Source organism: Trichomycterus rosablanca, chromosome 7 (assembly GCF_030014385.1).
Source record: "Trichomycterus rosablanca isolate fTriRos1 chromosome 7, fTriRos1.hap1, whole genome shotgun sequence".
In the NCBI taxonomy this organism is placed as follows: domain Eukaryota; kingdom Metazoa; phylum Chordata; class Actinopteri; order Siluriformes; family Trichomycteridae; genus Trichomycterus; species Trichomycterus rosablanca.
The window spans coordinates 10,298,583-10,586,940 of NC_085994.1; the positions used below are offsets into that span (position 1 = coordinate 10,298,583).

At 40.1% G+C, this 288,358-nt stretch overlaps 3 protein-coding genes across 4 annotated transcripts; 1 reads left to right on the top strand and 2 right to left on the bottom strand.

Moving 5' to 3' along the window:
* Window positions 1-15,265: 15,265 nt before the first annotated feature.
* On the top strand, window positions 15,266-198,328 carry cpne5a (copine Va). 2 transcript variants are annotated; one of them, XM_062998353.1, is made up of 21 exons: window positions 15,266-15,375; window positions 57,565-57,605; window positions 59,727-59,773; window positions 73,057-73,160; window positions 75,621-75,660; window positions 80,559-80,573; window positions 80,721-80,797; window positions 108,195-108,258; window positions 121,090-121,193; window positions 125,772-125,876; window positions 137,691-137,732; window positions 137,873-137,948; window positions 142,825-142,878; window positions 144,936-144,997; window positions 156,078-156,124; window positions 159,925-160,106; window positions 165,353-165,480; window positions 168,598-168,700; window positions 194,297-194,354; window positions 194,722-194,795; window positions 198,146-198,328. In XM_062998353.1, exons 1-21 carry the CDS (start codon window positions 15,266-15,268, stop codon window positions 198,326-198,328), a joined length of 1,716 nt encoding a protein of 571 aa, XP_062854423.1. The 2 variants fall into 2 exon arrangements, with proteins under 2 accessions (XP_062854423.1, XP_062854424.1); XM_062998354.1 differs by lacking the exon at window positions 80,559-80,573.
* Window positions 198,329-235,841: 37,513 nt separating this feature from the next.
* On the bottom strand, window positions 235,842-240,545 carry dclre1b (DNA cross-link repair 1B). Its single transcript, XM_062998355.1, has 4 exons — window positions 240,354-240,545; window positions 238,697-238,862; window positions 237,584-237,766; window positions 235,842-237,377 (listed from the first exon to the last, which is right to left on the bottom strand). The coding sequence occupies exons 1-4, from the start codon at window positions 240,543-240,545 to the stop codon at window positions 236,236-236,238; spliced, it is 1,683 nt and encodes a 560-aa protein (XP_062854425.1). The 3' UTR covers window positions 235,842-236,235.
* An 8,963-nt stretch (window positions 240,546-249,508) lies between these two features.
* adora1b (adenosine A1 receptor b) lies at window positions 249,509-268,804 on the bottom strand. The gene is made up of 2 exons (XM_062998738.1): window positions 268,455-268,804; window positions 249,509-250,193 (listed from the first exon to the last, which is right to left on the bottom strand). The coding sequence occupies exons 1-2, from the start codon at window positions 268,802-268,804 to the stop codon at window positions 249,509-249,511; spliced, it is 1,035 nt and encodes a 344-aa protein (XP_062854808.1).
* Window positions 268,805-288,358: the final 19,554 nt, after the last annotated feature.

Below are 288,358 nucleotides of genomic sequence, written 5' to 3' on the forward strand. Positions count from 1 at the left end.
GGATGTTGAGCTTCAGTGTGCTGGATTTCTAAGCAGCATTGGAAGTAGATGGCAATGTAGATGGCAATGTGATTGAAGAAATCCCATGGCTTTCAATCACTTCATCACTGACAATTCCATTTATAATTCTTAGTGGGGGAGAAAGAAAACCAGTATGAATGATAAATAGTGGCAGTATGAATGCTTGTTCAGTGTTTCTATAAATGTTATTTTTTTGCAAGGCTATAACATGTCATACAGCTACATTAATGAAGTTGACAGGTAACATGGCTGTGTGTATGGAAATAAAACAACACATGTTTTTGCCGCTCATTTTTCATCCCTTTTCCTCAGTAAAAAGCTGGTCACAAACCGGTCACAAACCCATTAAGCTATAGAGTTTCATTGCATTTATAAAATATTAAGAGAAGATGACAGGAATTGATAATGCACATGTGCCCACTGCATTAGGGTGGCTATCAGGCAACTATGGCTGGGTGTATACATTATATCTTTGTGTGATATCCAGGGCTGAGTTACTCAGACATTGTGAAGGCTAATAGAGAAACTGCAGAAATTGGTATTCAGAGAGGAAAGTTAGATCTGAGATAAAGCACCGATTAGTGTGATTCATGCAGGGTTTCTGAACAAAGCTTTACCTGAATATGTGTTTCTGTAATTACTTAATGCAGTTCCCTATAAACTTTACATTTGTCTGGAAAGACTTCCCAGAATAGAGAAGGCTGTTACACCTAAAGGGGGGAATGGTTTTAGAATGTGATGTCCAACAAGCTCATGGTCTTGTGTCCACATAGTTTTGCTTATATTGTGTATGCTATTACACACTGGACTACACTGAGTCTTCCAGTTTGCACTACATTAACACCTACCCTTATGAATTTAGGAAATTACATGCATAATATTTTTTTTACCATTATTAATAAATCTTAAGCAGATTTGTAAAGCAGAGCTAGTGTAAAGTACAGCAGATTTACTGTAGCTATAAACATGTTCTACACAGGGATTAAATTCTGCCTGCTATGTGGCATGGCATAAAAAACAGACAACGAACATTTCATCACTGTAACTTCAAGTAAAATGTTATTTTAAAAATTCTAAAAATGTGTAGAAATGTTTGGCTTAGCATTTGGCAGTATAATGGCAAAATTTGGGCTACATGCAGTACTGGTCTTAGAATACCTATAGAATAAATAAACATTCTACTTTAAATAAACGAATTAAAGTAGGGGTGGCACGGTGACTCTGTGGGTAGCACTGTTGCCTCACAGCAAGAAGGTCCTGTGTTCGATCCCCAGGCGGGGCGCTCCGGGTCCTTTCTGTGTGGAGTTTGCATGTTCTCCCCGTGTCTGCGTGTGTTTCCTCCGGGAGCTCCGATTTCCTCCCACAGTCCAAAAACATGCAGTCAGGTTAATTGGAGACACTGAATTGCCCTACAGATGAATGGGTGTGTGTGTGTCTGCCCTGCGATGGACTGGCGCCAAGTCCAGGGTGTTACTGTGTGCCTTGCGTCCATTGAAAAGCTGGGATAGGCTCCAGCACCCCCCCTTCCCCCACGACCCTGATTGGATAATCAGTTAAGAAAGTGAGTGAGTGAGTAATTAAAGTAGCCACCTTTTGATTCACAGCAGATTTACTAAGTATTCAGGCTGGATGACTGGTTTGATTTTGTAGGAATTAAATTGCCATTTTACTCTTTAATGTACCCATAATCTAATCTAATCTAATCATAAACTGAAATCTTGTAAAAGTCTTCAAAAAGTATTCGGACCCTTTGCTATTGTCCTCTTTTATGGTGAAGTACATTCTGTTTGCTTTAATTATCCTTGAGATGTCTCTAGAACTCAGTTAGAGGCTCCCTATTTAAATGATTGCACATAATTCACTCTGCATTGTAAGCAAAAAACCCATGAAGTCTTGGAAACTGTCTGTAGATCTCTGCCATCAAATTATGACCAAGCATAGAACAGAGCACTGATCCAAAACAAGATCTAAGGCTTTGACAGTTTCTAGGACCACACTGGCCTCAAAATTCTTGATACAACCTTCACAACAAGGGCAGTGATGGCTCAGTGGTTAAGGTACTGGACTAGTAAACAGAAGGTTGCCGGTTCAAGCCCCGCCACCACCAGGTTGCCACTGTTGGGTCCCTGAGCAAGGCCCTTAACCCTCAATTGCTCGTTGTGTAAGTCGCGATAAAAGCGTCTGCTAAATGCTGAAAATGTAAATGTAAATGTACAACCTTAAACCTTCCAAAGTTGGCCGTTTGAACAAATTGTGCTGGTAAGAAGGAACCTGTGCAGATGTTGAACCTGTTGGATATTGCATTCTTTGAGCGGAACAGCAAGCATTGTCATCACCCGGGTAATACCATACCTACACTGAAACATGGTGGTGAGTTTGCTCGGGTGGCGCAGCGGTAAAGTATGCAAGCTCAGTACTGCTGAGATCTGGAGATCCAGAGTTTAAATCCCAGCGATGATATTGGCCAGTCAGGTGTCTTCATAGACATGGTTGGCTAATGTCTGTTGGTAGAAGGTAGAAGGTGGCTGAAAAGGCCTAACCATTGGGAGCCATTGCAGTCTAAGTGCCAGTTCTAAACACAGATGTAAAAAGAAGGATTGCATCAAGAAGGAAGGGTATCTGGCATAAAAACTGTGCCAAGTTCGTTATGTAGACCAAAACCGTTGTGGCGACACCTAAATATTTGGAAGAAGCCAAAAGAAAGAAAAATGTGGTGGTGGTAGCATCATGCTATGGAAGTGCTTTTTAGTCTAATGAACATCTGGGGATAGGCATGAAGATGGCAGTTAACAGACACTTACCATTCAGCCTAATGAAATTTGAGAGGATCTGCCATGAATGATGGCATAATATACGTACAATCGGATTTGTAGCTGTAATTGCTGCCAAAGGGGCTTCTTCAGAATATTAAGGTCTGAGTAATTTTTTTATAAGAGATTTTAGTTTTAAATTGTTATACAATTTTACAGAAAAACCCTCTAAAACACATTTTCACTTCATCATTATGAGTGATTAAGTGTAGGTTGATGAAATGGCAATATCCACCCACCTAAATATGTGCAAAAGGTTAAGGGGATTGAATACTTTCTGAATCTGCAAATATATGTTGCACTTGTAGGTTGCTTTTCCTTCCCTCTGTTTAGTTTATCCCACACCAGCACAATGGGGTTTAGGTCTGGAGACTGTGCTGACCTTTCCATGATTTGAAGCCTACCATCTTATTCTTGTCTTCTGTGGTAGTTCTGGCACAGCCTGGAGGTATGTTACTGGTCATTATCCTGCTGAAGGATGAACACCTGACCAACCACACATACAGCAGAAGATATTGCATGGTACTGTGAAATGCTGTGATAGCCTTTTTGGGTCTGGATTCCTGTCACTTCTGTGCAAGGTGCCAATTCTGTCTCCAGCAGCCAAGTGCCACAGAATATCACACTTCTTCCTCCATATTTAACAGTAGGTGTCACACTCTGAGGAAACATCTTTTTTGATTTATCGGTCTATAAGACCATTGTCCAGTCATCTGTAGTTCACTTGCATGCTGCATGGCCCAAACAAGTCACTGGACCTGTCAGATCTGCACCTTGAAGTCTTCTCTTTAAAATTGAAATTAAGACTTGCTCACCTATAACACAAGCTGTTGGCTCTCTGAAACTTTTCTTCTAATGCCATTGGGGATTTCAGTCTGCAAGACCTTCCTGTCCATTTCCTACAGTTTCCAAGTGCCTTTTGATAATGTATGAAATTGTACCTACTAACACCTTGGCTTTCTTTGTATTTTTATAGAGATGACGTACTTTTTCGAAGATTGTAATGATCTGACTCTTTTCTTACTCTTTTATCACAATAGGCACAATACCATATCCTGCAGTGCAATATGGCCAAATCACTGACCTAGTGGGGGTAGGAGTGATGGAACACAATCTGTCCTCCTGCACACTTGCTGGCCTAGAAGAGCCACAGACTAGCACGTCCACTCATGACATGGCTGCATCTTTACAGCAGCCAGGGGTGAATTCCTAAAGAGAGCGTATGTAAGTATAAACTAAGGACCACACTCTTGCTATGTAAGTCCACCAATTATGCCAGTGTCTTGACCAGACAGTAGGAATCACTGTAGCAGCATCAAGAAGGTGAATCCCTATCTGGCATTCCTGCCCTCAGATATAGATGATTGTATCTGTTGAGTGACTGACCAGAATGGTAGCACCGCTGAGAGTCGAACATTGTGACTTGTGAATTGGGACTGCCCGGTGGAGTAATGTATAAGATATATGTGCCACCTGAGCGCACCTACATTGTATATTTTGTGCACTGATCTACAGTAAAAACATTAGTTGGATTTTCTAGTCACCATATTTATGTCATAGCAATGATCACATGCTTCAGATTCTCATGGCTGTCAATAAACATTAATAAAACAGCTTCTTCTAAACAAAAAAATGACATTTTAGCAGTCTATTGTCATGGTCTCACCACAATATATTGCTCTTTCATGGGATGAGCAGCCTGATTCATGCTATGATATATGAAACTTTACTAGATATTATTCACAAGATACTACGGTGCAGCTTTAGTGTATTAATTCAGGGCCCAACATTATTAAAAATCCCCTTCCTCATCCCCACAGCAGCTTTATAGTCACAAGTCACAAAGTGATATGATGGAACCACCAAATCAGGTATAAAGTAATGACTTGTATTCCCTGTAATACTGCTTTTTGTGTTCAATAGGGAGCCATTATAAATGCAGCCTATTTCTCGCTAGCTGTGGCACGCTTGATCAGGTTATGTTATTTCTCAAGCATAGATTTTCAGTTTTCTAGACTGTGTGTCAGGTAACTCAAGCATTACCATTCGAAAGCTAAGAGAAGATGGACGTTTCACACCCCTTTAATGGGCCACTGCACTGTGATTGAGGTGTTTGGATCACTGCAGTCTGTCTTTTCTTAAAGGGGTGACACTGAATTGGTTTGATTTCTGCGCTCCTGTGTGGGTGGAATCACTGAAGCATAACTACTTAAAAAGTTACATTCGGTCTGAATACTCGTGTCTGCACCAATTCTGGAATTGTTTGAAAAAGGGCATTATCACTGCCTGCCTGTCTTTACACTGACACGAAACATAAGCCGCCTTGTGAAACTCTATATTATGTGCTCTATCATTCTTATTATTTTGAATTAAATGCAATATGTAATTTCCTACCTTTGCTTGCCCTTGTTTATTAGTGTGTGTAAAGCTTTTTGGTCAAAGCTGCTGGCTTTTATTCAATGTTTTTATAACCTGTAGTTCTTTGTGTTTTTTTGCCACTACCGAGCCTTGGCTGGATTAACTAGCTTATAATGGAATGTTGTAAACTGGTGAAAATATTCTATAAAATACAACCCCAGATCAGAAAAAGTTGGGACAACATGGAAAATGCAAATAATAAAAAAAACACAGTTTCTTATATTTACTTTGACTTTTATTTGATTGCAGACAGGATAAACCTGAGATATTTCATGTTTTATCTGCTCAACCATTCCTGCATTTCAGGCCTGCAACACATTCCAAAAAATGTTGGGACAGTAAAGCATTTACCACTTTGTAATGTTGCCATTCCTTTTCACCACAATTAAAATATGTTTTGGCACTGACTAAGTGATTTAGTGTTTCAGCTTTTATTTTGTCCCATTCTTCCTGCAAACACGTCTTAAGATGTGCAACAGTATGGGGTCGTCGTTGTCGCATTTTTTGTTTTAAAATTCTCCACACATTCTGTATTGGGGACAGGTCAGGACTGCAGGCAGGCCAGTCCAGTACCCGTACCCTCTTCTTTCACAGCCATGCCTTTGTAATGTGTGCAGCAGGTGGTTTTGCATTGTCTTGTTGAAAAATGCATGGACGTCCCTGGAAAAGACGACGTCTTGAAGGCATCATATGTTGCTCTAAGATCTCAATGTACTTTTCTGCATTAATGCTGCCATCACAGAAGTGTTAATTACATTTGCCAAGGGCACTGACACAGCCCCATACCATGACAGACCCAGGCTTTTGGACTTGTTGTTGATAACAGTCTGGATGGTCCTTTTCGACTTTGGTTCGAAGCACACAGAGTCTATTTTTTCCAAAAAAGACCTGGAATGCTGATTTATCTGACCACAATACACGTTTTCACTGTGGGGTGTTTCATCCTAGATGTCTCCGAGCCCAGAGAAGTCGACGCCGTTCCAGGACATGGTTAATATAAGGCTTCTGTTTTGCACAGTAAAGTTTTAAGTGGCATTTGTGCATGTAACTCTGTATTGTAGTGCTCAACAAAGGTTTGCCAAAGTAATCCCTCATCCATGTGGTTATATATGCTGTTGTTGAGTGGCGGTTCTTGATGCAGTGCCGTCTGAGGGATCAAAGATCACAGACGTTCAGCTTAAGCTTGTGCCCTTGGCCTTTACGCACTGAGATTCCTCCTGATTTCTTTAATGGTTTAATGATATTATGCACTGTAGAGGGAGAAATATACAAATCTCTTCCAACCTTTCTTTGAGGTTCATTGTTTTTAAACATTTCAATCATTTTCTCACACATTTGTTGACAAACTGGAGATCCTCTGATCATCTTTGCTCATCAAAGTCTCAGCCTTTCCTGGATGCTGCTTTTGTACCAAACCATGATTACAATCACCTGTTGACATCATCTGTTTGGAATTGCATCATTATTTAGTTTTTTCACCTCATTACTAGCCTTAAATTGTCCCCGTTCCAACATTTTTTGGAATGTGTTGCAGGCCTGAAATGCAGGAATGGAGGTATATTAACAAATGAAATGAAGTTGAGCAGATAAAACATGAAATATCTTGGGTTCAAGCTGTCTGCAATCAAATAAAAGTCAAAGTAAATGAAAGAACATTTTCCATACTGTCCCAACGTTTTTTCTGATTTGGGGTTGTATTTCGGGCCTCTTATTTGGCCCATTTCCAACCTTTTTTTAAATGTGTTGCAGGCATCAAATGAAAAATGTTTATACAGTAATGAACTCCATTTCTCAACAACCCCAGATCTCTCTTCTGTCCTTGGCTGCATGATTGCAGCACTTCAGCTCACCTTAGTATTCACGACCGATGCTCATCCCAGCCTCATCAGTACGGATTCATATACTGGTCAAACTCATTCACACCTTACACAGTATTGTATCTTCCATGTGCTTTAGCTCTGTCCATTTCCCTGCTCCTTGTCTTTGCTATTCCTAGTGTATTTCAATAGTGTCTCTTATTTATAGTAGTATTGTCTTATTGTTCTACAAACCCCATTTGGAACAACTGGAACACTTTTTAAAAACTTGAACACTTGAACTGTTATTTAACAGACAAAAGTAAAAAAAAAAATTGTGTTTTCACAGACAAACAATGTGACAATTGCAACACACTCAGTAGAAGTTGGGACAAAGTGCAAAATAAGACTAAGGTTACACTGTTCTGGAAGGTTCCACAATTAGGTTAAATAGTTGAGGTCATCAAGAGTATAAAAGGAGCATACACCAAAGGCTTAGTCGGTGGTTCATCATTTCCTGCCAGACTTAATGAGAGACTTCTTTCGCCATCTACCGTTCATAATATCATGAAAAGATTCAGGAAATCAGTATATAAAAACCAAGGGCGGAGATGGCTGCTGAATGTGCATGATCATCGACCCCTTAGGCAGTATTGTTCGAGGAACTGTCATGCTACTGGGATGGACATAGCCACATGGGGTTAGAAAAATAATTGTCCTCTATTGCATCAAGAAATGCAACCTGAAACTATACTATGCAAAATGGAAGCCATATATTATTTTAGCAAAGAAATGTTGGCAGGTTCTCTGAGCCCAGAGTCATCCTAGATGGACTAAAAGACAGTGGAAATGTGTGGTCAGATGAGTCCATGTTTCAGCTTATTTTTTTGGAAAAAACGGACATCGGATTCTACTTCCAATGAAAAGTGCAAAAACCAGCATCTGTGATGGCAGGGGGTTGCATCAGTGCTCACGGCATGTGTGATTTGCATAAATGTGAAGGCACCATTGATGCAGTGGCTAATATTGGTATTTTGGAGAGACATATGCTTCCTTTTCTCAGGAACTTCATGTTTATTTCAGCAGGACAATACCATGCAGGCCTCTCTTTGCTTGAGTTATAACAGTGTGGCTTTGTAGCCATAGAGTGAGCTTGCTTGAATGGCCTGCCTGCATTTTAGATCTGTCTCCTATTAAAAATGTATGCCGTATAATGAGGAGGAGAATCAAGCAACTGCGACCACAGACTTGTGTACAGCATCAGTAGGCCACCTGTACAACTGCAACAATTAGTATCGCCAATTCCCAAACAATTAAAAAATATAATTAAAAACAAAGATGATGTGACCCAGTGGCAAACATGTCTCTGCCCCAGGTTTTTTGAGTGTGTTGTAGGCAACAATTTCTAAATTTGTTCATATTTAACAAATATAATTGTTTGTCATTGAAAACACTGACATTTTATTTTATTGCATTTCAGAAAGTGTCTCAACTTTTTTGGGAATGTAGTTTATATTTTAGGTCTAGCTGTTAGCTTAGAGATTAGTTGTCTATAGTGCAATGGCCAACATCTATCATGGTATGGGGGTGCATAAGTGCCCACCGCATGGGTGACTTGCATGTGCGTGAAGATACAATTGATGCGAAGACATGTGCGTATTTACAGAGTATAATACTCTGTATTGGGATTTTACAGAGCCATGAGTTATGATTGGTGAATCAAGATGAGCCAGACTGGAGGCTCACAGGGTATGTGGTACAGAGGGGGTTTGGGGGTAGTTCCCTAATGTATTTCAGGGCTGGTCCATTTTTGGTTTTGTATGTAAGCAACATTGTTTTAAATTTAACCTGGCCAGCAGTTACTGATGTAGCAGTACTTGATTAAAAACCAAGTGAGCAGCTATTTTTTAATTCACATGCAGATGTCTGATGGTAGACGTGGAAAGACCTGACAGGATGGAGTTTCAGTAGTCCAGTCTCAAACTGACAAAAGACTAGACAAGAATCTGTGTGACCTCCATAAAGAAGATGGTCAAATCTTTCTCATGTTATAAAGGAAGAATCAACATGATCTTATCATGCTATTCATGACATCACCAAGGTTTCCCACATTATCAGATGGTCTAATCTGAGAGTTATCAAAAGGGATGACTAGATCTTAGCATGGAGACATGTCTACAGGAATATTTAACAGTTCAGGCTTAGTGGGGTTAGGTTTTAGATGATGAGCTGACATCCATAATGAGATATCTGCCAGACATGTCAAGATGTGAGCTGAGATTTGGCTGTCTGAAGGAGGAAATGGCAGGATGAGATTAGAGTCATCAGCATAGAAATGGTAAAAGAAACCATGATAGGATATGACTTTGCCAAGAGAGTGGGTATATATGGAAAAAAGGGGACCAAGTACAGAACCCTGTGGGACTCCAGTTGAAAAACTGTGTGTAGAAGATGTAGATCCCCTCCATAACACTTGTTTATTTGCCCCTCCAGGTAGCCATCCACTTCCATGCTAAACCAGTTATTCCAAGATTGAAGAGGGTGGACAGGAGAATTTTGTAATTTACCGTGTTGAAGGATGCAAATAGGTTGAGGAGGCTCAGGACTGATGGTAATTTGGAAGCTCTTGCAGCATGAAGCTGCTAAGTGACACTCACAGAGCCTATTTCTGTGAAGAGCAGACTAAATGGTTGTTGATCTTTTCCTGAAATAAATAGCAGGGTTATTGGGTGTAAGGTAGGTGGAGAGAGGAGGAATCGGGGGTGAATAAAAAATGATAAAGCTTGTGAGGCTTTCCATGAATTTTCAATTTTCAAATCTCACAAATCCATGCAAATTAAATGATTCCTTGCAATATTTACAAGGGGTGACATTCTGGTCTAATTTTCAGAAATATTTTACAATTATTGTAAAGAAAATGTTTGCCAATGAACAAGTAAACATTTAATTTCTATTTCAAACCATTTCATATTTTATTTTTATTTTTCTCTAAGAAAAAGTTTTCCTTTTCCAAGTAATTTTGAGCTTTTTATATATACTGTATATTTTATATGTTTTTCTCCCATTTTCTCCCAATTTAGCGTAGTCAATTTGTCTTCCCCTGCTGGGGATCCTGATTTTTGCAGTTGAGAAGGATATACTCCGACCCACATGCAGCCCTTAACAAAACCCTTTTCCACCCATGCACTCTGCACAGGTGCCCCTATCCGCCACAGTCCTTACACAGCGTTTGAAGACCCCGCCCACAAATTCCGGTCATGCCTCCCTGCAGGCACTGCCAATTATGCCTGCTAGATGGCGCCCAGCCGGCCTGTGGCAACACAGAGTTTCGAACCGAGGGGTTCAGAATCTCAGCGCTGGTGTGCTAGCGGAATATTCCGCTGCACCACCTGGGCGCCCTATTTTAAACTTTTTTGAAAAACATTCATTTGGATGGTCTGATAGAACTTTTGACTTAAGCTTATTTTATTTTCAAAAAATGGTAAAAAAATAAAACAGTTTAATCTTGACTTGTCTTGGTTGTCAGATTTATACTTCTTACTTACTTCTTACACATTGGTTAGAAACTAATTAGGTAACCTTGAAAATGTAAAAATATCAGACAATTACAATTCATTAATTCATTCCTTCATTGTATGTTTTATTCCCGCTTATTTTTGGTCAGGGTCATGGTGGGTCTGATTCATTAAGCGAAAAGCAGTTTAAAAAAAGGAAACAATGGCACCCAGGTGGTGCAGCGGGATATTCCGCTCTCACACCAACACCGAGATTCTGAACTCCTCGGTTAGAAACCGGTTGCCACCGGTTGGCTGGGTGCCATCTGGTGGGCATAACTGGCAGTGCCTGCAGCAGACATGTCTCTGCTAGGGCGGGATGGCTGACTACGTGGGCGGGGTCTTTTAATGCTGTGTAAAGACCCTGATTGGCAGGTAGAAAGGTGCCTGTGCAGAGTGCATAGGTGAAAAAGGGTTCTGCTAAGGGCTGTGTGCGTGTCGGAGGAGGCGTGAGCAGCAATATACTCACCTTGACTGCAATCAGGGATCCCTCAGCAGTGGAAGACAAATTGACTACACTAAATTGGGAAGAAAATGGGAGAAAATTAATAAATAAAATAAAAAAATTAATAAATAAAATATTTAAAAAAAATGTTGCTCTAATAATGACTGAAAGACTCCCTAATTAATCTCTTTATAAAATTTTTGCAGAAATTTGTGCTGACAAATCCATATGTTTACAGTCACCTTAAAATGTAATTTAAATATAACTGATAAAATGGGCTTTTGTGATCAGATATTGTGTTAACAATTCCTATCAACAAATGACCATAAATGAATACATCAGTATAATGTAGCTTTAGGAATTGCAGTTAAAAAGAAATATTGCTCAGATCTACAGGAACATATGTGTCCGTTGGAACAGAGCCCTATCTCAAAGCATTGTGGGATTGAATTTGGAACAGAAAAAATTGGAATTACACGCTTGTCCTGATCCCTCTTGGTTCAAGTCACAGAATTAAGTGCAATCAAACCAATCTGATCGAACTTCCATTCCCAACAATGCTGTGATTCAAGGAGTAGCCTCAAGCAGAACCTGCTCAGCAAAATAGTGTGTGTGGGTGCACATGTAAGAGTGTGAATGTCACTATAAATCTCAAATTCTGGATTGCTGAACAATTATCAACGCTGACCAACAGCCATGCAGCTCAATGCAGCTGTAGCAATATGCATTAAATCCCAGCTGCAGTCTTGCTTTTACTGTGTTAAACTCAGATTCACAGCCTGGCTTCTGATAATTACTAGAATTTGTAGGCATTTAAACACTTTTAGCAAGGTTTGTCTTGTGTACAGAGAGAATCCAGTCAGTACAGTTGTTTTTGATCATGTTTTAATACAATTGGCAGAAACACAGTCAATCAAACACAGTAAGAGAAGCAATAAATATGTTCAGTCTGGCATTAATGCTAATCTAGATCAACAGGTCACATGCAAAACATATCCAACTGTGACTGATGTCATCAGTCCATCTTCTTTTTTTTTACACTCCCATAGGGCTTATATATCATCATTTTGTTTGTCCCAGTCAATAGCAAATCAATAAAAGTACACCCTTTCGGACATTAAGAACATTTAGGTCTAGTATTAGCATTTATATATTTTTTTACTATATGCATCCAATAGTCCATATTTTAACACCACTGCCTATTGTTAATGGGTATTTTTTATAACTGTTCTATTGATTTGTTCCAAGGGTCAGCATTTGACAAGGTGGGAGTACCCAGCTAAGCTATTGTTCATATTGTGACACATAAAGCATTTGGAAAACATTTTTTAGATGGCACTATTGGCCAGTAAGTTTCTGTTGTGGGGTGAGGTATGACAAAATTGGGTTAAATGATGTAACCTGAAGTAAAGCCCCTTTGCACCTCAGGACCTGCACATCCTGGTAGAAAATTAATCAGCAATTAAACCCCATTGAAATGTATATTGGCTTATGATAATCGTGCCTTTAATTTTTGATAATACCTCCATAATTTGTTTAGGATTTATTAAAAGTCTCCCCTGTGTGATCCCTTGTCTGCCTGACTAAACGTGATGAGACAGGCATGCTCATTAGCATAAAGTCGAGCTTGTCTGAACTTTTGCCACTGCACGTCGAGGCAGATTGAATTGTTTTACAGTCTTTATGGTTTGTAGAGACCTGGCAGTGCTCTTCATTGTCATGTAAATAGGCCACAGCACAGCAAGTGGACACATACTGTTAGGATGTAATTTAAGTGAAAACTAATAAAATGTTACAGAATCTAATCAAAATTCAGAATCTAATTAATATTAGAAATATGATGACTATTTAAGCCATTTTATTGTTTATCATTTAACTAATGTTCTCATTATGCTTTACAGGGATCCATAGACAAGAATCAAATTCAGGTCCTCAGGACCCCGCTGCCAGTGGAACTGCTGAAGGCTTCTTGAAAAATAGTCATGAGTCATGTTTAGTACTTTGCTGCATATCTCTTGCACTCAATGACTGTTTGAAACCTGTGATTCATAGACATCACAAGGTGCAGAGTATCTTTTCTAGTGATGCTTTGCCAAGTCTCTAATGCAGCCATCTTCAGCTCCTGTTTGTTTTGCGTCCTTGTCCCCTCACACACTCAGTTGGATTTAAATCAGGTGAGTGACCAAGAACGTTCAAGAACTTTCCATTTTATTTCTTTGTAAAACATCTGTGTTGGCTTAGCAGTATGTTTATGTTTCATTATCTTGCTGTAAAATGTAGCGCCACCTAATGAGTTAATTGTGCTACTACACTCAATAGGGCGGCACGGTGTGTAAGTGGGTAGCACTGTCACCTTACAGCAAGAATGTCCTGGGTTCGATCCCCAGGTGGGGTGGTCCAGGTCCTTTCTGTGTGGAGTTTGCATGTTCTCCTGGTGTCTGCGTGGGTTTAGTCCGGGTGCTCCGGTTTCCTCCCACAGTCCAAAGACATGCAAGTGAGGTAAATTTGAGATACTAAATTGTCCATGACTTTTTTATGTCTTGTTTGATGTAACCGTGTGAACTGATGAATCTTGTGTAACGAGTAACTACCGTTTCTGTCATGAATGTAACCAAAACTGTAAAACATGATGTTAAAATCCTAAAAAACAAACAAACACTCAACAGTTTTATCTTTAGTGAGGATAAGTGTCCCAGTACCTGTGGCATCCATTCATGGATGATACCCCCACCACCATGGTTAACCAGTGGATTGGATCCTATACTGTGGATTCTGTACTTCTGTTCGTAAAGTCTTCTGTGAATGGTGGTCTCTGACAAACCCTAAACCTGTTGTAATTCCTTAATGATTCTACTGTTTGTTATACATGGATTAATTTAAAGCTAGTCACTTTTAAGAGCATTAGTTTGTTCTATTTATCTCATCCATTGCACCATTAAGCATAAACAGTTAAAAGAGTTTGGTGCAAACTAACCCAAAAACATTTTGAAAATGTGTAATCAAATACACCGATTAGGCATAACATTATGACCACCTTCCTAATATTGTGTTGGTCCCCCTTTTGCTGCCTCATACGCAACAACTTGTGATGGACTGTGTATTCTGATAGATACTGACCACTGCAGACCGGGAACACCCCACAAGAGCTGCAGTTTTAAAGACGCGCTGACCCAGTCATCTAGCCATCACAATTTGGCCCTTGTCAAACTCACTTAAATCCTTACGCTCGTCCATTTTTCCTTCTTCTAACACTTCAAGTTTGAGGATAAAATGTTCACTTGCTGCCCAATATATCGCACCCACTAACAGGTGCCGTGATGAAGAGATCAGTTGGATCAGTTGTAGCCTAGCGGTTAAGGTACTGGACTAGTAATCAGAAGGTCGCTGGTTCAACCCTTAACCTCATGTTGCTGCTGTTGGGCCCTTGAGCAAGGCCCTTAACCCTCAATTGCTCAGACTGTAAACTGGCACAGTACTGTATGTCACTTTGGATAAAAGTGTCTGCTTAATGCTAAAAATGTAAATGTAAAATGTAAGAGATAATCAGTGTTATTCACTTCACCTGTCAGTGGTCATAATGTAAAGCAGTTAGTACAGATAAGTAAATGAATATGCATTGCTGTTTTTAATTAAGCGTCTAAATACTGCACCTAAATATAGCTGGAATTTTCGGGCACTTAAAAAAAAAAAAATATATATATTTTTTATGATTTTTTGTTAGATAAATGAATCAGCTTGTGTTTAAACGTCTTGCTGTTGAATTTTATGTTGAATTTTTTATTTAGCTCTGTAGATAAAAAGCTAAAACTGCTTTTAACTGGCTGCTGGTTTGCAGATTTGTATATGTTACTGGTATCAGCGTCTGGGAGGTAGGTGGCTTGAGCAGTGAACAGCACATTGCAGTGCATGGATAGATAATGTGATGTGCTGTGATCATGTGGCAGGAGCAGAACGGGGTGGAGTTGCGCCCACTTTTCCAGCGCATCAATGTTTCATAGATCACTCACTCACTCACTCACTCACTCACATTCCTCTGCGCTCTGCTGCTGCAGCTGCACTTTCTCTCACTCCGTCTGGAATAGTAGCGCTCATCATCACTGCTCATTTCTTTACCGTCTTTTCTCCTCATCCTTCCGTTCCGCATCCTCTTTCCTGGGTGTGAAAACTAAAGCCGCTGTTTGAAAGTGAAGCTGCGTGAGGGATCCAGCTTACCCCGCACCCATGGAGGTAGACGGGATGGAAAAGCTGGAGCGCATGGCATCGGTGTGCGAGTTCGACCCAACCACCGGCAACATCCCCGCCACCAAAGTGGAAATCAGCGTCTCATGCAGGTAAGTGAATGTTCATGTCCTGCTCCACTTCCATCACCAGTTTTCTTTATAAAGAATTGAATCAGAACTGCTGAGCAGTATTCCCTCCTAGTGCTGAATTAAATCCACTGTGCTGAAAGAACATTTGATCTAGTAATGCAACATTAACGTTCACATTTACACTGAATTAACATTTCTGCAGGGAATTCACATCTAGAATACAGAATGACCATCTATTGAAGCAATTCTGTACTGTAGTTGTTAATTTAATAATCTAATTGTAGGGTATATTTACTATATTTTCTTTTAGTTTTTCATGTTCTTAATTTTCTATCTCTCTTGTTTGAATTTCATGTTCTCTTAATTGTAACTAAATGTTTGCAAGAAATCTTTCTGAGGTTCTAGATCTCAGGAATGTTTTAATGCTTTTAATTCATTTTTCTTTCCTTATGTAAAACACTTTGAATTGCCAATGTGTATGAAAGGTGCTATACAAATAAACTTGCCTTGCCTTGCCTTAATTTAACATCTACCATAAGTAATATGTATGTTCTTAATGAACAGAATTAACATTTATACTATTAAACATTTACAGTACTGAATTACAATCTACTGTAATACACTAAGGTGCTGGTCTTTGAAGAAAGATCTCACAAAATAAAAAAAAGGTTAAGAAAACATTATAGTTAAACTAATATTTACATTCTGAATGAACATTCACTTTCCATAATTGTTTGTTTGTTTATTAGGATTTTAACATCATGTTTTACACCCTTTGGTTACATCCACAACAGAAACGGTAGTTACTCGTTACACAAGATTGATCACTTCACAAGTTTAATATCAAACACAGTCATGGACAATTTTGAATCTCCAATTCACCTCACGTGCATGTCTTTGGACTGTGGGGGGAAACCGGAGCACCCGGAGTAAACCCACGCAGACACGGGGAGAACATGCAAACTCCACACAGAAAGGACCTGGATCGAACCCAGGACCTTCTTGCTGCGAGGCGACAGTGCCCACTGAGCCACCGTGCCGCCCCTTTCCATAATTGATATCTACGGTACGAAATTAAAATCTAAGGAATTTATATCTAGAATACAGAATGACCATCTATTAAAACAGTTTGTGTTGTAGTTGCTAATTTAACATCTATCGTAAGTAATAAACGCATTCTAAATTAACATTTACCATATCAAATTAACATTTTGTCTATTAGACATTTACAGTATTAAATGACCATCTACGTACTGTAATACATTAAGGTGCTGATCTTTGAAGAAAGATCAGACATTTACTTTCCATAATTAATATCTACAGTACGAAATTAAAATCTATACAACTGAATGAACACTTACAGTGCTGAATAAACACCTACTGTGCCAAGATAGCATTTTCCTTTGTTAAACAATTACAGTAGTGACGTAAAGATTGTGTATATGTATATTACTGTTAAGCTGTGGCATTCATGTGATGCTTGATTGTTGAGGAAAATGTTCCCTCACACCATTATGTCCTCACCAGCAATCTAGCTTGTTGACAGTGGGCAGTTTGGATGCGTAAACGTATGCTGTTTAAATCCAAGTCTGACCCTACCATTGGCACTTTGCTGCAGATTTTCCAGACAGTTTTCACCTGTACAGTTTCATTAAGCCTATTCTCATTGCAGCCTCAGATTATGGTTGTTAACTGACAGGAGTAAAACATGATGTGACTCTTCTGCTATTGTAGCCCATGCACGGTAAAGATTGGCATGTTAGGTAATTTTTGGCTATTAATGATTGTAAAAAATGTTTCAGTTACTGTAGCTTCTCTATCAGTCAACCCTGGTCTGGCTCTTTGATTGTTCTCATTTTCAAGACATTTTTTCACCTGCCAAACTGATGCTTACTGGATGTTTTGTTGTTGCACTAATATGTAAACTCATTTAGCACCAACACCCATGTCACCTAGGTCAGGTAACATTTTTGCCCATTCTGATATGTAATGTACACAGTCTTGACCCATCTCAGCATGACTCCATGCATTACACTACTGCTACATGACTGTGTGACTGGATAATTGCACAAATGTACAGATGTTCCCGATAAGGTGTGTGTGTGTGTGTGTGTGTGTGTGTGTGTGTGTGTGTGTGTGTGTGTGCATACATAGTTCCTCCCCCCATTTATGCAGCCCATTCACCCACTTATATATACATATGTATGCGGCATGATCTTTAGTTTAAAATATTTACCCTTGTTACAGGCTATGTTGTGTGACAGTGTTTTATAATTTATTGTGCTATGGCAAAACATATCTACTTTTACACCAGTTTATTTTAATGTATTATCTAAGTGAAAAGAAATGTAAATGAAACATTTGCTGTATCAGTTTGTAATAATGATGACAGAAACAACATGCACACATAAATATGCACTAAATCCGTCATATTGATGCTCTAATATAAGGCTGATGATGGACTGCTCAGTGTTAAACATGTAGTTGCCAGCATTTCTAGTCATGCTATAGAATTGGTAAGTGACGGTCAAGTGTGGAAAAACCTCTCAAGAGAGGAAAAACACAACCTGTACAAAAATAACTGGGATAAAGACAATTGCACTACTCACTGTGACATTATTGTTACATGTATAGAACATGTCAGTCTATATAATAATGTATATATGCCAAATGCAAGATCATATATATATGATAAGATACAATATTAGGTATACCTCACAAATCATAGAAAATCCTGCTCTGGGCTGAGTGCTTTCAAAATAAATTTTGTATAAGCACAGATGTCAGAACTTTGTTATTGAATATATACAGAAATGTTCAACATTCAACCCATGGACAAAAATATTCCAGTTTCATAAAAATATCATGATTTTCTAGCCCTCATTGAAGCGTTGTTTGTCAAAGAGATGTTCTGTGAGATTCCCAACAGCTCACATTCACTGGTGGCAAGAGACACCACAGTTTTCACTGTGCCATTCTTTTCTTATTTCTTATCTTGTATTCAGTTTTATGGTAACACGCATGCACCAGTGAAAATGACTATATTATTAAACTGCATTGACTCTTCACAATATTTTTAAGGGGATCCTTTGGATATTTTAGATTGCAGTAAGTGTTATGTTTTTTTAGACTTTGGAAACCAAAGCCAAAAACTTTCATAACGACCGTTCACATCATTGGTTCAGTCTTTTACTTATAAAAGCTTTTAAAGGAAAAAGCTGTGTAATCACACAGGCTTTTTGCGTTAACATCTTTTCTATTTTTTTATTTATGCATTTTCTCCCATTTTCTCCCAAGCAATCTGTCTTCCGCTGCTGGGGGATCCCTGATTGTAGTTGAGGTGGGTGTATTGCTGCTCACGCCTCCTCCGACCCATGGGCAGGCCTTAGTGGAACCCTTACCCATGCATTCTGCATAGGCGCCTCTCTATCTGCCTCTCTATCTATCTCTAGTCAGGGTCCTTACACAGCGTTTGAAGACCCCACCCACATAGTCCGCCATCCCTCCCTGCAGGCACTGCCAATTATGCCTGCTAGATGGCGCCCAACCGATCGGTGGCAACGCAGAGTTTCGAACTAATGAGTTCAGAATCTCGGCGCTGGTATGCTATATCCCGCTGCGCCACCTGGGCGCCACATTAACATATTTTATTTGGTAGTGCTGTCGCCTCACAGCAAGAATGACCTGGGTTCACCTCCTTGTGTCTGTGTGGGTTTCCTCCAAGTGCTCTGGTTTCCTCCCACAGATCCAAAGACATGCAGTCATGGCCAGTTGAAACTATTAAAATTCCCCTAAGTGTGAATGTATGTGCATGTGTGTGTGGACTGTGATGGACTGGCGACCAGTCCAGGGGGTTTCCTGCCTTTTGCCCAATGAATCAGACACACTGTGACACTGACCAAGCTAAAGCTGTGACTGAATTCAAATTATTTCTTTCTTTATTTTACATTTGGATTTTGCTTTGTGATTCCTGCTTTGTGCCTCATGTTCTTGAGGAACTTTGGATTAACACTGACCCTGACTAGTTTAAAATGGTTACAAGGATGTATGTCTGAATAAATAAATGAATGAGGTCCTAATCCTATTTGGATGACTGGCTTTGAAGGAGATGATGTTTCTGACACAGCTCTCTAGACTAGTACATGTTGATTATATTATATCCTATATTTGTACTGTTTGTACAGGTCATTTTTACTCTATGGCAATGTGTGCTATATGTAGAATTGATATTTTATATTTTATTGTCTCATTCCATATTTATGAACTGATAACACACCACATAAATTGAATCCCCTTCATGCTGCCTTGCTATCAAGATCTCAGTAAGGCAAATTGCTGAGAGTGATAGGGTGGGATGTTGAAGTGTTTTTTTTTCCCCAATCATCTCTAAGAGAAATGGACACAGCTGGTACATTTAATAACTGCTTTGGCTTGATAGACGCTCAGATAATTAGGCATTTCAATCTTGTACTAAATAATATTAATGAAACAATGCAGACTAAGCGAATTATGTTTTGATATAAACTATTTTATCTTATGAACTGGAGTTAATGTACCTTGAGCAATTTAAACTGAAATAAAGGAGCTTAGATTGTGCAGCTGGTAAAATGGGTGCTGCACAATGGTTGCTGCTGGACCTGAGTTTGATCCGTGCCTCCAGTTACATAATTGAGAATTTGTGTAAACAGGTTAGTGAACCAGTATTTATGTTGCATAGTTGAATATTGACCAGATCAGAGGTGTATTCCTGCTTTGCACCAGTGTTTTGAGGAACGGCTGAATCCACTGTGACCATAAATATTAGGTTAAAGTAGATAGCAAAATATATAGGAAATATGAGAGCACTGACATGGACAGTGTTGTAATTGGATTTCTTTCTATAAATCAAATGTAGTCAATCCACAGTTCAGGACAGTATCATTCGCATGAAAGCTGAGAAAATAAAAAGATTTGAAAAATCTTAAACTGTCAAATATTACTATTACTTTTCTACAGCTACAGTGACTTAATACGTATGCAATGATTCAACCTCTCCGAACACTTGCATTTTTGCCAGAGTAATAGTGTGATCCAGAACTGCATGCTTCCATCCCATCCCCCCATAATTGATTTTGTGCAGCCTGAAAATTTGAAAATGGGACCAGATGAAATAAAATGACTTCATATACCCCTCCAGATAGCTTCACAAAACCTTTTTATATATGTAGAGATACAAGACATTTACTGGTTGTGATTCTGCAGGGAGTTTAGAAATTCACAAGCTTGTATGACATTGAGTGGGCTTGCAGGTATTGTTTCACCCATCATCTATAATTTATATCATACCTGTTGTTAGGGCTGGGACAGGCAATAAAAATAACTTTTTTCATTTTTGGCATCTGGGTGATTTACAATATGTTATGTACTGTATCATGTATATGCACCTTTTACTCTTATTGCATATTTTTTACTGAATGGTATTATACTATTAAACAAAACATACTATACAAAGGGAGCCTGGATAAAAGATATTTTTTTATGTAAATGTCACAATTGTTATTCAATGCTAATGTTACTCTTACAGGGTAGTTGAGAAGAAATGCAACCAGTTGAGGGAGCAATGGTTATTAAATACTTTCTATACACAATTTATATGTTAAGAGGGGGCGTGTAGTTGGGCCCAAATGCATGGACCGAGTCGACAGGTTCAGGTCTTAAAAAACTAGTAGTATATATATAGCTACCACTAGAGGAGCAACACAGGCAGAAAATGGGAGAGTGCTTGTATAGGACAAAGGTGCTCCACGTGGAAAAGAAAGTGAGAATACTAAGGAGTCATCTAAGGTGACGAACTCAAACACAGGCTTACTTTTTACTTAATAAAGAAAACAGTTGAAGTTCCCACAGTCCTCGCGCCTGCCGCTGGGACCCTTACACTATATACTTTCTTACATGTCAGTGACAAGATTTTAGCCCTTTTTATGCAAACGCACTTTAAATCAGACACTGCAAGGCATAAACTGTCAGAATTTTGACAAGGCTACTTTGTGGCGGACAAAACAATATAATCAATAATATTAGGTAAGGCAAGGCAAGGCAAGGCAAGGCGTAAAAACACACTAGCACACCAGAGCTGACATTTCAAACTCGACAGTTCGAAATGAAGCTCTGCCATCCGGCTAGGCTGGGCGGCTATATGAACAACAACTGACTTGTTGTTCATACAGGGTGGGAAGCCGGGTAGGGACCTTATAACTGATATATATAATTAAGACCTCTGCTGGCTGATTGATGGTGCCTGCACAAAGTCAAGGGATAATGTGGACAGGGTGTGGCTCTCCATACACAAAGCTGATCTGCATATGAACTCGCCTTGTGCAGGTGAAAAGATGCAGTCGGCTACTGCACACATGTCGGAGGGGGCATGTGACAGTCTCGCTCTCCTCAATCAGCAGTGGGGATCAGCATCAGTAGAGAGGAAGCGTAATGCAATCGGGTAATTGGATACGACTAGATTGGGAGGAAAATTGGGAAAAAAGTAGCCCACTTTAATAAAAATATCATGATTGTCCAGCACGCTCTGATGGGTTGTTTGTCAAAGAGATATTCTGTAAGATTTCCAACCACTCACATTCACTGGTAGCAAAAGACATCGTTCCAGTTTTCACTGATGCCATTCAAGTCAAGTCAGACATCAAGTGTCAGGCAAGGTGCTGTACGAAAAATCTGAGACAATGATAAAACAAAAGTGACATAAAAATAATAATACACGGCACATTAAAAACTGTACACCGACTAGGCATAACATTATGACCGGTGAAGTGAATAACACTGACTTTCTCTTCTTCACGGCACCTGTTAGTGGGTGGGATATATTAGGCAGCAAGTGAACATTTTATCCTCAAAGTTGATGTGTTAGGAGCAGGAGAAATGGGGGATTTGAGCGAGTTTGACGAGGGCCAAAATGTGATGGCTAGACGACTGGGTCAGAACATCTCCAAAACTGCAGCTCTTGTGGGGTGTTCCCGGTCTGCAGTGGTCAGTATCTATCAAGAGTGGTCCAAGGAAGGAACAGAGATAAACCGGAGACAGGGTCATGGGTGGCCAGGGCTCATTGATGCACGTAGGGAGCGAAGGTTGGCCTGTGTCGTCCGATCCAACACATGAGCTTCTGTAGCTCAAATTGCTGAAGACGTTAATGCTGGTTCTGATGGAAAGGTGTCAGAATACACAGTGCATCGCAGTTGCAGGGCTGTTTTAGCAGCAAAAGGGGGACCAACACAATATTAGGAAGTTGGTCATAATGTTATGTCTGATCGGTGTATATCAGTATGAATAAAAATCACAGAAAAATATGAATAAAATGATATGTAAGTGAAAAAAACAAGGTAAATAACATAAGTTCTTAAATTGATTTAATAAAAATGATAAAATGGGTAAGCTGTTCCACAACTTTGGGGCTGCCACAGAGAGACGCCAGTATGCTGCATAACCTAATTACAACAGAATATAATTAAATTCATCCTTTCAGTAACAATAGCTTGTTGTCCAGGTCCTAATGCGGACAAGACCAGTTCATACACTGAGCCTGATAGAAACTGATTCCACCAACCTTTTTGCAAGTGCACATCAATGTGACAAACTCAGCTGCTGAACTAATAGTCTCCAAAGCTGGGCGTCTGTCCTACCTGCCAGTCAAATTTAAATGAAGTTATTCCTCCTGTGCTTTCCCTCTGCAAAAGACATTCCATCTAAATATCACTCCCTTGCTGCTGTTTTTATGGCTCACAGATGCTTTGTTAGGTTTTACCTTTATAGCTAAATCAAGGCAAAGACAAACTGGGCAGCTGCCATGGGTCCAGATGTAACCAGATGGCCCAGAGGAAACGGACCTAGTTAAAATAATATACACCGATCAGCCATAGCATTAAAACCACCTCCTTGTTTCTACACTCACTGTCCATTTTATCAGCACCACTTACCATATAGAAGCACTTTGTAGTTCTACAATTACTGATGAAGTCCATCTGTTTTTCTGTATGCTTTGTTAGCCCCCTTTCATGCTCTTTTTCAATGGTCAGGACCCCCACAGGACCCCCACAGAACCACCACAGAGCAGGTATTATTTAGGTGGTGGGTCATTCTTATCACTGCAGTGACACTGACATGGTGGTGGTGTGTTGGTGTGTGTTGTGCTGGTATGAGTGGATCAGACACAGCAGCACTGATGGAGTTTTTAAACACATCTCTGTCACTGCTGGACTGAGAATAGTCCACCAACCAAAAATATATCCAGCCAACAGCGCCCCATGGGCAGCGTCCTGTGACCACTGATGAAGATCTCAAAGATGACCAACTCAAACAGCAGCAATAGATGAGCGATCGTCTCTGACTTTACATCTACAAGGTGGACCAACTAGGTAGGAGTGTCTAATAGAGTGGACAGTGAGTGGACACGGTATTTAATAATATCAGCGCTGCTGTGTCTGATCCACTCATACCAGCACAACACGCATTAACACACCACCACCATGTCTGTGTCACTGCAGTGCTGAGAATGACCTACCACCCAAATAATACCTGCTCTGTGGTGGTCCTGACCATTGAAGAACAGGGTGAAAGCAGGCTAAAAAAGTATGTAGAGAAACAGATGGACTACATTCAGTAATTGTAGAACTACAAAGTGCTTCTATATGGTAAGTGGAGCTGATAAAATGGACAGTGAGTGTAGAAACAAGGAGATGGTTTTAATGTTATGGCTGATCGGTGTATGTAAATTATGCCAAAACTTGTTCAAATGCTGGATTTTGTTCTTACCAGGTTTAAAAGGTATATTTCATTTTGGAATTATGTTAGAATTATGTAAACTAAACCCAAAGAGGTTCTAAAACTTGCTCTTCTGATTTTATGAATAATAATACTGTATTATGTTTTTGAATTTTTCTATTTTACCCCAATTTTTCTCCCCTATTCTAGTCGTGTCCAATTACCCTGATTGCATCCTCTATACTGATTCGACCCTTCACTGAGGCGTCCTGACTGAGGACGCCTCTCAACTGACATACGCTCCCTCCGGCACGTACAGACTGCATTTTTCACCTGCACGAGTCAAGTTCATACACTTGATGGGCTCTGTGTATGGAGGGCCACACCCCCATCAGCATTATTGCGCCAGTTATGATGACCTATGATCCGACTTTTTAACCCTCTAACCCTGAACAACAGCCAATCGTTGTTCATGCTGCCGCCCAGCCCAGTCGGAAAGGCAGAGCTGAGATTCGATATGATGTATTCAAAACCCCAACTCTGGTGCGCTAGCGTACTTTACCGCTGCGCCACCTTAGTGGCAATAATAGTGTATTATTATTGTATGATTATTTTATCGTTATTTATAATAATGATTGTAAAAAAGAAAATATAAAATAAGGCTATTATACAGAAGCCAATTAATAAACCTGCAGCATGACATTGTCATTATTATTTATTTATTTTTTGTAAATGGCTTCCAGTGAAGATACAATTGTTACAATATGCTATATTCCTGATTTCGTCAGGCACTTCTGTATGTGCATGCAGGGGTGTGAAAGGGACTCAGAAACAACCTAGTGTTGTCTGGCAGTTTAATTTTGCCCTGCTCACATAAATTACACAAGCAGTGTGAAGAAAAAAAACCAATTTGCAATGCAGTTAATTTGTTTCATAAATTAAGATATTATTGTTTTGTGGTGGGAATCTTTTGGCACCTCATGGCTTTTATGATTCATGATGCCAATCTGATAGTGTCTATTTTAAATCAGTGTGTAAAACAATATTTTAACATGAGGTTTCAGTGAGCTGCTATTACTCTCCCTGAAACATCATTTAATTTTAAGTGCACCTTTTAAACCCATAAAAATGTTTTTAATAGTCACAGTGGGGAGAGATCATGGAAGAACGAGTACCTAAGTCCATATATTATTTATATATTGATATCAGTACAGTGGACCCTTGATGAATTTAATTGGTTCTGAAGGGCTGTTCTTAAGTCAAAATGTTCGTAAGTTAAACCTATTTTTCCCATAAGAAATCATGTAAATAGAATCAATCTGTGCCAGACCTCCCAAACCCCCCCTTACCTTTCTAATGTCTTAAATGGTCTTTTTTGTTATTATATAAATACAAGTATATTTCCCTTAATCTTAAATTATAGAAGAGACATTCCTGTAATAAACAATAATAAACAACACACAGTAGTACTGTACTGTACATAAAACACACACCACATTTCAGTGCAGTACGTGTGCAGTACCATACATCATAATAAATTTCCTTCTTTTTTTTATAAAATGTATCTACCAGAAACAACAATAACTCATATTTCTCTATTATTTCCTTCTTTATTTCAATAGTGATGTACAGGGGTTGGACAAAATAACTGAAACACCTGGTTTTAGACCACAATAATTTATTAGTATGGTGTAGGGTCTCCTTTTGCGGCCAATACAGCGTCAATTCGTCTTGGAAATGACATATACAAGTCCTGCACAGTGGTCAGAGGGATTTTAAGCCATTCTTCTTGCAGGATAGTGGCCAGGTCACTACGTGATGCTGGTGGAGGAAAATGTTTCCTGACTCGCTTCTCCAAAACACCCCAAAGTGGCTCAATAATATTTAGATCTGGTGACTGTGCAGGCCATGGGAGATGTTCAACTTCACTTTCATGTTCATCAAACCAATCTTTCACCAGTCTTGCTGTGTGTATTGGTGCATTGTCATCCTGATACACGGCACCGCCATTGGATGCACATGGTCCTCCAGAATGGTTCGGTAGTCCTTGGCAGTGACGCGCCCATCTAGCACAAGTATTGGGCCAAGGGAATGCCATGATATGGCAGCCCAAACCATCACTGATCCACCCCCATGCTTCACTCTGGGCATGCAACAGTCTGGGTGGTACGCTTCTTTGGGGCTTCTCCACACCGTAACTCTCCCGGATGTGGGGAAAACAGTAAAGGTGGACTCATCAGAGAACAATACATGTTTCACATTGTCCACAGCCCAAGATTTGCGCTCCTTGCACCATTGAAACCGACGTTTGGCATTGGCACGAGTGACCAAAGGTTTGGCTATAGCAGCCCGGCCGTGTATATCGACCCTGTGGAGCTCCCGACGGACAGTTCTGGTGGAAACAGGAGAGTCGAGGTGCACATTTAATTCTGCCGTGATTTGGGCAGCCGTGGTTTTATGTTTTTTGGATACAATCCGGGTTAGCACCCGAACATCCCTTTCAGACAGCTTCCTCTTGCGTCCACAGTTAATCCTGTTGGATGTGGTTTGTCCTTCTTGGTGGTATGCTGACATTACCCTGGATACCGTGGCTCTTGATACATCACAAAGACTTGCTGTCTTGGTCACAGATGCGCCAGCAAGACGTGCACCAACAATTTGTCCTCTTTTGAACTCTGGTATGTCACCCATAATGTTGTGTGCATTGCAATATTTTGAGCAAAACTGTGCTCTTACCCTGCTAATTGAACCTTCACACTCTGCTCTTACTGGTGCAATGTGCAATTAATGAAGATTGGCCACCAGACTGGTCCAATTTAGCCATGAAACCTCCCACACTAAAATGACAGGTGTTTCAGTTATTTTGTCCAACCCCTGTATTTTGTAGGTGTAATTGAACGAAAGAAAGAATACTTTCTTCTTCTCTCTCACTCACTTTCCCCTTTGCCTGATATACAGTAAAAGACGGTAAAACGCGCTCACATGAACAACGATTGGCTGTTGTTCATACAGGGTGGGAGCCAGATAGGGACTCTCTCATAACTGAGGCAATTACCTCTGCTGGCTGATTGATGGCGCCTGCACAGAGTTGAGGAATAATGCGTTGATCTCCGTACATAAAGCTGATCCGCACATGGGTAGAGGGACACCACGTTCATCATTGTTTTTCTGTCTAACAAGAAAATTTGTTTTTGGAGATCTGTGTGGATGCAGAATCTTTTAAAGTAAATTTCAAGATTGTTCTACTTGTCCTCTTTGAGTTCGAATCTCAGCTCTGCTACCAGTGGGCTGGGCGCCTCCTAGCAGGCACAATTGGAGATGCCTGCAGCAGACAGAATTGGCCGCTAGTCTGCTGGGTGAAAAAAGACTAGAATTAAAAGTGGGTGAAGTCTTTGACACTGTGTAAGGACCATGGTTAGTTGCCTGAGGCTCCCATACAGAATTCGAGAAACATGTTTTTTTTTTGCAATTTTCCCCCCAATTTTCTCCCTAATCTAGTCGTATACAATTACCCTGTTTCACCTCTACCGATACTACCCTCCACTGCTGACTGAGGAGCACCTCAACTGACACACTCCCCCGCTGACATGTGTGGAGTACCGACTGCATCTTTTCACCTGCATGAGGTGAGATCATGTGCGGATCAGCTTTGTGTACGGAGAACCACACCCTGATCAACACATTATTCCTCGACCATCAATCAGCCATCAGAGGACGTAGCTGCATCAGTTATGATGAGCCCTGCTCCGGCTTTTCCCACCCTGTGAACGACAGCCAAACGTTGTTTATGTAGCTGCCCAGCCCAGCCGGATAACAGAGCTGAGATTCGAAATGATGTGTTTGAAATCTCAGCTCTGATATGCTAGTGTATTTTTACTGCTGCGCCACCTGAGCGGTATCTCTTCTTGCTTTGATAGATTTTCTTTTTTAGGTACACACATGATGAGAATAGTACATAAAATAAATCAAGCTGCACAAATGCTCACATGACACCAATTTTAAGCTGTGATAAAAAAATAGACTCAGTACTTAATGTTGTACTCTGTAAATGTAAAATGTGTCTAGTGGTGGACCTTAGGTTTATGCCAGAGGCCAAGGGTAGAGTGAAGGTAGCCATTCTAAAACTGTAATCCATACATCCAAAAGAAGTATTGTTAGTTCAAACCATATAAAAAAATAAACTGGCCTTGATCTGGTCGGTCTTATTAAGCACATCTTTTTATAACATTTTACAATGGACTTTGGACAACGTACCTTGTGTGTCACCAAATTACATACAGGACTGTAAAAAATATACTAGCACAATCATGATTTCTTCTTAGCATATGTGACTTTCGAAATTTAACATTAAAATTTTACATTAAACAAAGACAACCTGAGTAAACTAAAAAAAAATAATAAATAAATAGGGATGTAACGATACACTACCCACGATGCAATACAATACACGATACTGGGTTCACGATACGATTTCCCGATTTTTTTAACAAAATGAAATTGAAGACAAATTATGACTGTTTCCTTTTATTACTTCTCTTAAAAATAAAATAAAATCTTTTGTTGACCTAAATAATGAATGCCCTTTTATTTCTGAGGTAGGTACAAATTATGCAAAACAATGCTGCACATTTCCCTTTTTGTGTAAAAAAACTGAAATAAAATTTTAAAACAAATCCCACATCATATAAATAAATGAATAATACAAATAAAGTATCCTCACATAAATTTATTTGGCTGGAAAATCCTGTACAACTCTTTGTAGTGATGTCAACCAGGCGAGGTGAATAGTGCCAGTGCCCTCTGCTGTTTAAAGTGAATATCGATTCATTTTACATGAATTACCGATTCAAATCGTGGCACATGCACCGATTTTAACTGCCTTGTGGAGCATCGTTACATCCCTAATAAATAATAAATTATCTTATTGATTGAAGAAACCAAGGAACCAAGACGTCATTAGACAGCGTGAGTCATGTCACCTTAAAACACCTACTATATGAAATCAGTCCAGCTATAGACAGATTTCAGTGGTATCAGAAAATTACTCTGTCACATTGTATGATATAATGCCAATAAAATCTTGGGGAAATCCTTTACAGAGAATGTTATTCATGTGGAATTATACAAAGAAGATATTCTAATAATGGGCACACAATGCAAGTTCTACATTCTTTTTAATATTCTAGAGCACTTTGTGGCTTGGTACAAGTGGATAGTATAAAAAACCTGTCAATCAAATAGAGCTTTAGGTAATAAAGATACATTTGTCTGTGTAAAACCAGCAGAGATGTTCACAAGTCACAAAGTACGAGTCCAAGTCAAGTCACGAGTCTTTAGGCTAGAGTCTGAGTCAAGTCACGAGTCAGTATAATATACACAAAACATATATTGGAAATGTAGTGTAGAAATAAACAAATAATATGTAAGTTCAGATAAAAAACAGATTAGCGACTGTATTTTGCCGTTTTACTTAGCGTCTTTACTTTCCTAGTCATTGTGCAAATGAATGTAATTTCCGTAACAAGAAGGTACCAGTTAAAAGCTTAAACAGATACGTTTTGTTTTCATTGCAAAACAGAAGCGCACAACAAATCACGGCACAGCGGCCAAAATCCAAAACACAGCAAAAAAAAATCATAACCACTGCTTACCTTAGCTTGTGTTCTTCTATATGCTATTATATTTATAACCGTGTGTTGACCCATTAGGAAAATAATCCGTTATTTTGTAAATGTGTTTATAATCAAAAACCTCCAAACTTTTCCCGGTTATGAAGTAAAACCCATTAAAAAGCCAATCAAGCGTTTCATTGACACATAATCTGTGTGACGCAAACTGCAAATAACAGCACTTCTTACTAAAAATTAAAATCAGAAGGTCTGATTGGTTCAGAAAGCGGTCTTTCAACCATTAGCGCCAATTCTGTAGGAGCGTTCCATTCACCCCAGTTGTTCCTGTGAAGTGCACTACGTAGGGTATTCCACCATTTTAAGTAAGATTCCAATCCAATTTTACTTTCTTTATCACACTCTTGCTTTCCAAATGTTGTGATGTGTCACAAGAAGAGGCTGTGTCCCAAATCCAAATATCATGCTGACGCTAGTTACAAGTCATTTTTTTGCTGGTCATGAGTCGAGTCCGAGTCATTTGAAACAAGTCCCCATCTCTGAGATCTAGATCTATCATTTTAGCCTACTGAAAAATGCAGGGTAATGTATATAATTGCATTATAAAACGGATAGTTCCGTCCTAAAATCTGATTGGCTGAGCCGGGTTTTGAAGCCGTTGTAAAATCCCTGATATACTCACACCTATGACCACCTCACATCATTCCATATTAATACGCCACTGAAAAGAAAAAGTGAATGTTATGTTCGCCCTCATGTTGCCTAGCAACACTGTTAAGAACTACTTGGGGTCGCGGAAGAATGCTTTTTGTAAGAGTTTTTGTAAATAAAAACATTTATAAATTGAACATTGTTGTATTTTATTATATTTTATGTTGACCGCCGTTTTATAAAAGCAATAAGCCACTCGAGACCGTGCGTTACTGCTATGATTATATCAGGGGGAAAGACGTTTTAGGCAAAACAACCTTCCCCGTGATAAAATCGCAGTAACGCACGAGTGCGTCGAGTGAGTCTCGAGTTATGATGTCTAACAAGCTTATAATCGGGTGGCCACAAATAATTTGGAAATATACTGTGTGCCAATTGAATCTACCCAGTTAAGATTTCCCATTTGGCCCATTCCCCATTTGGTATATTAGACTACTGTGCCACCTGAAAACCCAGTGCATTTTACCAGGCAATATTAAAATTAGGGCTGGCTTGATACCACTTTTTTATGTCCAATACCAATACTACAAATTGAGTATCTGCCGATACCGATACCAATCCGATACCAAAAGAACCAATATTTACTCAAGACCAAAGAATGTCTTTATGATCTGAGATTTAGGTAATGAATAAAACTGCTGTTGATGGTTTATTTGCCCCTACAAGAGCTCACCACAGGCAATATGGCAATAAGCGCAACTACAAACATAAATTTTAGAATAGTGGGTTTCCAGCTGGTTTGGATGCTCACACACAAATAGGAGAATACACAGGGGGTGAAGAGATGAGATTAAATACAACAGGTGTGCCAGTTCACTAATTAACTCTTCGATTTGTCTTTTTTTTACTAACTCTAAATCAAATGCTAAACCATACCCCCCTATTCAATTGCTTTGTTTTCTCCTCTTTATAAGCGCCAAGCTAGCTTAGCTCTTTTAACATTTATTTCAGCAGGCGAGGCAGTGACTTGGAACAGCTCCCAATGTAAATAACTTGATTTGGTTGCCTAAATTAATTTTGGAGTGTTAGGTTTAGTTTAGGAAGTGTGCAAAACCAAAGCCATAGCTAAAATGTTAAATCATGACTAATGGTTTCACAGTGCAGAATCACTTGTGGCTAAAATCTCCCAGTCTGATTCCGGGCAGCACAGTGGCTAAGTGGGTAGCACTGTTGCATCACAGCAAGAAGGTCCTGGGTTCGATCCCCAGGTGGGGCGGTCCGGGTCCTTTCTGTGTGGAGTTTGCATGTTCTCCCCGTGTACGTGTGGGTTTCCTCCGGGAGCTCTGGTTTCCTCCTACAGTCCAAAGACATGCAAGTGAGGTGAATTGGAGACTAAATTGTCCAAGACTGTGTTTGATATAACCTTGTGAACTGATGAACCTTGGGTAATGAGTGACTATCGTTTTTGTCATGGATGTAACCAAAGTGTAAAACATGACGGTAAAATCCTAATAAATAAATAATAAACCCAGTCTCATTCCTACTTCACAAAGTAAATAGCTGGTATGACTAAAGCTTTACACTTTGTCATGGCAGGCATGTTTCAGTCTGTGAAAAGTGATTGGGATAATTACTAGCTACATATTGGTGTTAAAACAGTGTGTAATTGATGCCCAGTGATCATGAGATAAAAGGAAATGCTTTGAAGCTTTTTATAATAGACACAGAAAGCTCTAATTTAGCACAAGGTCTATCTTAAAAATCAGTAGTAATTGATAAAAAAAAAAAAAAAAACTTCTGTTTTGTTAAAAAGAACAGAACATGTTAAAACTGGTTGCTGAAAAAACATCTTAAGAGGGAAAATAAACAGAAACTAGAATATTCTGTTCCTCATTAGACTGCAGGCACCACACTGTGTATTCCTTCACTTATTACACTTGCAGTGGAAGCTGCAACATCTTTGCTGAGGGGTTTCATTACACCTTCCAGCAAATCCCTGCATTAGCTGGTATGCTTTACTTCCACTGCAGCCTCCTGTGTGTCTCTGCCATGACCTTGCAGGTGTGAGCAGAGCTTCTCCATTCTTTTTAGTTTACACTGTAAAATTATGACATTGTTCTGCAGTGCCTTTAATGGGAGGAACAATATGAATATTATTTTATACTGGGTTGTGAGAAATACACACTGCAAATATAAAAAAAAATACATTTGTGATATTAGAAATTAATTTTACATTTGTAGGAAGGATTTATGGAGTTTATTTCTGGGTACTTTGGTTTATTCTTACATCCCAAAAAGATGATAGTAAGTGGAATAGCTACTCTAAATCCTGTGCTATTCAGATATTTAATCCATCGAATGTAAATAAAATGAATTCCTTGAGTTCTTGTAGTTTTAGGAAGGCCCTTATATGTTTGTATGTGGTTGTACCTTTATGCATCCCATAGCGATTTTCCACCAAAAGATCTCTGATTATGTGCGAGCATTTGTGCTGTTGAGCATCGCTCAAGTATTGGTAATAAGAAGACGTAGACATGTTTGTTGCAGTTGTTGTTTTCCCTCGGCGCGAATAACCGATTTGCTCAGCGCTCGGCTTGAGCGGTAAAACATCACTAAAGTTCCATGACACGAACATCCATTTGTGTGAAATAACCATCAAATCCACTCTAAAAGCTCCACATGTGTCTGTGTTTAGCCGTATTAACTTCACGTGTGGTGGTTTTGCAGCTCGGCGTTCTAAAGATCGGCTTCTCGGCAGAGTCGAAAAAGCTTTACAAAAAAAAGTGTAACGTGGCTGAATGTACTAGAAGTACGACACAGAAACACTAAATTTCTCTCCGTTATTACTGGTTATAAATGCTCTGTACTACCCAAATTCATTGCTCATTGTTTTAGTACAACAAGCCACGTTAAGCTTTATTTTTTACGTTAAGTGTTTTTTGTACTGTCCGGGTCACTTTTACCACATCATATCACACAGTTTATCTCTTTGAAAATATCAGCGAATATCAATGGCAAACTGGCATAAAATTTAATCAGGTGAACTTTAAAAGATGGAAGTTCATGAAAGCACCCACACCTCTACACTGTGACATGCCCACAGATAACGTCACGGTTTGCTCTGAAAAACCAAGTATTCTGTGGTGCCAGATTAGAACGCTAGTTCGCTGTCTGGAACCTCTTTTTTTGGTGGAAACACGTGGAACCTTTTGAAAATCAAGCTCGCGAACCGAAACGGAGCCGGATCTGCGTTGATGGAAAAGGGGTACAAGTGGCCTGCACAGAGCCCTGACCCTAACCCTATTGAAGACTTTGGGATAATTTTTAAAGTCGATTGCCAAGATCAAGATCAGGCTGACCACATAAATGGTAATTCTTTGGTTTTTAGAAAGAAAATTTCACAGATGCTTCAAAATCTTGTTGAAAGCTTTCCCAGAAGATTGTTATAGTGGCTATAATTTTGGATTATGATGTCTAACAAGCTTATGATTGTGTGGCCACAAATAATTTGGAAATATACTGTGTGCCAATTGAATCTACCCAGTTAAGATTTCCCATTTGGCCCATTCCCCATTTGGTATATTAGACTGCTGTGCCACCTGAAAGCCCAGTGCATTTTACCAGGCAATATTAAAATGTTACTAACAGAATACATGCAAAATGCATGTATGACAGTGTATTCAGTATGAAATTTTACAACTATTTTACCCATCTTTTCACATTGATTTAACTGATTTAATTACTTGAATCATGCTATAGGTAAATATGTTTTCCATGTTTTATATTTGAGATCTTTGTGAAATTTGTATGACATTTGTAATGAATTTCTCTTGTTCTTTGTTAGTGAGCTTGATTCAGTGTTATCATTAATTATTCTCTGATTTAATTAAAAACAGCATGAAGTGAGTTAAATAAGGGTGCCTTCAACAAATCATGAAAATGTCATGTTATTTATACGTGAGTGATAGTGAATGCCTTTCCTCAGGGTTCATTTCTCAGGCAAATGATCACTGCACATTGACAATGGATCAAAGTCCCCCTGGGGCTTGGAAAGAAATTACATTTTTTGTGCCTCACAGGTTTTTAAACCGATTCAGTTTGTTACCCAGTGTGTTGCAATTTCTCTATTTTTTGTACTTATTTTTCTTTCAGTCTTTTTAATATCTTTGGTCACCATTTGACATATTTTTTTTATATGATTGCATCTGTTATAGTCGTGGGCAGCTATAGCAGGGTGACAGTTTTCAAAGAGCATGTGTTGCATTAAAATTCACTACTCAGTGTGACTTACTCTGCTGTTGATTTTTTTTATTTACTGTAGATGATCCTGGTCACTTCATTATTATTATTTCAGTTTCCTGTTTGTGGCTTTCTATACTTTTGCTAAATAAATTCTTGGCATTTCAGTATGTGTCCTGGTTTTAACAGTCTTTAATTTTTTAGTGTAGCCATAGTTTGGCACACTGACAGCATTGGCTGGAGATGTTAATATAATGCACACTGACCAGCCATAACATTAAAACCACCTCCTTGTTTCAACACTCACTGTCTATTTCATCAGCTCCACTTACTTATAGAAGCACTTTGTAGTTCTACAATTACTGACTGTAGTCCATCTGTTTCTCTGCATGCTTTGTTAACCCCTTTCACCCTGTTCTTCAATGGTCAGGACCCCCAAAGGACCACTACAGAGTAGGTATTATTTAGGTGGTGGATCATTCTTAGCACTGCAGTGACACTGACATGGTGGTGTGTTAGTGTGTGTTGTGCTGGTATGAGTGGATCAGACACAGCAGTGTTGCTGGAGTTTTTAAATACCGTGTCCACTCACTGTCCACTCTATTAGACACTCCTACCTAGTTGGTCCACCTTGTAGATGTAAATTCAGGGACAATTGCTCATCTATTGCTGCTGTTTGAGTTGGTCATCTGCTAGACCTTCATCAGTGGTCACAAGATGCTGCCCATGGGGCACTGTTGGCTAGATATTTTTGGTTGGTGGACTATTCTCAGTCCAGCAGTGACATTGAGGTGTTTAAAAACTCCATCAGCATTGCTGTGTCTGATCCACTCAGTAGTAGTGGAACTCTGTAGTGGTCCTGTGAGGGTCCTGACCATTGAAGAACAGCATGAAAGGGGGCTAACAAAGCATGCAGAGGTAACAGATGGACTACAGTCAGTAATTGTAAAACTACAAAGTGCTTCTATATGGTAAGTGGAGCTGATAAAATGGACAGTGAGTGTAGAAACAAGGAGGTGGTTTTAATGTTATGGCTGATCGGTGTATATATACAATAATGTGTGATATTAAAAAGCCATAAGTGCATTGTATTTTCAGTTTTATGACCAACTACTGGGCATTCCTGCTACACAGAACATCAAAGACTAGCAGAAACTAAATTCTGATGTATTGTTTAATCTGGGCAGTGCTGGTGTGCTGTAGTTATGCAGGTAGCTATAATCCTAAAACAAAAATGTGTATTAAAAAAAATTGAAGTGACATTTAAATAGCACAACCATTAAACTGAACATTAAAATGTATTTATTAAAATAATTGTTGAATTAATCAGTTGAATATTTTAACAAAAGCATGCATTATTAATGTGTTTACAACGTAACAGTTTGGGTTATTTTTCCTTTTAACAATTACTGCATTTATAAGCTTTTGTATTGTATTACATTATGATGGAGGTTTTCTAATACTATACTGCAACATTAGATGGTTTTCTGTCAATTCTGATCATTCTAAAATAGCTTCTATATTAAAAAGAAATTAAAATAGATTTTTATATCTGACTGTTGGCATACTTATGAAGAGAATATGTTTATTTTGCCCCATGAGTGTCACTCACCCTTTAACAACCAGATGGTGGGGACAGGGAAAGTCATCTGCTAGATGAACTGATGGTCCAAGTGAGACTAGGGTAGGTTTTAATAGCTAACAGATTGTATGTGTGTCCCTTTGTTAACACACTGAGTGAGAGTTGGTGTGCCTGTTATAGCCTGTGTTTAGACTTCCCATGTGAGGACTCGCTTATCCTAACTGGCCAGAGAATTTAGCAGTGAGTAGATTCTGACTCTATTTTAATTCCAGCTCTGCTAAGCAGCCACGTTGGGCCCTTGAGCAAGGCCCTTAACCCTCACTGTTCCAGGTGTGCCATACATCAGCTGACCCTGCACACTGATCACAGCTTCCAAACAAGCTGGTACATGTGGAAAAAGAATGGCATAGTTCTATCGCCTCACTGCAAGTAGGTCCTAGGTTTGATTTCCAGGTAAGGCAGTCTGTTTTTTTCTGTGTGGAGTTCCCCCAGTGTCTGTGGTTTTCCTGTGGTTTCCTTCCACAGTCCAAAGACATGCAGTCAGGTTAATTGGATAACCTGACTAGTTATAAGTATGTGTGTGAATGTGTATGTGTTTGCCCTGTGATAGACTGGCAGCTTGTTCAGGGTGTTTCCCGCCTTTCACCCAGTAAATCGGACCCACTGCAACCTTAAATAGGATAAAGCACTGGTAAAACAGACAATGAATGAATGTACACGTAAGTATTTTTGGCAAATAAAGGCATTCTGTTCATTCTACAAGAATTTATTCTACAGCCTTTGGGCAATTTACATTTTGGGTAGAATATTGCAGTATTTGTACTTAAATGTTATGGTTGTGTAAAGGCAAAAATAAAAATGCAAAATGATACTAAATTACGACCAGTTATTACCAACGGTAATAATACTATCGTTGAAAAGTCATTGATGAAAATAAGACGGTGGTTTTTAGTCTGCAAATGTATGTTTTGGTTAAGCATTGAGTAACACAGGGATCACAAACTCACCCATAGAAGGAGTCAAACAGATGTGGCCAAAATATTTGTACCCTTTTACCATTTAAAATGAATAATTATTAATAATTTTGTAGATAAATGTATGAATTTGAACAGCATTTGAAAGTACTGATAGTTATCAAGGATTTTTCAGTAATTTGGACTAAGATTTCTGCACTTTTCTGCTGGTAGTTTGATGTATTTTTTTTTAGAAAACTATTTCAGTTCTTTTAAATTTGACTGGGATTTTGAACATGGCTAATATCAGGCTATTTAAAATGGACCAGTGTTTTCTTATTTTTATTATTATTAGTAGTAGTCAAGTCAAGTCAATTTTATTTGTATAGCGCTTTTTACAGTGGACATTTTCTCAAAGCAACTTCACAGAATCCAGGACCAACAGACCAAAAAACCCTGTTGAGCAAGCCGAGGTCGACAGACTCCCTTAAAATTACAGGAAGAAACCTTGAGAGGAACCATACTTAGTAGTAGTAGTAGTAGTCTTCTGACTGCCCTGGACAGATTCAAGGAAACCAGCTAAGCAACACCAAAACATCATTGAGCCTCATCTATGTTTCACAAGAGCATGGTATGCTTGTCTTTGCAAGCTTCACTTTTTTCCTCCTGTAAACAGAACAAAAAGCTGTAATTTTGTTTCATTTGTTCAAAGCACATTTTCTCAAAAGCACTGTGGTTTGTCAACATGCGTTTTGCAAAATCCAGTTTGTGTCCTGCTAGCAAAAGAGGGTTCGATATAAAATGCAGGCTTCTGATAAATGCATTAAAATCTGTAAATGCGTAAAATGGCTTTAACAGCTTTTCCTGCAACATGACATGTAATACGTATACATTACTTCGGTGTACTACGTTTTAAATATGTTTACAGTTCAACCCTGTGAATGGTGCTAACCCGTTTACTCCCTTACTCACACCTAAGATAGAGTAGCTTTTTCACCTTCTGCATTTTGCTTTTGGGAAGATGGGAATCAAGCAAAGCACACAAAGCAAACCCATGAAATCATTGTTTAAACATGTGAAACTTCACAGACAGTAAACAGAGGCAAGGTTTAAGCCCATGTCCCCTGGCGCTCACACTACCAGGTACACCACTGTGCTCTTTTTCACACACTGTTGCCAAGGAAAATCTTTTTTTTTCTGTAGATTCACTATTAATAGTTGATATTTATTAGTTCAACATTACCTATGACATAATTATTAATGAGTCTGGCATGACATTTAGGGATGTTAATGTAGTTGAGTCTGTTACCAAAGGTTAGTTCTCTCTAAGAAAATTCTGTTGCTTATAGTATTCTTGTGGGATATTAAATTTCTTGCTTTCTAACTTTGAAGTGCAACTATTTTGCAACAATTTTAATAATTATTTCCTGTGTAATTCTTGTTATTTCTGGTTTATGTTTAAGCTTTTAATTGCACCATGTAAATCAAGGTCTAATATGTCATATGTCTTATTATAAGGGATTGATACACACCAACAAGCCAATTAAAAGTATACAGTTTTAAAGCATGGTAAGGAAATGTTACCCAATGGACTTAACCTTTTGTTGAAAATGAAACAAGCCATAGTGTTTCTTTGGGTTTAATTACGCTGTACATATAGCATTTTTGGTGCTGTTGATTATTTTATTTATTTTTATTTTTTTATTTACGCATTTTCTCCCCTTTTTTTTAGCGCATTCAACTGCTCGATTGTGTCATGCTTCCTCTCCACCAATGCCGATCCCTGCTCTGATTGAAGAGAACGAAGCTAACCCACGCCCCCTCCGACACGTGGGCAGCATGCCGTATGCATCTTATCACCTACACTTTAACGAGTGCAGTGCAGCTCAGCACTGTGTACGGAGAGACACACCCTGAGAGTACTCTTTTCTCATCTCTGTGCATGCGCCATCAATCAGCCAGCATTAGTTATGACCCCACCCGGCTTAATCCCGCCCATATCTGAACAACAGGCCAATCGTTGTTCATGCGGCCGCTCAGCCTAGCCGGCAGGCAGAGCTGAGATTCGATACGATGTATTCGAGATCCCAGCTCTGGTTCCAGCGTGTGTGTTTTTACCGCTGTGCCACCTGAGCGTCCCAGTGCTGTTGATTAGTTGATGAAATGCTCACGTTGTTGTTGTACAGCTCAGACTGAATATCTGGGTGCTGTTTATTTTCTAGTTAATAAATCTTGGGAATTCCCTTTCTACTACCATAGATGTAAAATTGCTATCCAATAAAAGTATTTTAACACTGCTCTGCCAAGGGGCTCTTTCCAGGGGATAAAACACAAGAGACTGCTTGGATGTTCTTTAGCCTAACCACAACAGACATTTTTCATAAAACACACTTTTAATTCTGACACTCCAACCTTTGACTTTTTGCTGCTTTTAATTTTTTTTTAAAGTTTTCTCTGAGCCAGGCAACCCAAACTCTTGAATCATGTCTTGTGCCTCTTTAAATCAATGTGAGATCAACCACACGCTGAGAAGGTTAGAGTCTATTTTGATCTCTCTGGCTGATAAAGCTTCTCTGGTGTGAGGGTACCAATTACAGTGACACTGGGTTCCTGGAGAACACGGATGAGAGGAGAATTGAATCACAGGGCTGGTAGTGTGACGACCTGCTTTGCTATAAAAAAATAAATTTAACACACAAAAGTGTTGGTGCTAATAATGTGTACATGTATAAAAGGTACAGATGTCTGAAACCTGGCCAAGGTTTGTGCTAGTGAGGTTTTACCCTAAGCTGCACTGTTTAATTTTATGGTTGATTTCTAGCTGTGCATATTTATTTGATACTAACAATACCAATATTACTATTTAACCTAAGTTTTAAACCTCATTTTTATTAAAATACTCATGTGCAGGCAGAGAAGCTAATTGTTAAACTGTTATTATGTATCAAAAAGCATTTTTTTTTACCTATGTAGAAAGAAGAAACAGGAACTCAGGAATTTAGATTATACACTCCTGAGCACTTTATTAGGTACACTCCTCTGGTACATTCATTGAATATTTCATTGATAGTTCCCGTAGTCTCCTTTCAACACCTCATTTTTTAATTTTTTTTACAATTTTCCCCCCAATTTTCTCCCTAATCTAGTCGTATCCAATTACCCTGATTGCATTACGCTTCCTCTGTACCGATACTACCCTCCACTGCTGACTGACGAGCGCTGCAACTGACACACGCCCCCTCCGACACGTGATCAGTAGCGACTGCATCTTTTCACCTGCACGAGCCAGATAATATGCAGATCAGTTTTGTGTATGGAGAACCAGACCCTGATCAACGCATTATTCCTTGACTCTTTGCTGGTGCCATCAATCATCCATCAGAGGTCGTAGCTGCATCAGTTATGAGGAACCCTGGTCCGGCTTTCCCACCCTGTGTGAACAACAGTCAATCGTTGTTCATGTAGCCGCCCAGCCGGATGGCAGAGCTGAGATTCGAAACGATGTGTTCGAAATCTCAGCATGGGTGTGCTGGCGTGTTTTACCGCTGTGCCACCTGAGCGGCCAGCACTCCATTTTTTAATTAAAAGGGACCCCCCACTGACCAGATGATTTTGGGGTTCTCATCTTTGCAATGACACTAACATGGAAATGCCATGCTATCATGTATTGTTCTAGCGCGAGTGCATTAGGTGCAGCAGTATTGTTGGGATTATAAATATTTTCCTTTATTTAACTCTTTATTAGGAATACTTAATTTTTATTAGGAATATGTTAAGACTTGTGGTTGGTGTACTAAGACTAAAGCTATTTTAATATAATGCATAATATGTGTGAATCTTTCACTAGTCTTTTGTCAGTGGACGCTTTCTGATCATAGGACGCAGTTGGCTTTATGTTATATTTATGTTTGGAGCACTGTCCTCCCAGAATTGACATTTTATTAGGTTTAAATACCTCATTTATACCAGATCAACACTAGCTCACGTCACATTATTACACAATCATCACTTTGTGATGGTTGGCTGCACAAATGGATCAGCTTGCTTCAGTGCCCTCTAGCAGACTAGCCCCTGATTATGCAATCCCCGTCAGGATGTTGTTAATTCAACATATTGTTGGTCTTCATTGTCCCTTCACAGGTCCTAAAACTGCCATCAATGTTGTCATGTGGGTGCCTCATCACTTGCCCAAAGAAGCATAACTGGTGGGACTTAATGTGGTTCAGTAGCTGCTTTTCTGTTCTGGCCATCTTGTGACCATGCTCAGTTGTCATCAGAGTCAGAGTCAGAGTCAGAGAGGTTTTATTGTCATTTCAGCTACATACAAGTACATATTGAAACGAAACAGCGTTCCTCTAGGATCACGGTGTAACACGGTACAAAAAGTGCAAGACAAAACAGTGCAAATACAACAATAAATACAAAAAATCCTATAATAAATAACTACAAAAGATATTCCTAATTATCCCTAATCTAAACAAGTAATTAGAACACAGGACTAAAGACAAGTGTTAGTACATGATGGTGAATAGATGGTACAATGGTTCCTGAGGTAGTGACATGTTGTACATTAGCAGCGTAAAATTGGCAATGCAGATAAGGTGCCTAAAAAGTAGATATGGTGCAAAATACAAGTAAGGTGCAGAAATTATTGTGCATTTCCAGGAGGTGTGCAAAAATACAAGTAACATAGTCAAAAATGCAAGTAACAGTCAATACAGTTCAGTGTGTGGCAGCAGAAAATTTCCGGAGGAAATTGTTACAGTACTGAGTTGAGGAGTCTGATTGCTTGAGGGATAAAACTGTTACACAGTCTGGTTGTGTTAGTCCGGATGCTGCGGTATCGTCTCCCAGACGGGAGCAGAGTAAAAAGTCCATGTGATGGATGGGTTGGATCGTCCACAATGCTGAGAGCTTTGCGGATGCAGCGGGTGTTAAAAATGTCCGTGAGAGATGGAAGAGCGACCCCGATGATCTTTTCAGCTGTCCTCACTACTCGCTGGAGAGTCTTACGGTCCGACGCAGTACAATTTCCGAACCAGACAGTGATGCAGCCGCTCAGGATGCTCTCGATTGTTCCTCTGTAGAACGTGGTGAGAATGGGGGGTGGCAGATGAGCTTTCCTCAGTCTTCTCAAAAAGTAGAGACGCTGCTGGGCTTTCTTGGTGATGGAACTGGTGTTAAGGGTCCAGGTGAGATTCTCCTCCAGATGAACACCGAGAAATTTGGTGCTCTTGACGATCTCAACAGATGAGCCGTCGATGTGCAGTGGGGAGTGGTCCCTTAGTGTCTTTCTAAAGTCAATGACCATCTCTTTGGTTTTATCCACGTTCAGAGACAGGTTGTTGACTTGGCACCAGTCCGTTAGATGTTGTATCTCCTCTCTGTACGCTGACTCATCGTTGTTGCTGATGAGTCCCACCACAGTTGTGTCGTCTGCAAACTTAACGATGGAATTCGAGCTGTGCATTGCTGTACAGTCGTGCGTAAGCAGAGTAAACAGCAGTGGACTGAGCACACAGCCTTGGGGAGCGCCGGTGCTCAGTGTGGTGGTGCTGGAGGTGTTCTTACCGATCCGGACGGACTGAGGTCTCTCAGTCAAGAAGTCCAGGATCCAGTTGCAGAGAGAGGTGTTCAGGCCCAGCGTGCTCAGCTTTCCAATTAGATGCTGAGGAATGATGGTGTTGAATGCTGAGCTAAAGTCTATGAACAGCATCCTGACGTAAGTATTCTTTCTGTCCAGGTGTGTAGAAGCCAGGTGAAGTGTGGTGGATATGGCGTCGTCCGTTGAGCGGTTAGGACGGTACGCAAACTGCAGTGGGTCCATGGTGGGAGGCAGTAGGGTCTTAATATGCCTCATGACTAGTTTCTCGAAGCACTTCATGATGATAGGCGTGAGTGCTACGGGACGATAGTCGTTGAAGCATGACACAGATGACTTCTTTGGCACGGGTACGATGGTGGTCGTCTTGAGGCACGTTGGAACAATGGCGCTGCTCAGGGAGATGTTGAAGATGTCAGTGAATACATCTGCCAGCTGGTCTGCACATCCCTTGAGCACTCGGCCAGGAATGTTGTCTGGTCCAGAAGCCTTCCGTGGGTTGACTCTGTGCAGAGTTCTCCTCACGTCCGCTGTGGAGAGACGAAGCACCTGGTCGTCACAAGGTGGGATCATCTTCCTCGCCAACATGTTGTTCTGCGCCTCGAACCGAGCGTAGAAGTCGTTCAGCGCATCTGGAAGGGAGGCATCACTGTCACAGACGGGTGGGGTCGTCCTGTAGTTGGTGATGGCCTGGATGCCCTGCCACAAGCGCCGTGTGTCACCGCTGTTCTGGAAGTGGCTGTGGATGCATCAACTTTCTACATTAGATTTCCAACAGTGTTCTGATGTGCTTGTTTTAAAAAGCTTGAATGTGTCTTTTGTCCAGGCCTCACATTTATGTGGCTACTGGCCAGATCAAGACTTCAATCAATTGCAGCTTGGTAATGGTGCTAATTGACTTGTTGTCCCATATTCTTGACAATTTGACTATCGCTGCCATACTTACTGCCATTCTTTAGTTCACTTCACCAGCACATTCTGCAGTATTTCATATTCTACCTCACAAATATAAGTAGTCCACTCGTTCTAGTCTTCTACCCTCCATCATAACCTCCAATAGTACTTTAGTGTTGGTTATTATTTATTTTAAATTAATCAGCATGTTATATTCCTTTGCTGCCTTCTTATTGAAACACATCTGCTCATGTAATTCTTCTGGTGATGTGACCAGTGAAACAATGTCACCAGCATACCTGAGAGTGCCAATGGTCTTTTTACCAATTCTCAATCCTCCTGTGTGATTGGCAGTCCTGACAGCAGCATGTTGTTGGTTATACAGATCCCTTTAGTGGCTGGCCCAGGTGCGAGGGGAAACCCATCTCAAGCAACCAATTATTAGTAATTAGTCATGCTGCAGCATATCAAATGCCTTTGTGAAATTAATCACATAATTATAGTGCTTAGTTCCTTTCTCTTGCTTTCTCCATGATGATCTGGAGGTTTGTGATCTGATCCTATGTGCCTCTTCTTGGACTAAATCCAGCTTGTTTATGGGCAATCTCTTTTTCAAGCTTAGTTTGCATTAGTTTCATTAGGTTATCTACTGTTATCTCAATGCCAAACCTGAGCAGTTTAAGTGCTGTGTCATCTGGACTAGGTACCTTTTGCTTAGCCAGTTTTAGCATGGCACATTTGACCTCTTCCTTTAGTTGTGGCGGTTCCTTTTCTTGAAGATCAATCTGTGTTTCCTCTACACCCCTGTGCAATTTTTCACAGTAGTCTTTTCATCTTTGAAACACCTTCTTTGGTTTGACATGTTTCTTCCCATTTTTGTCCTTGATGACTGTAGTTTGAGGATGAAAGGGTTTGATGAGCTTCTTCACTATTTGGAACACAGGTCTGCTGATGCCTTTCTTTACATTTTCCTTTAAGCTCACTGCATAATGAATCCAACTCAGCTTGTTTATTACTTGGGTATCTTCTGCACTTCACATTGAACTTTTCTGTATTCATTGGGGGACTTTGCTTTCGCTTTATGCTTTTATCCACTCAAAATCCAGTTCTTGCAGTTGTTGCAGTTCTTCTGTACTGTTCTCTAAGCAGCTTTCAGCGTGGCATCTGCTGTCACGGTCCATCTGGTGTGTCTGGTTCCTCAAGTCTCACTAGCTCTTCAAATATGTTGGCAACCTCCACTTGGCATTGCTGCTTGAACTGGTAATTTTGGAATTTTTCAAAGTCCAACAGCAGTGGCATCCTGATTTGCTTCCTTTTGAATCTGAGCCCAATCGTCAACATCACAATATTGTGATCACAGTCACGGTCTACATTGAGACTTGTGTGTGCATTATTAACCAACTGGTTCCACTGCTGAATGATCAGGATGTAGTCAGTCTGATTTTTGGTTGCTTTATTTGGACTCCTCCATATGAACATGTGTCTGTTGTGTAGGCAGAACAGTGTGTTGGTGATAATCAACATATGTTCAGCACAGGCACCCAGCAGTATCTGACCCCTATCGCTTTTCACACATGACCATATTTCACAAGCAATTGAGTTTATTCTGCATCTTCTCCAACTACTAGTTCAGTCTTCTTGTAGAATGATATGGCTGATATCACTGAGTTGTCAGATGTTCACTGCCCTTAACCGTCCAGAGCCTAACCCCTTGTCCTCAGACAACCAACAAACCAACTCTCTTCAATTCGTTAACAAGTATTGATAACTTGTCAAGTGATTTGAGACCTTCCATAATCCTGTTTCATCTTGAAACAAGTCTGATGTTTGGCTTGGGCTTCTCTGCATCAATTGTCTCTGCTGCATCTTCTCTCTTTTGTAGATTACTGCATCTTCTCTCTTTTGTAGACTTTGATGAGCCAGTCTCAATGCTCACCTTGTCTCTCACAGTGGGTACCACTGACTTTTTTATCTTGGGTGACATCCGAGCCAGTATGGCATTGTTTTTGGACTACTAATTTGTGCTCTGTGGAATAGAATAGACTGACTGAGCATCCCAATCTCTTGTCAGCCCTGCAGCAAACTCAACATTGTGCTAGGCTGACCCAGCATGTGTCAGCATGTAACATCTTTGCTGAATCCCAAAGTTGTGATCGCTCTTTGCCTGTAACTTTCTATTTAAACTTACTGCCAAGAGTGACTCTACCATTTACATTTACAGCATTTTGCAGACGCTTTTATCCAAAGCGACTTACACTGCTGTGACAGTATACTGTCTAAGCAGTTGAGGGTTAAGGGCCTTGCCTTGGTGAGGCTTGAACCAGCGACCTTTTGATTACTAGTCCTGCAACTTAACCGCTAGGCTACAACTGCCCTACCAGGACCACAGCTACACTCTGTATCACTATTAGGTTCATATGTACACTCAAGCTTTACCACAGCAAGGTAGCAATCCTAGGAGAAGACAACCGTGTCATAAGCATGTCCATGTTATCTCAATGCTATCAAATGTTATTTAGTCAGTAGTGGTCCTATACGTAAGTCCCTTTTGATTGACAAATTGGGGGTGACAAAGTGTACAGAGCAACAAATGGGCTAATTTTAAATGCACAAACTCATCTATATGATAGGTGTACTTATGCATCAAATAGGTATGTGTAGTGTGTACTTATGAGTGCAAGAACTGTCTATGTGTACATTTTATTATTTAAGAATTCACTCCTACCATACAAATGTTCATATCTGTCTGTCTGTCTGTCTGTCTGTCTGTCTGTCTATCTATCTATCTATCTATCTATCTATCTATCTATCTATCTATCTATCTATCTATCTATCTATCTATCTATCTATCTATCTATCTATCTATAGCTTTTTCACTGTTGGAAGATACAGTACATTGTCATCGTGAAAAAATGACTTCATTACAAAACCTATTTTCTATTGATGGAATAAGGAAAAATGTCCATAATGTACACCTGTGCATACACTGTTGAGTTGAGGTAATGATTTGTCATCTCCCTTGGTCCTTTACTGGCATGCAACCCCATTTCATAAAATAGAGTGGAAAAATTGATTGTTCTCTTCAGGCAGACATCTTTATATGTTTTTTTAGAGCGGCACTTCGATAGAAGTTCCTGCATTATTTTCTTGGCCAATGCAGATTTATGATTCATCACTAAAATTACTTTTATCCAATTGTCCACACTCACTTTTTAGCACACTGCAACCTTGATTTTATTCCTATTAGGGTGTTAGTGCTGTTTTTCTGTTTGACTTTTCTAAATGCAATTACAATTTTTTTTAGACAATTTCTTAGTTTTGTCACAAGCATTGTTTGGTATGCAATTTCTGTCTTCAGGTCATATTAATTTAAGGTTTATCATAAGGTTTTAACATCTTTCTTGGTAACCCAAGTGTTTTTTTTTCTAAATTTGCACCAAATATTTTGCCACACTGCTGGAATTATAATCCTTTTCAATGTTTTAATTGACAGCTTTGTTGTTATTTTTCTTTCAATTAGTCACGTCCAACAGCTTGTTAAGTGTTCAGTTTTAACTGCAGACTGATTTGCCTTTTTAGACTTATAAGGGAAAAAATTTACTGGTCTGATGAGATGAAAATTTAACACTTGGGCACAACACTATGTCTGTCAAAAACAGGGAGCGTGAGGCGCCCAGGTGGCACAGCGGGAAATTCCGCTAGCACACCATCGCCGAGATTCTGAACTCCTCGTTTCGAAACTCGCCGTTGCCAACGCTCTGCTGGGTGCCATCTAGCGGGCATAATGGGCAGTGTCTGCAGCAGACACTGTTCTGCTAGGGAGGGATGACCGGACTATGTGGGTGGGATCTTCATAAGCTGTGTAAGGACCCTGATTGGCAGATAGAGAGGTGCCTGTGCAGAGACAAATTGACTACACTAAATTAGGAGAAAATGGGAGAAAATGCATGATAAAAAAAAAAAAAAAAAGGGAGTGCACAATCACAAGGCTAATACCATCCCTACTGTGAAACATGGTGGTGTCTCTGAATATCCTTGAGGGGACCATTTAAAGCCTAGTCATAACCTCCATCATACTTCTTTGGTGAGTCCTGAAATTGGCAGTTCATAAAATCTCAGCATCCAATCTAAAGGAGCTTGAGAGGATCTGACATAAAAAAAAGAGGTTAAAGTGCTTGAATTCAAGTGTGCAAAGCTTGTAGAGATGTATCCAAGATGACTTGCTGCTATAATTGATGTCAAAGCAGCTTATACAAATTACACACAGCCTAGCCGTTGGGAAGTGTGCTTGTCAGAGCGCTCACTGTGCCAGTTTCATGTCTCAAACTTTTGAAAAAGTAAGTGCCCGCTCAACTACTTAAAGACAATGAAACAAATGTAATTGAATTTAATTGGATTGGTTGAAACACCTGCCTAAATAAGCACTTCCAGCCCAGTTGAATCTAAATTAAACTTAGAGTGGATGCTGCACTCCAACATGGTTTTTAAGGTCCTGAGGATGATGCACTTGTATGATGTACATGTCTTGAGTATGATATATAATGTCTTTGAAGTATTTCAAATGTACTTCCCATGTATGCATGCATACTTCATTTTTTTCCTACCTGCCAAAATTATGCAAGTGAATAGGCTGCATTTAAATTGTCCCTAGGTGTATGTGTGAGTGAATGTGAATACAGTATGTTCTACAGTGCGATAAATTGGTATTCAAGGTGTATACATGCCTTGCACCTTATGTGTCTAGAGGCAGGTTAAAGTAGAAAGTGAAAATGCAGGAAAAGCCACATTTGGCCTGTTTTGTAATTCAAATTCAATTACATTTTATACACCGTCACACAACATCTACTTTTGTGCACTGGTATATGTAGTTATTGACTTTTCGCAGTGCCTGTGCCTAAATGCCAAAGAAAGAATTAGCTAAAGAAAGCACAGATTAACAAAAAAACACTTTAAGAGTTGGCTGGGTGTTGTTTTCACCAGTGTATGTCAGTGAGAGATTAAAAATGACTGGCTGCTGTAGTGGGGTTTATTTTTCACTTCGTCAGCATTATAACGTAAGAAAATATGGAAATTAAGGTTCTATGAAAATAAAGCAATGCAAATAAGCTAAATTAAAATCAGATAGGATTCAGCAACATGTTATTGCAGAATACCAGCAAATTTCCCTTGTGTGCTTAATTAGTATTGTGCTTACTTGCAGTATGGCACACAGATCAGTGTTCAATTACTCTTGGGTTTTCTTGGTTCGAGGGTTAGTAGCCGGTGCATTGCTACTGCAATAAGACACTGCCAAATGTAATATTAGGTTGATTTCCTCATAAATAGGTGTTCCTATAGAAAATAAAAATGCTAGAAAGGACATTTAAGAAATTTAATGCAAGAGATGTTCTCAGTAGTAAAGATAGGTATGTAACAATTTTCACAATTTTTAAAAATAGATAAAATGGACCATTCTCATTTTTGTATATTATGTTTATTATGTATCCCAGCATATTTCTTTACCACCACAATTAACATTGTAAAAAAGTATTTTCCCCTCACTAGATTTCTGCTATATTATCACATTGAAATGTTTCAGATTTTCCAACTATTTTTACAGGATAAAGACCACGTGAATGCAGCTTTTAAATGAATGATTATAAATGATTATTCAATTTATTAAAGATAAAGATTTATTTAAAACCTTTATTTGTCATTTGTTTGAGGATATAAAATGTGACAAACTAAAGAATTAAGGAAATCAAGAGGTGGTGAAGTACTCCTTCACTTGAGTTCCTCCACAAGTTCTTTAATGACATTTTTAGTGTATTTGCTTTATGGACAGAGGGACTATTATGCTGTAACAGGAAGCAAACTGTTGCAATAGTGTTTAAATATAATTTATTTTATATAATTGATGTTTATACACTAGTTAGCGGTGTCTCTGGCTGAAACAACTGGACTCAACAGTTAGAAAGAATGTCCACATACTTTTTGCTTTGTATATACAGTATATACACCGACCAGGCATAACATTATGGCCACTGACAGGTGAAGTGAATAACACTGATTATCTCTTTATCACGGCACCTGTTAGTGGGTGGGATATATTAGGCAGCAAGTGAACATTTCATCTTCAAAGTTGAAGTGGTAGAAGCAGGAAAAATAGGCAAGTGTAAGGATTTGAGCGAGTTTGACAAGGACCAAATTGTGATGGCTAGATGACTGGGTCAGAGCATCTCCAAAACTGCATCTTTTGTGGGGTGTTCCTGGTCTGCAGTGGTCAGTATCTATCAAAAGTGGTCCAAGGAAGGAACAGTGGTAAACCGGCGGCAGGGTCATGGGCGGCCAGGGCTCATTGATGCACATGGGGAGTGAAGGCTGGCCCGTGTGGTCCGATCCAACAGATTAGCTACTGTAGCTCAAATTGCTGAAGAAGTTAATGCTGGTTCTGATAGAAAGGTGTCAGAATACACAGTGCATCACAGTTGTAGGGCTGTTTTGGCAGCAAAAGGGGCACTAACACAATATTAGGAAGGTGGTCATAATGTTATATCGGTGTATATACCTAAGGAATGCATGATCCCTAAATTATTTTCAGTTGTGCAGATGGTTTGCTGTTGTAGCTGTTGCTTTATTAAATCAGCTGTTTTACAGTGACAGGTTACTCTTCTGCATCATTCTGTCATGTTTTTGGGATTTGTATGGATTAAAAAATACCACATAAAATTACTAAAAAGCACATACAGTCAAGAGCCATTTAATAATAGACCATACAGCCAAGAGCTGTATTTGAGATGTTTTCCCAGTCAAAAAAATACAGTAGTGTAGGGTGTTATTTTTAAAGACTGTGATTGTTGATAATAGAGGCATTCAGTATATGAAAAGAAAAAGAACAACAAAGAATTGTGGAAGAAACTGAGCAAGACACAACTCTGTAAAGCCTGTAATTTTATTCTCACTTGTTGGTGAACAAATGTGGGGTTTTGTAGAGCAAAAAAACCCTTTTCATTTTTTTTACGTTCTAATTGTCCTACAACTGAAATGGATTAGTAAACTACTGATTGTTGAACAAGAAGCTGTTTTGAATGAAATTGGATTAAATTATGATAGTATTATACATGAAGTTAGCATGAACTTGCGTTGGGCCCCAACTGACATGATTTTTTATTTAGTTTACTGAAATGGAAAAGCAGGGTTTTTAATACACTAAATAAACCAAAGTAAAGAAATATAAACATAGAAATAATGCATTTTTGCAAACTCTTATCAAAAGCAATTTACTGTAAAAAACAAGCAGAGCTGTACTTTAGCTACCTGTCAGAGTGCACAGTGGTATTTTCTCCACCACAACATGAGGTAGATGATTAAAGAGGCAACTGACCTACCCCACCCCCCAGAATCACATCTGGAGATTGGAGAGTTGCAGAACAATGTAGATTTAGACGCAACAAACCATATGTTGTGTCTGTCGTATAACAGATACAAAAAAAAAAATTAAAGCATGTTTAGAGTTATGAATAATAACATGGTTGTGTATATTTACAGCTGTAACTTTATTTTAAATAATATTTATTTTAATTCCTTGCGGCTTAATAAACTTATGTGAATTATGTTTTATCTGTGTGACCTTTTGTCATGATTCCAGCCTCAGGAGCACATTTTTCAGCATTTAAAAGGGGAGCTGGGGATCAGTCAGATGGAGACTATTTTGGATTTTTTTGACCGTTGAATTTACCTTTGAATTTACCTTTGACCTTACATTTGACTTTACCTTTGACTTTTTCCTTTCGGTTTGATTTAACTCTGTCGGTTTGGTTTGCTATAGGATACTTTGCTTTTGATTCTGTCCATCCATCAGCCTTTACCTTTGTTTGTAAGACCTGTTTAGCTCTGTCTAGTCCTGTCTACAGCCTTTGTTTGTTAGCCTTAGCCTTTGTTTGTTAGCCTTTGCCTTAGCCTGCTTAGCCTTGTTAGCTCATGTTCTGTTTGTCTTAGTCTAGTTCCTGTTTAGCTTAGGATTTATGTTTAGCATTGCATTTAGTTTAGCATTAGCTTGGGTTCATTGTATATTGCATGTACATTAAAGTAACCATTAAAAAATACATAAAACATGTTTAACTGAATCATGGCAAGATTCAGAAATGTTTTGATTTTAATAAAAAAGGTAATTTCAATGACTAAATAATGCATAGTTCTTTCTTTGAGTGGCTAAATGTGACCACAGCACAGCATTTTAGCTGTTACCTTAAACCTAGCCTAACAATACCACAAATCATCATTTATTTATACATACATTTTGACTATCTGCTTTATTCTAGTCAGGACTGTGGAGGGTGCCAACTGGAAACGCAGTGTAGGCCTGAAAATAACATTTAACAGAGCACTATTTATTACACATTAGGTGTACTTTGGTGCATTACTGGTTGCAATGCAGTAACTACCCAACATGTCTAAATTGTTTTAATTGCTGTACAATTCTCCCCAGTTGCATTTTCAAACCACTGTTCCATGAACAATGCGCACACAAAAGACGTGGGGGAAGGTGGGGGTACTGTTTTGTTGAATGCCTCCAGCTTGGTTTTTAAGTGTAGATTTTTAAATGGAAAGGTAGGTGTGTGACACGTCTAGAGAATTTCACCAGGAAAAACAATGATGTGATTCATGTTAACATAAGGTTATTTGTTTACATGGTAAAATAGTGTTTTTTTCTGTAGAGGCAATGTGAAGGATGCCGTTATCTCAAGCACACGTACACCGATCAGCCATAACATTATAACCACCTTCTTGTTTCTACACTCACTGTCCATTTTATCAGCTCCACTTACCATATAGAAGCACTTTGAAGTTCTACAATTACTGACTGTAGTCCATCTGTTTCTCTACATACCTTTTTAGCCTGCTTTTATTCATTCTTCAATGGTCAGGACCCCCACAGGACCACCACAGAGCAGGTATTACTGACACTGACACGGTGGTGGTGTGTTAGTGTGTGTTGTGCTGTATGAGTGGATCAGACACAGCAGCACTGCTGGAGTTTTTAAATACAGTGTCCACTCCCTGTCCACTCTATTAGACACTCCTATTTAGTTGGTCCGTCATGTAGATGTAACGTCAGAGACGATCGCTCATCTATTGCTGCTGTTTGAGTTGGTCATCTTGTAGACCTTCATCAGGGGGCACAGGACGCTGCTTACGGGGTGCTGTTGGCTGGATGTTTTCTGTTGGTGGACTATTCTCAGTCCAGCAGTGACAGTGAGGTGTTTAAAAACTCCATCAGCATTGCTATGTCTTATCCACTCATACCAGCACAACACACACTAACACACCACCACCATGTCAGTGTCACTGCAGTGCTGAGAATGATCCACCACCCAAATAATACCTGCTCTGTGGTGGTCCTGTGAGAGTCCTGACCATTGAAGAACAGCATGAAAGAGGGCTAACAAAGCATGTAGACAAACAGATGGACTACAAAGTGCTTCTATATGGTAAGTGGAGCTGATAAAATGGACAGTGAGTGTAAAAACAAGGAGGTATTTTAATGTTATAGCTGATCGGTGTATCTTTGCAATATATTTCAACCAACACTGCCCAAACAGGCTTCACATTAACCACAATGAAACTGCCAAACGTCTTGCCAGATTTTGATAAACAGCTTTTGTTATTAATAATCCAAAAGCTGGACAACAAATAAAAATGGCAGATGTAACAACATCTGTTGTACTGGCCTTATTCAGAAAGATCCCACAATGTAGCACACGTCTTTTGTCTCTGAAATGTGGCTTTAACCATGCCAGAAACTTTTGTCTACCCACAAATGGTCCCGTAAAAAGTTTAAACACAAAATTAACCTTTACAAAATGTAGCTGCTGCAAAGCCTGACCAATGACACCCAGACTGCTGGATATAATTTGTAGAATGGGTGACACAGCAGCTTAAGATGAACCTTTCCCCCCATTAGGTGCTGTTCCATGATGAAGCAAATTTCTTTGGGAATGGTGAGGTCAACAAACAAAATCACTTATTATGACCTCACTGGACTGATTCATCTAACGAGGTTGTCTCACTTAGTCAGCTAAAGCCATGAGATGGTGTGGTGTATGGGGTTCCTTGATTGTGTGACCTTTCATCATTGATGGAACATTAAGAGCAGACAGACGCACAAGGTTGTTATATGAAGACGTGTTTCCTTTTTTGTTGTCAGAGGATGAAACATTTCTTAAGTTTCTTCCTACAAGACAGAGCCCCACCTCATTACAGACATGTTGTCAGAAACTTTCTTGTTGTGCAGTTTTCCCAAAAGGGGATTGGTCATTAGTCGTGTAGTATAGTGTGTAGTGTGACCTTGGCATTAGTTGGGCAACTAATGCCAAGTTCACACTACACGACTTTCCAAGTCAGCAGGTTGCTGTACAGTTCACACTACACAACTGGATCTCTTGTAATCGGGAGTCTTTCAAGTCGGTGTGGCTTTCACACTACACGACTGATCGGCTATAGGGGGTTTCACACTACACCATCTATCACCAACTGGAATCGCAGACGAGCTTCTCTGGTTTCCCAAACTACGTTTTGTCATGAAAACAAACATGAGAAGTGACGAGGGGTTTAATGATACCACGTCCAAAAATGCACGTCAACAAGTAGCGAGTGATCAAAGTTTGTGCGCTGATGTGCAGCGTAAAATCAAAGAGGAAAAATAAGAACAGCATGGATTGTTCTGTAGTGAGTTGTAGGTTAATAAATATTTTTTGCAATGCAACGTTGGTGTTACGTTTTGTAGAGAACGATAAGGTCAGAAATACTGTAAAACTTGTGTGTGTATCGATGTATTCTAATATAAACTACTGTTATGCCCCTGTCCCACCTTTTTACAACTTCTCCCCTGCGTTTCCCCTCACACCGTATCTTGCGCTCTCATTGGCTGTTCGACATAGCACTTATTGCCAGTCGCGCAACTCAGATGCAGATATCTGACAAGCTAGATATCTCTCTTTGGTCGCCGAGCACTCGGCGAGCCGCTCTGATTGAGTTGTTGAGTAGGTCACACATAGTGATTGAGAGCGGAGTTTTGATTGCCGAGCGAACGCCGAGCTGCTCCCGAGCTGGCAAATCTAGTGCCGACCAGTTGCCGAGCGAAAATCAGGGCAAAAGTCGAACTAGGCATAAGTGGTGAAAGTGAAAGGTGAAAGTTCATTAGAAATAGGAGACAAGAATAGCCATAATTAATCCTTAATTTTCTTCGGGAATAATGAAGTATCTATCTATCTATCTATCTATCTATCTATCTATCTATCTATCTATCTATCCATCCATCCATCCATCCATCCATCCATCCATCCATCCATCCATCCATCCATCCATCCATCCATCCATCCATCCATCCATCCATCCATCCATCCATCCATCCATCCATCCATCCATCCATCCATCCATCCATCCATCCATCCATCCATCCATCCATCCATCCATCCATCCATCCATCCATAACACTTTAACACATTCTGTCGACCCTATGGTCAATTTTCTGGTTTCACATAGAACCACCGTATTAACATCAAAACAAATGAAGCTATGTTTGATATGTTTGTTTGACATCAGTTTGATGTTTGTGACAAAGTCTAACAGGTTTCTCCCTGCCCCCAGAGCTTGTGTTTCAAATTGGATCACTGTCAGCCAAACTCTTTTTATTTTATATGGGTGTTTCTTTACTTTTAAGACACCCTAGAGAGATTTAGACTTACTACCGCGGTCTGTAAATGTATATAGTGTTAGACTTGCATTTCTTAAAAGGTATGAAATAGTAAGAAGTTTTAAACCTCTGATCTAGACCTTGGTTGAATATTTATATAAGGTGATAATGAGGATGCCTGCAGAGTTCCAGTGCTGAAGTTTGCACTATAAAGTAAAGTGTAATTGTATTTGGGTTCTGCACAGTTGGTTTTGCTATTCATGGTTCTGTTTTCTCTGCTGCACTATTTTTCAGAGCTAATGAAGCACAGCAATATTACAGTACAGAAGTTACAGTAATGTCTAAAATAAGAAATGAACCGTGTCTGATACTGTGCAGTCGTACATACACATATATTATGTTATCAAAAGTCTGTAGCTGTCTGACAACCAAATAGACAGAATTGACAATCCCATTCCTCCAGCTGCAATAACAGCCACTATATTTTGTAACATGATTGCAGAGATTTACTTCCATTCAGTCACAATAGCTTGATGTGAGGTTGAACAGTAATGTTGTGTGATGAAGCCTTACTTTTTGTTATCTTAATACTTTCTATTACTGGAACTGAGGGATTCAGCCCAGACCAGTAAAACAACCCTAGTTTATTACTCCTTTTTTTAACAAACTTCACATGTAGGTCAAGCATGGCATTGGATAAAATCGTTTTATGGATTGGGGTTTTGTTTATGCTGTCATGCATAAACCTGACATTGTTTCTAAAAGCATTTGAAATTTTTTTAGACATGTTCAAGCAGGGGCGTAACTACTGGGGGGGCAGAGGTGGCAGGTGCACTGGGGCCCATGGCAGAGGGGGGCCCTTCACGACATGAACTCAACCCTCCACCGCACTGCCCCAATTGGCTGCACTCGCCAGGTCGTTATTAGTATATTACAACATTGTAGCGGTGATATGTGAGTGACATTCAGCTTAGCCAATCAGAATGCAGCACCTGGTTTATACATGTGCGTTCGGACGTTCTGCAGTTAGTTTTGTATATGAGAGTCGCCGTATGACCCCAGCATTGAACCCAATAGGTAGTTCGGGTGCTGGAGCTAGGCAGTCTAAAGTGTTGTAACGCTCATTGAAGTCCTGACTAAACAGTTAAAGTGAATGAAAGTAAATGCCGAAAATGTAAACTCTACCTTGGCGTGTGCCTTTAATCCCACACCTCCACCACCGCACACAGCAAAAGACCCGTAGCATCCCCGCCAGGCGAGCAGCACTCGCAGCAGCGGTAAACTGCGGCGATAACGAAAGAAAAAACACGACAAAATTTTCGTTAAGTAAAATATTAAAATAACTGAAATTTCAGAATAGCAAGGGACAGCACAGGAATTTTGGGAGTCTGTGTAACCTGCTTAACGTTAGTAGGCCTATATATATGATATATACATATATACATCATATATACATTCATATTGTAGCGTCCACCACTGGGGGACCGGAACGGGCTTTACCCAGAAGGACTTGCGGCCGTGGTATCCAGACTTACCGTAGCTGTGTAGCCCAGTGTTGGGGATGGGGTGGCTGCGGTAAGGGCTGGATAAGCAGCTCTTTGTTTGTCTGTCTGTTGTGTGAACGTCTATGTGTATGAATGAATGTCTAAAATAACTATCTTGCGGCCCCGACGCCCCTCCCTCCATACTTGCCGGCGCCACAATATATACAGTATATATACAGTATATGAAATTTGTTGAGTGGGCCCAAATTTTTTTTTGCACTGGGGCTCATGAGCTCCTACTTACGCCACTGTGTTCAAGTATCCCCAGTTGCACTGTCAAACCAACACCCCATGAACAACATTTCATGCTGCCAAAGAAAGAGCACAGACGAGCATACTCCCAGTCCAACTTGTGTGAAGTCACTGGCCTTTTTCCATACAGCCATAACACGCACTGAGGAACCTGATACACTCTTAATATTTTCCCGCTGTTTATCTTGGTGATTCACTCAGAAAGTAGGAGTCACTGTTGCAGCGGAAATTAGAGGATACCCCATTTGGTCTTGCCTCCCTCTGAGACAGTTGATTGTGTCTGTGGAGCACCTAGTCAGGCAGTTGTGAGATTCAGGTCTAAGCAATGGTGGACTAGGGTAATTAAGTGCTGGGCCAAAAGACTATTTTAGAATCTTCTATGCACTGTCTATACTTATATTACTCTGTAACATCTAATAGTAACATCTCTTGCTTTTTGTCTTACAGAGACCTGTTGGATCGAGACACATTCTCCAAATCTGATCCTAGTAAGTACTACTAGTCTATTTAGGATTTCAATTACTGTAATATCCTTGTTTAATATTTAAAAAGCTCTCACTACAAGTTTAGCCCTCACTTTTAACAGGATGTCTTTTTGACTCTGGCACTCTTATGCACTCTTCTAACTTCGTTGAACTTTGTATTGCACTCAGTTGGCTTTTCTGTCTACTCGGCTGTTTTCGAGCGTTCCCTCAGCGCAAATCGCATTTGCATAGTAATGTGACAGTTTTTCTTCAACATCAACGCAGTGCCATATTGATGCACAGCTCAAACCTGGCCTCTTGAATATTAATGAAAGCTTAACGAGATCCACTGTCCACTGGGCACCTTGCATTTCATCTGTAGATAACAGTTTCTTTATTGATCCCAGAGCTCAGTCTATGGAAAAAGAAAGAGGAGTCACAATGGCTGCTGTTAAATGTTTTGCTTAGTTTATAATTTTTTCTTCAAAACCCAGAACCTTAATGCATGTATTAAACACTATTCTTCTAAAATGTTTTACCACACTGGGTGTTTTAATGATGATGGTGTAGAACACACCACCTCCACACATCACTACACATCTATTAAAAATATACCCTTGACTGATCTGTGAGGGACACTGCATATGAAGTTGTGTATTTATCAAACCATTCTTTTGCCCTGTAGATAAAAGTATTGGCACCCTGAAAGGGAATACCTCTATGACAATATGAATGTCCTATCACATTGATGTGATCAGTAAAAATTTGTTTCAGCACATGTTTGTCTTGTTTTTTTTCCTATATATCCTACATTCCATTTCTAATAATTCATTTGGCCTCTGTATTAGTTTATACACTGATCAGCCATAACATTAAAACCACCTCCTTGTTTCTACACTCACTGTCTTTTTTATCAGCTCCACTTACCATATAGAAGCACTTTGTAGTTCTATAATTACTGTTTGTTTATTGTTTATTAGGATTTTAACGTCATGTTTTTACACTTTGGTTACATTCATGACAGGAACAGTAGTTACTCATTACACAAGGTTTATCAGTTCACAAGTTTATATCAAGCACAGTCTTGGACAATTTAGTAACTTCAATTCACCTCACTTGCATGTCTTTGGACTGTGGGAGGAAACCGGAGCACCCGGAGTAAACCCACGCAGACACGGGGAGAACATGCAAACTCCACACAGAAAGGACCCGGACCGCCCCACCTGGGGTTCGAACCCAGGACCTTCTTGCTGTGAGGCGACAGTGCTACCCACTAAGCCACCGTGCCGCCCCTATAATTACTGACTGTAGTCCATCTGTTTCTCTGCATGCTTTGTTAGCCCCCTTTCATGCTGTTCTTCAATGGTCAGGACTCTCCCAGGACCACCACAAAGCAGGTATTATTTAGGTGGTGGATGATTCTCAGCACTACAGTGACACTGACATGGTGGTGGTGTGTTAGTGTGTGTTGTGCTGGTGTGAGTGGATCAGACACAGCAGCATTGCTGGAGTTTTTAAATACCGTGTCCACTCACTGTCCACTCTATTAGACACTCCTACCTTGTAGATATAAAGTCAGAGACGATCGCTCATCTATTGCTGCTGTTTGAGTTGGTCATCTTCTAGACCTTCATCAGTGGTCACAGGACGCTGCCCACAGGGCGCTGTTGGCTGGATGTTTTTGGTTGGTGGACTTCTCAGTCCAGCAGTGACAGTGAGGTGTTTAAAAACTCCATAAGCATTGCATTGTCTGATCCACTCATACCAGCACAACACACACTAACACACCAACACCATGTCAGTGTCACTGCAGTGCTGAGAATGATGCACCACCTAAATAATACCTGCTCTGTAGTGGTCCTGGGAGAGTCCTGACCATTGAAGAACAGCATGAAAGGGGGCCAACAAACATGCAAAGAAACAGATGGACTACAATCAGTAATTGTAGAACTACAAAGTGCTTCTATATGGTAAGTGGAGCTGATAAAATGGAGACTGAGTGTAGAAACAAGGAGGTGGTTGAATGACTGTTTAAGTTTCTTCACACTTAACATGATTTTGAAGCCTATGTTGATAAATTAAAATGTGTTTATTATGTAAAAAAAAGTAATTTTGATGTATTTGGTTTTCTCTTTCACCCAACAGTATGTATTCTGTATACTCAGGGAGTGGAGTCGAAACAATGGCGAGAGGTGAGTGTTTCAGGATCTCCTTCATGCATTATTTCTCAAAGTTGCTCTACTCCACAAAATAAAGTATTTTGTGTTGTTGACGACGCACACACTCTATTATCTACACAGATCACGCATACACATCTTTTTTTTTTTAATCCTAAACATAGTGCTGGACAATAATTCAATATCGATATATGTCGCGATAGAAAATGTTTCAATAACGGTGATATGATTTTTAAAGAAATTCAATCAATATACATTACGTCAGTGCGTGATGACGTACGCCACAGGCACGAAGCCAGTGCTCAGCGTTACCGCTCTGATTACACTCCACTACAACACGGTGGATATTAGTGGCGAAATGAGTTCAACAGCTGTGAGTGAACGAGCATCCACAGTCAGAGGTGGAGCTTTTACTTTTTTGCGGAAGCATTTTTGCTCGCAGGTGTTCCCACAGGGACGCAATTCAACAGCGCACCTCAAGCAAGTAGTTCTCCACCAAAACAGTGCAGTAATGCACTCAACATAAATGTCAACCACCAACACAATTACAGAAGAAGTACTACTACTGAGTACTAATGCTACTGAGTACTAATACTACTGAGTACTAATACTACTGAGTACTAATACTACTTAGTAGTTGTGGCGCGCTACGAGTAAAGGCACTAACGGGCTCTGTGCGTTCCAGTGTTGCCAGATTGGGCGGTTTTCCTGTAAATTTTGTTTTTCATTTCCTTTTTTATCTATGAGTCTGTCCATGTCTATATTTTATTAACCACTTCATCCTGGTCAGGGTCATAGTGGCTCTGGTTGTACTGGTAGGAACACAGGAATACCGTGTACAGAGCACCAGTCTATCGCAGGGTTTTTTCCATTTATGATTTGTCCTACCACTAACTAAACATCGTCTGCGAGTCATTAATGCTCTGTAGTGTGGTTATAGCAGTGATGATTGGATTTTAAGATTCTCAGTCTGCACTACTTTGCATCTGCTGAACTTTTTGGGTCCTGCCTCTAGGTGCCCATCAGTTGCAATTGAATTTACTGCTGCATAATAATGGATGAGCTCTCAGCCTTGCTTCCAAGCGATTATCTGTTAAGATGACTGTAATGCTAACTGCTATGAAAATGTGTACAATCAATCACTGACCTTTAGCCAATGAATTTTAATAAGGTTTGCTAGATTATCTGATGATTAAACAAAAAAGAGACCTTGAGGATAAGAAAGTAATGTATTCTAAGCTTCAGGGTTGTGCATATATTAGGCAGTGTAGAGAGGTGCATCTTGTAGTCTATGTGCCATGCATAAGGATACACGATATGGACAAAAGTTTATTAAATTAAATATATAAAGGAAAATATGTGCTTCTAACTTAGTTGCAACAGTTTAGGGAAGGTCATTTCCTGTTCCAGCATGACTGTGCCCTGTGCACAAAGTCAGATCTATACAGGCATAAAGAAAAGCTTGGTTTAAAGAAACTCCAGTGGCCTGCACAGACACACTGGACAGCTTTGAAATGAACTGAAACAGCATAGATGCCTTTTTGACCAACATCAGTGTCCAGAAATACAAATGCTGTTTTGATGGAATGGGAACAAATTCCCACAGACGTGCAAAAGTCATTTGAGAAGCCTTCTCAAAAGAGTGGCTGTTGTCGTAGCTGAAAAATCACATAGAGGTCACTGTATTATAATACAATTTGTTTTTGAAAAGGGATGTCCAGTAAGTTCATGGTTAGGTGTTAGCGTTAAGTAAACAAATAAGGGTTTACTAGATACTGTATATTGATTTATCTAAGACCCATTGGCAGTTCCTGGAACATTACAGCTTTTAGTGCATTTGCAGCATTTAGCAGATGCTTCTATCCAAAGAGACTTTGTGAAAATTGTGATCGTACACAATTCAAGCATTCGAGAGTTAAGGGCTTTGCTCAAGGGCCCAGCAGTGACAAGCTGGCAAAGGTGGAGCATGAACCAGAGACTTTCTGATTACTGGTCCAGTACCTTAACCGCTGAGCTACCAGATTCCTTACTAACTTTAGGAGGTTAAGTGAGGTTAAGCAGTCAACATAACTCTTCAGAGCTACTTCTGTAAGTAACTGACCCAAGCAACCCAATATCCCCCTTGGATTAGTAGTAATTACAATATCAGTGCCTTAAAAGAGGTGGGTATCTAATGCCAATCATTAGGTAGAAGACTCTTTAAAGGAAATGGTAAAGCATTCCCTTTCTGGCTAAAAAGAGGTTTGTCCATGCGGAAGCAGATACTGTTCCTTCTGTTCCACTGGAACTTCGTAATTACACTGATCCAGCTTGAGACAGAAAGACAAGTCCACTGCCCACAGAGTCCTACATTTTATACTACATTTAAATGTTTTTTTTTCTTCTACTTCCACCACTAATGATTATAACAAAGCGAGCTGCAGCCTGCAAAGCAGATGTTCCCCTATCTTCGTTATCCTTTGTTTGCTTCTTTTATTTTGCTGCCATCACATAACAAATGCATTGAATGGGACTACAAATGATTCCCCTGCAATCTTGTTACTATCTGTACCTTTTGTGCCCTGCTGTTGTACATACTTAGCCCTGTGAAGAGCAGTATACAGATATTTAATGATACACAGAATAAGAAATAATGGTCTTCCAGTCATGGTGCCCATGACAATGATTTATTTTTAATATATAAAATTAATATCCTCTTGTAGCAAACACTGAAGAAATTGGATGCTATCTTGTCAATGATGTGAAAAATATGAACTGCACCATGTAGTTCATATTGAAGTCATTATGCATACCCAATGTTTTTTCATTGAAGAACATTGACACCGGAAAACTATTTACATTACATAGAAAATGTTCCGCTTTTTTAGACCCGGTGCTATCAGGTACATGAAATTAAGCATTAAAATAGTCATGAATTGTTCACAAAAAATTAAGACATATAATAAGTCAAATACTGTCAAATGACATTCAGAATAACACTGTAACCAAATGCATCAAATCTTTGCCCTGAGTTTGTGGATCAATATTTACAAATGTATTAAGTGCTGTTACAGTGGGGCAAAAAGTATTTAGTCAGCCACTGATTGTGCAAGTTCTCCTACTTAGAAAGATGAGAGAGGTCTGTAATTTTCATCATAAGTACACTTCAACTATGAGAGACAAAATGAGAAAAAAAAATCCAGGAAATCACGTAGGATTTTTAAAGAATTTATTTGTAAATTATGGTGGAAAATAAGTATTTGATCACCCACAAACAAGCAAGATTTCTGGCTCTCACAGACCTGTAACTTCTTCTTTAAGAAGCTCTTCTGTCCTCCACTCGTTACCTGTATTAATGGCACCTGTTTGACCTCGTTATCTGTATAAAAGACACCTGTCCACAGCCTCAAACAGTCAGACTCCAAACTCAACCATGGCCAAGACCAAAGAGCTGTCGAAGGACACCAGGAAGAAAATTGTAGACCTGCACCAGGCTGGGAAGAGTGAATCTACAATAGGCAAGCAGGTTGGTGTGAATAAATCAACTGTGGAAGCAATTGTAAGAAAATGGAAGACATACAAGACCATTGATAATCTCCCTCGATCTGGGGCCCCACACAAGATCTCATCCCGTGGGGTCAAAATGATCATGAGAACGGTGAGCAAAAATCCCAGAACTACACGGAGGGACCTGATGAATGACCTGCAGAGAGCTGGGACCAAAGTAACAAAGGCTACCATCAGTAACACACTATGCCGAGAGGGACTCAAATCCTGCAGTGCCAGGCGTGTCCCCCTGCTTAAGCCAGTACATGTCCAGGCCCGTCTGAAGTTGCCAGAGAGCATATGGATGATCCAGAAGAGGATTGGGAGAATATCATGTGGTCAGATGAAACCAAAATGGAACTTTTTGGTAAAAACTCAACTCGTCGTGTTTGGAGGAAGAAGAATGCTGAGTTGCATCCCAAGAACACCATACCTACTGTGAAGCATGGGGGTGGAGACATCATGCTTTGTGGCTGTTTTTCTGCAAAGGGGACAGGACGACTGATCCGTGTTAAGGGAAGAATGAACGGGGCCATGTATCGTGAGATTTTAAGCCAAAACCTCCTTCCATCAGTGAGAGCATTGAAGATGGAATGTGGCTGGGTCTTCCAGCATGACAATGATCCCAAACACACCGCTCGGGCAACGAAGAAGTGGCTCCGTAAAAAGCATTTCAAGGTCCTGGAGTGGCCTAGCCAGTCTCCAGACCTCAACCCCATAGAAAATTTGTGGAGTCCGTGTTGCCCAGCGACAGCCCCAAAACATCACTGCTCTAGAAGAGATCTGCATGGAGGAATGGGCCAAAATACCAGCTACAGTGTGTGCAAACCTGGTGAAGACTTACAGGAAACGTTAGACCTCTGTCATTGCCAACAAAGGTTATGTTACAAAGTATTGAGTTGAACTTTTGTTATTGACCAAATACTTATTTTCCACCATAATTTACAAATAAATTATTTAAAAATCCTACAATGTGATTTCCTGGATTTTTTTTCTAATTTTGTCTCTCATAGTTGAAGTGTACCTATGATGAAAATTACAGACCTCTCTCATCTTTCTAAGTAGGAGAACCTGCACAATCAGTGGCTGACTAAATACGTTTTGGCCCCACTGTATATTTGAGTGCACACATGATGCAAAAACAAACAGGACTGCATTTTACAAATGTATTATAGCCAACAAATATGTTAAAACTTCAATACATGTCAAATAAAATGCACAAATACATTGTGAGGTCCAAATGTGTAAAAAATGCTTTTACATTTACATTTACGGCATTTAGCAGATGCTCTTATCTAGAGCAACTTACAAAAGTGCTTCCATAGTAAACATGGGTTTTTAATCATCTTTTAAAGACAGCGAGAGACTCAGATGTTTGGACAGACAAGGGAAGCTCTGTCCACCACTTGGGTGCAAGTACAGAGAAGAGCCTTGATGCTTATCTTCCTCGAGTTCTGGGTGGAGGATCAAGTCGAGTGAGACTAGTGGCTCGGAGGTTGCATGGTACAGAGCGGGGTTTTATTAGACCTTGAAGGTAGTTTGGAGCTGGTCCATTTTTGGCTTTGTAGGCGAGCATCGGTGTTTTAAACTGAATGCGGGCAGCTACAGGAATCCAGTAAAGAAAACGCAGTGGTGGGGTGATGTGGCAGTGGTTAGGTTGGTTAAAAACCAGGGGAGCAGCTGCATTTTGGATGAGTTGCAAGGGTTTAATAGTGGACATAGGAGCATGACTGTAGCCCCAGAATTGTTCTATCTTGGCTAAGCATCCTGCTTATTGGTGTAACGATTTAGGGCTAGACAGGACAAGAGGGGCGGACACACATGCAGAGATGTTATAACAAAAGTTTATTAATAACAAAAAGGCATGTCAAAGTTACACAAGACAAACGAACAGGAGCATACGGACAAGAGCAAACAGAGCAAACCACCAGGACAGAGGCAAAGTCAAAATTCAAAATTGTCTCCGATGATTGTTCCTCAGCAGCCTTCTTAGCTGAGCTAATTTACTCATACGAGGTGCAGCTGGGGGTAATTAGCCGGAGACCAATCACAATGAGGGGGCTTGCCAACCTAAACAAAACCATTTCAAACATGTGCTCTTGGAGAGAGGGGTGTGGCATGTAAACATGGCTCCAGGAGCTCAAAGAGACTGGATTCGCAACAAATCTTCAAATCTGCACCTGACGCTCTGTAGCAAGGCATGACCCGCCTTGTTACACATGTTGAAAAGTGTTCCTTTTGAACTAATTGACAATTCTCCCTTAAAATTTGACACAAGGGGGTGAGCTTCGACCCATCTTTACTTGCAAAGACAGAGACTTTGATGGATCCTCCTTGTATACCCAGTTATTGTACCCTCATCTGTTAAATATTCAGTTTGAGGAGTCTAAGGTCACTCTCATAAATGGTTTTAACCATGCCCTATATGCACAGAGACCTTTTAAAAATATTATGGACGCTGCTCAGGTGGCACAGAGGTAAAATACGCTAGCACACCAGAGCTGGGATTTCGAATACGTGGTATCGAATCTCAGCTCTGCCATCCGGCCATCCGGCATATTAACTTGCCTCATGCAGGTGAAAAGATGCAGTCGGCTACTGCGCATGTGTCGGAGGTCCATGGTCCATATACATTGCTATTGTGCCATGAGGAACATTGTTCTTAACCTATTTGACTATTTACCTATGCAAATTTTTTCAAGGTGGCATATCCTGCTTATAAACAACTGAGTCTTTTGTCAGTGCGCCTTTTACACCTAATCTTAGCATAACCTGTTTTATGAAGTAATACATAAAATACCTCTTAATGCTGTTTTTATTATATACCTGTAAAACAGAGTTTACAAATCACTTATTTCTGTTTTTATTTGCTACTATCTACTGTCCCAGTTTTTTGCATTTAGGTTTGAATATTTTTAATTGTTCAGGTATTGCCTAATACTTAACTAATACCAGAGGCAATCATACATATAAAGTCTATCTGTATTCATCTATGGAAAATGTGTAAAGATGTAAACAAGTTATCAATAAAAATTAGCAAACAATATGATACGAATAAAAGGGCAGTCGTTTTGTAGGCAGACAGGGAGAGGACATATTAAAAAGAGTTCATTTGATGAATAGTGCTGAGTAGCATCAGGCTGTTGCAGGTGGTACGAGTGGGATTCTCTCCCAGAATTGAGCCATGTGTGCTGACAGCGATAAACAGAATTCTGCTTTCAGTGAGCTGAATGTGAAACGCGTAGTCACACCTGGACCTACACCATGCTCTGTCCTCTGTTTTTTAGACATGAATTCTTCTCTCTGACAACCAGTCTACTCAGGCACCTGGAATACAATGGTCATGTCAAATGTGACAAAAGTAAACAAATTCATACATTTTTTCTCTCTGTTCTGAAAATGATCTGGTTTTGATGAGCATCTGGTGAGAAAAGAATTTTAGGCTTCTGTACCTCAAATGCCTGAAGTATCAGTGGCAGCTCAGTGGTTAAGATTCTGGGCTAGTAATCAGAAGGTTGCTAGTTTAAGCCTCACCACTGTCAAGTTGTCACTGTTTGGCCCTTGAGCAAGGTCCTTAACCCTCAATTGCTTAAATTATATTGTCACAATTGTAAGTTGCTTCAGATGCCATACATGCAAGTATTGAATAGCCTGCTGTTAAGTCATGTTCTTTATGCTGTTGAGAGCCCAACAATTCATTGAGATTTACTTTATGGTTAAAACATTTGGTTGAAATTAGGGCTGTCGTTAATTGCATTAATTAATGCAACTAACGCGTTAAAATTTTAATCATGATTAAAAAAATTAATCAAGCATAACATTTTTAATCAAGCAATTTTTATTGTGCTATGTTTGTGCCACTTTAAACATACTGTATGTCACTGTGGTAATTTGCGCTGCTTTAACATAGCAGCATTGTGTTTATACTGTATAACAATAACATGGGTCTTCTTCCAGTTTGAGGGTGTGAGTTACAAATTACTCTAGCTGCTGCTGCTACATACTGCAAAGTATAGGGTATTTTAAATTATCATTTTTGTTTTCAAAAAGCATGAGAAATCATCACTAGACAAAATTACAGTTATTAATTGATGCTTCAATATCATCTTTGGTCAAAGCACCCCTTTGTCTCGTCAGGCATCTGCATGCACAAATACGCGTTACAAGCAAAATGAGCTTAGACTCAGTCTAAATTCATCTCAGAGGAATTTGGATGGAAAGCTCATGGACTGTACACGTCGTGGGAACCTTACAAACACTGGTGTTAAAAGGATCGCAATGGACTATAGACGCTTTAACATGGTTAACGATGTGGGTTGACATGATGTTATAAGTGTTGCATCTACAAATGGTTGATTGTAGTACCCTGAGCGCCTGTTTTCAGTGGCAGGGTTATGAACAGTAGAAGATCCTCACTTTTGCCAGATAATGTGAACACACTTGTCATTTTAAATAACTGCCTGAAAGATGGGTAGCTGTTAACAACTCTGTATAGGCATTGGTTGGCTTTCTAAAATAATTTAGATTTAATAATTTTATCATAATTTTATTTATTGGTAAACATGTTCCTGCAATAAATGCATAACTGTTCAAATTTTGTTTAGTTATTTTTGCAGTTGATTAATCGTGATTAATTTAGTTCTTAATAGCAATTAATCTCGATTAAAAATTGTAATCATGTGACAACCCTAGTTGAAAGTAATCAACACAGATCAAAAGTAACATTTTATTTGAACATGTGGATGTTATTGAGGATGATTATTAAAAATGCATGGGGACCACCAATATGAATGATTTGGATTTCGTTTTACATGAGTAATCCATTATTTATAGACAGACAGATGAAACAGATTAAATCATAAACTAGTTATATTTTTGTTATTTAACATGCAATGTAAGGTATTTTCTTTATTTAATTATTTTTGTTTGACTTTACAAACGCTGTCATTCAATAATTGCAGTACATATTCAAATTTGTAGCATTGTACAAAAAGCACTTGAAGACAGCAACATTCTGGAGCTTCCTTTTTGTGTTTGTAAAATGAGTTTAGCTAACAACCTGCATCTAGGGTGGCCGGCCGTCCGGCTTTAGGTCGGGCAGTCCGGTTTTTCAGCTGCCAGTCCTCCGCCCATGCAACGCTAGGACGGACACTTAAAAATCCTCCTTTTGGAGTGAACTGGTTAAATTTTTTATCAATATTATCTGTCATTGGCTCAGATACGTGTCAAAACAAATGCTTTGTATTTCATTGGTTTAACAGCCTCTTTTGACTGCTTATAGTGCTACCTATCGTGGGCGGACCTTAATGCTAGTCTGTGATTGGGTGGTTGAATTTCGCCCGCTTGCTCTGTTCTGCATACACCTCTACTTGAGTAAATTTGTCAGCTCTTATGCGCAGGAACGCTGTGAAAATGCCAAATATATCAAAAGTAGACATGACATTTTGTGAGTAAAACAGTAATTTGTTATAGAATTCTTGCTTAAATTGGTCAAAAACTCTGTTATATGGGTTATGGTTTCATTCTGTGTGTTGCAGTATCATGTCCCCCTGTTCCTGGTATGACGTCCTCCTTTTGGGGGTGTAATGTCCTCCTTTTTGTGACTATGAATGTGGACACCCTACCCGCATCCTAGCTGTTGTATGTTATTATTACCTTCATAATCTGTAATATTCTAGATTTTTTTAAACACTTTTAAACACTACTTTTAAATTAGCTGCTTAGAGGTTATTGGTATAAATCAAAACCCCACCATTAAATCCTGCACTTTTCTACTTGTAACCAGTGTGAACTAGCTCATTCAGTCATTAGCTATCTGCTAATACCCACAATGGCTATAAAGCACTTTGGAATGCCTGGCTACTATTTAACAAATGTATTTTAACATAATTAAGTAAATGTAGTGGTAATGTATATAGCTTGCTTAAGAAACGGTTTAAAACAAGCGTTATGGTAGCTGGCTATGTCAAATGCAAGCTAACAGTTTATTAGCAGATAGACAGTCTACTGTTAAAGGATTACTCAATTTTAAATGACATATGCATTTATATTTAGAGATTCTGGTATTATACATTTTAACATTTACAAATATACATGCATTTTCTCCCTTTTCTCCCGATTTTTAGCGCGTCAAATTTTTTACCCAATTGCGCCATGCTTCCTCTCTACTGGTGCTGACCCCCACCCCGATTGAGGAGAGCACACTGATACACGCTCCCTTCAAAATATGTGCAGTAGCCGACTGCATTTTTTCACCTGCACGAGGCGAGTTCATATGCGAATCAGCCTTGTGCACGGAGAGACACACCCTGATCAGCATTATTCCTCTACTCTGTGCAGACGCCATCAACCAGCCAGAAGAATTCGTAATTTGCTCAGTTATGAGATCCCTATCCAGCTCCCTTCCTGGATGAACCACCGCCAAACGTCACCCAGCACAGCCGGATGACAGAGCTGAGATTCAATACGATGTATTCCCAGCTCTGGTGTGCTAGCGTATTTTACCGCTGTGCCACCTGAGCGGCCTTTGCGATATGTTTTTTTTTATATATATATATATATTTTTGTATATACTAAAGAAGTTACCATTCTACATATTCATGATTTACAAAGACCATATCAGGTCATTTTAGAAATTACTTTGTAATAACGTTGGTAAATCACCCCAGATGAAGTGATGAAAGTATTCAGAATAAGGGAAATTACTCTGCTGCAAATCACCATCAAGTGGTTTTAGATGATGTTATTTATTAGGCATTTGACAGGCTCAGTTATAGGCTCTATAATAAAAGAAAACACCACTAGCATTTATTAAATCATTGCAATGAGACTCGTAACCCTAAGTGGTAATTATCTCAAAAATCCTCATAAAACGCTTAGAGCCGCCTCATAACGTGTGATGTGAAATCATAAAGCCCCAGTCACCACTTAGTTTTTATATTGCTCATTCTGGGTGACCCTAGATTTTCACATTGTCAACGTACTTTTACACTCGTGAGGAGAATTTTATTCAACATGATTAAAGTGCTGCTGCTTTTTCAGGTTAGATTAAGGAAGAGGTACCATCTTTTACCTAGCAGCTCACTCTATAAAGAGTTGAAGCTTACCAAAAATTGCAGGCAGAAGGTTGAGGCTTTCAATCTTGCAGCTGGGGATTACAGTATTACAGCCGGGAGCTGTGTAACAATTTGCTCTGTTGTGTAATAACAGTAACAGCTCTTTTATAGACTAAAGAACCACTGTGATTTTAAATGCACAGTGTTAGAGACCGTTATTGTTGGGTAAGATGACAACCATAATATTGTCAAGTGTATATTCATATCATAATGCACTTTTCATAAGGATCACCATGGGATCTGTTTGAAAACCTAGTGAGCTGCCATGCTGTCTTACTGCCTACATAGGCAGCTGCCTCAGTAGAGAGGATTCTAATAAGTCATCGACTTATAAGTCAGGTTATTCAAACGCACTGTTTGTTTGTTTATTAGGTTTTTAACGTCATGTTTTACTCGTTGGTTACATTCACGACAGGAACAGTAGTTACACATTACACAAGGTTCATCAGTTCACAAGGTTATATCGAACACAGTCATGGACAATTTAGTGTCTCCAATTCACCTCACTTGCATGTCTTTGGACTGTGGGAGGAAACCGGAGCTCCCGGAGTAAACCCACGCAGACACGGGGAGAACATGCAAAGTCCACACAGAAAGGACCTGGATCGAATGCACTACTTAGACAGCGATTTCATCAGTTTTCACTCACTAAGCTAACACAGTTAGCCTCATGCCATTCAAACCAATGGGATGGGGTGGCACAGCGCACTAGAATAACTAACTATCTCCCTTTGTGTACCGAAAACGGTTTACACTTGTGCAAGTTTATAAATTAAAAATCAATAGTAATTTATTTACATTTGAAAATAACTCAGTTTCTCCACACCGTCCGCCATACTTGTTATTTTTTTGTGAGAAAAGTTGTGCCGCACTGAATGCTGGGATTGCCTTCACCGCTAAGGCAGCATCGCTTATTATTCACTCAAAATACCAGTCAAATTTAAGATATCTTACTAGGGAGCCTTTTAAGGCATCTAAGAATTCGAACAGCCTCCTTCTCGGGTGCGCGTAGGATGATGTAAAATGCTGTCTATGTAGAGACCTGCCTAGGTTTTCAAACACACCCCATGTGTTAATTGTACTCCAGTGTTGCTCATTGTTGGCAGTCTTCAGAGATAACTATGCCCAGTTATTCAAAAAAATAATAAAGAAAATCAGTAGGTGTAAGGAAAGATCATCTATATTCGGAGAACAACACTCTGAGAGACCAATTTAGCTATTAAAATGATTAATAGAAAATGTGGACTAATAAGTCGGATAAGCAAACATGTACGTTACTAATGTACCAACATCACATGCACTGCAAATTAAATCTTAAAATGATGAATAGTTTATAAATGTAATGATACAAATTCATCTAATTGTCACTTAGATTATGAAGATTATAATTTAGTAACACATACATTGAGACGGCTGATTCAACCTTAAAATTAGCTTTTGTAGTTAATGTTTTTTCATTTATTAGGGTGATCTGACAAGTAAAGTGATCACAGAATCTAACTGATTAAGGAGAGGGAGGAGGATGAGGAGGGCTGGGTAGTGTGAGCTTTTGTGTTATGGTAATAAGAGCTAAGCTCACAAATACAGAAGGTGCATGGCGTTATGTGAAGGGGGAAACATATCAGTGCATCTTTAGCGCTGGTCCCAAGCCCAGATAAATAGAAGGGTTGCGTCAATGAGGGTATTTGGCATTTAAACTCTGCTAAATCAAATATGTGGTTTAATGACCCGCTGTGTTGAGAGCCGAAAGGAGTAATTCAAGGAGAGCTGGGTAGTAACATGCAACATTTACTTAGGTTTAAATAGGAATTTCTGGGGTGCCAGTAATTGTAGGGTGTTTTTCCTCCCAATCTAGTCATGTCCAACTACCCGATTGCATTTAGCTTCCTCTCTACTGCTGCTGACCTTCACTCCTAACCGAGGAGAGCCGTGAGGCGAGTTTATATAAGGCACGGAGAGACACACACTGATCCTCAATATCCCCCATCTCTGTGTAGGTGCCATCGATCAGCCAGCAGAGGTCGTAACTGCATCAGTTAAGGCAGCGGTCCCCAACCTTTTTTGCACCATGGACCGGTTTCATATAATATATAATTTCTTGGTCCGGCGGGGTGGGGGAATTTAAAATAGAATAACTATTAAATGGTAAATCAGTGTGAATCCTGAGCCTTTTTTGCTGCAACGAGACACCCGAAGAGTATTGCAAATGTAATTGCTCTTGTTGCGTTCTCTAATTATTAATTATTTATTCTTCGTGTTAATCATCGTCCGTGTAGGCGCCCAGCCTCCCGGTAGCAGAACTGAAATTCGAACAAGCTTGAGATGTCAGCTCTGGTGCGCTAGCATGTTTTTACCGCCACGCCACCTGAGTGCCTTGTGGGGTGTTTGTTTTTCTTTTACAATTGAGATTTCTCTCATGTTTTGTCTTGTTATTAGTGTAATTACTCATCTTTTGGAGTTGATGTGTTAGTGACATTCTCTAGAGGGTAGCTTTTGCTCAGATTGCTCAGATCTCTTTGGGAATGGCAGCAAAGATGAATGCCTAAACCAGCATGTCCAGAGAGAATATAAAGATATTTCTGCTTTCTGTTCCTGTGAGATTTATAATAATGGCATGTTTATGTGATGATTCTTTCTCTTTGTTTCTTTCCTCTGAAGTTTGGGAGGACAGAAGTGATTAACAACACACTGAACCCAGACTTTGTAAGGAAGTACATCCTGGACTACTTCTTTGAGGAAAAGCAAAACCTGCGCTTTGACATGTAAGTGTATTTCTTTGATGCTGACACAGAGGAACTGTCCTCACAGTTGCACTGGCCCACTTTTCTTTTTGTTTTTATGTTCTTCTCTCGTTTGTTCCTTTTTTAGTTATTTAATTTTATTTTTGGGTTAACTGCTTTTTTTTTTTTTTGCATTTTCTCCCCATTTTCCTCCCGATTTAGCACAGTCAATTTGTCCTCCGCTGCTGAGAGATACCCGATTGCATCCGAGGAGAGCCCTCCTCTTCTCGCCCCTGCATTCTGCACAGGCGTCTGTTCTGTCAATCAGGGTCCTTGCACAGCGTATGAAGATCCCATCCACACATAGTCTGCTCGTCCTGGTTGTTAACTGCTTTATTCTGGTCAGGGTTTAGGTGTGTTGATTCCACCAGGAAAAACTGCCGCAAGGCAGGAATACTCAGAACCGGGTTCCAATCCATTGTAGGGCTTTTAGTGAATCATGTCTGTCTAGACGCCCATCTCTAGATAGATGGCATTCTGCACAGGCGTCTGTTCCGCCAATCAGGGTCCTTACACAGTGTATGAAGATCCCACCCACACATAGTCTGGTTTTCCCCTCCCTGCAGATACGGTGGCCAATTAGTATCTGCTGCAGGCACCGCCAATCATGCCTGTCAGATGGCGCCCAGCCGACCGGTGGCAACGTTGAGTTTTAAACCGATTAGTTCAGAAACTCGGTGTTGGGGGCCTCGGGTTAACTGCTTTATTCTGGTCAGGGTTTAAGCAGGTTTGATTCCACTAGGAAAAACTGCCGCAAGGCAGGAATACTCTGAACAGGGTGCCAATCCATTGGAGGGCTTCTAGTGAATCATGTCTGTCTAGATGCACGTCTCTAGATAGATGGATAAATGGATAGATAGGTCGATTTGTAGGTGAGCAGTCATTAGGTTTTTATATATAGTATTTTACTTCCCTTTTAATATATTTTGCTTGCCTAATTCATTGGTTTCTTCTTTGCTTGCTTTCCTTTTTCATTTCTTCTTATTTATATTATTCTTATTCAGTAGCACCCATTTACATTAGCACCAGTGCTTAACAATAGAGCCTAATTCGGATGAATTACACAGCACCCATTTCTCAAGATCACTTTCTTTGCCCAGTATAGCTTTTCTTCACTTGAATAAGCTAAAGCTCAGAGCTGGACAGAGGTGGCAATAATTGCAAACTGTTGAAATCAGTTTCTCAATTAGAGCTCTGTAAAAAAACACTTCTTCCTAACAAGGCAAATATGGGCATAGTCAGAGCTGTGCAGCATATCCATAATACAGTTTAATGTTCTTTTAATATTGTGAGTTAGTAATACAGTGAATAGAAATTCACTGACTGATGTAATGACTTAATAAGGCGGTTTTACAGTCTGATTGAGTTTATGTAAGCGAGTGGTTATGGAGGTTCAGAGGATATGAGATTATATCAGTGATATAGAGTGAGGATCTGTGGATAATGAGCTTTTAGAATAAAAACTTTGGATGTAGATATCACATTTGTTACGAACATGTGAACCTGTCATGGTTCATAAAATGTTATGCATGAGACTTCTTTGTTTCACTGTTGAGATTTGTATTCACTGTACTAGTACTACTGACAGATTTCTAGTCAATACAGTTGTTTACTTACACTAGTAATAAACAACAATGCATGGTTGTTTTACAACTTCAGTAATCTGTTAATTTTCTTTCTTTCTTCCTGATTTTTTGGATATTTGTTACACTAAATGGTTTTAAATGCACATACAAAATGTAATTAAGTGAAGTTGGTTGTGCCATTGTAAGCATCAACAACTGCAACCGAATGCTTGAGTTAACTGAAGATTAGTCTTTTACATCACTGTGGAGAAAAATTACCTGACTTCTCTTTGCAGAATTGCTTTAATCACCCACATTAACGGGCTTTCAAGCATGAACTGCATTTTTAAAGTCCTGCCACAGCATCTCAATGAGGTTTAATTCAAGATTTCAACTATGCTAACTCAATACCTTAAATTACTTTAGAACCATGCACAGGTGAACTTGATCATGTGCTTCATATTATTGTCTTGCAAGGCTCAGAATTCATGTTTCTGTCAAATTTGGCTGATTGTTAAGAGACTAAAACGGCAAAGCATTACCATACCATCACACTACCACTACATTGTTTTGGTTTTTTTTTTTTAATGCATTTTCTCCCCATTTTCCTCCCGATTTAGCGCACTCAATTTTGTCTTCCGCTGCTGAGAGATACCAGATTGCATTCAAGGAGAGCACGTCGCTGTATTGGGATAAAATGCATAAATAAAATAGTAAAAATATATATATGTATAACTTCGAAACAGTATGCCAAATCTGGACTATATTGGGCTTCATTGGGGTAATTGTGCTTGACCCTGGTAACTCACGCTTACAGCTGTATTTATTATTATATTATTGTTAATAATTTGATAAATGTCTCACTCTCTCATTTCAGATATGACATTGACTCCAAATGTTCTGATCTGGCCAAACATGTAAGTGTGTAATTGATTTTTGCATGAATGTGTGCTTGGCATGAGAATCCTAAATGCATTTAAGCCTCATTGCACTTTGCACTTTAAATGCTGCATGCTCATTTTAACACGCATGCTTTTTTTGTCATGTTGGTTTTATGCAAATGTACGTAATTCATCCACATACTGAATTGTGCTTTTAAATCATTGTAACGGTGCGTTCATGCACTTTGATTTGGATCATTATCTTTTAACTAATACAATAACATTTATTCATCATAATTATCAGTTTTTCCCCAATTCATTTTGAATTTGTGGATAGATTAGTATCTACTCACTATGCAAGTTCATTTCAACAGGAAATGAATTCTTTCCTTGTTTTGTACACTTCTCAGTGTCCTAAAAGCTTTCAGAGCTTGTTTTCACATTACGAATTTATTTTGCAGTGTGAAATCAAAGTGACCTTTTGAATATTACACTTAAAGTGCCTCCAGTCTGCTTATTTAAATCTTATAACAATAACAAAATGTAGACTTACATAATAGAGAATCTACACTGATCAGCCATAACATTAAAACCACCTCCTTGTTTCTACACTTTGTAGTTCTACAATTACTGACTGTAGTCCATTTGTTTCTCTACATACTTTTTTTAGCCTGCTTTCACCCTGTTCTTCAATGGTCAGGACTCTCCCAGGACCACTACAGAGCAGGTATTATTTGGGTGGTGGATCATTCTCAGCACTGCAGTGACACTGATGGTGGTGGTGTGTTAGTGTGTGTTGTACTGGTATGAGTGGATCAGACTCTTAAATACCGTGTCCACTCACTGTCCACTCTATTAGACACTCCTACCTAGTTGGTCCACCTTGTAGATGTAAAGTCAGAGACGATCGCTCATCTGTTGCTGCTGTTTGAGTTGGTCATCTTCTAGACCTTCATCAGTGGTCACTGGATGCTGCCCACGGGGCGCTGTTGGCAGGATGTATTTGGTTGGTGGACTATCCTCAGTCCAGCTGTGACAGTGAGGTGTTTTAAAACTCCATGAGAATTGCTGTGTCTGATCCACTCATACCAGCACAACACACACTAACACACCACCACCATGTCAGTGTCACTGCAGTGCTGAGAATTTCCCACCACCCAAATAATACCTGCTCTGTTGTGGTCCTGGGAGAGTCCTGACCATTGAAGAACAGCATAAAAGGCGGCTAACAAAGCATGCAGAGAAACAGATGGACTACAATCAATAATTGTAGAACTACAAAGTACTTCTATATGGTAAGTGGGGCTGATAAAATGGACAGTGAGTGTACAAACAAGGAGGTGGTTTTAATGTTATGGCTGATCGGTGTAAAATGGACATGCTTGCAACCACCATTTTGGCTTCATACAACTGTTTTAGGTGGTGCATTAAGCATCAGGTCACCTAGCAGTATAATTTTGAAAAAATTATATTTTTACATTTGGCTGCTATCACATAAATAATTTAAATTTACAGTTGATATTTGGGATGAAACTCTATCTCATTGTAAATACAGCTAACCGACTGACTAGGCTGTCAAGCTAGTCAGCTCCAGAGTTTCCATTGCTTTCGCTGTCTGTAAGCAGCTTTAAAAATTGGTTCAGCTTTGATCTTTAAAATAAATTATTAAGTTCTCTTTAATCAGCACTTCTCCTTAATCAGCCTTTACATAAATGTTCTAGCAGGCTGACTTCTAATAATCTCATGTTAGTCACAGGTACAAATGAGGTGGATTCTAGTATACAGTTGCATCCAAAAGTCAATTTGCATTAGTATTTTTGGCATATATTATTTAGTAGCTTGCTTTAATCACTGGTAAGCTTCATCATCATCAAATAATAATTTCAATTTTACATTTATTTATGCTAAAGTTCCAGAGCTTGGAAGCAAAAGTAATTTCTTTGTCACTTAACCTCAACTTAACTTTAGTCACCTAAGTAAGTTTAAAACGAATTACCAATCCTTTACAAAGTGTCCCAACTTTTAAGAAAAATTGTTTTTAAAAATTAAATAAAGTTAGAAGAAATACAGCCGCTCAGGTGGTGCAGCGGTAAAGTACCCTAGCGCACCAGAATTGGGGTTTCGAATACATCGTGTCGAGTCTCAGCTCTGCCTTTCCGACTGGGCTGGGCGACTGCATGAACAACGATTGGCTGTTGTTCAGGGTTAGAGGGTAAGAAAGTCGGACCATAGGTCCTCCTAAGTGGTGCAACTGCGGCCCCTGCTGGCTAACTGATGGCGCCTGCACAGGGCTGAGGAATAATGCTGATGGGGGTGTGGCCCTCCATACATGTATGAACTCGACTTGTGCAGGTGAAAAATGCAGTCTGTATTGACTGTACGTGCCGGAGGGGGCGTATGTCAGTTGAGAGGCTGCGGTGAAGGGTCGAATCAGTTTAGAGGACGCATTCAGGGTAATTGGACACGACTAGATTAGGGGGAAAAATTGTATAAAGAGAGGCCCACAGTTCTTTTGTTCAGTTCATACACTGCTGTAAGAAACCACGATCATGCCAATAAATTCTCTAATCCAGTCAACTGTATGGACTTGTGTGTGGACTTTAGTCTGGAAGAGCAGACTGCCATTCTTTTAAAATTTGAGATCTAATGAACGTCAGTGGATATTTTGGTTCAATCAGCATTAAAATCCCACAGTTTTTCTAAAATCCATTCCAGCAAGGCTACTTTTTTAGCAGAAGAAGGGATTATTGCAGGGCAATTTACTGGTTGTTGGTCACTGTATAGCTGTTGTTACATCCGCTTTCAGGTACATCGCAGCTATTTGTAAGGTTCTGCTGGCTTCTCTCTTATCATTAGCCTTATGCCAAGTTCACACTACACGACTTTCAAGTTATTCAGATCGCTGTACAGTTCACACTACACAACTGGATCTCTTGTACTCAGGAGTCTTTTCAGTTGTTGTGGTTTTCACACTACACGACTGATCGGCAATATGGGGTTTCACACTACACGATCTACCATCAGGAGGAATCACAGATGAGTCTGTCTGGTCTCCCAAACTACGTTTTGTCACGAAAATAAACGCGAGAAGTGACGAGTGGTTTAACTATACTACGTCCAAAAATGCATGTCAACAAGTAGCGAGTGATCAAAGTTGTTTATGCGCTGATGTGCAGCGTAAAAGCAAAGAGGAAAAATAAATGAATCTGAGTTGATTTGGCTAGGCGACCAGCATGGATTGTTCTATAGTGAGTTGGAGGTTAATCAATATTTTTTGCAGTGCAGTGTTGGTATTATGTTTTGTTGAGAACGATAAGGTCAGAAATACTGTAAAACGTGTGTGTGTCGATGTATTCTGATAGAAACTATATTATGCCCCTGTACCACGTTTTACGACTCCTACCCTGCCAGTCGCCCGACTGATATCCAAATATTTAGCATGCTAGATATCTCTCTTCAGTCAGCGAGCCGATCGAATCGAGTCGTTGAGCAGTTCACACATAGCGATTGAGAGCCGAGTTTTGATCGCCAGGCCGGCAAATCTAGTGGTGACCAGTTGGCGAGCGAAAATCAGGGCAAAAATCGTGTAGCGTGATCTAGGCATTAGTGTGTGTTGTGAAATCTTGTTTGACACACATGTCTATTAGTGGTTCCATAAATGTTCCACTTGAGAATAATCAGTCCAGCTGTACAGACAGGGAAAATATATTTCTTCTTAACTTTCCTCATTTAATGGTAGTAAAACAATTTTCTTCCTGAGAACTGTGAGCTTCTTTTTTAAATTTTTTTAAATAATTTCCCCCACTTTTTTCCCCCAATTTTTCTCCCCTATTCTAGTCGTGTCCAATTACCCTGATTGCGTCCTCTATACTGATTTGACCCTTCACCACTGACTGAGGACGCCTCTCAACTGACATACGCCCCCTCAGTCAGTACAGACTGCATTTTTCACCTGCACGAGTCGAGTTTATACACCAACGGGCACTGTGTACGGAGGGCCACACCCCCATCAGCATTATTCCTCAGCCCTGTGCAGACGCCATCAGTCAGCCAGCAGGGGCCGCAGTTGCACCAGTTATGAGGACCTATGATCTGACTTTTTACCCCTAACCCTGAACACCAAAGCCAATCGTTGTTCATGCAGTCGCCCAGCCCAGTAGGAAGGCAGAGCTGAGATTCGATATGATGTGTTCAAAACCCCAACTCTGGTGAGCTAGCGTATTTTACCGCTGCGCCACCTGAGCGGCTGAACTGTGAGCTTCTTTACTTTCGCCATGATTGCCACTGGTTGTGTGAAATTTTCACAACACTGGTAGCATCTTTTCTAATACAAACAGGTTGAAACAGTAGGAGAGGTTGTTAAATACCTTTTCCCCCACCCATTGTATGATTATTTTTGGATGATGTTCCAGTAGCTCTGTGAAACTGTGATGTCTGTGCTGTGCTAACTAATATTAGCCTCAAAAAAGCTAATTAGGAAGAGTAAAACTTTTCAACATTATGTTTTCAAACTCAGAGGCACTTTAAGATGTGTAAATTGTTCATTAGAGTTTGACAAATGCTGACATAAGGCAGTATGTCAAGACTGAAAGCTTTGATAGTTGATTATCCATCACCCCCGATACTAATAAAGATTTAACTCGACCTCTGCCAGTGATTTGCATATCACCAAAACATGTTCACTCTCATTTTTCTTCAGGTCATAATTTATGATTTGGTATTGACATTAACGTTTGTAAATGGATTATCAAGGTGGGTGGTATTTGCCCCCACTTCTCTCTTTCTAGTTCACTCTTTCTCTCTAATCTCGCCATCATTTCTTCTACGTGACTACAGCTGCCTTGTTTTTTTAGTTTATTTTTATCCTTTCTGTTACATGATGTACACTGTGGTTGTTGCTAATGCCGCTGCCTGCCCGTTCTCTCTCCTGGAAGCCCTCTGAATACAACGTACGTGTATGCTTTCCTCGACTTTATTAGCCGTACGAGATGTGTCTTTATAAATGCTGCTCTGACTCAGTGTGTTCTCTTTCCACTTCATTTCCCACGTTCTGGATTTGCCTCTGGTCCTCGATTTTCCATGCCACCCCTATTTAGGACTTCCTGGGTCAGACTTTTTGCACTCTGGGAGAGATTGTGGGATCTCCAGCCAGTCATCTGGAAAAGCCTTTGGGGTAAGAGGCTAATGTACTGAGCACTATGCCACATGCTTTCCTACTGTATAATGACACTGGCTACATCAGACAGAGATGCGCTTGGATAAAGATGAACAAATGACTGACTGAATGAATGAATGAATAAATCAGAAAGGCAAACAAAGTGAGCAGGTCATTGCAGCTCTGCAAACCAAATAGCCATTTGTGCACCTTTATTTTTTAGTATAGTTTAATGATGGAGTTTTTAAATACCGTGTCCACTCACTGTCCACTCTATTAAACACTCCTATCTGGTCATAATTTATGATTTGGTATTAATTTATGATTTGGTACTATAGTTAAGTATAGTATAGTATTATAGTATAGTATAATATAGTATTTCTTTACATGCCTTTTTAGCCTGCTTTCACCCTGTTCGTCAATGGTCAGGACCCCCACAGGACCACCACAGAGCAGGTATTATTTAGGTGGTGAATGATTCTCAGCACTGCAGTGACACTGACATGGTGGTGGTGTGTTAGTGTTGTGCTGGTATGAGTGGATCAGACACAGCAGCGCTGATGGAGTTTTTAAATACCGTGTCCACTCACTGTCCACTCTATTAGACACTCCTACCTGGTCATAATTTATGATTTTGTATACAATGTATGGCCAAAACCTTGTAGACCACCAACAGCCTAACAGAACAGCTTCCATTTCTTTTAAACAGGGGTTTCCCACCTTATTTTGGAACATACCTGGACTAATTTCCTTCTATTAACCCACTAGAGTATTAGCTTGCAGTCACAGTTAAAATTCCCTCCAAAGGCATTCAGTGGGTTCAACCAATTAAACCATTAACATGCAGAACTGAAAAGGAAAAAGCAATTACCAGCCTGTTGTCATATTGTAACAACTCTCCAAAATGCCAGTTTATGCTGTAGCATTAATATTTCCTTTGTGTGGGCTTACACCAAATGGTTAACAGCCAACCAATATAATTTTTTCAACAAACGTTATAGCTGGCACAATAAAACATTACACAGCACAACAGCCATTACTTGTTTTAACTTGGTTTTTACTAAGAGGTCAAACACTAAAAGATTACGTGTTGTCACAGTTAAATTTATCTCACCAAGTTGAGGTCAGGGCTTTGGTCAGTCTAGTAAACCAATAATGTACAGAATCAGAAAAAAAGCTATTGGCACACAGTTGTTTTTTTAGTAGAATGTCACTGTATGCTGAAATTAAGATTTCCCTTCAATAAAACACACTTGGACCATATAATATACACCGATCAGCCCTAACATTAAAACCACCTCCTGGTTTCTTCACTCACTGTCCATTTTATCAGCTCCACTTACCATATAGAAGCACTTTGTAGTTCTACAATTACTGACTGTAGTCCATTTATTCTCTACATACCTTTTTAGGCTGCTTTCACCCCCACAGGACCACCACAGAATAGGTATTATTTAGGTGGTGGATCATTCTCAGCACTGCAGTGACACTGACATGGTGGTGGTGTGTTAGTGTGTGTTGTGCTGGTATGAGTGGATCAGACACAGCAATGCTGCTGGAGTTTTTAAACACCGTGTCTACTTACTGTCCACTCTATTAGACACTCCTACCTAGTTGGTCCACCTTGTAGATGTAAAGTCAGAGACGATCGCTCATCTGTTGCTGCTGTTTGAGTTGGTCATCTTCTAGACCTTCATCAGTGGTCACATGGGGCGCTGTTGGCTGGATATATTTTTGGTTGGTGGACTATTCTCAGTCCAGCAGTGACAGTGAGGTGTTTAAAAACTCCATCAGCGCTGCTGTGTCTTATCCACTCATACCAGCACAACACACACTAACACACCACCACCATGTCAGTGTCACTGCAGTGCTGAGAATGATCCACCACCCAAATAATACCTGCTCTGTGGTGGTCCTGTGGGGGTCCTGACCATTAAAGAACAGGGTGAGAGCAGGTATATATGGTAGGTGGAGCTGATAACATGGACAGTGAGTGTAGAATCAAGGAGGTGGTCATAATCTTATGCCTTATAGGTGTATTTATAACACTATCAGCTGGAACATTTTAAACTACACTGGAAGCTACATTCATGTGAACTGCTTTAACTTTTCTAAATAGGTTTTTCTGTAGATTTAAGAAGTGAATACAGTGTCCGTTTAAGACTGCAAAGACTTGCTTTTATTCAGCCACGAGAGCAGTTCCAAGGTCCAGCACTGATGCCGCATGGTGTTTTTAAGCTTGTGTGGGCTTTCTTGGCCTTGGTAATACAGTATTCTTGATAAACAGTTCTTGTGCTCTATATTTTAGAATCAGTTGTGTACTTTGGTTTAACAGTTAATGCATTACTGTTGTAGATGTTTCAATTTACAGAAACAACATTTACATTAGTCCCAACAACACCTGAAAGGGTATTTGTGGCACATCCTTATGCTAATCACTGCATTCATATTCAGAGCATTATGCTCTGTAGTGGCATATTAGTATGTATTGACTGATGTGTCACTGAACATCTGAAATGAAGTGCATATTATGCAAAGGTCCCTTCCAACTCCGAGAATTTAATAAATGACCTATCAGTAAACAGCTGTGTGTAGCTTGTAGGCCTGTCATATTTTAACCTTAATCTGTCCTTAGGTCTATCGCTAGTTTACCTGTAGACACATTCATAAATTAAGCCATAATTAAGCCTGGATTTAACCACCCTGACAGATAAAAGAAAAAGTGTGGCTTTTATGATCCTTCTGTCCATTCTGTTTCACTGTGGAATGATAGGAGATGTTGCCTCAAAGGCTCACCATCTGCCACCTGCTATAGTTGAGATGGGTTTGTGTTGGGGAATGGTAGTCGTATACAACCAGAGGCTTTCACTCAGCAATTAGTGTCATTAGAACATCTGGATGTAATCTGAGCAGCCATTTTACTTGTTAAGAGAAGCATAACAGTCAAGACCAGCATTTTAAAATCTTTCTCGAGAAGCCAATTCACAGGTTACTTCGATTAGTACGGAAGGATTAGTTTAACCTATTTTGTGACAGAACATTCATCACATAAAATGATTTATTGACTGTGCAATTAGGTTGGAAATGTTTGTTTTGTTGCTGAAAATTGTGTTGGCAAAAAAGTTTAAATAATGCACAACTGCAAGTGGTTTGAAATGCTAGTAAATACACCGATCAGGCATACACTCCACTTACCATATAGAAGCACTTTGTAGTTCTACAATTACTGACTGTAGTCCATCAGTTTCACTACAAGGAAATTTTTGTCCTTGATGCTCGCTCTGGCTGCACGCTTTCTGTCTGCTCTCCGCTTGCTTTTAGTTTTTAGTTATTTTAGTTACTTTTTATCTTTTATTTCTAAAATATAGAGCTCAATCAGCAGACACTGACAATAGATCGACAAAAAAGGCACAGAATTACAGAACTACATTAAACTAGACGCTTAGTTAACAGAGTCTTCCACCAGCCGTCAGACTGAACTCGGGCACAGTTATCAGGACTACCATGGCTCCTATCACTACAGCGGGTTCTTCGTGCTGCTCCAACTGCTACAGACTCCTACGGAAAATCGCTGTACTGGAGACAAAAATGCTCACAATCCTACCTGGAATGGATAGGAGAAATGGTTCCAGATCACTCGAGGGTGAGTCAAAATCTAATACAGAACAACCAGCTAAGCTAAGACTAGAAAGCTTAACAGATTTCCCGAAGCTTGACAGAATTCAGTCAAAACAGGGGAACAGAAATGAGCCATGTGAGAGAACAAGTCGGTGGCACAAACTTGGAGCAAAACAAAAACAAAAAGCACAAAAGCAGCAGGTGGCTGTTTTAATGTCTTCCACACCAGACTGTTCATCATGGGCTCGGAAAGCTAAGATTACTCCAAAAGCTAGCAAAATTGCACCCTGTGGGAAAATAGCAGAGTCGCAACAAAAACCGATCCCTTTGCTGAATCGTTTTGAACCACTCAGAAATTTCATCGAGGTTACCCCCAGTGGTAATGGTAATGAAACAAAACCAGTGAAGATGACTTTAAAAGGGGACTCAAAGCGGGCTAGCAAAAACAGGAGGCTGAACAAGCAGAGGCCCTTGCCTGATGCAGAGACCACTACGAAAACCCTGATCGTCGGTGACTCGGCCATCAAGAATATAGGCAGCAGATCAATCCTAACATGCTGTCTCCCGAACGTGACTGTCTCAGAATTAAATGAGGAACTTCCCAACATTCTCTCCCAGCATGGAGTGATCGACCGAATTATTCTGCATGTGGGCAGAAATGACATTCGCAAAGAGGAGTCAGAAATCTTAAAGAACAACTTCACTGAACTGTTCAATACACTTGAGAAGCTGAATGCTCAGAAGTTCATCAGTGGGCCTCTCCCAGCCCGAGGATCTAATATGTTTTCTCGGCTACTCAGCCTCAACACATGGCTAAGCAGAACCTGCTGTTTGAAAGGTATGGATTATATTGACAATTTTAATCTATTCTGGGGGCGCAGAGAATTCTTTTACCCAGATGGCACCCACCTAAGCAGGACTGGAGTAAAGGCACTAAAGGACAACCTCCATTTTGCTCTTCGACACCCATCTGCTCCTTGGACTGACTCGGTACAATACGTGCCTCCTCAACCTCCCTCACCTGCTTTGAACCATGAAGGACCATCAAACATACAATCCCCATCACTAGAAAACACAGCTCAGGCTGAGTTTCTGACTCTTGATGAAAGCTATTACGACCTTCATCATCAGACAGTGACACAGCAGTCAGCAGCAGCGACATCACAGTCATCCTCCAACTTCTCTATCTCATCAACATCACCCCCACATATGGATTTCACAGAGAAAATGGAGAAACTGGTGTGTGCTGGGACTAAATTCTCACACTCCATCTCAGCCAGTCCACAGGTTTCACCCAAAAAATCCAGGGCACCCCCTCCCCCCATTCCCCCCGCGCTCTGAGGCCACTTCAACATCGTCAACAGCAGCCTTGTACTTCATCTACTCTGGCTGTACAGAGTTCAGAATGTTCAGCGAGTGCTACTGATAGCGGCTGCAGAATACAAAACAATGATAACACGTTGTGATGTGTTCAGGGTCCTTGCTATAGCAGATATGATACTGACAACAGTTCGGAGAGTAAGTGACCCAGTATGTCTGAAATGTTTTCTATTCCTGTGTTGATTAGAAATAGAAAGAATAGAACACATTCAGCATATCAAGTCAACCAGTCTAACCTCTTACCTGTACCACGACAACCTCGGGCTGCCCCAGGGGCTCCTGTGGTTCCTTTAAAGCTAGCTCTGCTTAATATTAGATCTCTAGCCAACAAATCATTTTTAGTGAATGACATAATTCTATCCTACGGTTTAGATTTTCTGTTTCTAACTGAAACATGGTTAGCAGAAGGCAGCAGTGCTACTGTTCTTAATGAAACTGCACCAGCACACTTCAGTTCTATGAATGTGTGTCGAAGTGGTAGGAAAGGTGGAGGAGTAGCTGCATTATTTAAAGATGTATTCCAGTGCAAAAAGACTGAACTTGGCAATTTTAAGTCGTTTGAATACCTCTGTTTTATTTTAAAGGGTACTCCCAAAATTTTATTTTTAACCATTTATAAACCTCCAAGATACTCTGCACATTTTATAGATGAATTTGCTGAACTACTGTCACTTATCTCCACTGAGTACAGCTTTTTCATCATAACTGGGTATTTTAACATCCACTTAGATAATAACAAGGACAACAACACCAAAGAACTTTTTGGACTTTTTGACACATTTGGTCTATTGCAACATGTGAAAGGGCCTACACATACTCGAGGGCACACTCTGGATCTAGTTATTTCTAAAGGTCTTAACATTTCCTCTGTTTTGGTCAAGGACTTGGCCCTCTCTGATCATTTTTGTGTCTTCTTTGAAATGCTGATCACTCCAGATGCTCAAACTAGCTCTGTTTCTGTTAAGAAAAGGAATATAAATGAAAGTACTAGTTCTCGGTTTATGGAGGCCATAGCTATATCACCAACTTTAATTGCAGAGTCAGTTGATGAACTCCTGGATAACTTTAACGTGAAAATATTGACTGTCATGGACGTGGTTGCTCCGGTAAAAGTCATGAAAACGTTGAGCAAACAGAAAGCACCATGGCGTAACACAATGATGGTAATGGCTATGAAAAAAGAATGCAGGAGAGCTGAACGTAAGTGGAGGAAAACTAAACTTCAAATCCACTATGATCTCTATAAGCAAAGCCTTTGTAGTTTTAACTCAGAGTTAGGCAGGGCTAGACAGCTGCACTTCTCTAAGATCATTAACAGGAACATCAACAACACCCGCACTCTATTCAACGTGGTCGACAAGCTTACAAATCCTTCAAAACAGATCACGCCAGAACTTCTGTCCACAGAGAAATGTAATGAGTTTGCTCATTTCTTCTGTGAAAAAATCAAAACTATTAGACTGACCATTAACTCCACTCAGTCAAACAATAAAACCATGCTGCCCCTACAGACACCTAAAAATAACATGACTATTATGTCACAATTTAATACAATAGACCAAAAAACAGTTCAGCATCTTAAATCATCGACATGTTGTCTCGACATGCTGCCATCTGAATTTTTTAAAACTATTTTTAACTCTGTAAAAACTGATTTGCAACAAATAGTTAATGGCTCACTATCATCAGGCGTTTTCCCAAAATCACTTAAAACAGCTGCCATTAAACCACTCCTAAAAAAGAGAACTCTGGATGCGTCTGTGTTAAACAACTACAGGCCGATCTCAAATCTTCCTTTCACAGCTAAGATCATTGAGAAAGTTGTCTACAATCAAGTCAGCAGTTTTTTGAATTCCAGTGGTTCTTTTGACAAATTTCAGTCAGGCTTTCGACCTCACCACAGCACTGAAACGGCTCTCATAAAAGTGGTAAATGATCTACGGCTGAATAGTGACTCAGGTAAAATATCAGTTCTGGTTTTACTGGATCTTAGTGCAGCCTTCGACACTGTAGATCACAGAATACTGCTGGACAGGTTGGAAAACTGGGTTGGACTTTCCGGAACAGTCCTTAATTGGTTCAGGTCTTACTTAAAAGACCGCAGTTACTTTGTCACTATTGGCAGCTATGAATCTGACAGAGTGGCTATGACATGTGGAATCCCCCAGGGATCAGTTCTCGGACCTCTCCTGTTCAATCTTTATATGCTGCCATTAGGCCAAATGCTACAGGCTAACAACATTAATTACCATAGTTATGCAGATGACACACAGATATATCTGGCTCTCTCACCAGATGATTACAGCCCAATAGATTCACTGTGTCAGTGTTTAGAGGACATCAATAAATGGATGAGCCAGAATTTTTTACAGTTAAATAAGGACAAAACAGAGATTGTGGTGTTTGGCAACAAAGAAAAGAGGTCTAGTGTCAGTGAGCACCTCAGTTCCCGGGCTCTAAAAACCAAAGACCAAGTCCGAAATCTTGGCGTTCTAATAGACTCAGATCTTACATTCACCAGCCATATTAAAACCATCACCAAAACAGCCTTCTACCATCTTAGAAATATAGCCAAAATCAAGGGTCTACTGTGTCAACAAGACCTAGAGAAGCTCATCCATGCTTTTATCTCCAGTAGGGTGGACTATTGTAATGGTCTCTTAACTGGACTTCCCAAAAAGACCATTAAACAGTTACAGCTCATTCAGAACGCTGCTGCAAGAGTTTTAACCAAGACAAAGAGAACTGAGCACATCACTCCAGTTCTAAAATCTCTACACTGGCTTCCGGTTAGTTACAGAATAGAATTTAAGGTGCTGCTACTGGTCTACAAATCACTGAATGGGTTCGGCCCAGAATACATCTCAGAAATGTTCAGAGAATATAAACCCAGTAGATCTCTTAGATCCATGGACTCAGGTCAGCTAGTAGAGCCCAGAGTCCAAACTAAACATGGTGAAGCAGCATTTAGTTGTTGGGCTGCATATAACTGGAACAGACTGCCAGGAGATATTAGATGTTCCTCAAACATAGAAATCTTTAAATCCAGGTTAAAAACTTTTCTTTTTTCTTGTGCCTATGGTTGAGCTCGATATTTTTACTATTACCCTCATTTTACCATATTTCTTTTAGTCTTGTTTTAATTCCATATTCTCTAAACTGTAAGGTATATTTTACTATATTTTCTTTTAGTTTTTATGTTTTATTTGCTTATTTCTCTTGTTTTAATTTCGTATTTACCAAATTGTAGGGTATATTTTACAATATTTTCTTTTAATTTTTCAAGTTCTTAATTTTTATCTCTCGTTTGAATTTCATGTTTTTAATTGTAACTAAATGTTTACAAGAAGTCTTTCTGAGGTTCTAGATCTCAGGAATGTTTTAATGCTTTTAATTTTTAATTTTTCCTTATGTAAAGCACTTTGAATTGCCACTGTGTATGAAAGGTGCTATACAAATAAACTTGCCTTGCCTTGCCTACATACTTTTAACCTGCTTTCACACTGTTCTTCAATGGTCAGGACCCCCACAGGACCACTACAGAGCAGGTACTATTTGGGTGGTGGATCTTTCTCAGCACTGGAGTAACACTGACATGGTGGTGGTGTGTTAGTGTGTGTTGTGCTGATATGGTTTTTAAACACCTCACTGTCACTGCTGGACTGAGAATAGTCCACCAACCAAAAATATATCCAGCCAACAGCGCCCCGTGGGCAGCGTCCTGTGACCACTGATGAAGGTCTAGAAGATGACCATCTCAAACAGCTGCAATCGTCTCTGACTTTACATCTACAAGGTGGACCAACTAGGTAGGAGTGTCTAATAGAGTGGACAGTGATTGAACACTGTGTTTAAAAACTCCAGCAGCGCTGCTGTGTCTGATCCACTCATACCAGCACAACACACACTAACACACCACCACCATGTCAGTGTCACTGCAGTGCTGAGAATGATCCACCACCTAAATAATACCTGCTCTGTGGTGGTCCTGTGGGGGTCCTGACCATTAAAGAACAGGGTGAAAGCAGGCTAAAAAGGAATGTAGAGAAATAAATGGCCTACAGTCAGTAATTGTAGAACTACAAAGTGCTCCTATATGGTAAGTGGAGCTGATAAAATGGACAGTGAGTGTAGAAACAAGGAGGTGGTTTTAATGTTATGGCTGATCGGTGTATAGGTTAATAGCTTAAGACTTAACAGATTGGAACTTAATACACTTCAATGCCAAACTACAGTATAAGCTCAAAAGTAAGTCATGTCAAATGTATTTGTTCAGGGATTTTTACAATAGACTGTCGCAAAGCAACACTGTCTCAACAGCATTCAGGATAAATAAAAAAAACCCTGTTACATTTACAGCATTTAGCAGACGCTTTTATCCAAAGCGACTTACACAATGAGCGGAACACGATGAGCGATTGAGGGTTAAGGGCCTTGCTCAGGGACCCAACAGTGGCAACTTGGTGGTGGCTGGGCTTGAACCGGCAACCTTCTGTTTACTAGTCCAGTACTTTAACCACTGAGCTATCACTGGTTGTTAAACAAGCCAAGGGTGACAGTGGCAAGGAAGAATCCTTGAGAGGAACCAGACTTAACAGAGATCCTTCCTCCTTGAGTGGCTTGAAGGACAGTTTTTTTGAATTTGGTTTGAGACCTGACCATTAGCTTGTTGACCATCTCATTCCAAAACCATAGGCATTAATATAGAGTCAAACCCTCTTCCCCCGAACCCCTCCTCTTCTTTCTCTCGGCTTCACCCTTCTTTTAAAGAGATGATGGAGCTTGTCTTTAAGAATTTGTGCCCACTTAATTAGGCGGTCATTTGAGAGGTCAAGCAATGTTATTGACTAAGAAAGCCCTGCTAGTAGTTCCAAGTATCCCAAAGGTGTTTAATGGGGTAAAGATCAGAGCTCTTTGCAGGCTAGTGGAGTTTCTTCACACCAAACTCATTAAAGCATGTCTTTATGGAACAGGTCTCAGTCATGCCTGAACAGAAAGGTGGCCTTCTGCAAACTGTTGCCATGAAGTGGCAAATAATAATTTTTTTAAATAATTGAGTTTATACACCTGTTAGAAATTGGTGTAGAATTACACATCAATTTTAATTAAAACAGTTTATAAGAAATGCAGTAGGCTATTTAGGCTAGTGGCTTTAATACATTATTAGACAATGAAGTGCCCGGAACAAGAAAAGACCTACAGTATATTTACCTGTAACTGTTTAAAAACATGCTGTGGGTGGGAGGGGTTTCACTTCTGTACCCAGATGACCCTAGGGGTCAAATTGAATAAAAAACAATTACATTGGCAAAAAGCATTTCCCTGTAGATGTGTTAAAAATAGCATTTTCTAACAAACTGCTCAGTAGCATGGCTGCTAGATTGGGTGGCACACAGTTACATGGGTCCTGAGGATCTGGGTTCAGTCCTTCCATTTACTCACTCTTTTGTGGAGTTTTGCATTTTCTTTCTATGTCTGCTTGGGGTTTTTCTGGTTACTCCTTCTTACAACGAAACAAGAATGTAAAATAAGTAAATAAATCAATGTGAAATGCTCTGTGATGGATTGGCGCCACTGTGCCCATTCCCAGGATTGAGCAGAATCACAACGAGGATAAATTCATGACACAAGTGAGATTAATGTGGAGGTGTGACTAAGCCTAAGGTAGAGACTGTGTGTACGTACTGAAGAAAAAAAAAAAAAGGCAGTTTTGCTAGACTCCTGAAATCTCTTTATCTGATGGAGCGAGTGCTAGTGTGACTAGTGGGAGAAGCTGAAGGACTTTTTTTAAGAGCTTTGTGAGAGATTTTACCCACTGTGCCTCAACAGTCTGTATAGATTCACCCCCTACTGCTCAGCTCTCACTGCAGGAAGTTTGCTGTTTGTACAGTTTCTGTGTGTGTACAGTTTCCCTGTGTGTGTTGCGTGTGTGTCTCAGACAAAATGATTGTTGAGAGGAAATGATATCAGGAGCGCTGCAAGTCTGTTAGCTATGGTTGAATGAGCCTTTCCTTACTTGCAGCACATGAAATGTGACTCTAGGATAAAGTATAATGTTATAAATCAGCCTCCATGCTCTAACACACACACACTTACACACACTTAGTACTCCAGGCTGTCTTGGTTTCAGCTCGTGTTTTGACAGTGATTTACATTAAATAGTGGGAAGATTAAAACATATAGCTCTCCACTGTGTACTGCAACTTTGCACAAAAAAATATAGACAGGTCAGTCTATGAATTTTTTGTTGCCTTCTAAAAGATAATTCCTCCAATTTACGAGTGATCTTGTGGTAATGTACCATATTGACTGTTATAAGTTTTTGTTTTAAGAGTTAATATACAGTTCTGGTAATCATTCCAATGCAGATCTGTCTGAATATGTTTTTGAGTAATGAGTAAAAACACTCAAGACTCCTGGTTGCTGCTAATGCTAACCGCTTTCTAGTTCTTATAAAACCTCCATTGTGGTAATTACATTTTTAGCTCTGGTCAGTTCTAGCCACAATGTCTTATATCATTCTCTCTGGTATTGATTTTACTGAGCAAAGGGAAAGGAAGGGGACTCTTAGCGGTAAAGCAAATTAACATGATGCATTTAATGTAACTCAAACCCTCTTGTGGTGTCATTAGAAAGCATAAATGTAAATCTGAAGTATCAGGCCATTATACAAGACGTACAGGATAAAAACTTTAGGGGCCTTTTGGCAGGGAGCAGCTGTTCTATTAGATAGCAGTGACAGGAGAGGAGAAATTAAAGAATTGCTACTTGAGCTCTTTGTGGGAAAAAGTGTTAGTCCATATTTAAGTGGAGATCAAGGTCAGAAAACGTATTTTCAACAGCTCTAAGAGTGCAGAACATCAACCAGGCAATTTTTCTATACACACATGAAGCCAACAAGGTCAAATTCATGCTGTGGTGGAGCTGCTCTGGTTGGCGATTTTGAAGTAATAACATCTAAAAGCAACAACAGTTTGAGCCACAAAGCAGTATGCTGTCATGAATGTAACCAGAGAGTAAAACATGGTCAAAAAATTCCAATAAACAAAGAAAGAAACAATTAATACAAATAAATAGTAAGTAAAGGAAACAGAATACACCGGATTACATAATGATCTTTAACAGACTTTAAGGGTGGCACGGAGGCTCGGTGTAGCACTGTTGTAGCACTGTCGCCTCACAGTAAGAAGGTCCTGGGTTCGATCCCCAGACGGTGAGGTCCGGGTCCTTTCTGTGTGGAGTTTGCATGTTCTCCCCGTGTCTGCGTGGGTTTCCTCTGGGAGCTCCGGTTTCCTCCCACAGTCCAAAAACATGCAGTCAGGTTAATCGGAGACACTGAATTGCCCTATAGGTGAATGTGTGTGTGTGTGTGTGTCTGTGTCTGCCCTGCAATGGACTGGCGCCCCGTCCAGGGTGTTACTGTGTGCTTTACGCCCATTGAAAAAGCTAGGATAGGCTCCGGCATCCCCTCCGCGACCCTAATTGGATATGCGGTTAAGAAAGTGAGTGAGTGACTGAGTAACAGATTTTAAAAATACATAAAACATATTACTAATTTGTTATGGGTGATTACGTGTAGAATAATCAGTAAAAAGGCAAATTGAGGGTTCAAGTCTCACTAGCACACAGCTAACACTGCTAGGCCCTTAACCTGCAGTTGCTTGGGTTGTGTTAAATGCTGTTTACTGAATTATTGTAAAGAGATTGGATTTATTGGTTAAAAAGGGAATGAAGATTACCATAACTCTTAACATAACATTATAGTACAGAAAGTCTATAAAATAAAATACAAATATTGAATTTCTTGTAAATGATAAATAGCCAGGACTTTTACAGAGCTTTTGAGACATTAAAATGTTGATAAAAACAAAAAACAGTGATATATCATTCTTCAATCTACACAATATGTCATGTTTTAACTCAACATGTAATGTTTAAACTGTTTCTTTTTTTATTAATGTATTATTAGTAGTAGTATTATTAGTACAGTGGTACCTTGAAACTCAATGTCAGTTGTTTCTGGGAGTGGCGTTAGGTTTAAAGGACGTTGAGTTTCAAGGTATTTTTTCCTATAAGGATGTATGGGAAACCTGTTAATGCGTCCCATGGTCCTGTGAAACTGCATATATTTTAGGCATATGTAAAATAATGGGGTTGTTTTTACACTTATACATTGAAAATAACACACATATAATATAAAAACACTAAAATAAAAAGCTGATTATTACAATTTCAAGTTTAAAAGTGAAACAGTTAGGAAAATTCAGGTAAACACAGATACATGTGGAGCTTTCAGAGTGAATCTGATGGTTATTCCATACAAATGAGGTTTCCTCTCATATGCACACTTTGATGACATATTGCCGCACCGCTCAAGCCGAGCACTGAACAAAGCGACTGTTCATTGTTAATTTGAAATTAAATAAATACATTTTTAAAAAACAAACGAAACATGTTGAGTTTAAGGGAAACATTGAGTTTAAGGGTACAAATTTCTCGATTAAGGGCGTTGAGTTTCAAAGATTTTGAGTTTAGGGGACGTTGAGTTACAAGGTACCACTGTATTATTATATGTATTTCTTTTAAATTTTCTTATTTAAAATTATATGCTCATTTTAAATTTGATGCCTTTAACACATTCCAAATGAAACAGGATCATGTTTACCATAATGTTTAGTCTGAAACTCTGGTTTCTGCTGCAACACATGTAGAATGTAGCTTGGTGTTGTCATGTTTAACTGGATGTTTTTGAAATCTAGAAGACAGCATATGATGCTCCACAATGTGTTCATATTTCTTAACATTAATGGTGCTTTCACAGATGTGCAGATTACTCGTGCCATGGGCACTAATACATCACTGTAACATGACAGACCATGAATTTTACGTTCATTTTACATTGGGAACAATCTGGATGTTTCTTTTCTTCTTTGCCCTGAAGGAAATCATCATTTTTATCACTTGTTTATGATGTTTTTAAAAAGTCCAATCTTACTTTTCCCAACTTATTTAGAACCTGTTGCAGGCATGAATTTTAGAATGAGAAGGTCAGCATAAAACCAAGAAGGTCAGCATAAAAAATGCTTAATTTCCAGACAATGTGGATTTACAAATCACAGCTTTTCGTCTTCGGCACTGACAAGTTAAGGTCCTTTGTCTTCCGCTGCTGAGGGATACTCGATTGCATCCAAGGAGAGCACGTCGCTGTACACGCCTCTTCTGACACGTGTACAGCCCTCCTCGTCTCGCCCCTGCATTCTGCACTGGCGTCTCTTCCGCTTAGTACTTGCTGAATGGACGTCTCAGAATACAACATTGCCTTGATGTCAGCATACACCGATCAGCCATAACATTAAAACCACCTCCTTGTTTCTACACTCATTGTCCTTTTTATCAGCTTCCCTTACCATATAGGAGCACTTTGTAGTTCCACAACAGAGCAGGTATTATTTAGGTGGTGGATTTTAGCACTGCAGTGACACTGACATGGTGGTGGTGTGTTAGTGTGTGTTGTGCTGGTATGAGTTGATCAGACAGCAGTGCTGCTGGAGTTTTTAAATACCGTGTCCACTCTTAGACACTTATACCTAGTTGGTCCACCTTGTAGATGTAAAGTTTATCTACTGCTGCTGTTTGAGTTGGTCATCTTCTAGACCTTCATCAGTGGTCACAACACACTGCCTACGGGGCGCTGTTGGCTGGATGTTTTTGGTTGGTGGACTATTCTCAGTCCAGCAGTGACAGTGAGGTGTTTAAAAACTCCATTAACATTGCTGTGTCTGATCCACTCATACCAGCACAACACACACTAACACACCACCACAATGTCAGTGTCACTGCAGTGCTGAGAATGATCCACCACCTAAATAATACCTACTCTGTAGTGGTCCTGTGGGGGTCCTGACTATTCTAGAACAGCATGAAAGGGGGCTAACAAAGCATGCAGAGAAACAGATGGACTACAGTCAGTAATTGTAGAACTACAAAGTGCTTCTATATGGTAAGTGGATTGATAAAATGGACAGTGAGTGTAGAAACAGAAGGTGGTTTTAATGTTATGGCTGATCGGTGTATGTCTCATATGTTCAAAATCCCAATTTACGCCTCTGCTTCACTGGTACATTCACACATGCATCTCACCCATGTTGCACTGATGCATCCCAATAACATGACAGATGCTTGATTTTGCACTTTTATCTATTATAAGACTGGATGAGCTTTTCCTCTTTGGCACAGAGAACTTAATGTCCATTTTTTAATCTCCATTTTTTCTTGACAACTAGCTGAAATGTGGAATCATTACAAGTGTCCACTATCTTTTGGTTTGTACTTTGTAAATCATCACTGTGTAAAGCAACAACCCATTTTTGCTTTTAAAGACTGACTGAGCCTTTGGTAGATTTTCCTTTTAAACCCAATCATGATACCCTTACCTGTTACTAATTTACCTGCTAATTGTGGAGAGTTACAAAACAGTGTAACTTGATTATTCAATAAACTGTTCACTTTTACTTTGCCTTATTTCACAGACCCCACAGAGGACACGCAGTCCTATAAAACATTCAGTTGTAAAACTGGCTTTAATACCTTAAGGTGTACAGTGATTTACGTGCTGTGGGTTTTGTAAAGACATAAATTAAAAATTGTGCATTATCTCATTTATTGCTGTCTCGCAATTGGCCAATCTCTACACTTCAATTGAGTTTGGAGCTTACAAAGAGGGTAAAAGTGCATACACAGCCAGTATTTCATCACCAGATCACTTTTATTTTGGTTGAAGTTGCATTTTTTTCTGGGTTTTTGTGGTGCAACTCAGGTTAATATATATTTAACAAAGTAATGCGGTCAGTTTCAACTAACTCCACTGAGATTTAGAGCCAAGCTGTGAAGTAGCTCATGGGCAAGTGGAGAGTACGTAACAGAATTACATATATGAATGCTATCAGTCACAGCACATTGTTAGAGCCATTACATCCAGGCAGTAGAAGCCGAGGGGAGCAAATAAAGTGTTTAGCTAATATACAGGAGCTCACAGTTATAACAAGAGTTACTAAAAAGTAGCCCTTACAGCTGAGGATTTAACATCAACTACATTCTTTTCCAAACCTGAAAATCCTTTTATTAAATAGTTACTAATACAGTGGTACCTGGAAACTCAACGTCAATTGGTTCTGGGAGAGGTCTTGCATTTAAAAGACATTAAGTTTTAAGGTATTTTTTCCCATAAGGATGTATGGGAAGCCTGTTCATGCGTTCCATGGTCCCGTGGAACTGCATATATTTTAGGCAAATGTAAAATAATGGGGTTATTTTTGACACTTATACACTGAAAATAACACAAATATATATATAAAACAGTTAAAAATCAATCAAAAATGCAATAAAACCTGCACTTTATATTTACTTCTTTATTGTTTTATTATGCTTCCTAATTAGTGGAGAGAACAAATAAGCAGTAGTTATTTAGTGGTTTAGTGTTTCTATGTCATTCTTTTAATACATTAAGTTGCATTATTTTTTTTTTATAACCGACTCTCTCAGAAAAGCTGATTCTTACAATTTCTCAGAACCATTAAGCTGTAACACAAGTTTAAAAGTGAAACAGAAGAAAAATCCAGCTGAACAGAGATACATGTGGAGCTTTCGGAGTAAATTTGACAGTTGTTCCACACAAATGCAGATTCGTCTTGTGTCTGCATAACGTTTTACCGCATCGCTCAAATCGAGCGCTGAGCAAAGCAGCAGTCGCACACACGTTGAGTTTAAGGGAAACATTGAGTTTAAGGGAATTGTTGAGTTTAAGGGAATTGTTGAGTTTAAGGGTACAAATTTCTCAATGAAGGGCATTGAGTTTTAAAGATTTTGAGTCTGAGCTCATTTTGCCTGTAACTCGTATCCGTGCTTTGACCAAAGATGATATTAAAGCGTCAATTAATAACTGTAATTTTGTTTAGTGATAATTTTTTCAAAATTAATTTTTTTTAACAGTATGTAGCAGCAGCAGTATTCACAGTGTGTAGGAGCAGCAGCAGCTCGAGTAATTTGTAACTCACAACCGCAAACTGGAAAAGGGCCGTTTTATTGTTATACAGTATAAACACAATGTTGCTATGTTAAAGCAGCGCAAGTTACCACAGTGACGTATGTTTAAAGTGGCACAAACATAGCACAATAAAAATCGCTTGATTACAATTTTATTCTGAATTAATTGTTTTTTATCGCGGTTAAATTATTTACATGTTAATTGCGTTAATTAAGCCCTACTTTAAACACCTTTTATCCTTGTTTTAGAAATTTTTTTACCCACTTTACCTTATATTTTAAAGATTCTCTTGAGATGTCTTACATACACAGATTTACTCTCAGATTTTAATGATGTTCTAGTCAGGGGTCTGTGACAAGATTCTGCCTGCATTTCCTAGAACAGTTCATGATGAATTTTGAGTTATGTATTTCAAATGTACTTCATCTTTATCTACTCTGGCTCATGTAGATGTTGTTTTGCGAACTTTAAATGTTGATATTTGTTATGACATTGCAGGTAAGCTTCAGTTTTCTAAACAACACTGCAGAGTAGAATGGTAAACCACCACTCGTGTGTCAGCTGAACTTTCCTGTAGGTCATTTGCTTGTACGCATGCCGAAATGTCAAAGAAATAAAACACCTGACAGCAGTTCTGTCTAGTTTTCTTAGCTTTATAGATCTCGCCTTGACTTTCACAGTTCCCTTCAGCTGCTATTTCTTAATGACATTCTGGACAGCTTTGTTTTTATATTTTCATTTAGCTGCTTAGAGAAGGTTTGAAGAGTCAAGAAATGTATTACACATTAGAATGATTAGCTGACATTTCTTAATGAGAATTCATGATCTACTCTATAAAACCATTCAGTCAAAGTCAATCAAGGCCTAATTACTTGATGATGTACTAATTACTATGCAATAACATTAGCAGATGTTATTTTGTCTTAAATAGTTTGTAAAACTAGGAAGCCCAAGGCTTCCAAACTTTTGCATACAACTGTATTAGAACATACACTGGTCAGCCATAACATTAAAACCACCTCCTTGTTTCTACACTCACTGTCCATTTTATCAGCTCCACTTACCATATAGAAGCACGTTGTAGTTCTACAATTACTGACTGTTTCTCTACATACTTTTTTTAGCCTGATTTCACTCTGTTCTTCAATGGTCAGGACCCCAACAGGACCACCACAGAGCAGGTATTATTTAGGTGGTGGGTCATTCTCAGCACTGCAGTGACACTGACATGGTGGTGCTGTGTTAGTGTGTGTTGTGCTGGTATGAGTGGATCTGACACAGCAGGGCTGCTGGAGTTTTTAAATACCGTGTCCACTCACTGTCCACTCTATTAGACACTCCAACCTAGTTTGTCCACCTTGTAGATGTAAAGTCAGAGACAATCGCTCATCTATTGCTGCTGTTTGAGTTGGTCATCTTCTAGACCTTCATCAGTGGTCACAGGACGCTGCCAATGGGGCGCTGTTGGCTGGATATTTTTGGTTGGTGGACTATTCTCAGCCCAGCAGTGACAGTGAGGTGTTTAAAAGCCCCATCAGCACTGCTGTGTCTGATCCACTCACACCAGCACAACACACACTAACACACCACCACCATGCCAGTGTCACTGCAGTGCTGAGAGTGACCCACCACTCAAATAATACCTGCTCTGTAGTGGTCCTGGGAGAGTCCTGACCATTCTAGAACAGCATGAAAGGGGGTAACAAAGCATGCAGAGAAACAGATGGACTACACTCAGTAAATGTAGAACTACAAAGTGCTTCTATATGGTAAGTGGAGCTGATAAAATGGACAGTGAGTGTAGAAACAGGGAGGTGGTTTTAATGTTATGGCTGATCGGTGTATATTTACATAGATTAAATTAGGGGTTCCTAAAGGTCTATAGGTGATTTTAGGTGTTACACATAACTGCATAGGTATTTGATTTATCTGTTTTCAGTAGCGTGAATAATGCTGGCCGCTTTGCTGGTGAAGTTAATACAATCTTGGAACAGTTAGAGCAGTTAAGATGTGTGTTAGATAGTTTAGATGTGTTTTATTTAGATAAATATCTAATACGTGTGTTTTTGTCCAACAAAAATGATTTTGCATTCATCGCAATTGAACGGCTCATTTAACAGCAAAGTATTTCAAGACGAAGGAAACGAGCACTCATTAATAGCATGGGGTGATGGCGCAGTGGTGTCAATGCTTTTAGTAAATGCATTATCTAAGTAGCTGTAGCATCTCATCAAATTATTGTTTAATTTTTTTTTAAATATTTTCTTTATGCATTTTCTCCCCTTTTTTTTTGCGCGTCCAATTGCCACATTGCATCATGCTTCCTCTTCACCAATGCCGATCCCTGCTCTGATTGAGGAGAACGAAGCTAACCCACGCCCCCTCCGACAAGTGGGCAGCATGCCGTATGCATCTTATCACCTACACTTTGACAAGTGCAGTGCAGCCTAGCTTCGTGTATGGATAGGACACACCCTAAGAGCACTCTTTTCTCATCTCTGTGCAGGCTCCATCAATCAGCCAGCAGAGGTCGTAATTGCACCAGTCATGAGAGAGAGACCCTATCCGGCTTAGTCCCGCCCATATGCACAACAGGCCAATCGTTGTTTATGTGGCCGCTCAGCCTCAGCCGGCAAGGTAGAGCTGAGATTCGATACGATGTATTCGAGATCCCAGCTCTGGTTCCAGCATGTGTTTTTACCGCTGCGCCACCTGAGAGGCCAAATTATTTTTTATTTATTTATTTTTTGTTTTGTTTGACTGTTTTCTGTGATTTCCTATCACATGTACATCTGAAACTCTTTAAAACTAAATCATGGCTCAAAGTAAGCCTGTGAGTAAAAATACAATCAGAATTTAAATCTCAGTGTAGTTGTACAGATTATGAATGCCTGACTGAAAACCAGCACGTCTGGGTTAGCTTCAGCTCCCTTAATGGGATTTCATTGTGTTTATAATCGCCATCAACCAGCCACTAAAACAATATGCTGTCTTAGTTTCACATGATAAATCAGGTGTTTTTCCCCACTTAATCCTGGCCTAAACTAAAAGGTAATGGTTCTAATGGTCCAATGGCCTTTGATTGCATAGCTTATCTCTCTAAAACAAAAAGGGATGTTTTACATCATATGGACAGATCCATGACCTGTCTGAAAACTCATGAGGTTTCATTCTGTTCTGTTTTGTTGCACGCTGCCCAAAATGCCTACAAGTATATACATTAGCATACAGTGACACCAAAGTCTAACATATCCATAACATATCTCAAACATTAAAGTTTTGTAATACATACTTAAAGACAAGTGAAGATCAAGAAGTGCTGACTGTCACATACTTTTCTCCACAATCACCTGACCTAAATCCCAATAAGCATTTAGGGGAGTCAGAATGCCAAGAAGATGTTCAGTGGCATTTTCTGCTGATGGCATTAAAAATCTGGTACAACACTGGGAGAATGCATCAGAAGGTGACCACTTTTGATAGATACTGACCACTGCAGATCAGGAACACCCCACAAGAGCTGCAGTTTTGGAGCTGCTCTGACCCAGTCATCTAGCCATCACAATTTTGCCCTTGTCAAACTGGCTTAAATCCTCATGCTTGCCCATTTTTCCTTCTTCTAACACATCAACTTTGAGGATAAAACATTCACTTGCTGCCTTATATATCCCACCCACTAACAGGTGCCGTGATGAAGAGATAATCAGTGTTATTCACTTCACCTGTCAGTGATCATAATGTTATGCCTGGTCGGTGTATGTACAAACACACAATACATATATTACAACAAGAGCATATGATGTAGGTGCACAATGACATATTTATATATTATACTGTATGTTCTTTTGAAATTGTTTGCTGCTCAGGTTGCATACTTTAAAAGTATATTATAGTGTATAACGCTTGAGCAGATGTGCCCAAACATTTGCATAAACTTGTATATGGCAATTAGCATAATTAATGAGCTGAGTTTGTTTCAATCTCCCAGCATTGCATTCTGTGCTATTTGTTTAAATACAAGCTATTCTCCACCTGCTACATTTCTTGTTTAAGTACCAGCATTGTTTTTTATTCTAGTCAATGACCATGCAAACCTTCCCAGATGCCTTCATTCCTGTAGCTTTATATGACACTGCTTCATCCAGTTAAATTACATTTACAGGGGAGGACATTATTCACATGCTTCAGAATATCTGGACCAGCTGGAAAAGCATTGTATTAGCAGGAATTTAATTAAAATGTCATTTCATTTCCTGGAAGTAAACATTTTAAATCCTAGTGTGGGACGAGCCTGAGCAGAACCCAAATTACAATCCATGGATTTGACCAGAGCTCTGCTTCACTCTGATTTGTGCCCGAGATAGAATGCTAAATTAGCCTCACAAACACAACACAACTTCTAAGGCTGAGAAGTGCCTTCATAAATCACAGCCTTATTTTAAATCAGGCATTTCTATACAAAATTAGATGCCAAAGTGCAGCTGGTGCAAAAAGCAAGAAGCTTTGTAAACAGTGGTGGCAAATAACAGACGTAATTCTGAATCTATGTCTGGTCTTGCTTTCCATTTACATGTGTTATCAGTATGTAAAAATATTCTCTCTTCCATTAAGACTCTGGCTTTGTTAGCATCTCTTGTTAAACCTTTGTTTGATCAGCACTGCTTTTATGCAGTTCAAGAAGCAGAGGTGTGTCGTACTGACTTCAAGTTAATAAGACATCAGAAGCAAAGATATTTAACGTTAAACTAGTAGTCAATCACTGGCGGCTAGCAAATACAGTATCTCCAGTGGAAATATTAATTTTAATTTTACACACACAATACCTTTTAACTTTATACCTATTATTATGTACAACCCCAAATCAGAAAAAGTTGGGACTATGGAAAATGCAAATAAAAAAAATGCAATGTTCCTTACATTTACTTTGACTTTTATTTGATGCTATGTTTTATATGCTCAACTTCATTTCATTTGTTTATATACCTCCATTCCTGCATTTCAGGCTTGCAACACATTCCAAAATAAATTGGGACGGGGGCAATTTAAGGCTAGTAATGAGGTGAAAAAACTAAATAATGATGTGATTCCAAACAGGTGATATCAACAGGTGATTGTAATCATGGTTTGGTACAAAAGCAGCATCCAGGAAAGGCTGAGTCTTTGCTGAGCAAAGATGATCGGAGGATCTCCAGTTTGTCAACAAATGCATGAAAAAATGATTGACATGTTTAAAAACAATGTACCTCAAAGAAAGATTGGAAGAGATTTGCATATTTCTCTCTCTACAGTGCATAATATCATTAAACTATTCAAGGAATCAGGAACTGAGGAATTTCAGTGCGTAAAGGCCAAGGGTGCAAGCTTAAGCTGAATGCCTGTGATCTTTGATCCCTCAGAAGGCACTGCATCAAGAAACGTCACTCAACAATAGCTGATATAACCACATGGGTGAGGAATTACTTTGGCAAACCTTTGTTAAGCACTACAATACGGAGTTACATGCACTTTAAACTTGTGCAAAAAGAAGCGTTATGTGAACCATGTCCAGAAGCAATGTCAACTACTCTGGGCTCGGAGGCATCTAGGATGGACCATCACACAGTGAAAACGTGTATTGTGGTCAGATGAATCACCACTCCAGGTCTCCAGGACGCTGTGTGCTCCGGCCCGAAGACAAAAAGGACCATCCAGACTTTCATCAGCAACAAGTCCAAAAGCCTGGGTCTGTCATGGTATGGGGCTGTGTCAGTGCACTTGGCAAAGGTCATTTACACTTCTGTGATGGCAGCATTAATGCAGAAAAGTACTTTGAGATCTTAGAGCAACGTATGTTGCCTTCAAGGTGTCATCTTTTCCAGGGACGTCCATGCATTCAACAAGACAATGCAAAACCACATGCTGCACACATTACAAAGGCATGGCTGAGGAAGAAGAGAGTGCAGTCCTGACCTGTCCCCAATAGAGAATGTGTGGAGAATTTTGAAATGAAAAATGCGACAACGACGACCCCGTACTGTTGCACGTCTTAAAAATAAAAGCTGAAACACTAAATCGCTTGGTATCCTCGGTGCCAAAATGTCTTTTAAGTGTGGTGAAAAGGAATGGCAACATTACAAAGAGGTAAATGCTTTACTGTCCCAACTTTTTTTGGAATGTGTTACAGGCCTGAAATGCAGGAATGGATGTTTATTAACAAATGAAATGAAGTTGAGCAAATAAAACATGAAATATCTCAGGTTCATCCTGTCTGTAATCAAATAAAAGTTAAAGTAAATGTAAGGAACACTGTGTTTTTTTTTGTATTTGTATTTTCCATACTGTCCCAACTTTCCCCCCCCTTTTTTCAGGGGCGAAACAGTGCCAGCTTGGTGGTAAAGGGAATTATACCAGCAACCTTCTAATTATTATTCCAGTACCTTAACCACTGAGCTTCCACTCAGTAAATCAATTCAAAAAATAATACTAGTGTCAGCTGAGATGAATAGAAATGCGGCATGAGAAAGCGGGAACGTGATTGATTCTGCTTGGCTGTGCTGTAAAGCATTGGCATTTGAAAAAGTTAAAGCCTAGTTTATAACAAACAGCCCTGTACATTAGTGAGACTGGTAACAGGAAATGAAATGGTGCATTTTCAACACGTTTTGTCATCCAAGATGTTTGTGCCCCATCAAAATAAGACTATGCAAATTCTGTACATTTATAAAATATCACCGGCATATTTTGTCCATTGGTGCGTATAAGCTGCCTTGTTTTTGTGGTTCATGCTCAGCTCTGCTGAAAAGTGTTCCAGTAATAAATCTAAAGTTAAAATGGATTTGTTTGGAAGTTTATAGCTATGTAGTTCTGATGTCAAATATTTTGTCACATCCAGTTTTAAGCTGAATGCAGCGACAGCAAACTATTTGTTAGATTAATTTCAATTGTTGTTTACCAATTTAGTCATTTTCAATTCCCCACTACAATTCCTACATTACACTACAGTTCCTTGAAATCTGACTGGTACAGTCGTCTGCCGCTTCTTTATACAGCAAGCAGTGGATTCTTACAAAGAACAATACTGTGCACAAAGAGTCATTCTACGCCATATGTATCACCTCCACCACTTGTGCTGGTGCCTCAACCAGACAGCAAAGGCTGCATTAGTAGCAGCAATATGGAAAAATTCCATCCAAACTTTTCCCCCTCAGACACGGCCAATTTTGTCTGTCAAACACTTGGCCAACTCGGTAACACCACTGAGATCCAAATTCTGGAGCTTGAACTGTCTGCAATAATAAGTTTACATTTACATCTATGGCATTTAGCAGACGCTTTTATCCAAAGCGACTTTCAGTACTGTGACAGTTTATTGTCTACGCAATTGAGGGTTAAGGGCCTTGCTCAGGAACCCAGCAGTGTCAGCCTGGCAGTGGTGAGGCTTGAACCAGCAACCTTTGGCTTACTAGTCCAGTACATTAACCACTAGGCCACAGCTGTCCCTCACAGGGCTGGTGTATTATTCAATTAATCAGGTATTTAAAAAGCTATATAATTATATAATTTCATGGTATAATTTAAATAATTCTCTAGGCCACCCAAGTAGGATATGTCCCTACTGAATGTGGTTTCTCTCAAGGCTTCTTCCTGTAATTTTAAGAGAGTTTTTCCTTGCCACTTTTGCCCTTGGCTTGCTCAACAGGGGTTTTTGGACTGTCAGTCCTGGATTCTGTTAAGTTGCTTCGAGACAATGTCTATTGTAAAAGGGGTTTTACAAATACATTTGACTAGACTTGACTATTATGAGTATATGGCTGAAATTGATAAAACAATACTTTGTCATGTTTATAATGAAAAAAAAGCATTTTAAGTCTTCTAATAAGGATCTTTATAAAGGATGTACAGTGGTACCTTGAAACTTGATGTCAGTTGGTTCAGGGAGTGGCATCGAGTTTAAAAGGCGTTGAGTTTCAAGGTATTTTTTTTCCATAAGGATGTATGGTAAACCTGTTAATGCATTCCATGCTCATGTGGAACTGCTTATATTTCAGGCTAATGTAAAATAATGGGTTGTTTTTGGCATATATACACTAAAAATAACACAAATATAATACAAAAACACTGTAATGCAATTGAATGATTTCTTGACAAAGGGCGTCGAATTTCAAAGATTTAGAGTTTAGGGGATGTTAGGTTACAAGGTACGACTGTATATGTTGGGCTGATGGTTGTGGTACACATTAAACGTAGAAGATATGATCAGGCATACAGACCTGATTGACTTGACTTGATTGGGCCAGACTGTTATGGCCAGAATCTCAGAAATACAAATATCCACCAATAGTTGTCAGTGGAGGGAAAAACCCCTTGAAATGCGGACAGGTTGGCTATGGCATCTGGTACAGACTAACAATGTAAAAGGATGGCCGAGGCTCTGCGATGAATAGGTATGTTACTGCTGTCCGGGGTGTGTTACTTCATTTTCTGCCCAGTGATTCTGAGAAAACCAGACCTTACAGGATAAAGTGGTGAAAGTGATGAATGAATGAAATTTACAGATACTACAAGTTCTCCTAAGGGACAGTGGTAAATTGCACACACAGCAGCCCTAAGTCTTTCCTTTATTACAACTGACCATTGGGTTGACCACAGGACTGGCGCTAGGGCCCTCACTGACCCACAGCCCCCCCGCTCTAGCACAACGCAAGTAAAGGCTGTTTTTTTTTTAGAATTTTCTCTGAACCAATCACAAAAATGCGTTTTGCTGTTCAGTGTGAAGTTATTTCTTTGCTTACTTCCACATGTCACGACATGCCCACCCATTATGTTTTACTGCCCCCCCAAGCAAAGCAGTTCAGAACAGGGGTTGCCACAGGACAAAGTAGTGGTAATACATGAAAGTAATGAATGAATGAAATTTACAGATACTACAAGTTCTCCTAAGGGACAGTGGTAAATTGCTTACTCAGCAGCCCAAGGCTTCTCTTTATTACAACTGACCATTGGGTTTGACCATCACCTGCACTGTGTGGTCAGACTGCCAACTCTAGGAAGGTTAAAATTTGTGTAAAGCTCCTTATATTGTAAAACAATTAAAGTCACTGTGATCCTGGTCCTGGAAACATGTAAAGCCTTAGATATGTGTTCTATCCTTCCCCTGATCTACACCGATGAGGCATAACATTATGACCACTCACAGGAGAAGTGAATAACACTGATTATCTCTTCATCACGGCGCCTGTTAGTGGGTGGGATATATTAGGCAGCAAGTGAACATTTTATCCACAAAGTTGGTGTGTTAGAAGCAGGAGAAATGGGCAAGCATAAGGATTTGAGCAAGTTTGACAAGGGCCAAATCGTGATGCATCTCCAAAACTGCAGCTCTTGTGGGGTGTTTCCAGTCTGCAGTGGTCAGTATTTATCAAAAGTGGTCCAAGGAAGGAACAGTGGTAAACCAGCGTGGATGGCCGGTTGCGTGTACGTTGCTTACCTGGAGAACACATGGCACCAGGCTGCACTATGGGAAGAAGGCAAGCCAGCGGAGGCAGTGTGATGCTTTGGGCAATGTTCTGCTGGGAAACCTTGGGTCCTGCCATCCATGTACACCCTGTCATGGAAACGGTATTCCCTGATGGCTGTGGCCTCTTTCAGCAGGATAATGTGCCCTACCACAAAGCAAAAATGGTTCAGGAATGGTTTGAGGAGCACAACAACGAGTGTTGACTTGGCCTCGAAATTCCCCAGATCTCAATCCAATAAAGCATCTGTGGGATGTGCTGGACAAACAAGTCCGATCCATGGAGGCCCCACCTCACAACTTACAGGAGTTAAAGGATCTGCTGCTAACATCTTGGTGCCAGATAGTGCAACAGCACTCCTTCAGGAGTCTAGAGGAGTCCATGCCTCGACGGGTCAGGGCTGTTTTGGCAGCAAAAGGGGGACCAACACAATATTAGGAAGGTGGTCATAATGCTATGCCTGATCGGTGTATGCTCTGCTGCAATTTTATTTGGTCATATCCAAATTCTTGAATGCCACTGTGTTAATCTTCACTCTCCTGGCCTGTTGGGTTTTATGCAGTAGAGGATATATAAAAAAAAGTAAAAGCTTGTATTGTTTAAACTGTTATGTATGTTTTTTATGTGGTGTATAATATCTTTAGAATAAAAATGAGACATTTTGTCAGCAGTAGCAGCCAGAACATAACTTGACTGAATCAGACCATTGAGAAAAATGTTTGCGAAAGATTTTCTACATTGTGTGCTCTACAATCGAGCATTATTATGTGGGTAATGTATTATTGTTCATGTTATCCAAAACCTATTCACATTCAAATTAAATGTGGCATGAGTATGCAGACTTGATGACTAATACATATTTTATTTGGCTGGGTTTCAGGGGCATTCCAGGGAAGAAATGTGGAACCATCATTTTAACAGCAGAGGAGCTGGGTAACTGCAGGGTAAGTGTGGCACATATGTAAATTTTACAGCTCTGCTGGAAAGTGATTTGTTGGGAAACTGCTGCAGTATTCTTCAATACTAAATGCATAGTGTGCCAGCCAGCATGCAGAAGTGAAATTATATGTACTTTTTAAATAAGTTTTCAAATTGTAGACATCCACTATCACCATCTCCAGACTAAATAAATGCTTGGCAAACAACAGACAGTATGTGGTCGCTTCAGAGTTAATGCACTGTTTTATTACCAGTCTGACAATATGTTATTGACTACATTCCCCAGATTTTCTAGCACTGCTCTGTTATTCCTTTATATTTCCTTTATATCATGTCAGAGCTGTATCTTTTATGCTGGTGAAGCCAACGCTGCGTAGCAGTGCATACAGTCTTTTATTATTAATAATGAACTTACAAGAAAAAGAATATTTCTGACAATTATTTACACTTTGTTTTGACCACTAAGTAAAGGAGCAATATCTCTGTACAGCAGATAATTAGATTCCACTGAAAGAGATGCACATGATTTTTAAAGCATTTTTTAATTAGAACTTTAAAATGAGATCAAAAGTTTTAGGCTCTTAAGCACTGTGTACCAAATGCAGAATAAAATTATCTCTGTATTTCTGTGGCTTTTAACTGAAGGAACATAAGACAGAAACCTCAGCGCTACCTTGGGAAACCTAGGTTGAGGTAGTACTGCAGTACTTTCATTATTATATACACCGATCAGCCATAACATTAAAACCACCTCCTTGATTCCACACTCACTGTAGTCTATACTGACTGTAGTCCATCTGTTTCTCTGCATGCTTTGTTAGCCCCCTTTCATACTGTTCTTCAGTGTTCAGGACTCTCCCAGGACCACCACAGAGCAGGTATTATTTGGGTGGTAGGTCATTCTCAGCACTGCAGTGACACTGACATGGTGGTGGTGTGTTAGTGTGTGTTGTGCTGGTATGAGTGGATAAGACACAGCAGCGCTGCTGGAGTTTTTAAACAACTCACTGTCCCTGCTGGAACAGTCCACCAACCAAAAACATACAGCCAACAGCGCCCCGTGGGCAGCGTCCTGTGACCACCAATGAAGGTCTAGAAGATGACCAACTCAAACAGCAGCAATAGATGAGCGATCGTCTCTGACTTTACATCTACAAGGTGGACCAACTAGGTAGGAGTGTCTAATAGAGTGGACAGTGAGTGGACATGGTATTTAAAAACTCCAGCAGCACTGCTGTGTCTAATCCACTCATATCAGCACAACACACACTAACACACCGCCACCATGTCAGTGTCACTGCAGTGCTGAGAATGATCCACCACCTAAATAATACCTACTCTGTGGTGGTACTATGGTGGTCCTGACCACTGAAGAACAGGATGAAAGCAGGCTAAAAAAAGTATGTAGAGAAACAGATGGACTACAGTCAGTAATTATAGAACTACAAAGTGCTTCTATATGGTAAGGGGAGCTGATTAAATGGACAGTGAGTGTCGAAACAAGAAGGTGGTTTTAATGGCTGATCAGTATATATGTGCCAATGTTGGCACCCCTGCACTATTTCCAGACAATGCACCAGTGCTCCTAGAAAACTGATGTAATACAGATGCTTTGGCGTTCACCTGTCTTTCACTTTTTTTTCTTTTGTTTAGAAAAAACAGTCTAATCTGATATGATTCCACACAGAAAAATAGAACTTTCTTAAAATGATTGGAGTTCAATTATGCAATGCTAATTTATTTTGTACTTAAACCTAGCTGTGGTAAGTTACATGTGCAACACTTGCAACCAGTTTAAATGAAGAAAAGTTAACACAATCTTTGTCTGTATGTACCACCATGAACATTGAAAAGAGAGATGAAAAACACATGCGCCCAAAACTCTATCCTTAGAATAAATAATTAATAAAAAATTAAGTAATAGACAGGTTTTTATTCACTTCTTAAAATATATCCCAATGTTCAGAAACCTATCTTTTTAATTGATTGTGAATAGCTGTAATTGATGGGTCATTGTGTGCCACTCATTATACGCAACCTTTGCATCACCAGTCTCTTATTATGAACACAGAGGTCCACATACTTTCTCCAGCATAGATTGTGAATGATTGATTCATGTGTTCGGTAATAAAGTACACTTGTTTGTGTGTAATGTGTAAAGGCAGAATGTGATAAAGATGTAGACTAAGGGCTAAGACCAACTTTTAAATTTTTATGTATGGACAGAGGGACCAGATTATATGGTTAGAGAGATGGTGGCATAACGTAGTGCATATATATAACAACAAATGCAATTTAAATTGTCTAATGCTTGGATTTGTCAATTTCAAGATTTTACCTGCAAAAATTTTTTATATGCATTGGACAAACATCCATATAACAATGGGGTAACCAGATTGGTACTCACCGGAATACTTGGGTGTGCAAATGTATTACATGTGCATTTGTGTGCCTGGGGTGGCACGGTTGCTCAGTGGGTAGCACTGTTGCCTCAGAGCAAGAAGGTCCTGGGTTTGATCCCCAAGTGGGGCCATCCGGGTCCTTTCTGTGTGGAGTTTGCATGTTCTTCCCGTGTCTGCGTGGGTTTCCTCCGGGAGCTCCGGTTTCCTACCACAGTCCAAAGACATGCAAGTGAGGTGAATTGGAGATACAAAATTGTCCATGACTGTTTGACATTAAACTTGTGAACTGATGAATCTTGTGTAACCAGTAACTACCTGTTCTGTCATGAATGTAACCAGTGTAAAACATGACGTTAAAATCCTAATAAATGGCCGCTAGGTGGCGCAGCGGTAAAAACACACGCTGGAACCAGAGCTGGATCTCGAATACATCGTATCGAATCTCAAACCCTGCCGGCTAAGGCTGAGCGGCCACATGAACAACGATTGGCCTGTTGTTCAGATATGGGCGGGACTTAACCGGATGGGGTCTCTCTCTCATGACTGGTGCAATTACGACCTCTGCTGGCTGATTGATGGCGCCTGTACAGAGATGAGAAAAGAGTGCTCTCAGGGTGTGTCTCTCTGTACACAGTGCTGAGATGCACTGCACTCGTCAAAGTTTAGGTGATAAGATGCATATGGCATGCTGCCCACACTTCGTTCTCCTCAATCAGAGCAGGGATCGTCATTGGTGGAGAGGAAGCATGACGCAATCGGGCAATTGGACGCGCTAAAAAGGGAGAAAAAAAGAGGAGAAAATGCATAAAAAAATAAAATAAAATAAAATAAATCCTAATAAATAAATAAAGAATAAACATTTGTGTGCCTGATGCATATTATACATTATGCATAAAATACAGGAGAAGTTCTAAATAAAAAGATGCTAAATTCAATACATTGGATAAATGGGACGCTTAAATACCGGACATTCGATTAACCCAGGGGTTTTCAACCTTCTTAGGCATGCGCCCCCCTTCGTGTGCCAGGCGCGACTTGCACCCCCCTCGCACCACGCCCCCTCCCCTTGATGAAGCACAGCTTCGGCGCAGATGCCAGGCGCGGCTTCCGCCACGCCCCCCTCCCCTTAATGAGGCACGGCTCGAACTCGCATACCAAGCGCGTCTTTCGCCAGGCCCCCTCCCCTTGATGAACCGTGGCTCAATCTCGTGTACCACCGGTTCATAATAATAATAATCTCGTAATGCCACGCCCCCCCAGTCAACCACTCGCGCCCCCCCAAGCCCCTGGATTAACCTATACTTGAAGCATGAGAGATCTGTTCTTTTACAGCATTTTTGGATAAACAAACCATTTAATCACAATGCTAATTATGCCAGCTAAGCTTTAGCACTACCTAAAATCTAAGTAGTACATCAGAAACAGTACCACTGAGAGCTCTGAGCTTTAATTTAGGAGGGGAACCCTAGCAGTATCGCAATTCTGAATTATTTAAGAATTGACTGCTCTCAGGCATTACATAAAGGGCTTTAAGGACGGGCATTAATGAACAATAAGGCTCTGATTTACAGCTCAAATAATAAGGATGAATTAGCAGTGTAACAGATTGGATGTGTTTTATTGGGCATAGTGGAGGTGAACGAACGAAGATGGCTGTTTGATTGTTTACTATACTAACTGCTTTATCCTGGTTATCCTGGTCTACAAAGACGTACACATACACATTTAGAGGCTATTTAGCATCTTTTTAGTGGAGGAAAACTAGATTATCTGAAGTAAACTACAGACAGAAAAAACATGTAACACTTTTAGCAGGCAGTGACTAGAGGAACTGGTCATATGTCCCTGAAACCAATGTTATTATGCAGCATCGAACCTTCCAGACATTATGTGTGCTCAAAAATCTAGTGAGCTCTCTACATAGACAGCATTTTACGTTATCCTACGCGCACTCCCGAGAAGTAGGCTGTTCGAAATCCCAGATGCCTGAACATGCTCACTACTAAGGTATCTTAAAATTTCAATGGTATTTTGACTCAAGAACGAGTGAGCATCCGATGCTGCGAAGGCAATCCCAGCATTCAGTGCGGCACAACTTTTCAGAAAAAAAAAAATATGGCAGACAATGCGAAGCAAGGAGCGGACTTATTTTCAAACGTAAATAAATTCTCATTGATTTTTAATTTGTATAAACGTGTACAAGTATATTTATTTGCAAGTTCGGGTTGTCAGGGACAGTTTAACCGTTTTCGGTACACAGACGGAGATGTGCCCATTGGTTTGAATGGCATGATGCTAACTGTGTTAGCTTAGTAAGCAAAACCCGATGTTATCGCTGTCGTAGTGCGTTTGAATAACTTGCCTTATAAGTCGATGACTTATTAGAATTCTCTCTATTTAGGCAGCTGCCAATGTAGACAGTAAGACAGCAAGGCAGCTCCCTAGCTTTTCGAACACACCCACTGTGTGTAAACATTTCTTTATTAACCATGCGACACAATATGTACTGTTTGTATATGTTCGTGCATGTTATATTATAAAAATACGTTACTTTGTGTGCAAGCAAAACAATCTGTTATACAGTAAGGCATTTGCAAATGTGGAAAAAATATACAACTATTATAGCAAGATGGATAGCCAATGGATTTACTTTTATTATATCCTTTCTGAACCCATAATTATTATAGATGGCAGATTCCCATGTGTGGAAATATTACGCCATCTTTAAATTGTATCCATCAATCATGTCCCATAAAAAACACATTTTTGTGTCTAAGCACGAAAACAGTATTCTGTATTGTCTACTTCCAAACTGAAAATTCATTCATTAATTTTCTTATCCGCTTATCCAATCAGGGTCGCGTGGGGGTAGGAGCTGGAGCCTATCCCAGCTATTTCACCGTTTCTCTCTCTTTATATATACAGTGAGCGAACATTCGGACAGCGGACAGTGTTTTTTTTGGTGTTTTTTTTATATTTTGTAAACTTCTATATTAAAATGGCCAAAAAGAAGCTGCAGAGAAAGCGTTGTTGTGTTGTATAATTACTTCTGCCAGTAGCTGTCACTGTGTATCAGACAGAGGGGACAGTGAGTGAGAGAGAAGTAGGAAGTCCGCTGAGTAAAGTATTCTTTTTTCATGCAATTACACCTACAAAATACAGCACTGTTGAAATAAAGAAGGAAATAATAGAGAAATATGAGAGTTATTGTTGTTTCTGCTAGATACATTTTATAAAAAAAAGAAGGAAATGTATTATGGTGTATAGTACAGCACACGTACTAGACTGAAATGTGATGTGTGTTGTTTATTATTGTTTATTACAGTAATGTCTATTCTATTATTTAAGATTTAAGGGAAATATACTTGTATTTGTAACAAAAAAGATCATTTAAGACATTAGAAAGGTTAGGTAAGGGGAGGCTTGGGAGGTCTGGCACGGATTAATTCTGTTTACATTATTTCTTATGGGAAAAATAGGTTTAACTAACGAACATTTGACTTAAGAACAGCCCTTCGGAACCAATTAAATTCGTAAGTCAAGGGTCTACTGTATTTATTTATTTTTTATTAGAATTTGAACGTCATGTTCAAACTTATAGATTGTGTTTGATGCTTGGATGGCAAAGCGGTCCCTAGCACTCCAACAACCTGGTCATGTCTCTTCATGCATGCTCAATAATCCAGGTACACAAATCATCACAAAAAAGTTGAATCAGTTAATTAATCAGTAATTAATTGGCATTGTAATGTGCATATAGACCTGATCACCGTTTTCATGCAGGGATCTATGCAAATCGTCTGCATATAAGGTTGGGTTATTCACCACCAGCTCAGACTGAAGAGGTCACTTGGATGAGTGACGAAACGTTTCTCTACACCAAACTTGTGTCAAGATGAACTGATTCAACTTTGTAAAACTGGTCATAAGCTCTACTGGAGATCTTCCACGCAACTGGTTAAATCAGTCTTTATGTACCATTGTGCACAGGGATACAGTCATGCTATAACAGGACAGAGTCTATACAAAACTGTTGCCACAATATTCAAAACTTATTTATTTATTTATTTTTACAGTTGATTTTTTACATTAGTAGTAGATAGTACCACATATCTGGATGGCCCTTATGGTGGCTAAATGTAGAGATTTTTTTCAGTAAATAGCTATGCATGAATAGCATTGTGATGGTGATTTAGAACTAACATTTCCAGAAAAGCTGTTATGAACAACACTAATTAGAAATATAAGATTCTACTCTATCCGTTGTGATTTAGGCTTTATCTGCATCATAAGACCATTGATAGCTTTTGTGGGAATAGAAGTCTAAAAAACAAGACACACCATGGCTCTGCAAGTCCCCAAATGCAATACAGATTTTAAAGACATAACAAGATGTTTATAGTAATTTGTTTAATTCAACTGAGCTAAAGAGGAAAAAGAAACCCGTACGATTGTCTCTGACCTAATAAAAATCAGAAAGATGCTCTTTTGTTCGCCCCCCTTTTTTTAGACTGTTCTAGAAAGCAATAGCAATTTCTCCCTGATGTCTCATTAAGTTTACTAGCACACTAGTGTTATGGCATTCAATAAAAAATCTGAAACAGCAGCTGGGTTCTTTTCTAGTGCATCAGGGATCAGTGAGACAGATTTAGTACAACACAAGCATGCTTTTCTGTACCTTTGTTTGCTCCATGTGTGTTTACTAATACACTAGATGGATTTATAATGTAAACACCTGTCATGCCCTTAAAAACTTAAAGATCAGGACCATGGCTGCTCAGTAATAAAGTTAATGGATTAGTAATCAGAAGGTCTTTGATTCAAGCACATCTATCACCAGGTTGCAGCTGTTGGGCTCTTGAGCAAGGTCCCTAACCCTCAATTGCTTTGATTGTACAGGGTGACAACACGTGCCACTAAATGCCAAAAATGGAAGTGTAAACAATGAAGTCACAGATTGTCTGTAACTAGTATTAATATTAACAATACAAGTAATATTAGTGTTAGTAGTATCGTTAGGTGTTGTTTCAGTCATTATTCTTGATTTAAACCTACAAGAATGCAAAAAGTTCTCATCAAAAATGTCAACAAATGTCATACAATTAATATCAGAAACAATTTATCAATCTTCATTAACCTTAAAAACTCTTAAAAAACATGAATATAGATTTTATAATTAAATACATGGCAGGTGAATAGTGTTTCAACTAAACATCAGAACTGTGGCAGCTCAGTGATTAAGTTACTGGACTAGTAATTGGAAGGTCTCTGGTTCAAGCCCCACTATCACCAGGTTGGTACTGTTGGGCTCTTAAACAAGGTCCCTAACACTTAATTGCTTTGATTGTACATGGTGACAACACATGCCACAAAAATGTAAGTGTAAACAATGAAGTCACAGAGTGTCTGTAACTAGTATTAGTATTAGCAATTCGAAGAAGTAATATTAGGGTTAGAAGTAGGGTTAACTGTCACATACAGAGTTTGTTGTTTCAGTCATTATTCCTGATGCAAACCTACAAGAATGCATAAAGTACTCATCAAAAATGTCAACAAATGTCATACAATTAATATCAGAAACAATTTATTCTTTTTTTAATCTTAAAAACCAAATAATAGAAGTAGGGTTAACTGTCACATACAGAGTTTGTTGTTTCAGCCATTATTCCTGATGCAAATCTACAAGAATGCAAGAAAACTTAAGTACTCATCAAAATGCCAACAAATTTAAAAAAAAGCTTTAAGCAATAAACATGCAATAAATTTTTTATTTCTAATAAATGCATACAATTAACATCAGAAACAATTTATCAATCTAAGTAAACATCAGAACTGTGGCAGCTCAGTGATTAGGTTACTGGGCTAGTAAATGGAAGGTCTCTGGTTCAAGCCCCACTATCACCAGGTTGCCACTGTTGGGCTCTTAAACAAGGTCCCTAACCCTCAATTGCTTTGATTGTACATGGTCACAACACATGTTCTCTAAATGCCATAAAAGTACATGTAAACAACATGGCAGAGTGTCTGTGACTAGTATTAATATTAACAGTACAAAGAAGTAATATTCTTGGTATATAGGTTGTGCAATTATGACACATTTATTAGGGTTAGTTGTCACATACAGAGTTTGTTGTTTCAGTCATTATTCCTGATGCAAACCTACAAGAACACAAGAAAACTTTAGTACTCATCAAAATGCCAACAAATAAAAAAAAAAGCTTTAAGCCTAAGTAAACATGCAATAAATTTTTAATTTCTAATAAATGCATACAATTAACATCAGAAACAATTTATCAATCTAAGTAAACATCAGAACTGTGGCAGCTTAGTGATTAGGGTAATAGACTAGTAATCAGAAGGTCTTTGGTTCAAGCCAGGTTGCCATGGTTGGGCCCTTGAGCAAGGCCCTTAACCATCAATTGCTTTGATTGTACATGGTCATAGCACTCGTTCTCTAAATGTTATAAATGTAAGTGTAAACAACATGGCAGAGCGTCTGTGAGAGAGAAATAACATCTTCAAATACAGGTTGTCCAGTAATGATACATCTTGTAGGGTTAGCTGTCACATACAGAGTTTGTTGTTTCAGTCATTATTCCTGATGCAAACATACTTAAGAATGCTTAATACTGATTAAAAAATGCCAACAAATGAAATAAAAAACTAGAAAAAAAACTAAAAGAAAAAAATCTTGAAGCTTGAATAAACAATCAATATATTGCCAATTTCTAATAAAGCATACAAATAATAATAGAAACAATGTATTCTTTTTATTCTATATGACTATACCTATTTTAGATTTAATAAGGCAATGCGTGGCAGGTGAATAGTGTTTAAAAATAAAAGCCGGGTGCCCAGGTGACGCAGCGGGATATTTCGCTAGCACAAAAGCATCAAGATTCTGAACTCCTCGGTTGCCACCGGTCGGATGGGCGGCATCTAGCGGGCATAATTGACAGTGCCTGCAGGGAGGGATGACCGGAATATGTGGACAAGGTCTTCAAACGCTGTGTAAGGACCCTGATTGGCGGATAGAGGTGCCTGTGCAGAATGCATGGGTGGAAAAGGGTTCCGTTAAGGGCTGCACGTGGGTCGGAGGAGGCTTGAGCAGCAATATACCCACCTTGACTGCAAAAAATCAGCGATCCCCAGCAGCAGAAGACAAATTGACTACACTAAATTGGTAGAAAATGGGAGAAGAAAACGCATAAAAAAATAAATAAATAAGAAAATAAAAGCCAAAATGTATTTTGCCTATTTAGTGATATTCTTACAATGATTTCCTGGTCATTCTGGTCGACATATCTTATTTGGTGCAGTTTTTACCCTGGATGCCCTTTATGACACTATTTTTTATCTAGGCTTGGTACTGACATCCAATGGCTAGGCTGTTTGGCAATCAGACATAGACGAAAATGTGTGTGTATATGCCAGACTGGAATAGCACTGTTAAAGGGCTAGCATATTTTACAGCTGTGCCACCTGAGCACTCATACACCCCTCATCTTTAACTAGTTTAAATACATTATATTCCTCCAAATTTGTGGCAACTGTTTGAGGATGATTTTTTCTGTTCCAGCTTGACTGGACCCCCTTTACTCCAAGCAAGGTCCATATAGAAATTTAAATTTAAATGGTTTGGTGTGGAGGGACTCAAGTGTCCTGCACAGAGCACTAATTGAAATACCATTATGTGTTGGTATGAATCAATTGTGAGCCTGACATCAATGTCTGACCACAAAAATGACAGAATGGGCCACAAAAGAGAGACGGGGAAGTCTGCTAACTATTAATTACTGTTGGCCATATAGTGTATGTCATGAACCGCTGAACATGAATATACAGGGCTAGTAACAAGCACAGGCGCAAGCCCAAATGATACTGTGTGGCGGCAACATTGTTAACAGTGTCGTGCCTGTCAGAGGGCTAGTTATCTGGGCTAGCGAAGTGTTCTGTAGTCTCCCATGAAACTGCCATTTAGCACATTCACAGTCTGCTTTATCCCCCCATCGCTAATATTTTCTCTCTATTGCCATCTGTTTTTCTGCTTTCTCATTTATTGCTTTTCCTCTCTCTGTCTATCTCTCCCCTCCTCATTCTACCCTCTGATGCATGTTCTCATCATATACTTTAATGGCATCCTCAATCAATGGAAGGATTTGGCAGTTAAATTGGCTCATAGCATATTCATGGTGCCAATAATGGGGGATAAACGTGCAAATACCCTCTAAATCGTCGTAATCTCTGTAACACTAGCCCTGCTAATGCATCATTACTGCTTTGAAAGGACATTCCAGCATACACAGACATATAATCACACCCACTGCATTAAGACATACGTACACTTCTCAACAAAAATGAAGGGATCACTTAAATCACACATCAGATCTCGATAAGTGAAACATTCAAGCTGAACATTTTACTGATATAAATTGTGTCATTTGTCATCAGCTTATATGACGCCTGAATTCAAAATCACACCAGAAATCATTGTAAAAAAGAAGCTGATCCATTTTGCATAGGAACTTATCTGACTCAGTTGTGTGTATGCCCACCATGTAGCCATGCTTCTAATGAGACAGGGACTGGTGTCCTGGAAGATCTTCTCCCAGACCCTGATCAGGACATCATTGAGCTCCTGGACAGTCTGTGGTTCTGCCAGGTGGCATCAGATGAACTGATACATCCATCCCAGTTCTCAATGGGATTAAGGTCTGGGGAATGCGAGGACCAGTCAATGGCATCAATGCCTTCTGCACAAGAAGGAACCCAGAGCGTACTGCACCAGCGTAAGGTCTGACAACGGCTCTGAGGATTTTATCCCAGTACCTAACAGCAGTCAGGCTGTCATGTGGAGGTTTGTGCAACCCTCCAAGGAGGGATATGCAACCCCTGACCATCACTGACCCACCATCAAATGGTCATGCTGGAACCACTCAGGTGGCTCAGCGGTATAAACACACACTAGTGCGACAGAGTTGGAATTTGGTCGAATACATCATATCGAGTCTCAGCTCTGCCATCCTGCTGGACTGACTGGCCACATGAACAACGATTGGCCTGTTGTTCATATGGGGTGGGGTATTAAACCGGATAGGGACTCCTCGTAACTGATGCACTATGACCTCTGTTGGCTGATTGATGGCGCCTGCACAGAGACGGGGAAAGAGTGTGGATCAGGGTGTGTCTCTCTGTACACAAGGCTGATTCGCATATATGCACTCGCCTAGTGTGGGTGACAAAATGCATACGGTGGGTTAGCTTAGTTCTCCTCAAATCAGAGTGGGGGTCGGCATTAGTGGAGAGGAAGCGTGATGCAATCGGGCAGTTGGACACGCTAAAAATTCGGCAGCAAAAAGGGAGAAAATGCATAAACAATCAAATTAATAAAAAAAAAAAAAAAAAAAAAAAATATATATATATATATATATATATATATATTATATTTATTTATTATATATATTATTTCTTATTTATTATATAAATGCTGGAAAAAATGGACTGTATTGCTATTCATCTTATCTTCATGTAATAAAATTCTATTGTTAATTCCCGAGTGTGTTTCTTGGTTTTGTCCCTCAATTATATTTCTAGACTTAAAAATTGTAATATTATTTTTCTATAATCACTCTGACCTTGCAAACTCTCATACAGTGGATATAAAAAGTCTATTCATCCTTACAACACCAGGTTTTTGTGATGTGAAAAATGAGACCAAGATAAATCATTCCCTGTGGGGAAAGGGGGGAATAAAATAATCTTGACTTGGCAATCTTTGCCCACTCTATCTTGCAAAAGCGCTCTGAATCCGTCAGATTGTAATGACATCTCCTGTGCACAGTCCTCCTCAGGTCAACTCAAAGATTTTTAATTGGATTCAGGTCTTTACTTTAGTTGGGACATTCCAAAACTTTGATTGTCTTCTGGGGTCTGGTGAAGTAAATCTTTTCCATTTACATTTGCAGCAATTAGCAGATACTTTAATCCAAAGCGATTTACAACATGACTGAGTACAATTGAAGTAACTGAGGGTTAGGGGCCTTGTTTAGGAGCGCAGCAGTGGCAACCTGGCGATGTTGGGGTTTGAACCAGCAACTTTCTGATTACTAAAGGGTGTGCTTACTAATGCAGCCACATTATTTTAGTTTTTTAATTTTTATCTCTAGATGATTTCAGTTTTTTAATTTAATTACACATATTATCTGTCACATTAAAGGATTAAAAGTGGAAATAAATCTGAAATGATTCATTTTGGTCTGATTTTTAAAATTGACTGTATTCATGAGAGAAATTCTTATGCTAATACTCTGGTTCAGGAGTTTACTTATTAATCATGTTTAGTCCACACAAGCTCGTTCTTAAGCTAGCACTTTGAGGATGATCCTACAGGATTTGCAGGCTCTCAGAATCTCTTTCTTTCTATTTCTCTCCCAGGACTGTGCCACTATGCAATTCTGTGCCAATAAGTTGGACAAGAAAGACTTCTTTGGTCGGTCGGATCCTTTTATGGTGTTCTACCGGAGTAATGAGGATGGGACGTAAGTTAGTCAGTTCACATGCACCTTCAGTTCTAACATTGCTCATTATTTGAAGTATTTTCTAATGTGTGAAGAAAATAAAAAGAACTAAAAGTACCTTGGAGTGTACAAGGTGTAAAAATACACTAAGAATGTTCCGTATAATATTACATCATGTACTTGCAACTGAAAGTATTCAACCCCCCCTGGCTTTAAAGGTATTATGAGTATAGAATTGACTGAAAATATACAACAAAATTTCAGTAAACAGAAAAAATGCATGCATACAATTGTTACACATTGACTTATTATGAGATTAAATTTAACTTTTAACCCCCAGCTTTAGTACTTGGTGGAACATCCTTTTTCCTAAATATCCAATAAGTGATTTTAAGGAAATTTGTTAACATATTTGTAAGCATTTGGAGTTAACAAACATCTTACATACACTATACTGCCAAAAGTATTCACTCACCCATCCAAACCATTGAATTCAGGTGTTCCAATCACTTCCATGGCCACAGGTGTATAAAACCAAGCACTTAGGCATGCAGACTGCTTCTACAAACATTTGTGAAAGAATGGGTCGCTCTCAGGGGCTCAGTAAATTCCAGCGTGGTACCATGATATGATGCCACCTGTGCAACAAATCAAGTCGTGAAATTTGCTTGCTAGTGGAAGTGGAATCGATTGGAAATGACAGCAACTCAGCCACGAAGTGGTAGGCCACGTAAAATGACGGAGCGGGGTCAGCGGATGCTGAGGCGCATAGTGCGCAGAGGTCGCCAACTTTCTGCAGAGTCAATCGCTACAGTCCTCCAAACTTCATGTGGCCTTCAGATTAGCTCAAGACCAGTGCATAGAGAGCTTCATGGAATGGGTTTCCATGGCCGAGCAGCTGCATCCAAGTCTTACATCACCAAGCACGATGCAAAGCATCGGATGCAGTGGTGTAAAGCACGCCACCACTGGACACCACACCGTCTGGCAATCTGATGGATGAGTCTGGGTTTGGCGGTTGCCAGGAGAACGGTACTTGTATGACTGCATTGTGCCAAGTGTAAGGTTTAGTAGAGGGGGGATTATGGTGTGGGGTTGTTTTTCAGGAGTTGGGCTTGTCCCCTTAGTTCCAGTGAAAGGAACTCTTAATGCTTCAGCATACCAAGAGATTTTGGACAAATTCATGCTCCCAACTTTGTGGGAACAGTTTGGAGATAACCCTTTCCTGTTCCAACATGACTGCGCGTTAGTGCACAAAGCAAGGTCCATAAAGACATGGATCAGCGAGTTTCGTGTCGACGAACTTGACTGGCCTGCACAGAGTCCTGACCTCAACCCGATAAAACACCTTTGGAATGAATTTGAGCGGAGACTGTGAGCCAGGCCTTCTCGTGCAACATCAGTGTCTGACCACAAATCGGTTCTGGAAGAATGGTAAAAAAATCCCATAAACACACTCCTAAATCTTGTGGAAAGCCTTCCCAGAAAAGTTGAAGCTGTTATAGCCGCAAAAGGTGGGCTGACAACATATTAAACCATGTGGATGGGATGTCACTCAAGTTTATATGCGTGTGAAGGCAGACGAGTAAATACTTTTGGCAATATAGTGTATGAATTGTGGAATCTTGATGTTTGCTGGCTTTTGTGCTGCAACTGCTTTCTTTAATTCCTACCAAAGATTTTTATGGGATTTAAATCTGGAAACTGAGAAGTTTACTCCAGGATATTCCAGGAATGATTCCTTAAAGCTTTGGTTGACGTGTGGAAGTGTGCTTGGGATCATTGTTTTCTCAAAAAAGTCCAATTATCACTCCCCCTCATTTACCCTCAAAATACTGTGGCATTTCTGTGAATCCTTCACACCTGTCACACAATCAAGGCTGCCACTTACTGCAGCAGAAAACATTCCCATATCATCACTGACTTCTTTTGGTCATAAGACTCGTCTTTCTTGCACCAGGCAAACCTCTGATTCCGATGGCCAAACAGAACCATGTCACATACACTATACAATTTTATTCTGGCATATTTCAGTCGACCCCCTGTGCTTCTTGGTTAAGAGTTGTAAGTATTGTGCAGTCTGGTTATGAAGACCTTGCATGTAAAATGATCTTCTTGTGGTTGTCTCTGCCACCTTTGTCCCACCCTTCATCAGGTCATCCTGTAGGTCTTTTGCAGTAACACTTGCACCGATTAGAATGGCCCTGATCTGGTTAAAATTATGGGCTTTCTCCCTCAACCAGGCAGGTTTGCTGCTGTACCATAAGCTTCCCAACTCCCACACCCATTTTCCACCGATTTTCCACCGATGCGGATCCGGCTCCGGCTCCGTTCCGGTTCGCGAACTTGATTTTGAACCGGTTCCGCATGTTTCCACCGAAAAAAGAGGTTCCAGACAGCAAACTAGTGTTCTAATCTGGCACCATAGAATACTTGGTTTTTCAGCACGAACTGTGACGTAATCGGTGGGCGTGTCAAAGTGTAGAGGTTTGGGTGCTTTCCCATTAAAAGCTGCTAAACCGCGTTTGCACTGCAATTTCATCTTTTAAAGTTCACCTGATTAAATTTTAAACCAGTTTGCCGCTGATATTCGCTGATATTTTCAAAGAGGTGAACTGTGTGATATGATGTGGTAAAAGTGACCCGGACAGTACGAAAAACACTTAACGTGAAAAATAAAGCTTAACGTGGCTTGTTGTACTTAAACATTGACAGATAAATTTTGGCAGTACAGAGCACTTATAACCAGTAATAACAGAGAGAAATTGAGTGTTTCTGTATCGTACTTTTAGTACATTAAGCCACGTTACACTTTTTTACGTAAAGCTTTTTCGACTCTCCGATTCAGAACGCCGAGCTGCATCAACACCACACGTGAAGTTAATACGGCTAAACACAGATACATGTGGAGCTTTTAGAGTGGATTTGATGGTTATTTAACACAAATGGATGTTCGTGTCGAGGAACTTTAGTCATGTTTTATCGCTGAGCAAATCGGCTATTTGCGCTGAGGGTCGCAAACCGCTTCTCACATCATTGAACTAAAGAAAACAACAACTGCAACAAACACGTCTACGTCTTCTTATCACCAATAGTTGAGCGATGCTTTTTGCATAAAAACAAACATCTGTAACAGCAGCACAAATGCTCGCACATAATCTACACGCCACACTCCGCCATCACATCACTACTCTTTACTTTCATTGTGTAGCGCCCATCCTCAATGATGCGGGCTTAGTTCCCAAAAACTTGTGGAAACACGGGTCGGTTCTCTAAGAAACACCAAGGTTCAAAGAAATTCGAACTGAACCGGTTCAAGAACCAGAGCTCTTTTGGTGGAAAAGTGCTACCAGTCTTGTCTTTATGAATGTTTAAGGTACACTCTTTTGGTGCAATGAAATGACCTCCTCTCTTACCCTGAACACATCTCTGGGTTGTTACTAAGACTAGCAGTAAGTTTTAAGATCAGCAACATTATGTAGATTTTGAATTATTGTGACATTGCAGCATTAGCAAAATATTTTGCTACATTACGATACTTTGTGCATTTGTTGAATTACTTTACCAATAAATACTGAATTTAAAGCAAGAAAAGATTAGTGTTATAAATCCTTATTTTCTTGGAGAGGTTGAATATTTCTGTTCTGAAACTGTATGATTGGGTAATTAATACTAATTAATAATATAAAAAATAATAATATGTTATGTTTATATAGCGCCTTTCACAATCCCAAGGACGCTTATTTAATTACTTATTTAATACACTACATAGCCAAAATATGCTGGTTTAACCTTAATCCAAAACCACATGAAGCTGGTTTACCATTTGTTACTACCGCAACCTTATTTAAATGGATGTAGGTATTTACTTCAATAGCCTCATGAGATCCAAAATGTTTAGCGGACATTATCATGCAGTACCAGGAAAGGGTCTTGAAACAATCTTACATATATATATATTGCACTTACAATCTTAATAAGCTCTTCCCTTACTAAGAAATCATCCTAGACCATTATTCACCCCTTCAAAACAGTTTACACATGTAGTGTTTTCCTTGCATCCACCAAACCCAGATTTACCAGGGCAGATTATTTGGTATGCTTCCTTAGTCCTCAGAACATGTTTCCATTGCCCTAGAGTACAATAGCAGTGTGCTCTGCATCACACCAGCCAGCACTTGGAATTGATTAAAGTGATCATAGGGTGTTTGGTGGTTTAGCCATGGAAATCTAGTCTCATAATTTCTGACTCTTTAATACTGATGGAAACTCAATCAACGAAGCTCCTGGTGAATTGGTTTGTGCCAAGGTTGCTTCCAAAAGCAGTTTGGATCCTAATAGCAAGTGCTGCTGCCAAGGACATACAATTTGAAGAACTGGGCTCTTTAATATGACAATTCTACTGCCAGGGGCTTTTTATAAATATTTTATGCCAGTATACTTAATTAACTGCTTGTGTTTGTAATTCATGTGGCTTAAATAGTAAAACCCACTAATTAGAAGTGGTGTCCACAAACATTTGGCTGTGTAGTGTCTTGTTCTGGTTTGCTGTAGACTGGTAATTGGGAGGTTTACTGAGGTTTACTTTTTTGTGATCAGGTTTACAATTTGCCACAAGACTGAGGTGATAAAGAACACGCTGAATCCTGTGTGGAAACCTTTCAGCATCCCTGTTCGAGCCCTGTGCAACGGAGACTACGAAAGGTAAGAGCACGCCCGTCGCCTTTCAATAATAGGATTACTTCCCACCAGCAATAGCTCAATGTGTATAATTGCTGAAGAGCAATCATGCACAAACGCTTCTGCTGAAAGAAGGAATGATTTGTGAGTGTTATTATATCCATGAGTGGAAAGGGGACGTGTGATGAGGCTACCGGATGAGAGGAGTTGGCTTCTGTGGATTGATTGTCACAGATCGCAATCATGCTGCTGATAAACCTCAGACTGACTGCACGAGCTGCATCTGTAACAATATCAAAGAAATTGATAAAGAGTCTGAATTGCAAGAAAAAAATGTGTTTTATGTTTAAATGTAGCAAAAAATTATCTGATACCTGTCTTTAACCACAGTGTTTTCGAGTTTCTTCCTGACTCCTGGCTTTCTTGCTTATTGTTAATCTCTAATGTATAAAATGTACTCCCTTAAAGCACAACATTTATTTATTTAACACAGTCAAACAAGCTTTATATTGTAGCAAACTCTTTTTACTGCAAGCCTCTGGTTCACCTTGTTAAGCAGGAGTAGGACCTCTGTTTGGAGCAACAACCTTTGAGCCCATAACAATGAAAATCTCTCTTGACTAGGATCACATCTGGGATCACATCACTTTGTTTCTAGGATCACGTCTGGGATCACATCACTTTACTTCTAGGATCACATCTGGGATCACATCACTTTACTTCTAGGATCACATCTGGGAACACTTTACATCTAGGATCACATCTGGGATCACATCACTTTACTTCTAGGATCACATCTGGGATCACATCACTACCTCTAGTATCGCATCTAGGATCACTTCAGTTCTAGGATCACATCTGGGATCACATCACTTTACTTCTAAGATCACATCTGGGATCACATCACTTTACTTCTAGGATCACATCTGGGATCACATCACTACTTCTAGGATCACATCTGGGATCACATCACTTCACTTCTAGGATCACATCTGGGATCACATCACTTTACTTCTAGGATCACATCTTGGATCACATCACTACCTCTAGTATCGCATCTAGGATCACTTCAGTTCTAGGATCACATCTGGGATCACATCACTTTACTTCTAGGATCACGTCTGGGATCACATCACTTTACTTCTAGGATCACATCTGGGATCACATCACTTTACTTCTAGGATCACATCTGGGATCACATCACTTTACTTCTAGGATCACATCTGGGATCACATCACTACTTCTAGGATCACATCTGGGATCACATCACTTTACTTCTAGGATCAAATCTGGGATCACATCACTACTTCTAGGATCACATCTGGGATCACATCACTTTACTTCTAGGATCACATCTGGGATCACATCACTTTACTTCTAGGATCACATCTGGGAACACTTTACTTCTAGGATCACATCTGGGATCACATCACTTTACTTCTAGGATCACATCTGGGATCACATCACTTTACTTCTAGGATCACATCTGGGAACACTTTACTTCTAGGATCACATCTGGGATCACATCACTTTACTTCTAGGATCACATCTGGGATCACATCACTTTACTTCTAGGATCACATCTGGTATCACATCACTACTTCTAGGATCACATCTGGGATCACATCACTTTACTTCTAGGATCACATCTGGGAACACTTTACTTTTAGGATCACATCTGGGATCACATCACTACTTCTAGGATCACATCTGGGAACACTTTACTTCTAGGATCACATCTGGGAACACTACTTCTAGGATCACATCTGGGATCACATCACTTTACTTCTAGGATCACATCTGGGATCACATCACTTTACTTCTAGGATCACATCTGGGATCACCTTACTTATAGATTTATATCTGGGATCACATCACTTTACTTCTAGGATCACATCTGGGATCACGCCACTTTACTTCTAGGATCACATATGGGATCATATTACTTTACTTCTAGGATCACATCTGGGATCACACCACTACTTCTAGGATCACGTCTGGGATCACATCACTTTACTTCTAAGATCACGTCTGGGATCACATCACTTTACTTCTAGGATCACATCTGGGATCACATCACTTTACTTCTAGGATCACGTCTGGGATCACATTACTTTACTTCTAGGATCACATCTGGGATCACATCACTTTACTTCTAAGATCACGTCTGGGATCACATCACTTTACTTCTAAGATCACGTCTGGGATCACATCACTTTACTTCTAGGATCACATCTGGGATCACATCACTTTACTTCTAGGATCACGTCTGGGATCACATTACTTTACTTCTAGGATCACATCTGGGATCACATCACTTTACTTCTAGGATCACGTCTGGGATCACATCACTTAACTTCTAGGATCACGTCTGGGATCACATCACTTTACTTCTAAGATCACGTCTGGGATCACATCACTTTACTTCTAGGATCACATCTGGGATCACATCACTTTACTTCTAGGATCACGTCTGGGATCACATTACTTTACTTCTAGGATCACATCTGGGATCACATCACTTTACTTCTAGGATCACGTCTGGGATCACATCACTTTACTTCTAAGATCACGTCTGGGATCACATCACTTTACTTCTAGGATCACATCTGGGATCACATCACTTTACTTCTAGGATCACGTCTGGGATCACATTACTTTACTTCTAGGATCACATCTGGGATCACATCACTTTACTTCTAGGATCACGTCTGGGATCACATCACTTAACTTCTAGGATCACATCTGGGATCACATCACTTTACTTCTAGGATCACGTCTGGGATCACATCACTTAACTTCTAGGATCACATCTGATCTGACCAATCAAACAAACTCAGTCAGGTAATGTGGGACACTTTTGGTAGATTACCAAGAAAACCACCTAACATTTTAAGGACTATCCACAAAGTTGAATCAGTTCATCTGGACACAAGTTTGTTGTAGAGATACATTTCGTCACTTAATCTGAATGACTTCTTCAGTCTGGTTAAACATCTCTTCATCGCCAGATGAACTGATTCAACTTTGTGGATTTGTGTACCTGGATTATTGAGCATGCATCAACAGATTTTAAGGACTACATCAAGTGTTACTTTTAGATTTTCTTGTGAATCTCTGCAGTATTTCTAGACAGAAAATGAATGCAGAACTAGAAACTTTGAACCCTCAACACACCAAGAAGCCATATCATTGTCATGTTCAGGTAATATGGGGCAGCTGTTAAAAAGGACACCAAACAAATGAGCTTAATTGAAAAACAACAGTGTGTCTTTTTTAATCTGTTAAATGCATTCAACAGTTTATTCATTAAACCATTAATATAGTCTAGTGGGAGGCTTTAACTCTACCCACTATACACTATGATAAACAGTATATGTAAAATTATAATTTATAGTCTTCTGCTCATCAGTTATTCACTGTCTTGTTTAAACTGTTGGTTCACTGTTATGGATTGAGTTTGATTGACACATCAGCGGGCTGTCACTTTATCCTACGAGCCAAATCTGATGTGACTTCCAGTGAGATCCTGCCACAGAGGTCGAGTCTGTCAATCACTCCAACTCCTCAAGTATTCAGTACGCAGTGTAGGGTTTGCTGGCTGCGGGGTTACTTTATGCGCCACTGTGTTCTTCCTCTAGCTACCTATTTATGTGGCATGCCCTGTTTCAGAAAAATCTGATATATTTTTGGTGGATTTTACATTCATCAAACTGACAGATTACATTCGAACCTTGAGGCTGATCTGCTTATGTATCAGCACAGCTTGGTAATGGGAACCTGGAAGTAATCTTGGTTTGAATATATTACAACTGCGACTGCTAGCTGCCAGTGTTACTATTTTTTATTCAATTGTTGATTAAAAAAACTCTCTCCGTCACATCGAGGGGAAAATTAGAGCAGCGAGGATGTGCATGTTAAGAAAGGCATGCAGAAGCACCACAGGTTTTTAATAAATTCACCTTTGGGTGAGCTAACATAATCCTATGCTTAAGAAATTTGAAAAATCCAACCTTTAATCAAATTACATTTATTTAGAGAAAAAAGCCTTCATGAATAAATAATTACTTCTACCTAAACCACAGGTACAATTATTGGTAAGCCTAGGAATATTTCCCATTTTACTGAGGTGTCCTTTTTATTTATATACCTATGTACAGAGAAACCATGATATATACACTGATCAGCCATAACATTAAAACCACCTCCTTGTTTCTACACTCACTGTCCATTTTATCAGCTCCACTTAATAATAAGAAATAAGATAAGATCCTTTATTTGTCATATATACAGTACATATACAGGTGTACAGTACAATGAAATTCTTTCTTCGCATATCCCAGCTTGTTTTGAAGCTGGGGTCAGAGTGCAGGGTCAGCCATCGTACGGCGCCCCTGGAGCACAGAGGGTTAAGGGCCTTGCTCAAGGACCCAGCAGTGGCTGCATAGCAGAGCCTGGATTTGAACCGCCAATCTTCCGGTTGATAGCCCAAAGCTCTACCCACTAGGCTACCACTGTCCACTTACCATATAGGAGCACTTTGTAGTTCTACAATTACTGACTGTAGTCCATCGATTTCTCTGCATGCTTTGTTAGCCCCCTTTCATGCTGGATCAGCCGTAGAACAGCAGCCATTACCTTACAGATATAGCTGCCCAGATGTGGCTTAATCAGGTACTAATCAAGAGCATTGATTTCTTATGAATGTCTGATTCAAATATACTGTGGGTTAGATAGTATTCAGATCCATACGTTTTTGAGTCAGGTAAAGGTCAGTGTTTTTTATTTTTATTTATTTTCCTCAGTTCTTTACCTATCATTCAGTAAACGTAAAGTGGGCTGTCATGTGCCTTTTACTCAACACTTTAGCCACTCAGACATAAAGCCCTGATTTTTTATTTCTGCAGAGATGGTTGCCGGTCCAATAGGTTTAATTAATTGGACTTTTTAAACTCATTCAGAGTGATTGACCTCCCTGACCAAGGCCCTATTTAATCAGAAGTCATGTTTGGCCAGACGGCTGTACCAAGCTTCTTCTGTTTCAAATTCAGGCCACTATTGTTCTTGGAACTCTCAAAGCCTTAAATATTTATATATAAGGCCACTATGATCCTGGGAACTCTCCCAGAATGTTGTTTTGTGTCTTTGGCCTGATCTAATCTTTGCCACAGATTTATTGTAAAGATGCACAGACAGTTCTTTGGACTTCATGACTTGGTTTTTTGTTCTGACAATGCTGTGTAAATGAAATAGATATAGACTCAGGTCTGTGCCATTCCAAACTTTTTGAAATTGCAACAGGTAGACTCCAATACAGAACTCAAGACACTTCTCAGGGATAATTAAAACAGGATGTACCTGACTATGATTGGGAGTGCCACTTGTAAATACAATTTCAGTTTTTATTTTTTTAATTTGTTTAAAATGATGGGTGATTAAGCATAGATGGGGGGGGGGGGGGGGGGGGGATCAAATCCAAGAAACAAAGTATGCAACGAGACAAGGGAAACCATTGTACACCGATCAGCCATAACATTAAAACCACCTCCTCGTTTCTACACTCACTGTCCATTTTATCAGCTCCACTTACCATATAGAAGCACTTTGTATTTCTACAATTACTGACTGTAGTCCATCTGTTTCTCTGCATGCTTTGTTAGCCCCCGTTCATGCTGTTCTTCAATGGTCAGGACTCTCCCAGGACCACTACAGAGCAGGTATTATTTGGGTGGTGGATGATTCTCAGCACTGCAGTGACAATGACATGGTGGTGGTGTGTTAGTGTGTGTTGTGCTGGTATGAGTGGAAAAGACACAGCAGCGCTGCTGGAGTTTTTAAACACTTCACTGTCACTGCTGGACTGAGAATAGTCCACCAACCAAAAACATCCAGCCAACAACTCTCTGTGGGCAGCTTCCTGTGACCACTGATGAAGGTCTAGAAGATGACCAACTCTAACATTATGACCACCTTCCTAATATTGTGTTGGTCCTCCTTTTGCTGCCCTATATGCAACAAACTGTGATGCACTGTGTATTCTGACAGCTTTCTATCAGAACCAGACCCAGCTTTAACTTCTTCAGCAATTTGAGCTACAGTAGCTCATCTGTTGGATCAAACCACACGGGCCAGCCTTCACTCCCCACGTGCATCAATGAGCCTTGACCCTGTCTCCGGTTTACCACTGTTCCTTCCTTGAACCACTTTTGATAAATCCTTACGCTTGCTCATTTTTCCTGTTTCTAACACATCAACTTTGATGAAAAAATTTTCACTTGCTGCCTAATATATCCCACCCTTTAACAGATGCCGTGATGAAGAGATAATGAGTGTTATTCACTTCACCTGTCTGTAGTCATAATTTTATGCCTGGTCTGCGTTTGTATATATGACAAATAATAGGACATAAATAAATAAAGCCATTCTATTCTATAACAGATTACTCAGACTTTGACTGCACCTAAATCTAACAGCCAAATTAGGTAAAAGTTTTTGTTATTTGCAACACACACTAAAGATGGGTTTTTCAGATAAAGAGAATTTCTAGACATAAAAGAACATTCTGATCAATTTAATGATTTCAGGTTGTTTTCCTCCCAAGTCTCATGAAACCTTGTTAGGATTTGTGGCCTCATAAACTCTTTAAAGTACCAGGGTATTTTGTAAAAGGAATCTTCTAGCTGAACAAATGGGTTGTAATTGAATCTTTCATCAGAACAATGCTCCTATTTCTTGCTCTGCATTCTCTATTATTAACAATATTTTTATTGCCAGTGATTGTTAAACTCGTATTGAATTTCTTTAAATGAATTTACTGCAGTAAATGTTAGATTTTAGATTTCTCTCAGTGTGAGATTAAGATAACTAACTGCAAATATATTTGTTCATATTTTTTAACCCATCTTTACCAGGGGTGCCTGTAATTTGGATGCTGACTGCAAATTTCTACAACCCCAAATCAGAAAAAGTTGAGACAGTATGGAATTGTTTTTTTGTTTATAAGGATTTTAACATCATGTTTTACACTTTGGTTACATTCATGACAGGAACGATAGTCACTCATTACACAAGGTTCATCAATTCACAAGTTTAATGTCAAACACAGTCTTGGACAATTTAGTGTCTCCAATTCAGCCGACTGCATGTCTTTGGACTGTGGGAGGAAACCGGAGCACCCGGAGGAAACCCACGCAGACACGGGGAGAACATGCAAACTCCACACAGAAAGGACCCGGACCGCCCCACCTGGGGATCGAACCCAGGACCTACCCACTAAGCCACTGTACCGCCGGGACAGTATAGTAAAGGCAAATTAAATACAATTGCAGTGTTCCAGATTGCAGACAGTTTGAACCTGAGATATTTCATGTTTTGTCTGGCCCACTTCATTTCATTTATTAATAAACATCCATTCCTGCATTTCAGGCCTGCAACACATTCCAAAAAAAGTTTGGACGTGGGCAATTTAAAGAAACTAAATAATGATGTGATTCGAAACAGTTTATGTCAACAGGTGATTGTAATCATGGTTTGTTACAAAAGCAGCATCCAGGAAAGGCTGAGTCTTTGATGAACAAAGATGATCAGAGGATCTCCAGTTTGTCAACAAATGTGTGAGAAAATGATTAAAATGTTTAAAAACAATGAACCTCAAAGAAAGGTTCATATTTCTCTCTCTACAGTGCATAATATCATTAAACCATTCAAGGAATCTGGAGGAATTTCAGTGCACAAGCTTAAGCTGAACGCCTGTGATCTTCGATCCCTCAGACGGCACTGCATCAAGAACCGCCACTCAACAACAGCTGATATAACCACATGGATGAGGGATTACTTTGGCAAACCTTTATCTAGCACTACAATACAGAGTTACATGCACAAATGCCACTTAAAACTTTACTGTGCAAAATGAAACCTTATGTTAACAATGTCCAGAAGCAGCGTCGACATCTCTGTGCTCTGAGGCATCTAGGATGGACCATCACACAGTGGAAATGTGTATTGGAAAAAATGGACGCCGTGTGCCAAAAACAAAAAGGACCATCCAGAGTGTTATCAGCAACAAGTCCAAAAGCCAGGGTCTGTCATGGTATGGGGGTGTGTCAGTGCCCTTGGAAAAGGTCATTTACACTTCTGTGATGCAGCATTAATGCAGAAAAGTACATTGAGATCCTAGAGCAACATGTGCTGCCTTCAAGACGTCGTCTTTTCCAGGAACGTCCATGCATTTTTCAACAAGACAATGCAAAACCACATGCTGCACACATTACAAAGGCATGGCTGTGAAAGAAGAGGGTACGGGTACTGGACTGGCCTGCCTGCAGTCCTGACCTGTCCCCAACAGAGAATGTGTGGAGAATTTTGAAATGAAAAATGCGACAACGACGACCCCGTACTGTTGCACATCTTAAGATGTGTTTGCAGGAAGAATGGGACAAAATAAAAGCTGAAACACTAAATCGCTTGGTCTCCTCGGTGCCAAAACGTCTTTTAAGCAATGCCAACATTACAAAGTGGTAAATGCTTTACTGTCCAAACTTTTTTTGGAATGTGTTGCAGGCCTGAAATGCAGGAATGGATGTTTATTAATAAATTAAATGAAGTTGAGCAAATAAAACATGAAATATCTCAGGTTCATCCTGTCTGCAATCAAATAAAAGTCAAAGTAAATGTAAAGTTAAATCCCAGGTTTTGTGAATATTTAATGTAGCTACATATGCTGCATACAAGTTTAACCCCTATCTGAACACACTAAATATCACTGGTTTTCTCTGCTGTGTTGTGTACCATCAGGCAGAAAAATGGAAACATTGTTTAATGAAACTGTGGGGACCTTGCTAACACAGCCTCAACTGTTTGCCTCAAGCCCTGTAAAACATCTAATGTTTCTCCTACTCTCAGGTGTCAGGTGTCACCAGAAAGAATAAACAAACCACACACAATTTCCACAGTTCTGATTTGTGCTAACATCTCACGACTTCTCACATCCTTTGGTAATTCTCACTGCAGTTGAGTGCACTGCAGTCACCAGTCTTGCTTTTAGATCTTGTGCTATTTCTGCATTACTCACAGTCTGATCTTCATCTAAATGATAATCACAGAGAAATGAGTTCTGCAAAAACTAATAACACAGTTATTGAACACACAGGTTCACCGATCGCTGCCCATACTGGAAAAAGTGTGAATCTCTGAGCTATGATTTCTCTAAAAGCCAGGAGTTCCAATCAATTAATCAAATCAATCAATAAAAAATCAAGGTGTGGGTTTTACAGATGCTCTTCCATATACATGTCTGAGTATAAAAAAACAGCTGAAAACTACTGTTCCACAAAATTCTGGGACAAATGTTAAACTTTTCATAATCTAAAAGTGTTTATTATTATTATTATTATTATTTAAAACAGTTTATTATGAGCCGCTCAGGTGGCACAGCAGGAAAACATGCTAGCACACCAGAGCTGAGATTTCAAACACATCGTTTCAAATCTCGGCTCGGCCATCCGGACATGAACAACGATTGGCTGTAGTAGGTCTGATGCAGCTATGAGCTCTGCTGGCTGATTAATGGCGCCTGCGCAGAGTCGAGGAATAATGCTGATCAGGGTGTGGCTCTCCGTACACAAAACTGATCCACATATGTACTCGCCTCAGCTCCACTTACCATATGGAAGCACTTTGAAGTTCTACAATTACTGACTGTAGTCCATCTGTTTCTCTACATACTTTTTGAACCTGCTTTTACCCTGTTCTTCAATGGTCAGGACCACCACAGAGCAGGTATTAATTGGGTGGTGGATCATTCTCAGCACTGCACTGACATTGTGTCAGTGTGTGTTGTGCTAGTATGAGTGGATCAGACACAGCAGTGCTGCTGGAGTTTTTAAATACCGTGTCAACTCGCTGTCCACTCTATTAGACACTCCTACCTAGTTGGTCCACCTTGTAGATGTAAAGTCAGAGACGATCGCTCATCTATTGCTGCTGTTTGAGTTGGTCATCTTCTAGACCTTCATCAGTGGTCACAGGACGCTGCCCACGGGGTGCTGTTGGCTGGATGTTTTTGGTTGGTGGACTATTCTCAGTCCAGCAGTGACAATGAGGTGATAAAAACTCCAGCAGCGCTGCTGTGTCTGATCCACTCATACCAGCACAACACACACTAACACACCAACACCATGTCAGTGTCACTGCAGTGCTGAGAATGATCCACCACCTAAATAACACCTGCTCTGTGGTGGTCCTGTGGGAGTCCTGACCATTGAAGAACAGCATGAAAGTAGGCTAACAAAGCATGCAGAGACACAGATGGACTACAGTCAGTAATTGTAGAACTACAAAGTGCTTCTATATATGGTAAGTGGAGCTGATAAAGTGGACAGTGAGTGTAGAAACAAGGAGGTGGTTTTAATGTTATGGCTGATCGGTGTATATGTATTGTACTAGGTTATGTAAACTTAAGACTACAATTGAATGAGAATACTTCCTGATGACTGTTTCTACTGCTGTTCTGCAATTCATCAACATGAGCGAATAAACATGTAAGATTTACAAATCAAGCTATACGTGGTTGGTTTGATGCTTAACATTCATGTTCAGCTGTAACCTTCGCTTTCTAACAAGGTTACAAATCAAAACTGTCTCAACATAATTGGAAAAATTTGTGTTCAGTGAAATGTTAATAATGTAATAAATAATAAATACTGGAATGTAATTAAACTATGTTTTCTGGTAGAGGAATGACACTTGCACTGTAGCGTGCTCAGCAAAGCGACTAACGCTCACTGCTGTGTAATTATGGTTGTGCTTCCCAGTGGGACGTGTCAGTTGGTTTCGGGGAAAAATCAGATGTGCAACTCATGCTAACATGTGAATTATTATTTTATTGTTGTTTAGTATGGTTTTGTACAGTGCTTGATACTAAGCAAATGTACACCGATCAGCCATAACATTAAAACCACCTCCTTGTTTCTACACACATTGTCCATTTCATCAGCTCCCTTTACCATATTGGAGCACTTTGTAGTTCTACAATTACTGACTGTAGTCCATCTGTTTCTTTGCATGCTTTGTTAGCCCACTTTCATGCTGTTGTTCAATGGTCAGGACTCTCCCAGGACCACTACAGAGTAGGTATTATTTGGGTGGTGGATCATTCTCAGCACTGCAGTGACACTGACATGGTGGTGGTGTGTTAGTGTGTGTTTTGCTGGTATGAGTGGATCAGACAGCAGCGCTGCTGGAATTTTTAAACACCTCACTGTCACTGCTGGACTGAGAATTGATCACCAACCAAAAATATATCCAGCCAACAGCGCCCCGTGGGCAGCGTCCTGTGACCACTGATGAAGGTCTAGAAGATGACCAACTCAAACAGCAGCAATATATAAGCGATCGTCTCTGATTTCACATCTACAAGGTGGACCAACTAGGTAGGAGTGTCTAATAGAGTGGACAGTGAGTGGACACGGTGTTTAAAAACTCCAGCAGTGCTGCTGTGTCTGATCCACTCATACCAGCACAACACACACTAACACACCACCACCATGTCATTGTCACTGCTGTGCTGAGAATGATCCACCACCTAAATACCTGCTCTGTGGTGGTCCTGTGGGGGTCCTTACCATTGAAGAACAGAGTGAAAGCAGGCTATAAAAGCATGTAGCGAAACAGATGGACAACAGTCAGTAATTGTAAAACTACAAAGTGCTTCTATATGGTAAGTGTGGCTGATAAAATGGACAGTGGGTGCAGAAACAAGGAGGGGGTTTTAATGTTATCGCTGATCAGTGTATTTTATTGCTTTCTATTACCTGTGTACCTGTGGTTTGTATTTTACAGGTCTATTAAGGTGGAAGTATATGACTGGGACAGAGATGGCAGGTAGATTTCTTACACATATTAACACATACAATGACTTTGTCTATGTTTACTTGTCACTATACATGTAAATGTGAGTCTAAAAATATGCTTTTATATTTAGATTTTTGAAGTAAACTTTATTCTCCTCATTTACCTTTCAGTCACGACTTCATTGGAGAATTTACCACTAGCTACCGGGACCTATCAAGAGGCCAAAGTCAGTTTAACGTTTATGAGGTCAGTAATGTAACTGTTTATTCTTCTAACAAGATAAAACAAGATGTTGCTCAAACTTTTATGTACTTTTACTGGCTTTACAGACTGGAAATGTATTGTACAGAAATACTGAAGTTTGGGGGCATTATATATTAATAGTTTGCAAGCACAACAGGGTGAGGTTAATCACTTCATACGCTTGCTTGAGATTGAACTCAATCTGTATTTGCGAAGAAGCTGGCAGAAAGTAATCTAAATTAATTTAATCCAATTAATTCCAGACAGATGCAAAACAGAATCATTACATTTATTCACACGCTTTAGGCAGTGAGTAGAGTTTTACATAAAAGCAAGTGTAGTGAAGGGGTGGGGAAGGTTTGGTGTACATTTATTACTGAACCACTGTTGAATGTTCATGACCTTTAAGCCTTTAGACACCAAGCTACAGTAATAAAAAATAGCCACACTGGGTCAGGAAAATTTCACAAAAGTGTTGTCACAGCAGCAGTTAGTATTCTTTTAGTATCCCAGTCTAGTCATATCCAGTTACCCGATTACATTATGCTTCCTCTCTACTGATGTTAATCTCCACCTGGTTGAGGAGAGTGACACTGACACACGCCCCCTCTGACATGTGTGCAATATCCGACTGCATCTTTTCACCTGCATGAGGAGAGTTCATATGCGGATTAGCATTGTGTACCGAGAGCCACACCCTGATCAACGCATTACTCCTCGAGGTGCAGGCGCCATCAATCAGCCAGCAGAGGTCGTAATTGCATCTGTTATGAGGTCCCCTCCAGCACCCCCCCCTAGAACAACAGCCAATCATTGTTTGTGTAGGCGCCCAGCCCAGCCGGATGGCCGAGCTGAGTTTCAAACCAACAGGTTTATGTTAGCTGAATGTTAGCTCTTGTGTGCTAGCGTGTTTTACCGCTGCACTGCCTGAGCGCCAGCAATTAGTATTCTATCCAACTAGTTCCCAAATAAGAGTTAATAAAAAATTTAATAAATACCACTTAATAGTAAACTTACACCGATCAGCCATAACATTAAAACCACCTCCTTGTTTCTACACTCACTGTCCATTTTATCAACTCCACTTACCATATAGAAGCACTTTGTAGTTCTACAATTACTGACTGTAGTCCATCTGTTACTCTGCATACCTTTTTAGCCTGCTTTCACCCTGTTCTTCAATGGCCAGGACCCCCACAGGACAAAGTAGGTGTTATTTAGGTGGTGGATGATTCCCAGCACTGCAGTGACACTGACATGGTGGTGGTGTGTTAGTGTGTGTTGTGCTGGTATGAGTGGATCAGATACAGCAGTGCTGCTGGAGTTTTTAAATATCGTGTCCACTCAATGTCCACTTTATTAGACACTCCTACCTAGTTGGTCCACCTTGTAGATGTAAAGTCAGAGACGATTGCTCATTTATTGCTGCTGTTTGAGTTGGTCACGTTCTGGACCTTCATCAGTGGTCACAGGATGCTGCCCACAGGGCGCTGTTGGCTGGATATTTTTGGTTGGTGGACTAATCTCAGTCCAGCAGTGACAGTGAGGTGTTTTAAAACTCCATCAGCATTGCTGTGTCTTATCCACTCATACCAGCACAACACACACTAACACCACCATGTCAGTGTCACTGCAGCGCTGAGAATGATCCACCACCCAAATAATACCTGCTCTGTAGTGGTCCTGGGAGAGTCCTGACCATTGAAGAACAGCATGAAAGGGGGCCAACAAAGCATGTAGAGAAACAGATGGACTACAGTCAGTTATTGTAGAACTACAAAGAGCTTCTATATGGTAAGTAAAGCTGATAAAATGGACAATGTATGTTAATGTTATGGCTGATTGGTGTATTTAAGCTCTATTATGTATACTTGTTCATATGAGTTCCATTTTCACAAAAAAAATGTACAAAGTGTTGATTAATCAGGGTCCTAGGGAATCGTGGCTAATTATGGATTAATTTTATGCAGTTATTTTTTCCACGGGTGATCCCCATGCTCAGTTGGCTTATCCACTGTGTTTGATGGATGGCCAGCTCACTTTTGCCCCTGAGCTTTTGCATAATTTGAATAGTTTAGAAATGTAGGTCAGAGCACGAGAGCCTCAGTCATTGATCTGACAGAATTATTGAACATCGCTATAGTCCTCCAGGAATGATGGGAAAATTGCTGTAGTCCTCTGGGAAAGCAGGTTTTTCTCAGCTTAATGTGCATAGGCATTACTTTGTGTTATTACCTGCTCTCACCCTGACAGCTCTATTGGACTGACTTGTTACAGAGTGTGTCAACATCAGTACAGTAGTTATGAAGGGTCATGCCATGTCTAAATGGCTGAAGGAATGAAAATGGAGATTATGAGGTGTGTAAATGTGTTAGGGGGATTGAGGGATTGATTGAACTCGCTCATCTGTATGAGTATCATGACACAAGCATTTGTATTAGTTAACCTTTACAAGGGCAAGCTTAACATAGAGACTGTATAGAAATGAATGGATTAAAAACTTAGGTTTGGTTGTATCATCTTCTGAATAAATAGGATTTTGTTTGTTTGTTTATTAGGATTTTAACGTCATGTTTTACACTTTGGTTACATTCATGACAGGAACGATAGTTACTCATTACACAAGGTTTATCAGTTCACAAGGTTATATCGAACACAGTCCTGGACAATTTAGTATCTCCAATTTACCTCACGTGCATGTCTTTGGACTGTGGGATGAAACGGAGCACTCGGAGGAAACCCACGTGGACATGGGGAGAACATGCAAACTCCACACAGAAAGGACCCGGACCTCCCCACCTGGGGAACGAACCCAGGACCTTCTTGCTGTGAGGCGACAGTGCTACCCACTTAGCCACCGTGCCGCCCGAATAAATAGGATAAATGGTAGCCAGAACTAAAACTGACTTAACAGCATTTAATAACAGTAATTTCAATTATCTTTTAATTTCAGTTATTTAGTGATCATGAGTAGATATTTTCCATTATACACTATATGGCCAAAATATGTACTGTAGACACCTGACCATGAAGCTATTGTTGTAGAATGTTATTCCAAAAATTATGGACATTAAAATATGCCGTTGCACTCCAAAAGTACAAAGAAATCACTTTTAATACCAACTTGATTGTATTTTCTAACTTTAAACACACACATAAGTTGATGCCTGCAACCCCCTTAAAAAGCTGAGACAAGCAAAATAAGAGTGTAGAGTTTATAGAATATTTAATTTACACTGTTTTGAAACATTTCACAATAAGCAGGTAAAGTAAGGCTATTAAGATATAAATAAAGGGTATAAAAGAAGAAATTGTCAGTCAGTCCAAATAATTTTCAATGCAAAATGGCAAATAATAGGTATATATAATAACAAGTACCATCTACTGTACATAGGGCTGGGCAATATGGCTAAAAAACTCATATCTCAATATGCTTTTGAGAAGTGGCCATACATTCTGACTAATTACAGTGTTTATATTTTGTATTATTACAAGGCTGTATTTATATTGATATTGACAATTAAACAAACCAGCAGAATCTCACAGTCACATTTATACTGTCCGTTTTACTTCAAATAAACTTCTCTCAGCTTTCGCGGTATAAAAGCTGAAACTGGTAATTCGTTCACTAAGCTATCACTTATACTACAACCAATGAGGAGAGAGATTTAAATTCTGCCCAAAATCTGAATTCTGAAGCTCTGGTTGGTTTATACAGCTGTTTTTCAATGTCTGAACCATGAATGAATCTCTGAACCAAATGAACTGATTCATGGAGTTGTTTACGCATGACACCATAATGAAACAGAGTGAGCATAACGAATTAATCTTAGATAACCATAGATAAGAGCACAGCTCCCTGATTCGATTCCAATGAATAATTCGTTTGAAAAGAGTCGTTTCTGACTCTTTATTCAGTGATTCAGTTTGCATGTGTGTGCATTCACGCGCCCACCCGCTCATGCGCCAAAGAAAGCGTTCTGCACAGGGCTTTTGTGCTCTTTTTTAAATGTTCTCAAATGGTAACCTGTGTATCTTAGACATACTTGATATATTGAATATGCTCATTTTCAACATTGTGTAAAAAGTAATACTGAATATATGGATATTTGCGATATACTGCCCAGCCCTAACTGTACATGATATTGTAAAAAGATTTAGAAAATCTAGAGAAGTTTACAGTCCATGCAGGGCAAGGCTGGAAACCACTGATGAATATGCATGACCTTTTAGCCTGATTAACTTTTACCTTAATCTTATAATTAAGATTAAAATATATGGTAATCATCCTTACTTTTTAATGGTAGTATGATGAAAATTGAAGCTTATAAATACTGCATAAGCAGTTGTGTAAAGAGTAATGAGCATAGAGAGCTCAGAAACTCTCACAAGCCACTGAAGCTTTTAAAATTAGGTTCTCTTATAACACAAAGGTAAACCGACAAAAAGGAAAGAGCATTCTGATGGATAGGACTATCAGTGTGTAACCTACTATATTATCTACATCAATTAAAATAAATGACAGATTTCTTTAGATGTTTGCACTTTTTAGACAGGTAATTATGATGGGAACGATAGAGAGCTCATATGAGACAATAAGTAGGTGTACTATAGCATTATCCGTATGAGTTGACATGAAAGTGGGCGTGAAAGTGGGTGAAATAGAGCATGACAGTCACAGCAGGGTTCAGATTGGAACCCAAATATCCAGCGGTCAAAGCAACTCAACAGTTCCATGTTGTCACAGATTATCTTTCTCTAGAGATTCATGACATTTGCATTTTGTACGTTATTTTGTAGTGCATGATATCTAATACAATATTTTTCTGTTTACCATGTCTGTAGTACACATCTCTTACAACCAATTGTGGGTTTTCAGGTTGTGAATCCCAAAAAGAAAACAAAGAAGAGAAGATACATCAACTCTGGAACAGTAAGTTCTGACAGTAGCTGGATATTTTCTATCAGAGTTACTGATTTGTGTTGAATTTGAGGAAATCCAAGCTAGAGGTAATAAGATAAGAATGTGCAGTGCTTTTTGTGCTTCGATGTCTAGGCCTATAGTTTATCAAAAAAGGCTAAACATGTAAACTGTCCCTGCCCCACCCAATAACTGTGTTTGCTTAAGGCACTGGGTTTCAAATGGTTAAATGTTAAAGTATACAGTTGCAGATACATTTATTAATAAAAAATACATTAAAAAGGAAACAAGTAAATGGTGCATAGATACATACTAATATGCAATTACACTATCATAGTGGGTTTTATATTATGTAGTTTTATGTAATGTACACCGAGCAACCATAACATTAAAACCACCTCCTTGTTTCTACACTCACTGTCCATTTTTTCAGCTCCACTTACCATATAGAAGCACTTTGTAGTTCTAAATGTAGTTCTGCATGCTTTGTTAGCCCCCTTTCATGCTGTTCTTCAATAGTCAGGACTCTACCAGGACCACTACAGCACAGGTATCATTTGGGTGGTGGATCATTCTCAGCACTGCAGTGACACTGACATAGTGGTGGTGTGTTAGTGTGTGTTTTGCTGGTATGAGTGGATCAGACACAGCAGTGCTGCTGGAGTTTTAAAATAATGTGTCCACTCACTGTCCTCTCTATTAGACACTCCTACCTAGTTGGTCCACATTGTAGATGTAAAGTCAGAGACGATCGCTCATCTATTGCTGCTGTTTGAGTTGGTCATCTTCTAGACCTTCATCAGTGGTCACAGGATGCTGCCCACGGGGCGCTGTTGGCTGGATATTTTTGGTTGGTGGACTATTCTGTGACAGTGAGGTGTTAAAAACTCCATCAGCATTGCTGTGTCTGATCCACTCATACCAGCACAACACACACTAACACACCACCACCATGTCAGTGTCACTGCAGTGCTGAGAATGATCCACCACCTAAATAATACCTGCTCTGTGGTGGTCCTGTGGGGGTCCTGACCATTGAAGAACAGCATGAAAGGGGGCTAACAAAGCATGCAGAGAAACAGATGGACTACAGTCATTAATAGGTAGAACTACAAAGTGCTTCTATATGGTAAGTGGAGCTGATAAAATGGACAAAGAGTGTAGAAACAAGGAGGTGGTTTTAATGTTATGGCTGATCTGTGTATTTCATTTGAGCTGTTGTAGATCGTCATATGAGATCTGTTCTCTTCTAGAGATATCAAAACTTTCGACTATTTGATTCACAAGCTTTGCAATCAATTTTTTGCTTGAAAAAGAAGAAATTACCTTCAGGAGCAAACAAATAATGTAATAAAGCTGTGACTTTGAAAGATTGTTTCATAATGTTTCAAGAAAAACCTCCTTATCTTCCTTCCTTTAATGTTCCTTTATACACATTTATCTTAAAAAATTGCCATAACAAATCTTCAAACAGTATTGGTACAGTAAAAAATATAGCTGGTAGAGATTTACATCATCCAGGCACTTAAAGAGGAATTGCTCATGCAGTTAAAGAGGAATCAGGAATCGGGTATTAATCTCACCACACTAAAATTAATATTGGCTAGGTCTAGGTCTAAAATTAGGAGCAAAGCAACTATGACATACAAAAAGCCCTCACTGTAACTGATTATAGTCTTTCCAAGCCATTCTTAGCTTTAATATATGTGTTTAAGGAAATGATATAGTGTTTTACTGTGTAATAAATACTGTGCTTTGGTTGCTTTGCGGTGATTAATAATCAGTTAGAATCCCTGCATTGATAAGAATTGCAACAGTAAGGCAGTGGGGAAAATGACTGTATAATTACACTTATGAATATTCTATCAGCTCCAAAGTAGCACAGTGATATGGGCTCTTCCTTTCAAGTGCTGACAATACTAATGAGCAGGAATGCACAGCTCTGACAGTTGGAGGTGGAGTGTGGAGTATGTGTGTGTGTGCGTTTTCTCCTAGATGTAATTTTTATAAAGATGTGGACATTTGATATCAACTCTGCTGCTAAGGATTTGTTTTTCTCATTTCTCTAGGTGACATTGCTTTCCTTTTCTGTCGAGGCAGAACACACTTTCCTTGACTACATCAAGGCAGGGTGAGTATAAACCACACACCTGCATATACCATGTCAGTGTGGTGTGAAACACTGGGCACCAATTAGGTAGGAATGTAGAAGAAGTGCTTCATCGCTTTAAGAAAGCTGTCAGTGCTATCACAAAGTATCTGCACACTCGTGCCCCAGTTAGAAGAAGAATTTACATATACACACATACAGTACAATGATTTTCCCCCCACATATCCTAGGTAAGTAATTTAGGTCTTTCATTGCCTACTGTACATAAAATTGTGAAAAGATCTGGAGAAATGTCAGTCCATGTAGGGTTGGATAAATATAGTCAAATGAGTTTGGGAGGCACAGTCCACCACTGCATTAAGAAATGCAACCTGGATCTCTTGGGACACTTGGCAGGATGGCAGCATGGGCCTGCACGTGGGGGGTTGGGGGGTGGATTGGTTTTCATGTAATTGGTGGCACCATGGCAATGTGTATAAAGTAGGGGTTTAAATATTTGACAAATTAATGAATGAATCAATCTGACATTGATGTTATTTGGTAAAACTGCATGCTGTGCCTTTACCCACCACCTTTACCTTCCTTCCAGTCTGCATGTGCTGATATTTGTGAAAGGTCATTTGCATTAAAATGTCACATTTAATGCATTTTAGAAGTTTAGGGTTTTACAACTGCTGTGATTGCAATCATCCCCCCTGTTGTTTAGTTCCAACTGTTCTACACTCATCCCATTACAATTGGTTTCTCTCTCTTGTTTTATCTGGAGTTTCTATGTACTGTATTTACCTATGTATCTTAGTTATTTCTTACTGTTCTGTCCTAAGCTGTCACTAGTTATTTCTTGTTTCTAGTGCACTTCCTTCTATTTTTGGCCATTTGACTGGTTTTTAACCAGTGATTGTTGGTTGACCAATTATAGATCACACTCTGTCTGCTCTGTCTATATGTTGATCCCTACCACAGACCTTTTAAATTATCCTTAATAAACACAACTTTCATGGTCCTCAAACTCATCAGATGTCTCAAAATGTTGACCCCGGTTAGATTCAGTACTTCATTTGTGCTTTTGAAAAATTATTTAGCTAGTCACTGGGTAATAATGCATAGTTTGGAAAAAAGACCAAACATATTTAATTACTAAATTACTCTAATTTAAGGCAGATCTTCTTGTTGGCAGGAAAACACTATGTTATTTTGTCTAGAATCTGAGATTGATGGGTTTTTTTTGGTATCATTCTCCTGCCCACCCTCACCTGCCTGTCATTATCCCGTTACATTTCTACAATGTCATTTGGTGGCATTAAAGGCAATTTTGTAGTTTTGGCTTCTCTTGCCTCCTCCGCATTCTATTGTGGCTTCCATGGTGAGACTCACACATTTTCTTTTGTTACGTTTAGGTGTTTGACTATAGTCTGTTTGACTATTTTCATGTTTTTATTTTTCTGGTGTTCCTTACTGTATGTATTTTGACTCCTGGCAAATTGATGATTTTTGGAGTATGTAGTGTCGAACTGTATCAGTAGTAATACGCAATATCTGTATCTGTAATTAAGAATACAAATAACACAATTTGCATACTTACATTTTTGTTAACCTGTAATGGTCTCTAGTTCAACAATCCTATTAGACTGAATGAAGTGTATTTAACTACCTACAACCACAATTAAACAATTTAATCTCCAACATGCTTATACAACAAAACATTCTAATGCCAAGTTCACACTGCATGACTTTCCACTTTAAATCCCAGTTAGGCTGCTAGACTAGCTTGTCTGCAGTATAGACCTGTTTTAAATAAAAATAAAAGGTGCATTACAAACTGTAACATAACACAATGAAGCTCAGTAAGGTTTTATATCTACATTTCTTACACACTAAGAACATAATAATAAATAAAATGGTGTTTTAATTCCCCAAAAGATTAAGTAATGATTTTATAGTTTAAAAGGTTATGTAACCGTAGTAAAAGTACTAATTATGCCAGATCTTCATGTTGAGTAATAATAACTAAAAGTAGATCAGTATTTCATGTTACCATGATAACATACTTTAAATAATTAGCCAGTCAGTAAGTACAAGAATCATATTAAACAATAAGATAAGCCAAGACAAGCAAACAAACAATAATAATAACAAAAACAATACCATAACAATAAAATAAGACAAGCAAACAAACAAATGAATTACACATGTTTTGTATCTAAACCAACCTTATCTAAATGAATGTGTACTCGTTGGTGATAGCTGTGGCCTAATCTACTATATTGGTATTGTAGATAACAGCTATTATGAGACTAATGGTTTTACTATCTCACTGCTGCATGTGCTTTCCTATTGATAAGCAACTGTCCTAGTTTCTGACTGATGCCTCGAGCTGCTTCTGAGTTCTGCTTTGTCTAATGACAGAATTCTGCTTTCACTGTGTCAATCACTCGGGTGGAAGGGGTGGAAGCGAACATTGTAAAAAATGTGTGAAAGCCAGAAGGAGTGAGCGAGGTTCGATTGTGAAGAATATGGCTGACCTTTCAGTCTGAAACGATCCATGGTGGACTGATGGAGCTCATGCAGAGTGTTTAAAGTTGTTTTGATCAACTGCTAGAGGGTTTCTTCACAATCGCCCTTCTTTTTGATATTTGTTGACATTTGTTGTGGAAAATCTTGAATTTTATTTTAGAGTGGATTTTAACCACCTTTTATAAAAGGTGAAGTCAAACTTTCTGATCCATAGTGACATTTCTGTGTGTTCTCAAATAGCCAAAAACTGTTAGGCATTATTATTTTACATTATTATTTCAAGCGCATCTATTCTATAGACAAACCCAGGTTACATAATACTTACAATGTAAGCTGTTTGCAGTAAAAGGGAATCAAATATCAGAACAAGGTCAAGTTATATAAATATACTGTTGTGCACTTTAGGGTGATATTAAAGGTAATGGATAACACAACGCCGGCTTGTAACACTGTATTAATATAAAGGAGAATACAAAATATAACCAACATTTGCCTCCAGATGCCTTCATGTCTGGAATAGATCTGGTTAGGCTGAGCTGACTTCTAACTATCTAAGTATATACATCGATCAGCCATAACATTAAAACCACCTCCTTGTTTCTACACTCACTGTCCATTTCATCAGCTTCACTTACCACATAGAAGCACTTTGTAGTTCTACAATTACTGACTGTAGTCCATCTGTTTCTCTGCATGCTTTGTTTGCCCACTTTTATGCTGTTCCTCAATGGTCAGGACTCTCCCAGGACCACCACAGAGCAGGTATTATTTAGGTGGTGGATCATTCTCAGCACTGCAGTGACACTGACATGGGGGTAGTGTGTTAGTGTGTGTTGTGCTGGTATGAGTGGATCAGACACAGCATCGCTGCTGGAGTTTTTAAATATCATGTCCACTCACTGCCCACTCTATTAGACACTCCTACCTAGTTGGTCCACCTTGTAGATGTAAAGTCAGAGACGATCGACCATCTATTGCTGCTGTTTGAGTTGGTCATCTTTTAGATCTTCATCAGTGGCTGGATATTTTTGGTTGGTGGATTATTCTCAGTTCAGCAGGGACAGTGAGGTGTTTAAAAACTCCATCAGTGCTGCTGTGTCTGATCCACTCATACCAGCACAACACACACTAACACACCACCACCATGTCATTGTCACTGCAGTACTGAGAATGATCCACCACCCAAATAATACCTGCTCTGTGGTGGTCCTTTGGGGGTCCTGATCATTAAAGAACAGGGTGAAAGCAGGCTAAAAAAGTATGCAGAGAAACAGATGGACTACAGTCAGTAATTGTAGAACTACAAAGTGCTTCTATATGGTAAGTGGAGCTGATAAAATGGACAGTGAGTGTAGAAACAAGGACATGGTTTTAATGTTATCGTTGATCAGTGTATATGTCTTATTATACTGTAAGATGGGAACACCATCTGGAAAAAAAGTGCCTGCACCATAGGGTGCACCCATTCCTATATCGGCTGCCATGCAAATCAAGTACTGGACCTACTACTTTCCGAAAGGTTGCAGGTTATAAAACTGATCCCACACCACATTTCACTAGCAGTCACCAATGCTTTGAAGGCATCCTGTCATTTCCTCTAATCAGACAGCTATCCACATGATGACAGATGACTATTAATAATTGTCGGGGCTTTTTAATTCATTGTTACAGGAACACCAGTGTGGGGGGTTTCCTGCCAAGCTGTTTGTCCTTGTGCACTCTGGCAACTTGATGTTAATTATGCCTGACACATAATGTCTTTGCTGCCCAAGAAGGGCTGCAGGCAAGCACTTATCCCCCTCCATACGCATACAAAACCACTAGCCGCATCTTTACATTGACCAGTGGAAATGAAATAAAAGAAAGGTGTTTAATGAATTTTTTATCATAAGGTGGTAATTAAAAGCATGGCATTTAGATTCAGATAACACATGTATACTTTGCAAATGTTGTTGAGGGCCATTTCTCCAAAGTTTAATTAACGGTTAATAAACTGATCTTCTCTAACTGCTTTAAATTATAACCTCTGCTTAATGTTCTAAATGTAAAATAAACATTAATTGAATTTAAATGAGTAGGAGGTGAGAACCTACCCCAAGTGGAGGAGTTAAATACACTATATTGCCAAAAGTATTCACTCACCCATCCAAATCATTGAATTCAGGTGTTCCAATCACTTCCATGGCCACAGGTGTATAAAACCAAGCACCTAGGCATGCAGACTGCTTCTACAAACATTTGTGAAAGAATGGGTCGCTCTCAGAAGCTCAGTGAATTCCAGCGTGGTACTGTGATAGGATGCCACCTGTGCAACAAGTCCAGTCATGAAATTTCCTCACTACTAAATATTCCACGGTCAACTGTCAGTGGTATTGTAACAAAGTGGAAGCGATTGGGAACGACAGCAACTCAGCCACCAAATGGTAGGCCACGTAAAATGACAGAGCGGGGTCAGCGGATGCTGAGGCGCATATTGCGCAGAGGTCGCCAACTTTCTGCAGTTAACTTTCTGAGTCAATCGCTACAGACCTCCAAATTTCATGTGGCCTTCAGATTAGCTCAAGAACAGTGTGTAGAGAGCTTCATGGAATGGGTTTCCATGGCCGAGCAGCTGCATCCAAGTCTTACATCACCAAGCGCAATGCAAAGCGCCGGATGCAGTGGTGTAAAGCACGCCGCCACTGGACTCTAGAGCAGTAGAGACATGTTCTCTGGAGTGACAAATCATGCTTCTCTGTCTGGCGATCCGATGGAAGAGTCTGGGTTTGGCAGTTGCCAGGAGAATGCTACTTGTCTGACTGCATTGTGCCAAGTGTAAGGTTTAGTGGAGGGGGGATTATGGTGTGGGGTTGTTTTTCAGGAGTTGGGCTCGGCCCCTTAGTTCCAGTGAAAGGAACTCTTAATGCTTCAGCAACTTTGTGGGAACAGTTTGGGGATGGCCCCTTCCTGTTCCAACATGACTGCACACCAGTGCACAAAGCAAGGTCCATAAAGACGTGGATGAGCGAGTTTGGTGTGGAAGAACTTGACTGGCCTGACCTCAACCCGATAGAACAGGGATGAATTAGAGCGGCGACTGCCAGCCAGGTCTTCTCGTCCAACATCAACAAATGCGCTTCTGGAAGAATGGTCAAAAATTACTAAACCTTGTGGAAAGCCTTTCAGAAGAGTTGAAGCTGCCGACAACATATTAAACCCTATGGATTAAAAATGGGATGTCACTTAAGTTCATATGTGTGTAAAGGCAGACGAGCGAATACTTTTGGCAATATAGTATATCTCTGGGTCTTGTTCATGAGTGATGCAAAGAGGGATCATGAAATTGTGTAGGTTGGGTGCGGCATCTGCAGTAGTGCGGTCACTTTACCGGACCAGTGTGGTAAAAAGAGAGCTGAGCCACAAAGCAAGCTCTTCATTTACAGGTCGATCTATGTCCCTATCCTCACCTATGGTCACGAGCTTTGGGTAATGACCGAAAGAACGAGGCCGCGGATACAAGCGGCCAAAATAAGATTCCTCTGGCAGGTTGCTGGGCATTCTCTCTGTGATCGGGTGAGGAGCTCAGCAATACTTGGAGTAGAACCACTGCTCCTTCATGTGGAGAGGAGCCAGTTGAGGTGGTTCAGGCATCTGATAAGGATGCCTCCCTTTGGAGGTATACCAGGCACGGCCGACTGAGAGGAGGCCATGGGGTCGACCCAGGACCTGCTGGAGGGATTACATCTCCCAGCTGGCATGGGAACGACTGGGGATTCCACCACAGGAGCTGGTAGAAGCAGCAGGGGAGAGAGATGCCTGGGACTCAGATTATGATGAATTTAAATGCTAGATGCTGGGTTTCTATAATTGAGCTCTAGTAACCCAACAACTGTCCAGATGTTTTTAATAAAGGAACAGTTACCTGTACCAAATTCAATACAGACTATGTATGTTCACTCAACAGCCTTCGTTTTAATGTCCACACAACTAAAGCAGTTTGTACAGGACCAGGCTTTGATACTGATGGACAGAAATATGATCTGATAATAAGGATGTAGATTCAGACACAGATTAAAAAGATATTGTTAATGACAAATGCTTCTTCGTTGTGCTGTTTATACACAGATCAGGCATAACATGATGACCACTTTCCTAATATTGTGTTGGTCCACCTTTTGCAGCCCCATACACAACAAACTGTGATGCACTGTGTATTCTGACACCTTTCTATCAGAACCAGCATTAACTTCTTCAGCAATTTGAGCTACAGTAGTTCATCTGTTGGATCGGATCACACGGGCCAGCCTTCACTCCCCACGTGCATCAATGAGCCTTTGCCGCCCATGACCCTGTTGCCGGATTACCACTGTTCCTTTCTTGGACCACTTTTGATAGATACTGACCACTGCAGACCGGGAACACCCCACAAGAGCTGCAGTTTTGGAGATGCTCTGACCCAGTCGTCTAGCCATCACAATTTGGGCCTTGTCAAACTTGCTCAAATCCTTATGCTTGCCCATTTTTCTTGCTTTCCGTGATGAAGAGATAATCAGTGTTATTCACTTCACCTAATATATGTTCACACGTCATAATGTTATGCCTTGTCAGTATAAATCCCTGTAAATCCACTGTCTTACACTGTGTTACCTTTTTTGGAATTTAGCTCTATTTGCGATGACTTAAACAGGACAGAATGGTATTTTTTTTTTCTAACTTTTACTGCAGTGACTTTAGGCTGCTATTACATTCTGTTGTAGGTCTCTCGTTGGCATTGTGAGCCATCTTCAGCTTGACTACAGCAATAACTAATGATTAACTACGCCTTCCCTTCCCTCAGAGAGGCCTTTGCTCCCACAAATACCACATAAAAACCGCCTTAAATAATGCAAAATACACATTCATGTTTGGGAACAAGTTGTAAGTCACACCCTGGGCCAAATTTAAGACCCAGAGGAAATAAAAGTGCTTTTTACATGGGCATTTCTAAACCTTGGCATTTTTATGTAAACTGTTTTACACTAACACTGCATTTGAGCCATTTTGCATTTGATACTCCATTTGCTGATTTAAACTGCACAGTCTCACTGGACAACCATCACCAGTTGGATTTCACAAGGTCGGACTTACTCATAAATCTATAATGGCTGGTGATAGAGGTTTGTGAGCCTCTCAGGGATGCTCACTGTGAATGGAATAAATGATGAACAAAAAGCTGAAATCAACTAGGATACAGCTTTCCACCAATGCCCTGCCGGAGGGAAAACAAAGAGGCAGATTTTGCAGGTGTTGGTATCAATTGCCCCTTGCAGTCTCATTTGGAACTAGATTTCTTCTTCTTTTTAAATAACATTGGTGGCTTGACACCTACAGTATATTCCCATTGTGTGATGAGGTCAGACAGCCTGCCTCATCCCCAAGACTCTGAAGGCACATTGGGTCAATAAAGGGGTGATGAATATGTAATTTAATTAATGGTAAAACCTAGGTGATGTATGTATGTGAAGGTGCACAATTAAGCTACTTACCTTATGTTGTGTACTATACAGCTCCTTAAGAGAAGAGCCGGCGCCGTCCAGGGCTTCCCTTATACTGGCCGAGAGAGCCCACAGCCATAGAGTAGAAAGGTCGAGGGTAGCAGCCAGGGATCTGTAAAGTAGAGACAATGCGAGGTTAAGTGTGGGATATCCATGTCAACACATATCTACCAGTAGAGGAGATGTTATATTGTGAGTTGTATGTGTATTGTGTTTGTGTTTATTTTTTTAATACCAATGTACACTATATTGCCAAAAGTATTTGCTCGTCTGCCTTCACACGCATATAAACTGACATCCCATTCTTAATCCATAGGGTTTAATATGATGTCGGCCCACCCTTTGCAGCTATAGCAGCTTCAAATCTTCTGGGAAGGCTTTCCACATGGTTTAGGAGTGTGTTTATGGGAATTTTTGACCATTCCTCCAGAAGCGCATTTGTGAGGTCAGACACTGATGTTGGACGAGAAGGCCTGGCTTGCAGTCTCCGCTCTAATTCATCCCAAAAATGTTCTATTGGGTTGAGGTCAGGACTCTCCGCTTTGCATTGCGCTTGGTGATGTAAGGCTTGGATGCAGCTGCTCGCCCATGGAAAGCTCTCTACGCACTGTTCTTGATCTAATCTGAAGGCCACATGAAGTTTGGAGGTCTGTAGCGATTGACTCTGCAGAAAGTTGGCGACCTCTGTGCACTATGCGCCTCAGCATCTGCTGACCCCGCTCTGTTGTTTTACGTGGCCGACCACTTCGTGGCTGAGTTGCTGTCGTTCGCAATTGCTTCCACTTTGTTATAATATCACTGACAGTTGACTGTGGAATATTTAGTAGCGAGGAAATTTCACGACTGGACTTGTTGCACAGGTGGCATCCTATCACAGTACCACGCTGGAATTCACTGAGCTCCTCAGAGCGACCCATTCTTTCACAAATGTTTGTAGAAGCAGTCTGCATGCCTAGGTGCTTGGTTTTATACACCTGTGGCCATATAAGTGATTGGAACACCTGAATTCAATGATTTGGATGGATGAGTGAATACTTTTGGCAATATAGTGTATCTGTGTAACCCCACCAGCCTCAGAATGGTACAGTCCAGCTAATTAGGGGCGGGGCTTAGTGGTTAAATGGAGGAAAAGTGAGACAGTTTGAAAAAGGGTGGGTAAATGCATGTTGTGTCAGAGTGGGCTGTGGACTACAACACTAAACCTGACTGCTATGGAGTCAAGTGACCCTTAGAGTCAAACCTGATCTTTTCGAGGTGAACCCTATCCTCTGCACAACCACGCTACACACAGAGGAAACAGCTTTCATGCCTCAGCATTCCCACACATTAAAATTTAAATACTTGTAATGTAATTTATAGTTGTACAAAATTGATGTAGACATTAGACCACATGCATGTTGGACATCCTATGGCTTAATATTCTTGGCTTACTGCTTGGAATCACTTGTGCTTACAAAGGGAATGAGTGAAATTCTTCAAATGCTGTTCTCTTAATATTTTATTAATTCTAAAAACTAGAGATGCATGAGTACCGATACTAGTATCGGGTATTTTCCCGATACCGCGCTCATTAACTCGTACTCGTACTCGCAAACGAGGCTCCGATACTAAACATCCGATACCGTGTGCCTAGTGCACGTTGCTGCGTTAACGCAGGGATTTTCAACCTGTGGGGCGCGGGTGCGTGGGGATGGGGGGGGGGGGGGGTGAAGGTTTGGGCGTGACATTACGAGATGTTTTTTACTTCTAAAACTAAAGCAATTAATTTTTCACCCACGGGACACTGCACTATTTTACACTGAAAACTACACTATTCCATAATGCTCCAGATTGCATCATTCTAAATAGGTATCGGTATCGGCGAGTACAAAAATACATGTACTTGTACTCGTACTCGATTGGGAAAAAATGGTATCGATGCATCCCTACTAAAAACAGTAAACACAAGAAAAATGTAATTAACAATTCTACAATTACTGTAGGAATGTATTTCTATGTAGGAACATCAGCCTTAACTGAGAAAAGACAATTCTGCTTTAATTGTCCTCATTATTAATTCTGAAATCAGTAAATACAGGGATAATATTATAAAACAATAAGCACTTAGGCATTTAAGTATTTATACCACAGATTTCTGTGTCTGTAAATGTAAAATGCTACTATAATCTGTTGAGACTACAGATAAAAGAGTTTGAAGGCCTCAGAGATGTGGGGGTTGGGATTGGGGAGAGTGTGAGGTTGGAGATGCTTATGTAGCAGTCAGAGTATAATCAAGAGCATTGCATCTCATTTTACCATCTATTTCCAGCCAACAAGTTTAGAACAGTGATCAGAAGATGCCATAACAGCAAGAATAATGGTGACTACAAAGAAAAATGCATTCTGCACCAGCGTCTCTTCCGCCAATCATGGTTCTTACACAGCGTATGAAGACCCACCCACGCCAATAAGCATTGTCTTAAAGCAACTTTACAGAATCCAGGTCCAACAGACCAAAAACCCCTGTTGAGCAAGCCAAAGGCGACAGTGGCAAGGAAAAACTCCCTTGAAATTTGTGGTTGCTAACATGGTGTTCCCATGTTTTAGTTAAGGTTAATGGCTAAGCTAACAAACAAACTATCGAAGTCTATATTAAAGACTAATAACTACTGTAATAATAAAATTAATAATAATATAACCATAAAAATGAGCAAAAAACAGTTCTGGACCATACAAACACAGATTTTAATGTTACGTAAATGTAGAAAAATATTTGAAGCTACCCCTAGATGATTTAGTGTAGGTTTGAGCTAGATGTACTTTGATGGTGGAACAAAGATGAGGGAAAAGAGATTGCATGGCAGGTAAATGGACAAACACAATGCAGGTCCACAGGGATCTGGTGATTGTGATGGTTTGCTCAGACAGATGGTGTCCATGATGAGGTCATTTTTGCCGGTTCATGCTTTGGGATAAACTGGAGAGAAAGAGTTTAATGATATTAATTTTCCTCAGTACTTTCAATTTCAGTAAAATTGGATGTGAATATATTTAATTCTTCTCTCACCTATTACTTGTTCCTTTCTGTTTTCTAGAACTCAGATCCATTTCACCGTGGCCATCGATTTTACAGCTTCTAATGGTGAGCATTTTTAATGTTTTTGTTTTATTTGTATTTGCTTTTTCACTGGATTTACTGTCCCATCCAGGACTAGAATTCTGTTACAGTGAAGGTTTTGTGTATTTCAGTGAAGCTAAAGCCATTGTCACCAAGAGATTAATGCTCCTCGTAGTGTCACCCCAGCTGATCCGGTCTAAAAGAGGAAATCAAATAACAAATCTTATACACTGATCAGCCATAACATTAAAACCACCTTTTTGTTTTTACACTGTCCATTTTATCAGCTCCATTTACCATATAGAAGCACTTTGTTGTTCTACAATTACTGACTGTAGTCCATCTAATTCTCTGCATGCTTTGTTAGCCCCCTTTCATGCTGTTCTTCAATGGTCAGGACTCTCCCAGGACCACTACAGAGCAGGTATTATTTAGGTGGTGGATCATTCTCAGCACTGCAGTGACACTGACATAGTGGTGGTGTGTTAGTGTGTGTTGTGCTGGTATGAGTGGATAAGACACAGCAGCACTGCTGGAGTTTTTAACACCTCACTGTCACTGCTGGACTGAGAATAGTCCACCAACCAAAAATATCCAGCCAACAGCGCCCCGTGGGCAGCGTCTTGTGACCATTGATGAAGGTCTAGAAAATGACCAACTCAAACAGCAGCAATAGATGAGCGATCGTCTCTGACTTTACATCTACAAGGTGGACAAACTAGGTAGGAGTGTCTAATAGAGTGGACAGTGAGTGGATACAGTATTTAAAAACTCCAGCAGCACTGCTGTGTCTGATCCACTCATACCAGCACAACACACACTAACACACCACCACCATGTCAGTGTCACTGCAGTGCTGAGAATCATCCACCACCTAAATAATACCTGCACTGTGGTGGTCCACATTAAAGAACAGGGTGAAAGCAGGCTTAAAAGGTATGTAGAGAAACAGATGGACTACAGTCAGTAGTTGTAGAACTTCAAAGTGCTTCTATATGGTAAGTGGAGCTGATAAAATGGACAGTGAGTGTAGAAACAAGGAGGTGGTTTTAATGGCTGATCAGTGTAGTTCTTAATGACAAATAAGAATGGATAGACCATTTAGTCATTGGGACTCTGGAGCCAGGTATAAGGATGGCATCACAGGTGAGAGCTTGGTATCTGTGTAACCCAGTTAGGTTTAGTCTGAAATAGTGACTTGGCAATATGAAATAATTAAAATAAATTACAAAACAGGTCTAGGTATTTCGCCACAATAGCACTGCTGAGGCAGCCGGCATTTCAATCCATCACAACATTGCTGAATGGGGTTGAGGTCAGGGCTTTATGCAGGCCAGCCAGCCTTTCCAATAAGTTGAAGGCTTAAAATCTATAACATGTCACTGTATAATGTATCTACCACAACTGTAAAAAACATCCAGACCAGTATTGCTTTTCCACTAAATTTTACAGTTGGCTCTAATAATTCAGACCGACATTTATTTACCTAACAAATCCATCTGTCAGAGTGCTAGATGGTAAAACATTACATGTCTTTGCAGAAAATGTATTTCCTCTGCATTACACTTCAATTAAAGTGTGCTTTATATCAAGCTGGTCTTGTGATCTTAGGGTTGTGTGGACTTCTTGGATATGGAGGGCTCTTAAATTGACTGGGGACCTTTAGCCGGGTGTAAAAATTGTAATAACTATAGTGTAATGCTATGTTAGTGTCACACTGTAAGTCAATAAGCTATTCAGTTTAATTGATAGTTATAAACAAATAGTCTAACACAATCCTAGAGAAAGTTGTCAATATGCTTTACTTATGAAGTGTACATCAGAACAGACCCTAAAAAGATGAGTTTGGCTCACTCTACAAAATAAAAAAAGCATTTTACACTATATTATTTTCATATTTCTTAAAAATAACAATAATGCCGCTCAGGTGGCGCAGCGGTAAAACACCCTAGCACACCAGAGCTCGTCGGTTCAAAGCTCTGCCATCCGGCTAGGCTGGTACATGAACAACGATTGGCTTGTTGTTCATACAGTGTGGGAACGGGATAGAGACCTCATAACTGATGCAATTTATATATATAAATACACCTGACTGCATATATATATATATATATACGTATATATATATGCATTTTCTCCTTATTTTCCTCCTAATTTTAGCGCACTTAATTTGTCTTCCGCTGCTGAGGGATACTTGATTGCATCCGAGGAGAGCACGTTGCTGTACACGCCTCTTTCGACACATGCACAGCCCTCCTCTCCTCGCCCCTGCATTCTGCACAGGCATCTCTTCCGCTAATCAGTGTCCTTACACAGCGTAATGAAGACACACCCACCCACACATAGTCCGGCACCCACCCTGCAGATACGGTGGCCAATTAGTATCTGCTGCAGGCACTGCCAATTATGCCCGTCAGATGGCGCCCAGCCGACCGGTGGCAACACCTGGTTTCGAACCGAGGAGTTCGGAATCTCGGTGCTGGTGTGCTAGCGGAATATCCCGCAGTGCCACCTGGGCGTCATCACTGATGCAATTTTGACCCCTGCTGGCTGAATAATAGCGTCTGCACAGAGTCAAGGAATAATGCGTTGATCAGGGTGTGGCTCTCCATACACAAAGCTAATCCGCATATGAACTCACCTTGTGCAGGTGAAAAGATGCAGTCGGCTACTGCACACGTGTCAGAGGGGGCAATCGGGTACTTGGATACGATTAGATTGGGAAAAATGCAACAAAACAAAAAAAAATAAAAATTATAATAATAATAATGTACATTATAACTAACAACAAAAACGCTAAGTAAAAAGGGACCTCTGTACCTTTGCCCATATTTTGCAAATGTTGATCAATTTAAAAAAATTATTTTAGAGAACATGCAAACTCTGCACAGAAAGGACCCGGACCGCCCCACCTAGGGATCGAACCCAGGACCTTCTTGCTGTGAGACTGTGCCGCCCATAAAATGTCAATTTATGACCAAATCCAACATTAGTTTTCTGTTTTTGCAATTGCAAATTACAAAAATGTTCAAAATGCTTTCTTTTTCATAAACACAGACCCTAATTCATGACACCACTGGTCAGGAAAGAATTTTGTAATCAATTGAAAATTAATCAACATTTGTTACGGGCAAGTTATGGGCAAAGTTACTGAAGTCCCTTTGTAATCAGTGTGGAATGGGTTAATGTATTATTTTCTTCAGACTAACGTTTTACTGCTGTTTCTTTATTTTTGATGGATTTTTAATGCATTTGCTTTATAAATTGCCCAAAAGCTATTTAGTTGCATTAAAAAAGCAGGTACCTCATGAACAGATATGCTATGAAAGAAATCAGTTACAGATACAGTAGTTGAGTCAAAGTTCTGTTTAGCTTAAGTTCTCTAAAAAATGTGAGTTTAATATTGGTGAATAGTGAGTTTGATATAATGGACGGGGTCCAAAAGAGCAAGTGGCTTTGCTCTCTGCATAGAAGGATTTTCTTCCTTTCCTCTTTCCATTTGATTAAATCAGTACTTGCAGATATTGCCGTCAGTTTCCACATTCATTCCTTTTTTTATTAATAAATGTGGTTTTGGTGTGATATTGGAGATATTGGATATATTAAAATCCCACTTATGTCTAATAAATCTATGAAAACTTAAGAACATGAGGTAATTAACAGTGACTAATTTAAAAGAAATGTTCTCTTATCTCAGAAACGTACATCACTCTCGCCATATTGCTGTCATTATAAATGTTGGCTGGATTTCTCATTTGAATTGCTCCACTGCTACAATTTGTGCTCTGTTCTCATTTCCCTTTTTCCTGCTTGTGAACACTAAGGAAACCCATCTCAGTCAACATCTTTGCACTATATGAACCCGTATCAGATGAACGCCTACGCCATGGCACTGAAGGCTGTTGGGGAGATCATCCAGGACTATGACAGTGATAAGATGTTCCCGGCACTGGGCTTTGGAGCCAAACTGCCTCCTGATGGCAGGGTGTCTCACGAGTTCCCCTTGGTAAATATTCTAATTAAATATCCTAATTAAAAGAATTACATAAGAGTGAAGTCTGTCTGGGAAGGGTGCCATTTGTCCACAACATTTGTTTAAAAGTGTCTTTTTATTACAACCCCACATCAGAAAAAGTTGGGACAGTATGGAAAATGCAAATAAAATAAAAACACAGTGTTCCTTACATTAACTTTGACTTTTATTTGATTGTAGACAGTCTGAACCTGAGATATTTCATGTTTTATCTGCTCAACATCATTTCATTTGTTAATAAACATCCATTCCTGCATTTCAGGCCTGCAACACATTCCAAAAAAAGTTGGGACAATTTAGGGATAGTAATGAGGTGCAAAAACTAAATAATGATGTGATTCCAAACAGGTGATGTCAACAGGTGATTGTAATCATGGTTTGGTACAAAAAGCAGCATCCAGGAAAGGCTGACAAGATGGCCAGAACATTTAAAAAAATGTACCTCAAAGAATGATTGGAAGGGATTTGCATATTTCTCCCTCTACAGTGCAGAATATCATTAAATGATTCAAGGAATCAGGAGGAATTTCAGTGCGTAAAGGCCAAGGGTGCAAGCTTAAGCTGAACGTCCGTGATCTTTGATCCCTCAGACGGCGCTGCATCAAGAACCACCACTCAACAACAGCTGATATAACCACATGGATGAGGGATTACTTTGGCAAACCTTTGTCAAGCACTACAATACAGAGTTACATGCACAAATGCCACTTAAATCTTTACTGTGCAAAAAAGAAGCCTTATGTTGACCATGTCCAGAAGCGGCGTCAACTTCTCTGGGCTCGTAGGCATCTAGGATGGACCATCACACAGTGGAAACGTGTATTGTGGTCAGATGAATCAGCATTCCAGGTCTTTTTTGGAAAAAAATGGATGTCATGTGCTCCAGACCAAAGACGAAAATGACCATCCAGACTGTTATCAGCAATAAGTCCAAAAGCCAGGATCTGTCATGGTATTATTTACTGTAAAAAGTTAGGACAATAGCTGCTATACTGATGTAAATGTTTTCATCACTTTTTAGTCTCCGATGCTGATAACTGAGTGCTGTACGGGACAGCTCACAAAAATCAATCTTCATTGTTAGACCCTGGCAGGATTCATTTTTTTATATATTTATTATAGTTTTTATTTGGAAACATCAGAAAACATTAAGTTTATAAATGTTACTGTATATTAAAGCTGCAGTGTCACTGCATGATAAATTTTTATTACATTTTGTTTTTCTAAAACCTGAGTTGCTATGCCAGGGGGTTTTGTGAGTACAGATACAGATTGCAAATTTATTTAAATGTGTAAATAAGCCTCACTGTGGACCTATTAGGCTTTATTATTCTCCTGCATATTCATATGTGTGAACTGAAGACTCAGCTCACAGAACGCTTACCTCTGTCTTTTTAAACACTTATTTACTTTCTCCTCATTTCCCCAAGTTAATATTGTGGTGCCTCAGCATAAAATCGCTAATAAGGTTCTTATTGTGTTGCTGATCTTTGCTTTTTAAAATTACTTGTTGGGTAAACAGTGTATTATGAAAAATGTTCACAGCAATTTATCAGACCAAGAATCTTCTGCACGGAGTATTATCCTAATTTACTAAGGTATAATGTGTTAAACCTGACTAAAAAATAAGGGTGAGGTGTTAGATTTAACCTGATGGCACCTACTACTACTACTACTACTACTACTGCTATTACTACTAATAATAAGAATAATAATAACAATAATACTCACTCACTCACTGTCTTAACCGCTTATCCAATCAGGGTCACGGGGGTGCTGGAGCCTATCCCAGCTTTTCAATGGGCGCAAGGCACACAGTAACATGCTGGACGGGGCGCCAGTCCATCACAGGGCAGACACACATATATACACACATACACACACCCATTCACCTATAGGGCAATTCAGTGTCTCCAGTTAATCTGACTGCATGTTTTTGGACTGTGAGAGGAAACCGGAGCTCCCGGAGGAAACCCACGCAGACATGGGGAGAACATGCAAACTCCACACAGAAAGGATCCGGACTGCCCCGCTTGGGGAACGAACCCAGGACCTTCTGCTGTGAGGCGACAGTGCTACCCAATAATTATACTCATAAATTATTAAAACTAAAAGGCATGTACTAATCTGATGTAGGGTGTGCACTACGACTACAGTTACTATATCATTTTTCATACAATTTACTGTTTTAGAATATAAGATGATGACAATAGTGCTGATGTATTTGTCTAAACAAAATTTAAGAGTTAAAAACAATTACTTGGTGGCCGCTCAGGTGGCGCAGCGGTAAAAATGCATGCTAGCACACCAGAGCTGGGATCTCGAATACATCGTATCAAATCTCAGCTCTGCCATCCAGCTGGGCTGAGCAGCCACATGAACAACTATTGGCCTGTTGTTCATATAGGGGTGGGGTATTAAGCCGGATAGGGACTCTCTCATAACTGATGCAACTACGACCTATGCTGGCTGATTGATGGCGCCTGCACAGAGCCGGGGAAAGAGTGCTGTCAGGGTGTGTCTCTCCGTATACAGAGCTGATCCGCAGCTGATCTCATCTAGTGTAGATGACAAAATGCAAACGGCTGCTGCCCACGTGTCGGAGGGGGCGGCATTAGTGGGGAGGATGCATGACGCGATCGGGCAATTGGACGCGCTAGTCGTGAGAAAAAGGGGAGAAAATGCATTAACAAAAAATACTTGGTTACTTGGTAACTTTAAAAGTTATGACATTATATATTATTGTGTATATACAGTGTATCACAAAAGTGAGTACACCCCTCACATTTCTGCAAATATTTCATTATATCTTTTCATGGGACAACACTATAGACATGAAACTTGGATATAACTTAGAGTAGTCAGTGTACAACTTGTATAGCAGTGTAGATTTACTGTCTTCTGAAAATAACTCCACACAAAGCCATTAATGTCTAAATAGCTGGCAACATAAGTGAGTACACCCCACAGTGAACATGTCCAAATTGTGCCCAAATGTGTCGTTGTCCCTCCCTGGTGTCATGTGTCAAGGTCCCAGGTGTAAATGGGGAGCAGGGCTGTTAAATTTGGGGTTTTGGGTACAATTCTCTCATACTGGCCACTGGATATTCAACATGGCACCTCATGGCAAAGAACTCTCTGAGGATGTGAGAAATAGAATTGTTGCTCTCCACAAAGATGGCCTGGGCTATAAGAAGATTGCTAACACCCTGAAACTGAGCTACAGCATGGTGGCCAAGGTCATACAGCGGTTTTTCCAGGACAGGTTCCACTCGGAACAGGCTTCGCCAGGGTCGACCAAAGAAGTTGAGTCCACGTGTTCGGCGTCATATCCAGAGGTTGGCTTTAAAAAATAGACACATGAGTGCTGCCAGCATTGCTGCAGAGGTTGAAGACGTGGGAGGTCAGCCTGTCAGTGCTCAGACCATACGCCGCACACTGCATCAACTCGGTCTGCATGGTCGTCATCCCAGAAGGAAGCTGACGCACAAGAAAGCCAGCAAACAGTTTGCTGAAGACAAGCAGTCCAAGAACATGGATTACTGGAATGCCCTGTGGTCTGACGAGACCAAGATAAACTTGTTTGGCTCAGATGGTTTCCAGCATGTGTGGCGGCGCCCTGGTGAGAAGTACCAAGACAACTGTATCTTGCCTACAGTCAAGCATGGTGGTGGTAGCATCATGGTCTTGGGCTGCATGAGTGTTGCTGGCACTGGGGAGCTGCAGTTCATTGAGGGAAACATGAATTCCAACATGTACTGTGACATTCTGAAACAGAGCATGATCCCCTCCCTTCGAAAACTGGGCCTCATGGCAGTTTTCCAACAGGATAACAACCCCAAACACAACCTCCAAGATGACAACTGCCTTGCTGAGGAAGCTGAAGGTAAAGGTGATGGACTAAACCCAATTGAGCACCTGTGGCGCATCCTCAAGTGGAAGGTGGAGGAGTTCAAGGTGTCTAACATGATGTCATCATGGAGGAGTGGAAGAGGATTCCAGTAGCAACCTGTGCAGCTCTGGTGAATTCCATGCCCAGGAGGGTTAAGGCAGTGCTGGATAATAATGGTGGTCACACAAAATATTGACACTTTGGGCACAATTTGGACATGTTCACTGTGGGGTGTACTCACTTATGTTGCCAGCCATTTAGACATTAATGGCTGTGTGTGGAGTTATTTTCAGAAGACAGTAAATCTACACTGCTATACAAGCTGTACACTGACTACTCTAAGTTATATCCAAATTTTATTTCTATAGTGTTGTCCCATGAAAAGATATAATAAAATATTTGCAGAAATGTGAGGGGTGTACTCACTTTTGTGATACACTGTATTATCCAGCTTTAATCAAGAGGATCATTAGGAAAATTAGGTAAATTAGTCAATTCCATTGCAAATTATGTTGTTATTTTGGTAGAAGAATATGATGGTTAGTTGTATTGAAATTGTATAGTTGGCCATTGCTAAGTATCTAGTCAAAAGTATGTGGACAGGAACCAGAGCTGGGATCTCGAATACATCGTAACGAATCTCAGCTCTGCCTGCCGGATAGGGGCGGGACTAAGTCGGATGGGGTCTCTCTCACATGACTGGTGCAATTACGACCTCTGCTGGCTGATTGATGGTGCCTGAACAGAGATGAGAAAAGAGTGCTCTCAGGGTGTGTCTCTCCGCACACAACGCTGAGCTGCACTGCACTCGTCAAAGTGTAGGTGATAAAATGCATATGGCATGCTGCCCACGTGTCGGAGGGGGCGTGGGTTAGCTTTGTTCTCCTCAATCAGAGCAGGGATCAGCATTGGTGGAGAGAAAGCATGACGCAATTGGGCAATTGGACGCGCTGAAAGGGAGAAAAAGAGAGAAAATGCATAAACAATATATTTTATATATATATATATATACAATATATATATATATATATATATATATATATATATATATATATATATATATATATATATATATATATATATATATATATATATATATATAAAAGTATGTGGACAGCATAGGCTTGCTAGACATCCATGGCCCAAACATGTCTTCATGGACCGCATTTTGTACATAATCCTGAAACAGGAACTAGTTTTCTGGAGCCTTAAATTATGGTAAAACTGTGAAAATGAATGAATGTTACTGTAAAATTCTGAATTATTTACCTACTATACTGGATACTATATTGTTTGATTTCTTGTTTTCTTCTTGTTTTCTTTATAGAATGGTAATGTAGATAACCCATACTGCAATGGCATGGAGGGAATTTTAGAAGCATACCATGAAAGTCTGAAGACGGTTCAGCTTTATGGCCCAACCAACTTTGCTCCAGTCATCAATCATGTAGCAAGGTGAGTAAAAATATGTTTGGAACCCAGATATTGTGGAAATAGTCCAAAGACACAACCCAGAAACATGCAAGTGAGGTGAATTGGAGACACTAAATTGTCTATGACTGTGTTTAACATAAAAGACTTGAACTGATGAACCTTGTGTAACCCGTAACTACCTGTCCTGTGATGAATGAAACCAAAGTGTAAAACATGATGTTAAACTCCTAATAGACATTACATAATAGTTACACTTTATATAGTGCAACACATTAAAGTGGAGACAGGTCTGGACGGCAGGCAGGTCATTCTAGCATATATAGTAGCTATATGTGCATGTAAGCAAAATCTATCTTAACCAGAAAACCCCTTTTAATACATGCCGTACTCCCATGGCCGATGATGTACAAAGGGGAAACGCCCCCTGCCTATAACGGCAAACCGACCGGTCACCACAATATACATCAATCAGGCATAACATTTTGACCACCTTCTTAATATTGTGTTGGTCCCACTTTTGCTGCCCCATATGCAACAAACTGTGATGCACTGTGTATTCTGACACCTTTCTATCAGAACCAGCATTAACTTCTTCAGGAATCTGAGCTACAGTAGCTCGTCTGTTGGATCGGATCACACGGGCCAGCCTTCGCTCCCCACGTGCATCAATGAGCCTTGGCCGCCCATGACCCTGTCGTCGGTTTACCACTGTTTCTTACTTGGACCACTTTTTAGATACTGATCACTGCAGGCCGGGAACACCCCACAAGAGCTGCAGTTTTGGAGATGCTCTGACCCAGTCGTCTAGCCATCACAATTTGGCCCTTGTCGAACTCACTCAAATCCTTACGCTCGCCCATTTCTCCTGCTTCTAACACATCAACTTTGAGGATAAAATTATCACCTGATGCCTAATATATCCCACCCACTAACAGGTGCCCTGATGAAGAGATAATCAGTGTTATTCACTTCACCTGTAAGTGGTCATTAAGTTATGCCTGGTCGGTATATATTTATATAGTTGCACCATTTAAGATTTTTGAGTTGATAAAACTGAATATGCTCTTAAAATGATGTTAAACCATTTATGCTATTAAAATAGTATATGGCAGCACTTTGGCATAGCAGACAGTGTAGGTGCTGCAGAGATCTAGTGTCATAGGGGCAAGTATCACCTCTGGTTACTGTCTGTATTAGCTTGTTCTCTTTATGTTTGATGAGGTTTACTCTGAGAGACTTTAGTTTTAAATGCAGGTATAAATATAAATGCATTACGTGATTGTATGATACCCCGCGAGGTGCTTGTATTGGGTCACTAACTTTTATGCAATATAATCAGAAAGATTACTAACTACCTACATTAATTTAATCACAGCACACCAATGAGGTAGAAATTAAGATGCCAGTCAAGTAGTTGGCCTGACATGTTGTTTGCTGTCCTCTGACGGAGAATAAATGGAGCTAACTGAAATAAGCGGGTGCTGCGGAGAGTGCCCGACCCTCTGCTGTAGCTTTTAATTAAGCATGCCGCTATGTGCCAGACTTTGACAAGACAGCAAAGACACAACCTCAAGGGACCCGATGAAACTCAATCTCTATTTATGAAGGTTTTTATCTAACACTTAAAAAGACAGGATGCACTTTTTAGTTCCGCTAAAGCTCAAGGAACATAAGACAGCGTGCCTAACCATCCTAAGTAAAATGTAGCACTAACTCACTTTAGCACGTGAAAGAGATAAAATAATGGCAGTAAAAGTTTTAGGGTTTTTATAACTTGCATAAACTGATATGCATCACAAATCCTTTCATAAAATGATCATGTGATAAAGATTCATGAAACATCCCAGAGGAAATTGCATGAATTTGAGGCTACCTATGAAAATGAGTTTTGACTGTGTTCACTGGTTTGTTTCATGACTCCTTTTATTAGTGGCTTTTTATTCTTGGCATTTATTCAAGTGTTAAGAAGAATTTTATAGTGGCTGAGGGGGGTGAGGGTGGGGGGTGGCGGTGTGGTGATTGGACAATATCAGACTCTTTACATTCAGGGCATTGCTACCTGGGTAGAGACAAAATACTATGTAAAACATTATATAAATATAACAGTATGTAAAGTATACTTATCACATGTGTTAAAAACAGATAGATGGACAGACAGACAGACAGACAGACAGACAGACAGACAGACAGACGGACGGATGGAGGAGAGAGAGAGATAGACAGGCATACAGACTGATATGGATGGATGGACGGACAGACTGATATAGATGGATGGATGGATGGATGGACGGACAGACAGATATATGTGGATGAATGAATAGACAGACTGATATGGATAGATGGATCAATGGATTGATGGATGGATGGATGGACAGACCGACTGATATAGGTGGATGGATGGATGGACGGACAGACTGATATAGATGGATGGTTGGATGAATAAATGGATGGATGGACAGACTGATATGGATGTATGGATGGACAGACTGATATGGATGGATGGATAGATGGACGGACAGACTGATATATGTGGATGGATGGATGGATAGACGAATGAATAGACAGACTGAGATGGATGGATGGATGGACAGACCGACTGATATAGATAGATGGATGGATGGATGGACAGACTGATATAGATGGATGGATGAATGTATAGATGGATGGATGGGTGGACAGACAGACTTACAGTATATGGGTGGATGGATGGATGGATGGATGGGTGTACAGACAGACTGATATACAGTAGGTGGATGGATAAATGGATAGATTCATCTCTAAACAGCTGTTGTGACGCAATCTGCATCTCAGTTGGTTTGGTCTGTGGTATTACTGACTGTTCTGAACATATTATATACTCACAACTGGTAGATGTTTCTAAAATCGTACATTTTGAAAAAAAAATGGCACCATTTCCCAGTTAAGCAATACTATCGCATGTCTTTCATATGACTTTCTGATGTTCATAAAAAACCAAACTACCAAACTGTCTTACCACAGGGTCCAATTATCAAAGGATTCAGTTAATATGTTCATGACAAGTATACAAATACACTGTTATGTTTATGCTATAGTTACATGTATTCTGTTACATTCCAGCTTTGTGTTTTTGTCTCTCTGTGCAAATGTGTGCATTAGATATGCAGAAGCAGTGCAGGATGGCTCTCAGTACTTCGTGCTGCTTATCATCACAGATGGAGTAATATCAGACATGGCTCAGACCAAAGAGGCCATTGTTAATGTAAGTGTCTTTTAAACTGCATCTACTTGGCTGAATTTACACATACTACCTTTACATTGTGTAAGCAAAGTAAACAAAGACGGCTTGCAATTCTGTTGACTGTGCATATCTGTGCAAACATAAGTAGCAACGTGCTTGCCAGAAGCATCCAGTGTGGAGTTTCACATCAAGCATGGAGCCACTGTAAAACATACTGTAAAATCTACCTAAAATAATAAACTTAAACTTAATAAGAGCTTAAAAGATGTATGATTGTCTTAAAATACACTGTAAAATCGTACATAAACTGCATCTCACACAATGCATGCTGATTTTGTGACCTGCAAAGTGGCCGCATCCCACCACTAGACGGCAGTGTTTCCACATCAGCTTTTAACTGAGGCGGTTTTCCAACAAGTGATGCTGAGAAATATTTACAAATAATCCCAAAATGTACAAGAAGAGAAAATTAAAGCAGAAGGAGGTAATTTAATGAAAGATGGGAAAGTGAATACAAGTTTGTGCTTCAAGAAGAAAAACTGGTACGTCTCTTGTGTTATGAGGCCATGTCTGTGTTAAAGGAGTACAATATAAATGTAGATATACATTATAAATATACAGTATAAATTTGTCATTTTGACACCAAACACAGAATTTAGCCTCCAAGAAAAACAACAAATTGTCCAAGACTTAAAGGGCAGACTGCAATTACAGCTGGATACATTACAATCGGTTCTTTGAGAGCCACCATAATGCAGATGTGGCCCTCAGTGAAAATGAATTAAAGTCGTTCCTTTTGCAAAGATGGCGTCAGCTTCAATTTTTTATGGTAAGGCTGTTTCACAACAAAAGTGCTATATGTGTAAATGGCCAGTGACTGCATGCTTTAATTTTTCATGCAACATTGCTTACATCATGCAAAGGTAGTATGTATTTATTATTATGTCTGAATTTAGTGCATTATTGTGTATGCACTAAACACACACACACACACACACACACACACACACGCACACACACACAATGGTCCCTGCCGCTGGTAGTTTATCTCATGCTGCCAGTATGTCAGTTTGTCTTGGTTTGTTGCATCATGTAATGACAAAATGCCTGTTTGCCAAAATATACCTGAGAGGACTGAGCTCACCTCAAAGGCTGCCTCTTCAGGAACTCTTCAGCCACTTATCTGGAGGAGGACGCCTGCCATGCTGCTATCAGTTACCCAGCAGACTGGATTTAAAGGGAATTTGCGACTGTTAATCAAACCATTAGAACAGCCACACCTTCCTTTTAAGATCTTGTCTGCTGCTCTGTCTTTTCACGTCTACCTGTCGTCTTCTGCTACCACGCTCGGGTTTGTTCAAGATTCACCGTGTGTGTAAGATTCTGAGAACTAAGATGTTCTGTGTTGTCAGTAGCATGTCCTTCCAATTACTTATTAATAAATACAGTGGTACCTTGAAACTCAACATCAGTTGGTTCTGGGACTGGCGTTGAGTTTAAAAGGTGTTGAGTTTCAAGGTATTTTTTTTCCATAAGAATGTATGGGAAACCTGTTTAATGCGTTCCATGGTCCTGTGGAACTGCATATATTTTAAGCTTATGTAAACAAATGGGGTTGTTTTTGACGCTGAATATAACACAAATGTAATATAAAAACACTGAAATCCAATGAAAACAGTAAAAAATCAATCAAAAATGCACTTTACTAGGCCCCTCAGGTTGCGCAGCAGTAAAAACACAAAAAGAATCTCAGCTCTGCCTGCTGGCTGGGCAGCCACATGAACAACGATTGGCCTGTTGTTCAGATAGGGGTGGGTTTAAGCCAGATAGGGACTCTCTCATAAATAATGCAATTACAACCTCTGCTGGCTGATTGATGGCGCCTGCACAGAGATGAGAAAAGAGTGCTGTCAGGGTGTGTCTCTCCGTACACAGTGCTGAGCTGCACTGCACTCGTCAAAGTGTAGGTGATAAGATTCATACGGCATGCTGCCCACGTAAGCATACTTAATTCGTGCCTTTACTTTCCTAGGTACCAGTTAAAAGCTTAAACTGACGTTTTGTTTTCATTGCAAATTACGGCACAGCGGCCAAAATCCCAAACACAGCAAAAAATTCATAACACTGCTTACCTTAGCTTATGTTGTTCCAGATGCTATTACATTTATAACCGTGTGTCCCATTAGGAATATAATCCGTTATTTTGTAAATGTGCTTATAATTAACAACCTCCAAACTTTTCCCGGTTGTGAAGTAAAACACGAACTCGTTATAAAGCCAATCAAGCATTTCATTGACACATCATCTGTGTGACGCTGCAAACTAAATACATGCAAATAACAGCATTTCTTACTAAAAATTACAATCAGAAGGTCTGATTGGTTCAGAAAGCAGTTCTTACAATCATTAGTGCCAATTCTGTAGGAGCGTTCCATTCACATTATCTGTTACTGTGAAGTGCACTACGTGGGGTATTCCACCATATATATAATTGTCACACGTAACTAATGTTGCTGACTTTTGTTGTCCACAAGTCATTTTTTGTTTAAGGGAGGTTGAGTTACAAGGTACCACTGTACTTAATCTGATCTGTTGACTGGTAAACTTTTCTCTCAGCATGTTCTCTCAGACAGTTTGAGTTTTTTTTCCCAGACCTTGGCAAACACGTCATTCCATAGGACTTAATGCAGCTTGTACATTTGCACTGCCAGCACAAACCTACCTAAAAGCTTTGGATTAGGATTCATATTTTAGGCTTTCCAAAACATCGATAATTGAAGTATTATATCCATGTGACTAAGCTTTTTTTTCCTTCACGCTTGGTCCAATTACTCAGTCTGTATCAGTGCATCAGTACAAAAGACTTGCTTTCACATTATCCTTCAAAAACACAGTGATCACACAGCTCAGACCGAGTGTCGACTGATAGGCAGCCAATCTATGTATTGCATGTTTCATTACTGCTGTTTTACTTCACTCGCCGCTAATAATACATTCTAAAGTTGTGTAGTCCAAGTCAGTTATACAGTGGTACCTTGAAACTCAGCGTCAATTGGTTCTACGAGTGTCGTTGAGTTTAAAAGATGTTGAGTTTTAAGGTATTTTTCCCATAAAGATGTATGGGAAGCCTGTCAATGCATTCCATGGTCCTGTGGAACTGCATATATTTTAGGCTTATGTAAAATAATGGGGTTGTTTTTGACACTTATACACTGAAAATAACATAAATATAATATAAAAACACTGAAATACAATTAAATACAATAAAACCTGCACTTTACTTCTTTATTGTTTTCTTTTTCGTGTCCAATTACCCTGATTGCATTCTTCACTGATTCAACCCTTCACCGCTGACTGAGGACACTTCTCATCTGACACACGCCCCCTCCGACACGTGTTCAGTACAGACAGCATTTTTCCCTTGCACGAGTCGAGTTCATATATACCGATCAGCACAGTACACGGAGAGCCACACCCCGATCAGTATTCCTCAGCCTTGTGCAGGCGCCATCAATCAGCCAGCAGGGGTCATAATTGCACCGGTTATGAGGACCCATGATCCGGCTTGTCCCTGACCCTATGAACAACAGCTGTTCATGCAGCTGCTCAGCCCAGCTGGGTGGCAGAGCTGAGTTTCAATACGACGTATTTGAAACTTTATTGTTTTCTTATGCTTCTTAATTAATGGAGAAAACATTTACATTTTCAGCATTTAGCAGACGCTTTTATCCAAAGCTAAATTCTTCCAAAGCGACTTACACAATGAGCAATTGAGGGTTAAGGGCCTTGCTCAGGGACCCAACAGTGGCAACTTGGTGGTGGCGGGGCTTGAACCGGCAACCTTCTGTTTACTAGTCCAGGACCTTAACCACTGAGCTATCACTGGCCCTAAAACAAATAAGCAGTAACAATTAAGAGAGGTTTAGTTTTTCTTTGTCGTTATTTTAATACATTAAATTCTTTTTTAATGATAAGCATTTTAGACTCTCAATTCTCAGAACCCTGAGCTGTAACACACGTTTAAAAGTGAAACAGGAGAAAAATCCAGCTGAACACAGATACATGTGGAGCTTTCAGAGTAAATTTGACGGTTATTCCACACAAATGCAGATTCGTCTCATGTTCGCATGACGTTTTACCGCACCGCTCAAGCCGAGCACTAAGCAAAGCAGCAGTCGCACACATGCTGAGTTTAAGGGAAACGTTGAGTTTAAGGGTACAAATTTCTCGACGAAAGGTGTTGAGTTTCAAAGATTGAGTTTAAGGGACATTGAGTTACAAGGTACCACTGTATATGAAAACAAATAACTCAGTGGTTTTTTTTATTAGATGTGGTTTCTCAATTTTAATTTCATTCTACATGAATCAAGAAGTCACCCTGTTCAATCAAAGGCTGTATATAAGATGTCCTTTGATCACCATGTCCTGTCTCTGACCAATGTGAAGGGTAATAGTAGCTCAGTGATTAAGGTACTGGACTTATCAAAAGGTCCCTGGTTAAAGCTCAACCACTGCCAAATTGCCACTGTTGGGCTCTTGAAAAGTGCCCTAAACCCTCAATTGTGTGGATTGTATTTGGTCGCAATTGTAATTCTTTTTAGATAAATGTATCTGCGACATGCAATAAATGTAAATGAAACTTGACAGTAAGTAATGACAGAAAGTAATGATACATTTAGCCAGTTGCATTTATTTCTTCTTTCCTCAGGAGATCATCGCTCACTTAAATTGTACCCCAGACCCTTTGTTTTTAGGGAAATTATATTTCACATTGAGTAACACCGAGTGCAGCCAGGCACAAAACTGCTTTTATGCCTCTCCAAATAAATCTAACTCAGATCTAAAACAAAAGTGTAGGTGTAAACAAAGTACATTAGATTCACTACACTTTTATTGCACTGTTTTTGTACAACTCCAAATCAGAAAAAGTTGGGACAGTATGGAAAATACAAATAAATAAAAATAAATAAAAAAATTAAAAAACTGTTCCTTACATTTACTTTGACTTTTATTTGATTGCAGACAGGATGAACCTGAGATATTTCATGTTTTATCTGCTCAACTTCATTTCATTTATTCATTCACGCATTTCAGGCCTGCAACACATTCCACAAAAAGTTGGGACAGGGGCAAATTAGGGCTAGTAATGAGGTGAAAAAACTAAATAAACATATGATGTCAACAGGTGATTGTAATCATGGTTTGGTACAAAAGCAGCATCCAGGAGAAGCTTTGATGAACAAAGATGATCAGAGGATCTCCAGTTTGTCAACAAATGTGTAAGAAAATGATTGAAATGTTTACAAACAATGAACCTCAGAAAGATTGGAAGGGATTTGCATATTTCTCCCTCTACAGTGCATAATATCATTAAACCATTCAAGGAATCAGGAGGAATTTCAGTGCGTAAAGGTCAAGGGCACAAGCTTAAGCTGAACGCCTGTGATCTTTGATCTCTCAGACGGCACTGCATCAAGAACCACCACTCAACAATAGCTGATATAACCACATGGATGAGGGATTACTTTGGCAAACCTTTGTTGAGCACTACAATACAGAGTTACATGCACAAATGCCACTTAAAACTTTACTGTGCAAAACAGAAGCCTTATGTTAACCATGTCCAGAAGCGGTGTCAACTTCTCTGGGCTCGGAGGCATCTAGGATGGACCATCACACAGTGGAAACGTGTTCTGTGGTCAGATGAATCAGCATTCCAGGTTTTTGGAAAAAAAAATGGATGCCATGTGCTCCGGACCAAAGACGAAAAAGGCCATCCAGACTTTTATCAGCAACAAGTACAAAAACCAGGATCTGTCATGGTATGGGGCTGTGTCAGTGTGTCTTTTAAGTGTGGTGAAAAGGAATGGCAACATTACAAAGTGGTAAATGCTTTACTGTCCCAACTGTTTTTGGAATGTGTTTCAGGCCTGAAATGCAGGAATGGATGTTTATAAATAAATGAAATGAAGTTGAGCAGATAAAACTTGAAATATCTCAGGTTCATCCTGTCTGCAATAGAATAAAAGTCAAAGTAAATGTAAGAAACTATGTTTTTTTATTAGTTGCATGTTTCATGCTGTCCCAACTTTTTCTGATTTGGGCTTGTAGAAGGTTTTTAATATTTGTGGGTTTAATGTAAGTGGGTACATACATTTTTTCAAATAATGAATACATTTTTATAGTGAACATTTATCTTAAATAGACTCGTTCACAGAACAGGCCTGACATCCTTAATATGTCAAGCTTTGAGCACATTCTCACTTCCTCCAGCCTGTCTTTTTAGTTGAAGTAGATTAAATTGGGCACTTTGCTGTGAAGAACAGTTCTCTTCCTCCTCACAGCAGCTGGTTAAATTATGCAGTAAGATTTCCTGACCTGACAGCCCAAGGTGACAAATCAGTGACTGCACCCTAATCCATTTGTTCCAGTCCAAATGCAGAATCACTTTGTCTTGTCTCACTAGTCTGCCTGTTTCTTTTCCTTAACCACCCCAAATGTCACAGAGGCAGCTCCACACACTCATTTATATTCCTGTGTCTAAAACCCGGGTGACTCCATGATTCATGATACACTTCATAGCCGAAAAGATTTGCCTCTGTGAATCAGCCTTCGCTTCTGAGAAGAATTTTCGAACATGACTGCAGGATGTCAGTTCAACCTCAAGAGCATTAGTAAAGCTAGTCAGTGATATATGGCCATACTTGCAGATGTTCCAGTTAAGCACAAATGTGCTCGATGTTCTGAGCTATTTAGCGATTTAGATTTACTAATCACTGTAAGTGTTCTAAATCAAAACAGGGCCTAAACTTCCTAAACTGCTACCCCAACACTGGATGCACACAGTTTTCTGGAAAGTAAAATATAAGTGGTGGCATTGATGCTTCATGTCACTGGAACTGAGCAACCCTGTCCAATCCATTAAAAACAGACGTAGACTATTTCAAATTTATCGCACATTACAAGTAGGGATGATGCATTTAGAAATGTAGAGTGTTTAATTCATTTATTAGGATTTTACCATCATGTTTTACACTTTGGTTACATTCATGACATGACAGGCAGTTACACATGATTAATCAGTTTAAGTTCAATGTCAAACACTGGCAATTTTGTATCTCTAATTCAACTCACACATCTTTGGACTGTGGAAACTGGAGCTTCTAAAAGAAAACCACACAGACACAGAGAAAACATGCAAACTCCACAGATAAAAGACCCAGACCTCTCCATCTGGGAATCAAACTCAGGACCTTTATGCTGTAGGGCGAGCAAGCAACCGTGCCACCCGCAATGCTGAGTTCTCTATAAACCCTAGATTTAACAACTAAATAATCAGAAGGTGAAGAGTAGTTCTTCACGCTAGAGAATGCATTTACGCTGTTCTTGAGTGTAATCATGCTGTGCTTTAACTTCAGCTCAAGTTTGGCATTGGTGGTTTTAGTTCTGTGGCTGCTGGGCCATAAAAACTGTAATGAGCCGGCCTATAGCTTAGCACACACTGGGAATTGTCTTGTTAGATGTCAAAGGGATATAAATTAAAAATAATAAGCTAAAAAAATAGTAAGCTTTGTAGTATAGTAAAGCTATGCAGTAATTCCTTGAGTTCTACAATACATGATATCTTGCATAATGCATAATTTACTTGCATAGTTTCAGCCTGCATGTCATTTAGCAGATGCTGTTAATCAAAGTGAATTACAATAATGACTAAAACAATACAATTCAGGACCTTGCTCAGGGGCCAAACACTGGCAAATTGGAGGTGGTGGGGCCACCCAGCAACCCTCTGATTACTAGTCTGTTTAAGTTAAATATGTATGGAAATCTCTTATTGGAGCCTGACTACCACAAACAATTACTCAGTAATATTCATCCCCCTCTCCGTTGCTGTAATAACAATCTTTATTCTTCTTTGATGATTGTCTACAAGATTTTTGAACATGGATACATGTCATTTATCCTAAATGTGTTGAATAGGGATGTGGTCAAGGTTTTTAGGCTGTTTAATTCTTCACAACCAATTTGCTATGTTTTTAAAAGCACAGAATTCTCTACAATATAACTGTAGGATGTAGCTTTAAGCAACCCAGAACAAACCATCAAAACAACCCCAAACTTCCTCTCTTGCAGAACTTGATTTTAAAGCTATGTGTATGTAGCATTTTCCTGTCATCGACACTTCAAAGTGTTATTGTGGTGTGATGTACATTAATTCAGCTGAAGCCTGGTATTGCACATGATGTAACCCACCCAAGGCAGAAGAAAATGGGTTACAGAGAAATATAATAATAATTAAATAAGTGAATTTTAACAGGCATATAGAACACAAAATAAACTTGTACACAAACACCCCTTTGTGGAGGCTTTACATTACATCCTGTAAACCACAGTGGGACCAGATTGCCAGATTTTTATTAATTAAGTATATTTTGTTTTGTTGCATTGTTTGTATTGCCTGGGTCACAGTAAAATCATGGACAAAATGTTGGTCGCTTGAAAAACCCTGGTCTAAGAGATCTGAATGAAGCTAGGCTACCTGATACAATACACTGATTACTCTACTAATGTGCATGTCAGTAAGAAGCTAGATACATAAATTACTATGTTTTATCTGGAATGACGTTGAGGACTGAATCTTGACAACTAATATTACGACAGACATAACATCATAACACAAACCAAACCATAAAGCTCCCAAAAAACAGCTCTTGTACTTGGTAGTAAATGTACAGTCCATTTTCACACCTTATAATGTCTTATACAGCAAGCTTGTGTGACCTTGTTTCATATTTACATTTTACATGACATTTCCTCTTCACAATATTTTAGTTTTGCAGCCGTCACTGTAATGCTAAATTCAAACAGGTCCTTAACTTCCTAAACTGCTACCCCACCACTAGATGCACAAGGTTTTTGGAAGGTAAAATATTCGTGGTGGCATTGATGCTTCATGTCATTGGAACTACTCAAACCAGTCCAATTCATTAAGTAGGAACGATGCATTCAGAGAAAAGGACCTTTATGCTGTGAGGCGACCAATGCTGCCTTCAATGGTTAAACTCAATAATCTAACAGTCAAGGGTAATTCTTCATGCCAGAGAATGGATTTGCACTGTTCCTGGGTGTAACCATGCTGTGCTTTAACTTCAGCTCAAGCTTGGCATTGGTGGGTTTAGTTCTGTGGCTGCTGGGCCATGAAAACTGTAATGAGCCGGTCTATAGCTGAAAACAAACTGGGAATTGTCTAGTTAGATGTCAAAGAGATTTTAAAAAAAGCTATGCAGTAATTCTTTGAGTTCTACAATACATGATACCTTGCATGATGTCTGTGTTCCTTAATTGCAATTATCTTGCAGTATGCTGGACTATCAGGATGTCTCTCACACATGCATTACAGTCACCAGCCACACCTTTTCACCTACACTGGCATAATATGTCATATGCTATTATATGTTTCCAACAGTTTAGTCAACTGCCCTGTCCTAGTATGGTGGTGGATTGGATTATCCAACAAGCTTATCCAAGAACATCATGCACAGTGTAATTTATGTTTGAATGTATTTTGTGCCCATGAATTATTTCCAGTTCCAGTATTGCAATTATTTTGCAGTTTGTTCAACCCCAGTGTTGGCCATTGAGAGTTGGGACTATCAGGCAGTTGCTGGCTACATCGCTTTCTACACTGGCATAGTCTCTCTTATGCTATGAAAAACACAAATACCCCATTACTAGTGCAGGTGCCTCCCTGCCTCATGCACAGCTAAAGGTGCCTGTTCTCAGCTGTGGCAGGTTAGCGCATTAGACCGCTCTGCCACCAAGTACCCAAACACATTTATTAAAACATGCTAATTATTAACTTCATGGGTTTCAGTCAAATTAGATGCTAACAGGTGTATAAATCTAATTAATTAAAATCAATTATACGTTTTCAACTTTGTGGCCACCGATTGGTCAACAGCCCTGTCCTTGGGTGATGGTGGTGGATTATATTATCCAACAAACATATCCAAGAATCTCATGCCCAGTGTAATCTATGTTTGAATCTATTTTGTGCTCGTAAATTGTTTCCAGTTCCATTATTGCAGTTATCTTGCAGTTTGCTCAACCCCAGTGCTGGCGAGTGAGAGAATGGACTATCAGGCAATTGCCGGCTACATCTTTTTCTACTCTCTCTTATGCTATGAAAAACACAAAAGACCCTATTACTAGTGCAGGCTCCTCAGCCAACTTCAGGGGTTTCAGCCAAATTAGATGCTAACAGGTGTATTAATCAAATTAATTAAAATCAATTATATGTTTCCAACTTTGTGGCCACAGTTTGGTCAACAGCCCTGTCCTAGGGTGCTAATGGATTAAATTATCCAACAAGCTCAGGGTCAGTGTAATCTATGTTTAAACCAGAAACCTACGTCATCAGTATCTGAGCATTTTTAATTAGTCCTTTATTCACTCTCTCCCTTATGGACTCATTTAATCTCCTTAATTGTGAATCATCAGCATAAATTCACTGCTAGGGCCCTTAATGTGTAAGCTCTTTTTTAATTTCAGCTCTTCAGCTCTTTAAAAATCTGTTAATTTGTTATACAACACAGTGCGCAAACAGTTCAGCAAGGGTTCATTGAGCCACCTTTTTCTATATCGTATCTGCATTTAATTCAAGTATATAGAGCTATTTTGCTTCGAGAATGATGAATGGTAGTGTACAACATTTAAAAGACAAAATAGCACGGTGGCTAAGTGGGTAGCACTGTCGCCTCACAGCAAGAGGGTCCTGGGTTCGATCCCCAGGTGGGGCGGTTCAGGTCCTTTCTGTGTGGAGTTTGCATGTTCTCCCCATTTCTGCATTTTTTCCGGGTGCTCCGGTTTCCTCCCACAGTCCAAAGACATGCAAGTGAGGTGAATTGGAGACACTAAAAATTGTCCATGACTGTGTTCGATATAACCTTGTGTGAACTAATGAACTTTGTGTAATGAATGTAACCAAAGTGCAAAACATGATGTTAAAATCCTAATAAACAAACAATCAAAAGACAAAATAAGTGAACCCTTTGGAATGACCTGGATTTCTGCATTAGTCACTCGTGGTCTCGTTATCAAGGTCACATTTGTAGACAACCACAATCTAAACAACCTAATAACTTAAGATAAGATAAGACTTTATTGATCCCCTTAGGGAAATTAACTTGTTACAGCAGTATGAAGACAGGAAAAAAACAGAAAGAAATACAACTTAGTGAAAATATTGCACACATAGTGTGTAGTTATTTACTCTAAAAAAATATCTAAAAAATAATATATACATTCAGATATGCAAAATATATTGCAAAATGTATTGCACTTATTGTAAATAAGTTACATATTGCACCTCTTATTTCGCTTACAAATAGTTGTACTGTTAGTGCAATAGACTTTTTACAATAGACGTTGTCTCAAAGCAACTTTACAGCATCCAGGATCAATAGACCAAAACCCCCTGTTGAGCAAGCTGAGGGCGATAGTGGTGAGGCAAAACCCCCTTAAAATTACCGGAAGATACCTTAAGAGAAACCAGACTCAGTAGGGACCCCCATCCTTCTTGGGTGGAAGTTCAAGAAAAGACTGTTCATACTTTTTATTGAGCAAATTGAATAAACGTCCACAGTGCAGGAAGAAAAATTAAGTGAACGTCTGTGGTCATGACTTCTCCATGAGCTAATTAGCAAAATGTATTTTAATTAAGAAGATGAAATTGAAAATGTTGGTTTCATTGGTACTTCGCCCATTATAAAAGATCTGTTTACTGACTAATCTGTTCTTCTTATGAAGATTGATTAGTGTGAACCAGCTTCGAGGCAAACAGCTTTCAAAAGACCTAAAAAGGCTATAAAAGCATTGCAAAAGACATAGCTGTACATCAATCCATGGTTAGACAAACTGTCTACAAATGAAGAAACTTTTCCTAGGAATGGGTGTCCTGTTCGGATCGCTCTAATTAAGATATCTGTTATACATATCTGATACATCTATTTTTGGAAGCTTTATCATAGCAGTCAAACTGCAGGCTGTCAACGTTTCATTATTCAGTACCTGTAACAACAGCTAGAATACTGAAATGTGTTCATTTAAACTGTGTTTTTTCACACCTTTAGATTCAGTTAGCAGCCCACCTACTTAAATCATGTTCCATGTTCCTGTGAGACAGAACCCAAGAATAATGATAAAGTACTTACTGAAAACTCTGTTCATGTGTTCGCTATCAGAAAAGCACATATGACAATGTTCTACATTTACATTTACATTTTCTGCATTTAGCAGACGCTTTTATCCAAAGCGACTTACAGTATTGTGACAATATACAGTCTGAGCAATTGATGGTTATGGGTCTTGCTCAAGGGCCCAACAGTGGCAACCTGGCAGTGGTGGGGCTTGAACCGGCAACCTTTCGGTTACTGGTCCAGTACCTTAACCACTAGGCTACAACTGCCCTATGTTAATGGAACAAGAACACATTACACCAACAACAAAACCTCATGCTGGCGCTCAGGTGGCGCAGCAGTAAAACACAATAGCACACCAGAGCTGACATGAGGCTGGGCTGGGAACCTACATGAACAACGATTGGCTGTTGTTCATACAGGGTGGGAAGCCGTATAGTGACCTAATTATCGATTGTAATTACGATCTCTGCTGGCTGATTGATGGCACCTGCACAGAGTCGAGAAATAATGCATTGATCAGGGTGTGGCTCTCCGTACACAATGCTGATCAGCATATGAACTTGTCTCGTGCATGTGAAAATATGCAGTCGGCTACTGCACACATGTCGGAGGGGGTGTGTGTCAGTTTCGCTCTCCTCAATCAGGGTGGGGATCAGCATCAGTCGAGAGAAAGCGTGATGCAATTGGTAATTGGACGCACTAAAAGTGAAAAGAAAAAGGGGAGAAAATGCATAAACAAATATATATATATATATATATATATATATAAAACAAATATATACACTGATCAGGCATAACATTATGACCACCTCCTTGTTTCTACACACATTGTCCATTTTATTAGCTCCACTTACCATATAGAAGCACTTTGTAGTCCTAAAAAAACCTCACTATAGTCCATCTGTTTCTCTACATACTTTTTTAGCCTGCTTTCATGCTGTTCTTCAATGGTCAGGACCCCCACAGGACCACTACAGAGTAGGTATTATTTGGGTGGTGGATCATTCTCAGCACTGCAGTGACAATGACATGGTGGTGGTGTGTTAGTGTGTGTTGTGCTGGTATTAGTGGATAAGACACAGCAGCGCTGATGGAGTTTTTAAACACCTCACTGTCACTGCTGGACTGAGAATAGTCCACCAACCAAAAATATATCCAGCCTATAGCGCCCCATGGGCAGCGTCTTGTGACCACTGATGAAAGTCTAGAAGATGACCAACTCAAACAGCAGCAATAGATGAGCGATCGTCTCTGACTTTACATCTACAAGGTGGACCAACTAGGTAGGCGTGTCTAATAGAGTGGACAGTGAGTGAACACAGTATTTAAAAACTCCAGCAGCGCTGCTGTGTCTGATCCACTCATACCAGCACAACACACACTAACACACCACCACCATGTCAGTGTCACTGCAGTGCTGAGAATGATCCACCACCTAAATAATACCTGCTCTGTGGTGGTCCTGACCATTGAAGAACAGGGTGAAAGAAGGTTAAAAAAAGTATGTAGAGAAATAGATGGACTACAGTCAGTAACTGTAGAACTACAAAGTGCTTCTATATGGTAAGTGGGGCTGATAAATTGGACAATGTGTGTAGAAACAAGGAGGTGATCATAATGTTATCATAAGGTTGATCAGTGTATATCCAGAGGATACATGTATGTTATATATCACCTTACAGGTAACATATATGGAAAAACCATTATTGATATAGGCGATTATATGTCATATATTACATTTCCGTGTGGGTATAATCCTTTTAATTCATTGTTTGAATTTAACCTACAGAATCTAGGACCAACAGACCAACAACCCCTATTGAGCAAGTCAAGGGTGACAGTGGCAAGGAAAAACTCCCTTAAAAATTTGTGTCTTGGAGTCACGACTTCTACACTATTGCTGTGGCATGACCTGAAGAGGTCTGTGCACACAAGGCATCCCAGAAATACTGATGAACCAAAATACATTTGCAGGAACAAACTATTCAAAATTCCTTCTTAGCGTTGTACAAATGTTATCTGCTGCTACAGGAAAAATTGGTAAAGTAAATTACTGCTTAAACTTCGAAAACAAATCACAGTTGATTAGTAATCAATGCAGAAATCCAGGTAGATCCAATGTGACCAGACAGAACAAGGTGACAGCCTGTCACTGCACCCTAATTTTTTAGTTCCAGGCTGAATTCCAAAACATAAGACAAATTTTACCTGTTTGTTTTTCTCATCCTTATTTTGCACCCACCCCACGTCAGAGAGACAGTCTCATGCTCTCATTTATATTCCTGAGTTTTAAAGCTGTCACAGTTTCAGAGGGGGTGAAACAACTGACCAAATAATAAATAGTTATGCAGACTCAAGGACTACTCTTTCAGTTGACAATAATTCAATAATGTATGACAAAAATTCAGTGTGTATGTATATATACAGTGGGGCCAAAAAGTATTTAGTCAGCCACTGATTGTGCAGGTTCTCCTACTTAGAAAGATGAGAGAGGTCTGTAATTTTCATCATAGGTACACTTCAACTATGAGAGACAAAATGAGAAAAAAAAATCCAGGAAATCACATTGTAGGATTTTTAAAGAATTTATTTGTAAATTATGGTGGAAAATAAGTATTTGGTCAATAACAAACAAGCAAGATTTCTGGCTCTCACAGACCTGTAACTTCTTCTTTAAGAAGCTTTTCTGTCCTCCACTTGTTACCTGTATTAATGGAACCTGTTTGACCTCGTTATCTGTATAAAAGACACCTGTCCACAGCCTCAAACAGTCAACCATGGCCAAGACCAAAAAGCTGTCGAAGGACACCAGGAAGAAAATTGTAGACCTGCACCAGGCTGGGAAGAGTGAATCTACAATAGGCAAGCAGGTTGGTGTGAATAAATCAACTGTGGGAGCAATTGTAAGAAAATGGAAGACATACAAGACCATTGATAATCTCCCTCGATCCCGTGGGGTCAAAATGATCATGAGAACGGTGAGCAAAAATCCCAGAACTACACTGAGGGACCTGATGAATGACCTGCAGAGAGCTGGGACCAAAGTAACAAAGGGAACACACTACGCCGAGAGGGACTCAAATCCTGCAGTGCCAGGCGTGTCCCCCTGCTTAAGCCAGAACATGTCCAGGCTTGTCTGAAGTTTGCCAGAGAGCATATGGATGATCCAGAAGAGGATTGGGAGAATATCATGTGGTCAGATGAAACCAAAATGGAACTTTTTGGTAAAAACTGAACTCGTGGTGTTTGGAGGAAGAAAAAAAACCCAAGAACACCATACCTACTGTGAAGCATGGGGGCGGAAACATCATGCTTTGGGGCTGTTTTTCTGCAAAGGGGACAGGACGACTGATCCGTGTTAAGGGAAGAATGAACGGGGCCATGTATCGTGAGATTTTAAGCCAAAACCTCCTTCCATCAGTGAGAGCATTGAAGATGGAACGTGGCTGGGTCTTCCAGCATGACAATGATCCCAAACACACCGCTCGGGCAACGAAGGAGTGGCTCCGTAAAAAGTATTTCAAGGTCCTGGAGTGGCCTAGCCAGTCTCCAGACCTCAACCCCATAGAAAATTTGTGGAGGGAGTTGAAAGTCCGTGTTGCCCTAAAACATCACTGCTCTAGAGGAGATCTGCATGGAGGAATGGGCCAAAATACCAGCTACAGTGTGTGCAAACCTGGTGAAGACTTACAGGAAACGTTTGATCTCTGTCATTGCCAACAAAGGTTATGTTACAAAGTATTGAGTTGAACTTTTGTTATTGACCAAATACTTATTTTCCACCATAATTTACAAATGTGATTTCCTGGATTTTTTTTTCTCATTTTGTCTCTCATAGTTGAAGTGTACCTATGATGAAAATTACAGACCTCTCTCATCTTTCTAAGTAGGAGAACTTAGCACAATCAGTGGCTGACTAAATACTTTTTGACCCCACTGTATATATATATATATATATATATATATACACACATAGACATACTGTATATATACATATATGTGACCACCTTCCTAATATTGTGTTGGTTGCCCCTTTTGCTGCCAAAACAGCCCTGACCCGTCTAGTCATGGACTCCACAAGACCCCTGAACATGTTCTGTTGTATCTGGCACCAAGACGTTAGCAGCAGATCCTTTAACTCTTGTAAGTTGTGAGGTGGGGCCTCCATGGATCGGTTTGTCCAGCACATCCCACAGATGCTCAATTGGATTGAGATCTGGGGAATTTGGAGGCCAAGTCAACACCTCAACCTCATTGTTGTGCTCCTCAAACCATTCCTGAAGCATTTTTGCTTTGTGGCAGGGTGAATTATCCTGCTGAAAGAGGCCGCAGCCATCAGGGAATACCGTTTCCATGAAAGGGTGTACATGGTCTGCAACAATGCTTAGGTAGGTGGTACATGTCAAAGTAACATCCACATGAATGGCAGGACCCAAGGTTGCCAAGCAGAACATTGCCCAAAGCATCACACTGCCTCCGCCAGCTTGCCTTCTTCCCATAGTGCATCCTGGTGCCATGTGTTCCCCAGGAAAGCGATGCAACAAACTGTGATGCATTGTGTATTCTGACATTTTTCTTTCAGAACCAGCATTAACCTCTTCAGTATTGTTGGAACAGACCACACAGGCCAGCCTTTGCTCTCCATGTGCATCAATGAGCCTTGGTCCCCCATGATCCTGTCACCGGTTTACCACTGTTTCTTCCTTGGAGCACTTTTGATAGATACTGACCACTGCAGACTGGGAACACCCCACAAGAGCTGCAGTTTTGGAGATGCTCTGACCCAGTCGTCTAGCCATCACAATTTGGCCCTCGTCAAACTCGCTCAAATCCTTACGCTCATCCATTTTTCCTTCTTCTAAAACATCAACTTTGAGGATAAAATGTTCACTTGCTGCCTAATATATCCCACCCACTAACAGCTGCCGTGATAAAGAGACAATCAGTGTTATTCACTTCTCCTGTCGGTGGTCATAATGTTATGCCTTCTCAGTGTATATCTATATACATTATACATATATATACATGTATCTATATATATTTGGACCAGACTGACTGGCTCGCAATAGAAATTCCAATTTTGGTCAGTAGGGTGACAGGTCCTCCCACCATGTAAGGCAGCAGAGGGACAAATTGCAGTATAAAGTTTACCTTTAGCTGTTTAGGGTTTATATAATATCAAAACACTTAGCAACCACATGACATGAACTTGTTAGACCATAACTGCTGAGCGAAACCAATTATTTTCACTTTTTTTTTTTCATATTTAAATGTAGAAAGTAGTTGGTGGAGGCCTTAAAGATGCATTATGGAGTTCATTTGTTCAGCTAATTTTCTAGCAATTAAACAGTCATTATGGCAACCACAGGGTAAACATAAGTGATGCACTGATAGGAAATTTAGCCCAAATACAGCTTTCACTTCATATAAAAGGCGGCACCGTGGCTAAGTGGGTAGCACTGTCATCTCACAGCAAGAAGGTCCTGGGTTCGATCCCCAGGTGGGGCGGTCCGGGTCCTTTCTGTGTGGAGTTTGCATGTTCTCCCCGTGTCTGCGTGGGTTTCCTCCGGGTGCTCCGGTTTCCTCCCACAGTCCAAAGACATGCAAGTGAGGTGAATTGGAGATACTAAAAATTGTCCATGACTGTGTTCGATGTAACCTTGTGAACTGATGAACCTTGTGTAATGAGTAACTACTGTTTCTGTCATGAATGTAACCAAAGTGTAAAACATGACGTTAAAATCCTAATAAACAATAAACAAACACTTCATATAAAACCCAAACAGTGGCGCCCAGATGGCGCAGCGGGATATTCCGCTTGCACACCAGCACCAAGTTTCTAAACTTCTCGGGTTGGAAACTCGGTGTTGCCTACGGTCGGCTGGGCGCCATCTAGCGGGCATAATTGACAGTGCCTGCAGCAGATACTAATTGGCCACCGTATCTGCAGGGTGGGGGGTGGATTATGTGTGGGTGGGTGGGATCTTCACACGCTGTGTAAGGACCCTGATTGGCGGAAGAGACGCCTGTGCAGAATGCTGGGGTGAGAAGAGAAGGGCTGTGCACGTGTCAGAAGAGGCATGTACAGCGACGTGCTCTCCTCGGATCCAATCGAGTATCCCTCAGCAGCGAAATACAAAATTGAGTGCGATAAATTGGGAGGAAAATGGGGAGAAAATGCATTAAAAAAAAACCAAACGCAACGATTTGACAGAACAAAACATTATCCAGTATATAAGCTTTTGCATATAAAGAGAAATCATGATTTTTGGTACAAATAAATAAAAAGATGACATAATTGATCATTTAAGGCAGGATATAGCTTGTAAATGCTCCCTTTAACACTGACCCTGTTTTTAAACCTTAAGTTTATAACTGCACTGATACTTTCATGCACAGAACCCTCAGTAGATTGAATCAGATTTCTGTGGCTTGATACCAGCAAACATAAAAATGGGGGGAATAAAAGCTTGCTGCAGCAGGGAACAGTAAGAGGCTGTGATGTGTGTGTGTGTGTGTGTGTGTGTGTGTGTGTGTGTGTGTGTACAGTACATCTCTATTTCCAAGTATGTTTTCTTCTCTCTGTGTAGAGCCGTCCCTTGCTATCTTTTCCAAGAACACTGACCTAGTTCTACCCTTTTTTCGGAAAGTTTTTAGCAAAGAATACTCTGGCTGTGCCTGTATACAAATTAAGAGTATTACTCTATGATTTGTGTATATTTTTCATGAGCATGAATGCGCTCTCTATAAAAAAAAAAGCTTTAGTTTATTAAATGAGCTAAAAACATGCATTGTAAAAGGTTCCTGTGTAGCCCCTGCGCTTACAATTAAAACTATCTATAAAATAAGTGCAGTCATTTCATTAAACAAGCCGACTCATATTTCTTTGTGCTTAACAGATTCTTTAACAGGGTGGCTCGGTGGGTAGCACTGTCGCCTCACAGCAAGAAGGTCCTGGGTTCAATCCCCAGGCGGGGTGGTCCTTTCTGTGTGGTTTGCATGTTCTCCCCGTGTCTGCGTGGGTTTCCTCCCACAGTCCAAAAACATGCAGTCAGGTTAATTAAAGACACTGAATTGCCCTATAGGTGAATATAGGTGTGTGTGTGTGTGTGTGTGTCCGTGTGTGTCCAGGGGGTTACTGTGTGCCTTGCGCCCATTAAAAAGCTGGAATAGGCTCTAGCAAAGACCACAGCATTTAGTCAAAAATTTCAAGTCAAGTCAAATTTATTTGTATAGCGCAGGGGTGTCAAACTCATTTTCACAGAGGGCCACATCTGCATTATGGTGGCCCTCAGAGGACTGATTGTAACTTGTCCTGCTGTGATTGCAGTCTGCCTTTTAAGTCTTGGACAATTTGCTGTTTTTCTTGGAGGCTAAATTTTGTGTTTGGTGTCAAAATGCCAAATTTATACTGTATATTTATAATGTATATCTACATTTATATTGTACTCCTTTACCACAGACACGGCCTCATAACACAAGAGACGTACCGGTTTTTCTTCTTGAAGCACAAACTTGTATTCACTTTCCCATCTTTCATTAAATTACCTTCCTTCTGCTTCAGTTTTCTCTTCTTTTGGCATTATTTGTAAATATTTCTCAACATCATTTGTTGGAAAACCGCCTCAGTTAAATGCTGATGTGGAAGCACTGTCATCTAGTGGTGGGATGTGGTCACTTTGCAGGTCACAAAATCAGCATGCATTGTGGGAGATGCAGTTTATATTCGATTTACAGTGTATTTTAAGACAATCATATGTCTATTAAGCTCTCGCTGGCCACATAAAAATATAAAAGTGAGGAAACCTTTTGAAAACTCCTCATACAGTACAATTGTTTATATTCTTCACATATCCCAGCTTGCTGGAGTGCTAAGGTTAGAGCACAGGTTTTGCCATTATAAGGTGCATTTGGAGGTGGAGAGGGTTAAGAACCTTGCTTAATGGCGAACATTAGTTTTGTGGTTGAGCTGGGATTCAAACTCCCAACCCTCCAACAGAATAACTCCCACTGCCTGAATAAGTAATGAATGGATTTATATAAGTGTATATAAGCGGTAGTCCAGTTTTTGACTCGGGCAGCTATAGAAAGCCAGTAAGTGAGCATAGTAAGGTGGAAGTGTGTGGGTAGACCTGAATTGTGGCTGGAGTACATTTCAGGTTGATGGATAGATCTTGACAATGGGGATATACAGTACCTCCATGAATAGATATCAGCTCAGCCTTGCTGAGGTTAAGCTTCATGTAATGAGCTGACATCCATGATGAGATGTCTGCCAGACATGCTGAGATACAAGCTGGAACTTAAGTGTTCAAGGGAGGGAGAGACAGGGTTGAGAGGGAGAGTTGAGTACATTAGCATAGCAATGGTAGGAGAGTACCATTTACCTTTCAAGAGAATGGATCTATTGTAAAAAGAGAAGACCAAATACAGAACCCTGAGGGACTTTCGTTAAGAGATTGTATGGAGAACATTTCCGGCATCTCCGTTACACGTGCTAAAACCGTCCCTCTAGGTAAGAGGTCATCAATAACCTGACTAGTTCTGATACGGCAGGTCATTTTAGCATGGAAATTATAACTGACTGTGAACAGGCATGCTCAAGTAGAGGAAGAGGAGGAGTAATATGGATCTATATGGATCTTTTTTTTCTGTTAATATTATATCGAAACTCCTGCCTTCTGCTTAGTGTTTTAGGATTAAACTGGACCCATTGCAACCACGTCCATTGGGAAGCAGTTAGTAAACACGAATGACCGTTTTGTCAAGCTTCTACTTTGATCCCTGTAAAATAGAAAACAATCAGTACCTAAAAAAATGCTGTTTTTCCTTCCATTAGTTTTAATTATCACTGCATTATCTTGATCAGGGTTGCAACAGGTCTGGGAACCACTTAGAGCAAGACCTGAATACCCTGGAAATAGCACCAATCTGTCACAGGACTTCAGCCACTTGTCTCCCCCTAGACATAGCCAATCATGTCTGTTTAGACACCCGTTTTAGAAAAATGTAGTACCCACCACTTGATATCTAATCCATACAATAATATACACCGATCAACCATAACATTAAAACCACCTCCTTGTTTCTACACTCTGTCCATTTTATCAGCTCCATTTACCATATAGAAGCACTTTGTAGTTCTACAATTACTGACTGTAGTCCATCTATTTCTCTACATATCTTTTAAGCCTGCTTTCACTCTGTTCTTCAATGGTCAGGACCCCCACAGGACCACCACAGAGCAGGTATTATTGGGTGGTGGATCACTCTCAGCACTGCAGTTACAATGACATGGTGGTGGTGTGTTAGTGTGTGTTGTGCTGGTATGAGTGGATCAGACACAGCAGTGCTGCTGGAGTATTTAAATACCATGTCCACTCACTGTCCACTCTATTAGACACTCCTACCTAGTTGGTCCACCTTGTAGATGTAAAGTCAGAGACGATCACTCATCTATTGCTGCTGTTTGAGTTGGTCATCTTCTAGACCTTCATCAGTGGTCACAGGGCACTGCCCACGGGGCACTGTTGGCTGGATCTTTTTGGTTGGTGGACTATTCTCAGTCTAGCAGTGACAGTGAGGTGTTTTAAAACTCCATCAGCATTAGTGTGTCTTATTCACTCATTCCGGCACAACACACACTAACACACCACCACCATGTCAGTGTCACTGCAGTGCTGAGAATGATCCGCCACCCAAGTAATAACTGCTCTGTAGTGGTCCTGTGGGGGTCTTGACCATTGAAGAATAACATAAAAGGGGGCTAACAAAGCATGCAGAGAAACAGATGGACTACAGTCAGTAATTGTAAAACTACAAAGTGTTTTTATATGGTAAGTGGAGCTGATAAAATGGACAGTGAGACATGTATGGGGAAAGAAGTGAGACAGAAAGCAAAGACACAAATCAAGGCTGAACATAATTGTGAAATAAAACGCCCTTGGATGTTTAGTGTCATAAATGAAAAGAAGTTCCTGACTAACATTAAAATACAGGATTACACATAGTATTGACCTACAAACTCAGGAAGTTATTACAAACAAGAAGTTACTACAGTGTAGACTGTCACACAATGAAATGCAAAAGTTTTCTGTGTGGGAAAACATCAATGTACTCTTGCTCTAAAAGCCTCCTGCATCCTACTTTCTCTTTTCCTTTAAGCACATTTAAAGAGGTCAAAAAATCTGTAAAGATTGCTGACTTTAAGCGGCTCAAAGGCAGTTGGATATAGGAGTTAGGAATCAAAGAGGCATCATTCATGTTTTGGAATGCTCCTTATGTAAAATAAATTGGCTTCTTTAAAGCCTTGAGAGCAGTTCTCATTGAAGTAACTCATGTGAATGTCTTATGTAAAGTATAAAAACTAATGTAAATAAAAGCCTTTAATATGTACTTTTCTGTTTACTGATCAAATATGTCTGATTATTTCTTGAAGTTCTCAAAGTTGAATCAGTTCATCTTGACACAAGTTTGTTGTAGAGATACGTTTCATTACTCATCCAAGTGACTTCTTCAGTCTAAGCTGGTGGTGGATACCCCAACCTTATATGCAGTCGATTTGCATAACGACCGATCACTGCTCATTGTATAACAATGAAACCGGTAATCAGGTCCATATGCAAATTACATTGACTATTAAGTACAATGGCCATGTGTGCCTTTCACATATGATTGGGGTACAGCTCATGTTATGGCGTTGTAAGATGGTGAGAGATGTACTCTCAGACCCACCCTCAGTTCAGGGGTGGTCATTCCCTCTTCACATAGATGGCCTCTTTGACTCCTCATTCAAACCAGCATTCCTTCTTGTCAGGGATCTGCACATCTTCATCATTAAATGAGTGGCCGCTGGCTTGCAGGTGAGTGTAAACCGCAGAGTCCTGGCCAGAAGAGGTCGATCTTCTATGTTAGGCCATCCGTTTCGCCAGTGGCTGATTAGTTTCCCCGATGTACAGTTCCCGGCAATCCTCCCGGCACCTAACAGCATACACTACATTACTCTGTTTGTGTCGAGGGACCCGGTCCTTAGGGTAAACTAAATTCTGGCGTAGCGTGTTTTGGGGTTTGAAAGCAACTGAAACGCGGCGTTTGGAGAATATCATACGCCACATACGGAATCACCACTTGTTTGTGCTTTGACAGTGGTTGTCCTTCTCCTCCCTTCGATCCACTGGAGCTGTGTTTGGGAATTTTTCCAGCTTTTACAAATGCCCAGCTGGGATAACCACATTCACCCAGGGCCTTCTTCACATGAGATTTCTCTCTATCCTTGTCCGTAGTGTCTGTGGGGATGCTGTTCGCCCGGTGGTGCAGCGTCCTGATGACTCCTAGTTTGTGCTCCAATGGATGATGAAAGTCAAACCTTACAAACCTTACCTTACTACCTTAGTACTGGTCCGTACGTGTCGGTTTGCGGTACACATTTACTTTCAAACGTCCCCCCATCTTGAATTGCAATTTCACAGTCTAAGGAGGCTAAACTCTTGTTGATTGCATCCTCCCTTGTGAACTTGATGTGGTCCGTGAACAAACTTGTGTCCAGATGAACTGATTCAACTTTGTGGATTTGTGTACCTGGATTATTGAGCTATTGAGTTGCTACCTGGAACCTGTTTATCTTTGAGATTCACATTTCTTTCCACTAATCACTAAACCATGTGATTAATAAAAAAATAAATATGGCAAAATGTTGGGTTTTTACTTAGAAATATGTTGTCTAGCCGCTCAGGTGGCGCAGCGGTAAAAAGACACGCGCTGCAACCAGGGCTGGATTTCGAAGGAGCGTCGTTTCGAATCCAGCTCTGCCTTCACGGTCGAGGCTGGGCGGCTATGGACAACGATTGGCCGGTTGTCCGGGTGGGGGGCGGGACTTGAGACCGTAGGGGATGCTCTCTCAGGAACGGGGCGGTCGCGCCCTCTGCTGGCTGGTCGGTGGCGCCTGTATGGAGACGGGAGGGGGTGTGGCGGAGTGTGTGATCCTCCGTGCACAGTACTCTGCAACGCTACACTCGTCAAGTGTGGGTGATAAGACGGTCGATTGGCTGTGCACGTTTCGGAGGAGGCGTGGAACGGCCTCGTCAGCCCCAATCAGGAGCAGCAATCCGCACTAATGAGAGGATGATAGATGGGATGAAATTGGACGCGCTAAATTTATAAAATAAAAAAAAATAAAAAATAAATAAAAAATAAAAATAAAAAAAAAGAAATATGTTGTCTAATATTGTTTGCATTTTCTTCAGGTCTGTATTAAACCTTAAAATAATATATACAAGCACCCAGGTAGCACAGCAGGATATTCCACTACCACAGTGGTCCCCAACCTTTTTTTGCACCACCAAGATATAATTTCACAATTTAACAATACTAGTCACAAATTATTGAAAATGAGCTTTTTTCGCTGCAACCAGACGCTCCTCCCAGCCAGGGGTGATACAAGACAAAAACACCCTAAATATTTTAAAAATGGAAGCAAGCGACCTCTGAATATTTATTATTTCTGTTAAATAATCCACGGACCAGTGCTGGTCCACGGCCCGGTGGTTGAGGACCACTGCACCAGCACACCAGCTGAACTAATCGGTTGGAAATTCGGTCGGCAGTGCCTGCAGCAGACTCTAATTGGGTGGGGAAATGGCCAGATTAAGGTGTCGACCCACATCGTCAACTATGTTAAAGCATCTACAGTCCATTGCGATCCATTTAACACCAGTGTTTGTAATGTTCCCACGACGTGTACAGTCCATGGACTTTCCATCCAAATTCCTCTGAAATAAAGTTAGACTGAGTCTGAGCTAATTTTGCCTGTAACGCGTATCCATGCGCTCAGACACGTGCTTTGACCAAAGATGATATTAAAGCATCAATTAATAACTGTAATTTTGTCTAGTGATGATGGCAAATGGAGGCAAGCGATAATTTATTCTTTCTGTTAAATGACCCGGTGGTTGGGGACCACTGCACTAGCACACCAGCGCCGAGATTCTGAACTAATCGGTTGGAATCTCGGTCGGCTGTGCGCCATCAAGCGGCCATAATTGACAGTGCCTGCAGCAGACTCTAATTGACTATCGTTTCTCCTCGGTGGGAAAATGGCCAGATTAAGTGGGTGGGGTTTTCAAATGCTGTGCAAGGACACTGATTAGCAGATAGAGGTGCCTGTGCATAGTGCATGGATGAAAAGAAGGGGTTCATTAGGGTTGTGCATGTGTCGGAGGAAGCTCTAATGCAATCGGGGATCTCCAGCAGCGGAAGACAAACTGACTACACTAAATCTATGAATAAATAAATATATACAAATGTTACAAATTATTATAATGTGAATTATTTTCATGTGTAATAAGCACTGTAAGGTGTCTAACGTTTACCGGACTGTCCTGCACACTTCTCTGTGCTGTACCATTCTTCTGCTTCACAGGCTGCTAAACTACCCATGTCCATCATCATTGTCGGAGTTGGCCAGGCTGAGTTTGATGGTAAGACTACACACTCCTATGTGTTCTTTTAATAGTCACTTCTATTACTCCAGACTTGTTAGACTAATTCTAGAGTTTTCCATTGTGTCTGTACTAGTGTAGCCTAATAAAGATGTTTTTGGGTTAGACATACACTAATTGGAGAGGTTTTAGGCTTTCGGCTAATAAGCAGATGTTGACCTGCTGGATTTGCACAGGCTTCACAGCTGTTAAACATAATTAGCATGTAGCACCATCTGCCTACGCTGCTTGCTTTAAAACTTTCATTACATTCCAGTCGAGATGATAATGTGTGTGTTAGGACTGATGATAATAACCATGTAGATGAAGAACAATGGACCAATAACATATTAACCTATTTTTCCAGCCATGGTTGAGCTGGATGGGGATGACATCAGAATATCTTCAAGAGGAAAGCTGGCAGAAAGAGATATTGTCCAGGTAGATTTATGAATTCATTTAATATCAATTAAATTATGCTTATTCACATTTGCTGTGTGTATGCATCGATTAGCCATAACATTAAAACCACCTCCTTGTTTCTACACACACTGTACATTTTATCAGCTCCACTTACCATATTGGAGCACATTGTAGTTCTACAATTACTGACTGTAGTCCATCTGTTTCTCTGCATGCTTTGTTAGCTCCCTTTCATGCTGTTCTTCAATGGTCAGGACCCCCACAGGACTACTACAAAGTAGGTATTATTTGGGTGGTGGGTCATCTCAGCACTGCAGTGACACTGACATGGTGGTTGTGTGTTAGTGTATGTTGTGCTGGTATGTGTGGAGTTTTTAAACACCTCACTGTCACTGCTGGACTAAGAATAGTCCACCAACCAAGAATATCCAGCCAACAGCCCCCCGTGAGCAGCGTCCTGTGACCACTGATTAAGATCTAGAAGATGACCAACTCAACCAGCTGCAATAGATGAGCGATCGTCTCTGACTTACCACTACAAGGTGACCCAACTAAGTACGAGTGTCTAATAGAGTGGACAGTGAGTGGACACGGTAATGAAAAACTCCAGCAGCGCTGCTGTGTCTGATCCACTCATACCAGCACAACACACACTAACACACCACAACCATGTCAGTGTCACTGCAGTGCTGAGAATGATCCACCACCTAAATAATACCTGCTCCGTGGTGGTCCTGTGGGGGTCCTGACCATTAAAGAACATGGTGAAAGCAGGCTAAAAAGGTATGTAGAGAAACAGATGGACTACAAAGTGCTTCTATATGGTAAATGGAGCTGATAAAATGGACAGTAAGTGTAGAAACAAGGAGGTGGTTTTAATGTTATGGCTGATCAGTGTATATACAAAACCAGTCCCTAGAAAAGTTGGGACAATTTATAAAATGCAATAAAGAGAACAAACTGTGATTTGTTTATTCCTGTGAATTCTTATTCATCCTTATCTGATAAAAGTAGAAAGAAAAGATCTTCAACTTGTATTTTGTAAACACATTTACAATCTAATGCCTGGAACACACTCTGAGAAAAGGGTTGGGGCAGAGCTGTGTTTACTCTTGTGTTTCATCACATTTCCCTTTTAATGAGACTTTAATGGTTTGGGAGCTAAGGACACTAATTGTTGCAGTTTTGTAAGTGGAATTTTTGTCCACTCTTGCTTGATATCAGACTTCAGCTGCTCTACAGTCCGTGTTTGCTATTATTAGATTTTCCTTTTCACACAGCACCATACGTTTTCAATAGGATACAGATCTGGACTGCAGGCAGGCCAGTCAAGCATTCACACTCTGTGTCTGTGGCTGTGGTTGTAGCGTGTACAGAATGAGGCCTGGGATCATCTTGCTAAAATAATAGTGGACATCACCTTGATGGCAGCATGCGTCTTTCAACAAATTCCTAAATACATCTTTGCATTAATAGTACCTTTACATACGGTATATGCAAGTCACCCATGCTATAGGCACTAATGCACCCCTCTACAATGACAGATGTTGGCTTTTGTACATTTCCATGATTACAGTCCGGACAGTCCTTTTCATTTAGCTCACGTTTCCGGTGTATTTCGGACCATTTAAGATGACCTTGGGCCCCAAGAACTCTAAGGCATTTCTGCATAGAATTTATCTATGGGCCGCTCAGGTGGCGCAGCGGTAAAATACACTAGCACACCACGGGGCAGGGGTCAGCACCAGTAGAGAGGAAGCATAACGCAATTGGGTAAAAATTGGACACGCAAAAAAAATGGAAAAAAGGGAGAAAATGCTTAAAAAAAGAATTGATGTATGGCTTTACAAGGGTGTAATCAGGGCTCTCAAGTTTTCAAGTTTGCTTGCTTGGAGTGAGATAGGGGGGGGTTTGTCAGAGGTTGTTCTGTCGATGTCCCTTTTCGGGGGTCCCGTCAGCATAAACACAATTTGCCTCAAATGGGCCCCTTGAACAGTGGCGGTTATTCTGTCCCTCTGTGTGAGTTTGTGTTTATGAGTGATGTTGTGTGTTGTGTTTGTGGCAGATTTTGATGCCTTGATGACCGATATTGGGGGCTCAATGTCAGCCATTTTCACGAGTTCCATCCAGAGCCAACGCGTTCCTGGTTTGCATCTGCATTTGAGTGTGGCAGAACTAATACCAGTTTGGCAATCGTAGACAGCCTCGGAAATCTGCTCATACCAGTCACCTTTGAAAAAAATTAACCAAGGAAGCCTAATTACGCTCGTACATATTTTTTTAAATATATTTTGCAGTTATTAAGTTGCTCATGTCAGTGGGTGTGTGCTGAGTATAAGTCTTATACAAAGAGTAGGAAAACTATAGTAACTAATGAAAGATTAAAATAAATGAAGATATTACCTGATGATCCTGATGGTTCTCTTCCACCTCCAGCTCGTCTACAACTATGTGCACAGACCTCACCCAGCAACAAGAAATTCTATTTTCTGATTGGCTGAGAAATTCTATTTTTCTGATTGGCCGATAGGTCGCTAATTCAAGACAGCTGTATGAGCACAGAGTAGTCTGCCTTTGACTCGTGTGTAGGATATTTCTGTGCGGCGAAGTGAATCATTTCTCAGAGTGAGAAATACCATGTGTGGCGTGTGAGCGTGTGAGATAGTTGAAATGCGTGTGTCTCACGCTCAATGCGTGAGACTTGAGAGCCCTGGTGTAATAGAGTTTCAGGTTACATTTCTTGATGCAGTGGTAGTCTGTGTTAAGTGACTGGTTTTCTGAAACCCATGTGGCTATATTTATCACAGCAGCATAAGTGCTCAAAGGTCACACTCATTCATCAGAAGTTTCTGGCTTTGCCATACACAGATTGAGATCTCTCTCTCCTATAAATACATTTTGCCTTGTTGGTAAAAGCAAGGAGCGGCATGGTGGCTCAGTGGGTAGCACTGTTGCTTCACAGCAAGAAGGTTCTGGGTTCGATCCCCAGGCCTGGGTCCTTTCTGTGTGGAGTTTTCATGTTCTCCCGTGTCTGCGTGGGTTTTCTCCGGGAGCTCCGGTTTCCTCCCACAGTCCAAAAACATGCAGTCAAGTTAATTGGAGACACCGAATTGCCGTATAGGTGATTGGGTGTGTGTGTGTGTGTCTGCCCTGCGATAGACTGGCACCCCTGTTACTGTGTGCCTTGCGCGCATTGAAAAGCTGGGATAGGCTGGGATAGGCTCCCCCCACCTTAGATTCAGATGTGCTTAAATTATCATTGCCTCCTGTGGCAATACATTTTATTTCATGTTATTTGCAACTCTTAATCTTTATTTGTTTAGAAAAAGTTTGATACTAACTGCTCGTAACTCTTTTTGTATCGACAGTTTGTGCCATTCCGGGACTACATGGACCGGACAGGTAACCACGTCCTCAGCATGGCACGGCTGGCCAAAGATGTCCTCGCGGAGATCCCCGATCAGCTGATTTCCTACATGAAATCACGAGGCATTAAACCCAACCAGACTCCACCAGACTGTAGCCCTGCTGGGCTTAGTCCAACCTCTTAGTCTTCATCGTCTGAGTGTATACAAGCCTGAGACAGGCCGTGGCCACAGGCGACTCTCTCCATGTCTGACTCTTATTCACAACCAGTATGGCTGTCGTTACAGATTTGACCTGTTTTGAAGAAGAGGAGACAGTTGATCGCCACAGGGCCAAACCTTTTCAACATTTATATGGGAAACTTCGAGTTCACTTGATTTGATTCAGTGGTACAGACTCTGGATGCTCTGGATCTCATGCCTGTTCGGTTTGTAATACTTTTGTCAAAAATAATCTGTGGAGAAAACCTGGATGTTTTTATTGGCATGGAATTCTGCACAAAGAGGTACCACAAAGACTTAATAGAGTTTTCTTTATTTCTTCATTTCTTGGGTGTGATTTACCTTACAGAAGAGTCTTGACACTCTTTCAGGATTGAGTAATAATCCGAGTGATGGCAGGTAGTTGGGGAAATAGTCTAATAACAGAAACTTATGAAGAGCAGTAATTTGTTAGATTTTTATAGTACCTTGTTCTGAATAGATATATTGTACAGCAGAATGTTTACCTCTTGTCAATATTGCGATCTAATTGTGTTTTTGGAGGGATTTATATATAACACATAGGTAGATTTTAAGTTATGTACTCATAGTAGCATCCCATCCTCTGTTTTAGCTTTAGATGATACACGTTTTTATTGTAAAGCATGAACGAAGACATGATTTATCCAGCTGTACATTGGACCTACTGTATTGTACATGCACAGTGTAGATTTATAATTAAGTTTTATGGAAATGCTTTTGACACTGATACTGATTCTGGAATAATACAATGCATTTTATTTAGCCAACATCATTTAAGAAAGGCGACAGATCCATGTATTTGATAAGTGTTTTCTCAAAGGTCTCAAAAATGTACACCAGCTAAAATCGATACACAAGAATCATCTATTTTATACACATAGATAACATGCTCACAGCTTACATACAGTAATGTAAAAAAGCTTTTGCCCTATTGTTTCTTATTTTGCACATACACATATACTGTATATGATTATATAGGCATAACACTATGAATAACACTGATTATCTCTATCACGGCACCTGTTAGTGGGTGGGATATATTAGGCAGCAAGTGAACATTTTATCCTCAAAGTTGATGTGTTAGAAGCAGAAAAAATGGGCGAGCGTAAGGATTTGAGCGAGTTTGACGAGGGCCAAATTGTGATGGCTAGACGACTGGGTCAGATCATCTCTAAAACTGCAGCTCTTGTGGGGTGTTCCTGGTCTGCAGTGGTCAGTAACTATCAAAAGTGGTCCAAGGAAGGAACAGTGGTAAACCGGCGACAGGGTCATGGGCGGCCAAGGCTCAGTGATGCACGTGAGGAGCGAAGGCTGGCCCGTGTGGTCCCATCCAACAGACGAGCTACTGTAGCTCAAACTGCTGATGAAGTTAATGCTGGTTCTGATAGAAAGGTGTCAGAATACACAGTGTATCACAGTTCTAGGGCTGTTTTGGCAGCAAAAGGGGGACCAACACAATATTAGGAAGGTGGTCATAATGTTATGCCTGACATCATGACTTTGATCGGCCCACTTTTAAACTCCAAACTCCATATATTTCCTGTACATTCTCCTCAGCTCTTTTCTAACAGTCAGTGGAATGTATCGCTCCCCTTATAACAGCCAGTCATCACACTTGAGTAGATTTCCCACTGTTCCAAGTGTCCCTCATTTAAAGATTATGGCTCTGATTGTGGTCTGTTGGTGTCCTAGAGCCTGTAGCCCCTTGTAACCCTTTCCAGAATGACATATTTATTATGTTAGTGAGGGTCAAAAGGCCCACTAGTAAAATGCTTCTATTTTGAACTTGTTAATACAATGTTTTCATTGCAAAATCCCAAAGATAGCCGCCCAGGTGGCGCAGCGGGGTATTCCGCTAGCACACCAGCACCGAGATTCTGAACTCCTCGGTTAAAAACTCGGCATTACCACAGGTCAGATGTGTGCCACCTAGAGGGCATAATTGGTAGTGCCTGCAGGGAGGGAATGACCGGAATATGTGGGTGGGGTCTTCAAATGCTGTGTAAGGACTCTGCTTGGCAGATAGATGCATCTGTGCAGAGTGCATGGGTGGAAAAGGGTTCTGTTAAGGGCTGCACGTGAGTCGGAAGAGGCGTGAGCAGCAATATACCCTCCTCAACTGCTAAATATCGGAGATCTCCAGTAGCGGAAGACAAATTGACTACACTAAATTAGGAGAAAAATGCATAATATATATACAGTGTATCACAAAAGTGAGTACACCCCTCACATTTCTGCAGATATTTAAGTATATCTTTTCATGGGACAACACTGACAAAATGACACTTTGACACAATGAAAAGTAGTCTGTGTGCAGCTTATATAACAGTGTAAATTTATTCTTCCCTCAAAATAACTCAATATACAGCCATTAATGTCTAAACCACCGGCAACAAAAGTGAGTACACCCCTTAGTAAAAAGTCCTGAAGTGTCAATATTTTGTGTGGCCACCATTATTTCCCAGAACTGCCTTAACTCTCCTGGGCATGGAGTTTACCAGAGCTTCACAGGTTGCCACTGGAATGCTTTTCCACTCCTCCATGACGACATCACGGAGCTGGCAGATATTCGAGACTTTGCGCTCCTCCACCTTCCGCTTGAGGATGCCCCAAAGATGTTCTGTTGGGTTTAGGTCTGGAAACATGCTTGGCCAGTCCATCACCTTTACCCTCAGCCTCTTCAATAAAGCAGTGGTCGTCTTAGAGGTGTGTTTGGGGTCATTATCATGCTGGAACACTGCCCTGCGACCCAGTTTCCGGAGGGAGGGGATCATGCTCTGCTTCAGTATTTCACAGTACATATTGGAGTTCATGTGTCCCTCAATGAAATGTAACTCCCCAACACCTGCTGCACTCATGCAGCCCCAGACCATGGCATTCCCACCACCATGCTTGACTGTAGGCATGACACACTTATCTTTGTACTCCTCACCTGATTGCCGCCACTCATGCTTGAGACCATCTGAACCAAACAAATTAATCTTGGTCTCATCAGACCATAGGACATGGTTCCAGTAATCCATGTCCTTTGTTGACATGTCTTCAGCAAACTGTTTGCGGGCTTTCTTGTGTAGAGACTTCAGAAAAGGCTTCCTTCTGGGGTGACAGCCATGCAGACCAATTTGATGTAGTGTGCGGCGTATGGTCTGAGCACTGCCAGGCTGACCCCCCACCTTTTCAATCTCTGCAGCAATGCTGACAGCACTCCTGCGCCTATCTTTCAAAGACAGCAGTTGGATGTGACGCTGAGCACGTGCACTCAGCTTCTTTGGACGACCAACGCGAGGTCTGTTCTGAGTGGACCCTGCTCTTTTAAAACGCTGGATGATCTTGGCCACTGTGCTGCAGCTCAGTTTCAGGGTGTTGGCAATCTTCTTGTAGCCTTGGCCATCTTCATGTAGCGCAACAATTCGTCTTTTAAGATCCTCAGAGAGTTCTTTGCCATGAGGTGCCATGTTGGAACTTTCAGTGACCAGTATGAGAGAGTGTGAGAGCTGTACTACTAAATTGAACACACCTGCTCCCTATGCACACCTGAGACCTAGTAACACTAACAAATCACATGACATTTTGGAGGGAAAATGACAAGCAGTGCTCAATTTGGACATTTAGGGGTGTAGTCTCTTAGGGGTGTACTCACTTTTGTTGCCGGTGGTTTAGACATTAATGGCTGTATATTGAGTTATTTTGAGGGAAGAATAAATTTACACTGTTATATAAGCTGCACACAGACTACTTTTCATTGTGTCAAAGTGTCATTTTGTCAGTGTTGTCCCATGAAAAGATATACTTAAATATCTGCAGAAATGTGAGGGGTGTACTCACTTTTGTGATACACTGTATATATATATATTTTCCCCCACAGGTATCTGACCTAAACCCCATTAAACATTTATAGGATCCATTGAAGGCAAGCATTCAGTAACATCACGAGATGTTCTTTGAAATATTGTAAAATCATACACAGATAACATGGATTATTAGATTGCTGATTATAAGTACATGCTGTCATTACAGCAATGGGGAAAAATCAAATACTAACAACAACACATTACAAAATTCAACGTTTTATTCAAATTCTGCTGATTACATTTAATGAAAACATTGTATTAAACTTCAGAGAAAAAAACATTGGGTAACAACTGTGTATCAGATTTATCATGGTCAGGGTGTGGTAAGTTCAGCACCACCTGGACACAGTGGGTGGGCAGAGGGCAGAAATACACTGGACACAGGGCTACTCCACTGCACGGCTGCATGCTTATAGGTAGCGTAGGGCCCTACTAAACTCATGGGAAAATGTGTTATATTTTACAGACCTCGTTTTTTTTTTTTAAATCACACATTACACAGATTTTGAACTATTTTTTAACTAAGCGAATGCAAACTGAATTGCTGTAGGATTGCTAGGACCACCTCATAAAGCAGAATGACATATTTAACACATTCTTTTCTCAGCTCTTTCAGAATTCCCTTAGATAACTGCATAGTGTTTTGGTAGAAATTTTAAGGTGACAAATGTATGATATATTTTACAGCACGGGGTGAAATTAACGTAGCAGTATGGACTCATTGCATGAGTAGGTTATTTTTTTAAATGAGTAACCAACGAATTTTGTTTTACAAAACGTGTTTTCATTCAATATCCTGTTGTGTAATATTATCTTTTGTCTATGATCTGAAAGCATTCAGTGTGATGAATATGCAGTAAATGACCAGAAGGTGACCATTTTTGTCATAGCAAAAAGTACATGACTGTACTTCAGACTAACTACAGCTGTTTTTCTTTAACGCTCTTTAAGCATGTGTAATGTGAAACTGGAATGGACGCCTTTTGAAAAGCATAATAAGTAAAAAGCCTGTGGCAGATCAGAGTGAATAATTATAGAATAGGTGCTGAATAACAGTAGGGCTTAATTGCTTTCACTGCCGTATTCTACATGTATGTCTAATAATGCTAGCTTTTTCTACAAGTAAGACGTTAAATGATCATTTTTTTTATGAAGCCGCACGGTAATTATAAAAAAATACACTATCTGAAAAAGAATATTTGGACACACCCTGTTCTAACAGTGAATTCAAACATTTATTAAAACCCATTGACATTTTATTGTGTTGTGGATTATATATACGTATATATAGTCATTACTCACCAATCTACACTTAATTTTACCCATCAGTCTACAGTTAATTAAAAAACAAAAACTAAAATCTATTATTGACATAAGATTGTAGTCCCTTCATTGACTAGTTTATTGAAGCCCCTTTGGCAGCAATTACAGCTGCAACTTCTTGGATACTTCTTTTTCTACAAGCTTTTCACTCCTGGATTTGGGCAGTTTTCCCATTCTTTACAGCAAATCCTCTCAAGTGAGCGTCTGTGAACTGCTGTGTTCTTCGACTGTTCTTCTTTGTGTTCTTCGACTGTTGTTTACCTAAACTTGAGAAATGAAATGTTCACTTTGGAAGCACTTCTGTAAGTCGCTCTGGATAAGAGCGTCTGCTAAATGCTGAAAATGTAAATGTAAATGCTGTCTTCAGCTTACTTCTGAAAACACTTGTACACAAAGCAAGTCACCCATGCCATGGGCACTGATGCACCCCTATATGATTACAGATGCTGGCATTTGAATCTTTTAATAATAACAGTCTGGATAGTCCTTTTCATCTTTGGCAAAGAGAACTTGATCTTGGTTTTGCTTAAAAACAAGCTAAATCACACTTTCATGTTCTAGCCCTTGTACACTAAGCAAGTTTTAAAAAGTGAAAAGAAGCTTCATTGGCTTGCACAGAGCCCAGACCTGAACATCTTTGGGATGAATTTTGCCCCCAATTTTCTCCCCTAATCTAGTCATACTCAATTACCCTAATTGCATTATGCTTCACCTCTACCAATACAACCCTTTACTGCTGACTGAGGAGCTTCGCAACTGACATGCCCCCTCCGACACATGCTCAGTATCGACTACGTCTTTTCACCTGCACGAGGCGAGGCCAGTTATGAGGAACCCTGGTCCAGCTTTCCCATCCCTGAACAACAGCCAATCGTTGTTCATGTAGCCGCCCAGCCCAGCCGGATGGCAGAGCTGAGATTCCTTTGGGATGAATTTTAAAGTTGACTTAACATTGACCACCCTTCCTAATAAGTTAGTTTGGATTTCACGACGGGACCTATCGAAATAATCAATTTGTTAAATTTAAGCCTTGCTACAGTTGCCTTGCTTGACTGCAAGTGCTGACTTTGAAATTAGATGGAGAATTCTAGAAGCAGTAACAACCACAAACAGGCAGGACAAACCAACTGTGTCTAAGTCATGTGGAAGTTCCAAACAACTGTTTGTCAGGACTTTCATTGATTAAGATCATCAGATTGCTAGATTGGTGTTAATCACACCCCAATATGAACATGTTATCTGTTGTAATAATAACCATTTGCTATTTGACTAATTAATTTCGGTTTGGCTACACTACCTGCCCTAGACCAACTATAAATTGTGATGGAGAAGGAAATCAGAGGCAATTTTAATAGCTGCTGGTAATCACTGACATCAAAACTTTGTGTGCTTCCTGTCTAAGCATAAGATAATACATTAAGTGAGGTTCACAGTAAAATTGTTTGCTAAGTTTGGTATGAAAGGACTTGACTGGCTGACACAGAGCCCTGACCTCAACCCCATCCAACACTTTTGAGATGAATTGGAAGACAGTGAGAAAGTTTTATTACTCTACATCATGTCCCAGCTCATGCTAACGTAAAGCTGTGAAAGACTGTTCTAAAAGGCAGAAGATTTGGTATTAATAACAAGAGCACAACTCCATATGAGACATTAAACCAGCACATACACCAATCAGCCATAACATTAAAACCACCCCCTCGTTTCTACACTCACTGTCCATTTTATCAGCTCCACTTACCATATAGAAGCACTTTGTAGTTCTACAATTACTGACTGTAGTCACTGTAGTTACTGACTGTGTTAGTGTGTGTTGTGCTGGTATGAGTGGATCACACACAGCAGTTTTTAAATTCTGTGTCCACTCACTGTCCACTCTATTAGACACTCCTACCTAGTTGGTCCACCTTGTAGATGTAAAGTCAGAGACGATCGCTCATCTATTGCTGCTGTTTGAGTTGGTCATCTTCTAGACCTTCATCAGTGGTCACAGGAAGATGCACGTGGGGAGCTGTTGGCTGAATATTTTTGGTTGGTTGACTATTCTCAGTCCAGCAGTGACAGTGAGATGTTTAAAAACTCCATCAGCATTGCTGTGTCTTATCCACTCATACCAGCACAACACACACTAACACACCACCATCATGTCAGTGTCACTGCAGTGCTGAGAATGATCCACCACCTAAATAATACCAACTCTGTAGTGGTCCTGTGGGGGTCCTGAACATTGAAGAACAGCATGAAAGGAGGTCAACAAAGCATGCAGAGAAACAAATGCACTACAGTCAGTAATTGTAGAACTACAAAGTGCTTCTGTATGTTGTGTAGAAACAAGGAGGTGGTTTTAATGTTATGTCTGATTGGTGTATAATGTAACACATGGGTGTCCACATACTTTGATTTATGCAACATTCTATATTTTTAAACTTAAATTCATTTGTATAGTGCTTTTTACAATAGACATGGTCTCAAAGCAACTTTATAGAATCCAGGACCGACAGACAGGCGAGTTAAAACTTCCTTAAAATGACAGGGAGAAATCTTGAGAGGAACCAGGGACCCATCCAATCCTCCTAACAATCTTAGCACAATAAAAATTACAAGCCAGACCCAGATTACATTTACATTACATTTTCGGCATTTAGCAGACGCCTTTATCCAAAGCGACTTACATTACAGTTACAGTATACAGTCTGAGCAATTGAGAGTTAAGGGCCTTGCTCAAGGGCCCAACAGCAGCAACCAGGCAGGGGTGGGGCTTGAACCAGCGACCATCTGATTACTAGTCCAGTACCTTAACCACTAGGCTACGGCTTGCCCAGATTTTCTGACTTATTCATGAATATAAATGCTTATGATTGAATGAGTTGCATTGCATAATATTTTAAATTACATTTCACAGTGGCTTTATAGTTTCAGGATGATCTTTGAAATTTGGTGGACTGTCATAAGCCTATCAAAGGTCTATATAGAAAAAAATGACCTGTGCATTTCACCCTAGGTAATGATCTTCATCTGATGTCTGATGAATTCTTAATAAAGATATGCATGTTCAAAAGAATCTCACATGAATCTACTGTTTACAATCAGACAATCAGGTGTGCATGAAGGTGCCAAAATGTCTGCTGGGATTTGTAAACTGCTTCCTTCTCCTCAGCCCTGCAGTACATAATGCATAACAGCATGACCGAGCTCATTGTTTTGGCGATTCTTTTGTTTCGTGCTTCTTTCTTGCTCCTGTTTACTTTGTTTATTTAGATCAGTTAATATGCATGATGAGCAATTTCAAATTTCAAACCAAATGTGAAAGCTTTGCTGTTGTCATGCCTGTGGTTTTGTGAAATTTGTAATGGATTACCTTGAAATAAAATGAATAAAATAAAAACAATTCTTTTACACTAAGTGCTGATTGTGTTTTTCTGAATAATGCAACACCGGTCAAGCATAGACGTTCACAAGTCACAAAATACGAGTCCGAGTCGAGTCACGAGTCTTTAGGCTAGAGTCCGAGTCAAGTCACGAGTCTTTAGGCTAGAGTCTATGTCGTCACGTGTCAATATAATATAAACAAAACATATATTGGAAATGTAGTGTAGAAATAAACAAATAATATGTAAGTTCAGATAAAAAACAACAACAGATTATCGACTGTATTTTGCCATTTTACTTAGTGCCTTTACTTTCCTAGGTACCAGTTAAAAGCTTAAACTGACGTTTTGTTTTCATTGCAAACTACGGCACAATGGCCAAACACAGCAAAAAATAAAATAATACTGCTTATCTTACCTTGTTCCAGATGATATTAAATTTATAACCGTGTCCCATTAGTAATATAATCCGTTATTTTGTAAATGTGCTTATAATTAAAAACTTCCAAACTTTTCCTGGTTGGAAGTAAAACACGAACTCGTTAGAAAGCCAATCAAGCGTTTCATCTGTGCGACGCTGCAAACTAAATACATGCAAATAACAGCATTTCTTACTAAAAATTACAATTAGAAGGTCTGATTGGTTCAGAAAGCGGTTCTTAAAATCATTAGCGCCAATTCTGTAGGCGTGTTCCATTCACATTATCTGTTACAGTGAAGTGCACTACGTAGGGTATTCCACCATTTTAAGAAGGGAGCGACGCTTCATCACTTCGCCGGAAGCTGGCTGGAACATTTACCCATTGCGTGCTTTGTGGTTGAAAATGACACGATCAGAATGATGTTGGATCATATATATCTATACTGTATATAATTGTCACACGTAACTAATGTTGCTGACTTTTGTTGTCCAAAAGACATTTTATCTCTGCGGTCGACAGTAAAAAATAAAGTCCGAAGAAGGTGTGAAGTGCTTCCTATTAGAGCATTAAGTGGCACACACAGGCAGCTAGTGAGGCATTTAGACGTCTCTGGAAATTGACCAATTTGTTTCCTAACTGCTTTGCAATATTTAAGTGTCATGCAAATATATTCAATTTATTTAAATTATTAACATATTCAGGTGCTTTTTTTGTTTGTTCTTTCCAATTTCTCAGCTTTGGGCGTTTTTTGTTTTTAGTTTTTATTGCTTTCTGGTAAAAACTGGGTAAAACATCTGATGTCTGATGAATTCTTAAAGATATGCATGTTCAAAAGAATCTCACATGAATCTACTGTTTACAATCAGACAATCAGGTGTTCATGAAGGTGCCAAAATGTCTGCTGGGATTTGTAAACTCTGCTTCTTTCTCCTCAGCCCTGCAGTACAGTAATGCATAACAAGTTCTTTTACACTAAGTGCTGATTGTGTTTTTCTGAATAATGCAACACCGGTCAACGGTAAAAAATAAAGTCTGAAGAAGGTGTGAAGTGCTTCCTATTAGAGCATTAAGTGGCACGCACAGGCAGCTAGTGAGGCGTTTACACGTCTCCAGAAAATGACCAATTTGTTTCCTAACTGCTTTGCAACATTTAAAAGTGTCATGCAAATGTATTCAATTCATTTATATTATTAACATATCCGGCGGTGCTTTTTATTTCTTGCGTATAACGCCTTGGCTGAAAGAGCAGACACAAACTGCTTTTCAATTTGGATATTCATGGACCCTGCATTTTACTGTCTCATTTACTGAAACAGACTGTTTTCAGTGTTTATTAGATTGCCTGGTTCACACTATCAGTAGGGGAATATCAAGCCTGCTGGTTAGTAGCAATCATTCACAACAGAAAGGCTCGGAATAAAAATGAATAGCAGATGAGTTTGAATGTCAAGTGGTACTAACATTCCACTAAAAGTAATACACTAGCACACCAGAGCTGGGATTTTGAATACATCATATCAAATCTCAGCTCTGCCATCTATGGGCTGGGTGGCTATATGAGCAATTTGGCTGTTGTTCATACGTTAGCGAGCTGGATAGGGATCTCATAACTGATGCAATTACAACCTCTGCTGGCTGGTTGATGGCGTCTGCACAGAGTAGAGGAATAATGCTGATCAGGGTGTGGCTCTCCGTGCACAGGGCTGATTCGCATATGAACTCGGCTGGTGCAGGTGAAAAAATGCAGTCGGCTACTGTGCATGTGTCGGAGGGGCGTGTGTCAGTTCGCTCTCCTGAATCAGGGGCGGGGGTCAGCACCAGTAGAGAGGAAGCATAAGGCAATTGGGTGAAAATTGAACACGCTAAAAATCGGGGGGAAAAAGGGAGAAAAAAAAGGGAGCCGAGCTGATCCGTGTGTCAGTAGCCGACTGCATCTTTTCACCTGCACGAGGCAAGTTGATATGCGGATCAGCTTTGTGTATGGAGAGACACACCCTGTCCACATTATCCCTTGACTCTGTGCAGGCGGCATCAACCAGCCAGCAGAAGTCGTAACTGCATGAATTAACAGCCAGTTGTTGTTCATGTAGGCGCCCAGCCTGCCGGATGGCAGAGCTGAGATTCGAAACGACGAGTTTGAAATGTCAGCTCCGGTGTGCTAGCGTATTTTGCTGCTGTGCCACCTGAGCCTCCAGCTGTGGGCATTTTTTTTATTTGTTTCTATTATTTTTAGTTCTACCTTAAAATCATTTTCTTTTCAGTTTCTGTGGGTGTGCGGCCATACCTAGTGCCTCAGTTGCGAGGTGCAACACACCCCATTACACTGTTATAGGTCTCCTGTCTTTGTTTCATATACAGTCCTCAGGTTATTTGAAAACATACCGTATAAATGACTTTTGTGCTCACAATACACGAGTAAAGCCAGATTTAGCACTGTTTCTAAAATGGACTGTCAACTACTGACAGCTAATGTACTGGCAGCTATGCAGTTGTTGAGTAGTGGAGAGTTCCAGTGGGATGTTTTGCTAAAGGCGAGTAACATTTTAAGCTACCCACAATGCTATAAAAACATAATGTGTCTTGTCAACATGGCCATGAGCCACCTGTGCTTTTAAAGCACAATAAAGAAACCATATAAAGAGGAAGTAGTGGTGAATCAGGACAGCTGAAATGTAGGGCAACTTAATTCTAAAAATAAATACTGACTGTACAAAATCAGTTTAATAAAGCTTCAAGAGAAGTACCAAATCACATATTTATACTGTATATTTTTATATTTTATGTGTATAGAACTTCTTCTTCTTGTTCCTCAGGCTTTGTCCCATTTTTCGATTACGGGGGCTTCTTCCTGTTAGGGGTCGCCGGCGGGATTTGGCACAGTTTTTACGCCGGATGCCCTTCCTGACACAACCCTCCCTATTCTTCTGGGCTTGGGACCAGCACTACAATGTACTGGTTTGTGCATCTAGTTGCTAGGTATCTATAGGACAATTCAGTGTTCCAATTAGCCTGGTGGCATGTTTTTGGACTGTGGGAGGAACTGCAGCACCCGGAGGAAACCCACGCGGACACGGGGAGAACATGCAAACTCCGCACCTGGGGATCGAACCCAGGACCTTCTTGTTGTGAGGCAACAGTGCTACCCACTAAGCCACAGTTCCGCCCGATGGTGTGTATAGAAATAAAGAGAAAATATATTGATTGATACATATAATCAATTTTAATGATGTAAGTTGACAATTAAAAAATTTTTTATGATCTTTTTATGCATTTTACCCTTTTTCTTCAAATTTAGCGTAGCCAATCCGTACCTGGGGACCCCGACGACATCCAAAGGGGGTGTATATTTGCCTGACACTCACTTCCTCGCTTTTTATTCACCCATACTTTGGTGGATTTGCACATGAGGTTGGCTTTGCATACAGAAAGCCACGCCCCGATCTCTGCACTCCTCCACTTTCTGTACAGGCACCCTGGACAACCAGGGTTTTTGCACAGCTTTGATAACCCAACCCCTTTGTCCGGTCTTTCCCACCCAGCCGACCGGTAACAAGCTAGAAGGTTATTCCGCTGCGCCACCTGGGTGGACTATTTCATTTTTAAATGAAAAACACTTCTCTTGGTCCATGTTCAGCTTGAGTACTTGATAAATCATCATTTTAGCTTGATATGCGTGTGAGCGTGTCATCGGCACAACACTATCAGACCTCAGAGACATTTTCACTGGACGACTCATAAAGAAAGCTAGCTGCATTTTAAAAGACCGCACTCACCCTGGACATAATCTGATCTCCCCCTTGCCCTCTGGAAAGAGACACAGATCAATTAGAGTCAAAATGAACAGATTAAAAAATAGCTTTTACCCACAAGCAATCAAATGCATAGCCCCTACCCCACACATGAGACTGGAGTTATTTATTTATTTATTGTCGGCTTTATTTAGTATCTGCCTTCCCTGTGTGTGTCCTTGTGACTTAATGTATACACGCACCTGCTGCCAATCTAGAGCTGCTAAGTGGTTTTTCGTTGTGTTGAACAATGACAATAAAGATCTATTCTATTCCATTCTATATGGTCTAATAAGCAGTTTCAATAAGTGCTAACAAGCTTCTGACACCTCCCTTTTGATATTTTCTTCCTATGCAAACACTTCCAGCTCATCGAGTTCTGCTAACTTCCTTGCTGTAACTGCTTTCTGTAAATCCCACTTAAGCTTTTTAAGGGATTTAAATCAAAAGACTAATGTTGCCACTCCAGGACATTTCAGGACTGATTTCTAAACCAAGGTTTGGTTGACTTGAAGGCAGGGGCTGTTCGTTTCTTAGACGATCGGGCGACGCACCACCAAAGGGTGAAAGGGAAGAAATTTTTCTATCACAGCTGTGACTGTTCTGGAGTCTGTCTTGCCTCGGAATATCGTAGTCCAATCAGCGTCGAGTTGTGTTCCGTACAGTACCGCCCCTTTTGGGGAGACTTCAGTCTAACTGAAAATCGCCCCGGATTGCTCTCATAGACTCTCATGTTAAAGCTCTTTTTTTTCGATTTGCAGGCGCTGCAATACAATCTGAATGGGTTCCGGGAGGGCTCACACTTATGTGCTTGCGTCACACGTAACCTGGTGTCGTGATCTCGTCACCATGACTACCATTACCTCAGTTTGGAGCAACTCCATCGTGTCATTAATGCCATTCATTCGTCGTAGTAATCAGGATAAATTAGCAACTTAAGAATTAGGGCCACCCAGACCAAATTTAAACATCAAGTATCTGCAAAGGGGGGAAAATCACATAAGTTACACGTAAACTACAAGTAAGTAATATAATTTTTAAATTGTGAATTGTGATTGCACTTATTGTATCTCCCCAATTGTTTAATTGTACTTCTTTATTCATTGCACATCAGCCCCAATGCCCCAATCTTTATTCTGGATCTGCTGCACCTAAAATAAAAAATCTGATGAAGACTGAATTAAATTGTTAGTGTGAAGGCTTTACTTCATTTTATGATTAATGGTAAAGCTGGTCTCTTGCTGGTCTCTCTGTTCAAAGTTATTTGTGAGGGCAAACTGACAGATGACTTAAGATGTTAATTATTTAAGGTTTAATTTACCCATTGAACGGGTCATCTTGGCCATCATCGCATATTTCTGTGAATGCATGATGCCAGTAACACAGTCAAGACTGCCAGTTCTTGCAGCAGAAATCATCCCCACATCATCAATGACCCGCCTCCACCCTTGACCACGGGCTATCAGAGAAAATGCTAATCTGGCCAAACATTTCCAGTTTTGATCTGTCACTCCTTAGAACTGTGTGCCAGTTACTTCTGGCATATTCCAGTCCACCCTTCCTGTGCTTCTTGGTCATGACATTGCAAGTCCACTGAAGAAAGTGTTTGTTTAAAGATCAGCAATATTCTGCATTATGTAATATAAATTTAAATATACAGTATATACACACTATATGGCCAAAAGTATTTGAATACCTGTCCATAAATTTGTTGGATATCTAATTTCAGAAACAAATTTTATTAAAATAAAATGACCTCTATGTGATCTTTTCAGCTATAACAGCAGTCACTGTTCTGAAAAGGCTTCTAACATGACGTTTGGGACAGTGGTAGCTCAGCAGTTAAGGTACTGGACTAGTAATCAGAAAGTTGCTGGTTCAAGTCCCACCACCACCAAGTTGCCACTGTTGGGCTCCTCAGTAAGGCCCTTAACCCTCAATTGCTCAAATGTTATTCAGTCAGAATTGTAAGTCACTTTGAATAAAAGCGTCTGCTAAATGCCACAAATGGAATTTGTGCCCATTCAGTATTTGTATGGCTGGGCACTGGTGCTGGTGAAGAAAGCCTCAATTAATGTTCCAGTTCAGTCCAAAGCTCTACAGTGGGGAATAGGTAAGGGCTTTTGGAGTTTCTTTAAACCCAGCTTTTCTTGCTGTCTTTATAGACCTTGCTTTGAGCACAAGTTACGCTGGAACTGAAAAGGGCCTTCCCTAAACCATTGCTGCACTTTATTACACCTGTTAGCAATTATTGTGGCTGAAACATGTAAATTTAATTATTAGAACTGTCCCTGTGCACAAAGCAAGCTCTATATAGACATGGTTTGACAAGTTTGGTGTGCTAGTGAAATGCCAGTGGCCTGTACAGAGAACTGACCTTAACTCTATTGGAATTTATGCCTAGTTCACACTACACGATTTTTGGCCTGATTTTCGCTCGCCAACCGGTCAGTGCTAGATTTCCCGGCTCTCAATCGCTATGTGTGAACTACTCAACAACTCGATCCGAGTGGCTCTCCGAGCGACCGAAATGAGATTTCTAGCATGTCAGATATCTGAATCTGAGTTGCCCGATGAGTGCTGTGTCGAACAGCCAATGAGAATGTAAGATACAGGGTGAGGGAAAACACAGGGGAGGAGTTGTAAAAAGGTGGGACAGGGGCGTAATATAGTTTATATTAGAATACATCGGTACACACACAAGTTTTACAGTATTTCTGACCTTATCATTCTCTACAAAACGTAACACCAACGTTGCATTACAAAAATATTTATTAACCACCAACTCACTATAGAACAATCCATTCTGGTCGTGTATCCAAATCCACTCAAATTCATTTATTTTTCCTCTTTGATTTTACGCTGCACATCAGCGCACAAACTTTGATCGCTCGCTACTTGTTGACGTGCATTTTGGACGTGGTATCATTAAACCCCTTGTCACTTCTCGTGTTTGTTTTCGTGACAAAATGTAGTTTGGGAGACCAGAGAAGCTTGTCTGCGATTCCAGTTGGTGATAGATCATGTAGTGTGAAACCCCCTATCGCCGATCAGTCGTGTAGTGTGAAATACACAACGACTTGAAAGACTCCCGATTACAAGAGATCCAGTCGTGTAGTACAGCGACCTGACGACTTGGAAAGTCGTGTAGTGTGAACTTGGCATTACTCGCATGCAGATTGTGAGCCAGATCTTTTCTCTCAACATTACTGCCAGACCTTTCAAAGATTGTTCTGACTGCATGGATACACGTTTTCACAAACACATTTCAACATGTTGTAACAGCCTTCCAAAATAATAGAAGTTGTAGTAAACACAAAGGGGTGGATTCTGGGGGCAACTTTATAGTGTGACATCGGCAAGATGTAGGGAACATACTGCTCTTTCACTGTAGGAAAAAGCGCTCTATATTTGGAATTGCTCTTGTGTGAATTAAGAGGGATCTTCAACAAGTTTCTGCACTTGCTGAAGATCCCTAGATTGCTAAGGGCCTGATTCATTGGGCAAAAGGCACATCTTTGGACTGTGGGAGGAAACCCACACAGACACAAAAAGAACATGCACACAGAAAGAACCCGGACCGCTCCACATAGGAATCAAACCCAGGACCTTCTCACTGTGAGGCGACAGTGCTACCCAATGAGCCACCGTGCCACTCATATACATAACAGAGGAGAACAATTTAGATCTCAGTTTTATTGTACCCGGAGGTATGAAATGACAACCAGAAGTGATGAGCAGAATAATAATGTGGGTTATGTAACAGATATATGAGTAAATGTGTGTCTGCCCTGTGATGGACTGGTGATGGACTAGTTTCCACCCAGTGGATCGGACCCACCACGACATGACCAGGACAAAGTGGTGGTAGAACAGATATTGATTGATTTATTGAATAAATAAATAAATGAAATAACTAATATAACACGTGATTCTTCCAAATTTAGCATAAAACACCACTTTTACTGTGGACACAGTGCTCCCACAGCCAATGACGTAAGCAGGGGGGAGCCTCCCTTACCTTTCTATAATGGCGAGCTACAGGTTTTGGAATGGGATGTCTAACATGTTTAATGTCAGTGTAATAGGGTGGGTCACGCCTCGGTGGGTCACTGAGATGCCAGGTGTAGCCTCGTACTTGCAAGATTTAAAGATGTTTAGAATGCAAGAGCTTAACCGAGGTGGAACCATACTATGGCGAAAGAGACACAAAGCAAAAACGGGAAATGACAGAAATAAACAGTGGCCTAAACAATGGAAACTAATCAAAGTATCAAAATGCAATACACAACAGCCGCTCAGGTGGCGCAGCGGTAAAGTACGCTAGCTCACCAGAGTTGGGGTTTCGAATACATCGTGTCGAATCTCAGCTCTGCCTTCCGACTGGGCTGGGCGGTTGCATGAACAACGATTGGCTGTTGTTCAGGGTTGGGGTAAAAAAGTCGGATCATAGGTCCTCATAACTGGTGCAACTGTGGCCCCTGCTGGCTGACTGATGGCGCCTGTACAGGGCTGAGGAATAATGCTGATGGGGGTGTGGCCCTCCATACACAGTGCCCGTCGGTGTATGAACTCGACTCGTACAGGTGAAAAATGCAGTCTGTACTGACTGTACCGGAGGCGGAGTATGTCAGTTGAGAGGCGTCCTCAGTCAGTGGTGAAGGGTCGAATCAGTATAGAGGACGCATTCAGGGTAAGTGGACACGACTAGATTAGGGGAGAAAATTGGGGGAAAAAAATGCAATAAACAAAACATCTGCAGCTAAAAGCAGAGATTTATTTAATGATTTATTAGGAGTTTAATTATGTTTTACACTATTTGGTTCCATTTCTAACAGGTTACACAAGATTCATCAGTTCAAGTTTAATGTCAAACACCTCACTTGCACGTCTTCGGACAGTGGGAGGAAACCGGAGCACCCGGAGTAAACACACACAGACACGGGGAGATAATCTCGAGTCATATCTCGATATGCTTTTGAGAAGTGGTGATATACAATATGATACAATATAATGTAAACGAAAAGTACAACGGCAGGCCACCGCCCGTATTTTAGCTTATATTGTTTATTAAGTTTTTTAATATTAAGTTTTTAAAAACACAAAACATTGTAGTTCTGATAAATTCTGACTGATTTACAGTGTTTATATTTTCTATTATTACAGGCTGTATTTGTATTAATATTGACAAAATTTTTTTTTTCAATTGATATTTTTCCCCCTCTTTTCCCCCCAATTTTTCTCCCCTAATCTAGTCGTGTCCAATTACCCTGAATGCGTCCTCTATACTGATTCGACCCTTCACCGCTGACTTTGGACGCCTCTCAACTGACATGCGCCCCCTCCGGCACGTACAGTCGGTACAGACTGCATTTTTCACCTGCATGAATTGAGTTCATACACCGACGGGCACTGTGTACGGTGGGCCACACCCCCATCAGCATTATTCCTCAGCCCTGTGCAGGCGCCACCAGTCAGCCAGCAGGGGCCGCAGTTGCACCAGTTATGAGGACCTATGATCCAACTTTTTACCCCTAACCCTGAACAACAGCCAATCCTTGTTCATACTGCCGCCCAGCCTAGTCAGAGAGGCAGAGCTGAGGTTCGATACGATGTATTCGAAACCCCAACTCTGGTGCGCTAGCGTACTTTACCGCTGCGCCACCTGAGCGGCTAATATTGACAACATTTATATTAAACAAACCAGCAGAATCTCACAATCACATTTATGTTGTTCGTTTCACTTCAAATTAATTAGCACCGAAAAAATCCCGAAAACGTTTAATATTTGATAATGCTTTGCTATCATTGTAAAATGAAAGCGCAGATCAACCACACAGCAGTATAAAATCATAACCGCTGCTTACCTTGGAGGCCATCTTGTATATTTCCAAAATATTTCCAAAATATAAAAATCCATATTTAACTGTGTTTATCCACCTAACTAATGAAAACTGTCGATAACTTAACTTAATTTATTCTCTCGGCTGTCGCGGTTTGAAGCTAAAACTGGTAATTCGTTCACTTATCTGTCAATGATACAACAACCAATGAAGAGAGTGATTCTGCCCAAAATTTAAATTCGGAAGCTCTGATTGGTTTATACATCTGAATCTCTTGAACCGGAGTTGTTTTGCCCACAGAGTTAGCAAAACGAATTAATCTTTACCATAGACAAGAGCACAGTTTTCTGATTCGATTCAAATGAATATTTCTTCTGAAAAGAGTCGTTTCGGACTCATTGACTCAGTGATTCAGTTTCATTTACATTTACATTTTCAGCATTTAGCAGACGCCTTTATCCAAAGCGACTTACAGTACACAGTCTGAGCGATTTAAGGGTTAAGGGCCTTGATCTAGGGGCCAACAGCAGCAACCTGGCAGTGGTGGGACTTGAACCAGCAACCTTCTGATTACTAGTCCAGTACCTTAACCACTAGGCTACGGCTCACAGTTTCCATGCTCATACGCTCAGGGCCAGCTGTAGCCTAGTGGTTAAGGTACTGTACCAGTGATCAGAGGGTCGCTGGTTCAAGCCCCACCACTGCCAGGTTGCTGCTGTTGGGCCCTTGAGCAAGGCCCTTAACCCACGATTGCTCAGACTGTATACTGTAATGTAAGTCGCTTTGGACAAAGGCGGCTGCTAAATGCTAAAAATGTAAATGTAAATGTAAATACGCGAAGGAAAGCGTTTCGCTTAGCGCTTCTGTGTTTTAAACGTTCTCAAATGGTAATCTGTGTATTCTATGCATACTCGATATATCGAATATGGTCATTTTCAACATCATGTAAAAAGTAATATCGAATATATCGATATTCACGATATACCGCCCAGCCCTACGGGGAGAACATGCAAACTCCACACAGAAAGAACCGGGAGCGCTCTACCCGGGAATTAAACCCAGGACCTTCTTGCTGTGAGGTGAGCCACCATGCCACACCCAATAGCAGAGACAGAAAAGGGAACGAACGAATTAAAACTTGTTGACACAATAGAGACAGATGGCTGCTCGATTCACTGGCATGCGACAACCGAGTTCTCAGAATAAAGAATAAACAGAGGGAACCCATGGCAGCCATTCCACCTACTAGCCAAGCCCACACCCAGCATGGATCCATATGTAGGGCCTGCTCATTAGAGCGCCCTTATGCTGCTCTGGAGACAGATTGCCCGTCCAGGGCGATTCGGTCGTGACTGCCGAACATCGCAGCAACGACAAGTTCCCTGGAAAGAAGATGAACAGTGTTGACATTTTCATTGGCGGAAAACTGGACCAGGCAGAGTCCGGCATCACAGTTTCACAGAGAAAAGAGCATGGTGCCAACGGAGAAGTCATTAACCTTGATTAAACACAGAGATCCCCACCTGGATCGAATTCATGCTTAATGAGGCGCCAGAGATTCATGGTTCGAGAAACCAATACAATGAACATCATGTTGGCCAGAATGGCTTGAAAGGTGGGCATGATTAAGTAACCCACACCTCCTGCTGGTCTTTGCGGCAGCAATTTTTGGCCATACAGTGCACTTTTGTGTATTAACGTCCAATAAAAGAGTCTCTTATTCCCTCAGCTAAGTGTTCTGTATGCACATAAAAACATTAGCGTTTCACCTTTTTACTCGGCTTCTTCTAAGCAGTGGTTTAATGTTTTTCTTCATTAGCTGCTAGCTGTGATGGCTTAAACTGATTCACCATGGGTGATCAAGCTTGGCACTGCCATAGGCACAAATGTCATTGCTTTTTCATGCTTGCGCTCCATGGAGGCAATAAGATTACTAACTGTGTTGCTGATTTGGTGCTGCTTTAGGTGCAATGAAACGTTCTGTGTGTTCAGGTATTAAACAGTAAGCTTATTGCAAATAATATACATAACATTCATTCACTGTTCGTTTCACCACTCCTCCCGCAGTCCAAAGACGTGCCTTTCGCCCAATGAATCAGGCCCATCGCGAACATGCACACAGAAGGAACCCGGACCGCTCCACAAGGGAATCCGACCCAGAACCTTCTCGCTGTGAGGCGACAGTGCTACCCAATGAACAACCACGCCAGTCGATATGCATAACAGAGGAGAACAATTTAGATCTCAGTTTTATTGTGCCCGGAGGTATGAAATGACAACCAGAAGTGATGAGCAGAATAATAATGTGGGTTATGTAACAGATATATGAGTGAATGTGTGTCTGCCCTGTGATGGACTGGTGATGGACTAGTTTCCACCCAGTGGATCAGACCCACTGCGACCCTGACCAGATATTGATTGATTTATTGAATAAATTAATGAAATAACTAATATAACAAGTGATTTTTCACCACTTTTAATGACTACTGCAAATTCAGAATTATTCAACCAACTAATTAGGGGTTCATTAGGGCAGCTGTAGCCTAGCGGTTAAGGTACTGGACCAGTAATGGAAAGGTCACTGATTCAAGCCCCACCACTATCAGGTTTCCACTGTTGGGGCCTTCGGCAAAGCCCTTAACCCTCAATTGCTTAGACAATATAATGTCACAGCATGGTAAGTCGCTTTGGATAAAAGCGTCTGCTAAATGCCGAATATGTCAATGTAAATTAGTTGCATCAGATGTGCTATAAATCAGGTGTAAGATAAAACATATCAAATACCTGGACTGGCTCAGGGCTTGTTGAGTAGAGAAGTTTCAATAAGCCTTGCACAAACAAAAAAAAAATGATACAAAATGTAGCAAAGGCAACAAATGAGATACAGTAGGAAGCATAGTTCTCAAGTAATAGAAACACTGGCTACATGACCTGGATGTGGCACAAAGAGGAAGCTATCTCCAGGTTGTATATATATGGGGCCTAGGGGGGCCCAAAATTATTTTTTGCACTGGGGCCCATGAGCTCCTAGTTACGCCACTGAACTCTGTTGTCTTGCGTTGTGTACTGATTTTATGAAAACTATACGTGGGGGGCCCACAACCAGCAGTAGCCCCTGGGCCCACAGGCAGGTTGAATCGCCTCTGCCTACAGTAAAGCATGACGCTGACTTGGTGATGTTCTGGGGCTGCTTTGCTTCCTCTGGCACTGGAAACCTGCAGTGTTGGATTTAATTAAGTATCAGGAAATTCTACGAGAAAACATCATGACTTCTGTAATGAAGCTGATGCATGGACGTCATTGGACCTTCCATGCATAGCTGACAGTGATCACAAGCTTAGGTGAAAGTCCACCAAGGCTTGGTTTCAGATCAAGTCCTGGAAGATTCTGGGATGGCACTACAGTCACCTGACTTGAACCCCATTGAAAATCTTTGGTGTTCAGAACACAAACCCAAGATTATTAGTAAACTGGAGGCCACTGTTTATGAGGAATGGGCTAAGATTGGTTTAGGAATCACTTCCAGAAGCTGGTATCTGGCTTTGCATCACGTTTGCAGCCGGTCATATAAGCAAAACGGTGCTCTACTAAGTACAGTGTTAACTTGTAACTCAATGTCCCCTAAACTCAAAATCTTTGAAACTCAACGCCCTACTTCGAGAAATTTGTAAAAAAAAAATTTTTTTAAGTTCCTTATTTAATTTCAAATCAACCACGAACAGTCGCTTTGTTTAGCGCTCGGCTTGAGTGGTGCAGTAAAACGTCATCAAAGTGTGCATATGAGACGAAACTGCATTTGTGTGGAATAACAGTCAGATCCACTCTGAAAGCTTCACATGTATCTGTGTTTAGCAGGATTTTCCTCACTGTTTCATTTTTAAACTTGTGTTACAGCTCGGGGTTCTGAGAAATTGTAAGAATCAGCTTTTTATTTCATATTATATTTGTGTTATTTTTAATGTATAAGTGTCAAAAACAACCCCATTATTTTACATAAGCCTAAAATATATGCAAATCCATGGGACCATGGAACGCATTAACAGGTTTCCCACACATCCTTATGAAGAAAAAACACCTTAAAACTCAACGGCAGTCCCAGAACCAACTGACGTTGAGTTTCAAGGTACCACTGTACTAAAAATGGTTGTCATGAAGAAGTTAGATAATTCTGAGACTGTCATTGTCATTAAAAGTGGCATTTTGTGTTGAATTTGGAGAAACCACTTATTATATTTGTGGAGTTGAGCAATTTCAATGGCTCTTCTTTGATTGGTTTATTGCAGATGGAAGTTTGTATATTTTGCTAATACACCTAATTAGCAATGTAGGTAGAATCATTTTAATTAAAACTGTATTTAATAAATAGATTCAGAGTAGGTCTGCAATTCCATTTAATGCAAATATCAGTTCACTCACTCACTTTCTTAACTGCTTATCCAATTATGGTCGTGGGCACACAGTAACACCCTGGACGGGGCGCCAGTCCATCGCAGGGCAGACACACATACACACACACAAACATACACACACCCATTCATCTATAGGGCAATTTGAATTTGGTGTCTCCAATTAACCTGACTGCATGTTTTTGGACTGTGGGAGGAAACCGGACCTCCCGGATGAAACCCACGCAGACACGGGGAGAACATGCAAACTCTGCACAGAAAGGACCTGGACCACCCCGCCTGGGGATCAAACCCAGGGCCTTCTTGCTGTGAGCTGACAGTGCTACCCACCGAGCCACCGTGCCGCCCATATCAGTTCATTTAAAGTAAAAAAAAATCAGCAATGTGGCCAAATGTATATACTGTATATGATGTTGTACAGAGAAATCCATTTTCTGAAAAAGCCTTACCAGTGGCAGGTATATAAACAATGATAACGACACACTGAGAGACTAATGTAAACAGGCACTGTGGAAGAGCTAAGTACAAGCACATCTATGGAAATATGCTGCATACTGATGTAACTCAGTAAAACAGTTTAAATGCACCGTCATCGATCTTATGGTAGTGTGCATCTGCTGTCAAGAAAAGTCCATGATGGTCCCATTAATTGGCTTTTCCTACAGCGGTTTGGGATTCTAATGTGTTTCAGCACTCCAGAGTTCAATTTAGTAAGCTTGAGTGGCCCACTTTTTTATTGCTAAGCTGTTGTTGCCTTCTAATGTTCTCAGTTTTAAATAACAGCACTAACAGTTGATCAGCGCTGCTCTAGCAGGGCAGAAGAAACTAATTTGTGGTGGCTGAAAGTCACTGAGCACTTTGGTACAACACACTGTACTTCCATTTTTGTGATTTATTTAATTCTTGAATGGTAAATAAATGCTAAATTCTAATGCAAGATTTTAAATTCTTGAATGCTAGATTTTCTGAATCTGTTTGCAGTTGGCTGAAGTAGCCGAACCCAGTTATTACATATTGAAAATTACATGATATACAACCCCAAATCAGAAAAAGTTGGGACAGTATGGAAAATGCAAATAATAAAATTTACTTTTATTTGATTGCAGACAGTTTGAACCTGAGATATTTAATGTTTTATCTGCTCAATTTCATTTCATATGTTAATTTACCTCCATTCCTGCATTTCAGGCCTGTAACACATTCCAAAAAAGTTGGGACAGTAAAGCATTTACCACGTAATGTTGCCATTTCTTTTCACCACACTTAAAAGACGTTTTGGCACCGAGGAGACCAAGTGATTTAGTGTTTCAGCTTTTATTTTGTTCCATTCTTCCTGCAAACACGTCTTAAGATGTGCAACAGTACGGTAAAATGCATGGACGTCCCTGGAAAAGACGACGTCTTGAAGGCAGCACATGTTGCTCTAAGATCTCAGTGTACTTTTCTGCATTAATGCTGCCATCACAGAAGTGTAAATGACCTTTGCCAGGGGCACTGACACAGCCCCATACCATGACAGACCCTGGCTTTTGGACTTTTGGGTTGCTGATAACAGTCTGGATGGTCCTGGAGATCCTCTGGCCATCTTCGACATCAGAGACTCAGCCCTTCCTGGATGCTGCTTTTGTAATAAACTATGATTACAATCACCTGTTTGGAATCACATCATTATTTAGTTTTTTCACCTGATTACTAGCCCTAAATTTCCCCCGTCCCAACTTTTTTTGGAATGTGTTGCAGGCCTGAAATGCAGGAATGGAGGTAAATTAACAAATGAACTGAAGTTGAGCATATAAAACATGAAATATTCTGATTCAAACTATCTGCAATCAAATAAAAGTCAAAGTAAATGTAAGGAACACTGCATTTTAATTTCATTTGCATTTTCCATACTGTCCCAACTTTTTCTGATTTGGGGTTTTAATATTTAGAGCTCCAATCACTAGAATAGTAGACTAAATGAATGCAAAGTAAATAAATACATTTTTATTTTGTTACACTTGCATTAATAAATGTTATAAACAAAAACATGACTCCAAAAATTGACATTTGTTTCCTGGTAACTGGCCATTTGTAATAAAATCTATTTAGTTAGACGTTTCTCCAGATCAGCAGAAAAACATTGGATAACACATATATATTATTACTGCAATGTGTCTAGAGAGCACATAGCTGTAAAACCTGCTGAGCTGTGAGGAGATTATATCAAACCTCTGCCCAGGTATGCTACATATTGGGATCTGCCCAGCTATTAATACAAATCCTAAAGGTGCCATCAATTCAGATGTGCATTTAGATAACCCATAATGCATCTGCAGGTGCCTGGCATTATTTCTAACTGAAGCGTAGTGGCTTCACATTGCTGGATTATAACCCATAATGCATCTGCAGGTGACTGGCATTATTTGTAACCAGAGCGTAGTGGCTTTTCATTGATGGATTTACACAGACCCTCAGTAATGACTATGTAAATATTCTTCTCACTGGAGCCTTCAATATATTTCCTATGGACAATGTGCATGTAGCATAAATATTGTTTTCTTTCTTTCTCTTTCCCACCTGCCCACCCATCCATATGTACACTCACTCTTTTCCATCCATCCATCCATCCACCCATCCAACCAACCCACCCACCCACCCATTCATCCACCCACCCATCCATCGACCCATCCATCCATCCATCCATCCACCCATGTTAGCCCCCTTTCATGCTGTTCTTCAATGGTCAGGACTCTCCCAGGACCACCACAGAGCAGGTATTATTTGGGTGGTGGGTCATTCTCAGCACTGCAGTGACAATGACATGGTGGTGGTGTGTTAGTGTGTGTTGTGCTGGTATGAGTGGATCAGACACAGCAGCGCTGCTGGAGTTTTTAAATACTGTGTCCACTCACTGTCCACTCTATTTGACACTCCTACCTAGTTGGTCCACCTTGTAGATGTAAAGTCAGAGACGATCGCTCATCTATTGCTGCTGTTTGAGTTGGTCACCTTCTACACCTTTATCAGTGGTCACAGGACACTGCCCACGGGGTGCTGTTGGCTGGATATATTTGGTTAGTGGACTATTTTTAGTCCTGCAGTGACAGTGAGGTGTTTGAAAACTCCAGCAGCGCTGCTGTGTCTTATCCACTCATACCAACATAAAACACACTAGCACACCACCACTATGTCAGTGTCACTGCAATGCTGAGAGTGACCCACCACCCAAATAATACCTGATCTGTAGTGGTCCTGGGAGAGTCCTGACCATTGAAGAACAGCATAAAAGGGGGCTAACAAAGCATGCAGAAAAACAGATGGAATACATTCAGTAATTGTAGAACTACAAAGTGCTTCTATAGGGTAAGTGGAGCTGATAAAATGTACAGTGAGTGTTGAAACAATGAGGTGGTTTTAATGTTATGACTGATCAGTGTATATCCACTACACATACAGTCATTACATTGGCCCTTTTTGTGGAGTCAGAAATAAGTTGCATGTATTTTGGTTATGACAGTTCTATATTAGAAAGAAAGGAAAAGACAATATTCACTGCATTTATATCATTTTAATTCTCTAAATCTCTAAATAAAGATCATAGACAGGTCTCTGTGGAGTGCTGCTGTAAATTGCATGTATCAGTAATGCTAGGATCAGTCTGAAGCGACGAGTCACGATGCCATCACAGAGAAAGGGAATTTTAAATAATATTTAATTCATCACGCCTGCAGATAAATGAATCCATAATTCAGGGGTAATTATGTTGCAGGGTCAAAGAAGATCATTAAAATGCAGCATAATGTGCAAATTTTCTGGCAGCTGTGGTGTCGCTGCTGTATGGCACAAACCCACCTGTGGCATAGAAATGTTTTTACTCATGGGCTCTTGGCAAATGGAGCCAAAGGTAAAGTAATGTGGTTTACACCATTAAGTTTTACCCTGCTGCTCAGCTGTGGATAAAAGACGTGCTGTTAACTTTCATTTCGCTTTCATCTTCTGCCTCTCCAATACACCTAAGAGCGGGCACTATGCTAGTGAGTTACACAGCTGGTGAAATTACTGCTGTAGGCATCATATCAACACAGCACATCCATCAACTGCTAAGAACAACACTACAAAATACTACAAATGGATAGTGGCGTCCTGTGATGTATCTGAAATAACAATGTATTCACATTTAATATGTATTTTAATTGGGGGTATCACTTCAATTCACTTAAATTAACAATAGTGGCTTAATGATTGCATTGCGTTATTATATAATTATACTAAATCTGAATAAAGAAAAAATCCAATTAAGAATTTGGATCACACACACGCACACTCAAAAACATACAAAAACACACACACTTGCACATACACATACACATACATACATACATACATACTGAGGGACAGTGGTGGCCTAGTGGGTAGAGCTTTGGACTGTCAACTGAAAGGTTCAGAATTTGAATCCCAGCTCTGCCATGCAGCCACTGTTGGGCCCTTGAGCCCTTGAGCCCCTCCCTGCTCCAGTGGCGCCATACAATGGTTGACCCTGCGCTCTGACCCCAGCTTCCAAACAAGCTGGGATATGTGAAGAAAGACTTTCATTGTACTGTACATGTGTATATGTATATATGACAAATAAAGGCATTCTAGACATAAACTAACATACACAAACACTCACTCACACTCGGACTTGCACATGTCCACACACACACACACAGTCAACAGTCTTGTTCTGTGGACTCCTTTACACAACTACCTAGTGACTATATTGCTGGCATCTTTGCACAATAATGTGCAATTTGCACACTATTGCATTTTTTTGCACCTTACTCTTCAATATCTGCTTCTATATAAACCCTACACTGCTAAGTGTATAAGAGCATGTACTGGCCAGCGTTACTCTTGGGTTTGGTCCCATCCCCCTCAGTTTTATTTATGTATTTATTAGGATTTTAACATCATGTTTTACACACTTTGGTTACATTCATGACAGAAACGGTAGTTACTCATTACTCAGTTCACAAGTTAATTTCAAACACAATCAAGGCCAATTTTGTATCTCCAATTCACCTCAGTTGCATGTCTTTGGACTGTGGGAGGAAACCGGAGCTCCCGGTGGAAACCCACACAGAAAGGACCCAGACCACCCCACCTAGGAATCGAACCCAGGACCTTCTTGCTGTGAGTCGACAGTGCTACCCACCGAGTCACCGTACCGTAACACACACACACACACATTTTCTTTAGATTAGAAATGTCTCTCATATTTATTGTAGGTATTTGTATTTATTGTACTGTTTTTATCTGCACTGTGTATATTGTGTTGTTTTACACTTGTAAAACACTTGTACACTTGTTGCACCCTGGTCCTGGAGAAACATGGTTTCATTCCAATATGTACTTGTATATATATGAAATGACAATAAAGCCTCTCTTAAACTTGAAGTTTTGAATTTGCTAAATCCACAGATTAGCTTCCATGTTTAGAAAAAAAAAACTACTTATGGAAGCAAACCTACAAGGCTTATGAGTCTCAAAGATTTGTGAAATCTTAGACTCCACTTTTACTACAAAACAAAGGTGCAAATATTTAAAGCGTAGAACATTTAGTGAGTGTGTGTTTACATGACAGCATTTTTAGTCATGGCCGGTATACTGTATATGTGAATCAATTCATTTGTCTTGGCTAGCCAGCTACATAAATCTACTTGGAATAATATGTTATTAGAACGTATTTAATTTTAGTTCACTCACATAGTAAAGTTTGGAATATTTGGCGTGTCTGTCTTCTATTAAACACATTACTAATAATTAAGGATGTCCCGATCACGTTTTTTTGTTCCCGATCCCGATCTTTAATTTTGATCCCGATCCGATACCGAGTCTCAAACCGATACTTGTATTTTCTAGATATTGTCTAGATAAGAACTAGATAATACTGTTCACACAGTGCACACCAAGTACATTACAGTTATTTAAATTAATCCAATGTATATGTTGACATGAACAATAGCTCAGTACAACTGAATAGCTCTGCTATATTGGTTTGAATGACAAGATGCTAAATGCTAAATGTAAAACCCGATGGAATCGCTGTCTAAGTAGCGCGTTTGAATAACCTGACTTATAAGTCATTGACTTATTAGAATCCTCTCTACTGAGGCAGCTGCCTATGTAGGCAGTAAGACAGCAAGGCAGCTCACTAGGTTTTCGAACACACCCATGGACACTACTTTTATATGATTTATAAGCAAATTGAACATAAGTACCATTTGTTTGTCATCAATAAATATCAAATTCGTAAAGAATAATTTACCAATATGGACACATCACATTCACACAAATACGTGTTCCTATATTCTGGTACTTCTGGGTAGAATTAGACCCACTGTGACCCTGACCTAGAGGCGGTTACAGAAAAGAATAATAATGTGTTGTTTTTGTTTTGTTTGCCATGTTGTGCTCCATAAAATAACATTAAAAACGCCATTACTATGAAAAACCATCAAAAAAGCCAAGCCAGTGAACACAACCCAAACAAAATAAAATAAATAATAATAATAATAACAGCGTAAAATAAAGTCGTTGAAATATTTGTGTTTTGTAGAATTTGTTGTTATCATTTTGACATGGTTTTACTAGGTTGGGCTTTACATGCTCTGTTATTTACTGCCATCTACTGACAGACCTTCACATTTACTATTTATGTGATTAAAATTTGTCTAAATTTGAATTATTTTAAACAATTTAATCATTAATGTTATTACCTGCTTTATCCAGGTGAGTGTAGTGTTGTGTTATGTTGTGTTTAGCGCCACCGGAAGCACAGGGTGCAAGGCAGGAACACTTCCTGAACAAGGTCATTAGGCCCAGAAGCAGTTTTTGCTAATGCTAGTTCTTATATAGAGTTTACTGAGCTTACAGTGCTAACCACAATGTAAAAAGTCTCTGTTTTGATTGCTTCTATTATTGCATATTTGGTCATACTGAACGATTTTAAATCAATATACAAAATGTTAGTAAACAAAGGGATTTCAATCACATTTTGTAAAACATTTGCTTCATTTAAGGAACATAGTTAAGCTAATATTGGTGAAAATGTACTTCCCCCCACTATCACATTACCATCACCATGTTTGAAGTCTTGATACAATGTTCTTACTATTAATAATTTTTACTTTTCTGTACTAGGAAAATGAGAATTATCGTGCTAGTTTCCTCTTTGCTACCCGACAATGAATCCTGATTTTGCTTTCTGTATTATTATTATTATTTTCTTTTTTTCTTTTCTGGAACTTTTTGAATTACATCATGGCTGTTTATTGCTGTAGAAAACCTAAAGATGTCACTGCATGGCATGATTATTCTACAGGTCTTGCTGAAATCAAACCTAGGTGTGCATAATAAGCTAACCAATTCATGTTGGATGACAGTTCGAGAGGAAAAGGTATCTTTAGTAATCAAAATTCTACATTGTTAAACTGCTTGTCTGTTTAGCAAACCTTATAGTTGTAAAAAGTGACAATATCATATGTTGAAATAATGTACCCATCTTCTGTTTATGACAGGACAAATTATACTCTGCAAACTTTACTTGCAGTTTGGTACTTTAACTGGTGTTATATCTTTTCTTATTTATGTACCATGCCTATATTTGAGCATCCAAACTAACAAGCTAATGTGAAGTGTGCAAAAATTATATTAAAATTTGTAAAATTAAAAGAAATGTAAAAATAGAAATGAGATAAAATTAGAAAAAGTACAGAATTATTCGCTATCATCCAAAGACAGCAAGCAAAACAAAAACAAAAAAAATAGGAATATCAACAAATAATAAATGGGGTGCTTTACTAGCCAGCTTAAAAACACATTTCAGCTACAGGACAATACTTGCAAACCTGCAACAATTAGTGTCCTCACCAAACTGAGCCACAAACCTCTTGCTTGTACAGACTAAGCCTTTGGTAGATCTTCCTTTTATAGCCAACCACGATTACCTCACCTGTCACCATTTCACCATTTTTTCCATCAGTCAAACATGGTAGTATTGGTGTGAGGTAAGTATGTTTTGCTGCTTTGGTGTCTGGGTGATCTGTAATAATTGACAAAATATGTTTTCTGCCATAAAATCCTTTGGAAGAACTTCCCTCACAACACACACTACAGTACATCCACAGATATAAACAAATTAGTAAAACATTAGGACCACATGCCTAATACGCTGTCACAAAAGCTCCAAAACCAACGAGACATGGACTCCATAAAACAGCAAAAGGACATTATCAGCAGGTCCATACTGGTGCCATCTCCTCTGTGGGGCAAGGATGCACATGTAACACTCCTTCTACATGATTTAAAAAAACACAGGATTGATCAGACGAGTCTATTTTTCCATTGCTCCAATGTCCAGTTCTGATTCTTGAGTGCCCGTTGTAGGTGCTATCAAAGGTGGACAAGAGTTTGCATTGGCACTTTAAATGACCTGAGGTGAAAGAATATGATCATTCTGGCATTTACTAGTCACATGTGATGAGCTCTGATTATACAGTTATACAGTATATAACTAGTTTGACCATGTACTACTTATTGTTGTGAAAAGTGATAGGTGTTAGGCCTAAAATTCAATCAAGTTAAATCATGTCATTAGTCTTGGCAGTGATAATCAAACAAGAAGAAAAATGTAGTTTTACATAGCTTTTATTAGATTTGTATCTGAACATTTCTACACAGACTATATCACAGCCAACATTACAGCCAACTTTATATAACAGTTTCTGGATGGTGCAAAAGACAGTCCTAAAATCCTATTTAGGCACAAAAGTAAAACACAACGAATGTTGTTTGATTAACATGATGCTGCAGTAGAAATGAACATGCAAGTGCTTGTGCCAAAAAATGCTTCATCATATAAGTAAAAAAATGTTGTACTAAATCAAACAGATTACAGAGAATTTAAAATACACTGAATGTTAATGTGACTAATATTAATAGGCACAAATGATAAGCTTTTTTCAAATGTTCTCATTGCTTTAAAACAGGAGCCACAAGCCAAGTCACATTTAAAACATTAAAAACAAAGCAACAAAGTGGCCACCAGAATCCACAAAGGGAATCACATATAAAAAATAATACTAGTATTATATAACTGAGCAGAATTTTATTAAATCACAGGTTCACACAGATGCACATAATACATTATTATTACATGAATATTTCAGTAAGAGCAGCTAGTTAACAGGAACTTGTTTGGAGGATGAAAAACAGTATATAATGTAGTATAAAAATCTACTGTACTTCAGCAGAGATAATACAGAAGTCTTGGTCATGGTGGGGTTTCTGATCAATAGTCCGATACCTTAATCACCCAGTCACCACCAACTCACCTACTCCCAAGCCGCTGCTACTGTTGGAGCCCTCGAACAAAATACTTAATACTGACTCAAGTGTAAATCACATGTTTACAAGTTAAGACTACAAACTTCATGTCGCATTGTCTTCTTTGGTACCTTCTTCCGTAAAGGATTATCTTAAATCACAATGTAAGATAAGATCCTTTATTTGTCATATATACATATACAGATGTACAGTACAATGAAATTATTTCTTCGCATATCCCAGCTTGTTTGGAAACTGGGGTCAGAGCGCAAGGTCAGCCATCGTACGGCGCCCCTGGAGCAGACAGGGTTAAGGTCTTGCTCAAGGACCCAACAGTGGCTGCATAGAAGAGCCTTGATTTGAACCGGAATCGTCCGGTTGATATGAATGTGACATAAAGCTTGTAGTCTTAACTTGTAAACAAATGTGACATGAAGTTTGGAATGTTCCAATACCTCTAATGTTACTGCGTTTGCAAAGCAATGACTCAATTATATTAATATTAATATAACTTTAATATTAGCACTGTATCTTAATCAGATTTACCGTTTGTAACTCACAATCTAGTCATACCCAATTCCCAGAAGTGCTTCCTCTGCAGCTACAGACTCCCACCCTGACCGAGAAGCGCCACAGACTATCATGTTCCCCTTCTGACATGCATGCCTGCACTTGCCAACTGCTTCTTTTCACCCGTGAGAGACGTAGTCTCAGAGAGCAGAATCACGTTTGCGCACTGCTATCCATGATTCAACCATCTCTCATCTCAGACCTTCGATAGCACAGCTGAGATCTGAACTCTGATCTTAGCGGTGGTAGGCTAGTGCCAAAAATGCCTGTTTTATTAAAAACAAAAAAATTACAAGGTGCCACGATATACACTGATGAGCCTTGTTTCTACACTCACTGTCCATTTTATTAGCTCCACTTACCATATAGGAGCACTTTGTAGTTCTACAATTACTGACTGTAGTTCATCTGTTTCTCTACATGCTTTGTTAGCCCCCTTTCATGCTGTTCTTCAATGGTCAGGACTCTCCCAGGACCACTACAGGGTAGGTATTATTTGGGTGGTGGATCATTCTCAGCACTGCAGTGACACTGACATGGTGGTGGTGTGTTAGTGTGTGTTGTGCTGGTATGAGTGGATAAGACACAGCACAGCAGCACTGCTAGAGTTTTTAAACCCCACACTGTCACTGCTGGACTGAGAATGATCCACCACATAAAAAATACCTGCACTGTGGTGGTCCTGACCATTGAAGAACAGGGTGAAAGCAGGTTAAAAAGGTATGTAGAGAAACAGATGGACTACAGTCAGTAATTGTAGAACTACAAAGTGCTCCTACATGGTAAGTAGAGCTGATAAAATGGACAGTGAGTGTAGAAACCAGGAGGTGGTTTTAATGTTATGGCTGATCGGTGTACATACAATAAAACACTTCAGTATGTGCTATTATAACCAACCAAGATGTGGTAATGGGCTCTCTGCTTCAGGTTGAGGGAGCATCACACCCCATTGTATATAATGTCCTATAACTGCAAACCTCAAAGTGATTATCAGTCATATGCTCACCAATTCACATTCTAAACAACAATAATTCACATTACTATACAAAATACTTTCACATGACCATATTTCAATATTTTTCATTTGGTCTGATCATTAGTGCCTTCTGCATTATACATATTTTAAAATCAATGCTTCTTGTTAAATGCACTTCCTAAAATTTAACTTTGGAAGAGACTCACTAACTTACTTAGCCACTGATTTTATAACTTCAGGTTTATCCTTTCTGAAAGCATTCGAATAAAAGTCAATCATAGAAGCATGATCCTGCAGAGTAATTATGGTTTTAAGTATAGAGCAACAAGTTTAAAACGTTGCTTTATGTCTCAGTGCATATATTTAAATTCACAACATCTTCTGACTTTGTAGTGACTACAATTTTTTTTATAAATATACAAACTATAATAGTATAATACATAAATGTAAATGTTACATAAACTAAATTCTAGATTAAATTCTCTTGAACAAATTGTACTTGGTTTTATAATAAATTAAAACTAGCTGGAAACAATTCACACAAGTAGTAGAAGCAAATGAGCATCCTTAGGTCCACAGAAACGCCAAATTCTTCTTGGACAGGTATAGCGCACAAGAATTTACAGCTTGCTCTTGGACTACTAATTTAAAAAAAAAGCTTGAAGCCAGCACTCACTAGAGAGGAGTTACAGGACAACCAGAAAGCAGCAGGAACAACAGTTACACAACAGACAATAAAAAATAAATGGCATTGCAATAATTTCTGTCCCTAAAACCCACACATTTAGATAAAGCAAAACAAAAATAGAACGTCTTGGCAATATGTACAGTGTATCACAAAAGTGAGTACACCCCTCACATTTCTGCAGATATTTAAGTATATCTTTTCATGGGACAACACTGACAAAATGACACTTTGACACAATGAAAAGTAGTCTGTGTGCAGCTTATATAACAGTGTAAATTTATTCTTCCCTCAAAATAACTCAATATACAGCCATTAATGTCTAAACCACCGGCAACAAAAGTGAGTACACCCCTAAGAGACTACACCCCTAAATGTCCAAATTGAGCACTGCTTGTCATTTTCCCTCCAAAATGTCATGTGATTTGTTAGTCTTACTAGGTCTCAGGTGTGCATAGGGAGCAGGTGTGTTCAATTTAGTAGTACAGCTCTCACACTCTCTCATACTGGTCACTGAAAGTTCCAACATGGCACCTCATGGCAAAGAACTCTCTGAGGATCTTAAAAGACGAATTGTTGTGCTACATGAAGATGGCCAAGGCTACAAGAAGATTGCCAACACCCTGAAACTGAGCTGCAGCACAGTGGCCAAAATCATCCAGCGTTTTAAAAGAGCAGGGTCCACTCAGAACAGACTCGCGTTGGTCGTCCAAAGAAGCTGAGTGCACATGCTCAGCGTCACATCCAACTGCTGTCTTTGAAAGATAGGCGCAGGAGTGCTGTCAGCATTGCTGCAGAGATTGAAAAGGTGGGGGGTCAGCCTGTCAGTGCTCAGACCATACGCCGCACACTACATCAAATTGGTCTGCATGGCTGTCACCCCAGAAGGAAGCCTCTTCTGAAGTCTCTACACAAGAAAGCCCGCAAACAGTTTGCTGAAGACATGTCAACAAAGGACATGGATTACTGGAACCATGTCCTATGGTCTGATGAGACCAAGATTCATTTGTTTGGTTCAGATGGTCTCAAGCATGTGTGGCGGCAATCAGGTGAGGAGTACAAAGATAAGTGTGTCATGCCTACAGTCAAGCATGGTGGTGGGAATGCCATGGTCTGGGGCTGCATGAGTGCAGCAGGTGTTGGGGAGTTACATTTCATTGAGGGACACATGAACAATATGTACTGTGAAATACTGAAGCAGAGCATGATCCCCTCCCGCCGGAAACTGGGTCGCAGGGCAGTGTTCCAGCATGATAATGACCCCAAACACACCTCTAAGACAACCACTGCTTTATTGAAGAGGCTGAGGGTAAAGGTGATGGACTGGCCAAGCATGTCTCCAGACCTAAACCCAATAGAACATCTTTGGGGCATCCTCAAGCGGAAGGTGGAGGAGCGCAAAGTCTCGAATATCCGCCAGCTCCGTGATGTCGTCATGGAGGAGTGGAAAAGCATTCCAGTGGCAACCTGTGAAGCTCTGGTAAACTCCATGCCCAGGAGAGTTAAGGCAGTTCTGGGAAATAATGGTGGCCACACAAAATATTGACACTTCAGGAACTTTCACTAAGGGGTGTACTCACTTTTGTTGCCGGTGGTTTAGACATTAATGGCTGTATATTGAGTTATTTTGAGGAAAGAATAAATTTACACTGTTATATAAGCTGCACACAGACTACTTTTCATTGTGTCAAAGTATCATTTTGTCAGTGTTGTCCCATGAAAAGATATACTTAAATATCTGCAGAAATGTGAGGGGTGTACTCACTTTTGTGATACACTGTATGTTAGCTCATTATGTGTGAAAAAAGGTTGCATGTATGAGACCAGCCCAAAAACAGAGGACCCATAGTTGTGTATTTAGGTGGGAGCATCATGATATGGGGCTGCTTCACTGTAAATAACACTAGGGCATCTCATAAGCCAGGAAACTAAAGCTGAGTGTTTCAAAGCCAAAATAACTCAATACTGGGTTCTTAAAAATAAGGAGGTGTTTGTCTGACCAAACCAATCTCTTGCCTTAAATCCTATTAAAATGTATAGAAGACTTTGACGTTTTTAGACTTTTTAGAGACCCTTGGTAGCTTAGGGATTTACGACAATTTCCCATAAGATTGCGGTCAAATTTGAACCACAAGGCTACAAAAAGCCAATGATTTCTTACCACATGTGCCTCCCGCTGTCATTGACAGCACCAGCTTTGCAAGAAGTGCTAAGACTAATGCAAATCATTTGTTTTGCCCCATCACTTTGTTTATTTAAAGATTTAAATATTGTAGTGCAGATAAAATATACACTGATCAGCCATTACATTAAAACCAACTCCTTGTTTCTACACTCACTGTCCATTTTATCAGCTCCACTTACCATACATACATACTTTTTTCACCTTCTTTCACCATTCATCATGGTCAGGATCCCTACAGAACCAGCACAGAGCAGGTATTATTTGGATGTTGGATTCTCAGCACTGCAATGACACTGACATGGTGGTGGTGTGTTAGTGTGTGTTGTGCTAAGAATGACCCACCACCCAAATAATACTGCTCTGTAGAGGTCCTGTGGGGGTCCTGACCATTGAAGAACAGCATGAAAGGGGGCTAACAAAACATGCAGAGAAACAGATGGACTACAGTCAGTAATTGTAGAACTACAAAGTGCTTCTATATGGTAAGTGGAGCTGATAAAATGGACAGTGAGTGTAGAAACAAGGAGGTGGTTTAATGTTATGGCTGATCAGTGTATATATATATATTTGCTAAATATCACATGAAAACAAAAATAATCACCATCCTTAAATAATCCCAATCAGTTTAAATAACTACGATAGGCAATTAAATAATAGTATAAATAATACGAACAATTTATGTACCTTAGGAACAATAAAGTGTAATTGGTGGCGATTTTCTTGGAACAAAGTGGAATAAAGCAACACTTTAAGGTTTGTTGTTAAAATAAAAGGATTCCACATTGTGTCAGGCTCCACCATACACTTACATTTTCAACATTTGGCAGACACTTTTATCCAAAGCGACTTACAGTTGTGATACTATACAATCTAATAAAAAAATGAGGGTTAAGGGCCTTGCTCAGGGGACCAACAGTTGCAACCTGGCAGTGGTGGGGCTTGACCCAGCAGCCATCTACCTTAACCACTAGGCTACAGCTGCCCACACCACCCTGCTGTTGGTTGTTTTTCTATAAATATGTACTGTGCATTATTTCTTACAAATACCTCAAAGTTCGCATTACCAGATGTATTAACATAGGTGCTTATTTGGATTTCAGTTTCAGTATTGCAGCTTCAAACAGATCCACCTCTGCTTTCGGTGTGTTGATGGGAGCAAGAGGATACAGCTTGTGTAGACCGTCAATCACCCCACAATGACCTGTGAGTTCTTCTTTTGGAATCATAAAGTTGTTCAGCAGCCACTGCTCAGTCTTCTCTCTTTCATTTATATCAGACCGACTAAAGAAATCCAGATGTGTGTCAGATGGTGCTGAGGTTGATGAAGCCTCCACACAGACGCTGTGATGGGAATTATTACTGTTTATGGTCGTCTCCCTGGGGTTTGTGTTTTTCACTGGAGGGCTTCTTATGTCGTGATTTTTGCTTGTGCTTTTGGGTGCCGTTGTGTCAAATAAGGAATCAATATTGTCTGTCGGAATGCTCTCAACTGTAATTTCATCTTCAGGTGTGACCTGATTCGAGTTCCTACATAGCGGATTGCCAGCGCTGTGAGTAACGTCTGTGCTCATGTCCAACAGAACACAATCTGAGTCTCCATCAATCTCAGAATCGACTTCAGCTGCACCGTCATCTGCTTCCACGGCATCCGACTCCCCATTATCAAGTCTGGGTTTCTTCCCAGGTGATTCAAACACCACCCCTCGAGGCACTGGGTGTAAAGCACGCTGAAGAATATGACTCATTCTGAAAGTACAGGGCTGAAAACGAGGCTTTTCCCGCATGTATTGCTGCACAGACTCGGGTACCACAACTTCATGCCGCTTTCTGCGCGAAGACAGAAGAGAAGAAAAGTGTGGCATGCAGTTTCCCACTATAGGAACCAGTGAGACAGGGCGCAGAGCTGAAACAAAATCTTCCAGCTCCTGGTAAGAGGAATGGTCCGAATAGGGCACGACGTGGACGTTAGGGTGGCATGATACCACCGGACGGCTGGTTGGCAGTATGGCGATTGTGGGCCGCTGTCTATTCCAGGCAAGCAGGTTGGCTGCGTTGATCTCAGACTGAGAGACGACACGGAGGCGACCCGAGCCCGGTTCTGTGCTGAATACGTCAGGCAGCTCCAGCAATCGCAGGGTCTCCAGACGTTCCACGTCCACCTCCACCCACGTCTTAAACTCCAGAGCTAACTGCACCAGTAGAGACTCCTTTCCCAGAGCGTACATGCCTGTGGGAAGAATAATGTTATTCCAGAAATCAAAATGATCACTGGATCAAAGCCCTGGATGAAGCCATCTGAGAAAAGAGGCACCAGTTTAAGAATTCCAACAAAGACTTCCCAACATAAAGACATATAATACAGAAGAACGACAGTGTGTAATATTATCCACAATCACATTTTCTTAATGCATGCATGCAGCACTTCAAACTCACCAATGACAACAGTGTAGTTTGGATGGCCTCGTATGATCTCCTTCATCTGCTGACAGGCTCGTTGGCGAGAAGGAATAGAGCGAGTGGGGTCACAGTTAGTGTTGTCCACATAGAGCACATGGATCGTGGTATTGTTCCTGAGACATGGCTCACGCAGCATTGATGGAGTATACCGAAAGTCACCTGTTAAAAAAAAATAAGAGAAGTACTGAAGCAAGGGTGTGAATATTTACATTTACATTACATTTTCAGCATTCAGCAGATGCTATAATCCAAAGCGACGTATATACTGTCTAAACAATTGAGGATTTAGGGTCTTGCTTAAAGGCCCAACAGTGGCAACCTGGCAGTGGTGAGGTTTAAACCAGCAACCTTTCAATTACTGGTCCAGAACCTTAACTGCTAGGCTACACCTGCCCTGTTTCTTAAAAATGCTTACAGGCAGCACTCTTCACATATACAGTTACATGCAAAAAGTTTGTATGATAACAAAGACATTACTTGGGTGCTGCGTAAACAATGCCTGTTAGTCAAAACCTTACTTGCCTTAAAAAACCAAATCACCAGATACAATCTGGTGTGTTAGTGTGTGTTGTGCTGGTATGAGTGGATCAGACACCGCAATGTTGATGGAGTTTTTAAACATCTCACTGTCACTGCCCGACAGTGGACAGTGAGTGAACATGGTATTTAAAAACTCCAGCAGTGCTGCTGTGTCTGATCCACTCATACCAGCACAACACACAATAACACACCACCATGTCAGTGTCACTGCAGTGCTGAGAATGATCCACCACCTAAATAATACCTGCTCTGTGGTGGTCCTGACCATTTAAGAACAGCATGAAAGCACACTAAAAAAAGTATGTAGAGAAATAGATGGATTACAGTCAGTAATTGTAGAACTACAAAGTGCTTCTATATGGTAAGTGGAGCTGATAAAATGTACAGTGAGTGTTGAAACAAGGAGGTGGTTTTCACCGTGCCACCCGAGCGGTCAGACTGTGTTTAACAAAACTTATAACTTAAAGAAATCAGACTATATAAAATATAATTAATATAACAAAAGTCTTTAATAAAATATACTCAAGGTAAAAGAAATTCAAGGTGTACCAGTATAAAGAATGGTGCCAAAGTATCCCTCAAAGAAAAACATAATTGCTCCAGGACAGTGGTTGGCATCGATAAGAGTAACAGTCAATTTTTCTTTTCCAATATCATCCAATGGCAACATGTGTGGCTCCCCAACCTCCAGAGCATGAATCCATTTTTCATTCACCTGTAAAACACAATAATGCACATTTCATTTCCAAAACAGTTGGGACATTTCAGAAAATGCAATGAATACTAGAATCTGTGATTTGTTAATTCTCTTGAACCTCAGCTCGACTGAGAAATGTAGAAAGAATTATGTCCAATGTTTTAACAGACTAAATTGATTGTGTTATTTGTTTTAGTTATTTTGTTAAGATTTAACATCCTAATTTACACACTTTAATTACAATCATGGCAGGACAGGTAATTACTGGTTACACAAGATTCATCAGTTCAAGCCTTTAATGTCAAACACAGTTACGGACAACTCTGTATCGCCAGTTCACCTCACCTGCATGTCTTTGGACTGTGGGATAAAACCGAAGCTCCTGGAGGAAACCCACACAGACACGGGGAGAACATGCAAACTCCACACAGAAAGGACCCATAGCGCTCCATCTGGGAATCAAACCCTTTTGCTGTGAGGCTACAGTGCTACCCACCGAGCCACTATGCCGCCCTCATGTTATTTGTAATAATACTACTCACAGTTGATGGTGGAATATTTAGAAGGAAAAAGTTCTACAGATTGACTTTCTGGCATCCTATTACAGCATGCTCATGAGTTCTTTAGATTGAGTCCATTCTTTCACAAATAGGTGCTTTATTTTATCATCTGTGGCAATTGGACTGAATGAAACATGATGCAGTGATTAAGGTGTGTCCCAATACAGTGTATCAATCCATATAGTGCATCAATCAGGACCTAATAAATACATATATAAAGCATGACAAAAGTACATGCAAATTTACATTTTACATTGATTACTGATTACTGGTCCAGTACCTTAACCGCTGGGCTACAGCTGCAAATATCAATATCAATGAACATATCAGTCAAAAAAGAGGTTTTACTATTGCAAAAAATCCAGTTATTTACATATTAACACACCTGATCCAGACCATAAGTGTTAGGAGCTGAATTGTATGGTCCATTAGAAGTAAATACAAATAGAATAGAATACAATAATCCATACAATACAAATCTATACATATATACACACACACACACACACACACACACATACATATCTATCTATCTATCTATCTATCTATCTATCTATCTATCTATCTATCTATCTATCTATCTATATACACATATGTATATGCGTGTATACAGTTTATATATATATATATATGTTTATAACACTTGTTCACTTTAATTGCTTCTATTTTTTTTATTATATTTTTAATTTTCTACATTTTTAAAACATTTCTATATTTTTTGTATAATATATATTTTGACTATTTGTACGTTTTTGTAACTAATGTGGCTGAGCAGTCATTAAAGCATTTCACTGCCAGTTGTACTGTGTATGACTATGTATGTGACAAATAAACCTTGATTTGATTTAAACTGTTCACACCGTTCAGAGAATCAGAATCAGCTCTGGCTAATACTACTGAACATTAACAATCCCAAATAACCACATAATCAGAAAGCCAGCACGTGTACCTGTAGTTTAAGTCTGAGGAGTTTGGCGGTGAGGGGGGAGCAGTAGATGGGTCGGTGGCTCCAGGTGGAGGTCAGCCCAGATGTGTGATCTGTGTGCATATGGGAGAGGAAAAACAGCCGGACATGGCTGCACTTTCTGAGCTGCCAGCAATCAACTGCGATCGGGGTCTGGGGTATGACTTTACCATTCATTGTTGCTGCTGCATAGCATGCAAAACACATATACCGATATGAAGCTGCATTTACTTTACTTTACACATCTGGATCTGCAATGTAGGTACACAGATCATTAAATAATAAACGCGTCACGACAGAGATCACAATACAGATGTGTCTGACAGATGACTTGAGTAGTATTTATACTGCAGTGACGAATGTCTTGCCAACCCCTTTTGTCGTTAGCTTAAGCTAACTGGTAGCATTTATTCAGAGATTTTGAGAAGTGCAGGACTTCTTAAAAAGGCACATTTTAAACTAAAAACAAGTGACTCCATTTGAGCTGTTGTTATTGTGTTAGCTTAGCATACTGAGTGCTGCAGCAGTGCTGTCTGTCTGACCAGCGTGTGTAAACCCAGCTGTCTTTCTAAACCACACAGAGAAAGCATTTACAGCGTGTTTTCTTTCTAAATAACCGACAACACTGTCACACTTAAAATAGTAATAACATTTATGATATTACAGATAATAAATACGTTTTAGGTCGCGCTAAAGCAGGTTCAGCACAATGTGGGTTTGTTTGGGCCGCCAAGAAAAAATATCACATTTCCGTTGGCTGCCAGTTCTCTTAAAGACGCAGCGCCTATTAAATCGCGGTTGCCAAGTTGTGTGAAAACCCTCATAAATGAAACATGTTCTTAAAGTAAAGACAATATTGTGGTGGCATGGTGAATCGGTGGGTTTGTTTGTTTGTTAGGATTTTAACGTCATGTTTTACACTTTTGGTTACATTCATGACAGGAACGGTAGTTACTCCTTACACAAGGTTCATCAGTTCACCCAGACCGCCCCACCTGGGGAGCGAACCAAGGACCTTCTTGCTGTGAGGCAACGGTGCTACCCACCAAGCCACCGTGCCACTCTATATGCCTGAAAAAATACATGTTTCATCACCATATACAGTGAAGAAAATAGTTAAAAATAGATTATATAATTAATAATGTTAAACATTTAGGAGTCAAGTTTTTAAATCTACGATAAGACTTTAAGATATATAACTTTAAGAAAGAAGTGCCATGCGTGAATCGGTGGGTAGCACTGTCACTTCTCATCAAGTAGACGTCTGGGTCCTTTCTGTGTGCAGTTTGCATGTTCTTCCTCTGTCTGAGTAGGTTTCCTGTGTGAGGAAAGAGTCATATTATGTATAGAAAGGTTAAAATGCTTCTTGTGAATCTCCCACTGTTCCTACCTGCACCTCGACCAGCAGCTGTAATGAGGGACCCCATCCAACCACCCTCCCTCAGACACGATCAACTGTGACTCTTTGACACCCTGCTAGGTCACTATGGCTGCGAAGTCCGAAAGCGCATAATTAAACAGTACGTACTAGATTCGAGGCAGTATGCACTGTTTGGCCGGTAAAGCAGTACGCTCTTTCAGTACGCAAGTGTGCAGTATGCACGCAACCTCGTACGTACTATGTCCGCCATCTTACCAACGTCACGTGATGCATGACGTCTCATCGCCACAGTTATAACAATTTTAAAATCGGACGAAATTAGTTTTGTCGTACTCCACAAAGCTACTCATAATGTTATTCAGGGTTGCACTTAATCATAACATTTTTAATGTTTGTCTTATTCCACTTTCCGTCATCTTTCTTCTTTGCTACAAATGCCTTTGCAGCTCCAGTTGAATTATGGGATAGATTATCGGACCGTAAGTGTGCATCGTTTGCATACTCAAAAATGGCTGCCCAGGCAGTAGGTCATTCAGGTACTTTTTGTGTACTTTTAATGTAACTAAGTATTCGGACATACTAACCGCTTTCACGTACTGTTCAGTATGGAAGTATGCGATTTTGGACACAGCTTATCACTGCCGAGATTTGAAGTTAAGAGCTCAAGCTCTACACATTGCTGAGTTAGTGTTTTTGACCACTGCGCCACCCGTTTTTATTTACATTTTTCAGACTTCTCCAACTTTTCTGGAATTGGGTTTCTAACTTTGTGCTGTGTGTAAATAAAATATTTACAGCATGAATGTGCAGCTGATGAATCATTAGCATTCATCTAAATATGGACCAAAATCCAGCCTCATGATTTTTCTATTTTTTGTGTAAGCAGCAACAACTTTAAACAAATTCTATAAATAACAGGCTATCAGTTTTTAAAACTGTGATGAGGAATTGCTTTAAATTAGCCATGTTGAAATCTTAATTCTGTTACTCTTAAATCATTCACAGTTATGCTTGCTTGAGTGCTTTGGATTGTTGCTTAAGCTTAATATCACAGACTGATGACCTGGCATAATCTGCATAAGAGCAGACGTTATGGTTCTGTTAATCATGGCAAGATATCAAGGTTCATCTCTAAATTGGCATAGCATTCCCAATCATACCACCAGCACCATGTTTGATTGTTGGTATAATGTTCCTATAGTGAAATGCTGCATTCATTGTAACCATGTAGTTCAAGGCTGCAACTTTTACTTATCAGTTCACAGACAATAGAGGCCACGCTGAATGGATGGCAGGAGCACACCTTGGACAAGTAACCAATCCATTCCATCACTTACAACCATTTAGCCCCCCCCCCGAATTTCTGACTAACTACATGCCCACCCATTATGTTTTCCTGCCCAATAAAACAAAAGATAATCATTAAGATTTACATAAAATATTCACAATGAATTTGATCATTTTTAATCTTCAGGAGTTGTTAGAAGCAATGAAAGTTACTAACTCCAGGGATCGAAAAGATTCTGTAATATTCTGTATGATGCTTGTATGTATGATTTTTTAGGCTGCATATCAGCTCTACACCCACCCTTAATACATTAGGTCACATCTTCAATCTTTTAAATGTACAAACACAAAAAAGAAAAGGACTTCTGACTTATTTTTTAATTAAAGTGAACTTTTAAAAACGATTTTCTGCCTTTTCTCACAGATGTATTTAAGTGGATGTGTGTGTGTGTGTTTGTGTGTGTATCTACACCGATCAGCCATAACATTAAAACCACCTCCTTGTTTCTACACACACTGTCCATTTTATCAGCTCCACTTACCATATAGAAGCACTTTGTAGTTCTACAATTACTGGCTAAAGTTGCAAATAAATGATGCAACTTTTATTGATGATTTTTTAGCTGCCGGCTGTAATTTTACATATAGGTTTATTAAAACCATCTACCTTTACTTAAGAGTGCAAAGATTTTTATTTTTATCTTTTTTTTTAGAGTGTGAATAATGTTTTGTGATTACTACTACTGTCTTTTCTCTACTGCTGCTACTCTATCGGAGAGATGCCATTCGAAATTTCATTGTACCTGTGTATAGTGACAGTAATGATTCTATTCTATTCTATTCTATTCTATTCTATTCTATTCTATTCTACCAACATTTTTGAGTTTAACATTCAAGATTATTTAACCAGTATTTATGTAACCATTATTTAAACCAGTATCATTAGTTCTGCTGTCATCATCCCTCCACAAATCAAGACCTGAATAAAGTTCTGGCTTTAAAAATATGACTAACTACATGCCCACACATTATGGGAAAGCAAAGCAGTCCAGAACCGGGACTGAAACCCGGATAGATCTAAGAAACTAAATGAACTGGAAAGAACAAACCTCAGACATTTTACAACTAGAACCACTAGAGGAAGACAAAACATAAGCTTAGCTTTAACATCTACAGTCCAAAAGATTCAGTATAGCTAGCATGTTGTGAGTGAAAGACAATGTTTATATTTAATTTCAATCACTTATAAAGGCATCAGGGAGACATTTAGATCAGATTGTGTTTAACAGTGATGTTTTATCATTATTAACCACATGGGTTTGATAGACTCTTTTCTTGGCTAGCTAAATTTGACCTAGGCGTTTATGTCAGTCTGTCTCTCACTGTGTGGAGTTTGGTGAATTCAAGATACAAAATTGCCTGTAACGGTGCTTAACATTAAACTTAAACTGCTAAATCATGTGTAATCTGTAACTGTCCTGTCATTAATATAACCAAAATGTAAAACATAATGTTAAAATAATAATAAACAAATGATAGCTAATGATCTTGACATCATTACATTGCTGATCCAACCATGTAAACCACTGGTTTTCTTTTATAAGCTTATTGTGTAAAACATTCCTATATATATACATACTGTATATACACCAATCAGGCATAACATTAAAACCACCTCCTTGTTTCTACACTCACTGTCCATTTTATCAGCTCCACTTACCATATAGAAGCACTTTGTAGTTCTACAATTACTGACTGTAGTCCATCTATTTCTCTACCTACTTTTTTAGCCTGCTTTCACCCTGTTCTTCACTGGTCAGGACCCCCACAAGACCACCACAGAGCAGGTATTATTTAGGTGGTGGATCATTCTCAGTACTGCAGTGACACTGAGTATGTGTGTTGTGCTGGTATGAGTGGATAAGACAGAAATGCTTATGGAGTTTTTAAACACCTTACTGTCACTGCTGGACTGAGAATAGTCCACCAACCAAAAATATCCAGCAAACAGCGCCCCATGGGCAGCGTCCTGTGGGCAGCGTCCTGTGACCACTGATAAAGGTCTAGAAGATGACCAACTCAAACAGCAGCAATAGATGAGCGATCGTTTCTGACTTTACATCTACAAGGTGGATCAACTAGGTAGGAGTGTCTAATAGAGTGGACAGTGAGTGGACACAGTATTTAAAAACTCTGCTGTGTCTGATCCACTCATACCGGCATAACACGCACTAACACACCACCACCATGTCATTGTCACTGCAGTGCTGAGAATGATCCACCACCTAAAATAATACCTGCTCTGTGGGGGTCCTGACCATTGAAGAACAGAGTAAAAGCAGGCTAAAAAAGTATGTAGAAAAAAAGATGGACTACAGTCAATAATTGTAGAACTTCAAAGTGCTTCTATATGGTAAGTGGAGCTGATAAAATGGACAGTGAGTGTAGAAACAAGGAGGTGGTTTTAATGTTATGGCTGATCGGTGTATATAGTCATTTTATATTTTTCTAAACACAAGCCAAATAAATCATGTTTTTCTCCATCACTGAAAGCTCCTGTTCATCTTTCACTTACTGGTAAAACTCATTTCTTCCCTTTCTGCTTGAGTGGATACACCGCACTTTGCAAAATTCTTATTCCATCAGGACACTCCATCCGAAAAAAAAGGCTCATTTATCTGGGGCACAGATGCTTATTAGCTTTAGGTGTATTTGATCAAAAATACCACAGAATACAGAGACTGTCTCAGCATTCTCTATCCAGATCAACTACCACTTTCACTGTTCATACATTTTTATTAAAATAACACCAGCGCATGAGTTTCTTATCTGAGCAGTTATTATTTGCAACAGTGAGTTAATAACATGTGTGGTTACAGGGACTGTGCTGACTAGATCCAGCTCTAAACAGAAGTTGCTCTTTCACTTTAGTTGGCATTGCTCTCTGGCACAGTAAAGCACAGGAAGTGTGGGTGACTTCTTGAAAGACACATTCTATTCCAATCATATAATTTTGAAGAAAACAACAAAAATAGACAGCAGTAACCAACAGTAGTGCCAACTTTATTGTAACTACAGTTATTATAAATAACAACATAACTTGTTAATAATATTCTGTTATGTCAGGCTAAAACCCATGTGTTACTTGTGATGAGGTACATAAAACTATGTGTCATTAGAGCAGTCATTTCATGACAAATGATGGCTGTAAATACAAATCCTTCATCTTAATGTAATATGTAAACATGTCATTCATAGCCTTTTTTCCATGATTAATATATAAATAAATAAAAAGCCTACTTTTACAATGGCACAGATGTTTGACATTGCATAGCTCTGTTTCATATTCCCAAACTTAGGTTCATGTTAGGTAATGTCACAGTTTACATGTATGAAATACTTATGAAGCTGAACATACATAGCAGTAAACATAGAACCATGTCACACGTAGCCCACCTGTAACGTGCATAGTGACAGACTAACTATATATATACACCGATCAGCCATAACATTAAAACCACCTTGTCTCTACACTCACTGTTCATTTTATCAGCTCCTTTAGAAGCACTTTGTAGTTCTACAATTGCTGACTGTAGCCCATCTGTTTCTCTACATACCTATTTTTTAGCCTGCTTTCACCCTGTACCCTGGTCAGGACCCCCTCAGGATCACTACAGAATAGTTTTATTTAGGTGGTGGATCATTCTCAGCACTGCAGTGACAATGACATGGTGGTGGTGTGTTAGTGTGTGTTGTGCTGGTATGTGTGGATCAGACACAGCAGCGCTGATGGAGTTTTGAAACATATCACTGTCATTGCTGGACTGAGAATAGTCCACCAACCAAAAACATCCAGCCAACAGCGCCCCATGGGCAGCGTCCTGTAACCACTGATGAAGGTCTAGAAGATGACCAACTCAAACAGCAGCAATAGATGAGCGACCGTATCTGACTTTACATCTACAGGTAGGAGTGTCTAATAGAGTGGACAGTGAGTGGACACGGTAGGCAGGCTAAAACAGTATGTAGAGAAACAGATGGACTACAGTCAGTAATTGTAGAACTACAAAGTGCTTCTATATGGTAAGTGGAGCTAATAAAATGGACAGTTAGTGTAGAAACAAGGAGGTGCTTTTAATGTTATGGCTGATCGGTGTATATGACAGTTATGTGGCAGTTTTACAGATATATATTATCCCCAACACATATTTCTTAAATTTCCCAAACTTCATTTATTCTTTAGAAAATGACAGAGCAGTGTTTTTTTTTTGTCAAGATAAAAGAATGATGTATTCTTAAGTCCAGCCTAAAAAGTTTTTATTAATCAGCGCTGAGAATCATCCAAGTAGCATGTAAGTAGCATCCAATATAATGTGGCAAGTGCAAAAATTAAATTCATCAAATAAAGATAAATAGTATAAAAATTGTCAAAAAGAGGCACATTTATTTTTGCTTTTGTAGAGAATGTGTTAACTTTAATTTAAATCAAGAAAACATTTATCTGCATTCAACCAGAAGAGTCAAACCTTCAAACACAGTAATCAATTAAATAAATTCATTGATTTATTTTACAAACGTAGTGCAGTAAAATAGAAAAGCATCACATGTATAACTGATATTTGACATTTTTATTTTATTTGTATTTGTTGTATTGTAATCTCATCTAATGTAAGTTCATAAAGTTATTGTTGTACATTTACGGCATTTATCAGACACTTTTATTCTAAGTGACTAGTGTAGAGTAGTAGCTAATTACAGCCAAGCAAATGAGGGCCCAACAGTAGCAACTTGGTGGTGGTGTGACCTGAACCAGCAACCTTCTGATTACGAGTCCACTACCTTAACAGTGGCTGTAATAAAAATAATAGTTAATTTTTTCATCTCAGTTTGTCAACAAAACAGTGAAGAATACAAATCAGTCATATGTTTGAGTAAAAAAGTGATGTTTTATGTAAAATTGCTATAAAGTGTATAATGTAAATGGAAAAACACATCAAAAAATGGCAAGTATTTAATGGTATACAATAATAATTAATTAGTACAATCTTCCCTTTTTTTCACTGCCGGCAATGACAGTAAAATTATGTGTTCATTTTAAATATAGACAGTGTTTTAAGGGTATAACTTAAATTTTTTCGAGTTACTAAATTGAAACCTTTTCATGGAATTACTTGCACTTTTTACATTTTATTTATGACGACCTGCTAATTGTTATAAACTGCCAGTTTTTTACTTTCATGATTTAGGGCCGGCTTTTAGAAAAGTACGTTTGAACAGCATGCTGCTAAAATTCGTAGTTGTCCTCTCTTCTACCTCTAATGCCAAGTTCACTCTACACAACTTTCCAAGTTGTCAGGTCGCTGTACAGTTCACACTACACAACTGGATCTCTTGTAATCGGGAGTCTTTCAAGTCAGTGTGGCTTTCACACTACACGACTGATCGGAGATAGGGGGTCTCACACTACATGATCTATCACCAACTGGAATCGCAGGCAAGCTTCTCTGGTCTCCCAAAGAGACGTTTTTGTCACAAAAACAAACGCATGAATTGACGAGGGGTGTAATGATACTACATCCAAAAATGCACGTCAACAAGTAGCTAGCGAAATAAATGAATCTGAGTGGATTTGGCTATGTGAACAGCATGGATTGTTCTATAGTAAGTTGGAGGTTAATAAATATTTTTTGCAATGCAACGTTGGTGTTATGTTTTGTAGAGAACAATAAGGTCAGAAATACTGTAAAACTTGAGTGTCTGCTCCTGTCCCACCTTTTTACAACTCCTCCCCTGTGTTTCCCCTCACACTGCATCTTGCGTTCTCATTGGCTGTTCAACATAGCACTCATTGCCAGTCGGGCAACTCAGATGCAGACATTCGACATGCTAGAAATCTCGCTTCGGCCGCTGAACGCTCAGCGAGTGTTCGGCAAGCTCCTCAGATCGAGTTGTTGAGTAGTTCACACATAGCGATTGAGAGCCCAGTTTCGATCGCCGAGCGAATGCCGAGTTGCTCCAAATCTAGCGCCAACCAGTAGGCGAGCGAAAATCAGGGCAAAAATCGTGTAGTGTGAACTAGGCATAAGATACACCATTAGGACAAGGCTTTCTCAGTATTTAATTAGGAAAATCTCATTAAACACTTCACATCACTGTAACACTTGTTACAAAATGTTCAGTTAAATTTCCCTGCAGTTTTATTAAACATGCTTTTGACAATCTGATAAACTGTCACAAGTATAAAAAAACATCATTCCTGTACATCATATCTAAATATCACTTCTTCTGAATGAGCCAGTTCATGTTAATGTGTTTCTCACACCTCCCAGTGATGCGATTATGTTTCATATTGATTCCAGAATGAAGGCAAAGCTCTAACAGCAGCAGTCTTTCACAGCCAAAGATCTGATTTACATTCAAATTCCACAGTAAGATGAAAATTTCACCTTCATTCTGTTCCATGGTCTTCCAGTCAAATGTTGTTATGCTCCACTGGAGATGGAGTCTGAGCGGCCGGATGTTTAACATGTGGAATATCGAATCTCTCACTCGTCTGGTTTTCGAGTGGAGAAGTTTCCTTACAGCAAAAGTACTGCTTCCAGATCGCCTTAAAAGCCGTGCGGAACTTTTTAATTCGGAAGGCGTATATGATGGGGTTCACTGCTGAGTTGCCATGACTAAGTAAAATGGCAATGTAGATAGATAAAATATTCTTTTTGCATTTTGGCCAGAAGAGCGTGATGCAGTTCAGGATGTGAAGCGGGAGCCAGCTGACAGCGAACAGGAAGAGGACAAGTGCAAGAGACTTTGCCAGCTTCAGTTCTTTGTTGTAGTACCTGCTAGGGTCAGTATGGCTGTTGCTCACCTTCTTGTTCAGCTGTTTGTGGATCATGTAGAAGATCTCACTGTAGATGGCCAGCATGAGGAGAAGTGGTGGAAGCACCCAGCCAAAGAAATTGAAGTAGACCATGTATTTCATGCTGATGACGGTCTCGAACTTACAGATGATGAGGTCGGTGCTGAGTGAGCCGTTCTTCATCTGGAGATCGTGCAAGTTGTTCCAGCCAAACATGGGAGTCAGGCCAACTATGAAGGCTACTGTCCAGCAAACGACCACTGCCAATCCCACTCGTTTCGGAGTGACCACATTCTTGTAACTGCAGTATTCAAAGACATGAATTAGAATTTCGGTCAATAAACAGAACTAATTCCAGTACATCAAATTTACAGCATCTAAAAGCAAATTGTGAGAATCGTAAACTCCTACAGCTCCTCTAATTTTCAACACTGTCAGACTAAATGTGTGACGATAAGTTTGGTTTATGAAGACTCCACCAAACCCATGAGGATACTAAAACCAGCATTAACAATGCAAGAAAATTTTAAGCTTTCGTCTCTGTGTTAAATTCTAAATTAAAAAAGACAAAAAGTACTACAATTAATAAAAATGATACATTTAGGCAGAGAAAACACACAGATTTCAAATTGGTTGCACAATGACAAAAACAGGCTAAACAGGAGCTGACATCTCGAACTCGCCTGGAAGTTCGTCTGGAAGCAAGATTAACAATGCAAGACAATGGCGCTCAGGTGGTGCAGACTGGAAGCCAATTTTGTCTGCAGCAGGCATTAGGCAATTATATCTGCTAGAGGACGCCCAGATTCAAACCAGGGAGTTCAGAATATCAGCGCGCTCTAGCAGATATAATTGGCTAATGCCTGCTGCAGACAAAATTGGTTTCCAGTCTGCTGGGTGGGAAAGACCGGACTAAGTGGTTGGGTTATTAACGCTGTGTAGGGACCTTATACACCGACGAATATACACCCTCCTTTCACACCGTCGGGGTCCCCAGCAGTGGATTGGCTACGCTTAATTGGGAGAAAAAGGGGGTAAAATGCATAAAAAGATCATAAAAAAACCCAATGCAAGACAATGTAAATCCGTATAAAACTCTAAACGAGGAAAGAAAAAAGTAACTGCAATACATAAAAAATAAAAAAATGACAAATTTAGGCAGAAAAAAACATACACAGTGGTAAAACACGCCTAGCACACCGGAGCTGACATCTCAAACTCACAAATTAAATTCAAAGCTCTGTTACGGGCAGGCCGGGCAACTATACAGCCAACGATTGGCTTGTCTGAGTGTTTGAATGCCAGAGAAGCTTCCTCATAACTGCTGCACTTACGACCTATGCTGGTTAGCATTAGCGACGCTTCATCACTATGCCGGAAGCTGGCTGGAACATTTAGCCATTGTGTGTGTTGCGGGTTAAGACGGCCAGAGCGTTATTAGAGAGCAGAAAATGACATGATCAGAATGATGTCGGATCATATATACAGTGTATCACAAAAGTGAGTACACCCCTCACATTTCTGCAAATATTTTATTATATCTTTTCATGGGACAACACTATAGAAATAAAACTTGGATATAACTTAGAGTAGTCAGTGTACAACTTGTATAGCAGTGTAGATTTACTGTCTTCTGAAAATAACTCAACACACAGCCATTAATGTCTAAATTGCTGGCAACATAAGTGAGTACACCCCACAGTGAACATGTCCAAATTGTGCCCAAAGTGTCAATATTTTGTGTGACCACCATTATTATCCAGCACTGCCTTAACCCTCCTGGGCATGGAATTCACCAGAGCTGCACAGGTTGCTACTGGAATCCTCTTCCAGGATGCTAATTGTTATAAACTGCCAGTTTTTTACTTTCATGATTTAGGGCCGGCTTTTAGAAAAGTACGTTTGAACAGCATGCTGCTAAAATTCGTAGTTGTCCTCTCTTCTACCTCTAATGCCAAGTTCACTCTACACAACTTTCCAAGTTGTCAGGTCGCTGTACAGTTCACACTACACAACTGGATCTCTTGTAATCGGGAGTCTTTCAAGTCAGTGTGGCTTTCACACTACACGACTGATCGGAGATAGGGGGTCTCACACTACATGATCTATCTACTGTGTAGGGACCTTATACACCGACGAATATACACCCTCCTTTCACACCGTCGGGGTCCCCAGCAGTGGATTGGCTACGCTTAATTGGGAGAAAAAGGGGGTAAAATGCATAAAAAGATCATAAAAAAACCCAATGCAAGACAATGTAAATCCGTATAAAACTCTAAACGAGGAAAGAAAAAAGTAACTGCAATACATAAAAAATAAAAAAATGACAAATTTAGGCAGAAAAAAACATACACAGTGGTAAAACACGCCTAGCACACCGGAGCTGACATCTCAAACTCACAAATTAAATTCAAAGCTCTGTTACGGGCAGGCCGGGCAACTATACAGCCAACGATTGGCTTGTCTGAGTGTTTGAATGCCAGAGAAGCTTCCTCATAACTGCTGCACTTACGACCTATGCTGGTTGCTCGATGGCACCAGCACAGAGACGGAGGATAATGGAGAGAATCTCAGTGCGCAATACCGATTTGCTTATGAACCTGCCTCGTGTAGTTGAGTGTTATGGCCCTCCTCGGTCAGGAGTAGAGGTCAGCGACAGAAGAGAAAGTGAAATGTGATTGAGTAATTGGATACGACTGGATTGGGAGGAAAATTTTAGCTATAAAAAACCTTAACTATAAAATATTTAATAAAACATTGCAAATATTAATGCACGGGTTGTTTAGAATTTAGCAATATAAAATGTAAAAGTACATCAACACCCACTTGGCAGCAGAGATGGGGACTCAAATCTGCGACATACAGTGTATCACAAAAGTGAGTACACCCCTCACATTTCTGCAAATATTTCATTATATCTTTTCATGGGACAACACTATAGACATGAAACTTGGATATAACTTAGAGTAGTCAGTGTACAGCTTGTATAGCAGTGTAGATTTACTGTCTTCTGAAAATAACTCAACACACAGCCATTAATGTCTAAATGGCTGGCAACATAAGTGAGTACACCCCACAGTGAACATGTCCAAATAGTGCCCAAATGTGTCGTTGTCCCTCCCTGGTGTCATGTGTCAAGGTCCCAGGTGTAAATGGGGAGCAGGGCTGTTAAATTTGGTGTTTTGGGTACAATTCTCTCATACTGGCCACTGGATATTCAACATGGCACCTCATGGCAAAGAACTCTCTGAGGATGTGAGAAATAGAATTGTTGCTCTCCACAAAGATGGCCTGGGCAATAAGAAGATTGCTAACACCCTGAAACTGAGCTACAGCATGGTGGCCAAGGTCATACAGCGGTTTTCCAGGACAGGTTCCACTCGGAACAGGCTTCGCCAGGGTCGACCAAAGAAGTTGAGTCCACGTGTTCGGCGTCATATCCAGAGGTTGGCTTTAAAAAATAGACACATGAGTGCTGCCAGCATTGCTGCAGAGGTTGAAGACGTGGGAGGTCAGCCTGTCAGTGCTCAGACCATACGCCGCACACTGCATCAACTCGGTCTGCATGGTCGTCATCCCAGAAGGAAGCTGACGCACAAGAAAGCCCGCAAACAGTTTGCTGAAGACAAGCAGTCCAAGAACATGGATTACTGGAATGCCCTGTGGTCTGACGAGACCAAGATAAACTTGTTTGGCTCAGATGGTGTCCAGCATGTGTGGCGGCGCCCTGGTGAGAAGTACCAAGACAAATGTATCTTGCCTACAGTCAAGCATGGTGGTGGTAGCATCATGGTCTTGGGCTGCATGAGTGTTGCTGGCACTGGGGAGCTGCAGTTCATTGAGGGAAACATGAATTCCAACATGTACTGTGACATTCTGAAACAGAGCATGATCCCCTCCAGCCCCGGTTCTGGACTGCTTTGCTTGGGGGGGCAGTAAAACCTAATGAGGGGGCATGTTGATAGTCATGTTTTTGAAGCCAGAAATATATTCAAGGCTTGATTTGTGCATGAATGATGACAGCCAAGCTATTGATACTGGCTTAAAGTGATGTATGAGGTAAAGAAATAAAAATGCATGTTTTCGAACTTAAACTTAAAACCCAATGATTAAAAAATACATGTTGATTATGTAAATGGAGAAAAAAGATTATCTAATTGTATTTCATTTTAATACGCCCCCTTAATTAAATTGCCATTACTAATAGAACAACTCTATTTCTTGAAAGGCTTTAATACAAATTTAAGTCAAAGCTGACAAATGTACCTACACACAGACTGAGAATATTCAAATGTGGAAATAGGAATGAGTGAGAATATTTATATTATTGGGAAATTAAAATATAAAGAAAACAAAAGAATACTAATTCTGTAAAAAAAAAGTGTTTACCAGTATACCTGCTTCTCGCTCACACTAACAGAACATATACTGCCGAACTGAACTGTTTGGGGCAGTCTGCCGATTTTTATATGACTCAAAGAGCCAATCAGGAATAAGCAAGGAAATATCTTCACACTGTAAAACAAAATGCATTTTTGTGATTGGTTCAGAGATAATTTTAAAAATAGCCGTTGCTTGCATTGTGCTTGGGGGGGCAAAGACACAATTTGGGGGGGCAATGCCCCCCTCAGCCCCCCCTAGCGCCGGCCCTGATCCCCTCCCTTCGAAAACTGGGCCTCATGGCAGTTTTCCAACAGGATAACGACCCCAAACACAACCTCCAAGATGACAACTGCCTTGCTGAGGAAGCTGAAGGTAAAGGTGATGGACTAAACCCAATTGAGCACCTGTGGCGCATCCTCAAGTGGAAGGTGGAGGAGTTCAAGGTGTCTAACATCCACCAGCTCCGTGATGTCATCATGGAGGAGTGGAAGAGGATTCCAGTAGCAACCTGTGCAGCTCTGGTGAATTCCATGCCCAGGAGGGTTAAGGCAGTGCTGGATAATAATGGTGGTCACACAAAATATTGACACTTTGGGCACAATTTGGACATGTTCACTGTGGGGTGTACTCACTTATGTTGCCAGCAATTTAGACATTAATGGCTGTGTGTTGAGTTATTTTCAGAAGACAGTAAATCTACACTGCTATACAAGTTGTACACTGACTACTCTAAGTTATATCCAAGTTTTATTTCTATAGTGTTGTCCCATGAAAAGATATAATAAAATATTTGCAGAAATGTGAGGGGTGTACTCACTTTTGTGATACACTGTATATATGATCCGACATCATTCTGATCATGTCATTTTCTGCTCTCTAATAACGCTCTGGCCGTCTTAACCCGCAACACACACAATGGCTAAATGTTCCAGCCAGCTTCCGGCATAGTGATGAAGCGTCGCTCCCTACTTAAAATGGTGGAATACCCTACATAGTGCACTTCACAGTAACAGATAATGTGAATGGAACGCTCCTACAGAATTGGTGCTAATGGTTTTAAAAACCACTTTCTGAACCAATCAGACCTTCTAATTGTAGTTTTTAGTAAGAAATGCTGTTATTTGCATGTATTTAGTTTGTAGCGTCACACAGATGAAATGCTTGATTGGCTTTCTAACGAGTTCGTGTTTTACTTCACAACCGGGAAAAGTTTGGAGGTTGTTAATTATAAGCACATTTACAAAATAACAGATTATATTCCTAATGGGACACACGCTTATAAATGTAATACCATCTGGAAGAACATAAGCTAAGGTAAGCAGTGGTTATGGATTTTTTGCTGTGTTTTGGATTTTGGCCGCTGTGCCGTAATTTGCAATGAAAACAAAACCTCAGTTTAAGCTTTTAACTGGTACCTAGGAAAGTAAAGGCACTAAGTAAAATGGCAAAATACAGTCGATAATCTGTTGTTGTTTTTATCTGAACTTACATATTATTTGTTTATTTCTACACTACATTTCCAATATATGTTTTGTGTAGATTATATTGACTCGTGACTTGACTCGGACTCTAGTCTGAAGACTCGTGACTTGACTTGGACTCTAGCCTAAAGACTCGTGACTCGACTCGGACTCGTATTTTGTGACTTGTGAACATCTCTGCTTTGCAGATATTATAACTTGCTAACACTTTTTGCAGCCAGCTAAGAATCCGCTTCTATTTTTGCTCCTATTTAGGCTTATCTAGATGTTGTTTTGTTAAGCAAATACACTGACCTTTTGTGGTAAGATGACAGATAAGATTTCCTTTCCTTGATAACTACAATTTCCTAATGACTATTTATACTGTGCTAATTATAACTTAAAAGCAGCATCTATTTTTTATAGCCTTCTCTAACATTGCTGGCTTTATTCAGATCCCCTTTTAGCTGCTTATAAAGTCCATGGTTGTTTAGTGTCAGCAAAAGGTTGAAGGAGTCACAGAATGTATTACATTTTGGACTTGTCAGCAGCTTGACCAGCCTAATCATCCTAATAAGCCAATACAGGCCAAATAGATTTCTAAGACTTAGAACTAAAAGGCTGCCCATTAGAGCATCTAAAAAATCTGCTTTCTAAAGTTTGAGGTCAGTTAGAATCCTTTATACTTAGGCAGCTGCCCAGGTAGGCAGTGGGCAGCGAGGCAGGTCAATGGGTTTTGAGCGTGAAATGTGCATCTGTAATTAGATATGTAATAATCTAGAACAGGAGTGCCCAATACATCACTCGCGATCTATCAATTACATTTTCGGCATTCAGCAGACGCTCTTATCCAGAGCGACTTACAGAAGTGCTTCCATAATGAACATTACCTTACTCTAGTTTAAGTAAACAACAGTCCAAGTATAGAAATCTGCTGAAACTCTGTTAGAACCAAAGTTTTTTTTTTTTTTTTTAATAATAGCATTAGTAAGTAAGTACGTCAGCTTAAGTGCTTAGTAAAGAGGTGATGAAGGTTTTTAATCATCTTTTGAAGACAGTAAGAGACTCAGATGTTCAAACAGACAGAGGAAGTTTCTTCCACCACTTGGGTGCAAGTACAGAGAAGAGCCTTGATGCTTGTCCTCCTCGAGTTCTGGGTGGAGGATCAAGTCGAGTGAGACTAGTGGCTCGGAGGTTGGGTGGTACAGAGCAGGGTTTAATTAGACCTTGAAGGTAGTTTGGAGCTGGTACATTTTTGGCTTTGTAGGCGAGCATCAGTTTTTTAAACTGAATGCGGGCAGCTACAGGAAGCTAGTGAAGAGAACGGTGAAGAGAACGCAGCAGTGGGGTGATGTGGCAGTGGTGAGGTTGGTTAAAAACCAGGCGAGCAGCTGCATTTTGAATGAGTTGCAAGGGTTTTGCACAGTGTCAGTCGATCGCACAGTGCACACTGGTAGATCGTGCCTCATTTAAACAGGTCATCGTGATTGACAAGAAATGTGGCCGCTGTTTCTTTAATTTGCGGTTTGGTACCATAGCTACGCTTCAGCTCAACTAAAACACTGCAAATCTAGAACGTTTTCATTCATCAGTGGCCAGTTTGCTTCATTTTTGCATTTTTTCTTTTGCAACCTACACTGTTTGTGAAGATGTGTGCGCAACCAAGAACAAAGAAACCAAAAAACGATTAGATTCGGGCAAGACCACTGCATAGACGGCTGTTTCGTACATACATGGAGAAATTGACGGAGAACATTCAGATCTCATGTTACAAACAGAATTTTTTACCCTACAATCTGACATTTATATCCAAATATAAGAAAATGTGCTACATATTCAACAGCATTTTTGAATCACCTACTTGTGTAAATCAGGCTTTTCCCACAAAAAAAATTATTAAGTGTAAATATCGGTCCACCCTTACTGATAAACACTTGGAAGCTGCTTGAGAATTGGTATCAGCAGCTATTGTCCAGACTACATAAACCTGGCTGACACCATTCAGTGTAAATCATCAGAATAAGGTGTGATTTTTCAGTCACTTGCCCTGTAAAGCTAAATATCAATATAGGCAACTGAAGCGCATTTAAAATTTTTGAAAAATGATGAGGCCAGCCTTAAAAAGTAGATCACGATGACGTGTCGACTGAAATAATAGATCTCAAGCCACGAAAGTGTGGGCACCCCTGGTCTAGACAGATGTAAATATTACATAGATATTGGCAGATAATTACTCACTCACTCACTTTCTTAACCACTTATCCAATTAGGGTTGCGGGGAGGGGAGGGGGGGGTTGCTGGAGCCTATCCTAGCTTTTCAATGGGCATGAGGCACCCTGGACGAGGCGTTAGTCCATCACAGGGCAGACACACATACAGTGTATCACAAAAGTGAGTACACCCCTCACATTTCTGCAGATATTTAAGTATATCTTTTCATGGGACAACACTGACAAAATGACACTTTGACACAATGAAAAGTAGTCTGTGTGCAGCTTATATAACAGTGTAAATTTATTCTTCCCTCAAAATAACTCAATATACAGCCATTAATGTCTAAACCACCGGCAACAAAAGTGAGTACACCCCTAAGAGACTACACCCCTAAATGTCCAAATTGAGCACTGCTTGTCATTTTCCCTCCAAAATGTCATGTGACTCGTTAGTGTTACTAGGTCTCAGGTGTGCATAGGGAGCAGGTGTGTTCAATTTAGTAGTACAGCTCTCACACTCTCTCATACTGGTCACTGAAAGTTCCAACATGGCACCTCATGGCAAAGAACTCTCTGAGGATCTTAAAAGACGAATTGTTGCGCTACATGAAGATGGCCAAGGCTACAAGAAGATTGCCAACACCCTGAAACTGAGCTGCAGCACAGTGGCCAAGATCATCCAGCGTTTTAAAAGAGCAGGGTCCACTCAGAACAGACCTCGCGTTGGTCGTCCAAAGAAGCTGAGTGCACGTGCTCAGCGTCACATCCAACTGCTGTCTTTGAAAGAGAGGAGCAGGAGTGCTGTCAGCATTGCTGCAGAGATTGAAAAGTTGGGGGGTCAGCCTGTCAGTGCTCAGACCATACGCCGCACACTACATCAAATTGGTCTGCATGGCTGTCACCCCAGAAGGAAGCCTCTTCTGAAGTCTCTACACAAGAAAGCCCGCAAACAGTTTGCTGAAGACATGTCAACAAAGGACATGGATTACTGGAACCATGTCCTATGGTCTGATGAGACCAAGATTAATTTGTTTGGTTCAGATGGTCTCAAGCATGTGTGGCGGCAATCAGGTGAGGAGTACAAAGATAAGTGTGTCATGCCTACAGTCAAGCATGGTGGTGGGAATGCCATGGTCTGGGGCTGCATGAGTGCAGCAGGTGTTGGGGAGTTACATTTCATTGAGGGACACATGAACTCCAATATGTACTGTGAAATACTGAAGCAGAGCATGATCCCCTCCCTCCGGAAACTGGGTCGCAGGGCAGTGTTCCAGCATGATAATGACCCCAAACACACCTCTAAGACGACCACTGCTTTATTGAAGAGGCTGAGGGTAAAGGTGATGGACTGGCCAAGCATGTCTCCAGACCTAAACCCAATAGAACATCTTTGGGGCATCCTCAAGCGGAAGGTGGAGGAGCGCAAAGTCTCGAATATCCGCCAGCTCCGTGATGTCGTCATGGAGGAGTGGAAAAGCATTCCAGTGGCAACCTGTGAAGCTCTGGTAAACTCCATGCCCAGGAGAGTTAAGGCAGTTCTGGGAAATAATGGTGGCCACACAAAATATTGACACTTCAGGAACTTTCACTAAGGGGTGTACTCACTTTTGTTGCCGGTGGTTTAGACATTAATGGCTGTATATTGAGTTATTTTGAGGGAAGAATAAATTTACACTGTTATATAAGCTGCACACAGACTACTTTTCATTGTGTCAAAGTGTCATTTTGTCAGTGTTGTCCCATGAAAAGATATACTTAAATATCTGCAGAAATGTGAGGGGTGTACTCACTTTTGTGATACACTGTACACACACCCATTTACCTAGAGGGCAATTCAGTGTCTCCAATGAACCTGACCATGTTTTTGGACTGTGGGAAGAAACCGGAGCTCCCGGAGGAAACCCACACAGACACAGGGAGAACATGCAAACTCTGCACAGAAAGGACCCGGACCGCCCCGGCTAGAGATTGAACCCAGGACCTTCTTGGTGTGAGGCGACAGTGCTACCTACCAAGCCACCGTGCCGCCCGGCAGATAATGAATTATAAATGATTAAGATTAGAAACAAAGGCAAACGATTAATCAGGTAGCACCTTCCACCTTCCATCATCCAAGTAGCACCTTGCAGTCAATGCAAGTTATAATGTGCTGAATCTTCTGTGCTGCCCTTTAAGAGTGAGCTACAACTGCTACTGACAGAATTACTGATAGCTTGTAGATGATAATGTAATATGATCCTGTAGAAAAGGGTCACACTCATGGGCAAAACGCCTCTTTTCTGAAAATCTGTTTTCTGAACAGGATGCTCTGCCACCCAGGTTATTTTAATCACATGAAATTAAACTCTGTCTGCGTAGAGATGTGCTCTGCAAGCTTCATGAGCAATTACGCTGATGTGCTTTTTGACTACCGCTGTTGTTTTGTTCCCCTCATCTGTGTTTTGTGTAACTAGGTGTATTGAATGCCTGTCATTTGTCAACTTCTCTAATTATTGCACCAGAACGCCTTGTCTTTTAAAATGAACAGATAAATGACTATAGCAAAAACAAAGTGGTTAGTCAATGCTGTAGCAGAGATGTCCGAGTCAAGTCACGAGTATTTAGGCTAGAGTCCGAGTCAAGTCACGAGTCTTTAGGCTAGAGTCCGAGTCAAGTCACGAGTCTTTAGGCTAGAGTCCGAGTCAAGTCACGAGTCTTTAAGCTAGAGTCCAAGTCAAGTCACAAGTCTTTAGACTAGAGTCCGAGTCAAGTCACGAGTCTTTAGGCTAGAGTCCGAGTCAAGTCACTAGTCTTTAGGCTAGAGTCCGAGTCAAGTCACGAGTCTTTAGGCTAGAGTCCGAGTCAAGTCACAAGTCTTTAGACTAGAGTCCGAGTCAAGTCACTAGTCTTTAGGCTAGAGTCCGAGTCAAGTCACGAGTCTTTAGGCTAAAGTCCGAGTCAAGTCACAAGTCTTTAGGCTAGAGTCCGAGTCAAGTCACAAGTCTTTAGGCTAGAGTCCGAGTCAAGTCACAAGTCTTTAGACTAGAGTCCGAGTCAAGTCACAAGTCTTTAGACTAGAGTCCGAGTCAAGTCACAAGTCTTTAGACTAGAGTCCGAGTCAAGTCACAAGTCTTTCACAAGTCTTTAGACTAGAGTCCGAGTCAAGTCACAAGTCTTTAGGCTAGAGTTCGAGTCAAGTAACGAGTCAATATAATCTACACAAAACATATATTGGAAATGTAGCGTAGAAATAAACAAATATCTGTAAGTTCAGATAAAAAACAACAACAGATTAGCGACTGTATTTTGCCGTTTTACTTAGTGCCTTTACTTTCCTGGTCATTGTGCAAATAAATGTAATTTCCGTAACAAGAAGGTACCAGTTAAAAGCTTAAACTGATACATTTTGTTTTCATTGCACAACAAAAAGCGCGCGATAAATCATGGCACAGCGGCCAAAATCCAACACACAGCAAAAAAAGCTAACATTACCTTAGCTTATGTTCTTCCAGATGCTATTACATTTATAACCGTGTTGTCCCATTATGAATATAATATGTTATTTTGTAAATGTGTGCTTATAATTAACAACCTCCAAACTTTTTCAGGTTGTGAAGTAAAACACGTGACGCAAACTGAATAAATGCAAATAACAGCATTTCTTACTAAAAATTAAAATGAGGTCTGACTGGTTCAGAAAGCGGTTCTTCCTATTAGCGCCAATTCTGTAGGAGCGTTCCATTCACCCCAGTTGTTCCTGTGAAGTGCACTCTGTAGGGTATTCCACCATTTCCACAAGATTCCAATCCAAAGGTAACGAAAATGTTCAAATGAAGTGAACTTCAAACTGTGTAGGGAGTAGGAAGCGACGCTTGATCACTACGCCAGAAGCTGGCTGTAACATTTACCCATTGTGTGCGTTGCGGATTAAGACAGCCGGAGAGTTATTAGAGAGCAGAATATTTATAATAATAATAGTATTCCAATATATATATTGTCACACATAACTAATGTTAACACATGCTGACGCTAGGGGCTTGTTGTGTACAAGTCATTTTTTTTAAATGAGTCCGAGTCAAGTCTGAAGTCGCTGTGTGTGCGACTTACGTGTGAGTCCAGACTCAAATCACAGACTCGAGTCCCTATCTCTGTGCTGAAGTGATATTAAATTCCTAAAACAAAACTGCCTCTTTTACCAGTAGATCACCAATACCAAGAGCCTTTACCTCTTTTACCGCATGGTGTTAAATGCATCGCATCATTCAGTTCATCGCTGTCCTATTAAGGATTGTTTGAGAATTACTCCAATCCTTAATTCTGGCTTATTATTCATTTATATGTAATCACCCATTCACAATTTCTGCTAATTGTAATTACAGTCATTTTATGAGACTTGAGTCACAAGATGGAAATTATAGAGGGTATGCGAGTGCGTGCACCCAAGATGCAATTACACAGATTTAATGCCAATCACTTGAATTATTGACAAAAGGTCATTTGTGATTCATTTTTCCCTACCAAAAAAGCTGGAAGTTTCCTGAGACTGTGAGGCACTACCTGCTGTTTTACCATGCCACCCATAATAACAGACTTTGAAGAAATCCATTATCATGGGTGGGTTTTAATTATTTGAGCATTATAGTGTAATATTTACAACATTTAGAGTCACTATGCATTTAGCAGTGACAGGAGGTGAGGTTTAAACACAGGTCCTCAGGACTCTTTCTGTGTTACCATCTGCCTAGATTGTTTTCCTAAAGCTACTCTGGCTTCCTTCCACATTTTATCAACATGCCATTAATACAAGGCACAGTGGCTAGGGTGGCCACATTCATAGTCACAAAAAGGAGGACATTACACCCCAAAAGGAGGACGTCATACCAGGAACAGGGGGACATGATACTGCAACACACAGAATGAAACCATAACCCATATAACAGAGTTTTTGATCAATTTAAACAAGAATTCTATAACAAATTACTGTTTTACTCACCATGTTGTGTCTACTTTTGATATTTAAGTCTGTTCCTCGCTGCCTCCAAAAGTTTACTAATTGACTCAAGTAGAGGTGTATGCAGAACAGAGCGAGCGGGCGAAATTCAACCACCCAATCACAGACTAGCATTTAGAGGGCGGACCTTCTGCGATTGGCCAGTGGTGGGTGAGCATTTGTTTTGACATGTACCTGAGCCAATGACAGATAATATTGATCAAAAATGTAACCAGTTCATTCCAAAAGGAGGATTTTTAAGTGTCCGTCCTAGCGTTGCATGGGCAGAGGACTGGCAGCTGAAAAACCGGACTGTCCGACCTGAAGCGGGATGACTGGCCACCCTAACAGTGGCACAGCAGATTGGGTGAGTGTTGCATGGCACCAGGAATCTAGAGACTTAAGTTCAAATCTTGTCAGATCAGGTCACTGTCACACAGTTCTTTTTTCTACCATGTGGGATTCTTTCAGGTTTTGTGATTCCCTTGTACCTCCCAGGAACAAGCAGACTGAGAACTAGCTACTCCAAATTACCCCAAGGTGTGTGTGTAAGTGAGTGAGTGGTTGAGTGAGTGAGTAAGTAAATAAGGGAGTGAGTGAGGGAGTAAGTAAATATGGAAATGAGTGAGTAATTCACTTATTGCAAACAAAAAATTAAGAAGCTGAGGAGAATGTTTAGTGGCAGAAAAAACCATCTGCCATAAAATTAAAACCACCTCCTTGTTTCTACACTCACTGTCCATTTTATCAGCTCCACTTACCATATAGAAGCACTTTGTAGCTCTACAATTACTGACTGTAGTCCATCTGTTTCTCTACATACTTTTTTAGCCTGCTTTCATGATGTTCTTCAATGGTCAGGACCCCCACAGGACCACTACAGAGTAGGTTTTATTTAGGTGGTGGATGATTCTCAGCACTGCAGTGACAATGACATAGTGGTGGTGTGTTAGTGTGTGTTGTGCTGGTATGAGTGGATAAGACACAGTGACGCTGCTGGAGTTTTTAAACACCTCACTGTCACTGCTGGACTAAGAATAGTCCACCAACCAAAAATATCCAGCCAACAGTGCCCAGTAGGCAGCGTCCTGTGATCACTGATGAAGGTCTAGAAGATGACCCACTCAAACAGCAGCAATAGATGAGCGATCGTCTCTGACTTTACATCTACAAGGTGAACCAACTAGGTAGAAGTGTCTATTAATAGAGTGGACAGTGTGTGGACACAGTATTTAAAAACTCCAGCAGCGCTGCTGTGTCTGATCCAGTCATATCAGCACAACACACACTAACACACCACCACCATGTCAGTGTCACTGCAGTGCTGAGAATGATCCACCACCTAAATAATTCCTACTCTGTAGTGGTCCTTTGGGGGTCCTGACCATTGAAGAACAGGGTGAAAGCCGGCTAAAAAAGTAGGTAGAAAAAATGTTGGACTACAGTCAGTAATTGTAGATCCACCTCCCTCCCTCCAAATGAATTAGATAACTGTACAAGTGACCAGGATATCTGTGTTTGGGACAACACAGAGTCCCTTTTAAAACTAGATGATCCTTACAATAAAGACTACAGTGCACACAGCACTTTCCTAATCAAAATGTTACACAATATTAAAAAATGGAAGTGGTGATGAGAGGCCATTTGTACCACAGAAGATTATTAGTTCAGTGGAGAATATGTACTGCTAATGTGTTAAACTCTAGTACATTATCTGATGTGAGAGTGAATCTTATTTTTCTGTTCATTTTCTTGAGTGTATTAATGTATTAGCCTAATACTCCTGTAACAGGATGGATACTAAATGGAGATTTGGCAGTCCACTCACGTCCACCTGAGTCGACCCTGCTGTGTGGCAGAGGGGGTCACAGTGTGACCTGTCATTCTCTGACTGACACTGACCTGTGATTCGTGAGTGCTAATGCGCTCCAGGTGGCAGGTTTTCTATTTATATTGAGGCTTCTCTGTCATCTTTGTCGGTGCATTAGCTGATGCAGAATGTTCTGTTCTTATTTTCTGGGAACTCAGAGGAATGCACTGGGAGAGCATAATGCCTCAGTTGTGCCATGACGTTTTGCTAGAACAAAACAGGAGTTACTGTTACCAGGTCAGGATCTTGACCCTAAAATACTCATGGGTGGTAATTCCGAACAGGGAGAGGATGAACTTTAAAATAACCAGAGGTGCACACAATTCCAAACATTCCCTCCTCCATCCTCTCTGATAAGAATCAATGATAAGCAGGGCTGGAATGGGGCTCTAAGTATAAAATTATTCTTGGTTCATCTACATTTTTAATGATCAAGAAAGTCAAGAAATCATAAATTGGTTAGGTGTTAGGTTACCACTGAGGAGACCCAGGAATTGATGGAGCTACTGGTTGCAAAGGTCACAACTGCAATGGGGAATTAGTAGTGACTAAAAGGTGAAACATGCAAAATAAACATATACAGAAATAAAAACAGATAATTGTTAGGTACATTAATTTATTTTGTATGGAGCCCTGAAGGGACATGGTGTATATGTAAACAAAAAAAAGTTAGTAATTTTTGTGGTGCACACCAGTTACTAAGTGATTCCCACCAGTTACTAAGTGATTCACAATAGTTACTAAGTGGTTCACAGCAGTTACCACTTAGTATCCGGTGCTCACCACATAGTATCTGGTGCTCTTCACATAGTATCTGGTGTGCACCACTTAGTATCTGGTGCTCACCATATAGTATCTGGTGCTCACCATATAGTATCTGGTGCTCAACACATAGTATCTGGTGCTCACCACATAGTATCTGATGCTCACCACTTCCCAGATAGCATACGGATGTGGGCCACTTCTGGCAACGTTACGGCACTGCCGGCTCACTGCCGGCATCGGCAAACAGCATATGAGCCAAAAGTGGCCCACATATAGGAAATGCTTATATGGCCCACATGTCCCAAAACACATCTGGCAAAGACATGGCACCACTGGCAAACTAAGTGAGCCAGTAATACTGGCTCTTATATTAAAAATGGTAATGTCCCACTTTCTATACTCTAAAAAATGATTCAGCACATTAGTAAATTAAACATAATATAATAAGTCAGTTCAACAAAAAAAAATAAGTTTGTTACATTTGTTAACATTTTTGAGTTTGGGCAACCTAAAAAGACATTATTTTAGACAAACTTAAAATTGTAAACTTTTTCAACGCATTATTTTTGCTTTAGTACAACATCATACCAATTTTGAGTTGAGCCGACTAAAATATCTGAGTTGTCTGAACAAAGCAAAGAAGAGAAGAGCATCAGAAGCTCTACGTTCTGTGACTGCGCATGCGCACTTCTCCGAGTTGAGTTGTAACGGACGAGGACGACGCTGAAGTTTTGGATTTTGCCCTGACCTGCCCTGAGGTAGGTATTCAGCTATTCAACATAATACAAGTTATGTTTAAAACTTAACAAATGCATAAACAATAAACTGACTGAATAATGAGTGGAATTACTAGCATTTTAGTTTCACGTATTTTCTCAACCAAAATTTCAAATATTGTATGGCAGACGAGTGCGAGTTCTTTTCAAATTGTTAATTTATATAAAGGTTCACAAGTGTAATCTATTTGCAAATTTGGGCTTGTCGGTGACAATTTAACCATTTTCGGTACACAGAGAGCGATGTTAGCTGACATGCTAGCGGGTTATGATGCCCATTTGTTTGAATGGCCTGGGGCTAACTGTGTTAGCTTAATAAGCTAAACTTGTCTGTGGTACAGCACATTACAAAACAGTCTGTTACACTTAATTATGATGCGGTATGATTGTAAGTAAGCGGCTCATTTGATGTGATTTTCACGACTGTGAATTAGGTAGGGCCTTATTCATGGTATTCATAGTTAGCTATAGTTGCAAACTTTTAAACATTAATATGCTTATTGTCAATTTATTGGAATTTTGCTTACATACTTCAACTTTAGCTGATTTACTGTGCTTGTCTTAATTGATTATTTAACGAGAGCTAAATCATCATATTGTTTAAATGTAAATATATTAATTTAAAATTGTTTGTGTTTTTTATTGCAGATTAATATGCAATGCAATCCCAGTCCAGAAGTACTACTAAAACATTACAGATTGTGTCATTACCAAGGGCGCTCCTGGCCATTGCTGTGTTTGTATCCTGACTCTGCTAAACTGGAAAACTAGTTTGTTTATTGATGCTAATTATACTTTTGCTGGAGTGGCACAGGTTTATGGCTTAAAATAAATGTCTGTTGTGAAAGTCAAATAAACATTTCAATAAAATTTTCTTAAATTGTCTTAAATTTCTTTCATAGCTACTTGTTAAGAGCGTAACATATTCATTTACATTTTTGTCATTTTGCAGATGCTTTTACTCAAATAGACTTACAATTGTGGCTGAATACAATACAAGCAATTGACGTTTAAGGGCCCTGCTCAGGGCCCCAACAGTGGCAACTTAGTGGTGGTGGCGCTTGAACCAGCATCTAGACCAGTACCTTAACCACTGAGCTACCAACTGCCAGTTCAGATATGTAAAAAACTTTTGCCTGTAAAAAACATTTTGTAACTGCTTTTTTGTAAAAAAAAAAAAAAAACACAGTTTAGTAAACTAAAAGTAAAATGTTTAGTCAACCATAAAAATCTAAAGGTTAAGCTGACTTGAAAATGTAAGGCAACCGGCTGCTGAATTACTTAAAAAATGTAAGGCAATAGTTTGCATGGATCTTTCTATGTTGGTAGAACTTTAAAAAATGAGTTGGTACAACTTGAATTTGTAGTCCTTCATTTTGACTTTATTTAGTTGTGTTAATTACAAAACCTGAGTAGATTCAACTTAAAAATATTTAAGTTGACTCAACGTAGTGATTTTAGTTATACTGTGATAATTTATTTAAGTATATTTTAAGTGGCTTAGATAGGTTCCATTTACTTAATAAAACAGAAAGTTAATTCAACTCAAAAAGATCTATGCAAACTATTGCCTTAATTTTTTTAAGTAATTTCAACACCACATTTTTTACAGTGTATGGCATGGTAACAGCCCAGTTGTTTTACATGTGGTTGAGTTGTGGGTCATTTCTGGCCCTGCTGGTTTAAAGGTGACTGAGATGTGGCCCTTTTATGGCTGTAAAACGGCCAAGTTCCGGCAACCGCATCTGGCCCTCATCTGTGCCATCATTCCATGTGGTATGTGGGCCGCAAGTAAGTGCCGGACGTGGCCCAGATTCAAGCCATATCAAATTTGCTATCTGGGTTAGTATCTGGTGCGCACCACTTTTCTACTTCAATTTTTTTTACTTAATAAAAATCGACATGTCCCTTCAGGGGCTCCTTAATATTGTTTCATTATTGACAAACCCTATTTCTAGAAAAATTGGGACATTTTGTAAAATGTAAAACGTTATTCTTGAACTTTTCAACCCATTACCATATCTCTAGACCCTTGATTTGTCCTCTAACCCAAACTACACTTCTTTACGGTGCTTGTAATATCTTTATTACTATAATGCATCAAAGAAGAGTAGCCTAATTGTTACCTGGTTGGGATCTTGACCCTTAGGTACCGGTCGATGGCGATGGCGAGCAGGGCGAGGATGGAGCTCTGGGTGAGAACCAGCACTATGCACGCTACCAGCAAGCAGCTGTAGAAGTGAGTCTGGAATCCGACATCGATAGTGATGGCTAGTGGGATGACCAGCGCTCCTACTGCGATATCTGCCACCGCCAGAGATACAATGAACCAGAAGGTTGTGTCTCTTAAAGACCTGTTCATTTTTACTGCCCAGATGACCATCACGTTTCCTATCACTGAGGACACAGCGATGACCAATTCCATGCCCATGTACAGGGCTTGGTAAGGGCTTGGGGAGAACGACGTGTCCGGCATGGCACCGTATGAGGCAATCAATTCAGATTTACTAAAAAATAAAGTGATGCTGAATTATTTGGCTGTAGTTCACATTGCCATCAATGGTTTATCAGAAGTACTTGGTACTTGAAGGTGTTCTTGCGCACCAAGCATGGTTATTTACAAAATCATGATCCATACAGCAGGAATAAAAAGTGAAACACATTACAGATTGGGAGATTCTAGTTTTGTTAGTATGAAAAGCTTTAAAATGTTAAAAAATTAAAAACCTATTTCATGTGCGTGCATGGCTTCATCAGATCCACCTGCGCCGTGTCCTATTTCTGGATAAGCAATAAAAAAGCTATTGTTTTTGTCACCTGTACTCATTCAGTTTTTACAGGCACCCAAAGCATCAACAAAAGGGTGAAAATGCGCCTCATGTTTGCCCTGGCAAGCGGAAAAATAATCCAAACATTGTCCTGGAGTCTGGAATATGGAATATCCCCGCTGTCCTGCTGGTGTTACTGGGAGCTGCTGTTTATTCCGTGTCCCAGATCTTCATTGTTTTCATCCGCTGTGGGTTTTTTTAAATTTAAATTCCACGGCTTTAATCCACCCGACGCCTTCAGTGCTGAACAAAGTGACCAAACAGCTCTGAGAAGAACTGAGAAGTAGACAGAAAAAAGAATGAAACAGAGCTGTCCCAGCACGGGCTACTGGTTTCTCCTTAGCACTTTTTATTGCAGCCAGTTGTACCGAGAGCGTGCAAGCGTTTCCGGTGCAGCTCGCACTGCGGCGCAATCAGAACATTTGCGCAAAGCTTGGAGGTGTGTGCAGATGATGGGAATACTCAGGAGGAGGAGATGCAGCGCATATACAGTAGGTCTCAGTAGTAATGTCAGACAAGAGCATCATTCCGCTTTTTGCACACACCTATTTATCTTATTCAGGGTCGCGGTGGGTGCAAATCGCTGGGCGGAGGGTAGGAAACACCCTGCCATCACAGATCACGCGCACACACCTAGTGCAATTTTAATATCTCCAATTTACCAGACTGCATGTCTTTGGGTTGTTAAAGGAAACCTACGCAAACACGGGGAGAACATGCAAACTCCACACAAAACAAAGGGACTGTGGGAGCCCAGTGAATAGAGCTGTGAGCTATTAATCAAAAGGTTGAGAGTTCAAATCCCAGCTCTGCCATGCAACCACTGTTAGGCCCTTGAGCAAAAAAAGCATTTTATTGCACTGTACAGCTGTATATGTACACTTTTTAGCCTGCTTTCACCCTGTTCTTTAATGGTCAGGACCCCCACAGAACCACTACAGAGTAGGTATTATTTGGGTGGTGGATCATTCTCAGCACTGCAGTGACACTGACATGGTGGTGGTGTGTTAGTGTGTGTTGTGCTGGTATGAGTGGATCAGACACAGCAGCGCTGATGAAGTTTTTAAACACCTCACTGTCACTGCTGGACTGAGAATAGTCCACCAACCAAAAATATATCCAGCCAACAGCGCCCCGTGGGCAGCGTTTTGTGACCACTGATGAAGGTCTAGAAGATGACCAACTCAAAGAGCAGCAATAGATGAGCAATCATCTCTGAATTTACATCTACAAGGTGGACCAACTAGGTAGGAGTGTCTAATAGAGTGGACAGTGAGTGGACACGATATTTTAAAGCTGATCCACTCATACCAGCACAACACACACTAACACACCACCACCATGTCAGTCACTGCAGTGCTGAGAATGATCCACCACCTAAATAATACCTGTTCTGTGGTGGTCCTGTGGGGGTTCTAACAATTGAAGAACAGGGTGAAAGCAGGCTAAAAAAGAATGTAGAGAAACAGATGGACTACAGTCAGTAATTGTAGAACTACAAAGTGCTTCTATATGGTAAGTGGAACTGATAAAATTGGCAGTGAGTGTACAAACAAGGAGGTGGTTTTAATGTTATGGCTGATCGGTGTATATATGACAAATAAAGCATTCTACGAACATTATTAATTCATTGTGTGTTTTACCACCGCTTTATCCTATTCAGGGTCACGGTGGGTACAATTCACTGGGTGGAAGGTAGGAAACACCCTGTATAGGTCGCCCGCCAGTCCATCATAGATCACGCACACACACCTACTGCAATTTTAATATCTCCAATTTACCAGACTGCATGTCTTTGGGTTGTTAAAGGAAACCTACGCAAACATGAGGAGAACATGCAAACTCCACACAAAACAAAGGGACTGTGGTAGCCCAGTGAATAGAGCTGTGAGCTATCAGTTCAGCTATCAAAGGTTGAGAGTTAAAATCCCAGCTCTGAAATGCAGCCATTGTTGGGCCCTTGAGCAAAAAAAGCATTTTATTGTACTGTACACCTGTATATGTATATAAGACAAATAAAGCATTCTATGAACATTAATCATTCATTGTGTGTTTTACCACCGCTTTATCCTATTCAAGGTCGCGGTGGGTGCAATTCACTGGGCGGAGGGTAGGAAACATCCTAAACAGGTTGCTAGTCCATCACAGGGTACCCACACAAACCTGGGGCAATTTTAGTATCTCCACTTTACCTTACTGCAAGTCTTTGGGCTGTTAAAGGAAACGGGGAGAACATGCAAGCCACACAGAACGGTGGGCCATTGGTAGCCTAGTAGTTAGTGCTTTGAGCTATCAAACAAAAGGTTGAGAGTTCAAATCCCAGCTCTGCCATGCAGCCACTGTTGAGCCCTTAAGCAAAAACAGAGTTGTATTGTACAGTACACCTGTACATGTATATAAGACAAAGCATTCTAAGAACAATTTTCATTCATTTAGTCTGTTTTACCACCGCTTTATCCTATTCAGGGTCGCAGTGGGTACAATTCACTGGGCGGAGGGTAGGAAACATTCTAAACAGGTCACTAGTCCATCACAGGGTACCCGCACAAACCTGGGGCAATTTTAGTATCTCCAATTTACCTGACTGCATGTCTTTTAAAGGAAACGGGGAGAACATGCTGTACACTTGTATATGTATGTAAGACAAATAAAGCATTTTGTGTTTTAATTTTGAGTAAAAAAATTAAACACATTTTATAAAACACAATTTTATTTCATTGAAGGACAAAGTTAGTCAACACCAAAGTGAAAAAGTAACTGCCACCATCTTCAAAATCAGCTACAACTAGCCACTTTCTACAATTTTATATATTAATATGATCTGTCACATTACTGGAAGACGTTATACAGTAACAATTTAATAACTCGTTTGCAGCAATTCATTGTGCTTTTCTAGCTCAACATTGTAATCCTTATAGACTTATGATCTGCAATAGGGCGGCACGGTGGCTCAGTAGCACTGTCGCCTCATAGCAAGATGGTCCTGGGTTCGATCCCCAGGTGGAGTGGTCTGTGTCCTTTCTGTGTGGAGTTTGCATGTTCTCCCCTTGTTTGCATGGGTTTCCTCTGGGAGCTCCGGTTTCCTTCCACAGTCCAAAGACGTGCAAGTGAAGTGAATTGGAGATACAAAATTGTCCATGACTGTTTGACATTAAACTTGTGAACTGATGAGTCTTGTGTAATGAGTAACTATTGTTTCTGTCTGCAATATTCTAATACTTGCCTTTCAAGTGAAAAACAAAGTAAAAGTTAACAATATGACTATACTAGAAGTACATTTTTAAACCAGGCAAATAAATAACTGTAACAGAATATGCACACTGTGAAAGACTGCATACCCATATTCCAATGTCTTCTCAGAGGTAAACTAGTGTTTACAAATGTTCTACACCTTGAAAAATGATAGGTACATAATCTGACAAAAAAAACAGCATAGTACATTTATAATTATTATCTAAAGTAGAGCCATTCCGACTAGACCCCTTGTGGTAACTGGGCCCTCAGCAGCTACTTTTTTGCCTGTGGCTATGGAATTACCACATGGTCGTACTAAATTTATCTGTTATGTTGGTTTGATACCACCCAGTTCGCATGATCAGACAGTAAACAATAACACTGTACTGATGCACAACAGGCAAAACAATGTTCCAATGTAAAACATGTAAATGAGAAGGTACGTCTGGAAAAATGAACCATAAATAGAACACGATAAAACTATTTGACACTTCTGACTAGTTGTATTAAGAATAAACTTATACAAGGGTGGCACAATGGCTAAGTGGGTAGCACTGTCACCTCACAGCAAGAAGGTACGGGGTTTAATCCCCATTTGGGGTGGTCCAGGTCCATTCTGTGTGGAGTCTGTGTGTATGCACCTAGCCATGAAACAGTGCATTGTAGTGCCGGTACCAAGCCCGGATAAATAGGGAAGGTTGTGTCAGGAAGGGCATTCGGCGTAAAAATTGTGCCAAATCAATGCGGATCATGATCCGCCGAGAGCCAACCCCGCAACCGAACGGGACAAAGGCCGAGGAACAAAAAATCTAAAGTAGACCCATTCCGACTAGACCCTTTGTGGTGACTGGGCCCTAAGCAGCTACTTTTTTGCCTGTGGCTATGGAATTACCACATAGCCTGAATTTGACTACAGTCAAATACAACACGCTGCTCACCGTACTTAGTTTATCTGTTATGCTGGTTTGATACCGCTGAGGTTTGTGTATTTCCTTGTTGTCTTCACAGCAGTTTTATCAGTCCAGTTCGCATGATCAGACAGTAAACAATAACACTGTACTGATGCACAACAGGCAAAACAATGTTCCAATGAAAAACATGTAAATGAGAAGGTACGTCTGGAAAAATAAACCATAAATAGACACGATAAAACTATCTGACACTTTATAATTAGTGAAAAAAACTAGTTGTATTTAGAATAAACTGAATAAAGTTTGTTTTAAATGTACAGTACATACAAATTCATGTACTTGTTCCTAATATGCTAAAATGTAATGGTTTCACTAATTAATAAAATAATAACAGCCTATAGTACAGTTTTACATACAATGTAACATACAATGAAAATGTATTTATGTTCAAATGGCATTAAATAAACCTCTTGGATATGTGTTTGATTTACACTTTCTGCATATTTTAAAGCAATTGCTATAACCTTTAGGTTTATTTTTTTGCATTTTCGGCCTGAATGACATTACCAGTTTTTGTACCTCAGGCATTTTATCCAGAAAAATGTAAGATAGTGAACATTTATAATTAAATGTAACAGAAAACCCCTTAACATATCAGGGAGACTGCTTAAAGCCATTAAAAAAATATTTTGAACAGATCATTTAGATTTAAGTCAGTATATGATGAGGCATAACATTATGACCACCTTCCTAATATTGTGTTGGTCCCCCTTTTGCTGTCAAAGCAGCCCTGACCCGTCGAGGCATGGACTCCACTAGACCCCTGAAGGTGTGCTGTGGTATCTGGCACCAAGATGTTAGCAGCAGATCCTTTAACTCCTGTAAGTTGTGAGGTGGGGCCTCCATGGATCGGACTTGTTTGTCCAGCACATCCCACAGACAAGGACGGATTAAGGATAGTCTGGGCCCCTGGGCAAAAAGTGATCAAGGGCCCTCTAATGGTATGCCCTGCTCCTCTCTAGGGCCCCCTGGTAGGGGCTCTCATAACCAGGGCCCTCTAAAAATATGCCCCCCTCTTTCCTAGGACCCCTAATAGCCAGAAGTCGAAGTCAGAGCAGTGCCACAACGCCTCATCCATTTTCATAAGGGGCCCAAAAGCATGGCTAGGGCCCAAAAGCATGGCTAGGGCCCCCCAAAGCATGGCTAGGGGCCCCAAAAGCATGGCTAGGGGCCCCAAAAGCATGGCTAGGGCCCCCAAGAGGCCCTGGGGTCAAAGTTCCTAATAGTCAGAGGATCCTTAAAATGGAGGGCCCTCGGAAATAAAAATAAATTGTATCATAAATGTTGATAGGCATCGCAAAATGTCTTGGGCCAGGGCCCCCCTGGCCCCACTGGCCCGGTCAGTAATCCTGCCATGCCCACAGATGCGCGATTGGATTAAGATCTGGGGAATTTGGAGGCCAAGTCAACACCTTAAACTCATTGTCGTGCTCCTCAAACCATTCCTGAACCATTTTTGCTTTGTGGCAGGGTGAATTATCCTGCAGCCATCAGGGAATACTGTTTCTTTGAAAGAATGTACATGCTCTCCAACGATGCTTAGGTAGGTGGTACGTGTCAAAGTAACATCCACATGAATGGCAGGACCCAAGGTTTCCCAGCAGAACATTGCCCAAAGCATCACACTGCCTCCACCCTTCTTTCAATAGTGCATCCTGGTGCCATGCGTTCCCCATGATTCTTTTACATCCACATGATGTAAAAGAAAACGTGATTCATCAGACCAGGCCACCTTTTTCCACTGCTCCGTGGTCCAGTTCGGATGCTCACGTGCCCATTGTTTGCGCTTTCGGCAGTGGACAGGGGTCAGCATGGGCACCCTGACTGGTCTGCGGCTATGCAGCCCCATTCGGAACAAACTGTGAAGCACTGTGTATTCTGACACCTTTCTATCAGAACCAGCATTAACTGTGGCTTGTCTGTTGGATCAGACCACACGGGCCAGCCTTCGCTCCCCACGTGCATCAATGAGCCTTGGTCGCCCATGACCCTGTCGTCGGTTTACCACTGTTCCTTCCTCGGACCACTTTTGATAGATACTGACCACTGCAGACCGGGAACACCCCACAAGAGCTGCAGTTTTGGAGATGCTCTGACCCAGTCATCTAGCCATCACAATTTGGCCCTTGTCAAACTCGCTCAATTTCTTACGCTTGCCCATTTTTCCTGCTTTTAACACATTTGACACTTTGAGGATAAAATGTTCACTTGCTGCCAAATTTATCCCACCCACTAACAGGTGCTGTGATGAAGAGATAATCAGTGTTATTCACTTCACCTGTCAGTGGTCATAATGTTATGCCTGGTCGGTGTATATGAGTGCATGCGTGTAATGTCAAAATTAACGTTTCATTCCTGTGGCTTGTAAGTGGTTTACTATCAGGATCTGGAGTTACTGAAGCTGGAGTAAAAAAGTCTATATTGGTCTCTTTGGCATCCAAAAGTGACCAAAGCTTTCCAACAATATTGTACAAAAATATATAACATATTTTTTTGTATTTTATAGGGCCATTATATTGTAGTGTAAGACAGTGATATGTGCTCCATTGTAACCCATATTTCTGTAGATAGTGTGTATGTGTGGGGTGGGTTTTGTTCCAGCTTACATCACCGTTTCTGTGTGCTATAGTGCATTTTGTTAAGTGAGTGCTTGCTTTGTGCTTTCGCATTTATAATGTGCCTACTGGGAGCTTCCCACCCCTCCTCCACCCTCTTCACAACCAATTAGCTTCTCACAGTTAAAATGATTCAGAGCTTTATGACTCTATTAATAAATCTATTTAAACAATTCATTCATTCATTTATTGCATGTTTAACCACCGCTTTATGCTGGTCAGGGTCGCAGTGGGTGCAAACATCCCGGACAGGTTGCCAGGCTATCACAGGGCAAACACAGACGCACACACATAGAACAATTTTGTATCTCTAATTAACCAGACTGCATGTGTGGGAGGAAACTGGAGCACTCAGAGGAAACACATTAGGACACGGGGAGAACATGCAAAACTATTGGTTTGGGTTGTAGGATTCTTGGGCTAATTTAGAAAACACCCCAGACAAGTCGCCAGTCCATCACAGGGCAAACACGGACACACACACACACAGACACACACACACACACACCAAGGACAATTTTGTATCTCCAGTTAACCAGACTGCATGTGTGGGAGGAAACTGGAGCACTCAGAGGAAACCCATTAGGACATGGGGAGAACATGCAAAACTCTTAGTTTGAGTTGCAGGATTCTTAGACTAATTTATAGACAAGTCTTTGCAGAACTGGCGTCAGTTCCAGCATTGCTGTGTGGGATTTGGGAGAAGCTCAGGACGGTTCACGTTTGCTTATTTAATATAGCCTGTACCAGGAGGCGTGCTGACTAATTGTGTGTTGCAACACAGTGAGGTCAAAATAATGTGAAATTCCACTTTGGACATTAAAAACACATCTGTCTATACTCAAGTTTTGCTGAAGGAACCTGGAACAGTTAGCATGTAAAGAGCCTTGGTCATACTAACCTTTCATCTGTGACAATTTCCAAGCAAATAAACATTCATTTGACCTTGATTTTCTTGTTTATTAATTTAATTATTTATTCTTTATTCTAGAATCTGCAATAATCACATAATCAAAACCTGGCTCACACATGGTATGGTATTATAACACCCCTAGTCACTTCTCCTGTGTGTTTTGGGACAAAATTTATTTTGGAAGACCAGAAAGACTCGTTAGTGATTCCTCATGGTGATTGTGTAGTGTGTGACCCCCTATCGCCAATCAATCTTGTAGTGTGAAAACAATGATGACTAAAAGACTCCCGAATACAAGAGATCAAGCTGTGTATTGTTAAACAGTGTAAACAGTTCAGAACGCCAGATCAAAATGCCCACCAGATAGTAACCAGAGGCTATAATCAAACCTTGAATACTAAAACTACCCATAGCACCGGGCGGCACAGTGGCTAAGTGGGTAACACTATCACCTCACAGCAAGAAGGTCCTGGGTTTGATCCCCAGGTGGGGCAGTCCGGGTACTTTCTGTGTGGAGTTTCCTTGTTTTCCCTGTGTCCGCGTGGGTTTCCTCTGGGTGCTCCGGTTTCCTCCCACAGTCCAAAGACATACAAGTGAGATGAATTGGAGATACAAAATTGTCCATGACTGTGTTCAATATAACCTTGAGAAGTGATGAATCTTGTGAAATGAGTAACTAACACCATATTCCAGCTCATATCACATTCATTAATTCATTTCTAAAACTCACTTTATACAGATCGGGGTCATGGTGGGTCCTGCTAGGAACACTGTCTTCTCTGGTGCCACATACTCTTACCTGGGGATAGGTTGGAACAGTCAATTCACCTCCTGCGTGTCTCAGGGAGGTGGGAGAAAACCAACAGGGAAGTTTATTTATTTAGTCATTCATTGCATTGGGTACAATTCACTGAACGAAAGGTAGGAAACATACTAGACAGATTGCCAGTCCATCACAGGGCAAACACACACACACACTTTCACACACACTTTCACACACACACTCACACCCAAGTTAATTTTAGTAGCTCCAGTTAACCTGTTTGTTTGTTTATTAGGATTTGAACGTCATGTTTTACACTTTGGTTACATTCATGACAGAAACAGTAGTTACTAATTACACAATATTCATCAGTTCACAAGTTTATATCGAACACAGTCACAGACAAATTAGTGTCTCCAATTCACCTCACTTGGGACTGTGGGAGGAAACCCACGCGGAAACGGGGAGAACATACAAACTCTACACAGAAAGGACCCTGACCACCCCACCTGGGGATCGAACCCAGGACCTTCTTGCTGTGAGGCAACAGTGCTATCTGCTTAGCCACTGTATGACTGCATGTCTTGGGACTGTGGGAAAAAACTGAAGCTCCCAGAGAAAACTCACCTGGACGCAGGGAGAACATGCAAACTCCACACATGAACGACCCAGACCACTCCACCAATGTGACAGTGAGCTGTACCTTGGTAGTATTCGGAGGAAAACCACACAGACTTGGGAAAAACATGTTAAACGTCAAACACTGCATCACAGTGACACAAGACAATGTTTGAACCCACTTTCCCAGGACCCTGGTGCTACACCCACACTACATATTGTGTAACTATGCTGCCCAAACACAAAAAAATGAAATTAAAAAGGATTTGCTTTGCTGCGTTTGACCTTTAAATAAACCTTGCAGTGTAGTAGATCACAAATGCAGGACGTGCTAAATTTGGTCATGTGGTTCAAGCAGAGACGTATAGTGACCCACAGACTACAAGGGTGGGGGAACTCTAATACATCCCTTAGTCTTACTTTAGCACAACGGTTCTTAACATTTTCTCTCTTAGACTCCCTTGTGCTCAAATTTATTTTCTTGGACCCCCTGGATACGGGTTATGATATTAATCTTACACTTTTAGCAAGTATGACAACAGGTATTGTCTCAAGAAATTAGGGTTATTCAAAAAGGAACATGGTGACATAATAACAAGGTGGGAGGCACTGTCGCCTCACAGCAAGAAGGTCCTGGGTTATGTGGAGTTTGCATGTTCTCACTGTGTCTGTGTGGGTTTCCAGATGCTCCAGTTTCTTGGTGCTCTGGTTTCCTGCCACAGTTCAAAGTCATGCAACCAGGTTAACTGGAGATACTAAAATTCCCTTTAGGTGTGAGTGTGTGTGTGAATGTGTGTATGTGTATTTGCCCTGTGAATGACTGGCAGCCTGCCCAGGGTGTTTCCTGTGTTTCGCTCAGTGAATCAGACCCACCACGACCTTTAATAGGATAAAGAGGTGGTAAATTAGACAATGAATGAATGAATTAATAGAAAACAAACCACCAATCTAGGCTAGAACAGTACTGACCATTCATGATTCAAACATCTTGACAGCATCTAAACATTTGACAGCAGCCTGCTCTTGTATCAGAACCCTGAGCTGAGCTAGGTAGGTGAATATATAAAAATGACGCTGGTTGTCTTGGCATTACTCTCCTGCAGTGGTATGTTCTGTAATGCGTGATGACAAGTGTGAGAATACAGCATGTCTGGAAGCGATGAGTTAGGAAACAGAATTGGGCTGCAGTGCTGTGTGGGTCAGCTCCCAGGCTGCTGAGTAAAGCCTCCACACGGCAAAACCCAACAACAAACATTCACTAAGCTGACAGTAAGTGACGACTGTGCGAGAGGTGAGAGAAAGCACAGCGAAAGCAACAACGGCTGATGAAAAATGACCTTACCGCAGTCAGTAAGAAACAAAACCAGACTGCATCTTTTCACCTGCATGAATATGCGTTAATATGTGGATCAGCTTTGTGTACTGAGAGCCACACCCTGATCAACGCATTATTCCTCGACTCTGTGCAGGCACCATCAATCAGCCAGCAGAGGTCGTAACTTCATCAGTTATGAGGAATCCTTGTCCGTCTCCCACCCTGTATGAACAACAGCCAATCATTGTTCATGGAGGCGCCCAGCCTGCCAGATAGCGATAGAGATAGGGAGATTCAAAACGACAAGTTTGAAATGTCAGCTCTGGTGTGCTAGCGTGTTTTACCGCTGCGCCACCTGAGCACCCTTAAATGCATTTTTAGTGCAAGTTAAAGAAGCAATCAGCATATTTGCCATTTGCTAAACTTTCCTATGACACTTCTTTCTTAAAGTTATTTTTTTCATATAAAAGATGTCTTATTATAGATTTAAAAACTTGACTTTTTAACATTATTAATTATATAATCCGCCTTTACCCACGCGTTCACCCGCCCGTTCACCACGCCCGCTTTTATACCCATTTTTGCCCCATTCACTTCCATTCATTTTTTTAAAGGTCGAGATATCAACGCCATTCCAACTGTAAATTGTCCGACCCATTGATGACACCGCGACTTGTAAACAATTTTTTAATATGCACACCCGCTCACCCGCCACGCCCGTTTTTTTTTTTTGCTCCATTCACTTCCATTCCTTTTTTGAAATTTCGAGATATCAACGCTGTTCCAACTCTAAATTGTACAGCCCATTGATGACACCCCGACTTGGATACAGCATTTGAATACGCACATTCGCTCACCCACCACGCCCGTTTTTTTTGCCCCATTCACTTCCAATAATTTGTTGACATTTTAAGATATCAATGGCGTTCCAATTCAAAATTGTCCAACCCATTGATGACTCTGCGACTTGTATAGAGCTTTTGAATACGCACACCCGCTTACTGGCCATGCCCATTTTTTACCCCATTCACTTACATTCATTTTTTGAAATTTTGAGATATCAGTGCTGTTCCAATTCTAAATCATTTGACCCGTTGATGACACAGTGGTTTGTATACAATTTTTGGACATGCCCATCTGGTTACCCACCATTGCTGCAATCACACTCGCATTTTCTTCAGGAAAGGTACCTCTCTAGTTATAGATTTAAAAATTATATTAATGATATAATCCTTGACATTTTGCTTCTTTAACTATCTTTAACTATTGCTGTATATGGTGATGGAACATGTCTTATTCCAGGTATATTGATTGTTTAAAACAACTTCTCTATTAATTGATAATTTTTATGAGAACTTTTATTACAGTAGCCATAATTATAGCCATTGCGAAAGGTTAATACACATGGAGTCTGGTCTCTATGTCATCATACTCATACCTCTATAAACAACTCATACTAATTAAACGTCAGTATTCATTTTTTTTTAGAGTTTCTGAACAGTAAGGTCAACTAAAGTAAAATATGAGTAGAAACATGCTTTGGTTACATTGGTTTATTCTTTCTTTTAAAATAATGGTTTATAATTAGGCTTATATAATTAGGCTTTATATTGTCTTTAGTTAAATTAACTTTATTTCAATGTTAGATAGCTCTGTTTTTAGTGTGAGATTAAGCTAATTTACCACAAAACATGAATCACCCCTGTTTTTATCACCTTTTCCAAAGTTAACAATAATTCTAATTCTGACTTTACATGCTGTGCAACAATCTAAACTTCATCAGTGCTACATGCTCAAATATGCAAAATGCTAAATATATTTATACATCAAGAAAAAAAGACAGAAATTATGAAATGACTGAACTTTTACCATATTCAACACTGGGATCAAAGGGATTTGCAGTTTGAAACTGGATATTTGTTTGATTATGTGTCAGATGAAGGTGACAACATTTATTTGTTAAGAGGAATCCAACAACTGTTGACATTTGACTGAGTGACTTGATAATAATCCAGCTGTTGCAATGACTTGGGATTTGCTCATTAAGTTTTGATGCTTAGTTCAGTGAGCTGGACGGATTACTTTAACTCAATACAATAGTCGGATAAGCCTCTTAACTTATGGAGCCACAGAGAAAAGAGAAAACCAGGTCAGAGTCGCAGGTCAGAGTTTACTGTGGTGCAACCCAAGCATCATCATCATCATCATCATCATCATTATCATTATCATTATTATTATTATTATTATTATTATTATAGCAGTAGTAATAATAATAGTGGCAGCATTTCTTAAATTATAACTTATTTTTAAGAATTTCTTATTATTCTTATATTTCTTAAACCATCTACAGCTGTACACCTCCAAGACTAAAGAGAAGGTGATAGACTTCCGGAGGCACAAGCCTCATCCACGACCAATCCTAATTGAGGGGGCTGACGTTGAGGTGGTCAGGACTTACAAATACCTGGGGCAACAGCTAAATGACAAACTGGTCTGGTCAGATAACACAGACACTATCTACAAAAAAGGACAGAGCCATCTCTATTTCTTCAGGAGGCTTGGGTCTACTCTACTAGTTGTATGAGAGCTGCACACTTTGCAATCAAACCTTACTTGTGTGCTTATACACTGATCAGCCATAACAGTAAAACCACCTCCTTGTTTGTAAACTCACTGTCCATTTTATCAGCTCCACTTACCTTATAGAAGCACTTTGTAGTTCTACTGTACAATTACTGACTGTAGTCCATCTATTTCTCTACATACATTTTTTAGCCTGCTTTTACCATGTTTTTCAGTGGTCAGGGCCCCCACAGGACCACTACAGAGTAGGTATTATTTAGGTGGTGGATCATTCTCAGCACTGCAGTGACAATGACATGGTGGTGGTTTGTTAGTGTGTGTGGTGTGTGCTGGTATGAGTGGATCAGACACAGCAGCGCTGCTGGAGTTTTAAAATACCATGTCCACTCTATTAGACACTCCTACCAGTTGGTCCACCTTGTAGATGTAAAGTCAGAGATGATCGCTCATCTATTGCTGCTGTTTGAGTTGGTCATCTTCTAGACCTTCATTAGTGGCCACAGGGGCACTGTTGACTGGATATTGTTGGTTGGTAGAATATTCTCAGTCCAGCAGGGACAGTGAGGTGTTTAAAAACTCCATCAGCGCTGCTGTGCCTTATCCACTCATAACAGCACAACACACACTAACACACCACCACCATGTCAGTGTCACTGCAGTGCTGAGAATGATCCACCACCTAAATAATACCTGCTCTGTAGTGGTCCTGTGGGGGTCCTGACCATTGAAGAACAGCATAAAAGGGGGCTAACAGAGCATGCAGAGAAACAGATGGACTACAGTCAGTAACTGTAGAACTACAAAGTGCTCATATATGGTAAATAGAGCTGATAAAATGGACAGTGAGTGTAGAAACAATGAGGTGGTTTTAATGTCATGGCTGATTTTTAATAATAGACTATTACTATTTAGAGACATCTTTTTGAAGATAACGTCTTAGAGATGTCTTTCTGAAGATGTGGAATCAGCTCCACTTACCATATAGAAGCACTTTGTAGTTCTACAATTACTGACTGTAGTCCATCTGTTTCTCAACATGCTTTGTTAGCCCCCTTTTATGCTGTTCTTCAATGGTCAGGACCCCCACAGGACCACTACAGAGCAGGTATTATTTAGGTGGTGGGTCATTCTAAGCACTGCAGTGACACTGACATGATGGTGGTGTGTTAGTGTGTGTTGTGCTGGTATGAGCGGCTAAGACACAGCAATGCTGATGGAATTTTTAAACACCTCACTGTCACTGCTGGACTGAGAATAGTCCACCAACCAAAAACATCCAGCCAACAGTGCCCCATGGGCAGCATCCTGTGACCACTCATAAAGGTCTAGAAGATGACCAACTCAAACAGCAGCAATAGATGAGCGATTGTCTCTGACTTTACATCTACAAGGTAGGAGTGTCTAATAGAGTGGACAGTGAGTGGACACGGTATTTAAAAACTCCAGCAATGCTGCTGTGTTTGATCCACTCATACCAGCACAACACACACTAACACACCACCACCATGTCATTGTCACTGCAGTGCTGAGAGTGATCCACCACCTAAATAATACCTGCTCTGTGGTGGTCCTGTGTGGGTCCTGACCATTGAAGAACAGGGTGAAAGCAGGCTAAAAATATATGTAAAGAAACATCTATCTATCTTATTAATCATTCTTATATTTCTTATTATTTATATTATAATTTGTTGATTAGAATTTCTTAAATTATATTATATCTTTGCTGAGATGCTTCAAATACATACTGATTTCAATTTCAAATGCAAATGTTTCCCAAAACACAAATTTCCTCTACTAGTTGTATGAGAGCTGCACACTTTGCAATCAAACCAAACTTCTGTGCTTTTTTAGTAACAGACTATTAGTATTTAGAGCCGAATTATTGAAAAGTCTTTCTGAAGATTGTCTTCTTGTGTTAAGTAAACATCACTATTACAGGAAATCTTCCCACTGTGAGTATTCCACACAGGGTTTGGATTTCTTTCCTGACAGTTGACTCAGCAGATAACCCAGATCTTAATCTTACTCAGAAATGCTGCAGTGTTTGTAATGAATGCTAACTGTGATACAGTTTTGGTTTTTTTTTATCAAAAAAGTTTTAGCATGGTGCTGTGTTTCAGTCTGAAGTTAGCTGGTGTTTATGTAGAAATTATTCTGGTTATGAAGTGGACTGAAATTCCATCATTGTTTATCACAGACTATTAAAAACTAACAGACAGTCCCAGGCCAGGCATTTTGTGTTTTAAAGGATTTATACAGTGCCATTGACTTAAGTCTTCAAAAAAAGTGATTCAATATTTTAAAAAAAACTTATATTTTTAATTGCACTGGAGAAGATCAAAAATCTAATTACAAGGATTCTTCAAAAAGTTTCCGCACTTTTAAAACCTATTTATTAAGAATTTAAAAAACAGATTACATCACTTTTCTACACAGTCACCTACCACGCATTTTTCCCAGTGTTGTACCTACTTTTTAATACAGCAAAACATGTTTTTGGTTGAGTGTGTAGCCACTGATGCACCGCTGCTTTCACATCATCATGACATAAATCTTCTTCCCCTTAAAGCTTCTTTGAGTGTCCAAAAGGTGGAAATCAGATGGCAGTAAATCCGGACTATAGGCTCTCTCAGTCTCTCAGACACGACCAATTACTACTCCTCCCGTAAGTGGAAAGTGTGGAAACTTTTTGAAGATGCCTCATACATACTTTAAATTCACAGGCTGTAGCTGTGCCAGTTGGTAAGGTTGTGGTGCCACTATGCACTATCCCTGTTGTATCCACTTTTGCAATTGCAGGCTTCTGATGTTTTGTGTCTTTCGTTACTTTCTTTTGATTATTTTTCCACTTTTTACATTTTATGTTTGTGGCTTTTTAGCTGCTGTATTGTTCTACCTTGGCTAAAGCATCATGCACTTGGATGTTTTTCATACTTGCAGGTGTGGGGCATGACCCGCCCTGTTACTGGAAATAAAAAAATTTAAAAAACTGTCTACCCAAAACAAACCCACACAAAATCATTGAAAAAATGACAAATACCACACAGGCATTAATCATATGTGGGTTACTGGACCTTAGCAGCACCAATACTTTCTGCTACACGACTGTACTGGACCTTAGCAGCACCAATACTTTATGCTACACCACTGTACTGGGCAGCACCAAACAATGTGTTGCCCTTATAATATCCATGTGCAAATATCCATTATCATTTTTTTCTGTTAGGTATGAATAAATGGACATCTGTTCAAGTGCCACAAGTGTTAAATTTTAAATACCAAACAAATTTAACTCCATTTCTTTCAGTTTGTTTGAGCAGTGAGTGATTTGCCCGTAAACACAGGGTGACCTAAACTTTATTGGCACCAGACACACGTTGTCACTCATACTTCAGAATACATTTCATTTAACTAATAGATTTACCCTCCACAGCAGCCTAAATAATTGTTTTATTAGCCCTGCTATTAGGCCGTGATGCTGAGTGATGCCTGAACAGCTGCCAGCTTTCCCCTCCGCCTGCATAACGAACCTGCCAGCCTGTTCCAAAATAGCTCAGCCTGTCACTGAGCCCTTTTTAAGCCCAGAAATGCTAGCAGATGGTCTCTCAGCAAGTCTTCTGGTATACGGTCAATATTTTATACGACTTTCATTATGAACAAAGCTGAATTTATTTAATTTTAATAAAACTGTCATTTTGAATTAAAATCTACCTCTCATGTTTGTTGACCAGTTATGCATATTAGTTATAATGTTACACAAAAAACCTTTAAGTAAAACATTTTAGCACAAAACAATTATTTATTAAAGAGATATGAGTTATTGATCACCTACTGCAGAGTGCTACCATCACGGCAACCTCAAGAAGTCAGCTTCATACACAGAGTGTGTGTGCTTGACTGGTCTGCCTGCATTCCAAATCTGTCCCCTAATAAAAAAGGTGGCGCAGCAGTAAAACACACTAGCACACCAGAGCTGGGATTTTGAATATATCGTATCGAATCTCTGGCTGGGCTGGGCGGCCACATGAACAACGATTGGCTGATGTTCAGGGTGGGATGAACCGTACCAGGGTTCCTCATAACTGGTGCAATTACGTCCTCTGCTGGCTGATTGATGGGGAATAATGCTGATCAGGGTGTGGCTCTCCATGCACAAGGCTGATCGGCATATGAACTCACCTCATGCAGGTGAAAAGAGGCAGTAAGTACTGCTCACGTGTCGGAAGGGGCGTGTGTCTGTGTGAAGCTTCTCAGTCAGCAGTGGGTTGTTGTATCAGTATCGGCAAGCAAGAGTCTACAGGTATCTGGCAGAAGGAATTTGTATAGCTCTACAGGGTTCTAGAACACCGTTCTGTAGAGTGGCAATTTAAAACTGGAACTGTTTGGCCATATGGACTAGCAGTTTACCTGACACAAGACAGGCCATGCTTATAATTAGAACAATACTATCCTCATGATCTAGTATAGAGGTTGGGGGGGGGGGCGGCACGGTGGGTAGCACTGTCGCCTCACAGCAAGAAGGCCCTGAGTTCGATCCCCAGATGGGGCTGTCCGGAGTTTGCTTCTGTGTGGAGTTTGCATGTTCTCCCCATGTCCCAGAGTTTCCTCCTACAGTCCAAAGACGTGCTAGTGAGGTGACTTTGTTGGACATTAAACCTAACCCTAACCCTACCTGTTCCGTACATAAATGTAACCAAGGTGTGTAAAACATGACATTAATAATCCTAATAAATAAATAAAATGTAAAGGGTTGGTTAGTGATGATGTGGGGATGTTCTTTCTGCTGCAGGAACTGACAGTTCTGACTGTATGACTAACGTCATGGATTTACAGGATTTACCAAGGCATTTTGAGCAGGAATGTTCTGCTTTCTGTAGTGAAATTTAACCTTTATCTCAGGAACAGTTCCAAGCCAACCAAAGCTTGGTTAAGAAATCAGTCCTGGAATATAATAAACATTGGTGGGATTTAAAGAAAGCAGTTGTAAGCGATTTTACCACTGTTATATCAGTATGTGACATAAGCTATTCTCTCAATACATATTATGGGAGCTGTCGTTACAGTTACTGGAACTGGTAACCTAACACTGTTATTATACACTACAAAGTATGTGGATAGTCTGTCCCACACACACGTCGACCTTGGAGCTATAACACTATTCTTGGAAGGCCAAGATGTTTTAGACAGTGTATGTGGAAATGTGTGCACCATTAAAAAACACATTAAATAGGTTGGACAGGAAGTCTGGGTTCACAATCGATGCTCCAATTCATCCAAAACGTGCTTACTGGGCATGGCTGATGCTAGGGTAGGTGGGGTGGGCCAGATTTTTTCTCTGCACCAATAAGCACAAAGCAATTGAATTATATTTTTCTTTCTGTGCCATTCTCTTGGAACGAATCACAAAATTCTAATTTGCTGTTCAATATAAATGTATTTTTTTACTTATGATTTACTGATTGACAGGTTTTGATCATGACTGTTCAAACCAGGATGGTATTGGTCACCAATAACAAGAATTTACAAACTGGAAAGTGGCAGCAGATAATGATAAAGGCTTTCAGAAGCCTTCCTTCAATCAGAACCATTTTCAAGCTGCCTCTATGTGGTAGTATTAACTTTTATATTAGCCTATTCTTACCTTGTATTAATTAAATATTAGGACAATGCCAGGAACAGATTCAGTTTTATCAACTCAAAATATATTTTACTGGTTAACACTGGTTATTGTTCCTGCTTTTAGTAATCAATGAAAAAACAAAGATGGGGAATTAAGACTTACCAACACAGTTTACTAACAGTTAACTAACTGGCCTGGAATTATACACAGCCGAAGAACAGGGGCATTTCCAAAGTGAATACTTATAAACTTCAGCCATAACATTAAAACCACCTCCTTGTTTCTGCACTGACCATTTTATAAGCGCCACTTACCATACAGAAGCACTTTGTAGTTCTACAACTGCTGACTGTAGTCCATCTGTTTCTCTGCATACTTTTTTAGCCTGCTTTTACCCTTTTCTTCAATGGTCAGGACCCCCACTGGACCACTACAGAGCAGATATTATTTAGGTGGTGGATCATTCTCAGCACTGCAGTGACACTGACATGGTGGTGGTGTGTTAGTGTGTGTTGTGCTGGTATGCGTGGATCAGACACAGCAGCGCTAATGGAGTTTTTAAATACCGTG

What these genes read in the sequence shown, in the direction of transcription:
- dclre1b (XM_062998355.1), bottom strand. Translation starts at nt 240,545, where the DNA reads ATGAATGGTAAAGTCATACCCCAGACCCCGATCGCAGTTGATTGCTGG. An exon ending in TGGCACCATTCTTTATACTG is followed by an intron (nt 237,767 to 238,696) that starts GTACACCTTGAA and finishes TTTTTTTAACAG; the next exon opens with GTGACTTTCGGTATACTCCA. An exon ending in AAACTACACTGTTGTCATTG is followed by an intron (nt 237,378 to 237,583) that starts GTGAGTTTGAAG and finishes TTCTTCCCACAG; the next exon opens with GCATGTACGCTCTGGGAAAG.
- cpne5a (XM_062998353.1), top strand. Translation starts at nt 15,266, where the DNA reads ATGGAGGTAGACGGGATGGAAAAGCTGGAGCGCATGGCATCGGTGTGC. An exon ending in TGCAACGGAGACTACGAAAG is followed by an intron (nt 125,877 to 137,690) that starts GTAAGAGCACGC and finishes TGTATTTTACAG; the next exon opens with GTCTATTAAGGTGGAAGTAT. An exon ending in CCAAAGAGGCCATTGTTAAT is followed by an intron (nt 168,701 to 194,296) that starts GTAAGTGTCTTT and finishes TCTGCTTCACAG; the next exon opens with GCTGCTAAACTACCCATGTC.
- adora1b (XM_062998738.1), bottom strand. Translation starts at nt 268,804, where the DNA reads ATGCCGGACACGTCGTTCTCCCCAAGCCCTTACCAAGCCCTGTACATG. An exon ending in AGGGTCAAGATCCCAACCAG is followed by an intron (nt 250,194 to 268,454) that starts GTAACAATTAGG and finishes TGAATACTGCAG; the next exon opens with TTACAAGAATGTGGTCACTC.